General features: G+C 38.9%; 4 protein-coding genes and 1 pseudogene across 5 annotated transcripts in view; 3 read left to right on the top strand and 2 right to left on the bottom strand.

Moving 5' to 3' along the window:
• LOC106606327 (peripheral myelin protein 22) overlaps positions 1–8,999 on the top strand; it is a 13,583-nt gene extending 4,584 nt beyond the window's left edge. For both annotated transcript variants that reach the window (XM_014202479.3, XM_045719725.2), the window contains exons 4-5: positions 6,146–6,286; positions 8,063–8,999. In XM_014202479.3, coding sequence (XP_014057954.3) covers positions 6,146–6,286; positions 8,063–8,220 — 299 coding nt within the window. In that variant the 3' untranslated portion in view covers positions 8,221–8,999. The remainder of the gene's footprint in view (positions 1–6,145; positions 6,287–8,062) is intronic.
• Positions 9,000–42,977: 33,978 nt separating this feature from the next.
• LOC106606326 (uncharacterized) lies at positions 42,978–46,434 on the bottom strand. The gene is made up of 2 exons (XM_082976125.1): positions 46,119–46,434; positions 42,978–44,863 (listed from the first exon to the last, which is right to left on the bottom strand). Exons 1-2 carry the CDS (start codon positions 46,432–46,434, stop codon positions 44,118–44,120), a joined length of 1,062 nt encoding a protein of 353 aa, XP_082832251.1. The 3' UTR covers positions 42,978–44,117.
• A 7,583-nt stretch (positions 46,435–54,017) lies between these two features.
• Positions 54,018–56,450, top strand: LOC106606236 (uncharacterized; annotated as a pseudogene).
• A 20,726-nt stretch (positions 56,451–77,176) lies between these two features.
• Positions 77,177–80,991, top strand: LOC106606329 (uncharacterized). Its single transcript, XM_014202484.3, has one exon. It carries the CDS (start codon positions 77,570–77,572, stop codon positions 80,651–80,653), a length of 3,084 nt encoding a protein of 1,027 aa, XP_014057959.3. The 5' UTR covers positions 77,177–77,569; the 3' UTR covers positions 80,654–80,991.
• Positions 80,992–96,141: 15,150 nt separating this feature from the next.
• Positions 96,142–284,627, bottom strand: LOC106606331 (heparan sulfate glucosamine 3-O-sulfotransferase 3B1). The gene is made up of 2 exons (XM_045719724.2): positions 283,710–284,627; positions 96,142–99,493 (listed from the first exon to the last, which is right to left on the bottom strand). Exons 1-2 carry the CDS (start codon positions 284,294–284,296, stop codon positions 98,866–98,868), a joined length of 1,215 nt encoding a protein of 404 aa, XP_045575680.1. The 5' UTR covers positions 284,297–284,627; the 3' UTR covers positions 96,142–98,865.
• Positions 284,628–288,358: the final 3,731 nt, after the last annotated feature.

Genomic DNA, 288,358 nt, shown 5'->3' with positions numbered 1-288,358 from the left:
TCCACCTAGAGGACAAACTATCATTATCCACCTAGAGGTCAAACTATTATTATCCACCTAGAGGTCAAACTATCATTATCCACCTAGAGGCCAAACTATCATTATCCACCTACAGGACACACTATCATTATCCACCTAGAGGACAAACTATCATTATCCACCTAGAGGACAAACTATCATTATCCACCTAGAGGACAAACTATCACTATCCACCTAGAGGTCAAACTATCGTTATCCAGCTACAGGTCAAACTATCATTATCCACCTAGAGGACAAACTATCATTATCCACCTAGAGGACAAACTATCATTATCCCCCTAGAGGTCAAACTATCATTATCCACATGGAGGCCAAACTATCATTATCCACCTAGAGGTCTAACTATCATTATCCCCCTAGAGGTCAAACTATCATTATCCACATGGAGGCCAAACTATCATTATCCACCTAGAGGTCAAACTATCATTATCCCCCTAGAGGCCAAACTATCATTATCCACCTAGATGACAAACTATCATTATCCACCTAGATGTCAAACTATCATTATCCACCTAGAGGTCAAACTATCGTTATCCAGCTAGAGGTCAAACTATTGTTTTCCAGCTAGAGGTCAAACTATTGTTTTCCAGCTAGAGGTCAAACTATCATTATCCACCTAGAGGTCAAACTATCATTATCCAGTTTGAGGTCAAACTATCACTATCCATCTAGAGGTCAAACTATTACTATCCATCTAGAGGACAAACTATCATTATCCCCCTAGAGGTCAAACTATCATTATCCACCTAGAGGCCAAACTATCATTATCCACCTAGAGGTCAAACTATCATTATCCACCTAGAGGTCAAACTATCGTTATCCAGCTAGAGGTCAAACTATCGTTTTCCAGCTAGAGGTCAAACTATTGTTTTCCAGCTAGAGGTCAAACTATCATTATCCACCTAGAGGTCAAACTATCATTATCCAGTTTGAGGTCAAACTATCACTATCCATCTAGAGGTCAAACTATTACTATCCATCTAGAGGACAAACTATCATTATCCCCGTAGAGGTCAAACTATCATTATCCACCTAGAGGCCAAACTATCATTTTCCACCTAGAGGTCAAACTATCATTATCCACCTAGAGGTCAAACTATCGTTATCCAGCTAGAGATCAAACTATTGTTTTCCAGCTAGAGGTCAAAGTATTGTTTTCCAGCTAGAGGTCAAACTATCATTATCCACCTAGAGGACAAACTATCATTATCCACCTAGAGGTCAAACTATCATTATCCCCCTAGAGGTCAAACTCTATCATTATCCACATGGAGGACAAACTATCATTATCCACCGAGATGTCAAACTATCATTATCCACCTAGAGGTCAAACTATCATTATCCACCTAGAGGACAGTAGTGATTCTGCATTCTGTGTAGCCAACACTCTCATCCAACCTCTATCGAATAATGAGATTTTACATGATGTGTCACGATCGTCGTAGGAAGGAGACCAAAGCGCAGCATGGGTATCGTTCCACATCTTTTATTTAAATGTGAAACAATGCAAGACAAACAATAATCTATAAACAAAACACAAACCCGCGATGACAGAGGTGCTACATGCACCACCTCAAAATAATCTCCCACCAACACAGGTGGGAAAAACAACTACTTAAATATGATCCCCAATTAGAGACAACGATGACCAGCTGCCTCTAATTGGGGATCATCCAAAACCCCAACATAGAAAAACAGAAACTAGAACCAAACAACATAGAACTAAATAAACTAGATAAACCCCCCCAGTCACACCCTGACCTACTCTACCATAGAAAATAAGAGCTCTCTATGGTCAGGACGTGACAGTACCCCCCCAAAGGCGCGGACTCCGGCCTCCAAAACCTGAAACCAAAAGGGAGGGTTAGGGTGTGTCTAGTGTTGGTGGCGGTTCTGGTGCAGAACGAAGAACCTTCTCATCCCGCGGATCCTCCAGCATCGGAGGCGGACCTGGTGCGGGACGAAGAACCCTCTCATCCTGCGAACCCGCCAGCATCGGTGGAGGCTCCGGACCGCCGACCGTCGCTGGAGGCTCCGGACCGCGGATCGTCGCTGAAGACTCCGGACCGCGGACTGTCTCAGGAGGCTCCGGGCTGCGGGGCGTCTCAGGAGGTTCCGGACTGTAGGCCGTCTCAGGAGGTTCCGGACTGTGAAATGTCGCCGGAAGCTCTGACTGGGAACTGTCGCCAGAATCTCTGGACTGGGAACTGTCGCCGGAAGCTCTGGACTGGGAACTGTCGCCGGAAGCTCTGGACTGGGAACTGTCGCCGGAAGCTCTGGCCTGGGAACTGTCGCCGGAAGCTCTGGACTGTGAACTGTCGCCGGAAGCTCTGGACTGGGAACTGTCGCTGGAAGCTCTGGACTGGGAACTGCCGCTGGAAGCTCTGGACTGGGAAGGCGCACTGGAGGTCTGGAGCGTAGAGCTGGCACAACCCGTCCTGGCTGAATGCTCACTTTAGCCCGGCAAGTGCGGGGCGCTGGCACAGGACTCACTGGGCTGTGAAGGCGCACTGGCGACACAGTGCGTAGAGCTGGTGCAGGATATCCTGGACCGAGGAGACGCACCGGAGACCAGGAGCACTGAGCCGGCACAACCCGTCCTGGCTGAATGCTCACTTTAGCCCGGCAAATGCGGGGCGCAGGCACAGTGCGCACCGGGCTATGAATGCGCACTGTGGATAATGATATCCAAAACCCCAACATAGAAAAACAGAAACTAGAACCAAAGAACATAGAACTAAATAAACTAGATAAACGCCCCCAGTCACGCCCTGACCTACTCCGCCATAGAAAATAAGAGCTCTCTATGGTCAGGACGTGACATGATGACAGCTTCAGCTCTGTTATCAGTTAATCAGCCAATGAAATTCATTCATATAGCCCATTTTACAGCAACATTGTCACAAGGTGCTTTACAGTAAGCCAGCCTACCACCTATCAGGAGTTAGGCATTCATGTTTTGATATGTTGTGCTACTTTATGTTATATAAAGTTATGCTATACGTATGCAGGGTTGGGGAGTAAAGGCTTACATGCAATCCATTACAAGTAACTTATTACAAAAAACGAACTGTAATCTGTTACTTTACCAGCAAAAACATTGTAATCAAATTACAGATACTTTTGAAAAACTACATGATTACTTCTAGGATTACTTTTAAATTCAGAAAGGATGTTTGACACCGTTCTGTTTTCTCAATGATATTCAAATTAGCTTTGAAAAAAGGCGCAAGTTTAAATTTGTTCCGTCTGAGTGAGTCTGACCACAAGTCAAAGACCACTATGATGACACACCAAATGTGTTTGATGGATCGCGGGAAAAGAGCAGGAATAGGTTTTTGTAGGCTATAGTCCAAGCTATGTCTTCCAATGGTGAGACTGCTGTTAGCATCCAAAGGTTATCCAACTTGAATAAATTCTTGGAGGTAAGGATGACAACAGTGGTGTAGTCTATGGGTGATACTGATATCACTTATTAATGATATCTACATAGCGCATTGATATGAATCACACTGCTGCTCTCTCATTTAGCTATTTGCGCCGTACGGATTGTGGTTGTTGTGGATGGCTGTTCACCAATGTATTTTAACCCAATAACGGTTGAATTGAAGAAGTTTAAGATGCCTATCAATCATTGTTTTTGCAACCAACAATGAATAAAGTGCTCTTGCAACAGCTGCATAGAGCAGATCCCAGCCTATGGAATAACAGTCTGAGGCGGATCCCAGCCTGTGGAATAACAGTCTGAGGTGGATCCCAGCCTATGGAATAACAGTCTGAGGTGGATCCCAGCCTATGGAATAACAGTTTGAGGTGGATCCCAGCCTGTGGAATAACAGTTTGAGGTGGATCCCAGCCTATGGAATAACAGTTTGAGGTGGATCCCAGCCTGTGGAATAACAGTTTGAGGTGGATCCCAGCCTGTGGAATAACAGTTTGAGGTGGATCCCAGCCTGTGGAATAACAGTTTGAGGTGGATCCCAGCCTGTGGAATAACAGCCTGAGGGAGTTCCTCTCTTCTGTGGCATTGTGCTCCATACTGTCTAAAAGAACTGTGGCATTGTGCTCCATACTGTCAAAAAGAACTGTGGCACTGTGCTCCATACTGTCTAAAAGAACTGTGGCACTGTGCTCCATACTGTCTAAAAGAACTGTGGCATTGTGCTCCATACTGTCAAAAAGAACTGTGGCATTGTGCTCCATACTGTCAAAAAGAACTGTGGCACTGTGCTCCATACTGTCTAAAAGAACTGTGGCATTGTGCTCCATACTGTCAAAAAGAACTGTGGCATTGTGCTCCATACTGTCAAAAAGAACTGTGGCATTGTGTTCTGTACTGTCTAAAAGAACTGTGGCATTGTGCTCCATACTGTCTAAAAGAACTGTGGCATTGTGCTCCATACTGTCTAAAAGAACTGTGGCACTGTGCTCCATACTGTCAAAAAGAACTGTGGCATTGTGCTCCATACTGTCAAAAAGAACTGTGGCACTGTGCTCCATACTGTCTAAAAGAACTGTGGCATTGTGCTCCATACTGTCTAAAAGAACTGTGGCATTGTGCTCCATACTGTCAAAAAGAACTGTGGCATTGTGTTCTGTACTGTCTAAAAGAACTGTGGCATTGTGCTCCATACTGTCTAAAAGAACTGTGGCATTGTGTTCTGTACTGTCTAAAAGAACTGTGGCATTGTGCTCCATACTGTCTAAAAGAACTGTGGCATTGTGATCCATACTGTCTAAAAGAACTGTGGCATTGTGCTCTGTACTGTCTAAAAGAACTGTGGCATTGTGCTCCATACTGTCTAAAAGAACTGTAGCATTGTGCTCCATACTGTCAAAAAGAACTGTGGCATTGTGCTCCATACTGTCTAAAAGAACTGTGGCATTGTGCTCTGTACTGTCTAAAAGAACTGTGGCATTGTGCTCCATACTGTCTAAAAGAACTGTAGCATTGTGCTCCATACTGTCAAAAAGAACTGTGGCATTGTGCTCCATACTGTCTAAAAGAACTGTGGCATTGTGCTCCATACTGTCAAAAAGAACTGTGGCATTGTGCTCCATACTGTCTAAAAGAACTGTGGCACTGTGCTCCATACTGTCAAAAAGAACTGTGGCATTGTGCTCCATACTGTCAAAAAGAACTGTGGCATTGTGCTCCATACTGTCAAAAAGAACTGTGGCATTGTGATCCATACTGTCAAAAACAAGTGGGGCTTTTATTGCTCAATCTAATTTGCGCTGATTAAAAATAAATGTCCATAGGCCTAATGGAGACATTTTAAAAACACAGAGACCTTTGATAGACTTAAAGGGGCAATCTGTAGTTACTACATCGATTTCAGGACTTAAATGAATGATATACACTGAGTATACAAAACATTAAGACCACCTGCTCTTTCCATGACATAGAAAGACCAGGTGAATCCAGGTGAAAGCTATGATCCCTTATTGATGTCACTTGTTAAATCCACTTGTCAAATCCACGATCATTGTTGCGGAAAGGGAGGAGACAGGTTAAAGAAGAATGTTTAAGCATTGAGACAATAAGACATGGATTGTGTATGTGTGCCGTTCAGAGGGTGAATGGGCAAGACTAAATATGTAAGTGCCTTTGAAAGGGGTATGGTAGAAATGCGCTAGCCGTACCGGTTTGTGTCAAGAACTGCAACGATGCTGGGTTTTTCACGCTCAACAGTTTCCCGTGTGTATCAAGAATGGTCCACCACCCAAAGGACATCCAGCCAACTTGACACAACAGTGGAAAGCATTGGAGTCAACATGGGCCAGCATCCCTGTGGAAGGCTTTCCACAACTTGTAGAGTCCATGCCCTGACAATTTCAGGCTGTTGGTCTTGTTTAATCTCTCAATGTTCATAATGTTTTGTAAACTCAGTGTATGGCCAGCTATGTAAACTCTAACATGGCTCTTCAGCAATAGATTTTGTTTAATGGGTAATCAGATTAGGTTAGTGAGATAGATTAGGTTAGTGGGGTAATCCAAAAGTTACAATAGTGAATACAATTCTGTAACAGACTACATGTAGGAAGTAACCTACCCATCTCTGGTTATATGTCATATTCAACCTCCTCTGTCTCCTCTCTTCAGACTGGATCCAGGCAGTTCAGGCCCTCATGGTCCTCTCAGTGCTGTTCTGCATCTTCTCTCTCGTCTTCTTCATGTGTCAGCTCTTCACCCTGGTCAAAGGAGGACGCTTCTTCTTCACCGCCATCTTCCAGATCCTCGCCAGTGAGTACAACCATTTATAAGGCTTAATGAAGCCTTCATAACCCCTTTATAAAGGCCTACATAGACACTTCATAAAGTTGTTGGTCTTGTTGGCCAGTGAGTATCACATCACATCACCCTGATTATCTAATCTAGCCGGGTCCCCCGGTTTATACAATGTCTTATATTGGCATCAACGAACAATGTTGCTTAGAAGGTCTGGATGGTGAGAGGGTCTGGATGTTGTTCTGTGGGGCTTACCGTCCAGGCAGGAAAATGATCTGGGGGAAAAACTGAATCTGTAAAAGACAGACATGTTATAACTCAGGTCAAAGTGGGAGGCGGCCCCATGTGACCACTGTCCCTTAATACGAGGGTTGGTTAACTGTCTCAATGTTAGGTTCCTTACTACGAGGGTTGGTTAACTGTCTCAATGTTAGGTCCCTTACTACGAGGGTTGGTTAACTGTCTCAATGTTAGGTCCCTTACTACGAGGGTTGGTTAACTGTCTCAATGTTAGGTCCCTTACTACGAGGGTTGGTTAACTGTTTCAATATTAGGTCCCTTACTACGAGGGTTGGTTAACTGTCTCAATATTAGGTCCCTTACTACGAGGGTTGGTTAACTGTCTCAATGTTAGGTCCCTTACTACGAGGGTCGGTTAACTGTCTCAATGTTAGGTCCCTTACTACGAGGGTTGGTTAACTGTCTCAATGTTAGGTCCCTTACTACGAGGGTTGGTTAACTGTCTCAATGTTAGGTCCCTTAATACAGTGGTTGGTTAACTGTCTCAATGTTAGGTCCCTTACTACGAGGGTTGGTTAACTGTCTCAATGTTAGGTCCCTTATTACGAGGGTTGGTTAACTATCTCAGTGTTAGGTCCCTTACTACGAGGGTTGGTTAACTGTCTCAATGTTAGGTCCCTTATTACGAGGGTTGGTTAACTATCTCAGTGTTAGGTCCTATACTATGAGATTTGGTTAACTGTCTCAATTTTTGGTCCCTTAAAACGAGGGTTGGTTTACTGTTTCAATGTAAGGTCCCTTTAAACAAGGGTTGGTTTACTGTTTCAATGTTAGGTCCCTTACTGCGAGGGTTGGTTAACTGCCTCAAAGTTAGGTGCCTTCCTATGAGGGTTGGTTTACTGTCATAATCTCTTAGTTGGAACCAAACTACATCTTGTGCTGGATATATCTCAATTTGCTTTAGTGGGCAGAGGTGGCTGGATTCAAAAAAGCATTTTCTGCACATGGGCATGGAAACTAGCAGATTCAGTCAGCCCCTCCCCAATATAATAACCACGTCTGTTACAAAATATTAGGTGTGTCAACTTGGAACAAATTCATGATCTCCAACAGTCTAAAACTAGCCATGCCTTTTTTTCTGCTCTCCCGTCTCTCTCTGTCCCTCTCTGCTCTCCCATCTCTCTCTGTCCCTCCCTGCTCTCTCTCTCTCTCTCTCTCTCTCCTGTCCCTCCCTACTCCCACTCTCTCTGTCCCTCCCTGCTCTCTCTCTCTCTCTCTCTGTCCGTCCCTCCCTGCTCTCTCTCTCTCTCTCTCTGTCCCTCCCTACTCCCACTCTCTCTGTCCCTCCCTGCTCTCTCTCTCTCTCTCTCTCTCTCTCTCTCTCTCTCTCTCTCTCTCTCTCTCTCTCTCTCTCTCTCTCTCTCTCTCTCTCTCTCCTCTCTCTCTCTGTCCCTCCCTGCTCTCTCTGTCCCTCCCTTCTCTCTCTCTCCTCTCTCTCTCTCTCTCTCTCTCTCTCTCTCTCTCTCTCTCTCTCTCTCTCTCTCTCACCAGGTCTGTTTGTGATGTGTGGAGCTATAATCTACACTGTAATGAGTCCGGATGGGGAAGAGGATGCTGTGTTCGGCTTTGCCTACGTCCTGGCCTGGGTGTCCTTCCCTCTGTGTCTGGTCAGTGGTCTCATCTACATCGTACTGAGGAAGAGGGAATGAGAAGGGGAGGGAGGCTGAGGTGAAGACCTCACACCACCACCACCAGCAGAACACAGCATTGTGCCCCAGGGTTGGAGTCAATTCCATTAGAATTCCAGTCAATTCAGGAAGTACACTAACATTCCAGTTCTCTTCAATGCTTCTTAATGAGGTTTACTTTCTGAATTGATATTGGAATTGGAATTGACCCCAACCATGCTATGCCCACTGACCACCAGAGGAGGCTGGTGAGGGGAGGATAAATGGCTCACATAGTGTTTGTTTTCCATCAAATACTTTGAGCATTTGATTAGATTATGAGTGTTTGCACTTTTGGGATTATTCCATTGGTTTCATTCTGCCAAGCAAGCTCCATCAAGCCCAGCTAAGGCATTTGTTAGAAAACAAATCATATTTGAACCCAAGTCTACATTATACATACCAATCACAGGTGGTCATGACTGAAGCAGAATCAGTGGAATGGTTTCAAATACATCAAACACATGGAAACCATGGAAACAATGTGTTTGATTCCATTCAATTTGCGCAGTTCCATCTTTTATTATGAGCCGTCCTCCCCTCAGCAGCCTCCACTGAGAGCCATGTGTGAGTAAACTACAGAGGAGAACAGACAATCCATGTTACAGTGTAAAGATGTACATAGTGTCTATGTGTTTAGACATATTTATAACATTTTTTACATGACCTTTTGTACATAGTGTTGTTGAGCTCAGTTCATTGTCAGAGCTTGTTTTTTTCATACTTTCTCCTCTGTGCCAAAGAGATAAAGCTGTGATATCAGCTTTTAGTAACAAAGAGGAAATGTTTAAAACCTTTTAAATGTTTATGTTGCTTTACTATAATGTAGTGTCAATTCCTAGCTTGTCATTGTCATGCCAAACAAGCCAGTTCCATAAATAGTTGTCAAGAAGGCAAGAACAGACTGGCAATCAGGCTACTCAAATCCTTCAGACAAAGTGAATCCACAAACAACATCAGTTTTCTTGATGAAGGAAAATGTGTTTCAGTAGAAGCAACAATTACTACTTTGTCTTTGTACTGTCCTGTATTGTCTATTAAGATTCTGAACTGAAAATGGTGCTTTGTGTCTGCCATTCTACTGTACAGCCTACTTGCTGATGTTGTTATTAATTGATTTTAACAATGCTTGAATTGTATAGCCTACTTGTTTTGTGTTGCCATTAAATGATTTGAACAATGCTAGTGACTGGGGTCCTGCCCTTTCTGTCGAATCTGTAAAAATAAATGTGCCGTTTTTATGTCTATATTCTGATAAATAAAACCGTTGAAAGAAGCTCTACTTGCTTGGCATGCAGGCAGGTCACCCGTGATACAAGTCAGTATTCCACGTCCATCCATGTCTGACGACATCGGGGGATGACGTGGAAACCCACCACTACAGGGCAAGAGTGAGCCGTCTAACCTTCAAGTAGGCTTTGGTTTTGCTAGGGCGTTGGGGACGGGGACGGGGACGGACGTAAGTATCTGCCTCTGGATCCTCTGGTTGCATGTTTGAATCCAGTGATAGAAAGTTGTTTTTGACATTTTTGTTCTAAGCCTATCACAAAGCTTAACATTACCTTAACCATTCTGAGTTAATGTCTAAACTTTACAATTCCGAATCAATGCCTAACCATAACCGAACACTTCGAAATCTGACATTTGAAACAATTTCAAAATTTGATGTTTGAGAAACATGGATGAATGTCTAATTCTGACATGAGACAGTGAGAACTTGTTTTGGTATGATCATTCATCCTCTGAGAACTGGGCTGATTGACAGCTTCAGTACTGATCTGCACCACAGGGTGGCGCTGTAATGCAGAGGTTAACAGCTAAGGAACCCATTTTGCGAGAATAATTGAAAGTCCATCAACAATATGTTTGACACAGTATGCAGCTCTCTCAACAGCTCTCTCTGGATAAGAGCGTCTGCTAAATGACTACAGTGTGCGTGTTACACTCTGCATAGCTTCAAATGCTGACAGATGGGTCCATAAAGAGGTACAGAATACATATCTAGCTGAACCAACCACAGATGGATCTATAATGAGATACAGAATACATATCTAGCTGAACCAAACACAGATGGATCTATAATGAGATACAGAATACATATCCAGCTGAACCAACCACAGATGGATCTATAATGAGATACAGAATACATATCTAGCTGAACCAACCACAGATGGATCTATAATGAGATACAGAATACATATCTAGCTGAACCAACCACAGATGGATCTATAATGAGATACAGAATACATATCTAGCTGAACCAACCACAGATGGATCTATAATGAGATACAGAATACATATCTAGCTGAACCAACCACAGATGGATCTATAATGAGATACAGAATACATATCTAGCTGAACCAACCACAGATGGATCTATAATGAGATACAGAATACATATCTAGCTGAACCAACCACAGATGGATCTATAATGAGATACAGAATACATATCTAGCTGAACCAACCACAGATGGATCTATAATGAGATACAGAATACATATCTAGCTGAACCAACCACAGATGGATCTATAATGAGATACAGAATACATATCTAGCTGAACCAACCACAGATGGATCAATAATGAGATACAGAATACCTATCTAGCTGAACCAACCACAGATGGATCTATTAAGAGATACAGAATACATATCAAGCTGAACCAACCACAGATGGATCTATAAAGAGATACAGAATACATATCTAGCTGAACCAACCACAGATGGATCAATAATGAGATACAGAATACCTATCTAGCTGAACCAACCACAGATGGATCTATAAAGAGATACAGAATACATATCTAGCTGAACCAACCATAGAACCGCTGAAAGCTCCTGCGTGTCGGTATCTTCACTAGTCGAAACGTTGGTTATTAGGTTATTACATTTTTGCATCGGAGCTCTTAGAGTGTGCGGCTTTCCCTTATTTTCTAGTTTTCTACTCCGCTAGCCAGCACCTCGCCTTTATAGGTGTGCGTTTCTTTTTTCTAGATTGTTCCTGGCACCAAACCTGTAAACAATCATGTTCAATTGAACTTCAGATACCCACTTGACTTTGGCTTGTACAGACACATTTATCAAACTTTTGGAAATTTGGCAAGACCCAGGGGGCATCCCTCCTCCTCCTGAGTCTTGTTTGGTTCCATGGCCCCAGGGGGCATCCCTCCTCCTCTGAGTCTTGTTTGGTTCCATGGCCCCAGGGGGCATCCCTCCTCCTCTGAGTCTTGTTTGGTTCCATGGCCCCGGGGGGCATCCCTCCTCCTCTGAGTCTTGTTTGGTTCCATGGCCCCGGGGGGCATCCCTCCTCCTCTGAGTCGTGTTTGGTTCCATGGCCCCAGGGGGCATCCCTCCTCCTCTGAGTCTTGTTTGGTTCCATGGCCCCGGGGGGCATCCCTCCTCCTCTGAGTCGTGTTTGGTTCCATGGCCCCAGGGGGCATCCCTCCTCCTCTGAGTCTTGTTTGGTTCCATGGCCCCTGGGGGCATCCCTCCTCCTCTTGAGTCTTGAAACCCACTGAGCCATCATCGACTCAGTGGGTTTTGTCCAACATGTCTCTGGACCTACTCACTGCCACAGTCATACTCTGGACCTAGTTTTGTCCCATGGAATAAATGTTGTGGATCTTAATGTTTCTCCTCATAATCCTGGACTATCGAACCACAATTTTATTACGTTTGCAATCGCAACAAATAATCTGCTCAGACCCCAACCAAGAAGCATTAAAAGTTGTGCTATAAATTCTCAGACAACCCAAAGATTCCTTGATGCCCTTCCAGACTCCCTCTGCGTGCCCAAGGACGTCAGAGGACAAAAATCAGTTAACCACCTAACTGAGGAACTCAATTTAACCTTGCGCAATACCCTAGATGCAGTTGCACCCCTAAAAACTAAAAACATTTGTCATAAGAAACTAGCTCCCTGGTATACAGAAAATACACAAGCTCTGAAGCCATCTTCCAGAAAATTGGAACGGAAATGGCGCCACACCAAACTGGAAGTCTTCCGACTAGCTTGGAAAGACAGTACCGTGCAGTATCGAAGAGCCCTCAGTGCTGCTCGATCATCCTATTTTTCCAACTTAATTGAGGAAAATAAGAACAATCCAAAATGTATTTTTGATACTGTCGCAAAGCTAACTAAAAAGCAGCATTCCCCAAGAGAGGATGGCTCTCACTTCAGCAGTGATGAATTCATGAACTTCTTTGAGGAAAAGATCATGATCATTAGAAAGCAAATTACGGACTCCTCTTTAAATCTGCGTTTTCCTCCAAAGCTCAGTTGTCCTGAGTCTGCACAACCCTGCCAGGACCTAGGATCAAGGGAGACACTAAAGTGTGTTTTACTACTATATCTCTTGACACAATGATGAAAATAATCATGGCCTCTAAACCTTCAAGCTGCATACTGGACCCTATTCCAACTAAACTACTGAAAGAGCTGCTTTCTGTGCTTGGCCCTCCTATGTCGAACATAATAAACGGCTCTCTATCCACCGGATGTGTACCAAACTCACTAAAAGTGGCAGTAACAAAGCCTCTCTTGAAAAAGCCAAATCTTGACCCAGAAATTATAAAAAACTAATCGGCCTATATCGAATCTTCCATTCCTCTCAAAAAATTTAGAAACAGCTGTTGCGCAGCAACTCACTGCCTTCCTGAAGACAAACAATGTATACGAAATGCTTCAGTCTGGTTTTAGACCCCATCATAGCACTGAGACTGCACTTGTGAAGGTGGTAAATGACCTTTTAATGACATCAGACTGAGGCTCTGCATCTGTCCTCGTGCTCCTAGATCTTAGTGCTGCTTTTGATACCATCGATCAACACATTCTTTTGAAGAGATTGGAAACCCAAATTGGTCTACATGGACAAGTTCAGGCCTGGTTTAGATCTTATCAGTCAGAAAGATATCAGTTTGTCTCTGTGAATGGTTTGTCCTCTGACAAATCAACTGTACATTTCGGTGTTCCTCAAGGTTCCGTTTTAGGACCACTATTATTTTCACTATATATTTTACCTCTTGGGGATGTCATTCGAAAACATAATGTTAAATTTCACTGCTATGCGGATGACACACAGCTGTATATTTCAATGAAACATGGTGAAGCCCCAAAATTGCCCTCGCTAGAAGCCTGTGTCTCAGACATAAGGAAGTGGATGGCTGCAAACTTTCTACTTTTAAACTCGGACAAAACAGAGATGCTTGTTCTAGGTCCCAAGAAACAAAGAGATCTTCTGTTGAATCTGACAATTAATCTGGATGGTTGTACAGTTCTCTCAAATAAAACTGTGAAGGACCTCGGCGTTACTTTGGACCCTGATCTCTCTTTTGAAGAACATATCAAAACTGTTTCAAGGACAGCTTTTTTCCATCTACGTAACATTGCAAAAATCAGAAACTTTCTGTCCAAAAATGACGCAGAAAAATGAATCCATGCCTTTGTTACTTCTACGTTGGACTACTGCAATGCTCTACTTTCCGGCTACACAGATAAAGCACTAAATAAACTTCAGTTAGTGCTAAATACGGCTGCTAGAATCCTGACTAGAACCAAAAAATTTGATCATATTACTCCAATGCTAGCCTCCCTACACTGGCTTCCTGTTAAGGCAAGGGCTGATTTCAAGGTTTTACTGCTAACCTACAAAGCTTTACATGGGCTTGCTCCTACCTATCTTTCCGATTTGGTCCTGCCATACATACCTACACGTACGCTACGGTCACAAGACGCGGGCCTCCTAATTGTTCCTAGAAATTCTAAGCAAACAGCTGGAGGCAGGGCTTTCTCCTATAGAGCTCAATTTTTATGGAATAGTCTGCCTACCCATGTGAGAGACGCAGACTCAGCCTCAACCTTTAAGTCTTTACTGAAGACACATCTCTTCAGTAGGTCCTATGATTAACCTGTTAGGGCTAGGGGGCAGCATTGACACGGCTGGATAAAAAACATACCCGATTTAATCTGGTTACCACTCCTACTCAGTAACTAGAATATGCATATACTTATTACATATGGATAGAAAACACCCTAAATTTTCTAAAACTGTTTGAATGGTGTCTGTGAGTATAACAGAACTCAAATGGCAGGTCAAAACCTGAGAGATTCCTTTACAGGAAGTGGCCTGTCTGACCATTTGTTGAACTTCTTTTCCATCTCTATCATTTACTAAGGATCTCTGCTCTAACGTGACACTTCCCACGTCGTCCATAGGCGCTCAGAGCCCGGGAAAAAACAGAATGTCGTCATCCCAGCCCCAGGCTGAAACACATTATCGCCTTTCTCAAGTGGCCCATCAAGAGACACTAGCTTATGCGCGTGACCCCGACCGCCCCCGCCTTTGGGATTTTTTCCTCTGTTTGCCGAAAAGGAGATTCCCTGTCGGAATATTATCGCTTTTCTACGAGAAAAATGTCGTAAAAATTGATTTTAAACAGCGGTTGACATGCTTCGATGTACGGTAATGGAATACTTAGAATTTTATTGTCACGAATTGCGCCAAGCGCGTGACACTTCTTTACTATTTCGGATAGTGTCTGGAACGCACGAACAAAACGCCGCTATTCGGATATAACGATGGATTATTTTGGACCAAACCAACATTTGTTATTGAAGTAGCTGTCCTGGGTGTGTATTCTGACGAAGACAACAAAAGGTAATGAAATTTTTATAATAGTAAATATGATTATGGTGAGTGCTAAACTTGCCGGGTGTCTAAATAGCGAGCCCGTGATGCCTGGGCTATGTACTTAGAATATTGCAAAATGTGCTTTCACCAAAAAGCTATTTTAAAATCGGACATATCGAGTGCATAGAGGAGGTCTGTATCTATAATTCTTAAAATAATTGTTATGCTTTTTGTGAACGTTTATCGTGAGTAATTTAGTAAAATGTTAGCGAATTCCCCGGAAGTTTGCGGGGGGTATGCTAGTTCTGAACGTCACATGCTAATGTAAAAAGCTGGTTTTTGATATAAATATGAACTTGATTGAACAAAACATGCATGTATTGTATAACATAATGTCCTAGGGTTGTCATCTGATGAAGATCATCAAAGGTGAGTGCTGCATTTAGCTGTCTTCTGGGTTTTGGTGACATTATATGCTGGCTTGAAAAATGGGTGTCTGATTATTTCTGGCTTGGTACTCTGCTGACATAATCTAATGTTTTGCTTTCGTTGTAAAGCCTTTTTGAAATCGGACAGTGTGGTTAGATTAAAACGAGAGTCTTATCTTTAAATGGCTGTAAAATAGTCATATGTTTGAGAAATTGAAGTAATAGGATTTTTAAGGTTTTGAAAATCGCGCCACAGGATAGCCGTGGCTGTTACGTAGGTGGGACGAATTCGTCCCGCCTAGCCTAGAGAGGTGTGTAGTCTGGCCCAGGGGTGTGAAGGTGAACGGAAAGGCTGGAGCAACGAACCGCCCTTGCTGTCTCTGCCTGGCCGGTTTCCCCTCTTTCCACTGGGATTCTCTGCCTCTACCCCTATTACAGGGGCTGAGTCACTGGCTTACTGGTGTTCTTCCATGCCGTCCCTGGGAGGGGTGCGTCACTTGAGTGGGTTGAGTCACTGACGTGGTCTTCCTGTCTGGGTTGGCGCCCCCCCTTGGGTTGTGCTGTGGTGGAGATCTTTGTGGGCTATACTCGACCTTGTCCCGGGATGGTATGTTGGTGGTTGGAGATATCCCTCCAGTGGTGTGGGGCCTGTGCTTTGACAAAGTGGGTGGGGTTATATCCTACCTGTTTGGCCCTGTCCGGGGGTTTCATCGGATGGGGCCACAGTGTCTCCTGACCCCTCCTGTCTCAGCCTCCAGTATTTATGCTGCAGTAGTTTATGTGTCGGGGGGCTAGGGTCAGTCTGTCACATCTGGGGTATTTCTCTTGTCTTTTCCGGTGTCCTGTGTGAATTTAAATATGCTCTCTCTAATTCTCTCTTTCTTTCTTTCTTTCTTTCTTTCTTTCTTTCTTTCTTTCTTTCTTCTTCTTTCTTTCTTTCTTTCTTTCTTTCTTTCTCTCTCTCGGAGGACCTGAGCCCTAGGACCATGCCTCAGGACTACCTGGCTTGATGACTCCTTGCTGTCCCCAGTTCACCTGGCCGTGCTGCTGCTCCAGTTCCAACTGTTCTGCCTGCAGCTATGGAACCTTGACCTGTTCACCGGACGTGCTACCTGTCCCAGACCTGCTGTCCCAGACCTGCTGGAACCCTGACCTGTTCACCGGACGTGCTACCTGTCCCAGACCTGCTGTTTTCAACTCTCTAGAGACAGCAGGAGCGGTAGAGATACTCTCAAAGATCGGCTATGAAAAAGCCAACTGACACTTACTCTTGTGTTACTGACTTGTTGCACCCTCGACAACTACTCTGATTATTATTATTTGACCATGCTGGTCATTTATGAATATTTGAACATCTTGGCCATGTGCTGTTATAATCTCCACCCGGCACAGCCAGAAGAGGACTGGCCACCCCTCATAGCCTGGTTCCTCTCTAGGTTTCTTCCTAGGTTTTGGCCTTTCTAGGGAGTTTTTCCTAGCCACCGTGCTTCTACACCTGCATTGCTTGCTGTTTGGGGTTTTAGGCTGGGTTTCTGTACAGCACTTTGAGATATCAGCTGATGTAAGAAGGGCTATATAAATACATTTGATTTGATTTTGGTTCCATGGCCCCTGGGGGCATCCCTCCTCCTCTGAGTCTTGTTTGGTTCCATGGCCCCAGGGGGCATCCCTCCTCCTCTGAGTCTTGTTTGGTTTCATGGCCCCTGGGGGCATCCCTTCTCCTCTGAGTCTTGTTTGGTTCCATGGCCCCTGGGGACATCCCTCCCCTCTGAGTCTTGTTTGGTTCCATGGCCTCATTGGGCATCCCTCATCCTCCTGAGTCTTGTTTGGTTCCATGGCCCCGGAGGGGATCCCTCCTCTTCTGAGTCGTGTTTGGTTCCATGGCCCCAGGGGGCATCCCTCCTCCTGGGTCTTGTTTGGTTCCATGGCCCCAGGGGGCAACCCTCCTCCTGAGTCTTGTTTGGTTCCATGGCCCCTGGGGGCATCCCTCCTCCTCTGAGTCTTGTTTAGTTCCATGGCCTCATGGGGCATCCCTCATCCTCCTGAGTCTTGTTTGGTTCCATGGCCCCGGAGGGCATCCCTCTTCCTCTGAGTCTTGTTTGGTTCCATGGCCCCTGGGGGCATCCCTCCTCTGAGTCTTGTTTTATTCCATGGCCCCAGGGGGCATCCCTCCTCCTCCTGAGTCTTGTTTGGTTCCATGGCCGCAGGGGGCATCCCTCCTCCTCTGAGTCTTGTTTGGTTTCATGGCCCCTGGGGGCATCCCTTCTCCTCTGAGTCTTGTTTGGTTCCATGGCCCCTGGGGACATCCCTCCCCTCTGAGTCTTGTTTGGTTCCATGGCCTCATTGGGCATCCCTCATCCTCCTGAGTCTTGTTTGGTTCCATGGCCCCGGAGGGGATCCCTCCTCTTCTGAGTCGTGTTTGGTTCCATGGCCCCAGGGGGCATCCCTCCTCCTGGGTCTTGTTTGGTTCCATGGCCCCAGGGGGCAACCCTCCTCCTGAGTCTTGTTTGGTTCCATGGCCCCTGGGGGCATCCCTCCTCCTCTGAGTCTTGTTTAGTTCCATGGCCTCATGGGGCATCCCTCATCCTCCTGAGTCTTGTTTGGTTCCATGGCCCCGGAGGGCATCCCTCTTCCTCTGAGTCTTGTTTGGTTCCATGGCCCCTGGGGGCATCCCTCCTCTGAGTCTTGTTTTATTCCATGGCCCCAGGGGTCATCCCTCCTCCTCCTGAGTCTTGTTTGGTTCCATGGCCGCAGGGGGCATCCTTCCTCTCTGAGTCTTGTTTGGTTCCATGGCCCCAGGGGGCATCCTTCTTCCTCTGAGTCTTGTTTTATTCCATGGCCCCTGGGGGCATCCCTCCTCCTCCTGTGTCTTGTTTGGTTCCATGGCCCCAGGGGCATCCCTCCTCGTGAGTCTTGTTTGGTTCCATGGCCCCTGGGGGCATCCCTCCTCCTCTGAGTCTTGTTTAGTTCCATGGCCTCATGGGGCATCCCTCATCCTCCTGAGTCTTGTTTGGTTCCATGGCCCCGGAGGGCATCCCTCCTCCTCCTGAGTCTTGTTTGGTTCCATGGCCTCAGGGGGCATCCTTCCTCTCTGAGTCTTGTTTGGTTCCATGGCCCCAGGGGGCATCCTTCTTCCTCTGAGTCTTGTTTTATTCCATGGCCCCAGGGGGCATCCCTCCTCCTCCTGAGTCTTGTTTGGTTCCATGGCCGCAGGGGGCATCCTTCCTCTCTGAGTCTTGTTTGGTTCCATGGCCCCAGGGGGCATCCTTCTTCCTCTGAGTCTTGTTTTATTCCATGGCCCCGGAGGGGATCCCTCCTCCTCTGAGTCATGTTTGGTTCCATGGCCCCAGGGCGCATCCCTCCTCCTCTGAGTCGTGTTTGGTTCCATGGCCCCAGGGCGCATCCCTCCTCCTGTGTCTTGTTTGGTTCCATGGCCCCAGGGCGCATCCCTCCTCCTGAGTCTTGTTTGGTTCCATGGCCCCAGGGGGCATCCTTCCTCTCTGAGTCTTATTTGGTTCCATGGCCCCGGAGGGCATCCCTCCTCCTCTGAATCTTGTTTGGTTCCATGGCCCCTGGGGGCATCCCTCCTCCTCCTGAGTCTTGTTTGGTTCCATGGCCCCAGGGGGCATCCCTCCTCCTCCTGAGTCTTGTTTGGTTCCATGGCTCCTGGGGGCATCCCTCCTCCTCCTGAGTCTTGTTTGGTTCCATGGCCCCAGGGGGCATCCCTCCTTGAATTGGAGACTGACACTTCCAGGATCTGCTGTCAACTGGCTGTGTCGTTACTAAAAATGGAGGTTAATGTGACAGCTGCTTCACTGCAGAGGACTGATGTGCTAACTGTTGTGGAGGTATTGCAGCATATCGCTCCAGGACTTCAGCAGAAAGGTTTTGCTCCAGTAGACACAACATGAGTCTTGGGAGTTGGGCTGAACATATCTAGTATGATGCAATGTTTTCAGGACTATGGAAGATTTACAGTCTCAACATGATCATGTTTGAAAACGGATCAGTCAGAATATGTGATGCATTCCCACTGATATAGTTCTGTCCCTCAGTCTTCCTCATTTTCACAAAATGATATTAATCTTTATTTCATTTCAATCTGCGTCATCAACATCAACAGGCCGTTATTATCCTGCTAAATCATCCCATGTCCTTCCATGGGATAGTGTTTCTGTGTCTCTCTAACCACGTACAGCTCCTTTGTCCTGCTAAACTAACGTGGTAATTTATCCTCTCCCCCTCTCTTACACTTCAAACAGTCATACATGGACACACACACACACACACACACATGGACACAGACAGGCGCACAAGCACACTCACACACACAAACACTCACACAAACTTCTACATGGACAAAGACAGACAGCCAATGATAGAGCTCTGTGCCTCCAGGGCTTGATCAGGCCTACACAGCCCAGGGAATTATGCGTAATGAGATTAGAGTGAGAGAGATATCCACCACAAAACAGGCCCGAGAGAGAGAGCGAGAGAGAGAGAGAGAGAGAGAGAGAGAGAGAGAGAGAGAGAGAGAGAGAGAGAGAGAGAGAGAGAGAGGATCTCTTAGATCTTTCAGTAATTAAACCAGTTCAGTCCCCTACTCTACTCTATCGTACTGTACTGTACTCTATTCTACTATGTACTCTACTCTACTGTATTGTACTCTACTATATTCTACTGTACTGTACTCTACTATATTCTACTGTGCTGTACTGTACTCTACTATATTCTACTGTACTCTATTCTACTATAATCTACTGTTCTGTACTCTACTCTACTATATTCTACTGTGCTGTACTGTACTCTACTGTATTATACTGTACTGTACTCTACTATATGCTACTATGCTGTACTGTACTCTACTATAATCTACTGCTGTGTACTGTACACTACTATATTCTACTGTACTCTATTCTACTATAATGTACTGTGCTGTACTCTACCCTACTATATTCTACTGTGCTGTACTCTACTCTACTATATTCTACTGTACTGTTCTGTACTCTACCCTACTATATTCTACTGTGCTGTGCTGTACTGTACTCTACTATATTCTACTGTGCTGTACTGTACCCTACTATATTCTACTGTGCTGTACTCTACTCTACTATATTCTACTGTGCTGTACTCTACTATAATGTACTGTGCTGTACTCTACCCTACTATATTCTACTGTGCTGTACTCTACTCTACTATATTCTACTGTACTGTTCTGTACTCTACCCTACTATATTCTACTGTGCTGTGCTGTACTGTACTCTACTATATTCTACTGTGCTGTACTGTACCCTACTATATTCTACTGTGCTGTACTCTACTCTACTATTTTCTACTGTGCTGTGCTGTACTGTACTCTACTATATTCTACTGTGCTGTACTGTACCCTACTATATTCTACTGTGCTGTACTCTACTCTACTATATTCTACTATACTGTTCTGTACTGTACCCTACTATATTCTACTGTGCTGTACTCTACTCTACTATATTCTACTGTACTGTTCTGTACTCTACCCTACTATATTCTACTGTGCTGTACTGTACTCTACTATATTCTACTGTGCTGTACTGTACTCTACTCTACTATATTCTACAGTACTCTACTCTACTATATTCTACTGTGCTGTACTGTACTCTACTCTACTATATTCTACAGTACTCTACTCTACTATATTCGACTGTACTCTACACTACTATAGGAGTCTACAGTCATGTCTCAGGGTAGCAGTCAGACTTACCATTAGATACTATAGGAGTCTACAGTCATGTCTCAGGGTAACAGTCAGACTTACCATTAGATACTATAGGAGTCTACATAACAAAACATTTATCAACCCCACCCCCAAAAAATTATGTTAATTATATTCCAGAAAATAATTAGAATTTCCTGTTGCTGCAGGATTATTTTCCTGCTGTAGAAAATGAAGATACTACATCCGTATGAGTCTACAGCCATGTCTCAGACTAGCTAATCATTAATGAGATGGCATCATAATTGGCGACATGGATGTTACATCATAACGTGTCTGTGTTTACTCAGAACAGCTCTGGGACACCGTGGAGATCCATGAGAGCTGGGATTCCAAACCCATGGGTTGAAAGAGTATTTATATTCCTGCAAATCTTTGCTTGATTGGGCTTGTCTGGTGCAATGGAACTGAGAGAGCAAACCCTGTCCCTCCCTGACACTACTGGCAGGAGTAACCAAACACTAAAGTATTCTGAAGTAAACAGATACTATTTTAACCCAGGTCTGGTGTGAGGGGCTGCAGAAGGGTCATACATGGATCACTGTCATTAGGAGTGGACATTGGTGGAGTCATTGTCAATATTAGCTTTACTGACGCAAAGGAGAACCCATTAACCCTGTCTGCACACTCTCTATCTCAGATCAGATCTTATCAAACCAGGATTGGGGTCAATTCGAAGTGAAGGCAGTCAATTCAGTATTTGATTAGAATTAACATTTTAAAAGTGGAAAAACATTTGAAATAAATAGCATTTGCTTTTAAGTTTAGAAATCATTTCTTTTAAGAAATTAGAAATCATTGAAAATATATTTTTTATTTTCTTCCAATTATTGCATATGAATTTCAGTTTACTTCCTGAATGGACTGCCTTCAGATGTCGGATCTACAGATGTCGGATCTACAGATGTCGTATCTACAGATGTCGGATCTACAGATGTCGGATCTACAGATGTCGAATCTACAGATGTCGGATCTACAGATGTCGGATCTACAGATGTAGGATGTGGCGCAGCGGTCTCAAGCACTGCAGCTCAGTGCTAGAGGTGTCACTACAGACCATGGTTTGATTCCAAGCTGTATCACAACTGACTGTAATTGAGAGTCCCATAGAATGGTAGGCTGTCATTGTAAATAAAAATGTGGTCTTAACTGACTATTTAAATAAAACATTTTTTGAATTGGCCCGACCCTGTATAAGACGTGTAGTTGGTTATACTGCCATGGAGGAAGCAGCCAGTCAGTGAGAGAGAGAGAGAGAGAGAGAGAGAGAGAGAGAGAGAGAGAGAGAGAGAGAGAGAGAGAGAGAGAGAGAGAGAGAGAGAGAGAGAGAGAGAGATGGAACCAGACATGGGTTCAAATAGTATCTCATTTATTTAAAATCATTTGAGTTGTTTGATTGATCAAGTCTGGACTTCTGGGACTATTCCAATGCGCTTTTGGGACTATTCCCTTGGTTCCGTTGAGCCAGGCAAGCTCAATCAATCACAGATAAGTGTATAAATGTAAACCAGTACTAATTGAACCCATGTCTGCTACCGACCAACCAATCAGCCCCATCATGAAGGAGTCTGAGGCCACTACAGAAAGGGTCAACAAGGTTGAAATAACATGGACACTTTCTGTGTGTGTCCACTGTCTGACCCCTCGTTGGCCCACAACAATCATCCTTCATTTAATCAGCCAGTAGATGGATATCAGATCAGCCCAGTGTGTGTGTGTGTGTGTGTGTGTGTGTGTGTGTGTGTGTGTGGTAAACCCAATCAAATCTCCCCCCATTACCTGAAGACACCAGTCCTTCCTCACTGACCTCCTGACCCTGTGTACCCTCTCTAACCCCTCTCTAAGTGACAGTCTGACTGATGCATCCTGGGAACCATCCGTCCTGGCTCCTCTCAATGGGGACTGAGCGCTGAGCCAGAGATAACAGTACTGCTATATTGTCATGAGAATGTGCTGTAGAAACAATGTAGATGTCACAGGTAGGATCTGATCCGCGGCCTCCCACCGGTGGGATCTGATCCGCGGTCTCCCACAGGTGGGATCTGAACCGCGGTCGCCCACAGGAGAAAACAACGTCTTAACCATTAGGCAGAAATCAGAAATCTGTTTGTGTGTGTGAACACATTTTAAGGTCTTGAAGGGAGAGAAAAATGTAATGTTTCAAAATCTACAATATGTAGGTAGGAGAACCCTTGTGTATGCCATACTGAACGTGACCATGGTCCACACATCAAATCAAATCAAGATTTATTCATACAGCACATTTCATATACGGAAGGCAATGCAATATGTTTTACAGGAAAACAAGCCAATAACATAAAGCCAATAGAAATAAAAGCTGCAATATATTTACTATATGGGTTCCTGCAGCATTACATCTCTGACTGTCCCACTGCTGCTCTCTAATGTGGAGAAGATCTACTAATCCTGACAGCACTGGAGGAGAGGAGGACGAGGAGAGAGAGAGACTGGAGGAGAGGAGGAGGAGGAGAGGGGGAGACTGGAGGAGAGGGGGAGGAGGAGAGAGAGAGACTGGAGGAGAGGAGGAGGAGGAGAGGGAGAGACTGGAGGAGAGGAGGAGGAGGAGAGGGAGAGACTGGAGAGGAGGAGGAGGAGAGAGAGAGAGACTGGAGAGGAGGAGGAAGAGAGAGGGAGACTGGAGGAGAGGAGGAGGAGGAGAGGGGGACACTGGAGGAGAGGAGGAAGAGGAGAGGGGGAGACTGGAGGAGAGGAGGAAGAGGAGAGAGAGACTGGAGGAGAGGAGGAGGAGAGAGAGACTGGAGGAGAGGAGGAGGAGGAGAGAGAGACACTGGAGGAGAGGAGGAGGAGGAGAGGGGGACACTGGAGGAGAGGAGGAGGAGGAGAGGGAGACACTGGAGAGGAGGAGGAGGAGAGGGGGAGACTGGAGGAGAGGAGGAGGAGTAGAGGGGGAGACTGGAGGAGAGGAGGAGAGGGAGACACTGGAGAGGAGGAGGAGGAGAGAGAGAGAGACTGGAGAGGAGGAGGAAGAGAGAGGGAGACTGGAGGAGAGGAGGAGGAGGAGAGGGGGACACTGGAGGAGAGGAGGAAGAGGAGAGGGGGAGACTGGAGGAGAGGAGGAAGAGGAGAGAGAGACTGGAGGAGAGGAGGAGGAGAGAGAGAGACTGGAGGAGAGGAGGAGGAGAGAGAGACACTGGAGGAGAGGAGGAGGAGGAGAGGGGGACACTGGAGGAGAGGAGGAGGAGGAGAGGGGGAGACTGGAGGAGAGGAGGAGGAGTAGAGGGGGAGACTGGAGGAGAGGAGGAGAGGGAGACACTGGAGAGGAGGAGGAGGAGAGGGGGAGACTGGAGGAGAGGAGGAGGAGTAGAGGGGGAGACTGGAGGAGAGGAGGACGAGTAGAGGGGGAGACTGGAGGAGAGGAGGAAGAGGAGAGAGAGACTGGAGGAGAGGAGGAGGAGAGAGAGAGACTGGAGGAGAGGAGGAGGAGAGAGAGACACTGGAGGAGAGGAGGAGGAGGAGAGGGGGACACTGGAGGAGAGGAGGAGGAGGAGAGGGGGAGACTGGAGGAGAGGAGGAGGAGTAGAGGGGGAGACTGGAGGAGAGGAGGAGGAGGAGAGGGAAACACTGGAGGAGAGGAGGAGGAGGAGAGGGAGAGACTGGAGAGGAGGAGGAGGAGGAGAGGGGGAGACTGGAGGAGAGGAGGAGGAGGAGAGGGGGACACTGGAGGAGAGGAGGAGGAGAAGAGGGAAACACTGGAGAAGGAAAGGAAGAGAGGGACACAGAGGAGAATAAGCACATCTCATCAACCTGGACACACTAGTACAGAAACCCTTGTTAGCCCCCATGGTGACGATTAGAGAGAGGGCTCTGATGATCGGCTAGCGACAGAAGGACACAGAGGATTTTGACATTCCTTCACTGCTTTACTGAATGTTGGAGGATATCTTGTCCTTTAATATGTGAGAAACATGGGTGAACATTTTATTTCATTTTCTTTCCCGCTCATTCACTCCAGTTAAGCTCCGGATACAGAGGCATGGAACAACTGTTGCAGAAGCTCATCTGGAGCGACTGAGTGGGAAAGACAATGAAATAAAGAAAATATTCACCCTGGAGTCACTCCTGGTACTGAATAATTAATGAACACGTTGCTTCATCTTTTATACGATCAGGTTACTGTAACGACGATGCACCTCTGCTTCCTGATACACTGTTGTATCCGCATCCCAAATGGCAGCCCATTTCCTTTGTAGTGCACTACTTTACCAGGGCTCTGGTCAAAAGTAGTGTACTACATAGGGAATATGGTGTCATTTAGGACATAGCCTAGGACCACATGAGATGGACTGCATTATAAACACACATTGATCCAGCTTCATTGTTTTAAGATCAACATTTTTTAGGAGTTTGAACCTTGATGTGTTTTTTCTCACAGACTCAACCTTTACCACTGCTGTGAGTAAACGTCACTGATTGTGTTCTAGCCACAGTGAGCGAGACTATAGTTGTCTTTGATGTGTGGTGAGGATGGGGAGCTTTACTAGGCTTTGTGATTTATAAAATCCTGTTGACTGAGGATTGCTGAGGGTGTTAATATCACTTCATCACTCGTGGTGACAGACAGACTGAGTGTGAAAGGAAACATTATCTCCTCTCTGCCTTGCTCTATTCTACATGTCAACTAAACCCCAAAGAGGACTCAGAAACTATACGGCCCTGAGTGGTACTGGATATATAGAAAATATCTATATATATTTAGCTTTATTATTTTCCCCTAACCTGTCACGGCTGTGGAAAGGATCGGACCAAAGTGCAGCGTGGTTGTTGTTCCACATTTGATTAAATCCGTGAAACTTTGCAATACATAAATAACTGAATTTACAAAACAACAAACTGTGACGCAGAGAGAAACAAACACTACTCAAAAGATAATCACCCACAAAACCCAGGAAGAAAAACCCCTACTTAAATATGATCTCCAATTAGAGGCAACGAGGACCAGCTGCCTCCAATTGGAGATCAACCCCCCCCAAAAAAACCATAGAAATAGAATAACTAGAACTTAAACATAGAAAACATAGAAAAACACAAAACACCCCCTGTCACGCCCTGACCTACTCTACCATAGAAAATCACATCTTACTATGGTCAGGACGTGACATAACCATACCATCCCTCCCCTAATTGGAGAAAACTAATGGACAACAACACTTAGGATTCTACTTCCAGCTCATACATACTGTATACATTTTACAGAGACAGTATATGTTGCTATAGTTATCATTTGTTTGTTTTTAGTCCCATCCTTCAGCTCCACTCAACCCATCCCATCTATATCTGAACACCCTCCAGTTTTTATTTATATTTGCCAAATAATTTTCAACTGTGCTGTAATGTTTCACAAAAGTTCTGAACCTTTCCAATTCTCATAGATTATACATATTGTAAATTAACGACAAACATGTTTGATAAGAATATTATCATATTATTCAGCGATTGACTATGACTTTTTAAATCACCCAGCAGTGCTATCTGCAGAGTTATCTCAGGGTAAATGTTGCAATTCTTCAGCCATTTCTGAACCTGTGACTAAAAACAAGCTACATATGGACAGTACCAAAACAAATGATCTAATGATTCTGTCTCTTTGCAGCACAATCTGCAGAGCTGGGATGGTTGTATCCCCCATATATATAACATTCTATTGGATGCAAGAATTTTGTTTAATCATTGTAATTGAAAAACTGTACGTTTTGAATCCAGTGTTGTTTTGTGCATCAGTTCATAAACCATGTCCCATGGAATCGGTACATCAAAAATGCCTTTCTTTGTTGTTGCCTTTTTTATGCTCATGCATTCCTATCCTTGCCAACTACTGTTTGTGTGAGTGTGTGCGTGCGTGAGATAGAGAATGCATGCCTGCATATATGAAAACAGAAAATAAAGTCATAAAACTCCATTCTGTTTGTGTCTCCCTCTCTCTCTCCCTCTCTTCTTCTCTTCCTCTTAGTGACTATCAGATAACAACCCACTGACCTGGGAGAGGGGAGGAGAGGAGAGGAGGAGGAGAGGGGAGAGGAGAGGAGGGGAGACGAGAGGAGAGGAGGAGAGCATTCCTTTCTCTCCCTCTCCTATCGTCTGTCATCCTCTACAACACCTATATATCTCTATATCTTGTCTGTAACAGGAAGCTGAGAAGTGGTGACATCCTGTGAGTTTCGGTGGGTACCAGGGGTCTACATGCGGTAGGCAGGATGGTAGTGGCAGATTTAACTCCATTCCTGTGCGTTTTGGGGGTCGTCGTCTGTGTGTGTGTGTGTGTGTGTGTGTGTGTGTGTGTGTGTGTGTGTGTGTGTGTGTGTGTGTGTGTGTGTGTGTGTGTGTGTGTGTGTGTGTGTGTGTGTGTGGTGTGTGTGTACAGGATGCTAGTGTTGGTTTTAACTCCAGGGTTCAAAGGTGCCTCCGGGTTCCGTGGGGTTCCACATCTGCAGCTCCTCAGCGCTCCCGTCCTGACTCCCGCAGACCCATCAAAGTGGCCAGTCAGCTGCACCCTAATGGGTTTTACCAAGACAAAGGAGGAGTAGAGGGGCGGAGGAGGGGAGGAGTGGAGGAGAGGAGGAGGGGAGAGGAGGAGGGGTTAGGGCGTAAGACAGGCTTTGATATCTAGGAGATTTATGGGCGTGATGAAATCAGGTCTGAATACCCCCAGCTTCCCCTACCTCTCTATAGGTCAGGCACATCTAAAGGCCCGGGTTTGTTCCGGGAGGACAGACGCCTGGGATGAAAAAAAGAATAAAAAGCAACAAATCTAAGAAGAGAAGAGAGGAGGGCAGTTCTGTCCCCTGGAGTAGGGTCTCTGAAGTCTCCTAATGTTCCATTCAACTGTCAGTCATCTGGCTTGGGCTATTGACTGTTACTACTGCTGCAGCAGAGAGAGAGGGGGAGAGTTATTCACTTCAGATTTACACACACACACACACACACACACACACACTAAGACCCTTGACCTGTTAGTGACAAATAACCCCAGGAAGTTAATAGTGTCTGAAATTGAGCTGGGGGACTCTGGCCCTCTGGAACTCTCCTCTCCTGACATCACCAATATGTTATCAGCATGTCCCTCAGGGCTTGATCAGACCAGACAAGCTCAGGGCAGACCAGACCATGGCAAAGCTGACATTCACGGACTGCATGTATGTCTGTGTTGGAAACTAGGAAGTCCTAAAGTCAGGAAGAGGATGTCTTTTAAACTATGGACCTGGGTTTGGCATGTAAATGTGTTTGTTTGTTAGCTGTGTGTGCATGGCGACAACCCATTGATGGAATGCAGATATATCAGCCTATCAGCCAATGCCACCTCAATCCAAGACGGCATCACACGACCCATTGAGTAAGGTAGTGGATCCTAATTCCCAATCTATTCAATAAATAATGTAGTGTACTACTTTCGACCTGCCCTATATACTGAATAGGGTGCCATTTGTGACTTGTTTCAGGAAATTAGGCGTATGTCGATGTCGCATGCCACAACTTCACAGGAGTGGCATTTGAATGTCTTTTACATTTTTTTTAATCAAAATGCGTTTTTTGGGGGGCAGAAATGCCTTCTGGAACATGTGAACTTTCATGTGCCTTAATAACAAACTTGTATTCCATCCGTAAATACGAATAAAATTGTTAAATTACGAGCCTAGTTGGTATAGCCATGTAAAAAGTTAGGAACCTTCCCGCTAGCCATGATTGGCTGAGATAATGGATGGGCTGGACATGCCGGGAGATGAGTTTGGATTGGTCTGCCATGTAGCTTGCTCCTGTCTATAACGTGAGCTGTGATTATGGCCATCTTGTATTTCATGTGTACATGTCTAGACAATAGTGAACCATCCACATAGCAGGATGTGGCTGGAGGTTGGTTACAGCATTTCCTTCACATGACAAATCAATTTAGACAAGTGTGTTGGGTAAACGTCATCTAATAAACATGAAATATTTATTAAATATTTGTATCTAGACACTTTTTGTTTTTGATGTTGTTACTATGCAAGTAACCACTTCACTGTACCGTTTACACCTTTTGTATCCTGTGCATGTGACAAATAAACTTAGATTTGATTTAATATAGCATGTGTTTACAACATGGCCTCACATGTGAATTCTTAAAAACATGGCTGGGCCTAAAGCTTAAGATGGTGTGAACAATGCTGAATGGGTGTAGACAATGAAGAGCTCTCCAGTAGGTGTACCAAAACATTCAAGGATCATTTTCTCAAAAGTGCGGTTACAAGTTTATCAACTTTCAAAGCAGAATTACTTTCCCATTGTTCCTCAACTGCAGTGTGTGATATACCATTTTCTAGCTCTGAGTCTCTACATTTATCCATTGTACGAAAACACAATTTCAAATGTTGCTACATAAGACTGAACTAGAAAGTGTGGTGGGAGCATTCTAGAAGGCTACTGCAGGGCGTTATGTCACTTACACATTCCTACCGCTGACCTCTTTTTCCCATGGTTACACAGTGTCATAAATCTGATCCCAACAGCAGAAAAAACTCCACCCTCGGAGAGTAACAGAGAAACACAAACATTATGCAGACACAGAACCTCACACAACCCACACAACAATAGACCAACTGTTTGTATTTTACCACATGGTCTCTCTCTCTCTCTCTCTCTCTCTCTCTCTCTCTCTCTCTCTCTCTCTCTCTCTCTCTCTCTTGTGTGTCTGGCAAAAATGGATGTGGGATTGTCAGTGGTGGCACTTTTATTTGGAGGAGGAGCACAATGTAATGGCTGGAACATATTGGATGGAATGACATCAAACACATCAAACACATGGTTTACAGCCTCCTCTGGTGATTGGGCTGTTGCTGGGTTCTCCAGGACACCCAGCTGGAGTCAAGCCTCGGGATGCTCTGATCCACAGCAGGCAGACAGACCACTAGGCAGACCCACGAGGCGCCACACGACGCCCCGAGGACGTACCACTACAGACCCACGAGGCGCCACACGACGCCCCGAGGACGTACCACTACAGACGCCCACAGAGGAACGACCCTACGCAGCCCCGGGCGTACCACCGACCCACGAGGCCCACCGACGACCCGGAGGATGTACCACTACAGACCCACAGAGGAACGTACCACTACAGACGCCACAGAGGAACGTACCACTACAGACAGACCCACAGAGGAATGTACCACTACAGACAGACCCACAGAGGAATGTACCACAACAGACCCACAGAGGAACGTACCACTACAGACAGATCCACAGAGGAACGTACCACTACAGACAGACCTACAGAGGAACGTACCACTACAGACCCACAGAGGAATGTACCACTACAGACACACAGAGGAACGTACCACTACAGACCCACAGAGGAACGTACCACTACAGACAGACCCACAGAGGAACGTACCACTACAGACCCACAGAGGAATGTACCACTACAGACAAACCCACAGAGGAACGTACCACTACAGACCCACAGAGGAACATACCACTACAGACACACAGAGGAACGTACCACTACAGACCCACAGAGGAACATACCACTACAGACACACAGAGGAACGTACCACTACAGACACACAGAGGAACGTACCACTACAGACAGACCCACAAAGGAACGTACCACTACAGACCCACAGAGGAATGTACCACTACAGACCCACAGAGGAACATACCACTACAGACACACAGAGGAACATACCACTACAGACACACAGAGGAACGTACCACTACAGACCCACAGAGGAACATACCACTACAGACCCACAGAGGAACATACCACTACAGACACACAGAGGAACGTACCACTACAGACCCACAGAGGAACATACCACTACAGACCCACAGAGGAACATACCACTACAGACCCACAGAGGAACGTACCACTACAGACAGACCCACAGAGGAACATACCACTACAGACCCACAGAGGAACGTACCACTACAGACAGACCCACAGAGGAACGTACCACTACAGACCCACAGAGGAACGTACCACTACAGACAGACCCACAGAAGAACATAGCACTACAGACAGACCTACAGAGGAACATAGCACTACAGACAGACCCACAGAGGAACGTACCACTACAGACCCACAGAGGAACGTTCCACTACAGACAGAGCCACATAGGAACATACCACTCCTCTCATGAATTGGTTAGGTCGGGTTTGGCACTAATGAAATCTCTCTTTCTCGCTCGGTGCATTCTAGTGGAGAGAAACAAGACAATATAAAGTTAGTCAGGTTTGTGTATGTTTTGAGTGTATGACCTGGAGTGTTGTTCCTATTACAATGTGATAATTAGCATCAACTCAGTTGAAAGGTCGTACTTGTATAGCCAGCCTCTATGCCCATCTACCACACAGACTAATACAGACACTTTTAGAGTCGGATCTGTATTATAGATAGTTCAATTAGCGTGGCAGATACTTTTCCCAGCGCCACTGACTCCGATATGGGCTTTCACGGTGCCTGCCCTCCCCAGGGCAATGGGTCAGTGTGTGTGTGTGTGCCAACATGATGGGTCAGCCTAACTGACCCTGCCATGGCCTGTATAATGAGTGATGGTGGTCACCAAGTTAGCTTCATTAAATCTGGTTTCCATGCTGCCCTGTACCCTGACATGGTCTCAAACTGGCGAGAAGAGAAGACATCAGAAGGAATAAGGTTTTGAAGTGTCTGTCCCATATCTAGGAGATGTAAGAACGCTCAGGAAATATAAAACATTTTGTTAACGGTTTACCTTCAGATGAGTCCTGTGACACTTGTGAGGGTCGTAGAGCAAAAACGGACAACATCTAGTTCGTGAGAGTCTTCCCTTTCCGTAGTGGCAGCATATTAGTTTGTAGGCCAAACTGTTCGGACACTACAGACGCTTGTGTGAGAAGACAGATTTTCGGCCTGTCTCTTGGTCTGACAAACAGGGCTATAGCTCTGTCACTTTCCACCGCTGATGCGGAAGGCCGACGGGGGGTGTGGTGGATTGAGACGAAGCCCATACAAAAAAAGCTTAATAAAGGTGATACACATTAGATTTTGGGGATTTTTTTGTATTGTAATTTCAGAAAATCCATGATATACCTGCTGTAACAATTGAATGATAGTGTTGTGATTGGCTGTGATATTGGCCTATTGATTTCTCCCGCTGGAGTAGCATCTGTTGTCTAAATGGGAAATCTGTTTTTGACTTTGTGTTTGTGTTATCTCGTGGAAATCAGGTCAAGCTGCCAATTTAGAAATCTCTCATTTCCTACACTGTTTCACTCAAGTTCAATTTCTGTGAGAAAAAAAGCAGTGAATAGAGTAGGGAATCATTGTATCATCTAAATCGCTTTGAAATATATTTTCAATAACATAAAATATAGTTTTTCCAGCTGTTTGAAGCTGGTGGACCAAAACCGAAAGTAAAAGGCTCAGGCATGAGTGTGTGCCATGTTAAGGGGAAATGGGATGCGGGGGAGAGGGAGATTTATTTTAAATGCAGCCTAGTGCTGTTTCAATTCACCTAGCTTCCACATCGGGGAGAAATTCTGAGAAATGTGTGTAGCACCTTTAAACAGACAGATTTTGACAGGTGGCGTCAATCGACTCTTAAGGATTCTCAACGGGCTTAGATGGCTCCCTCTCAAAATGTGAAACTAGGGAAGTCAACACATCAACACCATCAACACCAAACAACTCACAGACAGGTAACATGGGCCTCGACGAATGGGAGGAAAAAGCTACAGAAGACAGGAGAAGGTATTTTCTACTGTATCTGTGATCACCGTGACCTAGATACAACAACTCTCCTGTGACAAAGAGATTAGACAGAAGCTTAAAGTATGATTCCTATCCATGACAGTCTTATCCCACTGAACTAAACTAAAGGATGATTCCTATCCATGACAGTCTTATCCCACTGAACTAAACTAAAGTATGATTCTTATCTATGACAGTCTTATCCCACTGAACTAAACTAAAGTATGATTCTTATCTATGACAGTCTTATCCCACTGAACTAAACTAAAGGATGATTCCTATCCATGACAGTCTTATCCCATTGAACTAAACTAAAGGATGATTCTTATCCATGACAGTCTTATCGCACTGAACTAAACTAAAGTATGATTCTTATCCATGACAGTCTTATCCCAATGAACTAAAGTATGATTCCTATCCATGACAGTCTTATCCCACTGAACTAAAGTATGATTCCTATCCATGACAGTCTTATCCCACTGAACTAAAGTATGATTCCTATCCATGACAGTCTTATCCCACTGAACTAAACTAAAGTATGATTCCTATCCATTACAGTCTTATCCCACTGAACTAATGTATGATTGCTGTTCTCTCGAGTGGCGCAGTAGACTAAAACACTGCATCTCAGTGTAAGCGGCGTCACTGCAGTACCTGGTTCAAATCCAGGCTGCATCACATCTAGAGATTGCAATGCTGTCATCAAGGCAAAGGGTGTCTTCTTGAAGAAACTCAAATATACACAGCTCAAAAAAATAAAGGGAACACTTAAACAACACAATGTAACTCCAAGTCAATCACACTTCTGTGAAATCAAACTATCCACTTAGGAAGCAACACTGATTGACAATACATTTCACATGCTGTTGTGCAAATGGAATAGACAACAGGTGGAAATTATAGGAAATTAGCAAGACACCCCCAATAAAGGAGTGGTTCTGCAGGTGGTGACCACAGACCACTTCTCAGTTCCTATGCTTCCTGGCTGATGTTTTGGTCACTTTTGAATGTTGGTGGTGCTTTCACTCTAGTGGTAGCATGAGACGGAGTCTACAACCCACACAAGTGGCTCAGGTAGTGCAGCTCATCCAGGATGGCACATCAATGCGAGCTGTGGCAAGAAGGTTTGCTGTGTCTGTCAGCCTAGTGTCCAGAGCATGGAGGCGCTACCAGGAGACAGGCCAGTACATCAGGAGACATGGAGGAGGCCGTAGGAGGGCAACAACCCAGCAGCAGGACCGCTACCTCCGCTTTTGTGCAAGGAGGAGCAGGAGGAGCACTGCCAGAGCCCTGCAAAATGACCTCCAGCAGGCCACAAATGTGCATGTGCCTGCTCAAATGGTCAGAAACAGACTCCATGAGGGTGGTATGAGGGTCCGACGTCCACAGGTGGGGGTTGTGCTTACAGCCCAACACCGTGCAGGACGTTTGGCATTTGCCAGAGAACACCAAGATTGGCAAATTTGCCACTGGCGCCCTGTGCTCTTCACAGATGAAAGCAGGTTCACACTGAGCACATGTGACAGATGTGACAGAGTCTGGACACGCCGTGGAGAACGTTCTGCTGCCTGCAACATCCTCCAGCATGACCGGTTTGGCAGTGGGTCAGTCATGGTGTGGGGTGGCATTTCTTTGGGGGGCCGCACAGCCCTCCACGTGTTCGCCAGAGGTAGCCTGACTGCCATTAGGTACCGAGATGAGATCCTCAGACCCCTTGTGAGACCATATGCTGGTGCGGTTGGCCCTGGGTTCCTCCTAATGCAAGACAATGCAAGACCTCATGTGGCTGGAGTGTGTCAGCAGTTCCTGCAAGAGGAAGGCATTGATGCTATGGACTGGCCCGCCCGTTCCCCAGACCTGAATCCAATTGAGCACATCTGGGACATCATGTCTCACTCCATCCACCAACGCCACGTTGCACCACAGATGCTTTAGTCCAGGTCTGGGAGGAGATCCCTCAGGAGACCATCCGCCACCTCATCAGGAGCATGCCCAGGCGTTGTAGGGAGGTCATACAGGCACGTGGAGGCCACACACACTACTGAGCCTCATTTTCACTTGTTTTAAGGACATTACAGCAAAGTTGGATCAGCCTGTAGTGTGGTTTTCCACTTTAAATTTGAGTGTGACTCCAAATCCAGACCTCCATGGGTTGATAAATTGGATTTCCATTGATTATTTTTGTGTGATTTTGTTGTCAGCACATTCAACTATGTAAAGAAAAAAGTATTTAATAAGATTATTTCATTCATTCAGATCTAGGATGTGTTATTTTAGTGTTCCCTTTATTTTTTGAGCAGTGTATTTGGATTTTTTTGGTTACTACATGTGTTATTTCATAGTTTTGATATCTTCACTATTATTTTACAATGTTGAAAATAGTAAAAATAAAGAATAACCCTTGAATGAGTAGGTGTTCTAAAACTTTTGATCGGTAGTGTAGATCTGTTAATGATAAAGATTTGTTAATGATATAGAGCTGTTAATGACAGGGTGAATGATAGGGTGATCTGTTAATGATATAGATATGTTAATGATATAGATCTGATAATGATATAGATCTGTTAATGACAGGGTGGATGATAGGGTGATCTGTTAATGATATAGATCTGTTAATGATATAGATATGTTAATTATATATATATATATATATATGTTAGTGATATAGATATGTTAATGATATAGAGCTGTTAATGATATAGTTATGTTAGTGATATAGATCTGTTATTGTCTATAATTGTCAGGCTGTGGGTAACTGGTGCATGGAATCAGGCGCAGGAGAGCAGAGATGAGTGTACAAGGTAATTTATTCCACGAACAGCACCAGTATAAAACAAATACTAAAGGTGAGTGAACTACCGGTCACTCGTAAATAACGGGCATAATAACGAACCCGGCAAACAATACCAGCCAACAAGTAACAACCTGAACATTATATACAAACACGCACACAAACATGGGGAAAACAGAGGGTTAAATAATGAACATGTAATTGGGGAATAGAAACCAGGTGTGTAGAAAACAAAGACAAAACAAATGGAAAATGAAAAGTGGATCGGCGATGGCTAGTGACGTCGACCGCCGAACGCCGCCCGAACAAGGAGAGGGACCGACTTCGGCGGAAGTTGTGACAATAATGGTCTATAATGGTTCAAAAGTTTTCATTTTCTTTGAAATACTTTTAGCTGTGCTTTATTGGGCTGGCCTGGCTTGATGGAACCAATGGAAGAGTCCCAAAAGAGCAATCCATGCCTATCGGGCACAACAGACAGGCTCAATCAAACGCTCAAAGTATTTGAAAGAAAAGTTATGCTTTTTGAGCCCACATCTGGATCCTACAAAACCTCCCCATCTAGCTTGGTTTGAGAGGGAGGAAGGGAGGGTAGGAGGGAAGGATCGAGAACTGAGAAAGAGGGGAGGAGGGGAATGGATAGAGAGAGGGAAGGAGGGGATCAGAAAGAGAGAGGGAAGGAGTGAAACAAAGAGAGAGACGGACGGAGGGGAACAGAGAGCGAGACAGAAGGAGGGGAACGGAGAGAGAGAGGGAAGGAGGGAGGCAAAGGCATGCTTGGTTGGGGAGAGAGAGAGAAAAAAATGAAAGAAAGAGAGTGAGTGAGCGAGAGAGTGAGCGAGAGAGAGGAAGAGAGAGAGAGATAGGGAAAGGAAAAGAGGTAGAGAAGAGAGAGATGTTGAAACCATGGTAACTCTTGGAATTCGGCAGCATGTGCTTCAGATGGAGTAAGACTGGGAGTAGAGGAGAGGGGAGGAGGAAGGAGGGAGGAGGGAAGAAGGATGATGGGAGGAGGCAGGAGGGAAGAGGGAGGATGGGTGGAAGGAGGATGGGGGGAAGGGGGAGGGAGGAGAGATTGGAGCCCATTGATTGGAGCCCATTGAGTTTAGAATTAAGGATCCGCCCCTTTTTTAATTTTTTTTGCCTAAAATGACATACCCAAATCTAACTGCCTGTAGCTCAGGCCCTGAAGCAAGGATATGCATATTCTTGGTATCATTTGAAAGGAAACACTTTGAAGTTTGTGGAAATGTGAAAGGAATGTTGGAGAATATAACACATTCGATCTGGGAAAAGATAATACAAAGAAAAAAAACCCTGTTTTTTTGTATTTTTTTTATACCATAATTTTGGAAATGCAAGAGAAAGACCATAATATATTATTCCAGTCCAGCTGAAATTTAGAATTTGGCCACTAGATGGCAGCAGAATATGTGCAAAGTTTTAGACTGTTCCAATGAACCATTGCATTTCAGTTCAAGATTTTGTGTCAAGACAGACCAAATGTGCCTAATTTGTTTATTAATAGCTTTTCATGTTCAAAACTGTGCACTCTCCTCAAACAGTGGCATGGTATTCTTTCACTGTAATAGCTACTGTAAATTGGACAGTGCAGTTAGATTAACAAGAATTTAAGCTTTCTGCCAATATCATATTTGTCTATGTCCTGGGAAATGTTCTTGTTACTTACAACCTCATGCAAATCGCATTAGCCTACGTTAGCTCAACTGCAGGGGACCCACCAATCCTGAAGAAGTTTTTTTAAAGAATGTATTCATTATGGTCACAATCTAAGAATGAGAAAACAACTTTTAAGGCTCATGAAGCCTTCGCTAAGCCTTTATATCAAATCAAAAATCATATTTGTCACATGCGCCGAATACAACAGGTAGACCTTACAGTGAAATGCTAACTTAAGGGCTGTATAGATGCTTCATGAATCATTCATTACCAATTATCATGCTATATAAAGGGTGGCAAAAGGGTTGCATTCATTTGTCTTATTTTGAACTTTGGTCAATCCAGAGTGTGATGGAACACAGTCCCAGAGGTGAGGAGGAGTTGTGATTGTGATCAGATCTCTGTACACATGGTTCTATTTGGAGACCCCTGTCAACATGTTTGGAACCTCATTGCCGTGGATACATATCACTTCGACAACAACAACAGAAAGAACAACAACCAACAACAGCTACATCTTGAGATACAAAATGCAACAGAACGTAAGCTTTGATATGCTGCTTTACAGTGTGCTGTTTTGGGCCAAGGTCCAACCCTGTCAGAAGAACACAGAGAAAGGACGTGGAATATTCCAGGGGAAGATAGGGGATTCCACTGTCTGGTGAATATGAATATGAGATGAACAGAGAGTAGAGAGGCATCTTGGGAAATCCGCCTGCTTGTCTCTGGCCTGGCTTTAATTTCCCTTTAATCCCAGAAGCAGACGTTTAACCAACCAATTAATTGCATCATCAGATTAAATCCTTTGGAGACATGAAATTATCTCGGTGTATGCATCCCAAATTGCCCTATTGGCCCTGGTCAAAAGTAGTGCACTATATAGGGAATAGGGTGCCATTGGTAACGCTCCCTGTGTTAAGTGTTTGGGTCGCCCCAGGCACATATGAATATTATCTGCTAGGACTTTAGTTGTTACTGTAAGACTTTGGTATGGTGTCCATATTAGGAAAGCCTAACTTCTGCTGAGACCGTCCCAGCAAGACAAAGGAGCTGATCGTGGGCTACAGGAAACATTCACATTGACAAGGTTGTAGTGGTGCGGGTCGAGAGCTTCAAGTTCTTCTGTGTCCACATCACTAAAGATCTATCATGGTCCAAACACACCAAAAAGCTGATAAGAGGGTACGATAATGCCTCATCCCCTCAGGAGTCTGAAAAAAATTGGCATGGGCCCTCAGATGCTCAAAAAGTTCTACAGCTGCATCATTGAGTGCATCTTGTCTGGCTGCATCACTGCATCTGACCGCACTGCACTGCATACGGCCCAGTGAGGGTAGTGCGTATGGCCCAGTGAGGGTAGTGCGTATGGCCCAGTGAGGGTAGTGCGTATGGCCCAGTGAGGGTAGTGCGTATGGCCCAGTACATCACTGTGGCCAAGCTTCCTGCCATCCAGAACCTCTATACCAGGTGGTGTCAGAGGAAGGCCCTAAAAATTGTCAAAGACTCTAGCCAAGACTGCTTCATAGTTAGTAAAATAGTTAAGCCATAAGACTGCTTCATATTTTATTAAATAGTTAACCTAGCCATAAGACTGCTTCATATTTTATTAAATAGTTAACCTTGCCATAAGACTGCTTCATAGTTCATTAAATACTTAACCTAGCCATAAGACTGCTTCAAAGTTAGTTAAATACTTAACCTAGCCATAAGACTGCTTCATAGTTCATTAAATAGTTAACCTAGCCATAAGACTGCTTCAAAGTTAGTTAAATAGTTAACCTAGCCATAAGACTGCTTCATAGTTCATTAAATAGTTAACCTAGCCATAAGACTGCTTCAAAGTTAGTTAAATAGTTAACCTAGCCATAGGACTGCTTCATAGTTCATTAAATAGTTAACCTAGCCATAGGACTGCTTCACAGTTAGTTAAATAGTTAACCTAGCCATAAGACTGCTTCATAGTTAGTTAAATAGTTAACCAATCCATAAGTCTGCTTCATATATTTAGTTAAAAAAACAATTAAACAATTAGCAACATACTTAGTTAAACAACCAGCAACTACATTTAGTAAAACAACTAGCAACACATTTAGTTAAACAACTAGCAACCATATTTAGGTAAACAATTAGCAACACATTTAGTTAAACAACTAGCAACTACATTTAGCTAAACAACTAGCAACACATTTAGTTAAACAACTAGCAACCATATTTAGGTAAACAATTAGCAACACATTTAGTTAAACAACTAGCAACTACATTTAGCTAAACAACTAGCAACACATTTTGCTAAACAACTTGCAACACATTTAGTTAAAAAACTATCTACACCTTTAGTTATAAAACAAAAAGCAACTAGATTTCATTAAACATCTAGCAACTACTTTAGTTAAACCACTACCAAGTACATTTATTTAAACAAAAAACAACACATTTAGTTATACAACTAGCAACTAGATTTAGTTAAACAACTAGCAACTACATTTATGTACAAAACACTTTGATCAATGTTGAAACAAAAATGATTGCTTTGTGGTCATTCATGTATTGTCATTAATAACTGCTTCATGGTCATTGGTCTTTAATGTATTGTCACTAATAACTGCTTCATGGTCATTAATGTATTGTCATTAATAACTGCTTCATGGTCATTGGTCTTTAATGTATTGTCATTAATAACTGCTTCATGGTCATTAATGTATCGTCATTAATAACTGCTTCATGGTCATTGGTCATTTATGTATTGTCTTTCACAGCAGCATACAGTAGTTTTATCAACAGAAAACAGAATTTCTCAAAATCACATTCTATTTCAATTCCTCTTAGCAACACACATACAAGCAAAGATATGTGTGTAACGGTCGTCTGTGGAAGAAGGAGTAGACCAAAGCGCAGCGTGGTACGTGTTCATGATGTTTAATATAACTTGAACACTGAAACAAAAAAACAAAGTGGAACAAAACGCAACAGTTCTGTCAGGTGAACACACCAAACAGAAAACAACTACCCACAAAAACCCTGTGGGAAAAGGCTACCTAAGTATGGCTCCCAATCAGAGACAACGATAGACAGCTGTCCCTGATTGAGAACCATACCCGGCCAAAACAAAGAAATAGACAAAACATAGAAAAGAGCACATAGAATGCCCACCCTAGTCACACCCTGGCCTAACCAAAATATTGGTAACCATACTTAGGCAGCCCTTTTTCCCTCCTTGAGTTGTGGGATCTTGTTTTTGTGTAGCTGCCTTGGAACAGCCCCAGAAAGTCACGTTTCTGTTTATCCTGTTTATTGTTTTGTTCGGTTTCACTTCAAAATAAAGGTTGTGGAATTACCGGCATGCTGCACCTTGGCTTATTTATGACAGGGAGTTTGAGGACAGTGACCGTGACATCCTGAGACACCAGCTGGGAAGAGTTACGTACCAGCAGCTGTTAGACATCCCACTGATGCAATGTGTCACACATCCTTGGGGTCAGGACATCCGGGCATTACACCGAACTTCTAGCTCGTAAATTCTGGTGGTCCTCACTGGCATCTGACGTAAGGGATTACGTACTGTCCAGTCTGTGCACAAGCCAAAAGCCCTCGTCATCTCCCTTCCAGTAAGCTTCAACCTTTGCCAATCCCTCACAGACCCTGGTCCCATATAGCTGTTGACTTCATCACAGACCTTCCTGAATCCTCTGGTAACACCACCATCCTTGTCATAGTAGACTGTTTTTCAAAAATGTGTCTTGTTCCTCTTCCTCATTTACAGTTGAAGTCGGAAGTTTACATACACTTAGATTGGAGTCATTAAAACTTGTTTTTCAACCACTCCGCTCCAAATTTATTGTTAACAAACTATAGTTTTCGTAAGTCGGTTAGGACATCTACTTTGTACATGATACAAGTAATTTTTCCAACAATTGTTTACACACAGATTATTTCACTTATAACTCACTGTATCACAATTCCAGTGGGTCAGAAGTTTACATACACTAAATTGACAGCTTGGAAAATTCCAGAAAATTATGTCATGGCTTTAGAAGCTTTTGATAGGCTAATTGACATTATTTGAGTCAATTGGAGGTGAACTGTGGATGTATTTCAAGGCCTACCTTCAAACTCAGTGCCTCTTTGCTTGACATCATGGGAAAATAAAAAGAAATCAGCCAAGACCTCAGAAAAAAATTGTAGACCTCCACAAGTCTGGCTCATCTTTGGGAGCAATTTCCAAATGCCTGAAGGTTCCATGTTCATCTGTACAAACAATATTACGCAAGTATGAACACCATGGGACCACGCAGCCATCATACCGCTCAGGAAGGAGACGCATTCTGTCTCCTAGAGATGAGCATACTTTGGTGCGAAAAGTGCAAATCAGTCCCAGAACAACAGCAAAGGACCTTGTGAAGATGCTGGAGCAAACAGGTACAAAAGTATCTATATCCACAGTAAAACGAGTGCTATATTGACATAACCTGAAAGGCCGCTCAGCAAGGAAGAAGCCACTGCTGCAAAAGCGCAATAAAAAAGCCAGACTACAGTTTGCAACTGCACATGGGGACAAAGATCATACACTTTGGAGAAATGTCCTCTGGTCTGATGAAACAAAAATATAACTATTTGGTCATAATGACCATCGTTATGTTTGGAGGATAAAGGGGGAGGCTTGCAAGCCGAAGAACACCATCCCAACCGTGAAACACCGAGGTGGCAGCATCATGATGTGCGGGTGCTTTGCTGCAGGAGGGACTGGTGCACTTCACAAAATAGATGGCGTTATGAGGAAGGAAAATTATGTGGATATATTGAAGCAACATCTCAAGACATCAGTCAGGAATTTAAAGCTTGGTCGCAAATGGGTCTTCCAAATGGACAATAATCCCAAGCATACTTCCAAAGTTGTGCAAAATGGCTTAAGAACAACAAAGTCAAGGTATTGGAGTGGCCATCACAAAGCCCTGACCTCAATCCTATAAAAAATGTGTGGGCAGAACTGAAAAAGCGTGTGCGAGCAAGGAGGCCTACAAACCTGACTCAGTTACACCAGCTCTGTCAGGAGGAATGGGCCAAAATTCACCCAACTTATTGTGGGAAGCTTGTGGAAGGCTACCCGGCACGTTTGACCCAACGTGTCCCATACCCCCTTGCATCCCATACCACCCTGCACCCAAAGCCACTCTTCATCCCAAACCACCCTGCATCCCAAACCACCCTGCATCCCATACCACCCTGCACCACAAAACACTTCATCCCAAACCACCCTGCATCCCAAACCACCCTGCATCCCATACCACCCTGTATCCCATACCACCATACCACCCTGCATCCCATACCACCCTGAATCCCATACCACCCTGCATCCCATCATGGCCACCTAATAAAGGTACAATAAATTGAAAAGCTTAGGCCTCAAGCAGCCAAATTCTTCAAGTCTCAGGCAAGGTTACCACCGGTGAAGACCTGACCATTAGCTGGAGGCATGATGCTTCTCTTTGGCTAGTACTGAGAAGGCTGTACTCCCCATCAGACAACATGATAATGGAGGATAACCAGACATATCAGGCTTACTCTGTGGTCTACTGTAGTCAGAGCATTGATAGCCTGGTCAAGCTGCTGAAAGCTGGCCTCAGTAGGGTACAGTTATCTATTCTGCATGTGTCAGACCTAAGAACATATGGAATAAAGAATATGGAGGCATTCTAGAATATAACAATAAAATGAGTCATTCTAATGCAGGGACATAGAGCTTTTTATTTAAAAACAGAAACACAAGCCAGTTTCCAACATTTCGGCTGTATGCCTTTATCAAAAGCAAAAACAATAATGAAATAACACAATAAAATTAGGTTCCCTCCAACTCACAAACATTACTTCATTATCCAGAAAGGGCTACACCTACACCCGCCCATGAGTTAAGACATGTATCAAATACATGTGTGGTGAACTATATACAGGCTACACTCAAGCAACACCTTTAGTTAAACAACTAGCAACACCTTTAGTTAAACAACTAGCAACACATTTAGTTAAACAACTAGCAACACATTTAGTTAAACAATTAGCAACTACATTTCTGTACAAAACTCTATGATAGATTTTGAAATAAAAATAACTGCTTCGTGGTTATTCATGTATTGTCATTATTAACTGCTTCATGGTCATTGGTCATTCATGTATTGTCATTATTAACTGCTTCATGGTCATTGGTCATTCATGTATTGTCATTATTAACTGCTTCATGGTCATTGGTCATTCATGTATTGTCATTATTAACTGCTTCATTGTCATTGGTCATTCATGTATTGTCATTATTAACTGCTTCATGGTCATTGGTCATTCATGTATTGTCATTATTAACTGCTTCATGGTCATTGGTCATCATGTATTTTCATTAATAACTGCATCATCATGTTTGGTCATGCATGTATTGTTATTCACAACAGCATACAGTAGTTGTTATCTGAATTAAAACAGAAACAGAGCTAAATCCCACCCTTTTTCAGTTCCTCTTAGCAACACATTTACAAGCAAAGATATGTGTTAGCGATTAGGTGTTGAAAAATACAAACAGAATCTGGTCAAACTTGGGGAAGTAAAAAAAATGCATTGAATTTTTTTCTAAGAAGTTGAAATAGGATTATTTCAGATAATTTCAGAAGAATCAGAAAACGTACACTCCAGGTAGAATATTTAAAAGGACTTCACCAGAATTGTCAAAACAAATCTCAAATAGTGGTTGACATTTGTACGGAGCACTTTAAACGACAAATGCCATACCTCAACATTACATCTGCATTAGCACAATGTCCTACATTAACCTCTGATGTCACATTTCAGTCCACAATGTCCTACAGTACATCAACCTCTGACCTCACGCTTCAGACAGAGGTTTCAGTTTAGCCCACAGTCTGTCCCAGAATACCTGGTGCTGATTGGGGTCCTGGGGCCAGTCCAGATAGGTCCTGGTCTTCACCAGGCGAGCCAGCCTGTGGTGGGCAGAAAGCCGGCGAGGGGGGATCTTCTCCAGGAAGACAAGGAGGAGGATGTCCCTTTGCTCCACCTGCAGCCTGTTGGTGGCCAGCTTCATCTCCAGGGAGCACCAGTTACTGCGCAGGTAGTGGCGGCTGACTAGGCAGAGGGTGTGGCGGCTCCGGTAAAGGCTGTCTGTGATGTTCTCCACAATGTCCTTCCCCAGCTGTAAGTCCCTGCTGTGCAGACAGAGGCGCAGGAAAGGAGGACCCCTCTGCTCCAGGTTAGGTAGCAGCTCCTTCACCACCCAGCGCTCGTCCTTCCCGCTATAGGAGACAAACGCATCATAGTGGTAGCGCCCCCTGGTGTTGGATCGCATGGCCTCCGACAGCCAGCCAAGTGTGATGTTATGGACCAACACCACCAGCATGAAGAACAGTACTCCCAGGACAGTCACAGCAAAGAGCACAAAGCCCAACTCCACCTTTGTGCAGTTGGCTTCTGTGTAATTGAAAAAATTAGGTGTGTCTAGTCCATTGTCCGACAAGCATATCAAGTCCTCCAAAGCATACATAACGGGATGTGAATACAGAGTAAGCATGAGCACTTCAACCTGCCTGTACCCTTTGGCCCATGTAACCCTTTGGCCTCATAGCTGAACTAATGTACAGATGAGTCAGCTGACTCAGAATGCCACCAAATATAAGTGTCAGATTCAGTTTGATCACAGGTTCTGTTAGTGGATTGTTCACTTGCCCGAGAAACACTTGTTTTAGAGACGTGAGGTGTGTGAAAGACATTGCCTCAATGTTGTGAATAAGTGGATTGTTCCTGAGGTCTAACCATGTCAAACTATGTAAACCAAAAAATGTGTTTGCATTTATCTGTGTTATCTTATTTTGTGTAATGTCTAAGGACTCCAGATTTGTCAATCCCATGAAAGCAAAGTCTTCAATGTTAGAAATTAAATTCTGTGTCAAATCCAGATACTGCAGCGTAACAAGACAGCTAAATTGTTTTGCAAAAAGTATTTGTATATTGATTAACAAAGTGAGTTTTGTTAACCATGTGATTGGTTGTTTTTGGAAGGAGCAAATCTCAGGGTTTTTATCTCTCAGGAAATCTATGTTTAGTCGATTAAGGTTTTTGAGACTGGTAATAAAATTCCATTTCAAATGGGGCGAAGGATGGATGGATCCAAGTCCACCTAAATACATATATTCTAGCCCAGTGCACAGCTCAACACTGGACATAGAGAGGCTACGCATATTGGCATTGGCTAAATGTATTTTCTTGATTGAAAGCAAAAACACTACATTACAGATCCTTTCAATATCTATTTCATTGCTACCAGAGCAACTGAAGTACTGGATTTGCTGAATCCCAGACAGGGGAAGACGCAGTAGGACTTCCTGGCTGAAAGCCCCAGATAATCCTGTAAGGTTCTGGAGCCAAGCCAGTGCACCTTCCTCTATATGTGGTATTTCACCAAATGAGAAGTCAGCGCTTGCTAGATTGTTAAAAACAGGTTTCATGCTTTCTTTTGTGTTTAAAATGGAGCAGTTTGATTGGTTTAATGTTTGTATCTCTGGTGCTTTGATTTTTAGCTCTATAAGTGACTTTATATTCATTATTCTGCATAGTATCTCTGATAAATCCTCTACACAGGGTTCACTAATGATGAATCTTTGTAACTGAGTCATGCCATGGAAAACATCTGGGGCCATTGCTGTTAACCTGTAACCCTGTATGGTCAAATCACATAAGTTAACTAGATTTCTGAATGTATGGGGCCCAATATGACAATTAGAGCACCCAGAGCCCATTCCCCATTTATCTATCAAGTACATATGTTGCAGATTTGGAAGGTGACTATTCCCAGTTGGAAGGATTTGAGTAAAACAGCCGTCAATGTACAGGTACTCCAGATCCTGAAACTGAGAGAAAAAGCCCAGAGACATGGATCTATTTTGTCCATTTGCCATAGATATGCAGAAGGTATTGATATTAGGGGGAAGTCCAAGTAGATCCTCCTCGATGGCTGTGACATCTTCACAGGCAGCAGTGTAATGTTCTGCATGACGAGGTAGGTAGTTGCAGGTCCATTTGAGAAAGTGTCCCAAGTCTTCACCACTGTCATAAATCTGGCATTTAGGATGCATCCATCCACTAGTACACTGAATCCACAGGAACAGGACGGCAGCTCTCATCTCTCCCATCACTCAAATCTACTGAGATAATTGTCAGAATAGTTTGGTTCCGGTGGATATCTGTAAAACGTTGGTTTGATACAATAACACACTTGGGAATACGACAAACAGTATGGAGTCTTTCTTGTTGTTGTTGTTTGTCAGATGGGTTCCTCCTTGGTAACTAACAGCAGTTCATACCTTTTGGTTGTTCCAATGTTCTGCCCTTTCACCCTGCAGTTGAATTGTGTCTCAAGGTTACAGGACTAAATATTTAATGGTTAGTTTGGTTCCAAAAGTAAAGAAACTATAAAATGTTCCACAGTCAATGAAGAAATGGATGCAGAGCTGCAATGTGTTGTCTCACCATTACAGTTGGTGTCTGAATGCATCGAAGGAGCAGCATCCTGTTTGTTCAGCACAATCACACTGTATGTTAAACAGCTTGTGAAAGTGTTTTTTTTACCTGTTTTTACATCTCTCTCTTTCATTTCCTGGAAATAAAAGCTGTCTATAAAAAAGGACAATTGACAGGAAGTACCTGTTTGGACGTGATAGATTTCAGAAGACTGATAGGACTCACTCAAACATCTGCAGATTGTAATGAAATATGAATTGGATTACAGTACTTCATTATTATTATTGAACTCTCTAGTACATATACATATCAAAAGAGGAAGTGGTAACTTCTTTAATGAAGTTGTCCTTCTTTTATTTTATTACTTCTTTTATTGTTATTATTATTATTATTATTATTATTATTATTATTATTATTATAACTCTAGGGGCTGTGGTCCTCTTCAGAGCCCTGTGACATGTCCCTACAATGACATTATTACTCTGGGGCTGTAGTCCTCTTCAGAGCCCTGTGACATGTCCCTATAATGACATTATTACTCTGGGGCTGTAGTCCTCTTCAGAGCCCTGTGACATGTCCCTATAATGACATTATTACTCTGGGGCTGCATGCTTTGTTCCACTCTGGTAAGATATCCTACTGTACTCCCTAAAAGGTAAATGTTCCACTCTTGCTAGATATCCAACTGTACTCACTAAATGGTTTCTCAGGTTAGATATTCTACTGTACTCACTAAAAGCTATCTATTCCACTTAGGTAAGATATTCTACTATGCTCACTATCCTACTGTACTCCTCCTACTGTATTAAATACATGTGTTATGAACCATATACAGGCAACACTCAAGCAACACATTTAGTTGAACAACAAGCAACACATGTTGTTCAAAATCTAGCAACACATTTAGTTAAACAACTAGCAACACGTTTAGTTAAACAAGTAGCATGTACATGTAATTATACAACTAGCAATTGCATTTAGTTATATAATTAACAACTAGATTTAGTTAAACAACTAGCAACTATATTTAGTTAAACAACTAGCAACTATGTTTAGTTCAACAACAAGCAACTATATTTAGTTAAACTACTCACACATTTAGTTAACTACATGTAGTTGCTAATTGTTTAATTAAATCTAGGTACTAGTGTTATAACTAAATGTGTTGCTATTTGTTTAACTAAATGTGTTAAAAAGTTGTTTAAAACCTGTTAGGGACAGACGAGCGGAACGCCTCACCAATATCCAATGGTATAGCGTGGCGCAAATTACAAATACCTCAAAAATGCAAAAACTTCAATTTCTCAAACATATGACTATTTTACACCATTTTAAAGACAAGACTCTCCTTTATCTAACCACATTGTCCGATTTCAAAAAGGCTTTACAACGAAAGCAAAACATTAGATTATTCAGGAGAGTACCCTGCCAAAAATAATCACACAGCCATTTTCAAAGCAAGCATATATGTCACAAAAACCAAAACCACAGCTAAATGCAGCACTAACCTTTGATGATCTTCATCAGATGACACTCCTAGGACATTATGTTATACAATACATGCATGTTTTGTTCAATCAAGTTCATATTTATATAAAAAAAACAGCTTTTTACATTAGCATGTGATGTTCAGAACTAGCATACCCACCGCAAACTTCCGGTGAATTTACTAAATTACTCACGATAAACGTTGACAAAAAACATAACAATTATTTTAAGAATTATAGATACAGAACTCCTTTATGCAATCGCGGTGTCAGATTTTAAAATAGCTTTTCGGTGAAAGCACATTTTGCAATATTCTGAGTACATAGCCCGGCCATCATGGCTAGCTAATTTGACACCCACCAAGTTTAGCCCTCACCAAACTCAGATTTACTATAAGAAAAATTGGATTACCTTTGCTGTTCTTCATCAGAATGCACTCCCAGGACTTCTACTTCAACAACAAATGTTGTTTTGGTTCGAAATAATCCATGGTTATATCCAAACAGCTCCGTTTTGTTTGTGCGTTTGTAACCGATGTGAAATGGCTAGTTAGTTAGCAGTGGTGCGCGCTAATAGCGTTTCAATCAGTGACGTCACTCGCTCTGAGACTTGAAGTAGGGTTTCCCCTTGCGTTGCAAGGGCCGCGGCTTTGGTGGCGCGATGGGTAACGATGCTTCGTGGGTGTCAGTTGTTGATGTGTGCAAGGGTCCCTGGTTCGAGCCCAGGTTGGGGCAAGGAGAGGGACGGAAGCTAGACTGTTACATTGATGCTGTTGACCCGGATCATTGGTTGCTGCGGAAAAGGAGGAGGTCAAAGAGGGGCTGAGTGTAACCGATGTGAAATGGCTAGTTAGTTAGCAGTGGTGCGCGCTAATAGCGTTTCAATCAGTGACGTCACTCGCTCTGAGAATTGAAGTAGGGTTTCCCCTTGCGTTGCAAGGGCCGCAGCTTTTGTGGCGTGATGGGTAACGATGCTTCGTGGGGTATCAGTTGTTGATGTGTGCAAGGGTCCCGGGTTGGGGCGAAGAGAGGGACGGAACCTACACTGTTACACGTTCAAGTCACTATTCGAAGGGTGACGCGCCGGCGCATTTCGTGACAAAAGAATTCAAAATATTCCATTACCGTACTTCAAAGCATGTCAAACGCTGTTTAAAATAAATTGTTATGCTATTTTTCTCGTAAAATAGTGATAATGTTCCAACCGGGTGACGTTGTATTCGTTCAAACACTGAAAGAAAAAAATGGAGTCGTCTCGTGCATGCGCGCTCCAGTGTCATTGTTCTCAGCAGGACCACTCACAAAAACTCCTGCTGTTTTTCGACCAGAGACTGGAGAGCTCTCATTCCACTTTCTGGAGCCTTCTGAGAGCCAATGAAAGCCTTAGAAAATGTCACGTTACAGCAGAGATGCTGTATTTTTGATAGAGATGCCCTAGAAGGAGAACAAATTGTCAGACAGGGCACTTCCTGTATAGAATCTTCTCAGGTTTTGGCCTGCCATATGAGTTCTGTTATACTCACAGACACCATTCAAACAGTTTTCGAAACTTTAGAGTGTTTTCTATCCAAATCTACTAATTATATGCATATTCTAGTTTCTGGGCAGGAGTAGTAACCAGATTAAATCAGGTATGTTTTTCATCCGGCCGTAAAAATACTGCCCCGATCGTTGTTAGTCACATTTGGTCTGTCTTGATACAACATTTTGAACAGAAATGCAATGGTTCATTGGATCAGTCTAAACCTTTGGACATACACTGACGCCATCTATTGGCTAAAATCTAAATTGCACCTGGGCTGGAATAATACGTTATGGCCTTTCTCTTGCATTTCAAAGATGCTGGTACAAAAAAAATACAAACACAACGGATGGTTTTTTTCTTTGTATTATATTTTACCAGACCTATTGTCTTATATTCTACTGCATTCCTTTCACATTTACATAAACTTCAAAGTGTTTCCTTTCAAATGGTACCAAGAATATGCATATCTTTGCTTCAGGTCCTGAGCTACAGGCAGTTAGATTTGGGTATGACATTTTAGGCAAAAAATGAAAAAAGGGGTGGATCCTTAAGAGGTTTTAATCTGCATCCCTGCGCATTCCTCTCCCATCGTCTTAACGCCACAGAGAGGAATTATGATGTTGGGAATCGAGAACTGCACGCTGGGAAAATGGCATTGGAGGAGTGAAGACACTGGTTAGAGGGGGCGGAACTCCATTCATAGTGTGGATAGACCACAAGAACCTGGAATATTTTCGCATCGTCAAGCGTCTCAACTCCAGGCAAGCTCAATGGCCGGTTCAACTTCACCATCTCCTTGACACACTTTCATGCCGCTATAGCCCCGCATCTACACCCTCGGAGCCAGAGACCATTCTTCCTACCTCCGGGGGGGGGGGGCTCCCCTCGAACCCTGGCCTTTGTGCGACAACGCTTTTGGTGGCCCACCATGGTCCCTGACATCACCGAGTTCGTCACTGCCTGCACTGCCTGTGCTCAGAACAAGACTGATCCCGAGCATGCCTGCCGTTCTGTACCTTACGGACTCTACCCTGGATTAATGACCTCTGCCTGCCCTTGACCTGTCGTTTGCCTGCCCCCCGTTTTTGTAATAAACGTTTGTTATTTTGAACTGTCTGCATCTGGGTCTTATCCTGAGGTCTGATAACTACAGCCCCAGAATAATAATGTCATTATGGAGGCATGTCACAGGGCTCTGAAGAGGACAACAGCCCCAGAGTAATAATGTCATTATGGAGGCATGTCACAAGGGTCTGAAGAGAACTACAGCCCCAGAGTAATAATGTCATTATAGAGGCATGTCACAGGGCTCTGAAGAGGGCAACAGCCCCAGAGTAATAATGTCATTATAGAGGCATGGGCTCTGAAGAGGACTACAGCCCCAGAGTAATAATGTCATTATAGAGGCATGTCACAGGGTTCTGAAGAGGACAACAGCCCCAGAGTAATAATGTCATTATAGAGGTATGTCACAGGGTTCTGAAGAGGACTACAGCCCCAGAGTAATAATGTCATTATAGAGGCATGTCACAGGGCTCTGAAGAGGACTACAGCCCCAGAGTAATAATGTCATTATAGAGGCATGTCACAGGGCTCTGAAGAGGACTACAGCCCCAGAGTAATAATGTCATTATAGAGGCATGTCACAGGGCTCTGAAGAGGACTACAGCCCCAGAGTAATAATGTCATTATAGTGGCATGGGCTCTGAAGAGGACTACAGCCCCAGAGTAATAATGTCATTATAGAGGCATGTCACAGGGCTCTGAAGAGGACAACAGCCCCAGAGTAATAATGTCATTATAGAGGCTTGTCACAGGGCTCTGAAGAGGACAACAGCCTCAGAATATTATTATTATTATTAATATTATTATTATTATTATTATTATTAATAATAATAATGTCAACAGCACAACTTCATTAAATAAGTTACCCACTTCCTATTTTGATATGTATATGTACTACAGAATTTTTTTTAAATGAAGTATTGTACTCCAATTCATATTTCATTACAATCTGCAGATATTTTAGTGAATATCATCTGTCTTCTGAAGTCTCGTACAAATAGGTCTTTCATGTAAATTGACTTTTTTTAAAACAGCATGTTTCTTTCTTTAGGGGAACTGAAAGAGAGAGATGTGAAAATAGACTTTCACAAGCTGTTTAATGGAGTGTCACTGTGCAATACAAACAGGATGCTGCTCCACGAATGTGAGCAGACATCAACTGTGATGGTCAGAGAACACGTTGCATCTCTGCATTAATTCCTTAATTGACTGTGGGACATTTTATAGTTTCTTTACTTTTGCAACCAAACTAACCATTAAATATTTAGTCCTGTAACCTTGAGATACAATTCAACTGCAGGGTGAAAGGGCAGAACATTGGAACAAACAACAGTTATGAGCTGAGGTCAGATACCAAGGAGGAACTCATCTGACAAACAACAACAAGAACAGAGACGCCTGAAGAGAGATGTACTGTTTGCAGCATTCACAAGTGTGTTACTGTATCAAGCCAACGTTCTAGAGATATCCACCGGAACCAAACTATTCTGACAGTTATCTCAGTAGATTTGGCGGACGTTGGGAGAGATAAGAGCTACAGTTGAAGTTGGAAGTTTACATACACCTTAGCCAAATACATTTAAACTCAGATTTTCACAATTTCTGACATTTAATCCTCATAAAAATTCCCTGTTTTAGGTCAGTTAGGATCACCACTTTATTTTAAGAATGTGGAATGTCAGAATAATAGTAGAGAGAATGATCTATTTCAGCTTTTACTTCTTTCATCACATTCCCAGTGGGTCAGAAGTTAACATACACTCAATTTAGTATTTGGTAGCATTGACTTTAAATTGTTTCACTTGGGTAAAACATTTCGGGTAGCCTTCCACAAGCTTCCCACAATACGTTGGGTGAATTTTGGCCCATTCCTCCTGACAGAGCTGGTGTAACTGAGTCAGGTTTGTAGGCCTCCTTGCTCGTACACGGTTTTTCAGTTCTGCCCACAAATTTTTTATAGAATTGACGTCAAAGCTTTGTGATGGCCACTCCAATACCTTGACTTTGTTGTCCTTAAGCCATATTGCCACAACTTTGGAAGTATGCTTGGGGTCATTGTTCATTTGGAAGACTCATTTGTGACCAAGCTTTAACATCCTGACTGATGTCTTGAGATGTTGCTTCAATATATCCACATCATTTTCCCGCCTCATGATGTCATCTATTTTGTGAAGTGCACCAGTCCCTCCTGCAGCAAAGCACCCCCACAACATGATGCTGCCACCCCCATGCTTCACGGTTGGGATGGTGTTCTTCGGCTGGCAAGCATCCCCCTTTTTCCTCCAAACATAACGATGGTAATTATGGCCAAACAGTTATATTTTTATTTCATCAGACCAGAGGACATTTCTCCAGAAAGTATGATCTTTGTCCCCATGTGCAGTTGCAAACTGTAGTCTGGCTTTTTTTATGGCGGTTTTGGAGCAGTGGCTTCTTCCTTGCTGAGCGGCCTTTCAAGTTATGTCGATTTAGGACTCATTTTACTGTGGATATTGGTACTTTTGAACCTGTTTCCTCCAGCATCTTCACAAGGTCCTTTGCTGTTGTTCTGGGATTGATTTGCACTTTTCGCACCAAAGTACGTTCATCTCTAAGAGACAGAACACATCTCCTTCCTGAGCGGTATGACAGCTGTGTGGTCCCATGGTGTTTATACTTGCGGACTATTGTATGTACAGATAAACGTGGTACCTTCAGGTGTTTGGAAATTGCTCCCAAGGATGAACCAGACTTGTGGAGGTCTACAATTCTTTTTCTGAGGTCTTGGCTGATTTCTTTTGATTTTCCCATGATGTCAAGCAAAGAGGCACTGAGTTTGAAGGTAGGCCTTGAAATACTTCCACAGGTACACCTCCAATTGACCCTATGATGTAAATTAGCCTATCAGAAGCTTCTAAAGCCATGACATAATTTTCTGGAATTTTCCAAGCTGTTTAAAGGCACAGTAAACTTAGTGTATATAAACTTCTGACCCACTGGAATTGTGATACAGTGAATTATAAGGGAAATAATCTGTGTGTAAACAATTGTTGGAAAAATTACTTGTGTCATGCACAAAGTAGATGTCCTAACCGACTTACCAAAACTATAGTTTGTTAACAAGAAATTTGTGGAGTTGTTGAAAACCGAGTTTTAATGACTCCAACTTAAGTGTATGTAAACTTCCGACTTCAACTGTATGTTTTCCCACCCTGCCGTCCTGTTCCTGTGGATTCAGAGTGCTTGTGGATGGATGCATCCTGAATGCAAGATTTATGACAGTGGTGAAGACTTTCTCAAATGAACCTGCAACAGCTTACCTCGTCATGCAGAACATTACACTGCTGCCTGTGAAGATGTCACAGCCATCGAGGAGGATCTACTTGGACTTCCCCCTAATATCAATAACATCTGCATATCTATGACAGATGGACAAAATAGATCCATGTCTCTGGGCTTTTTCTCTCAGTTTCAGGATCTGGAGTACCTGTACATTGACGGCTGTTTTACTCAAATCCTTCCAACTGGGAATATTCACCTTCCAAATCTGCAACATATGTACTTGATAGTTAAATGGGGAATGGGCTCTGGGTGCTGTAATTGTCATATTGGGCCCCATACATTCAGAAATCTAGTTAACTAATGTGATTTGACCATACAGGGTTACAGGTTAACAGCAATGGCCCCAGATGTTTTCCATGGCATGACTCAGTTACAAAGATTCATCATTAGTGAACCCTGTGTAGAGGATTGGTCAGAGATACTATGCAGAATAATGAATATAAAGTCACTTATAAAGCTAAATATAGAAGCACCAGAGATACAATCGTTAAACCAATCAAACTGCGCCATCTTAATCACCAATGAAAGCATGACACCTGTTTTTAACAACCTAGAAATCTCTGACTTCTCAAAGCTAAATATAGACGGACCATAGATAGATTCTTTAAACCAATCAAACTGCTCCAACACCAACCAAGGGTTGACATCTGTTTTTAACAATGTAACAAGCGTTATGTTATCATTTGGTGAAATAACACATGTAGAGGAAGGTGCACTGGCTTGGCTCCAGAATGTGACAAGGTTAACAGGGGCTTTCAGCCAGGAAGTACTACCGCACCTTCCCCTGTCTGTGATAAAACAAATCCAGTACCTCAGTTGCTCTGGTAGCAATGACATTGATATTGAAAGCATCTGTAATGTGGTGTTTTTGCTTTCAATCAAGGAAATATTTTTATATAATGCCAATATACGTAACCTCTCTATGTCCAGTGTTGAATTGTGCATTGGTCTAGAATATATGTATTTATTTGCAGCTGTGCATTTACATCCTACTACCCATTTACATTTACATTTACGTCATTTAGCAGACGCTCTAATCCAGAGCGATTTAGAAATTGGTGCATTCACCTTATCCAGTGGAACAACCACTTTACAATAGTACATCTATATCTTTTTTTATTTATTAGGGGGGAGGGTTAGAAGGATTACTTTATCCTATCCCAGTTATTCCTTAAAGATGTGGGGTTTCAGGTGTCTCCGGAAGGTGGTGATTGACTCCGCTGTCTTGGCGTCGTGAGAGAGCTTGTTCCACCATTGGGGTGCCAGAGCAGCGAACAGTTTTGACTGGGCTGAGCGGGAACTGTGCTTCCTCAGAGGTAGGGAGGCGAGCAGGCCAGAGGTGGATGAACACAGTGCCCTTGTTTGGGTGTAGGGACTGATCAGAGCCTGAAGGTATGGAGGTGCCGTTCCCCTCACAGCTCCGTAGGCACGTACCATGGTCTTGTAGCAGATGCGAGCTTCAACTGGAAGCCAGTGGAGTGTGCGGGGGAGTGGGGTGACGTGAGAGAACTTGGGAAGGTTGAACACCAGACGGGCTGCGGCGTTCTGGATGAGTTGTAGGGGTTTAATGGCACAGGCAGGGAGCCCAGCCAACAGTGAGTTGCAGTAATCCAGACTGGAGATGACAAGTGCCTGGATTAGGACCTGCGCCGCTTCCTGTGTAAGGCAGGGTCGTACTCTGCGAATGTTGGAGAGCATGAACCTACAGGATCCGGTCATCGCCTTGATGTTAGCGGAGAACGACAGTGTGTTGTCCAGGGTCACGCCAAGGCTCTTAGCACTCTGGGAGGAGGACACAATGGAGTTGTCAACCGTGATGGCGAGATCATGGAACGGGCAGTCCTTCCCCGGGAGGAAGAGCAGCTCCGTCTTGCCGAGGTTCAGCTTGAAGTGGTGATCCGTCATCCACACTGATATGACTGCCAGACATGCATAGATGGGATTCGCCACCTGGTTATCAGAAGCGGGAAAGGAGAAGATTAATTGTGTGTCGTCTGCGTAGCAATGGAATTTTATTTCCAGTCTCAAAAACCTTAATCAATTAACAATAGATGGCCTGACAGATAACATTGATATTTGCTCCTTCCAAAAACAACCAATCACATGGTTAACGAAACTCACTTTAAGGTTAAACTATCCACAAATACATTTTTCTAAACATTTTAGCTGTCTTGTTAAACTGCAGTATCTGGATTTAACATAGAATTTAATTTCAAACATTGATTTAATTTCAACACTTTGCTTTCCTGGGATTGTCAAATCTGGAGTCCTTAGACATTACACAAAATAAGATAACACAGATAAATGCAAACACATTTTTTGGTTTACATAGTTTGACATGGTTAGACCTCAGGAACAATCCACTTATTCACAACATTGAGGCAATGTCTTTCACACACCTCACGTCTCTAAAACAAGTGTTTCTCGGGCAAGTGAACAATCCACTAACAGAACCTGTGATCAAGCTGAATCTGACACTTATATTTGGTGGCATTCTGAGTCAGCTGACTCATCTGTACATTAGTTCAGCTATGAGGCCAATGCAGTTGATTATCGGCAGTAACATCACATCTAAACACAACCTGAGTCTCCAGCTCAAAGGCCAGACGGTGTCATTTCAGGACTGTGACAGACCTTTCTTTCAGTCTGTAACCCATCTTCATGCTGATGCTGAAGAATTCCTTTGTGGATCTGAATTCATGGGAAAGTACTTCACGTTTGTGGAGACATTTGACTACAGATCTAAGCTTTCAGCTAAAAGTGTTGATTTAACATCAATTAATCAGCTGATTCACCTGAGGAAACTGACTCTACAACAGGTGGATCTTTTAATACAGCGTTCTGCCGACATCATTTTTCACAACTTGACCAAACTGGAGGTTCTGGAACTTGACAACTGCAGGATTTATTCTTTGGAGGGGAGTTTAACTAAAGACTTTAAATCTTTGAAAACATTGTATTTGCGTATCGAGAACATTTATAATGTATTCTACAGCTTTACCAAACCTCTCTCTAGCCTTAAGTATTTGACATTTTATAATTTACAGATGTTTTGCAGTTGTGACAATGCTTTGTTCATTACATGAGCCAAGGGGTACAGGCAGGTTGAAGTGCTCATGCTTAGTCTGTAATGTTGATACATATGTTGAGGTGTTGAACTTGTCGTACAAAATGTCTTCCGCTATTTGAGATATGATTAGACAATTCTGATGAAGTCATTTTAAATGCTCTGTACTTTTTCTGATTAATCTGAAATTACTTCGAAATAATCCTATTTAAATTACTTAGAAAAGATCCAATGCATCTTTTTACTTCCCCAAGTTTGAACAGATTCTGTTTGTATTTTTCAACACCTATTCGCTAACACATATCTTTGCTTGTAAATGTGTTGGTAAGAGGAACTGAAAAAGGGTGGGATTTAGCTCTGTTTCTGTTTTAATTCAGATAACAACTACTGTATGCTGTTGTGAATAACAATACATGCATGACCAAACATGATGATGCAGTTATTAATGACAATACATTAATGACCAATGACCATGAAGCAGTTATTAACAACAATACATTAATGACCATGAAGCAGTTATTAACAACAATACATTAATGACCAATGACCATGAACCAGTTATTAATGACAATACATTAATGACCAGGAAGCAGTTATTTTTATTTCAACATCGATCAAAGAGTTCTGTACAGAAATGTAGTTGCTATTTCTTTAATTAAATGTGTTGCTAATTGTTTAACTAAATGTGTTGCTAGTTGTTTAACTAAATGTGTTGCTAGTTCTTTAACTAAATGTGTTGCTAGTTGTTTAACTAAATGTGTTGCTAGTTCTTTAACTAAATGTGTTGCTAGTTGTTTAACTAAATGTGTTGCTAGTTCTTTAACTAAAGGTGCTGCTTGAGTGTAGCCTGTATATAGTTCACCACACATGTATTTGATACATGTCTTAACTCATGGGCGTGGGGAGGTGTACCCCTTTCTGGATAATGAAGTAATGTTTGTGAGTTGGAGGGAACCTAATTTTATTGTGTTATTTCATTATTGTTTATGCTTTTGATAAAGGCATACAGCCGAATGTTGGAAACTGGCTTGTGTTTCTATTTTTAAATAAAAAGCTCTATGTCCCTGCATTAGAATTACTAATTTTATTGTTATATTCTAGAATGCCTCCATATTCTCTATTCCATATGTTCTTAGATCTGACATCATGCAGAACAGATAACTGTACCCTACCGAGGCCAGCTTTCAGCAGCTTGCCCAGGCTATCAATGCTCTGACTACAGTAGACCACAGAGTAAGCCTGGTCTGGTCTATGTCTGGTTAACCTCCATTATCATGTTGTCTGATGGAGACTCCAGCCTTCTCAGTTCTAGCCACAGATAAGCATCATTCCTCCAGCTAAATGTCAGGTCTTCACCAGTGGTAACCTTGCCTGAGACCTGAAGAATTATCCTACTAGAGTCCTAGGCTTGAGTTCTGTTTATATTTCATCTTTATTTTACCATGTAAATTGACAGAGAACACATATTTATTTACAGCAACGACCTGGGGAATAGTTACAGGGGAGTGGAGGGATGAGCCAAAGCTGGGGAGAGTTAGATGGTCATGACGGTGTGAGGTCCAGATTAGAAATGTAGCCAGGACACTGGGGCTAACACCTCTACTCTTATGATAAGTGCTATGCATTAAATGCATAGTCACTTCACCCCCACGTACATGTACAAATGACCTCAACTAACCTGTACCCCCGCACACTGAGTCAGTACCAGTAGCACCTGTACATCATTTCATTCTTCATTGTTATTCTAATTGTGTTACTTTTTATTATTACTTTTTATTTTAGTCTACTTGGTAAATATTTTCTTTATCTCTGCAATCATTTCTTCAATGACTGTGGGACATTTTATAGTTTCTTTACTTTTGGAACCAAACTAACCTTTAAATATTTAGTCCTGTAACCTTGAGACACAATTCAACTGCAGGGTGAAAGGGCAGAACATTGGAACAACCAAAAGGTATGAACTGCTGTTAGTTACCAAGGAGGAACCCATCTGACAAACAACAACAACAAGAAAGACTCCATACTGTTTGTCGTATTCCCAAGTGTGTTATTGTATCAAACCAACGTTTTACAGATATCCACCGGAACCAAACTATTCTGACAATTATCTCAGTACATTTGACTGACGTTGGGAGAGATGAGAGCTATGTTTTCCCACCCTGCCGTCCTGTTCCTGTGGATTCAGAGTTCTAGTGGATGGATGCATCCTAAATGTTATATGTCCCTGATACCTGTCTTACATGTCAGCTGTGTGCTCTCCCAAATGTCTAATAAATGAGTCTTTATAAACCAAGGTTGAATCAAAGCAGATACACTGGTTTGTATGTAAAATCACAGAGAAGAAAAAATACTTTCTAAATAATGGGCCATTTAGTTTAAGACCCAATTGAGCCGGTCGGTCGCATATGTTGAGGTGTTTCATTTGGTGTTGAACTTGCCGTACAAAATGTTTACCAGTATTTGACATTTGTTTAGACAATTCATTTTAAATACTTTGTACTTTTTCTGATTAATCTTCAACTACTTATATGTATAAGTATTCCTATTTAAATTACTTGGAAATAAGCCTACACATTTTTTTCTCCCCCAAATTCAGCACCTAATCGCTAACATATATCTTTGCTTGTGTATTTGTTGCTATGAGTGATTGAAATATAGTGTGAATTTGCCAATTTCTGTTTTATTTCAGATACCAACTATCTGAATGCTGCTGTGAAAGACAATACATGAATGACCAATGACCATGTTAACAAATCAAATCAAATTCTACTGGTCACATACACATGATTAGCAGATGTTATTGCGAGTGTAATGAAATGCTTATGCTTCTAGATCTGACAATGCAGCAGTATCTAACAGGTAATATCTAACAATTCCACAACAAAACCTAATATCTAACACATTCCACAACAAAACCGTATACACCCAATCTAGTAAAGGAATGGGATGAGAATATATAAGTATAAAATATATGGATGAGCAGTGACATAGCGGCTAAGATGCAATAGATAGATAGTGCAGCATACAGTATTTTTCATTTAAACTTTAAGCCAGTTAAGAACAAATTCCTATTTACAGTGACAGTCTACGGGGAACAGTGATACAGACGTGACTGTGCTGCTTTGTTCAGGGGCAGAATGACAGATTTTTACCTTGTCAGCTAAGGGAGTCAATCCAGCAACCTTTCGGTTACCGCCCCAATGCTCTAACCACTAGGCTACCTGCCGCACTATATGAGATGAGTAATGCGAGATATGTAAACATTCTTGAAGTGCCATTATTAAAGTGACTACTGTTCCATTTATTAAAGTGGTCAATGATATCAAGTCTGTAGGTAGTCAACCACCTATTTGTGCTATTGGTGGCTGTTTAACAATCTGATGGCGTTGAGATAGAAGCTGTTTTTCAATCTCTCTGTCCCAGCATTGATGCACCTGTACTGACCTCGCCTTCTGGAGGGCAGTGGGGTGAACAGGCAGTGGCTCAGGTGGTTATTGTCGTTGATCTTTTTGCCTTCCTGTGACATCAGGTGTTGTATGTGTCATGGAGGGCAGGTAGTTTGCCCCCGGTGATGCATTGTACAGACCGCACCACCCTCTGGAGAGCCCTGATGTTGTGGGAAGTGCAGTTGCCGTACCAGGCGGTGATACAGCATGAGAGGATGCTCTCAATTGTGCACCTGTAAAAGTTAGTGAGGGTTTTTGGTGACAAGCCACATTTCTTCAGCCTCCTGAGGTTGAAGAGGTGCTGTTGTGCCTTCTTCACCACACTGTCTGTGTGCGTGGGCCATTTCAGTTTGTCGGTGATATGTACACTGAGGAACTTAAAACTTTTCACCTTCTCCAATGCTGTCCTGTCGATGTGGATAGGGGGTTGCTCCCTTTGCTGTTTCCTGAATCCACGATCATCTCTTTTGTTTTGCTGACACTGAGTGAGAGGTTATTTTCCTGATACCACACTCTGAGGGCCCTCACCTCCTCCCTGTAGGCCGTCTCGTTGTTGTTAGTAATCAAGCCTACCACTATAGTGTCGGCTCCAAACTTGATGATTGAGTTGGAGGCATGCATGGCCACGCAGTCATGGGTGAACAGGGAGTAAAGGAGAGGGCTGAGAACGCACCCTTGTGGGCCCCAGTGTTGAGTATCAGCGGAGTGGAGATGTTGTTTCCTACCTTCACCACCTGGGGGCGGCCTGTCAGGAAGTCCAGGACCCAGTTGCACAGAGCGGGGTCGAGACCCAGGGTCTCAAGCTTAATTATGAGTTTGGAGGGTACTATGGTGTTGACTGCTGAGCTGTAGTCAACGAACAGGATTATTACATAGGTATTCCTCTTGTCCAGATGGGATAGGGCAATGCTCAGCGTGATTGCGATTGCATTGTCTTTGGACATACTGGGGCGGTAAGCAAATTGGAGTGGGTCTAGATAGAAGTAAATAGAAGTAAATACTTATATAAATATATTAACCTGTCTAGGATAGGGGGCAGTATTTTCACGGCCGGATAAAAAACGTACCCGATTTAATCTGGTTACTACTCCTGCCCAGAAACTAGAATATGCATATAATTAGTAGATTCGGATAGAACACACTCTAAAGTTTCTAAAACTGTTTGAATTGTGTCTGTGAGTATAACAGAACTCATATGGCAGGCTTTTTAAGGATTTTCGTATTTTGCGCCACGCGCTACCATTGGATATTGATGAGGCATTCCGCTACCGGAACGTCTAGATGCAAGAGGTTCAATATATAGAAGTAAATAGAAGTGAGTGCTATGGGGCGATAGTAATTTAGTTCAGTTACCTTGGTGGCCATCTTGAAGCATGTGGGGACAGCAGACTGGGATAGGGATTAATTGAATTTGTCCGTAAACACACCAGCCAGCTGGTCTGCACATGCTCTGAGGATGCGGCTAGGAATGCCATCTGGGCAGGCAGCCTTGCGAGGGTTAACCTGTTGGGGATAGGGGGCAGTATTTACACGGCCGGATAAAAAACGTACCCGATTTAATCTGGTTACTACTCCTGCCCAGTAACTAGAATATGCATATAATTATTGGCTTTGGATAGGAAACACCCTAAAGTTTCTAAAACTGTTTGAATGGTGTCTGTGAGTATAACAGAACTCATATGGCAGGCAAAAACCTGAGATGATTCTGAAGAGGAAGTGGCCTGTCTGACAAGTTCTTGTTCATCTTGGCTCTTTTTATTGAAGACTGAGGATCTTTGCTGTAACGTGACACTTCCTACGGCTCCCATAGGCTCTCAGAACCCGGGAAAAAGCTGAATGATATCCAGGGAGCCCCAGGCTGAAACACATTTGGCCAGTGGCCGATCAGAGGACAATGGGCTTAGGCGCATGCACGAGTCGACCCCATGCTTTATTTTCTTTCGTCTTTTTACCTAAACGCAGATTCCCGGTCGGAATATTATCGTTTTTTTACGAGAAAAATGGAATAAAAATTGATTTTAAACAGCGGTTGACATGCTTCGTAGTACGGTAATGGAATATTTAGAAAAAATTGTGTCACGAAATGCGTCGTGCTCGTCACTCCTCTTCACCATTCGGATAGTGTCTTGAACGCACGAACAAAACGCCGCTATTTGGATATAACTATGGATTATTTTGAACCAAACCAACATTTGTTATTGAAGTAGAAGTCCTGGGAGTGCATTCTGATGAAGAGCACCAAAGGTAATAACATTTTTCTTATAGTAAATCTGACTTTGGTGAGTGCTAAACTTGCTGGGTGTCTAAATAGGTAGCCCTGTGATGCCGGGCTATCTACTGAGAATATTGCAAAATGTGCTTTCACCGAAAAGCTATTTTAAAATCGGACATATCGAGTGCATAGAGGAGTTCTGTATCTATAATTCTTAAAATAATTGTTATGCTTTTTGTGAACGTTTATCGTGAGTAATTTAGTAAATGTTTAGTAAATTCACCGGAAGTTTGCGGGGGGTATACTAGTTCTGAACGTCACATGCTAATGTAAAAAGCAGTTTTTTGATATAAATATGAACTTGATTGAACAAAACATGCATGTATTGTATAACCTGTTAGGGCTAGGGGGCAGTATTGACACGGCTGGATAAAAACATACCCGATTTAATCTGGTTACCACTCCTACCCAGTAACTAGAATATGCATACACTTATTACATATGGATAGAAAACACCCTAAAGTTTCTAAAACTGTTTGAATGGTGTCTGTGAGTATAACAGAACTCAAATGGCAGGTCAAAACCTGAGAGATTCCTTTACAGGAAGTGGCCTGTCTGACCATTTATTGAACTTCTTTTCCATCTCTATCTTTTACTAAGGATCTCTGCTCTAACGTGACACTTCCTACGTCGTCCATAGGCGCTCAGAGCCCGGGAAAAACCTGAATGTCGTCATCCCAGCCCCAGGCTGAAACACATTATCGCCTTTCTCAAGTGGCCGATCAAGGGACTCTGGGCTTAGGCGCGTGACCTGACCGCCCCCGTCTTTGTGATTTTTTCCTCTGTTTGCCGAAAAGGAGATTCCCGGTCGGAACATTATCGCTTTTCTACGAGAAAAATGGCATAAAAATTGATTTTAAACAGCGGTTGACATGATTCGAAGTACGGTAATGGAATATTTAGAATTTTTTTGTCACGAATTGCGCCATGCGCACGACCCTTCTTTACCATTTCGGATAGTGTCTGGAACGCACGAACAAAACGCCGCTATTCGGATATAACGATGGATTATTTTGGACCAAACCAACATTTGTTATTGAAGTAGCAGTCCTGGGAGTGCATTCTGACGAAGACAACAAAAGGTAATCAAACTTTTATAATAGTAAATATGATTATGGTGAGTGCTAAACTTGCCGGGTGTCTAAATAGCTAGCCCGTGATGCCTGGGCTATGTACTTAGAATATTGCAAAATGTGCTTTCACCAAAAAGCTATTTTAAAATCGGACATATCGAGTGCATAGAGGAGGTCTGTATCTATAATTCTTAAATAATTGTTATGCTTTTTGTGAACGTTTATCGTGAGTAATTTAGTAAAATGTTAGCGAATTCCCCGGAAGTTTGCGGGGGGTATGCTAGTTCTGAACGTCACATGCTAATGTAAAAAGCTGGTTTTTGATATAAATATGAACTTGATTGAACAAAACATGCATGTATTGTATAACATAATGTCCTAGGGTTGTCATCTGATGAAGATCATCAAAGGTTAGTGCTGCATTTAGCTGTCTTCTGGGTTTTTGTGACATTATATGCTAGCTTGAAAAATGGGTGTCTGATTATTTCTGGCTTGGTACTCTGCTGACATAATCTAATGTTTTGCTTTCGTTGTAAAGCCTTTTTGAAATCGGACAGTGTGGTTAGATTAACGAGAGTCTTGTCTTTAAATAGCTGTAAAATAGTCATATGTTTGAGAAATTGAAGTAATAGGATTTTTAAGGTTTTGAAAATCGTGCCACAGGCTTCAAGTGGCTGTTACGTAGGTGGGACGAATTCGTCCCGCCTAGCCCAGAGAGGATAACATAATGTCCTAGGGTTGTCATCTGATGAAGATCATCAAAGGTTAGTGCTGCATTTAGCTGTCTTCTGGGTTTATGTGACATTATATGCTAGCTTGAAAAATGGGTGTCTGATTATTTCTGGCTGGGTACTCTGCTGACATAATCTAATGTTTTGCTTTCGTTGTAAAGCCTTTTTGAAATCGGACAGTGTGGTTAGATTAACGAGAGTCTTGTCTTTAAAATGGTGTAAAATAGTCATATGTTTGAGAAATTGAAGTAATAGCATTTCTAAGGTATTTGAATAACGCGCCACAGGATTCCACTGGCTGTTACGTAGGTGGGACGATTTCGTCCCGCCGACCCTAGAGAGGTTAACACATTTAAATGTTTTACTCACGTCGGCCACGGAGAAGGAGAGCCCACAGTCTTTGGTAGCGGGACGTGTCGGTGGCACTGTATTGTCCTCAAAGCACGCAAAGAAGTTGTTTAACCTGTTGGGGATAGGGGGCAGTATTTGCACGGCCGGATAAAAAAACGTAGCCGATTTAATCTGGTTATTACTACTGCCCAGAAACTACAATATGCATATAATTATTGGCTTTGGATAGAAAATACCCTAAAGTTTCTAAAACTGTTTGAATGGTGTCTGTGAGTATAACAGAACTCATATGGCAGGCAAAAACCTGAGAAGATTCCTTACAGGAAGTGCCGTATCTGTCCATTTCTTGGGCTTCTACACTCTCTTTATTGAAAACTGAGGATCTCTGCTGTAACGTGACACTTCCTATGGCTCCCATAGGCTCTCAGAAGGCGGCAAACCGGTGAATGATGTCTTTGGAGCCCCTGGCTGAAAAACATTAGCGCATTTGGATAGTGGTCGATCAGAGGACAATGAGACTGAGGCGCGTGCACGAGGCGACACCATGTTTTTATTTTCTCTGTCTTTGAACGTAAACAGGGTTTCCCGGTCGGAATATTATTGCTTTTTTACGAGAAAAATCGCATAAAAATTGATTTTAACCTCTTACATCTAGACGTTCCGCTAGCGGAACACCTGCTCCAATATCCAATGATGGGCATGGCGCGAAATACAAATTCCTCTAAAATCCGTAAACTTCCATTTTTCAGACATATGACTATTTTACAGCATTTTAAAGACAAGACTCTCGTTAATCTAACCACACTGTCCGATTTCAAAAAGGCTTTACAGCGAAAGCAAAACATTAGATTATGTCAGCAGAGTACCCAGCCAGAAATAATCAGACTACCCATTTTTCAAGCTAGCATATAATGTCACAAAAACCCAGAAGACAGCTAAATGCAGCACTAACCTTTGATGATCTTCATCAGATGACAACCCTAGGACATTATGTTATACAATGCATGCATGTTTTGTTCAATCAAGTTCATATTTATATCAAAAACCAGCTTTTTACATTAGCATGTGACGTTCAGAACTAGCATACCCCCCGCAAACTTCCGGGGAATTTACTAAATTACTCACGATAAACGTTCACAAAAAACATAACAATTATTTTAAGAATTATAGATACAGAACTCCTCTATGCACTCGATATGTCCGATTTTAAAATAGCTTTTCAGTGAAAGCACATTTTACAATATTCTCAGTAGATAGCCCGGCATCACAGGGCTAGCTATTTAGACACCCACCAAGTTTAGCACTCACCAATATCAGATTTACTATTAGAAAAGTTTGATTAACTTTCCTGTTCTTCGTCAGAATGCACTCCCAGGACTTCTACTTCAATAACAAATGTTGGTTTGGTCCAAAATAATCCATCGTTATATCCAAATAGCGGCGTTTTGTTCGTGCGTTCTAGACACTATCCGAATGGTAAATAAGGGTTGCGCTCATGGCGCATTTCGTGACAAAAGATTTCTAAATATTTCATTACCGTACTTCGAAGCATGTCAACCGCTGTTTAAAATCAATTTTTATGCCATTTTTCTCGTAAAAAGCGATAATATTCCGACCGGGAATCTGTGTTTCAAATAAAGGGAAAAACAGAAAGACGGGGGCGGCCAGAGCACGAGCGTAAGCCCTTTGTCCTCTGATAGACCACTTAGCAAAAGCGCTCCTGTGTTTCAGCCAGGGCTTTGAATTACGTCATTCAGCTTTTTGCCGCCTTCTGAGAGACCATGTGAGCCGTAAGAAGTGTCACGTTAGAGCAGAGATCCTTTGTAATGGATAGAGATGGCAAAGAAGTTCAAGAAATGGTCAGACAGGGTACTTCCTGTACAGAATCTTCTCACGTTTTGGCCTGCCAAATGAGTTCTGTTATACTCACAGACACCATTCAAACAGTTTTAGAAACTTTGGAGTGTTTTCTATCCAAAGCTAATAATTATATGCATATTCTAGTTTCTGGGCAGGACTAATAATCAGATTAAATCGGGTACGTTTTTTATCCAGCCGTGAAAATACTGCCCCCTAGCCATAACAGGTTAAACCGCGGTTGACATGCTTCGAAGTACGGTAATGGAATATTTAGATTTTTTTTGTCACAAAACGCGTCGGGCGCGTCACCCTTCGTCACCCTTCGGATAGTGTCTTGAACGCACGAACAAAACAGAGGATATTTGAACATAACTATGGATTATTTTGAACCAAACCAACATTTGTTATTGAAGTAGAAGTCCTGGGAGTGCATTCTGACGAAGAACAGCAAAGGTAATCCAATTTTTCTAATAGTAAATCGGAGTTTGGTGAGGGCCAAACTTGGTGGGGTTCAAAATAGCTAGCCATGATGGCTGGGCTATCTACTCAGAATATTGCAAAATGTGCTTTTGCCGAAAAGCTATTTTAAAATCGGACATAGCGATTGCATAAAGGAGTTCTGTATCTATAATTCTTAAAATAATTGTTATGTTTTTTGTGAACGTTTATCGTGAGTAATTGAGTAAATTCACCGGAAGTGTTCGGTGGGAATGCTAGTTCTGAACGTCACATGCTAATGTAAAAAGCTGGTTTTTGATATAAATATGAACTTGATTGAACAAAACATGCATGTATTGTATAACATAATGTCCTAGGGGTGTCATCTGATGAAGATCATCAAAGGTTAGTGCTGCATTTAGCTGTGGTTTGTGTTTATGTGACATTATATGTTAGCTTGAAAAATGAGTGTCTGATTATTTCTGGCTGGGTACTCTGCTGACATAATCTAATGTTTTGCTTTCGTTGTAAAGCCTTTTTGAAATCGGACAGTGTGGTTAGATTAACGAGAGTCTTGTCTTTAAAATGGTGTAAAATAGTCATATGTTTGAGAAATTGAAGTAATACCATTTCTAAGGTATTTGAATAACGCGTCACGGGATTCCACTGGCTGTTGAGTAGGTGGGACGATTTCGTCCCACCTACCCTAGAGAGGATAACTTGTCTGGGAGGAAGACGTCGATGTCCGCGACGGGGCTGGTTTTCTATTTGAAATACATGATTGTCTGTAGACCCTGCCACATACGTCTCATGTTTGAGCCGTTGAAATGCGACTCCACTTTGTCTCTATACTGACACTTTGCTTGTTTGATTGCCTTACAGAGGGAATACCTACACTGTTTGTATTCGGTCATGTTTCCATTCACCTTGCCATGATTAAATGCGGTGGAACGTGCTTTCAGTTTTGCCCATAGGAGGGGAGCAACAAGACGGAGTCATGGTCAGATTTGCCAAATGGAGGGCGGGGGAGGTTCTTGTCTGCATCGTGGAAGTTAGAGTAGCAGTGGTCGAGAGTGTTACTCGCTTGTGTACTGAAATCGATATTTTGCTAGAATTTAGGTAGCGTTGTTCTCAGATTAGCTTTGTTAAAATCCCCAGTTACAATAAATGCAGCCTCAGGATATATGGTTTCAAGTTTGCATAAGTTCCAGTGAAGTTCCTTGATGGCCGTCTTGGTATCCGCTTGCGGGGGATATACACGACTGTGACGACAACCGAGGAGAGTTTTCTTGGGAGATAATACGGGCGGCATTTGATTGTGAGGAGTTCTAGGTCAGGTGAACAAAAGGACTTGAGTTATTTTATGTTGTTACAATTACACCATGACTCGTTAATCATGAAACATACACCCCCGCCCTTCTTCTTACCAGAGAGATGTTTGTTCCTGTCGGCGCCATGCACTGAAAATCTCGTTGGCTGTACAGACTCCGACAACATGTCCCCAGCTAGCCATTTCTCCGTGAAACACTATGTAACGTGAGACGTACAAAGGGGACCAAGGCGCGGCGTGTAAAGCGCACATATTTTACTTTAAAACCTCTTGGGGCTAGGGGGCAGTATTGAGAATTTTGAAAAAAATATGTGCCCATTTTTAACTGCCTCCTACACCAACTCAGAAGCTAGAATATGCATATTATTGTTCAGGTTTGGATAGAAAACACTCTGAATTTTCTAAAACTGTTTGAATGGTGTCTGTAAGTATAACAGAACTCATATGGCAGTCAAAACCCTGAGACAAATTCTGACAGGAAGTGGATACCTGATGTGTTGAATTACCTTTAAGCCTATGCCATTGAAACACACAGGGGCTTATTAATTTTTGAGCACTTCCTATGGCTTCCACTAGATGTCACCAGTCTTTAGAAAGTGTTTTGAGTCTTATACTGTGAGAACTGAACGAACAAGAGCCTTGGAACGGTGATGGCCGATTAGACTCTTGCGCACGAGTTCATGTTGGGTACTCTCGTTACAAAACGTTTTAAAAGACAATGCAAACGTCCGCCTTGAATATTATTCATGTTCTGGTTAAAAAAGGCACTAATGATTTATGCTATACAACGTTTGACATGTTTGAACGAACGTAAATAATTTTTTCCCCCTCGTTCATGACGAGAAGTCCGGCTGGCATAGATCATGTGCTAACAACACGGAGCTTTTTGGACATAAATTATGAGCTTTTTCGAACAAAACTACATTTGTTATGGACCTGGGATTCCTGGAAGTGACATCTGATGAAGAGAATCAAAGGTAATGGATTATTTACATAGTATTTTCGATTTTCGATCTCTCCAACATGGCGGTTAGTCTGTATCGCAAAGCGTATTTTTCTGGGCGCAGTGCTCAGATTATTGCAAAGTGTGATTTCCCAGTAAGGTTATTTTTAAATCTGGCAATCCGGTTGCGTTCAAGAGATGTAAATCAATAATTCTTTGAATGACAATATAATATTTTACCAATGTTTTCGAATAGTAATTATTTAATTTGTTGTGCTGCTTGACTGGCGGTTATTGGAGGGAAACGATTTCCTCAACATCAACGCCATAGTAAAACGCTGTTTTTGGATATAAATATGAACTTGATAGAACAAAAAATGCATGCATTGTCTAACATAATGTCCTAGTAGTGTCATCTGATGGAGATTGTCAAAGGTTAGTGCATCATTTTAGCTGGTTTTCTGCTTCTGGTGACGCCTGTCTTTGAATTGACAAAACATTACACACAGCTATTGTCAACGTACTCTCCTAACATAATCTAACTTTATGCTTTTGCCGTAAAGCCTTTTTGAAATCGGACAACGTGGTTAGATTAAGGAGATGTTTATCTTTCAAAGGGTGTAAGATAGTTGTATGTTTGAGAAATTTGAATTATGACATTTAATTGTTTTCAAATTTGGCGGTCTTGATATTTCACCTGTTGTTGATTGGGTGTACCAGGGGTGGGACGCTTGGGTCCCACATAGCCCATAGAGGTTAATGAAAACACTAAATCAAAACAACAAATACGACCGTCAACAGTTCCTTCAGGTTACAAGGAACAAAACAGAAAACAACTACCCACCAAACCCAAAGGAAAAACAGGCTGCCTAAGTATGGTTCCTAATCAGAGACAACGATAGACAGCTGCCTCTGGTTAGGAACCATACTCTGCCAAACACAAAGAAATACAAAACATAGAATTCCCACCCCACATAGAGAAACAAACCCCCTCTCTCAGATCAGGGCGTGACATTACCCCCCCAAAGGTGCGGACTCCCGGCCGCAAAACTGAACCTATAGGGGAGGGTCCGGGTGGGCATCTATACTTGGCGGAAGCTCTGGTTTGGGGCGTAGCCCCCACACCGCCCGCTGATCCCCCGCTTCTGTGTCGCCGGAGGAAACCGACCGTGGATCAGCGCCGGAGGCTCTGAACTGCCGACCGCCGCTGAAGACTCTGGGCTGCAGGCCGCCGCTGAAGACTCTTGGTTGCAGACCGCCGCTGAAGATTCTTGGTTGCAGACCGCCGCTGAAGGCTCCGGGCTGCAGACCGCTGCTGAAGGCTCCGTGCTGCAGACCGTTGCTGGAGGCTCCGGACTGGGGAGCATCACTGGAGGACCTGGACTGGGGAGCGTCGCTGGAGGCTCCGGACTGGGGAGCGTTGCTGGAGGCTCCGGACTGGGGAACGTTGCTGGAGGCTCCGGGCTGAGGAGCGTCGCTGGAGGCTCCGGACTGGAGAGCGTCTCTGTAGGTTCCGGACCGGGGACCTTCGCTGCAGGCTCCGGGCCATGGATCCTCAGTACTGGTTCCGCGCCATGGATCATCACCGGAGGCTTTGTGCCATGGATCATCGCTGGAGGGTCCGGGCCATGGATTATCACTGGAGGCTTCGTGCCATGGATCATCCCTACAGGCTCCGGGCCATGGATCATCACTGGAGGCTTCGTGCCATGGATCATCCCTACAGGCTCCGGGCCATAGATCATCACTGGAGGCTTTGTGCCATGGATTATCACTACAGGCTCCGGGCCATGGATCATCACTGGAGGCTTCATGCCATGGATTATCACTGGAGGCTTCGGACTATTGATCATCACTGCAGGCTTCCTACGGGGAGCTGGAACCAGTCTCACCGGACTGGGGAGACGCACTGAGGACTGAGTGCTCAAAGCAGGCACCGGCCTTACTGGGCTATTGAGGCAAACTGGAGGGAGAGTGTGGGAAGCAGGCACAGGACTTCCTGGAGGCGCACTGGAGGGAGAGTGCGAGGAGCAGGCACTGGACGTACTGGATTATGGAGGTGTACCGGAGAGAGAGTGCGAGAGGCAGGCACATGCTCACCACAATAAGCACGGGGAGTTGGCTCAGGGCTCACCCCTGGCCCAGCCAAACTACCCGTGTGCCCCCCCCAAAAAATGGGGCTGGGGCTGCCTCTCGTTCTTCCCCGGTAGGCTCCGATATCTGTCAATGACTTGCCCCCAAGTCCAGTTTCTCCTCTCCATCCATTCCATGTGTGACCAGGTGTCCATCTCTGCCTGGGCACGCCGCTTGATCCAGTCATGGTGGGTAGTTCTGTAACGTGAGTCGTACAAAGGGGACCAAGGTGCAGCGTGTAAAGTGCTCATATTTTACTTTAGTGAAAACACTAAATCAAAACAACAAAACGACCGTCAACAGTTCCATCAGGTTACAAGGAACAAAACAGAAAACAACTACCCACCAAACCCAAAGGAAAAACAGGCTGCTTAAGTATGGTTCCTAATCAGAGACAACGATAGACAGCTGCCTCTAGTTAGGAACCATACTCGGCCAAACACAAAGAAATACAAAACATAGAATGCCCACCCCACACCCTGACCTAACCACATAGAGAAACAAACCCTCTCTCTCAGGTCAGGGCGTGACACACTATGTTACCATCCAGAATATCTCTTTGGAAAGCAACTCTTGTCCTAATTTCATCAACTTTGTTAACTAGGGAGTGGACATTAGTGAGTAATATACTCGAAAGTAGTGGGAGGTGTGTGTGCATCCAAAGCCTCACTAGAAGACCGCTCCGGCACCCTCTCCTCCGACGGCGTTGTTTTGAGTCGGAATCTGGAATCAGTTCAAATGCCTTAGGAGGTGCAGACAAAGGATCCGCTTTGGGAAAGTCGTATTCCTGGTCGTGGTGCTGGTTGTGCTGGTAAGTTGACGTCTCTCTGATATCCAATAGTTCTTCCTGGCTGTATGTAATTACGGTTTTCTGAGCTAACAATGTAAGAAATAATACGTAAAAAAAAACGAAATACTGCACAGTTTCCTGAGGACTTGAAGCGAAGCTGCCATCTCTATCGGCACCATCTTGCTACAGAAGAGACAATACATTAATGACCAATGACCATGATCCAGTTATTAATCACAATACATGAATGACCATGAAGCAATTATTTTTATTTTAACATTGATCAAAGTGTTTTGTACAGAAATGTAGTTGCTAGTTGTTTAACTAAATGTGTCTCTAGTTTCTCTTAAGGATCAGGCCCTTCTTTTCAATTTCCTGCCTAAAATGACATACCCAAATCTAACTGCCTGTATCTCAGGGCCTGAAGCAAGGATATGCATATTCTTGATACCATTTGAAAGGAAACACTTTGTAGTTTGTGGAAATGTGAAATTAATGCAGGAGAACATAACACAATAGATCTGGTAAAAGATAATACAATGAAAAAACATGTTTTCTATTTTTATTTTTGTTGAATTATCTTTGAGATGAAAAATAAAAAACCACACATTCAGCTAGGAAGCTGGAGGTAATTTAGATGGTGTCCACAAGAGGGCAACAGTGTATGTGCTAAGCTTCAGACTGATAACTTCAAGACTGAGCAAACTACATGACATTTAATATGGCACTGAAGAAGAAGGCTGACGTTCTACGTGTCCCCAACCGATTGTGTTTTTTTGTTTGTTAATTTGCGTTGTTTGTAACTTATTTTTTAACTTATTTTGTACATAATGTTGCCGCTACCGTCTCTTATGACTGAAAATAACTTCTGGACATCAGGACCGTGATTACTCACCACGGACTGGCAGAATCCTTTTTTCCTTTAACTTTTTTAGGATAGCATTCGGAATTTTGGATGAAAAGCGTGCCCAAAGTTAACTGCCTGCTATTCAGGCCCAGATGCTAGGATATGCATATAATTGGTAGATTTTGATAGAAAACACTCTAAAGTTTCCACAACTGTTAAAATAATGTCTGTGAGTATAACAGAACTGATATGGCAGGCGACAACCTGAGGAAAATCCATCCAGGAAGTGCCATTATTTTGAAATGGCAGTTTTTCCAATGAAAGCCTATCCACCATTTAAAGGGATAGGACCCAGATTCCCTTCCATATGGCTTCCACTAGTTGTGAACAGTCTTTAGACATTGTTTCAGGCTTTTATTCTGAAAAATGAGGGAGAATGAACACATTGAGTCAGTGGATAGCGAGATGTCCGCAGAGCTGGTTCCTGTGCGCGACCGAGAGCGCCCCTTTCTTTTTTTCTTTTATATTGACAACGCTATTGTCCGGTTGAAATATTATGGGGCCAGAGGGCGGGCTGCCTTTCGAGAATTCGTAGGCGATCGAATTAACCTCCACTTTCTTCTATTCTGCAAACGGGCAATCTTTGGAGAATAAAATCGATGACCTACATGGAAGAATAAACTACAAATAGGACATTCAAAACTGTAATAGTCGTGGCTGAACGACGACACTATCAACATACAGCTGGCTGCTTATACGCTGTACGGGCATGATAGAACAGCGGCATCTGGTAAGACGAGGGGCAGCGGGACTATGTATTTTTTTAAATAACAGCCAGTGTACGATATCTAAGGAAGTCTCGAGCTATTGCTCGACTGAGGTAGAGTATCTCATGATAAGCTGTAGACCACACTATCTACCTAGAGAGTTTTCATCTGTATTTTTCGTAGCTATTTGCATTCCACCACAGACTGAGGCTGGCACTAACACATCATTGAATGAGCTGTATTCCGCCAAAAGCAAAAAAGAAAACGCTCACCCAGAGGCGGCGCTCCTAGTATTAATTGATTGAAGACAGCCTTCAACACTGCTAGCACACACTATGAAAACCTGGTGATGCCATTCGGTCTGACCAATGCTCCTGCTGTGTTCCAGGCCTTGGTTAATGATGTTTTCTGTGACATGTTGAACCGGTTCGTGTTCGTCTTTTCCCACTCGGCTGAAGAACACGTTCTCCACGTCCGACAGGTCCTCCAGAATCTCATGAAGAACCAGCTTTTTGTCAAAGCCAAAACATGTGAATCTCATCGCTCCACCATCTCCTTCCTTGGATACGTTATCGCTGCTGGGACTGTGCAGATGGATCCCAGAAAGGTGAGAGCACCCACCTCTTCCAAGGTCCCGTTCACATGGTCCCCAGCTGCTGACTGGGCGTTCCTGGACATTAAGCACCTCTTCACCAAAGCTCCCATATTGATCCAACCGGATCCGTCCCGTCAGCTCGTGGTGGAGGTAGACGCCTCAGATGAGAGAGTGGTGGCCATCCTGTCCCAGTATTCTGCCCTGGACCTTAAGGTACATCCCTGCTCATTCCTCTCCCATCGTCTTAACGCCACAGAGGGGAATTATGATGTGGGAAATCGAGAACTACACACAGTGAAGATGGCACTGGAGGCATGGAGACACTGGTTAGAGGGGGCAGAACTTCCATTCATAGTGTGGACGGACCACAAGAACCTGGAATATTATCGCATTGCCAAGCGTCTCAACTCCAGGCAAGCTCAATGGGCCGGTTCAAATTCACCATCTCCTGGACACACTTTCATGCCGCTATAGCCCCGCATCTACACCCTCGGACCCAGAGACCATACTTCCAACCTCAGATGCTGCCCGCTCCCCTGTCCTGAAAGGGGCTCATTCCTCCAGACTTGCCTGTCACCCTGGTTCCCGTCGGACCCTGGCCTTTGTGCGACAATGCTTTTGGCGGCCCACCATGCTCCCTGACGTCTCTGCGTTCGTCGTCGCCTTCACCGCCAGTGCTCAGAACAAGACTGATCCCGAGCATGCCTGCCGTTCTGTACCTTACGGACTCTGCCATGGATTACTGACCTCTGCCTGCCCTTGACCTGTCGTTCGCCTGCCCTCTGTTTTTGTAATAAATGTTTGTTATTCTGAACTGTCTGCATCTGGGTCTTATCCTGAGGTCTGATAACTACAGCCCCAGAGTAATAATGTCATTATGGAGGCATGGGCTCTGAAGAGGACTACAGCCCCAGAGTAATAATGTCATTATAGAGGCATGGGCTCTGAAGAGGACTACAGCCCCAGAGTAATAATGTCATTATAGAGGCATGTCACAGGGCTCTGAAGAGGACTACAGCCCCAGAGTAATAATGTCATTATAAAGGCTTGTCACAGGGCTCTGAAGAGGACTACAGCCCCAGAGTAATAATGTCATTATAGAGGCATGTCACAGGTCTCTGAAGAGGACTACAGCCCCAGAGTAATAATGTCATTATAGAGGCATGTCACAGGGCTCTGAAGAGGACTACAGCCCCAGAGTAATAATGTCATTATAGAGGCATGTCACAGGGCTCTGAAGAGGACTACAGCCCCAGAGTAATAATGTCATTATAGTGGCATGGGCTCTGAAGAGGACTACAGTCCCAGAGTAATAATGTCATTATAGAGGCATGTCACAGGGCTTTGAAGAGGACTACAGCCCCAGAGTAATAATGTCATTATAGAGGCATGTCACAGGGCTCTGAAGAGGACTACAGCCCCAGAGTAATAATGTCATTATAGTGGCATGGGCTCTGAAGAGGACTACAGCCCCAGAGTAATAATGTCATTATAGAGGCATGTCACAGGGCTTTGAAGAGGACTACAGCCCCAGAGTAATAATGTCATTATAAAGGCATGGGCTCTGAAGAGGACTACAGCCCCAGAGTAATAATGTCATTATAGAGGCATGTCACAGGGCTCTGAAGAGGACTACAGCCCCAGAGTAATAATGTCATTATAGAGGCATGTCACAGGGCTCTGAAGAGGACTACAGTCCCAGAGTAATAATGTCATTATAGAGGCATGTCACAGGGCTCTGAAGAGGACTACAGCCCCAGAGTAATAATGTCATTATAGAGGCATGTCACAGGGCTCTGAAGAGGACAACAGCCCCAGAGTAATAATGTCATTATAGAGGCATGTCACAGGGCTCTGAAGAGGACTACAGCCCCAGAGTAATAATGTCATTATAGAGGCATGTCACAGGGCTCTGAAGAGGACAACAGCCCCAGAGTAATAATGTCATTATAGAGGCATGTCACAGGGCTCTGAAGAGGACAACAGCCCCAGAGTAATAATGTCATTATAGTGGCATGTCACAGGGCTCTGAAGAGGACTACAGTCCCAGAGTAATAATAATAATAGTAATAATAGTGTCAACAGCACAACTTCCTTAAAGAAGTTACCCACTTCCTGTTTTGATATTTATATGTACTACAGAATTCAATAAATTAAAACAAAAATGAAGTACTGTACTCCAACTGATATTTCATTACAATCTGCAAATATTTTAGTGAGACTCATGTGTCTTCTGAAATCTATTACGTCCAAACAGGTCTTTCATGTAAATTGGCTTTTTCATAGACAACATTTTTCTTTCAGGAACTGAAAGAGAGACATGTAAAAACAGACTTTACAAGCCGTTTAACATACAGTGTGACTGCTGTACAAACAGGATGCTGCTCCTCGGACGCATTCAGACATCAACTGTGATGATCAGAGAACACGTTGCAGCTCTGCATTCATTTCTTCATTGACTGTGGGACATTTTATAGTTTCTTTACTTTTGGAACCAAACTAACCTTTAAATATTTAGTCCTGTAACCTTGAGACACAATTCAACTGCAGGGTGAAAGGGCAGAACATTGGAACAACCAAAAGGTATGAACTGCTGTTAGTTACCAAGGAGGAACCCATCTGACAAACAACAACAACAAGAAAGACTCCATACTGTTTGTCGTATTCCCAAGTGTGTTATTGTATCAAACCAACGTTTTACAGATATCCACCGGAACCAAACTATTCTGACAATTATCTCAGTACATTTGACTGACGTTGGGAGAGATGAGAGCTATGTTTTCCCACCCTGCCGTCCTGTTCCTGTGGATTCAGTGTACTAGTGGATGGATGCATCCTAAATGCCAGATTTATGACAGAGGTGAAGACTTGGGAGACTTTCCCACCTGGTCCTGCAACTACCTACCTCGTCATGCAGAACATTACACTGCTGCCTGTAAATATGTCACAGCCATCGAGGAGGATCTACTTGGACTTCCCCCTAATATCAATACCTTCTGCATATCTATGGCAAATGGCGAAAATAGATCCATGTCTCTGGGCTTTTTCTCTCAGTTTCAGGATCTGGACTACCTGTACATTAAGGGCTGTTTTACTCAAATCCTTCCGTCTGGGAAAAGCCACCTTCCAAATCTGCAACATTTACATTTGGATGGAATGGGCTCTGGGTGCTGTGATTGTCATATTGGGCCTCATACATTCAGAGATCTAGTCAAGCTGAGTAATTTGACCGTATGGGGTTATAGACTATCAGCAATGGCCCCAGATGTTTTCCATGGCATGACTCATTTACAAAGTCTCATCATTCGTGAACCCTGTGTAGATGATTTGTCAGAGATACTATGCAGAATAATGAATATAAAGTCACTTATAAAGCTAAATATAGAAGCACCAGAGATACAATCGTTAAACCAATCAAACTGCTCCATCTTAAACACCAACGAAAGCATGAAACCTGTTTTTAACAATCTAGCAATCTCTGACTTATTATTTGGTGAAATAACACATATACAGGAAGGTTCACTGGCTTGGCTCCAGAACCTCACAGGATTATCTGGGGCTTTCAGCCAGGAAGTCCTACTGCGCCTTCCCCTGTCTGGGATTCAGCAAATCCAGTACTTCAGTTGCTCTGGTAGCAATGAAATAGATATTGAAAGTATCTGTAGTGTAGTGTTTTTGCTTTCAATCAAGAAAATATATTTTCACAATGCCAATTTAAGCAGCCTCTCTATGTCCAGTGTTGAATTGTGCATTGGGCTAGAATATATGCATTTACGTAAACCTGGCTATTTCCATTCTACTCCATATTTGGAATGGCATTTTATTTCCGGTCTCAAAAACCTTATTCAATTAACAATAAATGGCCTGAAAGACAACAGACTTGATATTTGCTCCTTCCAAAAACAACCAATAAAATGGTTAACAAAATTGACTTTAAGGTTGAACAAACTACAAATGCTTTTTGCTAAACAATTTAGCTGTCTTATTAACCTGCAGTATTTGGATTTAGCAGATAATTTAATTTCAAACATTGAAGACTTTGCTTTCCTGGGACTGACAAATCTGGAATCCTTAGACATTGGAATAAATAATATTACACAGATAAATACAAACACATTTTTTGGTTTACAACTGACAAAACTGACTTTAAGGTTGAACAAGCTACACATTCTTTTTGCTAAACAATTTAGCTGTCTTGTTAAGCTGCAGTATCTGGATTTAACACATAATTTAATTTCAAACATTGAAGACTTTGCTTTCCTGGGATTGACAAATCTGGAGTCCTTAGACATTACAAGAAATAAGATAACACAGATAAATGCAAACACATTTTTTGGTTTACATAGTTTGACATGGTTAGACCTCAGGAACAATCCACTTATTCACAACATTGAGGCAATGTCTTTCACACACCTCACGTCTCTAAGACAAGTGTTTCTCGGGCAATTGAACAATCCACTAACAGAACCTGTGATCAAGCTGAATCTGACACTTATATTTGGTGGCATTCTGAGTCAGCTGACTCATCTGTACATTAGTTCAGCTATGAGGCCAATGCAGTTGATTATCGGCAGTAACATCACATCTAAACACAACCTGAGTCTCCAGCTCAAAGGCCAGACGGTGTCATTTGAGGACTGTGACAGACCTTTCTTTCAGTCTGTAACCCATCTTCATGCTGATGCTGAAGAATTCCTTTGTGGATCTGAATTCATGGGAAAGTACTTCACGTCTGTGGAGACATTTGACTACAGATCTAAGCTTTCAGCTAAAAGTGTTGATTTAACATCAATTAATCAGCTGATTCACCTGAGGAAACTGACTCTACGTCAGGTGGATCTTTTAATACAGCGTTCTGCCGACAACATTTTTCACAACTTGACCAAACTGGAGGTTCTCGAACTTGACAACTGCAGGATTTATTCTTTGGAGGGGAGTTTAACTAAAGACTTTAAATCCTTGAAAACATTGTATTTGTGTATCGAGAACATTTATAATGTATTCTACAGCTTTATTGAACCTCTCTCTAGCCTTAAGTATTTGATACTTCCTCAGATCCAGATCTTTTGCAGTTGTGAAAATGCTTGGCTCATTACATGGGCCAAAGGGTACAGGCAGGTTGAAGTGATCATGTTTACTCCGTATACTAATCCCGTTATGTCTGCTTTGGAGGACTTGATATGCTTGTCGGACAATGGAATAGACACACCTAATTTTGTCAAGTACACAGAAGCCAACTGCACAACAGATGTGGGCTTTGTGCTCTTTGCTGCGACTAGCCTGGGAGTAATGTTCTTCATGCTGGTGGTGTTGGTCCATAACCTGACCGGCCCCTACCTCCTCCCCCTCTACCACATCACCCTTGGCTGGCTGTCGGAGGCCATGCGATCCAACACCAGGGGGCGCTACCACTATGATGCGTTTGTCTCCTATAGCGGGAAGGACGAGCGCTGGGTGGTAGAGGAGCTGCTTCCCAATCTGGAGCAGAGCGGTCCTCCTTTCCTGCGCCTCTGTCTGCACAGCAGGGACTTCCAGCTGGGGAAGGACATTGTGGAGAACATCACAGACAGCCTTTACCGGAGCCGCCACACCCTCTGCCTAGTCAGCCGCCACTACCTACGCAGTAACTGGTGCTCCCTGGAGATGAAGCTGGCCACCTCCAGGCTGCAGGTGGAGCAAAGGGACATCCTCCTCCTTGTCTTCCTGGAGAAGATCCCCCCTCGCCGGCTTTCTGCCCACCACAGGCTGGCTCGCCTGGTGAAGACCAGGACTTATCTGGACTGGCCCCAGGACCCCGATCAGCACCAGGCATTCTGGGACAGACTGTGGTCTAAACTGTCTGAAGCGTGAGATCAGAGGTTGATATGGGACCTTGTGGACTGGAGCTTGAGATCAGAGGTTGATGTAAGACCTTGTGGACTGGAGCTTGAGATCAGAGGTTGATGTAAGACCTTGTGGACTGAAATGTGAGATCAGAGGTTGATGTGGAACCTTGTGCTTATGAAGATGTAATGTTGACACATATGTTGAGGTATTGAATTTGTTGTTAAAAGTCCTCCGTACAAAATGTCTTCCAGAATTTGAGATGTGTTTGGACAATTCTGAGTCATTTTAAATGCTCTGTACCTACTCTGATTAATCTTCAACTACTTATATGTATATATATTCCTATTTAAATTACTTAAAAATAATCCTATATAAATTACTTAAACATAATCCTATTTAAATTACTTAAAAATAATCCTATTTAAATTACTTAAAAAGAACCCTTTTTATATTATTTAAAAATAATCATGTTTAAATTTCCTAGAAAAAATGTAATACATTTTTTTACTTCCACGAATTTTATGAGATCCTTTTTGTATTTTTTATCACCTATTTGCTAACACATATCTTTGCTTGTATATTTCTTGCTGAGAGTAACTGAAAAAGGGTGTGAACGACAATACATGAATGACCAATGACCATGAAGCAGTTATCAATGACAATACATGAATGACCATGAAGCTTAATGACAATACGTGAATGACCACAAAGCAGTTCTTTTTATTTAAATATTGATCAAAGAGCTTTGTATAGAAATATCGTTTTCAGTTGTTTAACTAAATGTAGTTGATAGTTGTTTAACTAAATAAAGTTGCTAGTTGTTTAACTAAAAGTAGTTGCTAGGTGTTTAACTCAATGTAGTTGCTAGTTGTTTAACTAAATCTAGTTGCTCGTTGTTTAACTAAATGTGATGTTAGTTGTTTAACTAAATCTAGTTGCTCGTTGTTTAACTAAATCTAGTTGCTCGTTGTTTAACTACATCTAGTTGCTAGTTGTTTAACTAAATCTAGTTGCTCGTTGTTTAACTAAATGTGTTGCTAGTTGTTTAACTAAATCTAGTTGCTCGTTGTTTAACTAAATGTTGTTGCTAGTTGTTTAACTAAATGTGATCTTAGTTGTTTAACTAAATGTGATGTTAGTTGTTTAACTAAATCTAGTTGCTCGTTGTTTAACTAAATGTGATGTTAGTTGTTTAACTAAATCTAGTTGCTAGTTGTTTAACTAAATGTGATGTTAGTTGTTTAACTAAATCTAGTTGCTAGTTGTTTAACTAAATCTAGTTGCTCGTTGTTTAACTAAATCTAGTTGCTAGTTGTTTAACTAAATGTGATGTTAGTTGTTTAACTAAATGTGATGTTAGTTGTTTAACTAAATCTAGTTGCTAGTTGTTTAACTAAATCTAGTTGCTCGTTGTTTAACTAAATCTAGTTGCTCGTTGTTTAACTTAAGGTGTTGCTAGTTGTTTAACTAAAGGTGCTGCTTGAGTGTTGCCTGTATATGGTTTGTGACACATGTATTTGATACATGTCTTAACTCATGGGCGGGGGGAGGTGTACCCCTTTCTGGATAATGAAGTAATTTCTGGAGGTAACATAGTTTTATTTTATTATTTCATTATTGTTTATGCTCTTGACAAATTCATAAAGCCGAAATGCTGGAAACTGGCTTCTGTTTCTGTTTTTAGATAAAATGCTATATGTCACTGGTCCCTGTCTTAGCATTACTCAGAACGAGTTATTTATATTTTCAGGTAATGTAATTGTATATTCTAGAGTGGCTCCATATCCTCTATTCTACATGTTCTTAGATCTGACACATGCTGAACAGATAACTGTCTCCTCCTGAGGCCAGCTTTCAGCAGCTTGCCCAGGCTAGAAATGATCTATCTTCAGTAGACCACAGAGTAGACCACAGAGTAGACCTGGTATGGCTGGTTAACCTCCATTATCATGGTGTCTGATGGAGACTACAGCCTTCTCAGTTCCATCCACAAACTAGCATCATCCCTCCAGCTAAATGTCAGGTCTTCCCCAGGTGGTAACCTTGCCCGACCCCTGAGGAATTCTGCTGCTTGAGGCCTACAGTAGGCTTGAGTTTTGTTTTTATTTAACACTTATTTTACCAGGTAAGTTGACAGAGAACACATTCTCGTTTAAAGCAACGACCTGGGGAATAGTTACCAGGGAGAGGATGGATGAGCTTGGTACGATTAGGTGGCCTTGATGGTACCCTGGGTCTCAACCCCGCCCTGTGCAACTGGGTCCTGGACTTCCTGACGGGCCGCCCCCAGGTGGTGAGGGTAGGTAACAACATCTCCACCCCGCTGATCCTCAACACTGGGGCCCCACAAGGGTGCGTTCTCAGCCCTCTCCTGTACTCCCTGTTCACCCATGACTGCGTGGCCATGCATGCCTCCAACTCAATCATCAAGTTTGCAGACGACACTACAGTGCTAGGCTTGATTACCAACAACGACGAGACGGCCTACAGGGAAGAGGTGAGGGCCCTCGGAGTGTGGTGTCAGGAAAATAACCTCACACTCAATGTCAACAAAACAAAGGAGATGATCGTGGACTTCAGGAAACAGCAGAGGGAGCAGCCCCCTATCCACATCGACGGGACAGTAGTGGAGAAGGTGGACATTTTTAAGTTCCTCGGCGTACACATCACGGACAAACTGAAATGGTCCACCCACACAGACAGCGTGGTGAAGAAGGCGCAGCAGCGCCTCTTCAACCTCAGGAGGCTGAAGAAATTTGGCTTGTCACCAAAAACACTCACAAACTTTTACAGATACACAATCGAGAGCATCCTGTCGGGCTTTATCACCGCCTGGTACGGCAACTGCACCGCCCACAACCATAAGGCTCTCCAGAGGGTAGTGAGGTCTGCACAACGCATCACCGGGGGCAAACTACCTGCCCTCCAGGACACCTACACCACCCGATGTCACAGGAAGGCCAAAAAGATCATCAAGGACAACAACCTCCCGATCCACAGCCTGTTCACCCCGCTATCATCCAGAAGGTGAGGTCAGTACAGGTGCATCAATGCTGGGACCGAGAGACTGAAAAACAGCTTCTATCTCAAGGCCATCAGACTGTTAAACAGCCATCACTAACACTGAGTGGCTGCTGCCAACATACAGACTCAAATCTCTAGCCACTTTAATAATGGAAAAATTGATGTAATAAATGTATCACTAGCCACTTTAAACAATGCCACTTTATATAATGTTTACATACACTACATCGCTCATCTCATATGTATATACTGTACTCTATACCATCTTGCCTATGTCGTTCGGGCATCACTCATTCATATATTTGTATGTACATATTCTTATTCATTCCTTAACACTTGTGTGTATAAGGTAGTTGTTGTGAAGTTGTTAGGCTAGATTACTTGTTAGATATTACTGCATGGTCGGAACTAGAAGCACAAGCATTTCGCTACACTCGCATTAACATCTGCTAACCATGTGTATATGACAAAAAAGTTTTGATTTGATTTGACATACTGTAATTCAACAGAGGTACCAGACAGGCGGGTCACGCCAGCAAACAGTCATGGTAGTTGTGGGAGTGAGAACACAGAAAAATATTAGCAAGGGAACTGCCTTGACTGGTGGACACACACTCTGTGTCCTCCGTTTTTACATTCGGTGTGTGTGTGTGTTTATTCTTTTAATTTTATTTATTTAACCTTTCTTCAACTAGGCAAGTGAGTCTCATTTACAACGGACTCCCAATCACGGACGGATGTGATACAGCCTGTGTGTGTGTGTGTGTGTGTGTGTGTGTGTGTGTGTGTGTGTGTGTGTGTGTGTGTGTGTGTGTGTGTGTGTGTGTGTGTGTGTGTGTGTGTGTGTGTGTGTGTGTGTGCAGCATTTTCAATGCTCAGATCATTTCAAAGAACTTCCTCTATTTACAGAGGCCTGATAAGCTTTCCTGTAACCTTCTATTTATGTTGAATTGAATAAAAATCTGTTGAAATAATGTGTGTTCCGTAGGTGGGAAGCTGAGTTTAATCAGCGATGGGGATGGCAACACACTGGAAAGAAGAAGAAAAAATCTGAATAACTTTCCAACTTAAGGACCATGTTGAGTACCATATTTAAAGTCCTCTAAGCTCATTTGGCAAAGCCCCCAGACCTCGGCCCCCAGACCTCAGCCCCCAACCCCGAGCCCACAGCCTCCAAGCCCCAGCCCCCAACCCCCAGACCTCAGCCCCCAACCCCCAGCCCCCAACCCCCAGACCTCAGCCCCCAGCCCCCAACCACCAGCCCCCAGACCTCAGCCCCCAGCCCTCAGCCCTCAGCCCTCAATCCTCAGCCCCCAGCCCTCAGCCCCCAGCCCTCAGCCCCCAACCCTCAGCCCTCAACCCTCAGCCCCCAGCCCTCAACCCTCAGCCCCCGACCCTCTGCCCTCAACCCTCAGCCCTCAGCCCTTAGCCCTCAGCCCCCAGCCCTCAATCCTCAGCCCTCCCTCAGCCCTTAGCCCAACCCTGGCATGGCTTCCATTAAAGACATGCAGTATGCATTTTGGACTGAACGGTTAAAAGACAAAGAACAAAAGAGGAGATTTGCCTCATGGAAAATGTGTTCCAGTAGGCGTGACACATGTATGGATCCTGTTGGATATCCTGAACTCATGATGATGATGATGATGTACATCCCAGATGAATGATATGTACTGTACATAGATACACTGTGCACTCTAATCTTCATCCACATATACAATAGGTATTTATTTCAGACGTTGACAGAAATTTATGAAAATAGTTATGTCCTGCTCATCAATGTGGTATGCCTGGGTTATGAATGTGGTATCATGTGGACCTAGGTACCCATCAAGTGTGGGCCTTGGTACCCATCAAGTGTGGACCTAGGTACCCATCAAGTGTGGGCCTAGGTACCCATCAAGTGTGGGCCTTGGTACCCATCAAGTGTGGGCCTTGGTACCCATCACAGTGTGGGCCTAGGTACCCATCACAGTGTGGGCCTAGGTACCCATCAAGTGTGGGCCTTGGTACCCATCAAGTGTGGACCTAGGTACCCATCACAGTGTGGGCCTAGGTACCCATCAAGTGTGGGCCTAGGTACCCATCAAGTAAGGGCCTTGGTACCCATCACATGTGGGCCTAGGTACCCATCAAGTGTGGGCCTAGGTACCCATCAAGTGTGGGCCTAGGTACCCATCAAGCGTGGGCCTAGGTACCCATCAAGTGTGGGCCTAGGTACCCATCAAGTGTGGGCCTTGGTACCCATCACAGTGTGGGCCTAGGTACCCATCAAGTGTGGGCCTAGGTACCCATCAAGTGTGGGCCTTGGTACCCATCAAGTGTGGGCCTAGGTACCCATCACAGTGTGGGCCTTGGTACCCATCAAGTGTGGGCCTAGGTACCCATCACAGTGTGGGCCTAGGTACCCATCAAGTGTGGGCCTAGGTACCCATCAAGCATGGGCCTTGGTACCCATCAAGTGTGGGCCTAGGTACCCATCAAGTATGGGCCTAGGTACCCATCAAGTAAGGGCCTTGGTACCCATCAAGTGTGGGCCTAGGTACCCATCAAGTGTGGGCCTAGGTACCCATCAAGTCGTGGGCCTAGGTACCCATCAAGTGTGGGCCTTGGTACCCATCAAGTGTGGGCCTAGGTACCCATCAAGTGTGGACCTAGGTACCCATCACAGTGTGGGCCTAGGTACCCATCACGTGTGGGCCTAGGTACCCATCAAGCATGGGCCTTGGTACCCATCAAGTATGGGCCTAGGTACCCATCAAGTGTGGGCCTAGGTACCCATCAAGCATGGGCCTTGGTACCCATCAAGTGTGGGCCTAGGTACCCATCAAGTAAGGGCCTTGGTACCCATCAAGTGTGGCCGGCCCTCAGGTGGGCCTAGCCCATCAAGTGAAGTATTACCTGCTGATTTCAAATATAATGGATGTTGGAATAACTCCATGACATCAACAGCTTTAATAGAACTGTTGAATATTCGCTTTATAAGGAGTGTAGGAGGAGTCACTCAAACACTAGCTTGTCTGTTGTAATCGTCGAAAATTCGATTGTAACAGTCATCTTAAAAAGTAATAGTATAATCCCAGTTATTAAATCTGTGTCTGCACTCCTCAAAAAGGAAGGAATCTCAAAGTACATTATTCACTTTGAGATTCCTTCCTGTTTAAGGAGTGCAGCCATACAGCTGTAATGACTGAGATTCCTTCCTGTTTAAGGAGTGCAGCCATACAGCTGTAATAACTGAGATTCCTTCCTGTTTAAGGAGTGCAGCCATACAGCTGTAATGACTGAGATTCCTTCCTGTTTAAGGAGTGCAGCCATATAGCTGTAATGACTGAGATTCCTTCCTGTTTAAGGAGTGCAGCCATATAGCTGTAATGACTGAGATTCCTTCCTGTTTAAGGATTGTAGCCATACAGCTGTAATAACTGAGATTCCTTCCTGTTTAAGGAGTGTAGCCATACAGCTGTAATAACTGGCGTTAGGAAGAGTTGAATAGGAGGGCTGTGAGCTAATACATGTTGTTAATTCAACGAGGACGACTTGTTGGGAACACTTTCTATTACATGACACTTTTTCCCTCACATTAGTGGCTGTCACATGACCTTTCTGGCAGGCTGAAGAACTGTCTGCACACCCAGGATCTACAAGGATAAAATACTCAAACTTGACCAATAGAAAGGTGAGTTGGAGGGACTTGGTTCAACCATCCACCATGACAAAAACAATGAAAATATGGTGGGTGTTGTGTTCTCCGTGTTAGGCTAATTCACCTGCCAATCACGTATCATTCCTCCAGTGTATAACCCAGGGATTGTACATTTAAATGTTAAAACCCCCTCGGGAAGTGAAAATTCCAATCCCAAACCCTGCTGGTCCTAGACAATGGGCCTGCTGGTCCTAGACAATGTCAGTGGTCTGGCTGGATTAACAGGGATTAGGGCATGGCTATTCTCATTGGTTCAGCCATCAATCATCAGTCATGTGATTCATTTAAAACCCAGAAGATTGTACATTTACATTTTAAAACCCATGTGCCTTGTCTTCTGAGGGAGTTACAGTACCATCCCAATCCCATTTCGTGCTAGTCCTAAACAATGTCTGCATCCCAAATGGCACCCTATTCCCTACATAGTGCACTATGGCACTACGGGCCTTGTTCAAAAGTAGTGCACTATATAGGGAATAGGTTGCTGTTTAATGCCAATGGGCCTGATGAATGAACAAGGATTAGGATTGGGATTAGCCTTGTCAGCACATATGTTACTGACACCCCCAGCGCACAACCCCCACTCAGATTAACACGGCATGGCCTTTCCTACCAGATTAGGATTAGACCATTTAAACAATGGCAAGGACAAAAGAGGTGGAAGACAAAGCCCACAGCACTAGGAGACTGTTGTATTACTGTAACACTTGAAACTGTGTGTTCCTTTACCAGAGGGGGATGCATTTCTCTGTGTGAGAGAGTGAGTGATCATATCAGCCTCTCCTTGAAGAAATATGTGCTTTTCGTTAAAGAAAATGGGGGTGGGGGGGGGTATAAACGTTAAAAGTTGGTCATTCACCTGAGTTATTCTTTTTTCTATTATCTTTCCATTTACTTAAGACTCGCCAGCTGATGAATAAGATGAGGGGGTCTGGAAAGAGAACAGTCCTTTGTACTGTCTGGCTGATGAATAAGATGAGGAGGTCTGGAAAGAGAACAGTCCTTTACTCTGTCTGGCTGATGAATAAGATGAGGGGGTCTGGAAAGAGAACAGTCCTTTACACTGACCGGCTGATGAATAAGATGAGGAGGTCTGGAAAGAGAACAGTCCTTTACTCTGTCTGGCTGATGAATAAGATGAGGAGGTCTGGAAAGAGAACAGTCCTTTACTCTGTCTGGCTGATGAATAAGATGAGGGGGTCTGGAAAGAGAACAGTCCTTTACACTGTCTTGCTGATGAATAAGATGAGGAGGTCTGGAAAGAGAACAGTCCTTTACTCTGTCTGGCTGATGAATAAGATGAGGGGGTCTGGAAAGAGAACAGTCCTTTACACTGTCTGGCTGATGAATAAGATGAGGGGGTGTGGAAAGAGAACAGTCCTTTATAGTACATTCTGAAAGTGATGGTTTGAGAGGGTTTTCAACACGTTCATGTCAGAAGAAAACCAATGTTCCCTGGGCCAAGGACTCAAGACCTCCAGACTGAACCATGTAATCCTGCTCTCAGCTATTTTGTTCACACTTAAGATTCTGTAGGAGAAGTGCACATTGAAGGTCATCAGCAAGCCTTACCCAACCTGTTGAATTGATATATTTAAATAGTAATAGAGTAGTTCTCAAAGGGACAAAGAGCGTTTATAAAACAGTTGTCAATACTTAACTCTGTTTAAATTCTGCAGAAAATGTTTACATCAAACACCTTCACCAACCCTTAACCTTACCTAACCTATTGAATCCATTGAATCAATATCTACAGATGTAGGATCTTAATTTGAGCCAGTTTGCTACAGCATGAAAATAATCCTGCAGCAACAAGAAATGTGAATTATTATGATGGATTGTAATGAATGTACATTTTGGTAGGGGGTGATACATTTTACGTTAGTGTCACGGCTGTCTTCGTCCTCTGACGATATAGCGAAATCGTCGTCTGAAAATGTAGACCAATACGCAGCGGATGTCGTGTTCATCTTTGAATTTAATTAATCGCTCACGTGAACACTATACAAAAAAAATAAACAATGACAGTGCAACAGTTTTGCAGGCTATCCTAATGCAGTGCAAAAACAATCTCCCACAAAAGACAAACACAAACACACCCTCATATATGGGACTCTCAATCAAAGGCAAATAGACAACACCTGCCTTTAATTGAGAGTCCCAACCCCAATGAACCCAAACATAGAAACAGACACACTAGACTCAACATAGAATTACATAAACATAGATCATAAACCAAAACCCGGAAATACTAAATCAAACGCCCTTTTACCAAAACACCACCCGAACCACATAAAACAAATACCCTCTGCCACGTCCTGACCAAACTAAAATGACAATTAACCCTTATACTGGCCAGGACGTGACAGTACCCCCCCCCCCCCTTAAAGGTGCTACCCCAGAAGCACCTTAAGAATACAAGAAAAACAACCCCAAACAACAACAAAACCAAAATTCCCCCCTACTAAAGGGAGGGAAGGGAGGGTGGCTGCCGTCAACGACGGCACTGTGCTACACCCCCCCTCCCCAACCCACCTATATCTGGAGGTGGCTCCGGTTCTGGCCGTTCCAGGCAGTCGGGCCACTCTGGCAGCTCGGGTCAGTCTGGCCAGTCTGGCAGCTCGGGGCAGTCTGGCAGCTCGGGGCAGTCTGGCAGCTCGGGGCAGTCTGGCAGTCTGGCAGCTCGGGGCAGCTCTGGCAGCTCGGGCAGCTCGGGGCAGTCTGGCAGCTCGGGGCAGCTCAGGGCAGTCTGGCAGCTCCGGGCAGTCTGGCCACTCTGGCAGTTCCGGGCAGTCTGGCCACTCTGGCAGTTCCGGGCAGTCTGGCCACTCTGGCAGTTCCGGGCAGTCTGGCCACTCTGGCAGTTTCGGGCAGTCTGGCCACTCTGGCAGTTCCGGGCAGTCTGGCCACTCTGGCAGTTCCGGGCAGTCTGGCCACTCTGGCAGTCTCCGGGCAGTCTGGCCACTCTGGCATCTCCGGGCAGTCTGGCCACTCTGGCATCTCCGGGCAGTCGGGCCACTCTGGCATCTCCGGGCAGTCGGGCCACTCTGGCATCTCCGGGCAGTCTGGCCACTCTGGCATCTCCGGGCAGTCTGGCCACTCTGGCAGCTCCTGACTAGTGGGTGGCTCTGGCGACTCTTCACTGGCGGGCGGCTCTGGCGATTCCTCACTGACGGGCGGCTCTGGCGACTCTTGACTGACGGGCAGTTCTGGCGACTCTTGACTGACGGGCAGTTCTGGCGACTCTTGACTGACGGGCAGTTCTGGCGACTCTTGACTGACGGGCAGCTCTGGCGACGTCGGACTGGAATGACGCACTTGAAGCATGGCGCGTGGTGCTGGTACTGGACGTACCAAATTGGGAACATGCACCTCCAGGCTAGTGCGGGGAGCGGGAACAGGACGATTCGGACTGGGCTGACGCACTTCCGGGTCCGCACGAGAGACAGGAGCTGGAAACCCAGGGCTATGGAGGCGCACAGGCGGTCTTGATCTTACCTCCTGCACAACCCGTCCTGGCTGGATGGAACTAGTAGCCCTGCACGAGCTGGGTGCTTGTACAGGGCGGACTGTGTTGTGCAGGGGCCTGATGGTAGCCGTGCGTAGAGCGGGAGTTGGGTAGCCTGGTCCTCGGAGGCGTACCGGCGACCAGATGCGCTGCGCAGGCATCCTCCTACCAGGCTGGATGCCCGCTCTAGCACGGCACCTGCGAGGGGCTGGAATAACGCGCACCGGCCTGTGCGTGCGTATGGGTGAGATAGTGCGCTCCTCAGCGAAACATGGCGCTCTCCACCTCATACGCTCCTCCATAAAACCACGGGTAGCTGGCTTCTGGCTCTTCCTAGGCCTAGCCAAACTACCCGTGTGCCCCCCCCAAAAAAATTATTGGGGGTGCCTCTCGTGCTTCAACGCCAGTCGTGTCCCTCGGAAACGTTCCCGGTCCATACCATCTTTACTCCATGGGCCTTCTCCGGCCATAACCTGCTCCCATGTCCATCTCTCCCCATAGTCCGTATCCTGAGCGTGCTGCTCCTCTCTCCGCTGCTTGGTCTTGGTTTGGTGGGAGATTCTGTCACGGCTGTCTTCGTCTTCTGACGATATAGCGAAATCATCGTCTGAAAATGTAGACCAATACGCAGCGGATGTCGTGTTCATCTTTGAATTTAATTAATCGCTCACGTGAACACTATACAAAAACAATAAACAATGACAGGGCAACAGTTTTGCAGGCTATCCTAACGCAGTGCAAAAACAATCTCCCACAAAAGACAAACACAAACACACCCTCATATATGGGACTCTCAATCAAAGGCAAATAGACAACACCTGCCTTCAATTGAGAGTCCCAACCGCAATGAACCCAAACATAGAAACAGACACACTAGACTCAACATAGAATTACACAAACATAGATCATAAACCAAAACCAGGAAATACTAAATCAAACGCCCTTTTACCAAAACACCACCCCGAACCACATAAAACAAATACCCTCTGCCACGTCCTGACCAAACTAAAATGACAATTAACCCTTATACTGGCCAGGACGTGACAGTTAGGGTAAATCAAGTCTGACACGTTAAAGTGAAAATTGCAAACTTTATTTAGAAGCCACTTTAAACCTTGAATACAAGTTTTCAGCAACAAAAAAGTTTGCAAATTATGATCCTACATCTGTGTAAAGCTAGACAGTGGCTCTTAAAGGGATGAAAACCGCAATAGAGCAGTCCTCAAAAGGTCAACAATGACAAGTACTTGAATGTGTCCATGAGCATCTACCAAAGCACTCAAGTGTTCCCATTGCTGAATACTGTACATTGACCCAGCGATGACTTTATTCTGAGGTATTTGGTGACATCATGGTGATGTTGTATAATAGTTGTATGAGGATGTTTTTTCTTGTTTTGTCACGTTGACAATGTCCAGGGATGTTCCACTCAAAATACAAACTCTGAACCATATCAGAGGTCCCCAGTATATTGGTCTGTCTCTGCCTGTTATTAGTCAGCCACACACTACAAACCTTGTCAAGTCCTGAAGCACTGACAGACTACATGACATACTCCTGAAGACCACTGATCTCTCTCATCTCATTTCCTCTGTCTTCTTTATTACTTACTCTAAATCTGCTTCTTACCTGGTCCTTACCATACCATGACACCAACACTACCTTACCTGGTCCTTACTGTGGCATGACACCAACACTACCTTACCTGGTCCTTACTGTGGCATGACACCAACACTACCTTACCTGGTCCTTACTGTGTCATAACACCAACACTACCTTACCTGGTCCTTACTGTGCCATGACACCAACACTACCTTACCTGGTCCTTACCATACCATGACACCAACACTACCTTACCTGGTCCTTACTGTGCCATGACACCAACACTACCTTACCTGGTCCTTACCGTGCCATGACACAAACACTACCTTACCTGGTCCTTACTGTGCCATGACACCAACACTACCTTACCTGGTCCTTACCGTGTCATAACACCAACACTACCTTACCTGGTACTTACCGTGCCATGACACCAACACTACCTTACCTGGTCCTTACTGTGTCATGACACCAACACTACCTTACCTGGTCCTTACCATACCATGACACCAACACTACCTTACCTGGTCCTTACTGTGTCATGACACCAACACTACCTTACCTGGTCCTTACAGTGCCATGACACCAACACTACCTTACCTGGTCCTTACCGTGTCATGACACCAACACTACCTTACCTGGTCCTTACCATGTCATGACACCAACACTACCTTACCTGGTCCTTACCGTGTCATGACACCAACACTACCTTACCTGGTCCTTACCGTGCCATGACACCAACACTACCTTACCTGGTCCTTACAGTGCCATGACACCAACACTACCTTACCTGGTCCTTACCGTGTCATAACACCAACACTACCTTACCTGGTCCTTACCGTGTCATGACACCAACACTACCTTACCTGGTCCTTACCGTGTCATGACACCAACACTACCTTACCTGGTCCTTACCGTGTCATGACACCAACACTACCTTACCTGGTCCTTACAGTGCCATGACACCAACACTACCTTACCTGGTCCTTACCGTGTCATGACACCAACACTACCTTACCTGGTCCTTACCGTGCCATGACACCAACACTACCTTACCTGGTCCTTACCGTGTCATGACACCAACACTACCTTACCTGGTCCTTACCATGTCATGACACCAACACTACCTTACCTGGTCCTTACCGTGTCATGACACCAACACTACCTTACCTGCTCCTTACCGTGTCATAACACCAACACTACCTTACCTGGTCCTTACCGTGTCATGACACCAACACTACCTTACCTGGTCCTTACCGTGTCATGACACCAACACTACCTTACCTGGTCCTTACCATGGTAGAACACCTGCTCTGCTCTACGACCTAACCAGGTGGCCTCTGCCCCATAGGCCTGTAATCTCTACATCTTAAACCACTTTAGCTAAGTAAACTCTAATAAGGCCAAGTGTATTAAGGGACCTTAAGTATTCGTTAAGTTACTAACTCCATTATACACTACCACTGGATTGGCCAACTTCCTTTGGCTCAGAGCCCATGTGACTTCAACAGAGAAGGGATGGAGAACCTACCCAAGTTGTCTGGAGATAAGGAGCGTCATCAACCAAGATTCAAACCCTGGTCTCCTGCAGGCCATACAACCTGGGATAGAAGGCTTTAAAATGGATTTCAACCACAGGTTTTCTGTGTACTGTAGGACTGTGTTTGTCCTCTGAGCTAAAGCCAAGGCAATAGCTCGGGAAGCTAACACCAGTCTTCAGATCTCAGCCATCCATTTTAACAACAGAGACTTGTTTTTTAAAGTTTTAAAGTATTACAGTATTACAGTATTAAAGTATTACAGTATTACAGTATCCCATAAAAGCAAGAGTGTGTTCTGTTCTACTGGATTCTTTTGTTTCTCTGCTCCTGCTCCGAAGCTACATCAGTACTCCCTGGAAGGAAGTCATGCCAAGTGGTTGTCTTCTGTACTGCCAATCTGCCAGGTGTCTGTTCTGTAGAGTGTGTGTCAATGTGTGTGCGTGTGGTTGTGTGTGTGTGTGGGTATGTGTGTGTGTGTGTTGCCAGATTCTGTGGTTTCGATCCAACCCTTCGAACAACAGCCTGAAGGGATGTATGTTAACAACAGTCTCTCAGCTGGGAGTACAGCAATTATACACACACATAACCCCTCCAATCAGTCTCTCTCACATACACACTCACTCACTCACACATATACACACATACACACACACACGCACGCACGCACGCACGCACCCACACACACACACACACACACACACACACACACACACACACACACACACACACACACACACACACACACACACACACACACACGGTTGTGTGAGAGGAACTGAACTGGTGTTTACCTCAACTAACATCCATACATATGCTATATATATACTGTACTCATCCATACAGGTACAATATATATATGCTGTCCACATCCATACAGGTATTATATATATATATACTGTACTCATCCATACAGATACTGTATATATATATATATATATATATATATATATATATATATATATATATATATATATATATACTGTATTGTACTCGTCCATACAGGTATTATATATATATATATATATATAATAAACTCATCCATACAGGTATTATATATATACTGTACTCATCCATCATGTACTAGTACACTTACATACAGGTACTAGTACATGTTCAATTCACTCCAACACAAACCCATTCACAGGTAATACGAAAAAATGACTGATCATACAACTGAACAATCATGTTGACCTGACGTTACTTCTTTACAGTGTCAGGTGTTATCAAATATCAGGCTCTCCTTCTTTACAGTATCAGGTGTTATCAAATATCAGGCTCTCCATCTTTACAGTGTCAGGTGTTATCAAATATCAGGCTCTCCTTCTTTACAGTATCAGGTGTTATCAAATATCAGGCCCTCCTTCTTTACAGTGTCAGGTGTTATCAAATATCAGGCTCTCCTTCTTTACAGTGTCAGGTGTTATCAAATATCAGGCTCTCCTTCTTTACAGTGTCAGGTGTTATCAAATATCAGGCTCTCCATCTTTACAGTGTCAGGTGTTATCAAATATCAGGCTCTCCTTCTTTACAGTGTCAGGTACTATCAAATATCAGGGTCTCCTTCTTTACAGTGTCAGGTACTATCAAATAGCAGGGTCTCCTTCTTTACAGTGTCAGGTACTATCAAATAGCAGGGTCTCCTTCTTTACAGTGTCAGGTACTATCAAATATCAGGCTCTCCTTCTTTACAGTGTCAGGTACTATCAAATATCAGGGTCTCAGAGAAATGGCAGTGTTTTGATCATCAATCTTTTCTCCTGCTTAGAGAGGGACCTGACAAATGGTACAGTGACCATGGTGACAAGCATGGTAGTGTTCCATTGAGTCGATAACACTAACACTAATGCTAACTGCGCTCATTAACCTGTCTGGCTAATGAGGTTCAGGAAGCGTCAGACAACCACTCTGGTGCCACTATGCTCAGTGCTAGGCCTCCAATGACGTAGAGTCACTGAAGACAATGAGGAGAAGTGACAGGGGCTTTATAAGCTGGTCATAAGCTGGTTATAAGACTGTATAATTTGTTTATAATGTAGTTATAACACATGTCAAAGGTGTAGTGTCGTTTTATGACAGTGTGACACTCAGAGGATCATTTGGTTTTGGTAAAATAGATATATTCCTTACTTCAAAGAAATAACAACAATAACGCTATTTTACTCACAACGGCCTCAATTACATCTTTGCAAAATGGAAACAATACAGCAAAATAGTTGGATTTGTTCATGTATGTACACAGATTTTTATCAATACATTATCATCATATTTGATGGGTAGAAACATTGTCATTGGCGTATCTCTCTGTATAGGGATGAATAAAACTCACCCATACACAGACTTAGGAGAAAGGAATTGTGAGCCCTGAATAGCAAGACGTTGGTCACGATTCAATTCAAGGCTCGTTACAGCGCTGCACACTATCACAGAGGTAATGTTCCCGCTTTCGCAGAGGTGACATTCAAAGGTAAACGCTGCACATGTCGCTCCGCTGGAAATTACTTTTAAATGTCAAGCGCACTGCAACGCGCGATCGGATTGAATCGCAGCCTTTGAATTTCCCTTTCAACAGAAATAACACAACAATGCACCAAACTGAGTTCCCAATAAATGCGGTCTGATCCAACAGCAGTCCTTTAACTTTACCTAGCAGGACCACAGAGGGCTGTGATGATAACATCTGATCCAACAGCAGTCCTTTAACTTTACCTAACAGGACTACAGAGGACTGTGATGATAACATCTGGTCCAACAGCAGTCCTGTTAACTTTACCTAACAGGACCACAGAGGACTGTGATGATAACATCTGATCCAACAGCAGTCCTGTTAACTTTACCTAACAGGACTACAGAGGGCTGTGATGATAACATCTGATCCAACAGCAGTCCTGTTAACTTTACCTAGCAGGACTACAGAGGACTGTGATGATAACATCTGGTCCAACAGCAGTCCTGTTAACTTTACCTAACAGGACTACAGAGGGCTGTGATGATAACATCTGGTCCAACAGCAGTCCTGTTAACTTTACCTAACAGGACTACAGAGGGCTGTGATGATAACATCTGGTCCAACAGCAGTCCTGTTAACTTTACCTAACAGGACCACAGAGGGCTGTGATGATAACATCTGATCCAACAGCAGTCCTGTTAACTTTACCTAGCAGGACTACAGAGGACTGTGATGATAACATCTGATCCAACAGCAGTCCTGTTAACTTTACCTAGCAGGACTACAGAGGACTGTGATGATAACATCTGATCCAACAGCAGTCCTGTTAACTTTACCTAGCAGGACTACAGAGGACTGTGATGATAACATTATACTGTATCATGGTCAGCTCATCATCCCAGAATAGAGTCATCATATCATTACACAAGCAAACCTCACTGCTAGCAAAGTATGGATTACAAACATGAAAAGGTGACGGCATCTCATCAAAAAGACTGCACATTTAAAGATTGTTTAGGTCGGTCAACTGGCTTCAGCAAGCAGAGGAACTAGGAGGGGTGCTAATGACTATGACAGTAATGTAAAGCTTCCTAAATAGCTTGCCCCTTCAGAAGAGCCTTGAATCTGGAACATAAAATCCAGATCATTACGTTAATGTGTAGTGGTCACAAGGTCCCAACATACGTTGACTCCAATGAACCTTTTGACGGATCCTTGTTTTATAGCAGGAGAGTCCAGACAGCACTGTGACATCACTCAGATGTAATATGACATCACTCACATGTAATTGATGTGATGATGAGTTATTACTGTATTGATATAGCTGTCATAGTGACACTGGGAGGGCATCCCAAATGGTTCCCTGTTCCCTAAATGCCCCATGGGTCGTGGTCATAAGTAGTGAACGATTAAGGGAGCAGGAAGTCATATGGGACGCAGCCTGACTGGATCAGCTGGGGTTGTATATATTGATCTGATGGATGAAGTGGGCCCACAGGCCTCTGGAGGTCAGGCTGATCTTAAGGAGGTAAATGATGGGTTGTTTTGGACTCCTTGAGTGGTTTTGAACATCTTTTAAAGAAGAGGCTAGAGAGATGTCTTCGTGTTCAATGACCCAACACTAATTCTCTGGTTGGTACAATATTTCTACATCCTCATTCTACCAACCTTTGTGATTGAACCATTTTTGCTGAAATGGTGTGGTATTCGCACAGCCATGTTAAAAACCAACGTGGTAAAGATAGGGAGATTGAGCTAAAGCAACATTATAAAGTCATTGCATGTATATAAAGGGAAACAATAGCTCTAGCCTAACCCTGCTGGTCAATTGCTGCTACCCGTAACACGATTGTGCTGTTATATTTTCATTTCCACAATTCCTGCACATGTATTTTTCTGAGGTAATTTCAAGATTACAAAATGCCCTTCAAATGAAGATTTTAAAAACAGGAATGTAAAGATGTGTGATGATCGTCAACAAACATGGATAGGCAGATCAGTGAGTTCCTAATATCCTAAAAATAAATAGACTTCTGTACTTTTTACATACGCTGCCTTATATACACAGTATAACAATATCTCCTAAATGTTACAACAACCTAAAACCCCTCAAAGAAAAACACAACATCTCTGTCTGAAAGGGCACCATAATACCTCAATAGTGCACTACATTTGTGCAGATTAGTGTACAACAACCTCAATAATGCACTACTATTGACCGGGGTAGTGCACTACATAGGGAAGAGGGTGCCATTTTGTCCTATAATATAGTGCACTACTATTGACCAGGGTAGTGCGCTACATAGGGAAGAGGGTGCCATTTTGTCCAATATTATAGTGCACTACTATTGACCAGGGCAGTGCACTACATAGGGAATAGGGTTCCATTTCGGATTCACTCAATGTCTCAGTCGCTCAGCTCCATGAACCCCATCCAAAGTCATGTCCCGTCATCTGATAAAACCTCCTGTTGAAAGGTTGATAAAACTCCCTCAGCCTCTGTACCACCTCAGGGTCAATATTAGGATGAGTCCTTCCTTTGGTCTTCCCCAGACAGTGAGGTTTACTATTCCCCTCCGGCCTCTTCAGACAGGGGAAGCCCTTGGCTGGGTTGAAGTGAAAGTGTTTGTGACCGACCACCCTCCTGAGCCCCAGGAAGTCCTGTACGCGTGTCATCTCCCCGGCTGGGTCGGAGATCAACCTCTCCCCGCTGATGAAGAGGAGCTGGTCCTTGGGGAAGTACTGCAGCCAGCGTTGTAGGTGCTTGGCATACATCCCGATCTGGACAGCGCTCCAGGACGTATCGATGAGACCCGTAGTCCTGTTCTTGAAGGCGAGGCTCTCAAAGGATGGGATGTCAGGTTTCTTGGAGCGGGTCTGAGTGTAGTCTGAGATGGCCCTGGTAACGGGGTCTCGGACCACCACAATCAGCTTGGTGTCTGGGGACATGGTGTGGATACGGGCAGGGACGTCTTTAGTGACGTAGTAGCTGGGGGTCTTCTCCATGGTGATCTGACCCTCCTGGGTCTCAGGCATACGGTCTCTAAGGAGAGGAGAGATGGAGAAGTTTGTTATTATACACACAGGATAAAGACAGGACTGTGAAGCACTCCATGAGATGAGGGATGGAGAGGAGAGATGGAGAGGTGGAGAGGTGGAGATGTGGAGAGATGGAGAGGTGGAGAGGTGGAGAGATGGAGAGGTGGAGAGGTGGAGACATGGAGAGATGGAGATGTGGAGACATGGAGATGTGGTGACATGGAGAGATAGAGAGGTGGAGAGGTGGAGAGATGGAGAGGTGGAGATGTGGAGAGGTGGAGATATGGAGAGGTGGAGAGGTGGAGAGGTGGAGATATGGAGAGGTGGAGGGTGGTGATGTGAAGAAGTGGAGACATGGAGACGTGGTGGCGTGGAGAGGTGGAGAGGTGGAGGGATAGAGAGGTGGAGAGATGGAGGGATAGAGAAGTGGAGAGGTGGAGAGGTGGTGACGTGGAGAGGTGGAGAGGTAGAGAGGTGGAGAGGTGGAGGGATAGAGAGGTGGGGTGGTGGAGAAGTGGAGACGTGGTGACGTGGAGAGATGGAGAGGTAGAGAGGTGGAGAGATGGAGAGGTGGAGAGGTGGAGGGATAGAGAGGTGGAGTGGTGGAGAAGTGGAGACGTGGTGACGTGGAGAGGTGGAGGGATGGAGAGGTGGAGAGGTGGACAGGTGGACAGGTAGAGAGGTAGAGAGGTAGAGAGGTGGAGGGGAGCGTGGAGAGATGGAGAGATGGAGAGATGGGGAGATGGAGAGGTTAGTATTGGGCTAAGGCACATATAGCACATATAGTGTGGCACATATAGCACATATAGCACATATAGTGTGGTTCAGGAGTTACATTCTGGGACCATGCAGCAGCCAGGCTATAGTTCAGGAGTTACATTCTGGGACCATGCAGCAGCCAGGCTATAGTTCAGGAGTTACAGCCTGGGACCATGCAGCAGCCAGGCTATTATTTCAGGAGTTACAGCCTGGAACCATGCAGCAGCCAGGCTATTATTTCAGGAGTTACAGCCTGGGACCATGCGGCAGCCAGACTATTATTTCAGGAGTAGTCAGACTGTGCATTCAGGTCAGATTACTCATGGAGACATAAAGGATCAAGCGTTGTGGAATAGGAATGCTGATCTAGGATCAGATCCACCTGTCCATGTAATCTTATTCATTATGCTATAAAGGTCAAAACTGTTAGACGTCTGTCTGTCTGTCTGTCTGTCTGTCTGTCTGTCTGTCTGTCTGTCTGTCTGTCTGTCTGTCTGTCTGTCTGTCTGTCTGTCTGTCTGTCTGTCTGTCTGTCTGTCTGTCTGTCTGTCTGTCTGTCTGTCTGTCTGTCTGTCTGTCTGTCTGTCTGTCTGTCTGTCTGTCTGGCCAGTCCCATGATGCCCCCTCTTATTGAGCTGACCTGACTCTTTTAGATAATAAATTAGCCAGTTAACTGCAGCCCCAGACCAGGGTAATGACCAGGGCTCTGGGTAATGGCTAAAGTGGGACACCAGAGATTTCGACTAATCCTAAACACATAGGCATTAGGGGTAGTAGTCCTTGTAGTGCATTAGAAGGATAGGAAAGGAGGGAGGGAGATAGCGGTAGTAGACCAGTGCTTAGTGAGTTAGAGGGGTAGTAGACTAGTGCTTAGTGACTTAGAGGGGTAAGGGAGAAGGGAGGGTTGGAGGGAGGGGAGGAGGGAGTGTAGGAGGGAGGGGAGGAGGGAAGGGAGGGGAGGAGGGAGGGTAGTGGAGAAAAGAGGAAGACAGTTAGATAACACTACTTTAGTACAGTCACTAATATTAGGAGTTGGTTGGTAGTATATATCTAACACTACTTTAGTACAGTCACTAACATTAGTAGTTGGTTGATAGTACATATCTATCACTACTATAGTACAGTCACTAACATTAACAGTTGGTTGGTAGTATATATCTAACACTACTTTAGTACAGTCACTAACATTAGGAGTTGGTTGGTTGGTAGTACATATCTATCACTACTTTAGTACAGTCACTAATATTAGGAGTTGGTTGGTAGTTCAGATCTAACACTACTTTAGTACAGTCACTAATATTAGGAGTTGGTTGGTTGGTAGTTCAGATCTAACACTACTTTAGTACAGTCACTAACATTAGGAGTTGGTTGGTTGGTAGTATATATCTATCACTACTTTAGTACAGGCACCAATATTAGGAGATGGTTGGTAGTACAGATCTATCACTACTTTAGTACAGTCACTAATATTAGGAGTTGGTTGGTAGTATATATCTAACACTACTTTACTACAGTCACTAACATTAGGAGTTGGTTGGTAGTACATATCTAACACTACTTTAGTACAGTCACTAACATTAGGAGTTGGTTGGTAGTACATATCTAACACTACTTTAGTACAGTCACTAACATTAGGAGTTGGTTGGTTAGTAGTTCAGATCTAACACTACTTTAGTACAGTAACTAACATTAGGAGTTGGTTGGTTGGTAGTACAGATCTAACACTACTTTAGTACAGTCACTAACATTAGGAGTTGGTTGGTTGGTAGTATATATCTATCACTAATTTAGTACAGTCACTAACATTAGGAGTTGGTTGGTAGTACAGATCTAACACTACTTTAGTACAGTCACTAACATTAGGAGTTGGTTGGTTGGTAGTATATATCTAACACTACTTTAGTACAGTCACTAACATTAGGAGTTGGTTGGTTGGTAGTATATATCTATCACTACTTTAGTACAGTCACTAACATTAGGAGTTGGTTGGTGGTACAGATCTAACACTACTTTAGTACAGTCACTAACATTAGGAGTTGGTTGGTTGGTAGTACATATCTAACACTACTTTAGTATAGTCACTAACATTAGGAGTTGGTTGGTAGTACAGATCTAACACTACTTTAGTACAGTCACTAACATTAGGAATTGGTTGGTAGTACATATCTAACACTACTTTAGTACAGTCACTAACATTAGGAGTTGGTTGGTAGTATATATCTAACACTACTTTAGTACAGTCACTAACATTAGGAGTTGGTTGGTTGGTAGTATATATCTATCACTACTTTAGTACAGTCACTAATATTAGGAGTTAGTTGGTAGTACAGATCTATCACTACTTTAGTACAGTCACTAATATTAGGAGTTGGTTGGTTGGTAGTTCAGATCTAACACTACTTTAGTACAGTCACTAACATTAGGAGTTGGTTGGTTGGTAGTATATATCTATCACTACTTTAGTACAGTCACCAATATTAGGAGATGGTTGGTAGTACAGATCTATCACTACTTTAGTACAGTCACTAATATTAGGAGTTGGTTGGTAGTATATATCTAACACTACTTTACTACAGTCACTAACATTAGGAGTTGGTTGGTAGTACATATCTAACACTACTTTAGTACAGTCACTAACATTAGGAGTTGGTTGGTAGTACATATCTAACACTACTTTAGTACAGTCACTAACATTAGGAGTTGGTTGGTTAGTAGTTCAGATCTAACACTACTTTAGTACAGTAACTAACATTAGGAGTTGGTTGGTTGGTAGTACAGATCTAACACTACTTTAGTACAGTCACTAACATTAGGAGTTGGTTGGTTGGTAGTATATATCTATCACTAATTTAGTACAGTCACTAACATTAGGAGTTGGTTGGTAGTACAGATCTAACACTACTTTAGTACAGTCACTAACATTAGGAGTTGGTTGGTTGGTAGTATATATCTAACACTACTTTAGTACAGTCACTAACATTAGGAGTTGGTTGGTTGGTAGTATATATCTATCACTACTTTAGTACAGTCACTAACATTAGGAGTTGGTTGGTGGTACAGATCTAACACTACTTTAGTACAGTCACTAACATTAGGAGTTGGTTGGTTGGTAGTACATATCTAACACTACTTTAGTATAGTCACTAACATTAGGAGTTGGTTGGTAGTACAGATCTAACACTACTTTAGTACAGTCACTAACATTAGGAATTGGTTGGTAGTACATATCTAACACTACTTTAGTACAGTCACTAACATTAGGAGTTGGTTGGTAGTATATATCTAACACTACTTTAGTACAGTCACTAACATTAGGAGTTGGTTGGTTGGTAGTATATATCTATCACTACTTTAGTACAGTCACTAATATTAGGAGTTAGTTGGTAGTACAGATCTATCACTACTTTAGTACAGTCACTAATATTAGGAGTTGGTTGGTAGTATATATCTAACACTACTTTAGTACAGTCACTAACATTAGGAGTTGGTTGGTAGTACATATCTAACACTACTTTAGTACAGTCACTAACATTAGGAGTTGGTTGGTAGTACATATCTAACACTACTTTAGTACAGTCACTAACATTAGGAGTTGGTTGGTTGGTAGTATATATCTAACACTACTTTAGTACAGTCACTAACATTAGGAGTTGGTTGGTAGTACATATCTAACACTACTTTAGTACAGTCACTAACATTAGGAGTTGGTTGGTAGTATATATCTATCACTACTTTAGTACAGTCACTAACATTAAGAGTTGGTTGGTTGGTAGTACAGATCTAACACTACTTTAGTACAGTCACTAACATTAGGAGTTGGTTGGTTGGTAGTATATATCTATCACTACTTTAGTACAGTCACTAACATTAGCAGTTGGTTGGTAGTACATATCTAACACTACTTTAGTACAGTCACTAACATTAGGAGTTGGTTGGTAGTACAGATCTAACACTACTTTAGTACAGTCACTAACATTAGGAGTTGGTTGGTAGTTCAGATCTAGCACTACTTTAGTACAGTCACTAACATTAGGAGTTGGTTGGTTGGTAGTATATATCTAACACTACTTTAGTACAGTCACTAACATTAGGAGTTGGTTGGTTGGTAGTATATATCTAACACTACTTTAGTACAGTCACTAACATTAGGAGTTGGATGGTTGGTAGTACAGATCTAACACTACTTTAGTACAGTCACTAACATTAGGAGTTGGTTGGTTGGTAGTACATATCTAACACTACTTTAGTATAGTCACTAACATTAGGAGTTGGTTGGTAGTACAGATCTAACACTACTTTAGTACAGTCACTAACATTAGGAGTTGGTTGGTTGGTAGTATATATCTAACACTACTTTAGTACAGTCACTAACATTAGGAGTTGGTTGGTTGGTAGTATATATCTATCACTACTTTAGTACAGTCACTAATATTAGGAGTTAGTTGGTAGTACAGATCTATCACTACTTTAGTACAGTCACTAATATTAGGAGTTGGTTGGTAGTATATATCTAACACTACTTTAGTACAGTCACTAACATTAGGAGTTGGTTGGTAGTACATATCTAACACTACTTTAGTACAGTCACTAACATTAGGAGTTGGTTGGTTGGTAGTATATATCTAACACTACTTTAGTACAGTCACTAACATTAGGAGTTGGTTGGTAGTACATATCTAACACTACTTTAGTACAGTCACTAACATTAGGAGTTGGTTGGTAGTATATATCTATCACTACTTTAGTACAGTCACTAACATTAGGAGTTGGTTGGTTGGTAGTACAGATCTAACACTACTTTAGTACAGTCACTAACATTAGGAGTTGGTTGGTTGGTAGTATATATCTATCACTACTTTAGTACAGTCACTAACATTAGCAGTTGGTTGGTAGTACATATCTAACACTACTTTAGTACAGTCACTAACATTAGGAGTTGGTTGGTAGTACAGATCTAACACTACTTTAGTACAGTCACTAACATTAGGAGTTGGTTGGTAGTTCAGATCTAACACTACTTTAGTACAGTCACTAACATTAGGAGTTGGTTGGTTGGTAGTATATATCTAACACTACTTTAGTACAGTCACTAACATTAGGAGTTGGTTGGTTGGTAGTATATATCTAACACTACTTTAGTACAGTCACTAACATTAGGAGTTGGATGGTTGGTAGTACAGATCTAACACTACTTTAGTACAGTCACTAACATTAGGAGTTGGTTGGTTGGTAGTACATATCTAACACTACTTTAGTATAGTCACTAACATTAGGAGTTGGTTGGTAGTACAGATCTAACACTACTTTAGTACAGTCACTAACATTAGGAGTTGGTTGGTTGGTAGTATATATCTAACACTACTTTAGTACAGTCACTAACATTAGGAGTTGGTTGGTTGGTAGTATATATCTATCACTACTTTAGTACAGTCACTAACATTAGGAGTTGGTTGGTAGTACAGATCTAACACTACTTTAGTACAGTCACTAACATTAGGAGTTGGTTGGTAGTATATATCTAACACTACTTTAGGACAGTCACTAACATCAGGAGTTGGTTGGTTGGTAGTATATATCTAACACTACTTTAGTACAGTCACTAACATTAGGAGTTGGTTGGTAGTACATATCTAACACTACTTTAGTACAGTCACTAACATTAGGAGTTGGTTGGTAGTACAGATCTAACACTACTTTAGTACAGTCACTAACATTAGGAGTTGGTTGGTAGTACATATCTAACACTACTTTAGTACAGTCACTAACATTAGGAGTTGGTTGGTTGGTAGTACAGATCTAACACTACTTTAGTACAGTCACTAACATTAGGAGTTGGTTGGTAGTACATATCTAATACTACTTTAGTACAGTCACTAACATTAGGAATTGGTTGGTAGTACATATCTAACACTACTTTAGTACAGTCACTAACATTAGGAGTTGGTTGGTAGTATATATCTAACACTACTTTAGTACAGTCACTAACATTAGGAGTTGGTTGGTTGGTAGTATATATCTATCACTACTTTAGTACAGTCACTAATATTAGGAGTTAGTTGGTAGTACAGATCTATCACTACTTTAGTACAGTCACTAATATTAGGAGTTGGTTGGTAGTATATATCTAACACTACTTTAGTACAGTCACTAACATTAGGAGTTGGTTGGTAGTACATATCTAACACTACTTTAGTACAGTCACTAACATTAGGAGTTGGTTGGTAGTATATATCTATCACTACTTTAGTACAGTCACTAACATTAGGAGTTGGTTGGTTGGTAGTACAGATCTAACACTACTTTAGTACAGTCACTAACATTAGGAGTTGGTTGGTTGGTAGTATATATCTATCACTACTTTAGTACAGTCACTAACATTAGCAGTTGGTTGGTAGTACATATCTAACACTACTTTAGTACAGTCACTAACATTAGGAGTTGGTTGGTAGTACAGATCTAACACTACTTTAGTACAGTCACTAACATTAGGAGTTGGTTGGTAGTTCAGATCTAACACTACTTTAGTACAGTCACTAACATTAGGAGTTGGTTGGTTGGTAGTATATATCTAACACTACTTTAGTACAGTCACTAACATTAGGAGTTGGTTGGTTGGTAGTATATATCTAACACTACTTTAGTACAGTCACTAACATTAGGAGTTGGATGGTTGGTAGTACAGATCTAACACTACTTTAGTACAGTCACTAACATTAGGAGTTGGTTGGTTGGTAGTACATATCTAACACTACTTTAGTATAGTCACTAACATTAGGAGTTGGTTGGTAGTACAGATCTAACACTACTTTAGTACAGTCACTAACATTAGGAGTTGGTTGGTTGGTAGTATATATCTAACACTACTTTAGTACAGTCACTAACATTAGGAGTTGGTTGGTTGGTAGTACATATCTATCACTACTTTAGTACAGTCACTAATATTAGGAGTTAGTTGGTAGTACAGATCTATCACTACTTTAGTACAGTCACTAATATTAGGAGTTGGTTGGTAGTATATATCTAACACTACTTTAGTACAGTCACTAACATTAGGAGTTGGTTGGTAGTACATATCTAACACTACTTTAGTACAGTCACTAACATTAGGAGTTGGTTGGTAGTACATATCTAACACTACTTTAGTACAGTCACTAACATTAGGAGTTGGTTGGTTGGTAGTATATATCTAACACTACTTTAGTACAGTCACTAACATTAGGAGTTGGTTGGTAGTACATATCTAACACTACTTTAGTACAGTCACTAACATTAGGAGTTGGTTGGTAGTATATATCTATCACTACTTTAGTACAGTCACTAACATTAGGAGTTGGTTGGTTGGTAGTACAGATCTAACACTACTTTAGTACAGTCACTAACATTAGGAGTTGGTTGGTTGGTAGTATATATCTATCACTACTTTAGTACAGTCACTAACATTAGCAGTTGGTTGGTAGTACATATCTAACACTACTTTAGTACAGTCACTAACATTAGGAGTTGGTTGGTAGTTCAGATCTAACACTACTTTAGTACAGTCACTAACATTAGGAGTTGGTTGGTTGGTAGTATATATCTAACACTACTTTAGTACAGTCACTAACATTAGGAGTTGGTTGGTTGGTAGTATATATCTAACACTACTTTAGTACAGTCACTAACATTAGGAGTTGGATGGTTGGTAGTACAGATCTAACACTACTTTAGTACAGTCACTAACATTAGGAGTTGGTTGGTTGGTAGTACATATCTAACACTACTTTAGTATAGTCACTAACATTAGGAGTTGGTTGGTAGTACAGATCTAACACTACTTTAGTACAGTCACTAACATTAGGAGTTGGTTGGTTGGTAGTATATATCTAACACTACTTTAGTACAGTCACTAACATTAGGAGTTGGTTGGTTGGTAGTACATATCTATCACTACTTTAGTACAGTCACTAATATTAGGAGTTAGTTGGTAGTACAGATCTATCACTACTTTAGTACAGTCACTAATATTAGGAGTTGGTTGGTAGTATATATCTAACACTACTTTAGTACAGTCACTAACATTAGGAGTTGGTTGGTAGTACATATCTAACACTACTTTAGTACAGTCACTAACATTAGGAGTTGGTTGGTAGTACATATCTAACACTACTTTAGTACAGTCACTAACATTAGGAGTTGGTTGGTTGGTAGTATATATCTAACACTACTTTAGTACAGTCACTAACATTAGGAGTTGGTTGGTAGTACATATCTAACACTACTTTAGTACAGTCACTAACATTAGGAGTTGGTTGGTAGTATATATCTATCACTACTTTAGTACAGTCACTATCATTAGGAGTTGGTTGGTTGGTAGTACAGATCTAACACTACTTTAGTACAGTCACTAACATTAGGAGTTGGTTGGTTGGTAGTATATATCTATCACTACTTTAGTACAGTCACTAACATTAGCAGTTGGTTGGTAGTACATATCTAACACTACTTTAGTACAGTCACTAACATTAGGAGTTGGTTGGTAGTTCAGATCTAACACTACTTTAGTACAGTCACTAACATTAGGAGTTGGTTGGTTGGTAGTATATATCTAACACTACTTTAGTACAGTCACTAACATTAGGAGTTGGTTGGTTGGTAGTATATATCTAACACTACTTTAGTACAGTCACTAACATTAGGAGTTGGATGGTTGGTAGTACAGATCTAACACTACTTTAGTACAGTCACTAACATTAGGAGTTGGTTGGTTGGTAGTACATATCTAACACTACTTTAGTATAGTCACTAACATTAGGAGTTGGTTGGTAGTACAGATCTAACACTACTTTAGTACAGTCACTAACATTAGGAGTTGGTTGGTTGGTAGTATATATCTAACACTACTTTAGTACAGTCACTAACATTAGGAGTTGGTTGGTTGGTAGTATATATCTATCACTACTTTAGTACAGTCACTAACATTAGGAGTTGGTTGGTAGTACAGATCTAACACTACTTTAGTACAGTCACTAACATTAGGAGTTGGTTGGTAGTATATATCTAACACTACTTTAGGACAGTCACTAACATCAGGAGTTGGTTGGTTGGTAGTATATATCTAACACTACTTTAGTACAGTCACTAACATTAGGAGTTGGTTGGTAGTACATATCTAACACTACTTTAGTACAGTCACTAACATTAGGAGTTGGTTGGTAGTACAGATCTAACACTACTTTAGTACAGTCACTAACATTAGGAGTTGGTTGGTAGTACATATCTAACACTACTTTAGTACAGTCACTAACATTAGGAGTTGGTTGGTTGGTAGTACAGATCTAACACTACTTTAGTACAGTCACTAACATTAGGAGTTGGTTGGTAGTACATATCTAATACTACTTTAGTACAGTCACTAACATTAGGAGTTGGTTGGTAGTATATATCTAACACTACTTTAGTACAGTCACTAACATTAGGAGTTGGTTGGTTGGTAGTATATATCTAACACTACTTTAGTACAGTCACTAACATTAGGAGTTGGTTGGTTGGTAGTATATATCTAACACTACTTTAGTACAGTCACTAACATTAGGAGTTGGTTGGTTGGTAGTACATATCTAACACTACTTTAGTACAGTCACTAACATTAGGAGTTGGTTGGTAGTATATATCTAACACTACTTTAGTACAGTCACTAACATTAGGAGTTGGTTGGTAGTACATATCTATCACTACTTTAGTACAGTCACTAACATTAGGAGTTGGTTGGTTGGTAGTACATATCTATCACTACTTTAGTACAGTCACTAACATTAGGAGTTGGTTGGTAGTACAGATCTAACACTACTTTAGTACAGTCACTAACATTAGGAGTTGGTTGGTAGTACATATCTAACACTACTTTAGTACAGTCACTAACATTAGGAGTTGGTTGGTTGGTAGTATATATCTAACACTACTTTAGTACAGTCACTAACATTAGGAGTTGGTTGGTAGTACAGATCTAACACTACTTTAGTACAGTCACTAACATTAGGAGTTGGTTGGTTGGTAGTATATATCTAACACTACTTTAGTACAGTCACTAACATTAGGAGTTGGTTGGTAGTACATATCTAACACTACTTTAGTACAGTCACTAACATTAGGAGTTGGTTGGTAGTACAGATCTAACACTACTTTAGTACAGTCACTAACATTAGGAGTTGGTTGGTAGTACATATCTAACACTACTTTAGTACAGTCACTAACATTAGGAGTTGGTTGGTTGGTAGTACAGATCTAACACTACTTTAGTACAGTCACTAACATTAGGAGTTGGTTGGTAGTACATATCTAACACTACTTTAGTACAGTCACTAACATTAGGAGTTGGTTGGTAGTATATATCTAACACTACTTTAGTACAGTCACTAACATTAGGAGTTGGTTGGTTGGTAGTATATATCTAACACTACTTTAGTACAGTCACTAACATTAGGAGTTGGTTGGTTGGTAGTATATATCTAACACTACTTTAGTACAGTCACTAACATTAGGAGTTGGTTGGTAGTATATATCTAACACTACTTTAGTACAGTCACTAACATTAGGAGTTGGTTGGTTGGTAGTATATATCTAACACTACTTTAGTACAGTCACTAACATTAGGAGTTGGTTGGTAGTACAGATCTATCACTACTTTAGTACAGTCACTAACATTAGGAGTTGGTTGGTAGTATATATCTAACACTACTTTAGTACAGTCACTAACATCAGGAGTTGGTTGGTTGGTAGTATATATCTAACACTACTTTAGTACAGTCACTAACATTAGGAGTTGGTTGGTAGTACATATCTAACACTACTTTAGTACAGTCACTAACATTAGGAGTTGGTTGGTAGCACATATCTAACACTACTTTAGTACTGTCACTAACATTAGGAGTTGGTTGGTTGGTAGTACAGATCTAACACTACTTTAGTACAGTCACTAACATTAGGAGTTGGTTGGTAGTACATATCTAACACTACTTTAGTACAGTCACTAACATTAGGAGTTGGTTGGTAGTATATATCTAACACTACTTTAGTACAGTCACTAACATTAGGAGTTGGTTGGTTGGTAGTATATATCTAACACTACTTTAGTACAGTCACTAACATTAGGAGTTGGTTGGTTGGTAGTATATATCTAACACTACTTTAGTACAGTCAATAACATTAGGAGTTGGTTGGTTGGTAGTATATATCTAACACTACTTTAGTACAGTCACTAACATTAGGAGTTGGGTGGTAGTATATATCTAACACTACTTTAGTACAGTCACTAATATTAGGAGTAGGTTGGTAGTACATATCTATCACTACTTTAGTACAGTCACTAACATTAGGAGTTGGTTGGTTGGTAGTACATATCTATCACTACTTTAGTACAGTCACTAACATTAGGAGTTGGTTGGTAGTACAGATCTAACACTACTTTAGTACAGTCACTAACATTAGGAGTTGGTTGGTAGTATATATCTAACACTACTTTAGGACAGTCACTAACATCAGGAGTTGGTTGGTTGATAGTATATATCTAACACTACTTTAGTATAGTCACTAACATTAGGAGTTGGTTGGTAGTACAGATCTAACACTACTTTAGTACAGTCACTAACATTAGGAGTTGGTTGGTTGGTAGTATATATCTAACACTACTTTAGTACAGTCACTAACATTAGGAGTTGGTTGGTAGTACATATCTAACACTACTTTAGTACAGTCACTAACATTAGGAGTTGGTTGGTAGTACAGATCTAACACTACTTTAGTACAGTCACTAACATTAGGAGTTGGTTGGTAGTACATATCTAACACTACTTTAGTACAGTCACTAACATTAGGAGTTGGTTGGTTGGTAGTACAGATCTAACACTACTTTAGTACAGTCACTAACATTAGGAGTTGGTTGGTAGTACATATCTAATACTACTTTAGTACAGTCACTAACATTAGGAGTTGGTTGGTAGTATATATCTAACACTACTTTAGTACAGTCACTAACATTAGGAGTTGGTTGGTTGGTAGTATATATCTAAAACTACTTTAGTACAGTCACTAACATTAGAAGTTGGTTGGTTGGTAGTATATATCTAACACTACTTTAGTACAGTCAATAACATTAGGAGTTGGTTGGTAGTATATATCTAACACTACTTTAGTACAGTCACTAACATTAGGAGTTGGTTGGTTGGTAGTATATATCTAACACTACTTTAGTACAGTCACTAACATTAGGAGTTGGTTGGTAGTACAGATCTATCACTACTTTAGTACAGTCACTAACATTAGGAGTTGGTTGGTAGTTTAAATCTAACACTACTTTAGTACAGTCACTAACATTAGGAGTTGGTTGGTAGTATATATCTAACATCACTTTAGTACAGTCAATAACATTAGGAGTTGGTTGGTTGGTAGTATATATCTAACACTACTTTAGTACAGTCACTAACATTAGGAGTTGGGTGGAAGTATATATCTAACACTACTTTAGTACAGTCACTAATATTAGGAGTAGGTTGGTAGTACAGATCTAACACTACTTTAGTACAGTCACTAACATTAGGAGTTGGTTGGTAGTACATATCTAACACTACTTTAGTACAGTCACTAACATTAGGAGTTGGTTGGTTGGTAGTACAGATCTAACACTACTTTAGTACAGTCACTAACATTAGGAGTTGGTTGGTAGTACATATCTAATACTACTTTAGTACAGTCACTAACATTAGGAGTTGGTTGGTAGTATATATCTAACACTACTTTAGTACAGTCACTAACATTAGGAGTTGGTTGGTTGGTAGTATATATCTAAAACTACTTTAGTACAGTCACTAACATTAGAAGTTGGTTGGTTGGTAGTATATATCTAACACTACTTTAGTACAGTCACTAACATTAGGAGTTGGTTGGTTGGTAGTATATATCTAACACTACTTTAGTACAGTCACTAACATTAGGAGTTGGGTGGTAGTATATCTCTAACACTACTTTAGTACAGTCACTAATATTAGGAGTAGGTTGGTAGTACATATCTATCACTACTTTAGTACAGTCACTAACATTAGGAGTTGGTTGGTTGGTAGTACATATCTATCACTACTTTAGTACAGTCACTAACATTAGGAGTTGGTTGGTAGTACAGATCTAACACTACTTTAGTACAGTCACTAACATTAGGAGTTGGTTGGTAGTATATATCTAACACTACTTTAGTACAGTCACTAACATTAGGAGTTGGTTGGTTGGTAGTATATATCTAACACTACTTTAGTATAGTCACTAACATTAGGAGTTGGTTGGTAGTACAGATCTAACACTACTTTAGTACAGTCACTAACATTAGGAGTTGGTTGGTTGGTAGTATATATCTAACACTACTTTAGTACAGTCACTAACATTAGGAGTTGGTTGGTAGTACATATCTAACACTACTTTAGTACAGTCACTAACATTAGGAGTTGGTTGGAAGTACAGATCTAACACTACTTTAGTACAGTCACTAACATTAGGAGTTGGTTGGTAGTACATATCTAACACTACTTTAGTACAGTCACTAACATTAGGAGTTGGTTGGTAGTACAGATCTAACACTACTTTAGTACAGTCACTAACATTAGGAGTTGGTTGGTTGGTAGTACAGATCTAACACTACTTTAGTACAGTCACTAACATTAGGAGTTGGTTGGTAGTACATATCTAATACTACTTTAGTACAGTCACTAACATTAGGAGTTGGTTGGTAGTATATATCTAACACTACTTTAGTACAGTCACTAACATTAGGAGTTGGTTGGTTGGTAGTATATATCTAAAACTACTTTAGTACAGTCACTAACATTAGAAGTTGGTTGGTTGGTAGTATATATCTAACACTACTTTAGTACAGTCAATAACATTAGGAGTTGGTTGGTAGTATATATCTAACACTACTTTAGTACAGTCACTAACATTAGGAGTTGGTTGGTTGGTAGTATATATCTAACACTACTTTAGTACAGTCACTAACATTAGGAGTTGGTTGGTAGTACAGATCTATCACTACTTTAGTACAGTCACTAACATTAGGAGTTGGTTGGTAGTATAAATCTAACACTACTTTAGTACAGTCACTAACATTAGGAGTTGGTTGGTAGTATATATCTAACATCACTTTAGTACAGTCAATAACATTAGGAGTTGGTTGGTTGGTAGTATATATCTAACACTACTTTAGTACAGTCACTAACATTAGGAGTTGGGTGGAAGTATATATCTAACACTACTTTAGTACAGTCACTAATATTAGGAGTAGGTTGGTAGTACAGATCTAACACTACTTTAGTACAGTCACTAACATTAGGAGTTGGTTGGTAGTACATATCTAACACTACTTTAGTACAGTCACTAACATTAGGAGTTGGTTGGTTGGTAGTACAGATCTAACACTACTTTAGTACAGTCACTAACATTAGGAGTTGGTTGGTAGTACATATCTAATACTACTTTAGTACAGTCACTAACATTAGGAGTTGGTTGGTAGTATATATCTAACACTACTTTAGTACAGTCACTAACATTAGGAGTTGGTTGGTAGTATATATCTAAAACTACTTTAGTACAGTTACTAACATTAGAAGTTGGTTGGTTGGTAGTATATATCTAACACTACTTTAGTACAGTCAATAACATTAGGAGTTGGTTGGTAGTATATATCTAACACTACTTTAGTAAAGTCACTAACATTAGGAGTTGGTTGGTTGGTAGTATATATCTAACACTACTTTAGTACAGTCACTAACATTAGGAGTTGGTTGGTAGTACAGATCTATCAATACTTTAGTACAGTCACTAACATTAGGAGTTGGTTGGTAGTATATATCTAACACTACTTTAGTACAGTCACTAACATTAGGAGTTGGTTGGTAGTATATATCTAACACCACTTTAGTACAGTCAATAACATTAGGAGTTGGTTGGTTGGTAGTATATATCTAACACTACTTTAGTACAGTCACTAACATTAGGAGTTGGGTGGTAGTATATATCTAACACTACTTTAGTACAGTCACTAATATTAGGAGTAGGTTGGTAGTACATATCTATCACTACTTTAGTACAGTCACTAACATTAGGAGTTGGTTGGTTGGTAGTACATATCTAACACTACTTTAGTACAGTTACTAACATTAGGAGTTGGTTGGTTGGTAGTACAGATCTAAGACTACTTTAGTACAGTCACTAATATTAGGAGATGGTTGGTAGTACATATCTAACACTACTTTAGTACAGTCACTAATATTAGGAGTTGGTTTGTAGTACATATCTAACAATACTTTAGTACAGTCACTAACATTAGGAGATGGTTGGTAGTACAGATCTAACACTACTTTAGTACAGTCACTAACATTAGGAGTTGGTTGGTTGGTAGTATATATCTATCACTACTTTAGTAGAGTCACAAACATTAGGAGTTGGTTGGTAGTATATATCTAACACTACTTTAGTACAGTCACTAATATTAGGAGTTGGTTGGTAGTACAGATCTAACACTACTTTAGTACAGTCACTAACGTTAGGAGTTGGTTGGTAGTACATATCTAACACTACTTTAGTACAGTCACAAACTTTAGGAGTTGGTTGGTAGTATATATCCAACACTACTTTAGTACAGTCACTAACATTAGGAGTTGGTTTGTTGGTAGTACATATCTATCACTACTTTAGTACAGTCACTAACATTAGGAGTTGGTTGGTAGTACAGATCTAACAATACTTTAGTACAGTCACTAATATTAGGAGTTGGTTGGTAGCACAGATCTAACACTACTTTAGTACAGTCACTAACATTAGGAGTTGGTTGGTAGTATATATCTAACACTACTTTAGTACAGTCACTAACATTAGGAGTTGGTTGGTTGGTAGTACATATCTATCACTACTTTAGTACAGTCACTAACATTAGGAGTTGGTTGGTAGTATATATCTAACACTACTTTAGTACAGTCACTAACATTAGGAGTTGGTTGGTAGTATATATCTAACACTATTTTAGTACAGTCACTAACATTAGGAGTTGGTTGGTAGTATATATCCAACACTACTTTAGTACAGTCACTAACATTAGGAGTTGGTTGGTTGGTAGTATATATCTAACACTACTTTAATACAGTCACTAACATTAGGAGTTGGTTGGTTGGTAGTATATATCTAACACTACTTTAGTACAGTCACTAATATTAGGAGTTGGTTGGTAGTATATATCTAACACTACTTTAGTACAGTCACTAACATTAGGAGTTGGTCGGTTGGTTCAGGTCTAAGACTACTTTAGTACAGTCACTAACATTAGGAGTTGGTTGGTAGTACAGATCTATCACTACTTTAGTACAGTCACTAACATTAGGAGTTGGTTGGTAGTATATATCTAACAATACTTTAGTACAGTCACTAATATTAGGAGTTGGTTGGTAGAACATATCTAACACTACTTTAGTACAGTCACAAACATTAGGAGTGTGTTGGTTGGTAGTACATATCTAACACTACTTTAGTACAGTCACTAACATTAGGAGTTGGGGTGGTAGTACAGATCTAAGACTACTTTAGTACAGTCACTAATATTAGGAGTTGGTTGGTAGTACATATCTAACACTACTTTAGTACAGTCACTAATATTAGGAGTTGGTTGGTAGTACATATCTAACAATACTTTAGTACAGTCACTAACATTAGGAGTTGGTTGGTAGTACAGATCTAACACTACTTTAGTACAGTCACTAACATTAGGAGTTGGTTGGTTGGTAGTATATATCTATCACTACTTTAGTACAGTCACTAACATTAGGAGTTGGTTGGTAGTACAGATCTATCACTACTTTAGTACAGTCACTAACATTAGGAGTTGGTTGGTTGGTAGTACAGATCTATGACTACTTTAGTAGAGTCACTAAAATTAGGAGTTGGTGGTGGTAGTATATATCTAACACTACTTTACTACAGTCACTAATATTAGCAGTTGGTTGGTAGTACATATCTAACACTACTTTAGTACAGTCACTAATATTAGGAGTTGGTTGGTAGTACAGATCTAACACTACTTTAGTACAGTCACTAACGTTAGGAGTTGGTTGGTAGTACATATCTAACACTACTTTAGTACAGTCACAAACTTTAGGAGTTGGTTGGTAGTATATATCCAACACTACTTTAGTACAGTCACTAACATTAGGAGTTGGTTTGTTGGTAGTACATATCTATCACTACTTTAGTACAGTCACTAACATTAGGAGTTGGTTGGTAGTACAGATCTAACAATACTTTAGTACAGTCACTAATATTAGGAGTTGGTTGGTAGCACAGATCTAACACTACTTTAGTACAGTCACTAACATTAGGAGTTGGTTGGTAGTATATATCTAACACTACTTTAGTACAGTCACTAACATTAGGAGTTGGTTGGTTGGTAGTACATATCTATCACTACTTTAGTACAGTCACTAACATTAGGAGTTGGTTGGTAGTATATATCTAACACTACTTTAGTACAGTCACTAACATTAGGAGTTGGTTGGTAGTATATATCTAACACTATTTTAGTACAGTCACTAACATTAGGAGTTGGTTGGTAGTACAGATCTAACACTACTTTAGTACAGTCACTAACATTAGGAGTTGGTTGGTGGAGTATATATCTAACACTACTTTAGTACAGTCACTAACATTAGGAGTTGGTTGGTTGGTAGTATATATCTAACACTACTTTAGTACAGTCACTAACATTAGGAGTTGGTTGGTAGTACAGATCTAACACTACTTTAGTACAGTCACTAACATTAGGAGTTGGTTGGTAGTATATATCTAACACTACTTTAGGACAGTCACTAACATCAGGAGTTTGTTGGTAGTATATATCTAACACCACTTTAGTACAGTCAATAACATTAGGAGTTGGTTGGTTGGTAGTACAGATCTAACACTACTTTAGTACAGTCACTAACATTAGGAGTTGGTTGGTAGTATATATCTAACACTACTTTAGTACAGTCACTAATATTAGGAGTTGGTTGGTAGTACATATCTAACACTACTTTAGTACAGTCACTAACATTAGGAGTGGTTGGTTGGTAGTACATATCTAACACTACTTTAGTACAGTCACTAACATTAGGAGTTGGTTGGTTGGTAGTACAGATCTAAGACTACTTTAGTACAGTCACTAATATTAGGAGTTGGTTGGTAGTACATATCTAACACTACTTTAGTACAGTCACTAATATTAGGAGTTGGTTGGTAGTACATATCTAACAATACTTTAGTACAGTCACTAACATTAGGAGTTGGTTGGTAGTACAGATCTAACACTACTTTAGTACAGTCACTAACATTAGGAGTTGGTTGGTTGGTAGTATATATCTATCACTACTTTAGTAGAGTCACAAACATTAGGAGTTGGTTGGTAGTACATATCTAACACTACTTTAGTACAGTCACTAACATTAGGAGTTGGTTGGTAGTACAGATCTAACACTACTTTAGTACAGTCACTAACGTTAGGAGTTGGTTGGTAGTACATATCTAACACTACTTTAGTACAGTCACAAACTTTAGGAGTTGGTTGGTAGTATATATCCAACACTACTTTAGTACAGTCACTAACATTAGGAGTTGGTTTGTTGGTAGTACATATCTATCACTACTTTAGTACAGTCACTAACATTAGGAGTTGGTTGGTAGTACAGATCTAACAATACTTTAGTACAGTCACTAATATTAGGAGTTGGTTGGTAGCACAGATCTAACACTACTTTAGTACAGTCACTAACATTAGGAGTTGGTTGGTAGTATATATCTAACACTACTTTAGTACAGTCACTAACATTAGGAGTTGGTTGGTTGGTAGTATATATCTAACACTACTTTAATACAGTCACTAACATTAGGAGTTGGTTGGTTGGTAGTATATATCTAACACTACTTTAGTACAGTCACTAATATTAGGAGTTGGTTGGTAGTATATATCTAACACTACTTTAGTACAGTCACTAATATTAGGAGTTGGTCGGTTGTTCAGGTCTAAGACTACTTTAGTACAGTCACTAACATTAGGAGTTGGTTGGTAGTACAGATCTATCACTACTTTAGTACAGTCACTAACATTAGGAGTTGGTTGGTAGTATATATCTAACAATACTTTAGTACAGTCACTAATATTAGGAGTTGGTTGGTAGAACATATCTAACACTACTTTAGTACAGTCACAAACATTAGGAGTGTGTTGGTTGGTAGTACATATCTAACACTACTTTAGTACAGTCACTAACATTAGGAGTTGGTTGGTTGGTAGTACAGATCTAAGACTACTTTAGTACAGTCACTAATATTGGGAGTTGGTTGGTAGTACATATCTAACACTACTTTAGTACAGTCACTAATATTAGGAGTTGGTTGGTAGTACATATCTAACAATACTTTAGTATAGTCACTAACATTAGGAGTTGGTTGGTAGTACATATCTAACACTACTTTAGTACAGTCACTAAAATTAGGAGTTGGTTGGTAGTATATATCTAACACTACTTTAGTACAGTCACTAACATTAGGAGTTGGTTGGTTGGTAGTATATATCTATCACTACTTTAGTACAGTCACTAACATTAGGAGTTGGTTGGTAGTACAGATCTAACACTACTTTAGTACAGTCACTAACATTAGGAGTTGGTTGGTAGTATATATCTAACACTACTTTAGGACAGTCACTAACATCAGGAGTTTGTTGGTTGGTAGTATATATCTAACACTACTTTAGTACAGTCACTAACATTAGGAGTTGGTTGGTAGTACATATCTAACACTACTTTAGTACAGTCACTAACATTAGGAGTTGGTTGGTAGTATATATCTAACATTACTTTAGTACAGTCACTAACATTAGGAGTTGGTTGGTAGTACAGATCTATCACTACTTTAGTACAGTCACTAACATTAGGAGTTAGTTGGTAGTATATATCTAACACTATTTTAGTACAGTCACTAACATTAGGAGTTGGTTGGTAGTATATATCCAACACTACTTTAGTACAGTCACTAACATTAGGAGTTGGTTGGTTGGTAGTATATATCTAACACTACTTTAGTACAGTCACTAACATTAGGAATTGGTTGGTAGTACATATCTATCACTACTTTAGTACAGTCACTAATATTAGGAGTTGGTTGGTTGTACAGATCTAAGACTACTTTAGTACAGTCACTAACATTAGGAGTTGGTTGGTTTGTAGAATATATCTAACACTACTTTAGTAGAGTCACTAACATTAGGAGTTGGTTGGTAGTATATATCTAACACTACTTTAATACAGTCACTAACATTAGGAGTTGGTTGGTTGGTAGTATATATCTAACACTACTTTAGTACAGTCACTAATATTAGGAGTTGGTTGGTAGTATATATCTAACACTACTTTAGTACAGTCACTAATATTAGGAGTTGGTTGGTTGTTCAGGTCTAAGACTACTTTAGTACAGTCACTAACATTAGGAGTTGGTTGGTTGGTAGTATATATCTAACACTACTTTAGTACAGTCACTAACATTAGGAGTTGGTTGGTAGTATATATCTAACATTACTTTAGTACAGTCACTAACATTAGGAGTTGGTTGGTAGTACAGATCTATCACTACTTTAGTACAGTCACTAACATTAGGAGTTGGTTGGTAGTATATATCTAACACTAATTTAGTACAGTCACTAATATTAGGAGTTGGTTGGTAGAACATATCTAACACTACTTTAGTACAGTCACTAACATTAGGAGTGTGTTGGTTGGTAGTACATATCTAACACTACTTTAGTACAGTCACTAACATTAGGAGTTGGTTGGTTGGTAGTACAGATCTAAGACTAATTTAGTACAGTCACTAATATTAGGAGTTGGTTGGTAGTACATATCTAACACTACTTTAGTACAGTCACTAATATTAGGAGTTGGTTTGTAGTACATATCTAACACTACTTTAGTACAGTCACTAATATTAGGAGTTGGTTGGTAGTACATATCTAACAATACTTTAGTACAGTCACTAACATTAGGAGTTGGTTGGTAGTACAGATCTAACACTACTTTAGTACAGTCACTAACATTAGGAGTTGGTTGGTTGGTAGTATATATCTATCACTACTTTAGTACAGTCACTAACATTAGGAGTTGGTTGGTAGTACAGATCTATCACTACTTTAGTACAGTCACTAACATTAGGAGTTGGTTGGTAGTACAGATCTAAGACTACTTTAGTAGAGTCACTAAAATTAGGAGTTGGTTGGTAGTATATATCTAACACTACTTTAGTACAGTCACTAATATTAGGAGTTGGTTGGTAGTACAGATCTAAGACTACTTTAGTACAGTCACTAACATTAGGAGTTGGTTGGTAGTACAGATCTAACACTACTTTAGTACAGTCACTAATATTAGGAGTTGGTTGGTTGGTAGTACATATCTAACACTACTTTAGTACAGTCACTAACATTATGAGTTGGTTGGTAGTATATATCTAACACTACTTTAGGACAGTCACTAACATCAGGAGTTGGTTGGTTGGTAGTATATATCTAACACTACTTTAGTACAGTCACTAACATTAGGAGTTGGTTGGTTGGTAGTATATATCTAACACTACTTTAGTACAGTCACTAACATTAGGAGTTGGTTGGTAGTATATATCTAACATTACTTTAGTACAGTCACTAACATTAGGAGTTGGTTGGTAGTACAGATCTATCACTACTTTAGTACAGTCACTAACATTAGGAGTTGGTTGGTAGTATATATCTAACACTACTTTAGTACAGTCACTAATATTAGGAGTTGGTTGGTAGAACATATCTAACACTACTTTAGTACAGTCACTAACATTAGGAGTGTGTTGGTTGGTAGTACATATCTAACACTACTTTAGTACAGTCACTAACATTAGGAGTTGGTTGGTTGGTAGTACAGATCTAAGACTAATTTAGTACAGTCACTAATATTAGGAGTTGGTTGGTAGTACATATCTAACACTACTTTAGTACAGTCACTAATATTAGGAGTTGGTTTGTAGTACATATCTAACACTACTTTAGTACAGTCACTAATATTAGGAGTTGGTTGGTAGTACATATCTAACAATACTTTAGTACAGTCACTAACATTAGGAGTTGGTTGGTAGTACAGATCTAACACTACTTTAGTACAGTCACTAACATTAGGAGTTGGTTGGTTGGTAGTATATATCTATCACTACTTTAGTACAGTCACTAACATTAGGAGTTGGTTGGTAGTACAGATCTATCACTACTTTAGTACAGTCACTAACATTAGGAGTTGGTTGGTAGTACAGATCTAAGACTACTTTAGTAGAGTCACTAAAATTAGGAGTTGGTTGGTAGTATATATCTAACACTACTTTAGTACAGTCACTAATATTAGGAGTTGGTTGGTAGTACAGATCTAAGACTACTTTAGTACAGTCACTAACATTAGGAGTTGGTTGGTAGTACAGATCTAACACTACTTTAGTACAGTCACTAATATTAGGAGTTGGTTGGTTGGTAGTACATATCTAACACTACTTTAGTACAGTCACTAACATTATGAGTTGGTTGGTAGTATATATCTAACACTACTTTAGGACAGTCACTAACATCAGGAGTTGGTTGGTTGGTAGTATATATCTAACACTACTTTAGTACAGTCACTAACATTAGGAGTTGGTTGGTAGTATATATCTAACACTACTTTAGTACAGTCACTAACATTAGGAGTTGGTTGGTAGTATATATCTAACACTACTTTAGTACAGTCACTAATATTAGGAGTTGGTTGGTAGTACAGATCTAAGACTACTTTAGTACAGTCACTAACATTAGGAGTTGGTTGGTAGTACAGATCTAACACTACTTTAGTACAGTCACTAATATTAGGAGTTTGTTGGTTGGTAGTACATATCTAACACTACTTTAGTACAGTCACTAAAATTAGGAGTTGTTTGGTAGTATATATCTAACACTACTTTAGTACAGTCACTAACATTAGGAGTTGGTTGGTTGGTAGTATATATCTATCACTACTTTAGTACAGTCACTAACATTAGGAGTTGGTTGGTATTACAGATCTAACACTACTTTAGTATAGTCACTAACATTAGGAGTTGGTTGGTAGTATATATCTAACATTACTTTAGTACAGTCACTAACATTAGGAGTTGGTTGGTAGTACATATCTAACACTACTTTAGTACAGTCACTAACATTAGGAGTTGGTTGGTAGTATATATCTAACATTACTTTAGTACAGTCACTAACATTAGGAGTTGGTTGGTAGTACAGATCTATCACTACTTTAGTACAGTCACTAACATTAGGAGTTGGTTGGTAGTACAGATCTAAGACTACTTTAGTAGAGTCACTAAAATTAGGAGTTGGTTGGTAGTATATATCTAACACTACTTTAGTACAGTCACTAATATTAGGAGTTGGTTGGTAGTACAGATCTAAGACTACTTTAGTACAGTCACTAACATTAGGAGTTGGTTGGTAGTACAGATCTAACACTACTTTAGTACAGTCACTAATATTAGGAGTTGGTTGGTTGGTAGTACATATCTAACACTACTTTAGTACAGTCACTAACATTATGAGTTGGTTGGTAGTATATATCTAACACTACTTTAGGACAGTCACTAACATCAGGAGTTGGTTGGTTGGTAGTATATATCTAACACTACTTTAGTACAGTCACTAACATTAGGAGTTGGTTGGTAGTATATATCTAACACTACTTTAGTACAGTCACTAACATTAGGAGTTGGTTGGTAGTATATATCTAACACTACTTTAGTACAGTCACTAATATTAGGAGTTGGTTGGTAGTACAGATTTAAGACTACTTTAGTACAGTCACTAACATTAGGAGTTGGTTGGTAGTACAGATCTAACACTACTTTAGTACAGTCACTAATATTAGGAGTTTGTTGGTTGGTAGTACATATCTAACACTACTTTAGTACAGTCACTAAAATTAGGAGTTGTTTGGTAGTATATATCTAACACTACTTTAGTACAGTCACTAACATTAGGAGTTGGTTGGTTGGTAGTATATATCTATCACTACTTTAGTACAGTCACTAACATTAGGAGTTGGTTGGTATTACAGATCTAACACTACTTTAGTACAGTCACTAACATTAGGAGTTGGTTGGTAGTATATATCTAACACTAGTTTAGGACAGTCACTAACATCAGGAGTTTGTTGGTTGGTAGTATATATCTAACACTACTTTAGTACAGTCACTAACATTAGGAGTTGGTTGGTAGTACATATCTAACACTACTTTAGTACAGTCACTAACATTAGGAGTTGGTTGGTAGTATATATCTAACACTACTTTAGTACAGTCACTAATATTAGGAGTTGGTTGGTAGTATATATCTAACACTACTTTAGAACAGTCACTAACATTAGGAGTTGGTTGGTTGGTAGTATATATCTATCACTACTTTAGTACAGTCACTAACATTAGGAGTTGGTTGGTAGTACAGATCTAACACTACTTTAGTACAGTCACTAACATTAGGAGTTGGTTGGTAGTATATATCTAACACTACTTTAGGACAGTCACTAACATCAGGAGTTTGTTGGTTGGTAGTATATATCTAACACTACTTTAGTACAGTCACTAACATTAGGAGTTGGTTGGTAGTACATATCTAACACTACTTTAGTACAGTCACTAACATTAGGAGTTGGTTGGTAGTATATATCTAACATTACTTTAGTACAGTCACTAACATTAGGAGTTGGTTGGTAGTACAGATCTATCACTACTTTAGTACAGTCACTAACATTAGGAGTTGGTTGGTAGTATATATCTAACACTATTTTAGTACAGTCACTAACATTAGGAGTTGGTTGGTAGTATATATCCAACACTACTTTAGTACAGTCACTAACATTAGGAGTTGGTTGGTTGGTAGTATATATCTAACACTACTTTAGTACAGTCACTAACATTAGGAGTTGGTTGGTAGTATATATCTAACACTACTTTAGTACAGTCACTAATATTAGGAGTTGGTTGGTAGTACAGATCTAAGACTACTTTAGTACAGTCACTAACATTAGGAGTTGGTTGGTAGTACAGATCTAACACTACTTTAGTACAGTCACTAATATTAGGAGTTTGTTGGTTGGTAGTACATATCTAACACTACTTTAGTACAGTCACTAAAATTAGGAGTTGTTTGGTAGTATATATCTAACACTACTTTAGTACAGTCACTAACATTAGGAGTTGGTTGGTTGGTAGTATATATCTATCACTACTTTAGTACAGTCACTAACATTAGGAGTTGGTTGGTATTACAGATCTAACACTACTTTAGTATAGTCACTAACATTAGGAGTTGGTTGGTAGTATATATCTAACACTACTTTAGGACAGTCACTAACATCAGGAGTTTGTTGGTTGGTAGTATATATCTAACACTACTTTAGTACAGTCACTAACATTAGGAGTTGGTTGGTAGTACATATCTAACACTACTTTAGTACAGTCACTAACATTAGGAGTTGGTTGGTAGTATATATCTAACATTACTTTAGTACAGTCACTAACATTAGGAGTTGGTTGGTAGTACAGATCTATCACTACTTTAGTACAGTCACTAACATTAGGAGTTGGTTGGTAGTACAGATCTAAGACTACTTTAGTAGAGTCACTAAAATTAGGAGTTGGTTGGTAGTATATATCTAACACTACTTTAGTACAGTCACTAACATTAGGAGTTGGTTGGTAGTATATATCTAACATTACTTTAGTACAGTCACTAACATTAGGAGTTGGTTGGTAGTACAGATCTATCACTACTTTAGTACAGTCACTAACATTAGGAGTTGGTTGGTAGTATATATCTAACACTATTTTAGTACAGTCACTAACATTAGGAGTTGGTTGGTAGTATATATCCAACACTACTTTAGTACAGTCACTAACATTAGGAGTTGGTTGGTTGGTAGTATATATCTAACACTACTTTAGTACAGTCACTAACATTAGGAGTTGGTTGGTAGTATATATCTAACACTACTTTAGTACAGTCACTAATATTAGGAGTTGGTTGGTAGTACAGATCTAAGACTACTTTAGTACAGTCACTAACATTAGGAGTTGGTTGGTAGTACAGATCTAACACTACTTTAGTACAGTCACTAATATTAGGAGTTTGTTGGTTGGTAGTACATATCTAACACTACTTTAGTACAGTCACTAAAATTAGGAGTTGTTTGGTAGTATATATCTAACACTACTTTAGTACAGTCACTAACATTAGGAGTTGGTTGGTTGGTAGTATATATCTATCACTACTTTAGTACAGTCACTAACATTAGGAGTTGGTTGGTATTACAGATCTAACACTACTTTAGTATAGTCACTAACATTAGGAGTTGGTTGGTAGTATATATCTAACACTACTTTAGGACAGTCACTAACATCAGGAGTTTGTTGGTTGGTAGTATATATCTAACACTACTTTAGTACAGTCACTAACATTAGGAGTTGGTTGGTAGTACATATCTAACACTACTTTAGTACAGTCACTAACATTAGGAGTTGGTTGGTAGTATATATCTAACATTACTTTAGTACAGTCACTAACATTAGGAGTTGGTTGGTAGTACAGATCTATCACTACTTTAGTACAGTCACTAACATTAGGAGTTGGTTGGTAGTACAGATCTAAGACTACTTTAGTAGAGTCACTAAAATTAGGAGTTGGTTGGTAGTATATATCTAACACTACTTTAGTACAGTCACTAATATTAGGAGTTGGTTGGTAGTACAGATCTAAGACTACTTTAGTACAGTCACTAACATTAGGAGTTGGTTGGTAGTACAGATCTAACACTACTTTAGTACAGTCACTAATATTAGGAGTTGGTTGGTTGGTAGTACATATCTAACACTACTTTAGTACAGTCACTAACATTATGAGTTGGTTGGTAGTATATATCTAACACTACTTTAGGACAGTCACTAACATCAGGAGTTGGTTGGTTGGTAGTATATATCTAACACTACTTTAGTACAGTCACTAACATTAGGAGTTGGTTGGTAGTATATATCTAACACTACTTTAGTACAGTCACTAACATTAGGAGTTGGTTGGTAGTATATATCTAACACTACTTTAGTACAGTCACTAATATTAGGAGTTGGTTGGTAGTACAGATTTAAGACTACTTTAGTACAGTCACTAACATTAGGAGTTGGTTGGTAGTACAGATCTAACACTACTTTAGTACAGTCACTAATATTAGGAGTTTGTTGGTTGGTAGTACATATCTAACACTACTTTAGTACAGTCACTAAAATTAGGAGTTGTTTGGTAGTATATATCTAACACTACTTTAGTACAGTCACTAACATTAGGAGTTGGTTGGTTGGTAGTATATATCTATCACTACTTTAGTACAGTCACTAACATTAGGAGTTGGTTGGTATTACAGATCTAACACTACTTTAGTACAGTCACTAACAATAGGAGTTGGTTGGTAGTATATATCTAACACTAGTTTAGGACAGTCACTAACATCAGGAGTTTGTTGGTTGGTAGTATATATCTAACACTACTTTAGTACAGTCACTAACATTAGGAGTTGGTTGGTAGTACATATCTAACACTACTTTAGTACAGTCACTAACATTAGGAGTTGGTTGGTAGTATATATCTAACACTACTTTAGTACAGTCACTAATATTAGGAGTTGGTTGGTAGTATATATCTAACACTACTTTAGAACAGTCACTAACATTAGGAGTTGGTTGGTTGGTAGTATATATCTATCACTACTTTAGTACAGTCACTAACATTAGGAGTTGGTTGGTAGTACAGATCTAACACTACTTTAGTACAGTCACTAACATTAGGAGTTGGTTGGTAGTATATATCTAACACTACTTTAGGACAGTCACTAACATCAGGAGTTTGTTGGTTGGTAGTATATATCTAACACTACTTTAGTACAGTCACTAACATTAGGAGTTGGTTGGTAGTACATATCTAACACTACTTTAGTACAGTCACTAACATTAGGAGTTGGTTGGTAGTATATATCTAACATTACTTTAGTACAGTCACTAACATTAGGAGTTGGTTGGTAGTACAGATCTATCACTACTTTAGTACAGTCACTAACATTAGGAGTTGGTTGGTAGTATATATCTAACACTATTTTAGTACAGTCACTAACATTAGGAGTTGGTTGGTAGTATATATCCAACACTACTTTAGTACAGTCACTAACATTAGGAGTTGGTTGGTTGGTAGTATATATCTAACACTACTTTAGTACAGTCACTAACATTAGGAGTTGGTTGGTAGTATATATCTAACACTACTTTAGTACAGTCACTAATATTAGGAGTTGGTTGGTAGTACAGATCTAAGACTACTTTAGTACAGTCACTAACATTAGGAGTTGGTTGGTAGTACAGATCTAACACTACTTTAGTACAGTCACTAATATTAGGAGTTTGTTGGTTGGTAGTACATATCTAACACTACTTTAGTACAGTCACTAAAATTAGGAGTTGTTTGGTAGTATATATCTAACACTACTTTAGTACAGTCACTAACATTAGGAGTTGGTTGGTTGGTAGTATATATCTATCACTACTTTAGTACAGTCACTAACATTAGGAGTTGGTTGGTATTACAGATCTAACACTACTTTAGTATAGTCACTAACATTAGGAGTTGGTTGGTAGTATATATCTAACACTACTTTAGGACAGTCACTAACATCAGGAGTTTGTTGGTTGGTAGTATATATCTAACACTACTTTAGTACAGTCACTAACATTAGGAGTTGGTTGGTAGTACATATCTAACACTACTTTAGTACAGTCACTAACATTAGGAGTTGGTTGGTAGTATATATCTAACATTACTTTAGTACAGTCACTAACATTAGGAGTTGGTTGGTAGTACAGATCTATCACTACTTTAGTACAGTCACTAACATTAGGAGTTGGTTGGTAGTACAGATCTAAGACTACTTTAGTAGAGTCACTAAAATTAGGAGTTGGTTGGTAGTATATATCTAACACTACTTTAGTACAGTCACTAACATTAGGAGTTGGTTGGTAGTATATATCTAACATTACTTTAGTACAGTCACTAACATTAGGAGTTGGTTGGTAGTACAGATCTATCACTACTTTAGTACAGTCACTAACATTAGGAGTTGGTTGGTAGTATATATCTAACACTATTTTAGTACAGTCACTAACATTAGGAGTTGGTTGGTAGTATATATCCAACACTACTTTAGTACAGTCACTAACATTAGGAGTTGGTTGGTTGGTAGTATATATCTAACACTACTTTAGTACAGTCACTAACATTAGGAGTTGGTTGGTAGTATATATCTAACACTACTTTAGTACAGTCACTAATATTAGGAGTTGGTTGGTAGTACAGATCTAAGACTACTTTAGTACAGTCACTAACATTAGGAGTTGGTTGGTAGTACAGATCTAACACTACTTTAGTACAGTCACTAATATTAGGAGTTTGTTGGTTGGTAGTACATATCTAACACTACTTTAGTACAGTCACTAAAATTAGGAGTTGTTTGGTAGTATATATCTAACACTACTTTAGTACAGTCACTAACATTAGGAGTTGGTTGGTTGGTAGTATATATCTATCACTACTTTAGTACAGTCACTAACATTAGGAGTTGGTTGGTATTACAGATCTAACACTACTTTAGTATAGTCACTAACATTAGGAGTTGGTTGGTAGTATATATCTAACACTACTTTAGGACAGTCACTAACATCAGGAGTTTGTTGGTTGGTAGTATATATCTAACACTACTTTAGTACAGTCACTAACATTAGGAGTTGGTTGGTAGTACATATCTAACACTACTTTAGTACAGTCACTAACATTAGGAGTTGGTTGGTAGTATATATCTAACATTACTTTAGTACAGTCACTAACATTAGGAGTTGGTTGGTAGTACAGATCTATCACTACTTTAGTACAGTCACTAACATTAGGAGTTGGTTGGTAGTACAGATCTAAGACTACTTTAGTAGAGTCACTAAAATTAGGAGTTGGTTGGTAGTATATATCTAACACTACTTTAGTACAGTCACTAATATTAGGAGTTGGTTGGTAGTACAGATCTAAGACTACTTTAGTACAGTCACTAACATTAGGAGTTGGTTGGTAGTACAGATCTAACACTACTTTAGTACAGTCACTAATATTAGGAGTTGGTTGGTTGGTAGTACATATCTAACACTACTTTAGTACAGTCACTAACATTATGAGTTGGTTGGTAGTATATATCTAACACTACTTTAGGACAGTCACTAACATCAGGAGTTGGTTGGTTGGTAGTATATATCTAACACTACTTTAGTACAGTCACTAACATTAGGAGTTGGTTGGTAGTATATATCTAACACTACTTTAGTACAGTCACTAACATTAGGAGTTGGTTGGTAGTATATATCTAACACTACTTTAGTACAGTCACTAATATTAGGAGTTGGTTGGTAGTACAGATCTAAGACTACTTTAGTACAGTCACTAACATTAGGAGTTGGTTGGTAGTACAGATCTAACACTACTTTAGTACAGTCACTAATATTAGGAGTTTGTTGGTTGGTAGTACATATCTAACACTACTTTAGTACAGTCACTAAAATTAGGAGTTGTTTGGTAGTATATATCTAACACTACTTTAGTACAGTCACTAACATTAGGAGTTGGTTGGTTGGTAGTATATATCTATCACTACTTTAGTACAGTCACTAACATTAGGAGTTGGTTGGTATTACAGATCTAACACTACTTTAGTACAGTCACTAACAATAGGAGTTGGTTGGTAGTATATATCTAACACTAGTTTAGGACAGTCACTAACATCAGGAGTTTGTTGGTTGGTAGTATATATCTAACACTACTTTAGTACAGTCACTAACATTAGGAGTTGGTTGGTAGTACATATCTAACACTACTTTAGTACAGTCACTAACATTAGGAGTTGGTTGGTAGTATATATCTAACACTACTTTAGTACAGTCACTAATATTAGGAGTTGGTTGGTAGTATATATCTAACACTACTTTAGAACAGTCACTAACATTAGGAGTTGGTTGGTTGGTAGTATATATCTATCACTACTTTAGTACAGTCACTAACATTAGGAGTTGGTTGGTAGTACAGATCTAACACTACTTTAGTACAGTCACTAACATTAGGAGTTGGTTGGTAGTATATATCTAACACTACTTTAGTACAGTCACTAACATTAGGAGTTTGTTGGTTGGTAGTATATATCTAACACTACTTTAGTACAGTCACTAACATTAGGAGTTGGTTGGTAGTACATATCTAACACTACTTTAGTACAGTCACTAACATTAGGAGTTGGTTGGTAGTATATATCTAACATTACTTTAGTACAGTCACTAACATTAGGAGTTGGTTGGTAGTACAGATCTATCACTACTTTAGTACAGTCACTAACATTAGGAGTTGGTTGGTAGTATATATCTAACACTATTTTAGTACAGTCACTAACATTAGGAGTTGGTTGGTAGTATATATCCAACACTACTTTAGTACAGTCACTAACATTAGGAGTTGGTTGGTTGGTAGTATATATCTAACACTACTTTAGTACAGTCACTAACATTAGGAGTTGGTTGGTAGTATATATCTAACACTACTTTAGTACAGTCACTAACATTAGGAGTTGGTTGGTAGTACAGATCTAACACTACTTTAGTACAGTCACTAATATTAGGAGTTGGTTGGTTGGTAGTACATATCTAACACTACTTTAGTACAGTCACTAACATTATGAGTTGGTTGGTAGTATATATCTAACACTACTTTAGGACAGTCACTAACATCAGGAGTTGGTTGGTTGGTACTATATATCTAACACTACTTTAGTACAGTCACTAACATTAGGAGTTGGTTGGTAGTATATATCTAACACTACTTTAGTACAGTCACTAACATTAGGAGTTGGTTGGTAGTATATATCTAACACTACTTTAGTACAGTCACTAATATTAGGAGTTGGTTGGTAGTACAGATCTAAGACTACTTTAGTACAGTCACTAACATTAGGAGTTGGTTGGTAGTACAGATCTAACACTACTTTAGTACAGTCACTAATATTAGGAGTTGGTTGGTTGGTAGTACATATCTAACACTACTTTAGTACAGTCACTAAAATTAGGAGTTGGTTGGTAGTATATATCTAACACTACTTTAGTACAGTCACTAACATTAGGAGTTGGTTGGTTGGTAGTATATATCTATCACTACTTTAGTACAGTCACTAACATTAGGAGTTGGTTGGTAGTACAGATCTAACACTACTTTAGTACAGTCACTAACATTAGGAGTTGGTTGGTAGTATATATCTAACACTACTTTAGTACAGTCACTAACATTAGGAGTTGGTTGGTAGTACATATCTAACACTACTTTAGTACAGTCACTAACATTAGGAGTTGGTTGGTAGTACAGATCTAACACTACTTTAGTACAGTCACTAACATTAGGAGTTGGTTGGTAGTACATATCTAACACTACTTTAGTACAGTCACTAACATTAGGAGTTGGTTGGTTGGTAGTACAGATCTAACACTACTTTAGTACAGTCACTAACATTAGGAGTTGGTTGGTAGTACATATCTAATACTACTTTAGTACAGTCACTAACATTAGGAGTTGGTTGGTAGTATATATCTAACACTACTTTAGTACAGTCACTAACATTAGGAGTTGGTTGGTTGGTAGTATATATCTAAAACTACTTTAGTACAGTCACTAACATTAGAAGTTGGTTGGTTGGTAGTATATATCTAACACTACTTTAGTACAGTCAATAACATTAGGAGTTGGTTGGTAGTATATATCTAACACTACTTTAGTACAGTCACTAACATTAGGAGTTGGTTGGTTGGTAGTATATATCTAACACTACTTTAGTACAGTCACTAACATTAGGAGTTGGTTGGTAGTACAGATCTATCACTACTTTAGTACAGTCACTAACATTAGGAGTTGGTTGGTAGTATATATCTAACACTACTTTAGTACAGTCACTAACATTAGGAGTTGGTTGGTAGTATATATCTAACACCACTTTAGTACAGTCAATAACATTAGGAGTTGGTTGGTTGGTAGTATATATCTAACACTACTTTAGTACAGTCACTAACATTAGGAGTTGGGTGGTAGTATATATCTAACACTACTTTAGTACAGTCACTAATATTAGGAGTAGGTTGGTAGTACAGATCTAACACTACTTTAGTACAGTCACTAACATTAGGAGTTGGTTGGTAGTACATATCTAACACTACTTTAGTACAGTCACTAACATTAGGAGTTGGTTGGTTGGTAGTACAGATCTAACACTACTTTAGTACAGTCACTAACATTAGGAGTTGGTTGGTAGTACATATCTAATACTACTTTAGTACAGTCACTAACATTAGGAGTTGGTTGGTAGTATATATCTAACACTACTTTAGTACAGTCACTAACATTAGGAGTTGGTTGGTTGGTAGTATATATCTAAAACTACTTTAGTACAGTCACTAACATTAGAAGTTGGTTGGTTGGTAGTATACATCTAACACTACTTTAGTACAGTCAATAACATTAGGAGTTGGTTGGAAGTATATATCTAACACTACTTTAGTACAGTCACTAACATTAGGAGTTGGTTGGTTGGTAGTATATATCTATCACTACTTTAGTACAGTCACTAACATTAGGAGTTGGTTGGTTGGTAGTACAGATCTAACACTACTTTAGTACAGTCACTAACATTAGGAGTTGGTTGGTAGTACATATCTAATACTACTTTAGTACAGTCACTAACATTAGGAGTTGGTTGGTAGTATATATCTAACACTACTTTAGTACAGTCACTAACATTAGGAGTTGGTTGGTTGGTAGTATATATCTAAAACTACTTTAGTACAGTCACTAACATTAGAAGTTGGTTGGTTGGTAGTATATATCTAACACTACTTTAGTACAGTCACTAACATTAGGAGTTGGTTGGTTGGTAGTATATATCTAACACTACTTTAGTACAGTCACTAACATTAGGAGTTGGTTGGTAGTACAGATCTATCACTACTTTAGTACAGTCACTAACATTAGGAGTTGGTTGGTAGTATATATCTAACACTACTTTAGTACAGTCACTAACATTAGGAGTTGGTTGGTAGTATATATCTAACACCACTTTAGTACAGTCAATAACATTAGGAGTTGGTTGGTTGGAAGTATATATCTAACACTAATTTAGTACAGTCACTAACATTAGGAGTTGGGTGGTAGTATATATCTAACACTACTTTAGTACAGTCACTAATATTAGGAGTAGGTTGGTAGTACAGATCTAACACTACTTTAGTACAGTCACTAACATTAGGAGTTGGTTGGTAGTACATATCTAACACTACTTTAGTACAGTCACTAACATTAGGAGTTGGTTGGTTGGTAGTACAGATCTAACACTACTTTAGTACAGTCACTAACATTAGGAGTTGGTTGGTTGTACATATCTAATACTACTTTAGTACAGTCACTAACATTAGGAGATGGTTGGTAGTATATATCTAACACTACTTTAGTACAGTCACTAACATTAGGAGTTGGTTGGTTGGTAGTATATATCTAAAACTACTTTAGTACAGTCACTAACATTAGAAGTTGGTTGGTTGGTAGTATACATCTAACACTACTTTAGTACAGTCAATAACATTAGGAGTTGGTTGGTAGTATATATCTAACACTACTTTAGTACAGTCACTGACATTAGGAGTTGGTTGGTTGGTAGTATATATCTATCACTACTTTAGTACAGTCACTAACATTAGGAGTTGGTTGGTAGTACAGATCTATCACTACTTTAGTACAGTCACTAACATTAGGAGTTGGTTGGTTGGTAGTACAGATCTAAGACTACTTTAGTACAGTCACTAAAATTAGGAGTTGGTTGGTAGTATATATCTAACACTACTTTAGTACAGTCACTAACATTAGGAGTTGGTTGGTAGTATATATCTAACACTACTTTAGTACAGTCACTAATATTAGAAGTTGGTTGGTAGTACAGATCTAAGACTACTTTAGTACAGTCACTAATATTAGGAGTTGGTTGGTAGTACAGATCTAACACTACTTTAGTACAGTCACTAATATTAGGAGTTGGTTGGTAGTACATATCTAACAATACTTTAGTATAGTCACTAACATTAGGAGTTGGTTGGTAGTACAGATCTAACACTACTTTAGTACAGTCACTAACATTAGGAGTTGGTTGGTTGGTAGTATATATCTATCACTACTTTAGTACAGTCACTAACATTAGGAGTTGGTTGGTAGTACAGATCTATCACTACTTTAGTACAGTCACTAACATTAGGAGTTGGTTGGTTGGTAGTACAGATCTAAGACTACTTTAGTAGAGTCACTAAAATTAGGAGTTGGTTGGTAGTACAGATCTAAGACTACTTTAGTACAGTCACTAACATTAGGAGTTGGTTGGTAGTACAGATCTAACACTACTTTAGTACAGTCACTAATATTAGGAGTTGGTTGGTTGGTAGTACATATCCAACACTACTTTAGTACAGTCACTAACATTAGGAGTTGGTTGGTAGTATATATCTAACACTACTTTAGGACAGTCACTAACATCAGGAGTTGGTTGGTTGGTAGTATATATCTAACACTACTTTAGTACAGTCACTAACATTAGGAGTTGGTTGGTAGTACATATCTAACACTACTTTAGTACAGTCACTAACATTAGGAGTTGGTTGGTAGCACAGATCTAACACTACTTTAGTACAGTCACTAATATTAGGAGTTGGTTGGTAGTACATATCTAACAATACTTTAGTACAGTCACTAACATTAGGAGTTGGTTGGTAGTACAGATCTAACACTACTTTAGTACAGTCACTAACATTAGGAGTTGGTTGGTTGGTAGTATATATCTATCACTACTTTAGTACAGTCACTAACATTAGGAGTTGGTTGGTAGTACAGATCTATCACTACTTTAGTACAGTCACTAACATTAGGAGTTGGTTGGTAGTACAGATCTAAGACTACTTTAGTAGAGTCACTAAAATTAGGAGTTGGTTGGTAGTATATATCTAACACTACTTTAGTACAGTCTCTAACATAATGAGTTGGTTGGTAGTATATATCTAACACTACTTTAGTACAGTCACTAATATTAGGAGTTGGTTGGTAGTACATATCTAAGACTACTTTAGTACAGTCACTAACATTAGGAGTTGGTTGGTAGTACAGATCTAACACTACTTTAGTACAGTCACTAATATTAGGAGTTGGTTGGTTGGTAGTACAGATCTAACACTACTTTAGTACAGTCACTAAAATTAGGAGTTGGTTGGTAGTATATATCTAACACTACTTTAGTACAGTCACTAACATTAGGAGTTGGTTGGTTGGTAGTATATATCTATCACTACTTTAGTACAGTCACTAACATTAGGAGTTGGTTGGTAGTACAGATCTAACACTACTTTAGTACAGTCACTAACATTAGGAGTTGGTTGGTAGTATATATCTAACACTACTTTAGGACAGTCACTAACATCAGGAGTTTGTTGGTTGGTAGTATATATCTAACACTACTTTAGTACAGTCACTAACATTAGGAGTTGGTTGGTAGTACATATCTAACACTACTTTAGTACAGTCACTAACATTAGGAGTTGGTTGGTAGTACAGATCTAACACTACTTTAGTACAGTCACTAACATTAGGAGTTGGTTGGTAGTACATATCTAACACTACTTTAGTACAGTCACTAACATTAGGAGTTGGTTGGTAGTACATATCTAACACTACTTTAGTACAGTCACTAACATTAGGAGTTGGTTGGTAGTACAGATCTAACACTACTTTAGTACAGTCACTAACATTAGGAGTTGGTTGGTAGTACATATCTAACACTACTTTAGTACAGTCACTAACATTAGGAGTTGGTTGGTTGGTAGTACAGATCTAACACTACTTTAGTACAGTCACTAACATTAGGAGTTGGTTGGTAGTACATATCTAATACTAATTTAGTACAGTCACTAACATTAGGAGTTGGTTGGTAGTATATATCTAACACTACTTTAGTACAGTCACTAACATTAGGAGTTGGTTGGTTGGTAGTATATATCTAACACTACTTTAGTACAGTCACTAACATTAGGAGTTGGTTGGTAGTACATATCTAATACTACTTTAGTACAGTCACTAACATTAGGAGTTGGTTGGTAGTATATATCTAACACTACTTTAGTACAGTCACTAACATTAGGAGTTGGTTGGTTGGTAGTATATATCTAACACTACTTTAGTACAGTCACTAACATTAGGAGTTGGTTGGTAGTACAGATCTATCACTACTTTAGTACAGTCACTAACATTAGGAGTTGGTTGGTAGTATATATGTAACACTACTTTAGTACAGTCACTAACATTAGGAGTTGGTTGGTAGTATATATCTAACACCACTTTAGTACAGTCAATAACATTAGGAGTTGGTTTGTTGGTAGTATATATCTAACACTACTTTAGTACAATAACTAACATTAGTAGTTGGGTGGTAGTATATATCTAACACTACTTTAGTACAGTCACTAATATTAGGAGTAGGTTGGTAGTACAGATCTAACACTACTTTAGTACAGTCACTAACATTAGGAGTTGGTTGGTAGTACATATCTAACACTACTTTAGTACAGTCACTAACATTAGGAGTTGGTTGGTTGGTAGTATATATCTAACACTACTTTAGTACAGTCACTAACATTAGGAGTTGGTTGGTAGTACATATCTAATACTACTTTAGTACAGTCACTAACATTAGGAGTTGGTTGGTAGTATATATCTAACACTACTTTAGTACAGTCACTAAAATTAGGAGTTGGTTGGTAGTATATATCTAACACTACTTTAGTACAGTCACTAACATTAGGAGTTGGTTGGTTGGTAGTATGTATCTATCACTACTTTAGTACAGTCACTAACATTAGGAGTTGGGTGGTAGTATATATCTAACACTACTTTAGTACAGTCACTAATATTAGGAGTAGGTTGGTAGTACAGATCTAACACTACTTTAGTACAGTCACTAACATTAGGAGTTGGTTGGTAGTACATATCTAACACGACTTTAGTACAGTCACTAACATTAGGAGTTGGTTGGTTGGTAGTATATATCTAACACTACTTTAGTACAGTCACTAACATTAGGAGTTGGTTGGTAGTACATATCTAATACTACTTTAGTACAGTCACTAACATTAGGAGTTGGTTGGTAGTATATATCTAACACTACTTTAGTACAGTCACTAACATTAGGAGTTGGTTGGTTGGTAGTATATATCTAACACTACTTTAGTACAGTCACTAACATTAGGAGTTGGTTGGTAGTACAGATCTATCACTACTTTAGTACAGTCACTAACATTAGGAGTTGGTTGGTAGTATATATGTAACACTACTTTAGTACAGTCACTAACATTAGGAGTTGGTTGGTAGTATATATCTAACACCACTTTAGTACAGTCAATAACATTAGGAGTTGGTTTGTTGGTAGTATATATCTAACACTACTTTAGTACAATAACTAACATTAGTAGTTGGGTGGTAGTATATATCTAACACTACTTTAGTACAGTCACTAATATTAGGAGTAGGTTGGTAGTACAGATCTAACACTACTTTAGTACAGTCACTAACATTAGGAGTTGGTTGGTAGTACATATCTAACACGACTTTAGTACAGTCACTAACATTAGGAGTTGGTTGGTTGGTAGTATATATCTAACACTACTTTAGTACAGTCACTAACATTAGGAGTTGGTTGGTAGTACATATCTAATACTACTTTAGTACAGTCACTAACATTAGGAGTTGGTTGGTAGTATATATCTAACACTACTTTAGTACAGTCACTAAAATTAGGAGTTGGTTGGTAGTATATATCTAACACTACTTTAGTACAGTCACTAACATTAGGAGTTGGTTGGTTGGTAGTATGTATCTATCACTACTTTAGTACAGTCACTAACATTAGGAGTTGGGTGGTAGTATATATCTAACACTACTTTAGTACAGTCACTAATATTAGGAGTAGGTTGGTAGTACAGATCTAACACTCCTTTAGTACAGTCACTAACATTAGGAGTTGGTTGGTAGTACATATCTAACACTACTTTAGTACAGTCACTAACATTAGGAGTTGGTTGGTTGGTAGTATATATCTAACACTACTTTAGTACAGTCACTAACATTAGGAGTTGGTTGGTTGGTAGTATGTATCTATCACTACTTTAGTACAGTCACTAACATTAGGAGTTGGATGGTAGTATATATCTAACACTACTTTAGTACAGTCACTAATATTAGGAGTAGGTTGGTAGTACAGATCTAACACTACTTTAGTACAGTCACTAACATTAGGAGTTGGTTGGTAGTACAGATCTAACACTACTTTAGTACAGTCACTAACATTAGGAGTTGGTTGGTAGTACATATCTAACACTACTTTAGTACAGTCACTAACATTAGGAGTTGGTTGGTTGGTAGTACAGATCTAACACTACTTTAGTACAGTCACTAACATTAGGAGTTGGTTGGTAGTATATATCTAACACTACTTTAGGACAGTCACTAACATCAGGAGTTTGTTGGTTGGTAGTATATATCTAACACTACTTTAGTACAGTCACTAACATTAGGAGTTGGTTGGTAGTACATATCTAACACTACTTTAGTACAGTCACTAACATTAGGAGTTGGTTGGTTGGTAGTACAGATCTAACACTACTTTAGTACAGTCACTAACATTAGGAGTTGGTTGGTAGTATATATCTAACACTACTTTAGGACAGTCACTAACATCAGGAGTTTGTTGGTTGGTAGTATATATCTAACACTACTTTAGTACAGTCACTAACATTAGGAGTTGGTTGGTAGTACATATCTAACACTACTTTAGTACATTCACTAACATTAGGAGTTGGTTGGTAGTACAGATCTAACACTACTTTAGTACAGTCACTAACATTAGGAGTTGGTTGGTAGTACATATCTAACACTACTTTAGTACAGTCACTAACATTAGGAGTTGGTTGGTTGGTAGTACAGATCTAACACTACTTTAGTACAGTCACTAACATTAGGAGTTGGGTGGTAGTATATATCTAACACTACTTTAGTACAGTCACTAATATTAGGAGTAGGTTGGTAGTACAGATCTAACACTACTTTAGTACAGTCACTAACATTAGGAGTTGGTTGGTAGTACATATCTAACACTACTTTAGTACAGTCACTAACATTAGGAGTTGGTTGGTTGGTAGTATATATCTAACACTACTTTAGTACAGTCACTAACATTAGGAGTTGGTTGGTAGTACATATCTAACACTACTTTAGTACAGTCACTAACATTAGGAGTTGGTTGGTTGGTAGTATATATCTAACACCACTTTAGTACAGTCAATAACATTAGGAGTTGGTTTGTTGGTAGTATATATCTAACACTACTTTAGTACAGTCACTAACATTAGGAGTTGGTTGGTAGTATATATCTAACACTACTTTAGGACAGTCACTAACATCAGGAGTTTGTTGGTTGGTAGTATATATCTAACACTACTTTAGTACAGTCACTAATATTAGGAGTAGGTTGGTAGTACAGATCTAACACTACTTTAGTACAGTCACTAACATTAGGAGTTGGTTGGTAGTATATATCTAACACTACTTTAGTACAGTCACTAAAATTAGGAGTTGGTTGGTAGTATATATCTAACACTACTTTAGTACAGTCACTAACATTAGGAGTTGGTTGGTTGGTAGTATGTATCTATCACTACTTTAGTACAGTCACTAACATTAGGAGTTGGGTGGTAGTATATATCTAACACTACTTTAGTACAGTCACTAATATTAGGAGTAGGTTGGTAGTACAGATCTAACACTACTTTAGTACAGTCACTAACATTAGGAGTTGGTTGGTAGTACATATCTAACACTACTTTAGTACAGTCACTAACATTAGGAGTTGGTTGGTTGGTAGTATATATCTAACACTACTTTAGTACAGTCACTAACATTAGGAGTTGGTTGGTTGGTAGTATGTATCTATCACTACTTTAGTACAGTCACTAACATTAGGAGTTGGGTGGTAGTATATATCTAACACTACTTTAGTACAGTCACTAATATTAGGAGTAGGTTGGTAGTACAGATCTAACACTACTTTAGTACAGTCACTAACATTAGGAGTTGGTTGGTTGGTAGTATATATCTATCACTACTTTAGTACAGTCACTAACATTAGGAGTTGGTTGGTAGTACAGATCTATCACTACTTTAGTACAGTCACTAACATTAGGAGTTGGTTGGTAGTACAGATCTAAGACTACTTTAGTAGAGTCACTAAAATTAGGAGTTGGTTGGTAGTATATATCTAACACTACTTTAGTACAGTCTCTAACATAATGAGTTGGTTGGTAGTATATATCTAACACTACTTTAGTACAGTCACTAATATTAGGAGTTGGTTGGTAGTACATATCTAAGACTACTTTAGTACAGTCACTAACATTAGGAGTTGGTTGGTAGTACAGATCTAACACTACTTTAGTACAGTCACTAATATTAGGAGTTGGTTGGTTGGTAGTACAGATCTAACACTACTTTAGTACAGTCACTAAAATTAGGAGTTGGTTGGTAGTATATATCTAACACTACTTTAGTACAGTCACTAACATTAGGAGTTGGTTGGTTGGTAGTATATATCTATCACTACTTTAGTACAGTCACTAACATTAGGAGTTGGTTGGTAGTACAGATCTAACACTACTTTAGTACAGTCACTAACATTAGGAGTTGGTTGGTAGTATATATCTAACACTACTTTAGGACAGTCACTAACATCAGGAGTTTGTTGGTTGGTAGTATATATCTAACACTACTTTAGTACAGTCACTAACATTAGGAGTTGGTTGGTAGTACATATCTAACACTACTTTAGTACAGTCACTAACATTAGGAGTTGGTTGGTAGTACAGATCTAACACTACTTTAGTACAGTCACTAACATTAGGAGTTGGTTGGTAGTACATATCTAACACTACTTTAGTACAGTCACTAACATTAGGAGTTGGTTGGTAGTACATATCTAACACTACTTTAGTACAGTCACTAACATTAGGAGTTGGTTGGTAGTACAGATCTAACACTACTTTAGTACAGTCACTAACATTAGGAGTTGGTTGGTAGTACATATCTAACACTACTTTAGTACAGTCACTAACATTAGGAGTTGGTTGGTAGTACATATCTAATACTAATTTAGTACAGTCACTAACATTAGGAGTTGGTTGGTAGTATATATCTAACACTACTTTAGTACAGTCACTAACATTAGGAGTTGGTTGGTTGGTAGTATATATCTAACACTACTTTAGTACAGTCACTAACATTAGGAGTTGGTTGGTAGTACATATCTAATACTACTTTAGTACAGTCACTAACATTAGGAGTTGGTTGGTAGTATATATCTAACACTACTTTAGTACAGTCACTAACATTAGGAGTTGGTTGGTTGGTAGTATATATCTAACACTACTTTAGTACAGTCACTAACATTAGGAGTTGGTTGGTAGTACAGATCTATCACTACTTTAGTACAGTCACTAACATTAGGAGTTGGTTGGTAGTATATATGTAACACTACTTTAGTACAGTCACTAACATTAGGAGTTGGTTGGTAGTATATATCTAACACCACTTTAGTACAGTCAATAACATTAGGAGTTGGTTTTTTGGTAGTATATATCTAACACTACTTTAGTACAATAACTAACATTAGTAGTTGGGTGGTAGTATATATCTAACACTACTTTAGTACAGTCACTAATATTAGGAGTAGGTTGGTAGTACAGATCTAACACTACTTTAGTACAGTCACTAACATTAGGAGTTGGTTGGTAGTACATATCTAACACGACTTTAGTACAGTCACTAACATTAGGAGTTGGTTGGTTGGTAGTATATATCTAACACTACTTTAGTACAGTCACTAACATTAGGAGTTGGTTGGTAGTACATATCTAATACTACTTTAGTACAGTCACTAACATTAGGAGTTGGTTGGTAGTATATATCTAACACTACTTTAGTACAGTCACTAAAATTAGGAGTTGGTTGGTAGTATATATCTAACACTACTTTAGTACAGTCACTAACATTAGGAGTTGGTTGGTTGGTAGTATGTATCTATCACTACTTTAGTACAGTCACTAACATTAGGAGTTGGGTGGTAGTATATATCTAACACTACTTTAGTACAGTCACTAATATTAGGAGTAGGTTGGTAGTACAGATCTAACACTACTTTAGTACAGTCACTAACATTAGGAGTTGGTTGGTAGTACATATCTAACACTACTTTAGTACAGTCACTAACATTAGGAGTTGGTTGGTTGGTAGTATATATCTAACACTACTTTAGTACAGTCACTAACATTAGGAGTTGGTTGGTTGGTAGTATGTATCTATCACTACTTTAGTACAGTCACTAACATTAGGAGTTGGGTGGTAGTATATATCTAACACTACTTTAGTACAGTCACTAATATTAGGAGTAGGTTGGTAGTACAGATCTAACACTACTTTAGTACAGTCACTAACATTAGGAGTTGGTTGGTAGTACAGATCTAACACTACTTTAGTACAGTCACTAACATTAGGAGTTGGTTGGTAGTACATATCTAACACTACTTTAGTACAGTCACTAACATTAGGAGTTGGTTGGTTGGTAGTACAGATCTAACACTACTTTAGTACAGTCACTAACATTAGGAGTTGGTTGGTAGTATATATCTAACACTACTTTAGGACAGTCACTAACATCAGGAGTTTGTTGGTTGGTAGTATATATCTAACACTACTTTAGTACAGTCACTAACATTAGGAGTTGGTTGGTAGTACATATCTAACACTACTTTAGTACAGTCACTAACATTAGGAGTTGGTTGGTTGGTAGTACAGATCTAACACTACTTTAGTACAGTCACTAACATTAGGAGTTGGTTGGTAGTATATATCTAACACTACTTTAGGACAGTCACTAACATCAGGAGTTTGTTGGTTGGTAGTATATATCTAACACTACTTTAGTACAGTCACTAACATTAGGAGTTGGTTGGTAGTACATATCTAACACTACTTTAGTACATTCACTAACATTAGGAGTTGGTTGGTAGTACAGATCTAACACTACTTTAGTACAGTCACTAACATTAGGAGTTGGTTGGTAGTACATATCTAACACTACTTTAGTACAGTCACTAACATTAGGAGTTGGTTGGTTGGTAGTACAGATCTAACACTACTTTAGTACAGTCACTAACATTAGGAGTTGGGTGGTAGTATATATCTAACACTACTTTAGTACAGTCACTAATATTAGGAGTAGGTTGGTAGTACAGATCTAACACTACTTTAGTACAGTCACTAACATTAGGAGTTGGTTGGTAGTACATATCTAACACTACTTTAGTACAGTCACTAACATTAGGAGTTGGTTGGTTGGTAGTATATATCTAACACTACTTTAGTACAGTCACTAACATTAGGAGTTGGTTGGTAGTACATATCTAACACTACTTTAGTACAGTCACTAACATTAGGAGTTGGTTGGTTGGTAGTATATATCTAACACCACTTTAGTACAGTCAATAACATTAGGAGTTGGTTTGTTGGTAGTATATATCTAACACTACTTTAGTACAGTCACTAACATTAGGAGTTGGTTGGTAGTATATATCTAACACTACTTTAGGACAGTCACTAACATCAGGAATTTGTTGGTTGGTAGTATATATCTAACACTACTTTAGTACAGTCACTAATATTAGGAGTAGGTTGGTAGTACAGATCTAACACTACTTTAGTACAGTCACTAACATTAGGAGTTGGTTGGTAGTATATATCTAACACTACTTTAGTACAGTCACTAAAATTAGGAGTTGGTTGGTAGTATATATCTAACACTACTTTAGTACAGTCACTAACATTAGGAGTTGGTTGGTTGGTAGTATGTATCTATCACTACTTTAGTACAGTCACTAACATTAGGAGTTGGGTGGTAGTATATATCTAACACTACTTTAGTACAGTCACTAATATTAGGAGTAGGTTGGTAGTACAGATCTAACACTACTTTAGTACAGTCACTAACATTAGGAGTTGGTTGGTAGTACATATCTAACACTACTTTAGTACAGTCACTAACATTAGGAGTTGGTTGGTTGGTAGTATATATCTAACACTACTTTAGTACAGTCACTAACATTAGGAGTTGGTTGGTTGGTAGTATGTATCTATCACTACTTTAGTACAGTCACTAACATTAGGAGTTGGGTGGTAGTATATATCTAACACTACTTTAGTACAGTCACTAATATTAGGAGTAGGTTGGTAGTACAGATCTAACACTACTTTAGTACAGTCACTAACATTAGGAGTTGGTTGGTAGTACAGATCTAACACTACTTTAGTACAGTCACTAACATTAGGAGTTGGTTGGTAGTACATATCTAACACTACTTTAGTACAGTCACTAACATTAGGAGTTGGTTGGTTGGTAGTACAGATCTAACACTACTTTAGTACAGTCACTAACATTAGGAGTTGGTTGGTAGTATATATCTAACACTACTTTAGGACAGTCACTAACATCAGGAGTTTGTTGGTTGGTAGTATATATCTAACACTACTTTAGTACAGTCACTACCATTAGGAGTTGGTTGGTAGTACATATCTAACACTACTTTAGTACATTCACTAACATTAGGAGTTGGTTGGTAGTACAGATCTAACACTACTTTAGTACAGTCACTAACATTAGGAGTTGGTTGGTAGTACATATCTAACACTACTTTAGTACAGTCACTAACATTAGGAGTTGGTTGGTTGGTAGTACAGATCTAACACTACTTTAGTACAGTCACTAACATTAGGAGTTGGTTGGTAGTACATATCTAATACTACTTTAGTACAGTCACTAACATTAGGAGTTGGTTGGTAGTATATATCTAACACTACTTTAGTACAGTCACTAACATTAGGAGTTGGTTGGTTGGTAGTATATATCTAAAACTACTTTAGTACAGTCACTAACATTAGAAGTTGGTTGGTTGGTAGTATATATCTAACACTACTTTAGTACAGTCAATAACATTAGGAGTTGGTTGGTAGTATATATCTAACACTACTTTAGTACAGTCACTAACATTAGGAGTTGGTTGGTTGGTAGTATATATCTAACACTACTTTAGTACAGTCACTAACATTAGGAGTTGGTTGGTAGTACAGATCTATCACTACTTTAGTACAGTCACTAACATTAGGAGTTGGTTGGTAGTATATATCTAACACTACTTTAGTACAGTCACTAACATTAGGAGTTGGTTGGTAGTATATATCTAACACCACTTTAGTACAGTCAATAACATTAGGAGTTGGTTTGTTGGTAGTATATATCTAACACTACTTTAGTACAGTCACTAACATTAGTAGTTGGGTGGTAGTATATATCTAACACTACTTTAGTACAGTCACTAATATTAGGAGTAGGTTGGTAGTACAGATCTAACACTACTTTAGTACAGTCACTAACATTAGGAGTTGGTTGGTAGTACATATCTAACACTACTTTAGTACAGTCACTAACATTAGGAGTTGGTTGGTTGGTAGTATATATCTAACACTACTTTAGTACAGTCACTAACATTAGGAGTTGGTTGGTAGTACATATCTAATACTACTTTAGTACAGTCACTAACATTAGGAGTTGGTTGGTAGTATATATCTAACACTACTTTAGTACAGTCACTAACATTAGGAGTTGGTTGGTTGGTAGTATATATCTAAAACGACTTTAGTACAGTCACTAACATTAGAAGTTGGTTGGTTGGTAGTATACATCTAACACTACTTTAGTACAGTCAATAACATTAGGAGTTGGTTGTTAGTATATATCTAACACTACTTTAGTACAGTCACTAACATTAGGAGTTGGTTGGTTGGTAGTATATATCTATCACTACTTTAGTACAGTCACTAACATTAGGAGTTGGTTGGTAGTACAGATCTATCACTACTTTAGTACAGTCACTAACATTAGGAGTTGGTTGGTTGGTAGTACAGATCTAAGACTACTTTAGTAGAGTCACTAAAATTAGGAGTTGGTTGGTAGTATATATCTAACACTACTTTAGTACAGTCACTAAAATTAGGAGTTGGTTGGTAGTATATATCTAACACTACTTTAGTACAGTCACTAACATTAGGAGTTGGTTGGTTGGTAGTATGTATCTATCACTACTTTAGTACAGTCACTAACATTAGGAGTTGGGTGGTAGTATATATCTAACACTACTTTAGTACAGTCACTAATATTAGGAGTAGGTTGGTAGTACAGATCTAACACTACTTTAGTACAGTCACTAACATTAGGAGTTGGTTGGTTGGTTGGTAGTATATATCTAACACTACTTTAGTACAGTCACTAACATTAGGAGTTGGTTGGTAGTACATATCTAACACTACTTTAGTACAGTCACTAACATTAGGAGTTGGTTGGTTGGTAGTATATATCTAACACTACTTTAGTACAGTCACTAACATTAGGAGTTGGTTGGTTGGTAGTATGTATCTATCACTACTTTAGTACAGTCACTAACATTAGGAGTTGGGTGGTAGTATATATCTAACACTACTTTAGTACAGTCACTAATATTAGGAGTAGGTTGGTAGTACAGATCTAACACTACTTTAGTACAGTCACTAACATTAGGAGTTGGTTGGTAGTACAGATCTAACACTACTTTAGTACAGTCACTAACATTAGGAGTTGGTTGGTAGTACATATCTAACACTACTTTAGTACAGTCACTAACATTAGGAGTTGGTTGGTTGGTAGTACAGATCTAACACTACTTTAGTACAGTCACTAACATTAGGAGTTGGTTGGTAGTACATATCTAATACTACTTTAGTACAGTCACTAACATTAGGAGTTGGTTGGTAGTATATATCTAACACTACTTTAGTACAGTCACTAACATTAGGAGTTGGTTGGTTGGTAGTATATATCTAAAACTACTTTAGTACAGTCACTAACATTAGAAGTTGGTTGGTTGGTAGTATATATCTAACACTACTTTAGTACAGTCAATAACATTAGGAGTTGGTTGGTAGTATATATCTAACACTACTTTAGTACAGTCACTAACATTAGGAGTTGGTTGGTTGGTAGTATATATCTAACACTACTTTAGTACAGTCACTAACATTAGGAGTTGGTTGGTAGTACAGATCTATCACTACTTTAGTACAGTCACTAACATTAGGAGTTGGTTGGTAGTATATATCTAACACTACTTTAGTACAGTCACTAACATTAGGAGTTGGTTGGTAGTATATATCTAACACCACTTTAGTACAGTCAATAACATTAGGAGTTGGTTTTTTGGTAGTATATATCTAACACTACTTTAGTACAGTCACTAACATTAGTAGTTGGGTGGTAGTATATATCTAACACTACTTTAGTACAGTCACTAATATTAGGAGTAGGTTGGTAGTACAGATCTAACACTACTTTAGTACAGTCACTAACATTAGGAGTTGGTTGGTAGTATATATCTAACACTACTTTAGTACAGTCACTAACATTAGGAGTTGGTTGGTTGGTAGTATATATCTAACACTACTTTAGTACAGTCACTAACATTAGGAGTTGGTTGGTAGTACATATCTAATACTACTTTAGTACAGTCACTAACATTAGGAGTTGGGTGGTAGTATATATCTAACACTACTTTAGTACAGTCACTAATATTAGGAGTAGGTTGGTAGTACAGATCTAACACTACTTTAGTACAGTCACTAACATTAGGAGTTGGTTGGTAGTACATATCTAACACTACTTTAGTACAGTCACTAACATTAGGAGTTGGTTGGTTGGTAGTATATATCTAACACTACTTTAGTACAGTCACTAACATTAGGAGTAGGTTGGTAGTACATATCTAACACTACTTTAGTACAGTCACTAACATTAGGAGTTGGTTGGTTGGTAGTATATATCTAACACTACTTTAGTACAGTCACTAACATTAGGAGTTGGTTGGTTGGTAGTATGTATCTATCACTACTTTAGTACAGTCACTAACATTAGGAGTTGGGTGGTAGTATATATCTAACACTACTTTAGTACAGTCACTAATATTAGGAGTAGGTTGGTAGTACAGATCTAACACTACTTTAGTACAGTCACTAACATTAGGAGTTGGTTGGTAGTACATATCTAACACTACTTTAGTACAGTCACTAACATTAGGAGTTGGTTGGTTGGTATTATATATCTAACACTACTTTAGTACAGTCACTAACATTAGGAGTTGGTTGGTAGTACATATCTAATACTACTTTAGTACAGTCACTAACATTAGGAGTTGGTTGGTAGTATATATCTAACACTACTTTAGTACAGTCACTAACATTAGGAGTTGGTTGGTAGTATATATCCAACACTACTTTAGTACAGTCACTAACATTAGGAGTTGGTTGGTTGGTAGTACATATCTATCACTACTTTAGTACAGTCACTAACATTAGGAGTTGGTTGGTTGTACAGATCTAACACTACTTTAGTACAGTCACTAACATTAGGAGTTGGTTGGTAGTATATATCTAACACTACTTTAGTACAGTCACGAACATTAGGAGTTGGTTGGTAGTATATATCCAACACTACTTTAGTACAGTCACTAACATTAGGAGTTGGTTGGTTGGTAGTACATATCTATCACTACTTTAGTACAGTCACTAACATTAGGAGTTGGTTGGTAGTACATATCTATCACAACTTTAGTACAGTCACTAACATTAGGATTTGGTTGGTAGTACATATCTAACACTACTTTAGTACAGTCACTAACATTAGGAATTGTTTGTAGTATATATCTAACACTAATTTAGTACAGTCACTAACATTAGGAGTTGGTTGGTATTACATATCTATCACTACTTTAGTACAGTCACTAACATTAGGAGTTGGTTGGTAGTACATATATATCACAACTTTAGTACAGTCACTAACATTAGGATTTGGTTGGTAGTACATATCTATCACTACTTTAGTACAGTCACTAACATTAGGAGTTGGTTTGTAGTACATATCTATCACTCCTTTAGTACAGTCACTAACATTAGGAGTTGGTTGGTAGTACATATCTATCATTACTTTAGTACAGTCACTAACATTAGGAGTTGGTTGGTAGTACAGATCTAACACTACTTTAGTACAGTCACTAATATTAGGAGTTGGTTGGTAGTACATATCTAACACTACTTTAGTACAATCACTAACATTAGTAGGTGGTTGGTAGTACATATCTATCACTACTTTAGTACAGTCACTAACATTAGGAGTTGGTTGGTAGTACATATCTATCACTACTTTAGTACAGTCACTAACATTAGGAGTTGGTTGGTAGTACATATCTAATACTACTTTAGTACAGTCACTAACATTAGGAGTTGGTTGGTAGTATATATCTAACACTACTTTAGTACAGTCACTAACATTAGGAGTTGGTTGGTTGGTAGTATATATCTAAAACTACTTTAGTACAGTCACTAACATTAGAAGTTGGTTGGTTGGTAGTATATATCTAACACTACTTTAGTACAGTCAATAACATTAGGAGTTGGTTGGTAGTATATATCTAACACTACTTTAGTACAGTCACTAACATTAGGAGTTGGTTGGTTGGTAGTATATATCTAACACTACTTTAGTACAGTCACTAACATTAGGAGTTGGTTGGTAGTACAGATCTATCACTACTTTAGTACAGTCACTAACATTAGGAGTTGGTTGGTAGTATATATCTAACACTACTTTAGTACAGTCACTAACATTAGGAGTTGGTTGGTAGTATATATCTAACACCACTTTAGTACAGTCAATAACATTAGGAGTTGGTTTTTTGGTAGTATATATCTAACACTACTTTAGTACAGTCACTAACATTAGTAGTTGGGTGGTAGTATATATCTAACACTACTTTAGTACAGTCACTAATATTAGGAGTAGGTTGGTAGTACAGATCTAACACTACTTTAGTACAGTCACTAACATTAGGAGTTGGTTGGTAGTATATATCTAACACTACTTTAGTACAGTCACTAACATTAGGAGTTGGTTGGTTGGTAGTATATATCTAACACTACTTTAGTACAGTCACTAACATTAGGAGTTGGTTGGTAGTACATATCTAATACTACTTTAGTACAGTCACTAACATTAGGAGTTGGGTGGTAGTATATATCTAACACTACTTTAGTACAGTCACTAATATTAGGAGTAGGTTGGTAGTACAGATCTAACACTACTTTAGTACAGTCACTAACATTAGGAGTTGGTTGGTAGTACATATCTAACACTACTTTAGTACAGTCACTAACATTAGGAGTTGGTTGGTTGGTAGTATATATCTAACACTACTTTAGTACAGTCACTAACATTAGGAGTAGGTTGGTAGTACATATCTAACACTACTTTAGTACAGTCACTAACATTAGGAGTTGGTTGGTTGGTAGTATATATCTAACACTACTTTAGTACAGTCACTAACATTAGGAGTTGGTTGGTTGGTAGTATGTATCTATCACTACTTTAGTACAGTCACTAACATTAGGAGTTGGGTGGTAGTATATATCTAACACTACTTTAGTACAGTCACTAATATTAGGAGTAGGTTGGTAGTACAGATCTAACACTACTTTAGTACAGTCACTAACATTAGGAGTTGGTTGGTAGTACATATCTAACACTACTTTAGTACAGTCACTAACATTAGGAGTTGGTTGGTTGGTATTATATATCTAACACTACTTTAGTACAGTCACTAACATTAGGAGTTGGTTGGTAGTACATATCTAATACTACTTTAGTACAGTCACTAACATTAGGAGTTGGTTGGTAGTATATATCTAACACTACTTTAGTACAGTCACTAACATTAGGAGTTGGTTGGTAGTATATATCCAACACTACTTTAGTACAGTCACTAACATTAGGAGTTGGTTGGTTGGTAGTACATATCTATCACTACTTTAGTACAGTCACTAACATTAGGAGTTGGTTGGTTGTACAGATCTAACACTACTTTAGTACAGTCACTAACATTAGGAGTTGGTTGGTAGTATATATCTAACACTACTTTAGTACAGTCACGAACATTAGGAGTTGGTTGGTAGTATATATCCAACACTACTTTAGTACAGTCACTAACATTAGGAGTTGGTTGGTTGGTAGTACATATCTATCACTACTTTAGTACAGTCACTAACATTAGGAGTTGGTTGGTAGTACATATCTATCACAACTTTAGTACAGTCACTAACATTAGGATTTGGTTGGTAGTACATATCTAACACTACTTTAGTACAGTCACTAACATTAGGAGTTGTTTGTAGTATATATCTAACACTAATTTAGTACAGTCACTAACATTAGGAGTTGGTTGGTATTACATATCTATCACTACTTTAGTACAGTCACTAACATTAGGAGTTGGTTGGTAGTACATATATATCACAACTTTAGTACAGTCACTAACATTAGGATTTGGTTGGTAGTACATATCTATCACTACTTTAGTACAGTCACTAACATTAGGAGTTGGTTTGTAGTACATATCTATCACTCCTTTAGTACAGTCACTAACATTAGGAGTTGGTTGGTAGTACATATCTATCATTACTTTAGTACAGTCACTAACATTAGGAGTTGGTTGGTAGTACAGATCTAACACTACTTTAGTACAGTCACTAATATTAGGAGTTGGTTGGTAGTACATATCTAACACTACTTTAGTACAATCACTAACATTAGTAGGTGGTTGGTAGTACATATCTATCACTACTTTAGTACAGTCACTAACATTAGGAGTTGGTTGGTAGTACATATCTATCACTACTTTAGGACAGTCACTAACATTAGGAGTTGGTTGGTTGGTAGTATATATCTAACACTACTTTAGTACAGTCACTAACATTAGGAGTTGGTTAGTAGTATATATCTAACACTACTTTAGTACAGTCACTAACATTAGGAGCTGGTTGGTTGTACAGATCTAACACTACTTTAGTACAGTCACTAACATTAGGAGTTGGTTGGTTGGTAGTATATATCTAACACTACTTTAGTACAGTCACTAACATTAGGAGTTGGTTGGTAGTACAGATCTAACACTACTTTAGTACAGTCACTAACATTAGGAGTTGGTTGGTAGTACAGATGTATCACTACTTTAGTACAGTCACTAACATTAGGAGTTGGTTGGTAGTATATATCTAACACTACTTTAGTACAGTCACTAATATTAGGAAATTGTTGGTAGTACAGATCTAAGACTACTTTAGTACAGTCACTAACATTAGGAGTTGGTTGGTTGGTAGTATATATCTAACACTACTTTAGTACAGTCACTAACATTAGGAGTTGGTTAGTAGTATATATCTAACACTACTTTAGTACAGTCACTAACATTAGGAGCTGGTTGGTTGTACAGATCTATCACTACTTTAGTACAGTCACTAACATTAGGAGTTGGTTTGTAGTACATATCTATCACTCCTTTAGTACAGTCACTAACATTAGGAGTTGGTTGGTAGTACATATCTATCATTACTTTAGTACAGTCACTAACATTAGGAGTTGGTTGGTAGTACAGATCTAACACTACTTTAGTACAGTCACTAATATTAGGAGTTGGTTGGTAGTACATATCTAACACTACTTTAGTACAATCACTAACATTAGTAGGTGGTTGGTAGTACATATCTATCACTACTTTAGTACAGTCACTAACATTAGGAGTTGGTTGGTAGTACATATCTATCACTACTTTAGGACAGTCACTAATATTACGAGCTGGTTGGTTGGTAGTATATATCTAACACTACTTTAGTACAGTCACTAACATTAGGAGTTGGTTGGTAGTACAGATCTAACACTACTTTAGTACAGTCACTAACATTAGGAGTTGGTTGGTAGTACAGATGTATCACTACTTTAGTACAGTCACTAACATTAGGAGTTGGTTGGTAGTATATATCTAACACTACTTTAGTACAGTCACTAATATTAGGAGATTGTTGGTAGTACAGATCTAAGACTACTTTAGTACAGTCACTAACATTAGGAGTTGGTTGGTTGGTAGTATATATCTAACACTACTTTAGTACAGTCACTAACATTAGGAGTTGGTTAGTAGTATATATCTAACACTACTTTAGTACAGTCACTAACATTAGGAGCTGGTTGGTTGTACAGATCTAACACTACTTTAGTACAGTCACTAACATTAGGAGTTGGTTGGTAGTATATATCTAACATTACTTTAGTACAGTCACTAACATTAGGAGTTGGTTGGTTGGTAGTACATATCTATCACTACTTTAGTACAGTCACTAATATTGGGAGTTGGTTGGTAGGACAGATCTATCACTACTTTAGTACAGTCACTAACATTAGGAGTTGGTTGGTTGGTAGTACAGATCTAACACTACTTTAGTACAGTCACTAAGATTAGGAGTTGGTTGGTTGGTAGTACAGAACTAACACTACTTTAGTACAGTCACTAACATTAGGAGTTGGTTGGTAGTATATATCTAACACTACTTTAGTATGGTCACTAACATTAGGAGTTGGTTGGTTGGTAGTATATATCTAACACTACTTTAGTACAGTCACTAACATTAGGAGTTGGGTGGTAGTATATATCTAACACTACTTTAGTACAGTCACTAATATTAGGAGTAGGTTGGTAGTACAGATCTAACACTACTTTAGTACAGTCACTAACATTAGGAGTTGGTTGGTAGTACATATCTAACACTACTTTAGTACAGTCACTAACATTAGGAGTTGGTTGGTTGGTAGTATATATCTAACACTACTTTAGTACAGTCACTAACATTAGGAGTAGGTTGGTAGTACATATCTAACACTACTTTAGTACAGTCACTAACATTAGGAGTTGGTTGGTTGGTAGTATATATCTAACACTACTTTAGTACAGTCACTAACATTAGGAGTTGGTTGGTTGGTAGTATGTATCTATCACTACTTTAGTACAGTCACTAACATTAGGAGTTGGGTGGTAGTATATATCTAACACTACTTTAGTACAGTCACTAATATTAGGAGTAGGTTGGTAGTACAGATCTAACACTACTTTAGTACAGTCACTAACATTAGGAGTTGGTTGGTAGTACATATCTAACACTACTTTAGTACAGTCACTAACATTAGGAGTTGGTTGGTTGGTATTATATATCTAACACTACTTTAGTACAGTCACTAACATTAGGAGTTGGTTGGTAGTACATATCTAATACTACTTTAGTACAGTCACTAACATTAGGAGTTGGTTGGTAGTATATATCTAACACTACTTTAGTACAGTCACTAACATTAGGAGTTGGTTGGTAGTATATATCCAACACTACTTTAGTACAGTCACTAACATTAGGAGTTGGTTGGTAGTACATATCTAACACTACTTTAGTACAATCACTAACATTAGTAGGTGGTTGGTAGTACATATCTATCACTACTTTAGTACAGTCACTAACATTAGGAGTTGGTTGGTAGTACATATCTATCACTACTTTAGGACAGTCACTAATATTACGAGCTGGTTGGTTGGTAGTATATATCTAACACTACTTTAGTACAGTCACTAACATTAGGAGTTGGTTGGTAGTACAGATCTAACACTACTTTAGTACAGTCACTAACATTAGGAGTTGGTTGGTAGTACAGATGTATCACTACTTTAGTACAGTCACTAACATTAGGAGTTGGTTGGTAGTATATATCTAACACTACTTTAGTACAGTCACTAATATTAGGAGATTGTTGGTAGTACAGATCTAAGACTACTTTAGTACAGTCACTAACATTAGGAGTTGGTTGGTTGGTAGTATATATCTAACACTACTTTAGTACAGTCACTAACATTAGGAGTTGGTTAGTAGTATATATCTAACACTACTTTAGTACAGTCACTAACATTAGGAGCTGGTTGGTTGTACAGATCTAACACTACTTTAGTACAGTCACTAACATTAGGAGTTGGTTGGTAGTATATATCTAACATTACTTTAGTACAGTCACTAACATTAGGAGTTGGTTGGTTGGTAGTACATATCTATCACTACTTTAGTACAGTCACTAATATTGGGAGTTGGTTGGTAGGACAGATCTATCACTACTTTAGTACAGTCACTAACATTAGGAGTTGGTTGGTTGGTAGTACAGATCTAACACTACTTTAGTACAGTCACTAAGATTAGGAGTTGGTTGGTTGGTAGTACAGAACTAACACTACTTTAGTACAGTCACTAACATTAGGAGTTGGTTGGTAGTATATATCTAACACTACTTTAGTATGGTCACTAACATTAGGAGTTGGTTGGTTGGTAGTATATATCTAACACTACTTTAGTACAGTCACTAACATTAGGAGTTGGGTGGTAGTATATATCTAACACTACTTTAGTACAGTCACTAATATTAGGAGTAGGTTGGTAGTACAGATCTAACACTACTTTAGTACAGTCACTAACATTAGGAGTTGGTTGGTAGTACATATCTAACACTACTTTAGTACAGTCACTAACATTAGGAGTTGGTTGGTTGGTAGTATATATCTAACACTACTTTAGTACAGTCACTAACATTAGGAGTAGGTTGGTAGTACATATCTAACACTACTTTAGTACAGTCACTAACATTAGGAGTTGGTTGGTTGGTAGTATATATCTAACACTACTTTAGTACAGTCACTAACATTAGGAGTTGGTTGGTTGGTAGTATGTATCTATCACTACTTTAGTACAGTCACTAACATTAGGAGTTGGGTGGTAGTATATATCTAACACTACTTTAGTACAGTCACTAATATTAGGAGTAGGTTGGTAGTACAGATCTAACACTACTTTAGTACAGTCACTAACATTAGGAGTTGGTTGGTAGTACATATCTAACACTACTTTAGTACAGTCACTAACATTAGGAGTTGGTTGGTTGGTATTATATATCTAACACTACTTTAGTACAGTCACTAACATTAGGAGTTGGTTGGTAGTACATATCTAATACTACTTTAGTACAGTCACTAACATTAGGAGTTGGTTGGTAGTATATATCTAACACTACTTTAGTACAGTCACTAACATTAGGAGTTGGTTGGTAGTATATATCCAACACTACTTTAGTACAGTCACTAACATTAGGAGTTGGTTGGTTGGTAGTACATATCTATCACTACTTTAGTACAGTCACTAACATTAGGAGTTGGTTGGTAGTACAGATGTATCACTACTTTAGTACAGTCACTAACATTAGGAGTTGGTTGGTAGTATATATCTAACACTACTTTAGTACAGTCACTAATATTAGGAGATTGTTGGTAGTACAGATCTAAGACTACTTTAGTACAGTCACTAACATTAGGAGTTGGTTGGTTGGTAGTATATATCTAACACTACTTTAGTACAGTCACTAACATTAGGAGTTGGTTAGTAGTATATATCTAACACTACTTTAGTACAGTCACTAACATTAGGAGCTGGTTGGTTGTACAGATCTAACACTACTTTAGTACAGTCACTAACATTAGGAGTTGGTTGGTAGTATATATCTAACATTACTTTAGTACAGTCACTAACATTAGGAGTTGGTTGGTTGGTAGTACATATCTATCACTACTTTAGTACAGTCACTAATATTGGGAGTTGGTTGGTAGGACAGATCTATCACTACTTTAGTACAGTCACTAACATTAGGAGTTGGTTGGTTGGTAGTACAGATCTAACACTACTTTAGTACAGTCACTAAGATTAGGAGTTGGTTGGTTGGTAGTACAGAACTAACACTACTTTAGTACAGTCACTAACATTAGGAGTTGGTTGGTAGTATATATCTAACACTACTTTAGTATGGTCACTAACATTAGGAGTTGGTTGGTTGGTAGTATATATCTAACACTACTTTAGTACAGTCACTAATATTAGGAGTTGGTTGGTAGTACAGATCTAACACTACTTTAGTACAGTCACTAACATTAGGAGTTGGTTGGTAGTACATATCTAACACTACTTTAGTACAGTCACTAATATTAGGATTTGGTTGGTAGTACAGATCTAACACTACTTTAGTACAGTCACTAACATTAGGAGTTGGTTGGTAGTATATATCTAACACTACTTTAGGACAGTCACTAACATCAGGAGTTGGTTGGTTGGTAGTATATATCTAACACTACTTTAGTACAGTCACTAACATTAGGAGTTGGTTGGTAGTACATATCTAACACTACTTTAGTACAGTCACTAACATTAGGAGTTGGTTGGTTGGTAGTATATATCTAACACTACTTTAGTACAGTCACTAACATCAGGAGTTGTTTAGTAGTATATATCTAACACTACTTTAGTACAGTCACTAACATTAGGAGCTGGTTGGTTGTACAGATCTAACACTACTTTAGTACAGTCACTAACATTAGGAGTTGGTTGGTAGTATATATCTAACACTACTTTAGTACAGTCACTAACATTAGGAGTTGGTTGGTAGTACATATCTAACACTACTTTAGTACAGTCACTAATATTAGGATTTGGTTGGTAGTACAGATCTAACACTACTTTAGTACAGTCACTAACATTAGGAGTTGGTCTGTAGTACAGATCTATCACTACTTTAGTACAGTCACTAACATTAGGAGTTGGTTGGTTGTACAGATCTAACACTACTTTAGTACAGTCACTAACATTAGGAGTTGGTTGGTAGTATATATCTAACACTACTTTAGTACAGTCACTCACATTAGGAGTTGGTTGGTTGGTAGTACAGATCTAACACTACTTTAGAACAGTCACTAACATTAGGAGTTGGTTGGTAGTATATATCTAACACTACTTTAGTACAGTCAGTAACATTAGGAGTTGGTTGGTTGGTAGTACATATCTATCACTTCTTTAGTACAGTCACTAATATTGGGAGTTGGTTGGTAGTACAGATATATCACTACTTTAGTACAGTCACTAACATTAGGAGTTGGTTGGTCGGTAGTACAGATCTAACACTACTTTAGTACAGTCACTAAGATTAGGAGTTGGTTGGTTGGTAGTACAGAACTAACACTACTTTAGTACAGTCACTAACATTAGGAGTTGGTTGGCAGTATATATCTAACACTACTTTAGTATGGTCACTAACATTAGGAGTTGGTTGGTTGGTAGTATATATCTAACACTACTTTAGTACAGTCACTAATATTTGGAGTTGGTTGGTAGTACAGATCTAACACTACTTTAGTACAGTCACTAACATTAGGAGTTGGTTGGTAGTACATATCTAACACTACTTTAGTACAGTCACTAATATTAGGATTTGGTTGGTAGTACAGATCTAACACTACTTTAGTACAGTCACTAACATTAGGAGTCTGTCTGTAGTACAGATCTATCACTACTTTAGTACAGTCACTAACATTAGGAGTTGGTTGGTTGTACAGATCTAACACTACTTTAGTACAGTCACTAACATTAGGAGTTGGTTGGTAGTATATATCTAACACTACTTTAGTACAGTCACTAACATTAGGAGTTGGTTGGTAGTATATATCCAACACTACTTTAGTACAGTCACTAACATTTGGAGTTGGTTGGTTGGTTGTACATATCTATCACTACTTTAGTACAGTCACTAACATTAGGAGTTGGTTGGTAGTACATATCTATCACAACTTTAGTACAGTCACTAACATTAGGATTTGGTTGGTAGTACATATCTAACACTACTTTAGTACAGTCACTAACATTAGGAGTTGGTTTGTAGTATATATCTAACACTAATTTAGTACAGTCACTAACATTAGGAGTTGGTTGGTATTACATATCTATCACTACTTTAGTACAGTCACTAACATTAGGAGTTGGTTGGTAGTACATATCTATCACAACTTTAGTACAGTCACTAACATTAGGATTTGGTTGGTAGTACATATCTATCACTACTTTAGTACAGTCACTAACATTAGGAGTTGGTTGGTAGTACATATCTATCACTCCTTTAGTACAGTCACTAACATTAGGAGTTGGTTGGTAGTACATATCTATCATTACTTTAGTACAGTCACTAACATTAGGAGTTGGTTGGTAGTACAGATCTAACACTACTTTAGTACAGTCACTAACATTAGGAGTTGGTTGGTAGTACATATCTATCATTACTTTAGTACAGTCACTAACATTAGGAGTTGGTTGGTAGTATATATCTAACACTACTTTAGTACAGTCACTAATATTAGGAGTTCGTTGGTAGTACAGATCTAAGACTACTTTAGTACAGTCACTAACATTAGGAGTTGGTTAGTAGTATATATCTAACACTACTTTAGTACAGTCACTAACATTAGGAGTTGGTTGGTTGTACAGATCTAACACTACTTTAGTACAGTCACTAACATTAGGAGTTGGTTGGTAGTATATATCTAACACTACTTTAGTACAGTCACTAACATTAGGAGTTGGTTGGTTGGTAGTACAGATCTAACACTACTTTAGTACAGTCACTAATATTATTAGTTTGTTGGTAGTACAGATCTAAGACTACTTTAGTACAGTCACTAACATTAGGAGTTGGTTGGTTGGTAGTATATATCTAACACTACTTTAGTACAGTCACTAACATTAGGAGTTGGTTAGTAGTGTATATCTAACACTACTTTAGTACAGTCACTAACATTAGGAGCTGGTTGGTTGTACAGATCTAACACAACTTTAGTACAGTCACTAACATTAGGAGTTGGTTGGTAGTATATATCTAACACTACTTTAGTACAGTCACTAACATTAGGAGTTGGTTGGTTGGTAGTACAGATCTAACACTACTTTAGTACAGTCACTAACATTAGGAGTTGGTTGGTTGGTAGTACAGATCTAACACTACTTTAGTACAGTCACTAACATTAGGAGTTGGTTGGTAGTATATATCTAACACTACTTTAGTACAGTCACTAACATTAGGAGTTGGTTGGTTGGTAGTACATATCTATCACTACTTTAGTACAGTCACTAATATTGGGAGTTGGTTGGTAGTACAGATCTATCACTACTTTAGTACAGTCACTAACATTAGGAGTTGGTTGGTTGGTAGTACAGATCTAACACTACTTTAGTACAGTCACTAAGATTAGGAGTTGGTTGGTTGGTAGTACAGAACTAACACTACTTTAGTACAGTCACTAACATTAGGAGTTGGTTGGTAGTATATATCTAACACTACTTTAGTATGGTCACTAACATTAGGAGTTGGTTGGTAGTACATATCTATCACTCCTTTAGTACAGTCACTAACATTAGGAGTTGGTTGGTAGTACATATCTATCACTACTTTAGTACAGTCATTAACATTAGGAGTTGGTTGGTAGTATATATCTAACACTACTTTAGTACAGTCACTAATATTAGGAGTTCGTTGGTAGTACAGATCTAAGACTACTTTAGTACAGTCACTAACATTAGGAGTTGGTTAGTAGTATATATCTAACACTACTTTAGTACAGTCACTAACATTAGGAGTTGGTTGGTTGTACAGATCTAACACTACTTTAGTACAGTCACTAACATTAGGAGTTGGTTGGTAGTATATATCTAACACTACTTTAGTACAGTCACTAACATTAGGAGTTGGTTGGTTGGTAGTACAGATCTAACACTACTTTAGTACAGTCACTAATATTATTAGTTTGTTGGTAGTACAGATCTAAGACTACTTTAGTACAGTCACTAACATTAGGAGTTGGTTGGTTGGTAGTATATATCTAACACTACTTTAGTACAGTCACTAACATTAGGAGTTGGTTAGTAGTGTATATCTAACACTACTTTAGTACAGTCACTAACATTAGGAGCTGGTTGGTTGTACAGATCTAACACAACTTTAGTACAGTCACTAACATTAGGAGTTGGTTGGTAGTATATATCTAACACTACTTTAGTACAGTCACTAACATTAGGAGTTGGTTGGTTGGTAGTACAGATCTAACACTACTTTAGTACAGTCACTAACATTAGGAGTTGGTTGGTTGGTAGTACAGATCTAACACTACTTTAGTACAGTCACTAACATTAGGAGTTGGTTGGTAGTATATATCTAACACTACTTTAGTACAGTCACTAACATTAGGAGTTGGTTGGTTGGTAGTACATATCTATCACTACTTTAGTACAGTCACTAATATTGGGAGTTGGTTGGTAGTACAGATCTATCACTACTTTAGTACAGTCACTAACATTAGGAGTTGGTTGGTTGGTAGTACAGATCTAACACTACTTTAGTACAGTCACTAAGATTAGGAGTTGGTTGGTTGGTAGTACAGAACTAACACTACTTTAGTACAGTCACTAACATTAGGAGTTGGTTGGTAGTATATATCTAACACTACTTTAGTATGGTCACTAACATTAGGAGTTGGTTGGTTGGTAGTATATATCTAACACTACTTTAGTACAGTCACTAATATTAGGAGTTGGTTGGTAGTACAGATCTAACACTACTTTAGTACAGTCACTAACATTAGGAGTTGGTTGGTAGTACATATCTAACACTACTTTAGTACAGTCACTAATATTAGGATTTGGTTGGTAGTACAGATCTAACACTACTTTAGTACAGTCACTAACATTAGGAGTTGGTTGGTAGTATATATCTAACACTACTTTAGGACAGTCACTAACATCAGGAGTTGGTTGGTTGGTAGTATATATCTAACACTACTTTAGTACAGTCACTAACATTAGGAGTTGGTTGGTAGTACATATCTAACACTACTTTAGTACAGTCACTAACATTAGGAGTTGGTTGGTTGGTAGTATATATCTAACACTACTTTAGTACAGTCACTAACATTAGGAGTTGGTTAGTAGTATATATCTAACACTACTTTAGTACAGTCACTAACATTAGGAGCTGGTTGGTTGTACAGATCTAACACTACTTTAGTACAGTCACTAACATTAGGAGTTGGTTGGTAGTATATATCTAACACTACTTTAGTACAGTCACTAACATTAGGAGTTGGTTGGTAGTACATATCTAACACTACTTTAGTACAGTCACTAATATTAGGATTTGGTTGGTAGTACAGATCTAACACTACTTTAGTACAGTCACTAACATTAGGAGTTGGTCTGTAGTACAGATCTATCACTACTTTAGTACAGTCACTAACATTAGGAGTTGGTTGGTTGTACAGATCTAACACTACTTTAGTACAGTCACTAACATTAGGAGTTGGTTGGTAGTATATATCTAACACTACTTTAGTACAGTCACTCACATTAGGAGTTGGTTGGTTGGTAGTACAGATCTAACACTACTTTAGAACAGTCACTAACATTAGGAGTTGGTTGGTAGTATATATCTAACACTACTTTAGTACAGTCACTAACATTAGGAGTTGGTTGGTTGGTAGTACATATCTATCACTACTTTAGTACAGTCACTAATATTGGGAGTTGGTTGGTAGTACAGATATATCACTACTTTAGTACAGTCACTAACATTAGGAGTTGGTTGGTCGGTAGTACAGATCTAACACTACTTTAGTACAGTCACTAAGATTAGGAGTTGGTTGGTTGGTAGTACAGAACTAACACTACTTTAGTACAGTCACTAACATTAGGAGTTGGTTGGTAGTATATATCTAACACTACTTTAGTATGGTCACTAACATTAGGAGTTGGTTGGTTGGTAGTATATATCTAACACTACTTTAGTACAGTCACTAATATTAGGAGTTGGTTGGTAGTACAGATCTAACACTACTTTAGTACAGTCACTAACATTAGGAGTTGGTTGGTAGTACATATCTAACACTACTTTAGTACAGTCACTAATATTAGGATTTGGTTGGTAGTACAGATCTAACACTACTTTAGTACAGTCACTAACATTAGGAGTCTGTCTGTAGTACAGATCTATCACTACTTTAGTACAGTCACTAACATTAGGAGTTGGTTGGTTGTACAGATCTAACACTACTTTAGTACAGTCACTAACATTAGGAGTTGGTTGGTAGTATATATCTAACACTACTTTAGTACAGTCACTAACATTAGGAGTTGGTTGGTAGTATATATCCAACACTACTTTAGTACAGTCACTAACATTTGGAGTTGGTTGGTTGGTTGTACATATCTATCACTACTTTAGTACAGTCACTAACATTAGGAGTTGGTTGGTAGTACATATCTATCACAACTTTAGTACAGTCACTAACATTAGGATTTGGTTGGTAGTACATATCTAACACTACTTTAGTACAGTCACTAACATTAGGAGTTGGTTTGTAGTATATATCTAACACTAATTTAGTACAGTCACTAACATTAGGAGTTGGTTGGTATTACATATCTATCACTACTTTAGTACAGTCACTAACATTAGGAGTTGGTTGGTAGTACATATCTATCACAACTTTAGTACAGTCACTAACATTAGGATTTGGTTGGTAGTACATATCTATCACTACTTTAGTACAGTCACTAACATTAGGAGTTGGTTGGTAGTATATATCTAACACTACTTTAGTACAGTCACTAATATTAGGAGTTCGTTGGTAGTACAGATCTAAGACTACTTTAGTACAGTCACTAACATTAGGAGTTGGTTGGTTGGTAGTATATATCTAACACTACTTTAGTACAGTCACTAACATTAGGAGTTGGTTAGTAGTATATATCTAACACTACTTTAGTACAGTCACTAACATTAGGAGTTGGTTGGTTGTACAGATCTAACACTACTTTAGTACAGTCACTAACATTAGGAGTTGGTTGGTAGTATATATCTAACACTACTTTAGTACAGTCACTAACATTAGGAGTTGGTTGGTTGGTAGTACAGATCTAACACTACTTTAGTACAGTCACTAATATTATTAGTTTGTTGGTAGTACAGATCTAAGACTACTTTAGTACAGTCACTAACATTAGGAGTTGGTTGGTAGTATATATCTAACACTACTTTAGTACAGTCACTAACATTAGGAGTTGGTTGGTTGGTAGTACATATCTATCACTACTTTAGTACAGTCACTAATATTGGGAGTTGGTTGGTAGTACAGATCTATCACTACTTTAGTACAGTCACTAACATTAGGAGTTGGTTGGTTGGTAGTACAGATCTAACACTACTTTAGTACAGTCACTAAGATTAGGAGTTGGTTGGTTGGTAGTACAGAACGAACACTACTTTAGTACAGTCACTAACATTAGGAGTTGGTTGGTAGTATATATCTAACACTACTTTAGTATGGTCACTAACATTAGGAGTTGGTTGGTTGGTAGTATATATCTAACACTACTTTAGTACAGTCACTAATATTAGGAGTTGGTTGGTAGTACAGATCTAACACTACTTTAGTACAGTCACTAACATTAGGAGTTGGTTGGTAGTACATATCTAACACTACTTTAGTACAGTCACTAATATTAGGATTTGGTTGGTAGTACAGATCTAACACTACTTTAGTACAGTCACTAACATTAGGAGTTGGTTGGTAGTATATATCTAACACTACTTTAGGACAGTCACTAACATCAGGAGTTGGTTGGTTGGTAGTATATATCTAACACTACTTTAGTACAGTCACTAACATTAGGAGTTGGTTGGTAGTACATATCTAACACTACTTTAGTACAGTCACTAACATTAGGAGTTGGTTGGTTGGTAGTATATATCTAACACTACTTTAGTACAGTCACTAACATTAGGAGTTGGTTAGTAGTATATATCTAACACTACTTTAGTACAGTCACTAACATTAGGAGCTGGTTGGTTGTACAGATCTAACACTACTTTAGTACAGTCACTAACATTAGGAGTTGGTTGGTAGTATATATCTAACACTACTTTAGTACAGTCACTCACATTAGGAGTTGGTTGGTTGGTAGTACAGATCTAACACTACTTTAGAACAGTCACTAACATTAGGAGTTGGTTGGTAGTATATATCTAACACTACTTTAGTACAGTCACTAATATTGGGAGTTGGTTGGTAGTACAGATATATCACTACTTTAGTACAGTCACTAACATTAGGAGTTGGTTGGTCGGTAGTACAGATCTAACACTACTTTAGTACAGTCACTAAGATTAGGAGTTGGTTGGTTGGTAGTACAGAACTAACACTACTTTAGTACAGTCACTAACATTAGGAGTTGGTTGGTAGTATATATCTAACACTACTTTAGTATGGTCACTAACATTAGGAGTTGGTTGGTTGGTAGTATATATCTAACACTACTTTAGTACAGTCACTAATATTAGGAGTTGGTTGGTAGTACAGATCTAACACTACTTTAGTACAGTCACTAACATTAGGAGTTGGTTGGTAGTACATATCTAACACTACTTTAGTACAGTCACTAATATTAGGATTTGGTTGGTAGTACAGATCTAACACTACTTTAGTACAGTCACTAACATTAGGAGTCTGTCTGTAGTACAGATCTATCACTACTTTAGTACAGTCACTAACATTAGGAGTTGGTTGGTTGTACAGATCTAACACTACTTTAGTACAGTCACTAACATTAGGAGTTGGTTGGTAGTATATATCTAACACTACTTTAGTACAGTCACTAACATTAGGAGTTGGTTGGTAGTATATATCCAACACTACTTTAGTACAGTCACTAACATTTGGAGTTGGTTGGTTGGTTGTACATATCTATCACTACTTTAGTACAGTCACTAACATTAGGAGTTGGTTGGTAGTACATATCTATCACAACTTTAGTACAGTCACTAACATTAGGATTTGGTTGGTAGTACATATCTAACACTACTTTAGTACAGTCACTAACATTAGGAGTTGGTTTGTAGTATATATCTAACACTAATTTAGTACAGTCACTAACATTAGGAGTTGGTTGGTATTACATATCTATCACTACTTTAGTACAGTCACTAACATTAGGAGTTGGTTGGTAGTACATATCTATCACAACTTTAGTACAGTCACTAACATTAGGATTTGGTTGGTAGTACATATCTATCACTACTTTAGTACAGTCACTAACATTAGGAGTTGGTTGGTAGTACATATCTATCACTCCTTTAGTACAGTCACTAACATTAGGAGTTGGTTGGTAGTACATATCTATCATTACTTTAGTACAGTCACTAACATTAGGAGTTGGTTGGTAGTACAGATCTAACACTACTTTAGTACAGTCACTAACATTAGGAGTTGGTTGGTAGTACATATCTATCATTACTTTAGTACAGTCACTAACATTAGGAGTTGGTTGGTAGTACATATCTATCACTACTTTAGTACAGTCATTAACATTAGGAGTTGGTTGGTAGTATATATCTAACACTACTTTAGTACAGTCACTAATATTAGGAGTTCGTTGGTAGTACAGATCTAAGACTACTTTAGTACAGTCACTAACATTAGGAGTTGGTTGGTTGGTAGTATATATCTAACACTACTTTAGTACAGTCACTAACATTAGGAGTTGGTTAGTAGTATATATCTAACACTACTTTAGTACAGTCACTAACATTAGGAGTTGGTTGGTTGTACAGATCTAACACTACTTTAGTACAGTCACTAACATTAGGAGTTGGTTGGTAGTATATATCTAACACTACTTTAGTACAGTCACTAACATTAGGAGTTGGTTGGTTGGTAGTACAGATCTAACACTACTTTAGTACAGTCACTAACATTAGGAGTTGGTTGGTTGGTAGTACAGATCTAACACTACTTTAGTACAGTCACTAACATTAGGAGTTGGTTGGTTGGTAGTATATATCTAACACTACTTTAGTACAGTCACTAACATTAGGAGTTGGTTAGTAGTATATATCTAACACTACTTTAGTACAGTCACTAACATTAGGAGCTGGTTGGTTGTACAGATCTAACACTACTTTAGTACAGTCACTAACATTAGGAGTTGGTTGGTAGTATATATCTAACACTACTTTAGTACAGTCACTAACATTAGGAGTTGGTTGGTAGTACATATCTAACACTACTTTAGTACAGTCACTAATATTAGGATTTGGTTCGTAGTACAGATCTAACACTACTTTAGTACAGTCACTAACATTAGGAGTTGGTCTGTAGTACAGATCTATCACTACTTTAGTACAGTCACTAACATTAGGAGTTGGTTGGTTGTACAGATCTAACACTACTTTAGTACAGTCACTAACATTAGGAGTTGGTTGGTAGTATATATCTAACACTACTTTAGTACAGTCACTCACATTAGGAGTTGGTTGGTTGGTAGTACAGATCTAACACTACTTTAGAACAGTCACTAACATTAGGAGTTGGTTGGTAGTATATATCTAACACTACTTTAGTACAGTCACTAACATTAGGAGTTGGTTGGTTGGTAGTACATATCTATCACTACTTTAGTACAGTCACTAATATTGGGAGTTGGTTGGTAGTACAGATATATCACTACTTTAGTACAGTCACTAACATTAGGAGTTGGTTGGTCGGTAGTACAGATCTAACACTACTTTAGTACAGTCACTAAGATTAGGAGTTGGTTGGTTGGTAGTACAGAACTAACACTACTTTAGTACAGTCACTAACATTAGGAGTTGGTTGGTAGTATATATCTAACACTACTTTAGTATGGTCACTAACATTAGGAGTTGGTTGGTTGGTAGTATATATCTAACACTACTTTAGTACAGTCACTAATATTAGGAGTTGGTTGGTAGTACAGATCTAACACTACTTTAGTACAGTCACTAACATTAGGAGTTGGTTGGTAGTACATATCTAACACTACTTTAGTACAGTCACTAATATTAGGATTTGGTTGGTAGTACAGATCTAACACTACTTTAGTACAGTCACTAACATTAGGAGTCTGTCTGTAGTACAGATCTATCACTACTTTAGTACAGTCACTAACATTAGGAGTTGGTTGGTTGTACAGATCTAACACTACTTTAGTACAGTCACTAACATTAGGAGTTGGTTGGTTGGTTGTACATATCTATCACTACTTTAGTACAGTCACTAACATTAGGAGTTGGTTGGTAGTACATATCTATCACAACTTTAGTACAGTCACTAACATTAGGATTTGGTTGGTAGTACATATCTAACACTACTTTAGTACAGTCACTAACATTAGGAGTTGGTTTGTAGTATATATCTAACACTAATTTAGTACAGTCACTAACATTAGGAGTTGGTTGGTAGTACATATCTAACACTACTTTAGTACAGTCACTAATATTAGGATTTGGTTCGTAGTACAGATCTAACACTACTTTAGTACAGTCACTAACATTAGGAGTTGGTCTGTAGTACAGATCTATCACTACTTTAGTACAGTCACTAACATTAGGAGTTGGTTGGTTGTACAGATCTAACACTACTTTAGTACAGTCACTAACATTAGGAGTTGGTTGGTAGTATATATCTAACACTACTTTAGTACAGTCACTCACATTAGGAGTTGGTTGGTTGGTAGTACAGATCTAACACTACTTTAGAACAGTCACTAACATTAGGAGTTGGTTGGTAGTATATATCTAACACTACTTTAGTACAGTCACTAACATTAGGAGTTGGTTGGTTGGTAGTACATATCTATCACTACTTTAGTACAGTCACTAATATTGGGAGTTGGTTGGTAGTACAGATATATCACTACTTTAGTACAGTCACTAACATTAGGAGTTGGTTGGTCGGTAGTACAGATCTAACACTACTTTAGTACAGTCACTAAGATTAGGAGTTGGTTGGTTGGTAGTACAGAACTAACACTACTTTAGTACAGTCACTAACATTAGGAGTTGGTTGGTAGTATATATCTAACACTACTTTAGTATGGTCACTAACATTAGGAGTTGGTTGGTTGGTAGTATATATCTAACACTACTTTAGTACAGTCACTAATATTAGGAGTTGGTTGGTAGTACAGATCTAACACTACTTTAGTACAGTCACTAACATTTGGAGTTGGTTGGTAGTACATATCTAACACTACTTTAGTACAGTCACTAATATTAGGATTTGGTTGGTAGTACAGATCTAACACTACTTTAGTACAGTCACTAACATTAGGAGTCTGTCTGTAGTACAGTTCTATCACTACTTTAGTACAGTCACTAACATTAGGAGTTGGTTGGTTGTACAGATCTAACACTACTTTAGTACAGTCACTAACATTAGGAGTTGGTTGGTAGTATATATCTAACACTACTTTAGTACAGTCACTAACATTAGGAGTTGGTTGGTAGTATATATCCAACACTACCTTAGTACAGTCACTAACATTTGGAGTTGGTTGGTTGGTTGTACATATCTATCACTACTTTAGTACAGTCACTAACATTAGGAGTTGGTTGGTAGTACATATCTATCACAACTTTAGTACAGTCACTAACATTAGGAGTTGGTTGGTAGTACATATCTATCATTACTTTAGTACAGTCACTAACATTAGGATTTGTTTGGTAGTACAGATATATCACTACTTTAGTACAGTCACTAACATTAGGAGTTGGTTGGTCGGTAGTACAGATCTAACACTACTTTAGTACAGTCACTAAGATTAGGAGTTGGTTGGTTGGTAGTACAGAACTAACACTACTTTAGTACAGTCACTAACATTAGGAGTTGGTTGGTAGTATATATCTAACACTACTTTAGTACGGTCACTAACATTAGGAGTTGGTTGGTTGGTAGTATATATCTAACACTACTTTAGTACAGTCACTAATATTAGGAGTTGGTTGGTAGTACAGATCTAACACTACTTTAGTACAGTCACTAATATTAGGATTTGGTTGGTAATACAGATCTAACACTACTTTAGTACAGTCACTAACATTAGGAGTTGGTTGGTAGTACAGATCTATCACTACTTTAGTACAGTCATTAACATTAGGAGTTGGTTGGTAGTATATATCTAACACTACTTTAGTACAGTCACTAATATTAGGAGTTCGTTGGTAGTACAGATCTAAGACTACTTTAGTACAGTCACTAACATTAGGAGTTGGTTGGTCGGTAGTACAGATCTAACACTACTTTAGTACAGTCACTAAGATTAGGAGTTGGTTGGTTGGTAGTACAGAACTAACACTACTTTAGTACAGTCACTAACATTAGGAGTTGGTTGGTAGTATATATCTAACACTACTTTAGTATGGTCACTAACATTAGGAGTTGGTTGGTTGGTAGTATATATCTAACACTACTTTAGTACAGTCACTAATATTAGGAGTTGGTTGGTAGTACAGATCTAACACTACTTTAGTACAGTCACTAACATTTGGAGTTGGTTGGTAGTACATATCTAACACTACTTTAGTACAGTCACTAATATTAGGATTTGGTTGGTAGTACAGATCTAACACTACTTTAGTACAGTCACTAACATTAGGAGTCTGTCTGTAGTACAGTTCTATCACTACTTTAGTACAGTCACTAACATTAGGAGTTGGTTGGTAGTACATATCTATCACAACTTTAGTACAGTCACTAACATTACGATTTGGTTGGTAGTACATATCTAACACTACTTTAGTACAGTCACTAACATTAGGAGTTGGTTTGTAGTATATATCTAACACTAATTTAGTACAGTCACTAACATTAGGAGTTGGTTGGTAGTACATATCTAACACTACTTTAGTACAGTCACTAATATTAGGAGTTGGTTGGTTGGTAGTACAGAACTAACACTACTTTAGTACAGTCACTAACATTAGGAGTTGGTTGGTAGTATATATCTAACACTACTTTAGTATGGTCACTAATATTAGGATTTGGTTCGTAGTACAGATCTAACACTACTTTAGTACAGTCACTAACATTAGGAGTTGGTCTGTAGTACAGATCTATCACTACTTTAGTACAGTCACTAACATTAGGAGTTGGTTGGTTGTACAGATCTAACACTACTTTAGTACAGTCACTAACATTAGGAGTTGGTTGGTAGTATATATCTAACACTACTTTAGTACAGTCACTCACATTAGGAGTTGGTTGGTTGGTAGTACAGATCTAACACTACTTTAGAACAGTCACTAACATTAGGAGTTGGTTGGTAGTATATATCTAACACTACTTTAGTACAGTCACTAACATTAGGAGTTGGTTGGTTGGTAGTACATATCTATCACTACTTTAGTACAGTCACTAATATTGGGAGTTGGTTGGTAGTACAGATATATCACTACTTTAGTACAGTCACTAACATTAGGAGTTGGTTGGTCGGTAGTACAGATCTAACACTACTTTAGTACAGTCACTAAGATTAGGAGTTGGTTGGTTGGTAGTACAGAACTAACACTACTTTAGTACAGTCACTAACATTAGGAGTTGGTTGGTAGTATATATCTAACACTACTTTAGTATGGTCACTAACATTAGGAGTTGGTTGGTTGGTAGTATATATCTAACACTACTTTAGTACAGTCACTAATATTAGGAGTTGGTTGGTAGTACAGATCTAACACTACTTTAGTACAGTCACTAACATTTGGAGTTGGTTGGTAGTACATATCTAACACTACTTTAGTACAGTCACTAATATTAGGATTTGGTTGGTAGTACAGATCTAACACTACTTTAGTACAGTCACTAACATTAGGAGTCTGTCTGTAGTACAGTTCTATCACTACTTTAGTACAGTCACTAACATTAGGAGTTGGTTGGTTGTACAGATCTAACACTACTTTAGTACAGTCACTAACATTAGGAGTTGGTTGGTAGTATATATCTAACACTACTTTAGTACAGTCACTAACATTAGGAGTTGGTTGGTAGTATATATCCAACACTACCTTAGTACAGTCACTAACATTTGGAGTTGGTTGGTTGGTTGTACATATCTATCACTACTTTAGTACAGTCACTAACATTAGGAGTTGGTTGGTAGTACATATCTATCACAACTTTAGTACAGTCACTAACATTAGGAGTTGGTTGGTAGTACATATCTATCATTACTTTAGTACAGTCACTAACATTAGGAGTTGGTTGGTAGTACAGATATATCACTACTTTAGTACAGTCACTAACATTAGGAGTTGGTTGGTCGGTAGTACAGATCTAACACTACTTTAGTACAGTCACTAAGATTAGGAGTTGGTTGGTTGGTAGTACAGAACTAACACTACTTTAGTACAGTCACTAACATTAGGAGTTGGTTGGTAGTATATATCTAACACTACTTTAGTATGGTCACTAACATTAGGAGTTGGTTGGTTGGTAGTATATATCTAACACTACTTTAGTACAGTCACTAATATTAGGAGTTGGTTGGTAGTACAGATCTAACACTACTTTAGTACAGTCACTAACATTTGGAGTTGGTTGGTAGTACATATCTAACACTACTTTAGTACAGTCACTAATATTAGGATTTGGTTGGTAATACAGATCTAACACTACTTTAGTACAGTCACTAACATTAGGAGTTGGTTGGTAGTACAGATCTATCACTACTTTAGTACAGTCATTAACATTAGGAGTTGGTTGGTAGTATATATCTAACACTACTTTAGTACAGTCACTAATATTAGGAGTTCGTTGGTAGTACAGATCTAAGACTACTTTAGTACAGTCACTAACATTAGGAGTTGGTTGGTCGGTAGTACAGATCTAACACTACTTTAGTACAGTCACTAAGATTAGGAGTTGGTTGGTTGGTAGTACAGAACTAACACTACTTTAGTACAGTCACTAACATTAGGAGTTGGTTGGTAGTATATATCTAACACTACTTTAGTATGGTCACTAACATTAGGAGTTGGTTGGTTGGTAGTATATATCTAACACTACTTTAGTACAGTCACTAATATTAGGAGTTGGTTGGTAGTACAGATCTAACACTACTTTAGTACAGTCACTAACATTTGGAGTTGGTTGGTAGTACATATCTAACACTACTTTAGTACAGTCACTAATATTAGGATTTGGTTGGTAGTACAGATCTAACACTACTTTAGTACAGTCACTAACATTAGGAGTCTGTCTGTAGTACAGTTCTATCACTACTTTAGTACAGTCACTAACATTAGGAGTTGGTTGGTTGTACAGATCTAACACTACTTTAGTACAGTCACTAACATTAGGAGTTGGTTGGTAGTATATATCTAACACTACTTTAGTACAGTCACTAACATTAGGAGTTGGTTGGTAGTATATATCCAACACTACCTTAGTACAGTCACTAACATTTGGAGTTGGTTGGTTGGTTGTACATATCTATCACTACTTTAGTACAGTCACTAACATTAGGAGTTGGTTGGTAGTACATATCTATCACAACTTTAGTACAGTCACTAACATTAGGATTTGGTTGGTAGTACATATCTAACACTACTTTAGTACAGTCACTAACATTAGGAGTTGGTTTGTAGTATATATCTAACACTAATTTAGTACAGTCACTAACATTAGGAGTTGGTTGGTAGTACATATCTAACACTACTTTAGTACAGTCACTAATATTAGGATTTGGTTCGTAGTACAGATCTAACACTACTTTAGTACAGTCACTAACATTAGGAGTTGGTCTGTAGTACAGATCTATCACTACTTTAGTACAGTCACTAACATTAGGAGTTGGTTGGTTGTACAGATCTAACACTACTTTAGTACAGTCACTAACATTAGGAGTTGGTTGGTAGTATATATCTAACACTACTTTAGTACAGTCACTCACATTAGGAGTTGGTTGGTTGGTAGTACAGATCTAACACTACTTTAGAACAGTCACTAACATTAGGAGTTGGTTGGTAGTATATATCTAACACTACTTTAGTACAGTCACTAACATTAGGAGTTGGTTGGTTGGTAGTACATATCTATCACTACTTTAGTACAGTCACTAATATTGGGAGTTGGTTGGTAGTACAGATATATCACTACTTTAGTACAGTCACTAACATTAGGAGTTGGTTGGTCGGTAGTACAGATCTAACACTACTTTAGTACAGTCACTAACATTAGGAGTTGGTTGGTAGTACAGATCTAACACTACTTTAGTACAGTCACTAACATTAGGAGTTGGTTGGTTGGTAGTATATATCTAACACTACTTTAGTACAGTCACTAACATTAGGAGTTGGTTAGTAGTATATATCTAACACTACTTTAGTACAGTCACTAACATTAGGAGCTGGTTGGTTGTACAGATCTAACACTACTTTAGTACAGTCACTAACATTAGGAGTTGGTTGGTAGTATATATCTAACACTACTTTAGTACAGTCACTAACATTAGGAGTTGGTTGGTAGTACATATCTAACACTACTTTAGTACAGTCACTAATATTAGGATTTGGTTCGTAGTACAGATCTAACACTACTTTAGTACAGTCACTAACATTAGGAGTTGGTCTGTAGTACAGATCTATCACTACTTTAGTACAGTCACTAACATTAGGAGTTGGTTGGTTGTACAGATCTAACACTACTTTAGTACAGTCACTAACATTAGGAGTTGGTTGGTAGTATATATCTAACACTACTTTAGTACAGTCACTCACATTAGGAGTTGGTTGGTTGGTAGTACAGATCTAACACTACTTTAGAACAGTCACTAACATTAGGAGTTGGTTGGTAGTATATATCTAACACTACTTTAGTACAGTCACTAACATTAGGAGTTGGTTGGTTGGTAGTACATATCTATCACTACTTTAGTACAGTCACTAATATTGGGAGTTGGTTGGTAGTACAGATATATCACTACTTTAGTACAGTCACTAACATTAGGAGTTGGTTGGTCGGTAGTACAGATCTAACACTACTTTAGTACAGTCACTAACATTAGGAGTTGGTTGGTAGTATATATCTAACACTACTTTAGTATGGTCACTAACATTAGGAGTTGGTTGGTTGGTAGTATATATCTAACACTACTTTAGTACAGTCACTAATATTAGGAGTTGGTTGGTAGTACAGATCTAACACTACTTTAGTACAGTCACTAACATTTGGAGTTGGTTGGTAGTACATATCTAACACTACTTTAGTACAGTCACTAATATTAGGATTTGGTTGGTAGTACAGATCTAACACTACTTTAGTACAGTCACTAACATTAGGAGTCTGTCTGTAGTACAGTTCTATCACTACTTTAGTACAGTCACTAACATTAGGAGTTGGTTGGTTGTACAGATCTAACACTACTTTAGTACAGTCACTAACATTAGGAGTTGGTTGGTAGTATATATCTAACACTACTTTAGTACAGTCACTAACATTAGGAGTTGGTTGGTAGTATATATCCAACACTACCTTAGTACAGTCACTAACATTTGGAGTTGGTTGGTTGGTTGTACATATCTATCACTACTTTAGTACAGTCACTAACATTAGGAGTTGGTTGGTAGTACATATCTATCACAACTTTAGTACAGTCACTAACATTAGGAGTTGGTTGGTAGTACATATCTATCACTACTTTAGTACAGTCACTAACATTAGGAGTTGGTTGGTAGTACAGATATATCACTAATTTAGTACAGTCACTAACATTAGGAGTTGGTTGGTCGGTAGTACAGATCTAACACTACTTTAGTACAGTCACTAAGATTAGGAGTTGGTTGGTTGGTAGTACAGAACTAACACTACTTTAGTACAGTCACTAACATTAGGAGTTGGTTGGTAGTATATATCTAACACTACTTTAGTATGGTCACTAACATTAGGAGTTGGTTGGTTGGTAGTATATATCTAACACTACTTTAGTACAGTCACTAATATTAGGAGTTGGTTGGTAGTACAGATCTAACACTACTTTAGTACAGTCACTAACATTTGGAGTTGGTTGGTAGTACATATCTAACACTACTTTAGTACAGTCACTAATATTAGGATTTGGTTGGTAGTACAGATCTAACACTACTTTAGTACAGTCACTAACATTAGGAGTTGGTTGGTAGTACAGATCTATCACTACTTTAGTACAGTCATTAACATTAGGAGTTGGTTGGTAGTATATATCTAACACTACTTTAGTACAGTCACTAATATTAGGAGTTCGTTGGTAGTACAGATCTAAGACTACTTTAGTACAGTCACTAACATTAGGAGTTGGTTGGTTGGTAGTATATATCTAACACTACTTTAGTACAGTCACTAACATTAGGAGTTGGTTAGTAGTATATATCTAACACTACTTTAGTACAGTCACTAGCATTAGGAGTTGGTTGGTTGTATAGATCTAACACTACTTTAGTACAGTCACTAACATTAGGAGTTGGTTGGTAGTATATATCTAACACTACTTTAGTACAGTCACTAACATTAGGAGTTGGTTGGTTGGTAGTACATATCTATCACTACTTTAGTACAGTCACTAACATTAGGAGTTGGTTGGTAGTACATATCTATCACTACTTTAGGACAGTCACTAATATTAGGAGCTGGTTGGTTGGTAGTATATATCTAACACTACTTTAGTACAGTCACTAACATTAGGAGTTGGTTGGTAGTACAGATCTAACACTACTTTAGTACAGTCACTAACATTAGGAGTTGGTTGGTTGGTAGTATATATCTAACACTACTTTAGTACAGTCACTAACATTAGGAGTTGGTTAGTAGTATATATCTAACACTACTTTAGTACAGTCACTAACATTAGGAGCTGGTTGGTTGTACAGATCTAACACTACTTTAGTACAGTCACTAACATTAGGAGTTGGTTGGTAGTATATATCTAACACTACTTTAGTACAGTCACTAACATTAGGAGTTGGTTGGTAGTACATATCTAACACTACTTTAGTACAGTCACTAATATTAGGATTTGGTTCGTAGTACAGATCTAACACTACTTTAGTACAGTCACTAACATTAGGAGTTGGTCTGTAGTACAGATCTATCACTACTTTAGTACAGTCACTAACATTAGGAGTTGGTTGGTTGTACAGATCTAACACTACTTTAGTACAGTCACTAACATTAGGAGTTGGTTGGTAGTATATATCTAACACTACTTTAGTACAGTCACTCACATTAGGAGTTGGTTGGTTGGTAGTACAGATCTAACACTACTTTAGAACAGTCACTAACATTAGGAGTTGGTTGGTAGTATATATCTAACACTACTTTAGTACAGTCACTAACATTAGGAGTTGGTTGGTTGGTAGTACATATCTATCACTACTTTAGTACAGTCACTAATATTGGGAGTTGGTTGGTAGTACAGATATATCACTACTTTAGTACAGTCACTAACATTAGGAGTTGGTTGGTCGGTAGTACAGATCTAACACTACTTTAGTACAGTCACTAAGATTAGGAGTTGGTTGGTTGGTAGTACAGAACTAACACTACTTTAGTACAGTCACTAACATTAGGAGTTGGTTGGTAGTATATATCTAACACTACTTTAGTATGGTCACTAACATTAGGAGTTGGTTGGTTGGTAGTATATATCTAACACTACTTTAGTACAGTCACTAATATTAGGAGTTGGTTGGTAGTACAGATCTAACACTACTTTAGTACAGTCACTAACATTTGGAGTTGGTTGGTAGTACATATCTAACACTACTTTAGTACAGTCACTAATATTAGGATTTGGTTGGTAGTACAGATCTAACACTACTTTAGTACAGTCACTAACATTAGGAGTCTGTCTGTAGTACAGTTCTATCACTACTTTAGTACAGTCACTAACATTAGGAGTTGGTTGGTTGTACAGATCTAACACTACTTTAGTACAGTCACTAACATTAGGAGTTGGTTGGTAGTATATATCTAACACTACTTTAGTACAGTCACTAACATTAGGAGTTGGTTGGTAGTATATATCCAACACTACCTTAGTACAGTCACTAACATTTGGAGTTGGTTGGTTGGTTGTACATATCTATCACTACTTTAGTACAGTCACTAACATTAGGAGTTGGTTGGTAGTACATATCTATCACAACTTTAGTACAGTCACTAACATTAGGATTTGGTTGGTAGTACATATCTAACACTACTTTAGTACAGTCACTAACATTAGGAGTTGGTTTGTAGTATATATCTAACACTAATTTAGTACAGTCACTAACATTAGGAGTTGGTTGGTAGTACATATCTAACACTACTTTAGTACAGTCACTAATATTAGGATTTGGTTCGTAGTACAGATCTAACACTACTTTAGTACAGTCACTAACATTAGGAGTTGGTCTGTAGTACAGATCTATCACTACTTTAGTACAGTCACTAACATTAGGAGTTGGTTGGTTGTACAGATCTAACACTACTTTAGTACAGTCACTAACATTAGGAGTTGGTTGGTAGTATATATCTAACACTACTTTAGTACAGTCACTCACATTAGGAGTTGGTTGGTTGGTAGTACAGATCTAACACTACTTTAGAACAGTCACTAACATTAGGAGTTGGTTGGTAGTATATATCTAACACTACTTTAGTACAGTCACTAACATTAGGAGTTGGTTGGTTGGTAGTACATATCTATCACTACTTTAGTACAGTCACTAATATTGGGAGTTGGTTGGTAGTACAGATATATCACTACTTTAGTACAGTCACTAACATTAGGAGTTGGTTGGTCGGTAGTACAGATCTAACACTACTTTAGTACAGTCACTAAGATTAGGAGTTGGTTGGTTGGTAGTACAGATCTAACACTACTTTAGTACAGTCACTAACATTAGGAGTTGGTTGGTAGTATATATCTAACACTACTTTAGTACGGTCACTAACATTAGGAGTTGGTTGGTTGGTAGTATATATCTAACACTACTTTAGTACAGTCACTAATATTAGGAGTTGGTTGGTAGTACAGATCTAACACTACTTTAGTACAGTCACTAACATTTGGAGTTGGTTGGTAGTACATATCTAACACTACTTTAGTACAGTCACTAATATTAGGATTTGGTTGGTAGTACAGATCTAACACTACTTTAGTACAGTCACTAACATTAGGAGTCTGTCTGTAGTACAGTTCTATCACTACTTTAGTACAGTCACTAACATTAGGAGTTGGTTGGTTGTACAGATCTAACACTACTTTAGTACAGTCACTAACATTAGGAGTTGGTTGGTAGTATATATCTAACACTACTTTAGTACAGTCACTAACATTAGGAGTTGGTTGGTAGTATATATCCAACACTACCTTAGTACAGTCACTAACATTTGGAGTTGGTTGGTTGGTTGTACATATCTATCACTACTTTAGTACAGTCACTAACATTAGGAGTTGGTTGGTAGTACATATCTATCACTACTTTAGTACAGTCACTAACATTAGGAGTTGGTTGGTAGTACATATCTAACACTACTTTAGTACAGTCACTAACATTAGGATTTGGTTGGTAGTACATATCTATCACTACTTTAGTACAGTCACTAACATTAGGAGTTGGTTGGTAGTACATATCTATCACTACTTTAGTACAGTCACTAACATTAGGAGTTGGTTGGTAGTACATATCTATCATTACTTTAGTACAGTCACTAACATTAGGAGTTGGTTGGTAGTACAGATCTAACACTACTTTAGTACAGTCACTAACATTAGGAGTTGGTTGGTAGTACAGATCTATCACTACTTTAGTACAGTCATTAACATTAGGAGTTGGTTGGTAGTATATATCTAACACTACTTTAGTACAGTCACTAATATTAGGAGTTCGTTGGTAGTACAGATCTAAGACTACTTTAGTACAGTCACTAACATTAGGAGTTGGTTGGTTGGTAGTATATATCTAACACTACTTTAGTACAGTCACTAACATTAGGAGTTGGTTAGTAGTATATATCTAACACTACTTTAGTACAGTCACTAACATTAGGAGTTGGTTGGTTGTACAGATCTAACACTACTTTAGTACAGTCACTAACATTAGGAGTTGGTTGGTAGTATATATCTAACACTACTTTAGTACAGTCACTAACATTAGGAGTTGGTTGGTTGGTAGTACATATCTATCACTACTTTAGTACAGTCACTAACATTAGGAGTTGGTTGGTAGTACATATCTATCACTACTTTAGGACAGTCACTAATATTAGGAGCTGGTTGGTTGGTAGTATATATCTAACACTACTTTAGTACAGTCACTAACATTAGGAGTTGGTTGGTAGTACAGATCTAACACTACTTTAGTACAGTCACTAACATTAGGAGTTGGTTGGTTGGTAGTATATATCTAACACTACTTTAGTACAGTCACTAACATTAGGAGTTGGTTAGTAGTATATATCTAACACTACTTTAGTACAGTCACTAACATTAGGAGCTGGTTGGTTGTACAGATCTAACACTACTTTAGTACAGTCACTAACATTAGGAGTTGGTTGGTAGTATATATCTAACACTACTTTAGTACAGTCACTAACATTAGGAGTTGGTTGGTAGTACATATCTAACACTACTTTAGTACAGTCACTAATATTAGGATTTGGTTCGTAGTACAGATCTAACACTACTTTAGTACAGTCACTAACATTAGGAGTTGGTCTGTAGTACAGATCTATCACTACTTTAGTACAGTCACTAACATTAGGAGTTGGTTGGTTGTACAGATCTAACACTACTTTAGTACAGTCACTAACATTAGGAGTTGGTTGGTAGTATATATCTAACACTACTTTAGTACAGTCACTCACATTAGGAGTTGGTTGGTTGGTAGTACAGATCTAACACTACTTTAGAACAGTCACTAACATTAGGAGTTGGTTGGTAGTATATATCTAACACTACTTTAGTACAGTCACTAACATTAGGAGTTGGTTGGTTGGTAGTACATATCTATCACTACTTTAGTACAGTCACTAATATTGGGAGTTGGTTGGTAGTACAGATATATCACTACTTTAGTACAGTCACTAACATTAGGAGTTGGTTGGTCGGTAGTACAGATCTAACACTACTTTAGTACAGTCACTAAGATTAGGAGTTGGTTGGTTGGTAGTACAGAACTAACACTACTTTAGTACAGTCACTAACATTAGGAGTTGGTTGGTAGTATATATCTAACACTACTTTAGTATGGTCACTAACATTAGGAGTTGGTTGGTTGGTAGTATATATCTAACACTACTTTAGTACAGTCACTAATATTAGGAGTTGGTTGGTAGTACAGATCTAACACTACTTTAGTACAGTCACTAACATTTGGAGTTGGTTGGTAGTACATATCTAACAGTACTTTAGTACAGTCACTAATATTAGGATTTGGTTGGTAGTACAGATCTAACACTACTTTAGTACAGTCACTAACATTAGGAGTCTGTCTGTAGTACAGTTCTATCACTACTTTAGTACAGTCACTAACATTAGGAGTTGGTTGGTTGTACAGATCTAACACTACTTTAGTACAGTCACTAACATTAGGAGTTGGTTGGTAGTATATATCTAACACTACTTTAGTACAGTCACTAACATTAGGAGTTGGTTGGTAGTATATATCCAACACTACCTTAGTACAGTCACTAACATTTGGAGTTGGTTGGTTGGTTGTACATATCTATCACTACTTTAGTACAGTCACTAACATTAGGAGTTGGTTGGTAGTACATATCTATCACAACTTTAGTAGTCACTAACATTAGGATTTGGTTGGTAGTACATATCTAACACTACTTTAGTACAGTCACTAACATTAGGAGTTGGTTTGTAGTATATATCTAACACTAATTTAGTACAGTCACTAACATTAGGAGTTGGTTGGTATTACATATCTATCACTACTTTAGTACAGTCACTAACATTAGGAGTTGGTTGGTAGTATATATCTAACACTACTTTAGTATGGTCACTAACATTAGGAGTTGGTTGGTTGGTAGTATATATCTAACACTACTTTAGTACAGTCACTAATATTAGGAGTTGGTTGGTAGTACAGATCTAACACTACTTTAGTACAGTCACTAACATTAGGAGTTGGTTGGTAGTACATATCTAACACTACTTTAGTACAGTCACTAATATTAGGATTTGGTTGGTAGTACAGATCTAACACTACTTTAGTACAGTCACTAACATTAGGAGTCTGGTCTGTAGTACAGATCTATCACTACTTTAGTACAGTCACTAACATTAGGAGTTGGTTGGTTGTACAGATCTAACACTACTTTAGTACAGTCACTAACATTAGGAGTTGGTTGGTAGTATATATCTAACACTACTTTAGTACAGTCACTAACATTAGGAGTTGGTTGGTTGGTAGTACATATCTATCACTACTTTAGTACAGTCACTAACATTAGGAGTTGGTTGGTAGTACATATCTATCACTACTTTAGGACAGTCACTAATATTAGGAGCTGGTTGGTTGGTAGTATATATCTAACACTACTTTAGTACAGTCACTAACATTAGGAGTTGGTTGGTAGTACAGATCTAACACTACTTTAGTACAGTCACTAACATTAGGAGTTGGTTGGTTGGTAGTATATATCTAACACTACTTTAGTACAGTCACTAACATTAGGAGTTGGTTAGTAGTATATATCTAACACTACTTTAGTACAGTCACTAACATTAGGAGCTGGTTGGTTGTACAGATCTAACACTACTTTAGTACAGTCACTAACATTAGGAGTTGGTTGGTAGTATATATCTAACACTACTTTAGTACAGTCACTAACATTAGGAGTTGGTTGGTAGTACATATCTAACACTACTTTAGTACAGTCACTAATATTAGGATTTGGTTCGTAGTACAGATCTAACACTACTTTAGTACAGTCACTAACATTAGGAGTTGGTCTGTAGTACAGATCTATCACTACTTTAGTACAGTCACTAACATTAGGAGTTGGTTGGTTGTACAGATCTAACACTACTTTAGTACAGTCACTAACATTAGGAGTTGGTTGGTAGTATATATCTAACACTACTTTAGTACAGTCACTCACATTAGGAGTTGGTTGGTTGGTAGTACAGATCTAACACTACTTTAGAACAGTCACTAACATTAGGAGTTGGTTGGTAGTATATATCTAACACTACTTTAGTACAGTCACTAACATTAGGAGTTGGTTGGTTGGTAGTACATATCTATCACTACTTTAGTACAGTCACTAATATTGGGAGTTGGTTGGTAGTACAGATATATCACTACTTTAGTACAGTCACTAACATTAGGAGTTGGTTGGTCGGTAGTACAGATCTAACACTACTTTAGTACAGTCACTAAGATTAGGAGTTGGTTGGTTGGTAGTACAGAACTAACACTACTTTAGTACAGTCACTAACATTAGGAGTTGGTTGGTAGTATATATCTAACACTACTTTAGTATGGTCACTAACATTAGGAGTTGGTTGGTTGGTAGTATATATCTAACACTACTTTAGTACAGTCACTAATATTAGGAGTTGGTTGGTAGTACAGATCTAACACTACTTTAGTACAGTCACTAACATTTGGAGTTGGTTGGTAGTACATATCTAACAGTACTTTAGTACAGTCACTAATATTAGGATTTGGTTGGTAGTACAGATCTAACACTACTTTAGTACAGTCACTAACATTAGGAGTCTGTCTGTAGTACAGTTCTATCACTACTTTAGTACAGTCACTAACATTAGGAGTTGGTTGGTTGTACAGATCTAACACTACTTTAGTACAGTCACTAACATTAGGAGTTGGTTGGTAGTATATATCTAACACTACTTTAGTACAGTCACTAACATTAGGAGTTGGTTGGTAGTATATATCCAACACTACCTTAGTACAGTCACTAACATTTGGAGTTGGTTGGTTGGTTGTACATATCTATCACTACTTTAGTACAGTCACTAACATTAGGAGTTGGTTGGTAGTACATATCTATCACAACTTTAGTACAGTCACTAACATTAGGATTTGGTTGGTAGTACATATCTAACACTACTTTAGTACAGTCACTAACATTAGCAGTTGGTTTGTAGTATATATCTAACACTAATTTAGTACAGTCACTAACATTAGGAGTTGGTTGGTATTACATATCTATCACTACTTTAGTACAGTCACTAACATTAGGAGTTGGTTGGTAGTATATATCTAACACTACTTTAGTATGGTCACTAACATTAGGAGTTGGTTGGTTGGTAGTATATATCTAACACTACTTTAGTACAGTCACTAATATTAGGAGTTGGTTGGTAGTACAGATCTAACACTACTTTAGTACAGTCACTAACATTAGGAGTTGGTTGGTAGTACATATCTAACACTACTTTAGTACAGTCACTAATATTAGGATTTGGTTGGTAGTACAGATCTAACACTACTTTAGTACAGTCACTAACATTAGGAGTCTGTCTGTAGTACAGATCTATCACTACTTTAGTACAGTCACTAACATTAGGAGTTGGTTGGTTGTACAGATCTAACACTACTTTAGTACAGTCACTAACATTAGGAGTTGGTTGGTAGTATATATCTAACACTACTTTAGTACAGTCACTAACATTAGGAGTTGGTTGGTAGTATATATCCAACACTACTTTAGTACAGTCACTAACATTTGGAGTTGGTTGGTTGGTTGTACATATCTATCACTACTTTAGTACAGTCACTAACATTAGGAGTTGGTTGGTAGTACATATCTATCACAACTTTAGTACAGTCACTAACATTAGGATTTGGTTGGTAGTACATATCTAACACTACTTTAGTACAGTCACTAACATTAGGAGTTGGTTTGTAGTATATATCTAACACTAATTTAGTACAGTCACTAACATTAGGAGTTGGTTGGTATTACATATCTATCACTACTTTAGTACAGTCACTAACATTAGGAGTTGGTTGGTAGTACAGATCTAACACTACTTTAGTACAGTCACTAACATTAGGAGTTGGTTGGTAGTACAGATCTATCACTACTTTAGTACAGTCATTAACATTAGGAGTTGGTTGGTAGTATATATCTAACACTACTTTAGTACAGTCACTAATATTAGGAGTTCGTTGGTAGTACAGATCTAAGACTACTTTAGTAAAGTCACTAACATTAGGAGTTGGTTGGTTGGTAGTATATATCTAACACTACTTTAGTACAGTCACTAACATTAGGAGTTGGTTAGTAGTATATATCTAACACTACTTTAGTACAGTCACTAACATTAGGAGTTGGTTGGTTGTACAGATCTAACACTACTTTAGTACAGTCACTAACATTAGGAGTTGGTTGGTAGTATATATCTAACACTACTTTAGTACAGTCACTAACATTAGGAGTTGGTTGGTTGGTAGTACAGATCTAACACTACTTTAGTACAGTCACTAACATTAGGAGTTGGTTGGTAGTATATATCTAACACTACTTTAGTATGGTCACTAACATTAGGAGTTGGTTGGTTGGTAGTATATATCTAACACTACTTTAGTACAGTCACTAATATTAGGAGTTGGTTGGTAGTACAGATCTAACACTACTTTAGTACAGTCACTAACATTAGGAGTTGGTTGGTAGTACATATCTAACACTACTTTAGTACAGTCACTAATATTAGGATTTGGTTGGTAGTACAGATCTAACACTACTTTAGTACAGTCACTAACATTAGGAGTCTGTCTGTAGTACAGATCTATCACTACTTTAGTACAGTCACTAACATTAGGAGTTGGTTGGTTGTACAGATCTAACACTACTTTAGTACAGTCACTAACATTAGGAGTTGGTTGGTAGTATATATCTAACACTACTTTAGTACAGTCACTAACATTAGGAGTTGGTTGGTAGTATATATCCAACACTACTTTAGTACAGTCACTAACATTTGGAGTTGGTTGGTTGGTTGTACATATCTATCACTACTTTAGTACAGTCACTAACATTAGGAGTTGGTTGGTAGTACATATCTATCACAACTTTAGTACAGTCACTAACATTAGGATTTGGTTGGTAGTACATATCTAACACTACTTTAGTACAGTCACTAACATTAGGAGTTGGTTTGTAGTATATATCTAACACTAATTTAGTACAGTCACTAACATTAGGAGTTGGTTGGTATTACATATCTATCACTACTTTAGTACAGTCACTAACATTAGGAGTTGGTTGGTAGTACAGATCTAACACTACTTTAGTACAGTCACTAACATTAGGAGTTGGTTGGTAGTACAGATCTATCACTACTTTAGTACAGTCATTAACATTAGGAGTTGGTTGGTAGTATATATCTAACACTACTTTAGTACAGTCACTAATATTAGGAGTTCGTTGGTAGTACAGATCTAAGACTACTTTAGTAAAGTCACTAACATTAGGAGTTGGTTGGTTGGTAGTATATATCTAACACTACTTTAGTACAGTCACTAACATTAGGAGTTGGTTAGTAGTATATATCTAACACTACTTTAGTACAGTCACTAACATTAGGAGTTGGTTGGTTGTACAGATCTAACACTACTTTAGTACAGTCACTAACATTAGGAGTTGGTTGGTAGTATATATCTAACACTACTTTAGTACAGTCACTAACATTAGGAGTTGGTTGGTTGGTAGTACAGATCTAACACTACTTTAGTACAGTCACTAACATTAGGAGTTGGTTGGTTGGTAGTACAGATCTAACACTACTTTAGTACAGTCACTAACATTAGGAGTTGGTTGGTAGTATATATCTAACACTACTTTAGTACAGTCACTAACATTAGGAGTTGGTTGGTTGGTAGTACATATCTTTCACTACTTTAGTACAGTCACTAATATTGGGAGTTGGTTGGTAGTACAGATCTATCACTACTTTAGTACAGTCACTAACATTAGGAGTTGGTTGGTTGGTAGTACAGATCTAACACTACTTTAGTTCAGTCACTAAGATTAGGAGTTGGTTGGTTGGTAGTACAGAACTAACACTACTTTAGTACAGTCACTAACATTAGGAGTTGGTTGGTAGTATATATCTAACACTACTTTAGTATGGTCACTAACATTAGGAGTTGGTTGGTTGGTAGTATATATCTAACACTACTTTAGTACAGTCACTAATATTAGGAGTTGGTTGGTAGTACAGATCTAACACTACTTTAGTACAGTCACTAACATTAGGAGTTGGTTGGTAGTACATATCTAACACTACTTTAGTACAGTCACTAATATTAGGATTTGGTTGGTAGTACAGATCTAACACTACTTTAGTACAGTCACTAACATTAGGAGTCTGTCTGTAGTACAGATCTATCACTACTTTAGTACAGTCACTAACATTAGGAGTTGGTTGGTTGTACAGATCTAACACTACTTTAGTACAGTCACTAACATTAGGAGTTGGTTGGTAGTATATATCTAACACTACTTTAGTACAGTCACTAACATTAGGAGTTGGTTGGTAGTATATATCCAACACTACTTTAGTACAGTCACTAACATTTGGAGTTGGTTGGTTGGTTGTACATATCTATCACTACTTTAGTACAGTCACTAACATTAGGAGTTGGTTGGTAGTACATATCTATCACAACTTTAGTACAGTCACTAACATTAGGATTTGGTTGGTAGTACATATCTAACACTACTTTAGTACAGTCACTAACATTAGGAGTTGGTTTGTAGTATATATCTAACACTAATTTAGTACAGTCACTAACATTAGGAGTTGGTTGGTATTACATATCTATCACTACTTTAGTACAGTCACTAACATTAGGAGTTGGTTGGTAGTACAGATCTAACACTACTTTAGTACAGTCACTAACATTAGGAGTTGGTTGGTAGTACAGATCTATCACTACTTTAGTACAGTCATTAACATTAGGAGTTGGTTGGTAGTATATATCTAACACTACTTTAGTACAGTCACTAATATTAGGAGTTCGTTGGTAGTACAGATCTAAGACTACTTTAGTAAAGTCACTAACATTAGGAGTTGGTTGGTTGGTAGTATATATCTAACACTACTTTAGTACAGTCACTAACATTAGGAGTTGGTTAGTAGTATATATCTAACACTACTTTAGTACAGTCACTAACATTAGGAGTTGGTTGGTTGTACAGATCTAACACTACTTTAGTACAGTCACTAACATTAGGAGTTGGTTGGTAGTATATATCTAACACTACTTTAGTACAGTCACTAACATTAGGAGTTGGTTGGTTGGTAGTACAGATCTAACACTACTTTAGTACAGTCACTAACATTAGGAGTTGGTTGGTTGGTAGTACAGATCTAACACTACTTTAGTACAGTCACTAACATTAGGAGTTGGTTGGTAGTATATATCTAACACTACTTTAGTACAGTCACTAACATTAGGAGTTGGTTGGTTGGTAGTACATATCTATCACTACTTTAGTACAGTCACTAATATTGGGAGTTGGTTGGTAGTACAGATCTATCACTACTTTAGTACAGTCACTAACATTAGGAGTTGGTTGGTTGGTAGTACAGATCTAACACTACTTTAGTTCAGTCACTAAGATTAGGAGTTGGTTGGTTGGTAGTACAGAACTAACACTACTTTAGTACAGTCACTAACATTAGGAGTTGGTTGGTAGTATATATCTAACACTACTTTAGTATGGTCACTAACATTAGGAGTTGGTTGGTTGGTAGTATATATCTAACACTACTTTAGTACAGTCACTAATATTAGGAGTTGGTTGGTAGTACAGATCTAACACTACTTTAGTACAGTCACTAACATTAGGAGTTGGTTGGTAGTACATATCTAACACTACTTTAGTACAGTCACTAATATTAGGATTTGGTTGGTAGTACAGATCTAACACTACTTTAGTACAGTCACTAACATTAGGAGTTGGTCTGTAGTACAGATCTATCACTACTTTAGTACAGTCACTAACATTAGGAGTTGGTTGGTTGTACAGATCTAACACTACTTTAGTACAGTCACTAACATTAGGAGTTGGTTGGTAGTATATATCTAACACTACTTTAGTACAGTCACTAACATTAGGAGTTGGTTGGTAGTATATATCCAACACTACTTTAGTACAGTCACTAACATTAGGAGTTGGTTGGTTGGTAGTACATATCTATCACTACTTTAGTACAGTCACTAACATTAGGAGTTGGTTGGTAGTACATATCTATCACAACTTTAGTACAGTCACTAACATTAGGATTTGGTTGGTAGTACATATCTAACACTACTTTAGTACAGTCACTAACATTAGGAGTTGTTTGTAGTATATATCTAACACTAATTTAGTACAGTCACTAACATTAGGAGTTGGTTGGTATTACATATCTATCACTACTTTAGTACAGTCACTAACATTAGGAGTTGGTTGGTAGTACATATATATCACAACTTTAGTACAGTCACTAACATTAGGATTTTGTTGGTAGTACATATCTATCACTACTTTAGTACAGTCACTAACATTAGGAGTTGGTTTGTAGTACATATCTATCACTCCTTTAGTACAGTCACTAACATTAGGAGTTGGTTGGTAGTATATATCTATCATTACTTTAGTACAGTCACTAACATTAGGAGTTGGTTGGTAGTACAGATCTAACACTACTTTAGTACAGTCACTAATATTAGGAGTTGGTTGGTAGTACATATCTAACACTACTTTAGTACAATCACTAACATTAGTAGGTGGTTGGTAGTACATATCTATCACTACTTTAGTACAGTCACTAACATTAGGAGTTGGTTGGTAGTACATATCTATCACTACTTTAGGACAGTCACTAATATTAGGAGCTGGTTGGTTGGTAGTATATATCTAACACTACTTTAGTACAGTCACTAACATTAGGAGTTGGTTGGTAGTACAGATCTAACACTACTTTAGTACAGTCACTAACATTAGGAGTTGGTTGGTAGTACAGATGTATCACTACTTTAGTACAGTCACTAACATTAGGAGTTGGTTGGTAGTATATATCTAACACTACTTTAGTACAGTCACTAATATTAGGAGTTTGTTGGTAGTACAGATCTAAGACTACTTTAGTACAGTCACTAACATTAGGAGTTGGTTGGTTGGTAGTATATATCTAACACTACTTTAGTACAGTCACTAACATTAGGAGTTGGTTAATAGTATATATCTAACACTACTTTAGTACAGTCACTAACATTAGGAGCTGGTTGGTTGTACAGATCTAACACTACTTTAGTACAGTCACTAACATTAGGAGTTGGTTGGTGGTATATATCTAACACTACTTTAGTACAGTCACTAACATTAGGAGTTGGTTGGTTGGTAGTACAGATCTAACACTACTTTAGTACAGTCACTAACATTAGGAGTTGGTTGGTTGGTAGTACAGATCTAACACTACTTTAGTACAGTCACTAACATTAGGAGTTGGTTGGTAGTATATATCTAACACTACTTTAGTACAGTCACTAACATTAGGAGTTGGTTGGTAGGTAGTACATATCTATCACTACTTTAGTACAGTCACTAATATTGGGAGTTGGTTGGTAGTACAGATCTATCACTACTTTAGTACAGTCACTAACATTAGGAGTTGGTTGGTTGGTAGTACAGATCTAACACTACTTTAGTACAGTCACTAAGATTAGGAGTTGGTTGGTTGGTAGTACAGAACTAACACTACTTTAGTACAGTCACTAACATTAGGAGTTGGTTGGTAGTATATATCTAACACTACTTTAGTATGGTCACTAACATTAGGAGTTGGTTGGTTGGTAGTATATATCTAACACTACTTTAGTACAGTCACTAATATTAGGAGTTGGTTGGTAGTACAGATCTAACACTACTTTAGTACAGTCACTAACATTAGGAGTTGGTTGGTAGTACATATATAACACTACTTTAGTACAGTCACTAATATTAGGATTTGGTTGGTAGTACAGATCTAACACTACTTTAGTACAGTCACTAACATTAGGAGTTGGTTGGTAGTATATATCTAACACTACTTTAGGACAGTCACTAACATCAGGAGTTGGTTGGTTGGTAGTATATATCTAACACTACTTTAGTACAGTCACTAACATTAGGAGTTGGTTGGTAGTACAGATCTAACACTACTTTAGTACAGTCACTAACATTAGGAGGTTGGTTGGTAGTATATATCTAACACTACTTTAGTACAGTCACTAACATTAGGAGTGTGGTTGGTAGTATATATCTAACACTACTTTAGTACAGTCACTAACATTAGGAGCTGGTTGGTTGTACAGATCTAACACTACTTTAGTACAGTCACTAACATTAGGAGTTGGTTGGTAGTATATATCTAACACTACTTTAGTACAGTCACTAACATTAGGAGTTGGTTGGTAGTACATATCTAACACTACTTTAGTACAGTCACTAATATTAGGATTTGGTTGGTAGTACAGATCTAACACTACTTTAGTACAGTCACTAACATTAGGAGTTGGTCTGTAGTACAGATCTATCACTACTTTAGTACAGTCACTAACATTAGGAGTTGGTTGGTTGTACAGATCTAACACTACTTTAGTACAGTCACTAACATTAGGAGTTGGTTGGTTGGTAGTATATATCTAACACTACTTTAGTACAGTCACTAATATTAGGAGTTGGTTGGTAGTATATATCTAACACTACTTTAGTATGGTCACTAACATTAGGAGTTGTTGGTTGGTAGTATAGATCTAACACTACTTTAGTACAGTCACTAATATTAGGAGTTGGTTGGTAGTACAGATCTAACACTACTTTAGTACAGTCACTAACATTAGGAGTTGGTTGGTAGTACATATCTAACACTACTTTAGTACAGTCACTAATATTAGGAGTTGGTTGGTTGGTAGTACAGATCTAACACTACTTTAGTACAGTCACTAACATTAGGAGTTGGTTGGTAGTACATATCTATCACTACTTTAGTACAGTCACTAACATTAGGAGTTGGTTGGTAGTCCATATCTATCACAACTTTAGTACAGTCACTAACATTAGGATTTGGTTGGTAGTAGATATCTATCACTACTTTAGTACAGTCACTAACATTAGGAGTTGGTTGGTAGTACAGATCTATCACTACTTTAGTACAGTCACTAATATTAGGAGTTGGTTGGTAGTATATATCTAACACTACTTTAGTACAGTCACTAACATTAGGAGTTGGTTTGTAGTACATATCTAAACTACTTTAGTACAGTCACTAACATTAGGAGTTGGTTGGTAGTACATATCTAACACTACTTTAGTACAGTCACTAACATTAGGAGTTGGTTGGTTAGTAGTTCAGATCTAACACTACTTCAGTACAGTCACTAACATTAGGAGTTGGTTGGTTGGTAGTACAGATCTAACACTACTTTAGTACAGTCACTAACATTAGGAGTTGGTTGGTTGGTAGTATATATCTATCACTACTTTAGTACAGTCACTCACATTAGGAGTTGGTTGGTTGGTAGTACAGATCTAACACTACTTTAGAACAGTCACTAACATTAGGAGTTGGTTGGTTGGTAGTACAGATCTAACACTACTTTAGTACAGTCACTAACATTAGGAGTTGGTTGGTAGTATATATCTAACACTACTTTAGTACAGTCACTAACATTAGGAGTTGGTTGGTTGGTAGTACATATCTATCACTACTTTAGTACAGTCACTAAGATTAGGAGTTGGTTGGTTGGTAGTACAGAACTAACACTACTTTAGTACAGTCACTAATATTAGGAGTTGGTTGGTTGGTAGTATATATCTAACACTACTTTAGTACAGTCACTAATATTAGGAGTTGGTTGGTAGTATATATCTAACACTACTTTAGTATGGTCACTAACATTAGGAGTTGTTGGTTGGTAGTATATATCTAACACTACTTTAGTACAGTCACTAATATTAGGAGTTGGTTGGTAGTACAGATCTAACACTACTTTAGTACAGTCACTAACATTAGGAGTTGGTTGGTAGTACATATCTAACACTACTTTAGTACAGTCACTAATATTAGGAGTTGGTTGGTTGGTAGTACAGATCTAACACTACTTTAGTACAGTCACTAACATTAGGAGTTGGTTGGTAGTACATATCTATCACTACTTTAGTACAGTCACTAACATTAGGAGTTGGTTGGTATTTGGTTGGTAGTAGATATCTATCACTACTTTAGTACAGTCACTAACATTAGGAGTTGGTTGGTAGTAACAGATCTATCACTACTTTAGTACAGTCACTAATATTAGGAGTTGGTTGGTAGTATATATCTAACACTACTTTAGTACAGTCACTAACATTAGGAGTTGGTTGGTAGTACATATCTAAACTACTTTAGTACAGTCACTAACATTAGGAGTTGGTTGGTAGTACATATCTAACACTACTTTAGTACAGTCACTAACATTAGGAGTTGGTTGGTTAGTAGTTCAGATCTAACACTACTTCAGTACAGTCACTAACATTAGGAGTTGGTTGGTTGGTAGTACAGATCTAACACTACTTTAGTACAGTCACTAACATTAGGAGTTGGTTGGTTGGTAGTATATATCTATCACTACTTTAGTACAGTCACTAACATTAGGAGTTGGTTGGTAGTACATATCTAACACTACTTTAGTACAGTCACTAATATTAGGATTTGGTTGGTAGTACAGATCTAACACTACTTTAGTACAGTCACTAACATTAGGAGTTGGTCTGTAGTACATATCTATCACTACTTTAGTACAGTCACTAACATTCGGAGTTGGTTGGTTGTACAGATCTAACACTACTTTAGTACAGTCACTAACATTAGGAGTTGGTTGGTAGTATATATCTAACACTACTTTAGTACAGTCACTAACATTAGGAGTTGGTTGGTTGGTAGTACAGATCTAACACTACTTTAGTACAGTCACTAACATTAGGAGTTGGTTGGTTGGTAGTACAGATCTAACACTACTTTAGTACAGTCACTAACATTAGGAGTTGGTTGGTAGTATATATCTAACACTACTTTAGTACAGTCACTAACATTAGGAGTTGGTTGGTTGGTAGTACATATCTATCACTACTTTAGTACAGTCACTAACATTAGGAGTTGGTTGGTAGTACATATCTATCACAACTTTAGTACAGTCACTAACATTAGGATTTGGTTGGTAGTACATATCTAACACTACTTTAGTACAGTCACTAACATTAGGAGTTGGTTTGTAGTATATATCTAACACTACTTTAGTACAGTCACTAACATTAGGAGTTGGTTGGTAGTACATATCTATCACTACTTTAGTACAGTCACTAACATTAGGAGTTGGTTGGTAGTACATAACTATCACAACTTTAGTACAGTCACTAACATTAGGATTTGGTTGGTAGTACATATCTATCACTACTTTAGTACAGTCACTAACATTAGGAGTTGGTTGGTAGTACAAATCTATCACTACTTTAGTACAGTCACTAATATTAGGAGTTGGTTGGTAGTATATATCTAACACTACTTTAGTACAGTCACTAACATTAGGAGTTGGTTGGTAGTACATATCTAACACTACTTTAGTACAGTCACTAACATTAGGAGTTGGTTGGTAGTACATATCTAACACTACTTTAGTACAGTCACTAACATTAGGAGTTTGTTGGTTAGTAGTTCAGATCTAACACTACTTCAGTACAGTCACTAACATTAGGAGTTGGTTGGTTGGTAGTACAGATCTAACACTACTTTAGTACAGTCACTAACATTAGGAGTTGGTTGGTTGGTAGTATATATCTATCACTACTTTAGTACAGTCACTAACATTAGGAGTTGGTTGGTAGTACAGATCTATCACAACTTTAGTACAGTCACTAACATTAGGAGTTGGTTGGTTGGTAGTACATATCTAACACTACTTTAGTACAGTCACTAACATTAGGAGTTGGTTGGTTGGTAGTACAGATCTAAGACTACTTTAGTAGAGTCACTAACATTAGGAGTTGGTTGGTAGTATATATCTAACACTACTTTAGTACAGTCACTAACATTAGGAGTTGGTTGGTAGTATATATCTAACACTACTTTAGTACAGTCACTAACATTAGGAGTTGGTTGGTAGTACAGATCTAACACTACTTTAGTACAGTCACTAACATTAAGAGTTGGTTTGTTGGTAGTACATATCTATCACTACTTTAGTACAGTCACTAATATTGGGAGTTGGTTGGTAGTACAGATCTATCACTACTTTAGTACAGTCACTAACATTAGGAGTTGGTTGGTTGGTAGTACAGATCTAACACTACTTTAGTACAGTCACTAAGATTAGGAGTTGGTTGGTTGGTAGTACAGAACTAACACTACTTTAGTACAGTCACTAATATTAGGAGTTGGTTGGTTGGTAGTATATATCTAACACTACTTTAGTACAGTCACTAATATTAGGAGTTGGTTGGTAGTATATATCTAACACTACTTTAGTATGGTCACTAACATTAGGAGTTGTTGGTTGGTAGTATATATCTAACACTACTTTAGTACAGTCACTAATATTAGGAGTTGGTTGGTAGTACAGATCTAACACTACTTTAGTACAGTCACTAACATTAGGAGTTGGTTGGTAGTACATATCTAACACTACTTTAGTACAGTCACTAATATTAGGAGTTGGTTGGTTGGTAGTACAGATCTAACACTACTTTAGTACAGTCACTAACATTAGGAGTTGGTTGGTAGTACATATCTATCACTACTTTAGTACAGTCACTAACATTAGGAGTTGGTTGGTAGTCCATATCTATCACAACTTTAGTACAGTCACTAACATTAGGATTTGGTTGGTAGTAGATATCTATCACTACTTTAGTACAGTCACTAACATTAGGAGTTGGTTGGTAGTACAGATCTATCACTACTTTAGTACAGTCACTAATATTAGGAGTTGGTTGGTAGTATATATCTAACACTACTTTAGTACAGTCACTAACATTAGGAGTTGGTTGGTAGTACATATCTAAACTACTTTAGTACAGTCAATAACATTAGGAGTTGGTTGGTAGTACATATCTAACACTACTTTAGTACAGTCACTAACATTAGGAGTTGGTTGGTTAGTAGTTCAGATCTAACACTACTTCAGTACAGTCACTAACATTAGGAGTTGTTTGGTTGGTAGTACAGATCTAACACTACTTTAGTACAGTCACTAACATTAGGAGTTGGTTGGTTGGTAGTATATATCTATCACTACTTTAGTACAGTCACTAACATTAGGAGTTGGTTGGTAGTACATATCTAACACTACTTTAGTACAGTCACTAATATTAGGATTTGGTTGGTAGTACAGATCTAACACTACTTTAGTACAGTCACTAACATTAGGAGTTGGTCTGTAGTACATATCTATCACTACTTTAGTACAGTCACTAACATTCGGAGTTGGTTGGTTGTACAGATCTAACACTACTTTAGTACAGTCACTAACATTAGGAGTTGGTTGGTAGTATATATCTAACACTACTTTAGTACAGTCACTAACATTAGGAGTTGGTTGGTTGGTAGTACAGATCTAACACTACTTTAGTACAGTCACTAACATTAGGAGTTGGTTGGTTGGTAGTACAGATCTAACACTACTTTAGTACAGTCACTAACATTAGGAGTTGGTTGGTAGTATATATCTAACACTACTTTAGTACAGTCACTAACATTAGGAGTTGGTTGGTTGGTAGTACATATCTATCACTACTTTAGTACAGTCACTAACATTAGGAGTTGGTTGGTAGTACATATCTATCACAACTTTAGTACAGTCACTAACATTAGGATTTGGTTGGTAGTACATATCTAACACTACTTTAGTACAGTCACTAACATTAGGAGTTGGTTTGTAGTATATATCTAACACTACTTTAGTACAGTCACTAACATTAGGAGTTGGTTGGTAGTACATATCTATCACTACTTTAGTACAGTCACTAACATTAGGAGTTGGTTGGTAGTACATAACTATCACAACTTTAGTACAGTCACTAACATTAGGATTTGGTTGGTAGTACATATCTATCACTACTTTAGTACAGTCACTAACATTAGGAGTTGGTTGGTAGTACAAATCTATCACTACTTTAGTACAGTCACTAATATTAGGAGTTGGTTGGTAGTATATATCTAACACTACTTTAGTACAGTCACTAACATTAGGAGTTGGTTGGTAGTACATATCTAACACTACTTTAGTACAGTCACTAACATTAGGAGTTGGTTGGTAGTACATATCTAACACTACTTTAGTACAGTCACTAACATTAGGAGTTTGTTGGTTAGTAGTTCAGATCTAACACTACTTAAGTACAGTCACTAACATTAGGAGTTGGTTGGTTGGTAGTACAGATCTAACACTACTTTAGTACAGTCACTAACATTAGGAGTTGGTTGGTTGGTAGTATATATCTATCACTACTTTAGTACAGTCACTAACATTAGGAGTTGGTTGGTAGTATATATCTAACACTACTTTAGGACAGTCACTAACATTAGGAGTTGGTTGGTAGTACATATCTATCACTACTTTAGTACAGTCACTAACATTAGGAGTTGGTTGGTAGTACATATCTATCACAACTTTAGTACAGTCACTAACATTAGGATTTGGTTGGTAGTAGATATCTATCACTACTTTAGTACAGTCACTAACATTAGGAGTTGGTTGGTAGTACAGATCTATCACTACTTTAGTACAGTCACTAATATTAGGAGTTGGTTGGTAGTATATATCTAACACTACTTTAGTACAGTCACTAACATTAGGAGTTGGTTGGTTAGTAGTTCAGATCTAACACTACTTCAGTACAGTCACTAACATTAGGAGTTGGTTGGTAGTACATATCTATCACAACTTTAGTACAGTCACTAACATTAGGATTTGGTTGGTAGTACATATCTAACACTACTTTAGTACAGTCACTAACATTAGGAGTTGGTTTGTAGTATATATCTAACACTACTTTAGTACAGTCACTAACATTAGGAGTTGGTTGGTAGTACATATCTATCACTACTTTAGTACAGTCACTAACATTAGGAGTTGGTTGGTAGTACATAACTATCACAACTTTAGTACAGTCACTAACATTAGGATTTGGTTGGTAGTACATATCTATCACTACTTTAGTACAGTCACTAACATTAGGAGTTGGTTGGTAGTACAGATCTATCACTACTTTAGTACAGTCACTAATATTAGGAGTTGGTTGGTAGTATATATCTAACACTACTTTAGTACAGTCACTAACATTAGGAGTTGGTTGGTAGTACATATCTAACACTACTTTAGTACAGTCACTAACATTAGGAGTTGGTTGGTAGTACATATCTAACACTACTTTAGTACAGTCACTAACATTAGGAGTTGGTTGGTTAGTTGTTCAGATCTAACACTACTTCAGTACAGTCACTAACATTAGGAGTTGGTTGGTTGGTAGTACAGATCTAACACTACTTTAGTACAGTCACTAACATTAGGAGTTGGTTGGTTGGTAGTATATATCTATCACTACTTTAGTACAGTCACTAACATTAGGAGTTGGTTGGTAGTACAGATCTATCACTACTTTAGTACAGTCACTAACATTAGGAGTTGGTTGGTTGGTAGTACATATCTAACACTACTTTAGTACAGTCACTAACATTAGGAGTTGGTTGGTTGGTAGTACAGATCTAAGACTACTTTAGTAGAGTCACTAACATTAGGAGTTGGTTGGTAGTATATATCTAACACTACTTTAGTACAGTCACTAACATTAGGAGTTGGTTGGTAGTATATATCTAACACTACTTTAGTACAGTCACTAACATTAGGAGTTGGTTGGTAGTACAGATCTAACACTACTTTAGTACAGTCACTAACATTAAGAGTTGGTTGGTTGGTAGTACATATCTATCACTACTTTAGTACAGTCACTAATATTGGGAGTTGGTTGGTAGTACAGATCTATCACTACTTTAGTACAGTCACTAACATTAGGAGTTGGTTGGTTGGTAGTACAGATCTAACACTACTTTAGTACAGTCACTAAGATTAGGAGTTGGTTGGTTGGTAGTACAGAACTAACACTACTTTAGTACAGTCACTAACATTAGGAGTTGGTTGGTAGTATATATCTAACACTACTTTAGTATGGTCACTAACATTAGGAGTTGTTGGTTGGTAGTATATATCTAACACTACTTTAGTACAGTCACTAATATTAGGAGTTGGTTGGTAGTACAGATCTAACACTACTTTAGTACAGTCACTAACATTAGGAGTTGGTTGGTAGTACATATCTAACACTACTTTAGTACAGTCACTAATATTAGGAGTTGGTTGGTTGGTAGTACAGATCTAACACTACTTTAGTACAGTCACTAACATTAGGAGTTGGTTGGTAGTACATATCTATCACTACTTTAGTACAGTCACTAACATTAGGAGTTGGTTGGTAGTACATATCTATCACAACTTTAGTACAGTCACTAACATTAGGATTTGGTTGGTAGTAGATATCTATCACTACTTTAGTACAGTCACTAACATTAGGAGTTGGTTGGTAGTACAGATCTATCACTACTTTAGTACAGTCACTAATATTAGGAGTTGGTTGGTAGTATATATCTAACACTACTTTAGTACAGTCACTAACATTAGGAGTTGGTTGGTAGTACATATCTAAACTACTTTAGTACAGTCACTAACATTAGGAGTTGGTTGGTAGTACATATCTAACACTACTTTAGTACAGTCACTAACATTAGGAGTTGGTTGGTTAGTAGTTCAGATCTAACACTACTTCAGTACAGTCACTAACATTAGGAGTTGGTTGGTTGGTAGTACAGATCTAACACTACTTTAGTACAGTCACTAACATTAGGAGTTGGTTGGTTGGTAGTATATATCTATCACTACTTTAGTACAGTCACTAACATTAGGAGTTGGTTGGTAGTATATATCTAACACTACTTTAGTACAGTCACTAACATTAGGAGTTGGTTGGTTGGTAGTACATATCTATCACTACTTTAGTACAGTCACTAAGATTAGGAGTTGGTTGGTTGGTAGTACAGAACTAACACTACTTTAGTACAGTCACTAATATTAGGAGTTGGTTGGTTGGTAGTATATATCTAACACTACTTTAGTACAGTCACTAATATTAGGAGTTGGTTGGTAGTATATATCTAACACTACTTTAGTATGGTCACTAACATTAGGAGTTGTTGGTTGGTAGTATATATCTAACACTACTTTAGTACAGTCACTAATATTAGGAGTTGGTTGGTAGTACAGATCTAACACTACTTTAGTACAGTCACTAACATTAGGAGTTGGTTGGTAGTACATATCTAACACTACTTTAGTACAGTCACTAATATTAGGAGTTGGTTGGTTGGTAGTACAGATCTAACACTACTTTAGTACAGTCACTAACATTAGGAGTTGGTTGGTAGTACATATCTATCACTACTTTAGTACAGTCACTAACATTAGGAGTTGGTTGGTAGTCCATATCTATCACAACTTTAGTACAGTCACTAACATTAGGATTTGGTTGGTAGTAGATATCTATCACTACTTTAGTACAGTCACTAACATTAGGAGTTGGTTGGTAGTGCAGATCTATCACTACTTTAGTACAGTCACTAATATTAGGAGTTGGTTGGTAGTATATATCTAACACTACTTTAGTACAGTCACTAACATTAGGAGTTGGTTGGTAGTACATATCTAAACTACTTTAGTACAGTCACTAACATTAGGAGTTGGTTGGTAGTACATATCTAAACTACTTTAGTACAGTCACTAACATTAGGAGTTGGTTGGTAGTACAGATCTAACACTACTTTAGTACAGTCACTAACATTTGGAGTTGGTTGGTAGTACATATCTAACACTACTTTAGTACAGTCACTAATATTAGGATTTGGTTGGTAGTACAGATCTAACACTACTTTAGTACAGTCACTAACATTAGGAGTCTGTCTGTAGTACAGTTCTATCACTACTTTAGTACAGTCACTAACATTAGGAGTTGGTTGGTTGTACAGATCTAACACTACTTTAGTACAGTCACTAACATTAGGAGTTGGTTGGTAGTATATATCTAACACTACTTTAGTACAGTCACTAACATTAGGAGTTGGTTGGTAGTATATATCCAACACTACCTTAGTACAGTCACTAACATTTGGAGTTGGTTGGTTGGTTGTACATATCTATCACTACTTTAGTACAGTCACTAACATTAGGAGTTGGTTGGTAGTACATATCTATCACTACTTTAGTACAGTCACTAACATTAGGAGTTGGTTGGTAGTACATATCTATCACAACTTTAGTACAGTCACTAACATTAGGATTTGGTTGGTAGTACATATCTATCACTACTTTAGTACAGTCACTAACATTAGGAGTTGGTTGGTAGTACATATCTATCACTCCTTTAGTACAGTCACTAACATTAGGAGTTGGTTGGTAGTACATATCTATCATTACTTTAGTACAGTCACTAATATTAGGAGTTGGTTGGTAGTACAGATCTAACACTACTTTAGTACAGTCACTAACATTAGGAGTTGGTTGGTAGTACATATCTAACACTACTTTAGTACAGTCACTAATATTAGGATTTGGTTGGTAGTACAGATCTAACACTACTTTAGTACAGTCACTAACATTAGGAGTCTGTCTGTAGTACAGATCTATCACTACTTTAGTACAGTCACTAACATTAGGAGTTGGTTGGTTGTACAGATCTAACACTACTTTAGTACAGTCACTAACATTAGGAGTTGGTTGGTAGTATATATCTAACACTACTTTAGTACAGTCACTAACATTAGGAGTTGGTTGGTAGTATATATCCAACACTACTTTAGTACAGTCACTAACATTTGGAGTTGGTTGGTTGGTTGTACATATCTATCACTACTTTAGTACAGTCACTAACATTAGGAGTTGGTTGGTAGTACATATCTATCACAACTTTAGTACAGTCACTAACATTAGGATTTGGTTGGTAGTACATATCTAACACTACTTTAGTACAGTCACTAACATTAGGAGTTGGTTTGTAGTATATATCTAACACTAATTTAGTACAGTCACTAACATTAGGAGTTGGTTGGTATTACATATCTATCACTACTTTAGTACAGTCACTAACATTAGGAGTTGGTTGGTAGTACAGATCTAACACTACTTTAGTACAGTCACTAACATTAGGAGTTGGTTGGTAGTACAGATCTATCACTACTTTAGTACAGTCATTAACATTAGGAGTTGGTTGGTAGTATATATCTAACACTACTTTAGTACAGTCACTAATATTAGGAGTTCGTTGGTAGTACAGATCTAAGACTACTTTAGTAAAGTCACTAACATTAGGAGTTGGTTGGTTGGTAGTATATATCTAACACTACTTTAGTACAGTCACTAACATTAGGAGTTGGTTAGTAGTATATATCTAACACTACTTTAGTACAGTCACTAACATTAGGAGTTGGTTGGTTGTACAGATCTAACACTACTTTAGTACAGTCACTAACATTAGGAGTTGGTTGGTAGTATATATCTAACACTACTTTAGTACAGTCACTAACATTAGGAGTTGGTTGGTTGGTAGTACAGATCTAACACTACTTTAGTACAGTCACTAACATTAGGAGTTGGTTGGTTGGTAGTACAGATCTAACACTACTTTAGTACAGTCACTAACATTAGGAGTTGGTTGGTAGTATATATCTAACACTACTTTAGTACAGTCACTAACATTAGGAGTTGGTTGGTTGGTAGTACATATCTTTCACTACTTTAGTACAGTCACTAATATTGGGAGTTGGTTGGTAGTACAGATCTATCACTACTTTAGTACAGTCACTAACATTAGGAGTTGGTTGGTTGGTAGTACAGATCTAACACTACTTTAGTTCAGTCACTAAGATTAGGAGTTGGTTGGTTGGTAGTACAGAACTAACACTACTTTAGTACAGTCACTAACATTAGGAGTTGGTTGGTAGTATATATCTAACACTACTTTAGTATGGTCACTAACATTAGGAGTTGGTTGGTTGGTAGTATATATCTAACACTACTTTAGTACAGTCACTAATATTAGGAGTTGGTTGGTAGTACAGATCTAACACTACTTTAGTACAGTCACTAACATTAGGAGTTGGTTGGTAGTACATATCTAACACTACTTTAGTACAGTCACTAATATTAGGATTTGGTTGGTAGTACAGATCTAACACTACTTTAGTACAGTCACTAACATTAGGAGTCTGTCTGTAGTACAGATCTATCACTACTTTAGTACAGTCACTAACATTAGGAGTTGGTTGGTTGTACAGATCTAACACTACTTTAGTACAGTCACTAACATTAGGAGTTGGTTGGTAGTATATATCTAACACTACTTTAGTACAGTCACTAACATTAGGAGTTGGTTGGTAGTATATATCCAACACTACTTTAGTACAGTCACTAACATTTGGAGTTGGTTGGTTGGTTGTACATATCTATCACTACTTTAGTACAGTCACTAACATTAGGAGTTGGTTGGTAGTACATATCTATCACAACTTTAGTACAGTCACTAACATTAGGATTTGGTTGGTAGTACATATCTAACACTACTTTAGTACAGTCACTAACATTAGGAGTTGGTTTGTAGTATATATCTAACACTAATTTAGTACAGTCACTAACATTAGGAGTTGGTTGGTATTACATATCTATCACTACTTTAGTACAGTCACTAACATTAGGAGTTGGTTGGTAGTACAGATCTAACACTACTTTAGTACAGTCACTAACATTAGGAGTTGGTTGGTAGTACAGATCTATCACTACTTTAGTACAGTCATTAACATTAGGAGTTGGTTGGTAGTATATATCTAACACTACTTTAGTACAGTCACTAATATTAGGAGTTCGTTGGTAGTACAGATCTAAGACTACTTTAGTAAAGTCACTAACATTAGGAGTTGGTTGGTTGGTAGTATATATCTAACACTACTTTAGTACAGTCACTAACATTAGGAGTTGGTTAGTAGTATATATCTAACACTACTTTAGTACAGTCACTAACATTAGGAGTTGGTTGGTTGTACAGATCTAACACTACTTTAGTACAGTCACTAACATTAGGAGTTGGTTGGTAGTATATATCTAACACTACTTTAGTACAGTCACTAACATTAGGAGTTGGTTGGTTGGTAGTACAGATCTAACACTACTTTAGTACAGTCACTAACATTAGGAGTTGGTTGGTTGGTAGTACAGATCTAACACTACTTTAGTACAGTCACTAACATTAGGAGTTGGTTGGTAGTATATATCTAACACTACTTTAGTACAGTCACTAACATTAGGAGTTGGTTGGTTGGTAGTACATATCTTTCACTACTTTAGTACAGTCACTAATATTGGGAGTTGGTTGGTAGTACAGATCTATCACTACTTTAGTACAGTCACTAACATTAGGAGTTGGTTGGTTGGTAGTACAGATCTAACACTACTTTAGTTCAGTCACTAAGATTAGGAGTTGGTTGGTTGGTAGTACAGAACTAACACTACTTTAGTACAGTCACTAACATTAGGAGTTGGTTGGTAGTATATATCTAACACTACTTTAGTATGGTCACTAACATTAGGAGTTGGTTGGTTGGTAGTATATATCTAACACTACTTTAGTACAGTCACTAATATTAGGAGTTGGTTGGTAGTACAGATCTAACACTACTTTAGTACAGTCACTAACATTAGGAGTTGGTTGGTAGTACATATCTAACACTACTTTAGTACAGTCACTAATATTAGGATTTGGTTGGTAGTACAGATCTAACACTACTTTAGTACAGTCACTAACATTAGGAGTCTGTCTGTAGTACAGATCTATCACTACTTTAGTACAGTCACTAACATTAGGAGTTGGTTGGTTGTACAGATCTAACACTACTTTAGTACAGTCACTAACATTAGGAGTTGGTTGGTAGTATATATCTAACACTACTTTAGTACAGTCACTAACATTAGGAGTTGGTTGGTAGTATATATCCAACACTACTTTAGTACAGTCACTAACATTTGGAGTTGGTTGGTTGGTTGTACATATCTATCACTACTTTAGTACAGTCACTAACATTAGGAGTTGGTTGGTAGTACATATCTATCACAACTTTAGTACAGTCAATAACATTAGGATTTGGTTGGTAGTACATATCTAACACTACTTTAGTACAGTCACTAACATTAGGAGTTGGTTTGTAGTATATATCTAACACTAATTTAGTACAGTCACTAACATTAGGAGTTGGTTGGTATTACATATCTATCACTACTTTAGTACAGTCACTAACATTAGGAGTTGGTTGGTAGTACAGATCTAACACTACTTTAGTACAGTCACTAACATTAGGAGTTGGTTGGTAGTACAGATCTATCACTACTTTAGTACAGTCATTAACATTAGGAGTTGGTTGGTAGTATATATCTAACACTACTTTAGTACAGTCACTAATATTAGGAGTTCGTTGGTAGTACAGATCTAAGACTACTTTAGTAAAGTCACTAACATTAGGAGTTGGTTGGTTGGTAGTATATATCTAACACTACTTTAGTACAGTCACTAACATTAGGAGTTGGTTAGTAGTATATATCTAACACTACTTTAGTACAGTCACTAACATTAGGAGTTGGTTGGTTGTACAGATCTAACACTACTTTAGTACAGTCACTAACATTAGGAGTTGGTTGGTAGTATATATCTAACACTACTTTAGTACAGTCACTAACATTAGGAGTTGGTTGGTTGGTAGTACAGATCTAACACTACTTTAGTACAGTCACTAACATTAGGAGTTGGTTGGTTGGTAGTACAGATCTAACACTACTTTAGTACAGTCACTAACATTAGGAGTTGGTTGGTAGTATATATCTAACACTACTTTAGTACAGTCACTAACATTAGGAGTTGGTTGGTTGGTAGTACATATCTATCACTACTTTAGTACAGTCACTAATATTGGGAGTTGGTTGGTAGTACAGATCTATCACTACTTTAGTACAGTCACTAACATTAGGAGTTGGTTGGTTGGTAGTACAGATCTAACACTACTTTAGTTCAGTCACTAAGATTAGGAGTTGGTTGGTTGGTAGTACAGAACTAACACTACTTTAGTACAGTCACTAACATTAGGAGTTGGTTGGTAGTATATATCTAACACTACTTTAGTATGGTCACTAACATTAGGAGTTGGTTGGTTGGTAGTATATATCTAACACTACTTTAGTACAGTCACTAATATTAGGAGTTGGTTGGTAGTACAGATCTAACACTACTTTAGTACAGTCACTAACATTAGGAGTTGGTTGGTAGTACATATCTAACACTACTTTAGTACAGTCACTAATATTAGGATTTGGTTGGTAGTACAGATCTAACACTACTTTAGTACAGTCACTAACATTAGGAGTTGGTTGGTTGTACAGATCTAACACTACTTTAGTACAGTCACTAACATTAGGAGTTGGTTGGTAGTATATATCTAACACTACTTTAGTACAGTCACTAACATTAGGAGTTGGTTGGTAGTATATATCCAACACTACTTTAGTACAGTCACTAACATTAGGAGTTGGTTGGTTGGTAGTACATATCTATCACTACTTCAGTACAGTCACTAACATTAGGAGTTGGTTGGTAGTACATATCTATCACAACTTTAGTACAGTCACTAACATTAGGATTTGGTTGGTAGTACATATCTAACACTACTTTAGTACAGTCACTAACATTAGGAGTTGTTTGTAGTATATATCTAACACTAATTTAGTACAGTCACTAACATTAGGAGTTGGTTGGTATTACATATCTATCACTACTTTAGTACAGTCACTAACATTAGGAGTTGGTTGGTAGTACATATATATCACAACTTTAGTACAGTCACTAACATTAGGATTTTGTTGGTAGTACATATCTATCACTACTTTAGTACAGTCACTAACATTAGGAGTTGGTTTGTAGTACATATCTATCACTCCTTTAGTACAGTCACTAACATTAGGAGTTGGTTGGTAGTATATATCTATCATTACTTTAGTACAGTCACTAACATTAGGAGTTGGTTGGTAGTACAGATCTAACACTACTTTAGTACAGTCACTAATATTAGGAGTTGGTTGGTAGTACATATCTAACACTACTTTAGTACAATCACTAACATTAGTAGGTGGTTGGTAGTACATATCTATCACTACTTTAGTACAGTCACTAACATTAGGAGTTGGTTGGTAGTACATATCTATCACTACTTTAGGACAGTCACTAATATTAGGAGCTGGTTGGTTGGTAGTATATATCTAACACTACTTTAGTACAGTCACTAACATTAGGAGTTGGTTGGTAGTACAGATCTAACACTACTTTAGTACAGTCACTAACATTAGGAGTTGGTTGGTAGTACAGATGTATCACTACTTTAGTACAGTCACTAACATTAGGAGTTGGTTGGTAGTATATATCTAACACTACTTTAGTACAGTCACTAATATTAGGAGTTTGTTGGTAGTACAGATCTAAGACTACTTTAGTACAGTCACTAACATTAGGAGTTGGTTGGTTGGTAGTATATATCTAACACTACTTTAGTACAGTCACTAACATTAGGAGTTGGTTAATAGTATATATCTAACACTACTTTAGTACAGTCACTAACATTAGGAGCTGGTTGGTTGTACAGATCTAACACTACTTTAGTACAGTCACTAACATTAGGAGTTGGTTGGTGGTATATATCTAACACTACTTTAGTACAGTCACTAACATTAGGAGTTGGTTGGTTGGTAGTACAGATCTAACACTACTTTAGTACAGTCACTAACATTAGGAGTTGGTTGGTTGGTAGTACAGATCTAACACTACTTTAGTACAGTCACTAACATTAGGAGTTGGTTGGTAGTATATATCTAACACTACTTTAGTACAGTCACTAACATTAGGAGTTGGTTGGTAGGTAGTACATATCTATCACTACTTTAGTACAGTCACTAATATTGGGAGTTGGTTGGTAGTACAGATCTATCACTACTTTAGTACAGTCACTAACATTAGGAGTTGGTTGGTTGGTAGTACAGATCTAACACTACTTTAGTACAGTCACTAAGATTAGGAGTTGGTTGGTTGGTAGTACAGAACTAACACTACTTTAGTACAGTCACTAACATTAGGAGTTGGTTGGTAGTATATATCTAACACTACTTTAGTATGGTCATTAACATTAGGAGTTGGTTGGTTGGTAGTATATATCTAACACTACTTTAGTACAGTCACTAATATTAGGAGTTGGTTGGTAGTACAGATCTAACACTACTTTAGTACAGTCACTAACATTAGGAGTTGGTTGGTAGTACATATATAACACTACTTTAGTACAGTCACTAATATTAGGATTTGGTTGGTAGTACAGATCTAACACTACTTTAGTACAGTCACTAACATTAGGAGTTGGTTGGTAGTATATATCTAACACTACTTTAGGACAGTCACTAACATCAGGAGTTGGTTGGTTGGTAGTATATATCTAACACTACTTTAGTACAGTCACTAACATTAGGAGTTGGTTGGTAGTACAGATCTAACACTACTTTAGTACAGTCACTAATATTAGGAGTTGGTTGGTAGTACAGATCTAACACTACTTTAGTACAGTCACTAACATTAGGAGTTGGTTGGTTGGTAGTATATATCTAACACTACTTTAGTACAGTCACTAACATTAGGAGTTGGTTAGTAGTATATATCTAACACTACTTTAGTACAGTCACTAACATTAGGAGTTGGTTGGTAGTATATATCTAACACTACTTTAGTACAGTCACTAACATTAGGAGTTGGTTGGTAGTACATATCTAACACTACTTTAGTACAGTCACTAATATTAGGATTTGGTTGGTAGTACAGATCTAACACTACTTTAGTACAGTCACTAACATTAGGAGTTGGTCTGTAGTACAGATCTATCACTACTTTAGTACAGTCACTAACATTAGGAGTTGGTTGGTTGTACAGATCTAACACTACTTTAGTACAGTCACTAACATTAGGAGTTGGTTGGTTGGTAGTATATATCTAACACTACTTTAGTACAGTCACTAATATTAGGAGTTGTTTGGTAGTATATATCTAACACTACTTTAGTATGGTCACTAACATTAGGAGTTGTTGGTTGGTAGTATAGATCTAACACTACTTTAGTACAGTCACTAATATTAGGAGTTGGTTGGTAGTACAGATCTAACACTACTTTAGTACAGTCACTAACATTAGGAGTTGGTTGGTAGTACATATCTAACACTACTTTAGTACAGTCACTAATATTAGGAGTTGGTTGGTTGGTAGTACAGATCTAACACTACTTTAGTACAGTCACTAACATTAGGAGTTGGTTGGTAGTACATATCTATCACTACTTTAGTACAGTCACTAACATTAGGAGTTGGTTGGTAGTCCATATCTATCACAACTTTAGTACAGTCACTAACATTAGGATTTGGTTGGTAGTAGATATCTATCACTACTTTAGTACAGTCACTAACATTAGGAGTTGGTTGGTAGTACAGATCTATCACTACTTTAGTACAGTCACTAATATTAGGAGTTGGTTGGTAGTATATATCTAACACTACTTTAGTACAGTCACTAACATTAGGAGTTGGTTTGTAGTACATATCTAAACTACTTTAGTACAGTCACTAACATTAGGAGTTGGTTGGTAGTACATATCTAACACTACTTTAGTACAGTCACTAACATTAGGAGTTGGTTGGTTAGTAGTTCAGATCTAACACTACTTCAGTACAGTCACTAACATTAGGAGTTGGTTGGTTGGTAGTACAGATCTAACACTACTTTAGTACAGTCACTAACATTAGGAGTTGGTTGGTTGGTAGTATATATCTATCACTACTTTAGTACAGTCACTCACATTAGGAGTTGGTTGGTTGGTAGTACAGATCTAACACTACTTTAGAACAGTCACTAACATTAGGAGTTGGTTGGTTGGTAGTACAGATCTAACACTACTTTAGTACAGTCACTAACATTAGGAGTTGGTTGGTAGTATATATCTAACACTACTTTAGTACAGTCACTAACATTAGGAGTTGGTTGGTTGGTAGTACATATCTATCACTACTTTAGTACAGTCACTAAGATTAGGAGTTGGTTGGTTGGTAGTACAGAACTAACACTACTTTAGTACAGTCACTAATATTAGGAGTTGGTTGGTTGGTAGTATATATCTAACACTACTTTAGTACAGTCACTAATATTAGGAGTTGGTTGGTAGTATATATCTAACACTACTTTAGTATGGTCACTAACATTAGGAGTTGTTGGTTGGTAGTATATATCTAACACTACTTTAGTACAGTCACTAATATTAGGAGTTGGTTGGTAGTACAGATCTAACACTACTTTAGTACAGTCACTAACATTAGGAGTTGGTTGGTAGTACATATCTAACACTACTTTAGTACAGTCACTAATATTAGGAGTTGGTTGGTTGGTAGTACAGATCTAACACTACTTTAGTACAGTCACTAACATTAGGAGTTGGTTGGTAGTACATATCTATCACTACTTTAGTACAGTCACTAACATTAGGAGTTGGTTGGTAGTCCATATCTATCACAACTTTAGTACAGTCACTAACATTAGGATTTGGTTGGTAGTAGATATCTATCACTACTTTAGTACAGTCACTAACATTAGGAGTTGGTTGGTAGTACAGATCTATCACTACTTTAGTACAGTCACTAATATTAGGAGTTGGTTGGTAGTATATATCTAACACTACTTTAGTACAGTCACTAACATTAGGAGTTGGTTGGTAGTACATATCTAAACTACTTTAGTACAGTCACTAACATTAGGAGTTGGTTGGTAGTACATATCTAACACTACTTTAGTACAGTCACTAACATTAGGAGTTGGTTGGTTAGTAGTTCAGATCTAACACTACTTCAGTACAGTCACTAACATTAGGAGTTGGTTGGTTGGTAGTACAGATCTAACACTACTTTAGTACAGTCACTAACATTAGGAGTTGGTTGGTTGGTAGTATATATCTATCACTACTTTAGTACAGTCACTAACATTAGGAGTTGGTTGGTAGTACATATCTAACACTACTTTAGTACAGTCACTAATATTAGGATTTGGTTGGTAGTACAGATCTAACACTACTTTAGTACAGTCACTAACATTAGGAGTTGGTCTGTAGTACATATCTATCACTACTTTAGTACAGTCACTAACATTCGGAGTTGGTTGGTTGTACAGATCTAACACTACTTTAGTACAGTCACTAACATTAGGAGTTGGTTGGTAGTATATATCTAACACTACTTTAGTACAGTCACTAACATTAGGAGTTGGTTGGTTGGTAGTACAGATCTAACACTACTTTAGTACAGTCACTAACATTAGGAGTTGGTTGGTTGGTAGTACAGATCTAACACTACTTTAGTACAGTCACTAACATTAGGAGTTGGTTGGTAGTATATATCTAACACTACTTTAGTACAGTCACTAACATTAGGAGTTGGTTGGTTGGTAGTACATATCTATCACTACTTTAGTACAGTCACTAACATTAGGAGTTGGTTGGTAGTACATATCTATCACAACTTTAGTACAGTCACTAACATTAGGATTTGGTTGGTAGTACATATCTAACACTACTTTAGTACAGTCACTAACATTAGGAGTTGGTTTGTAGTATATATCTAACACTACTTTAGTACAGTCACTAACATTAGGAGTTGGTTGGTAGTACATATCTATCACTACTTTAGTACAGTCACTAACATTAGGAGTTGGTTGGTAGTACATAACTATCACAACTTTAGTACAGTCACTAACATTAGGATTTGGTTGGTAGTACATATCTATCACTACTTTAGTACAGTCACTAACATTAGGAGTTGGTTGGTAGTACAGATCTATCACTACTTTAGTACAGTCACTAATATTAGGAGTTGGTTGGTAGTATATATCTAACACTACTTTAGTACAGTCACTAACATTAGGAGTTGGTTGGTAGTACATATCTAACACTACTTTAGTACAGTCACTAACATTAGGAGTTGGTTGGTAGTACATATCTAACACTACTTTAGTACAGTCACTAACATTAGGAGTTTGTTGGTTAGTAGTTCAGATCTAACACTACTTCAGTACAGTCACTAACATTAGGAGTTGGTTGGTTGGTAGTACAGATCTAACACTACTTTAGTACAGTCACTAACATTAGGAGTTGGTTGGTTGGTAGTATATATCTATCACTACTTTAGTACAGTCACTAACATTAGGAGTTGGTTGGTAGTACAGATCTATCACAACTTTAGTACAGTCACTAACATTAGGAGTTGGTTGGTTGGTAGTACATATCTAACACTACTTTAGTACAGTCACTAACATTAGGAGTTGGTTGGTTGGTAGTACAGATCTAAGACTACTTTAGTAGAGTCACTAACATTAGGAGTTGGTTGGTAGTATATATCTAACACTACTTTAGTACAGTCACTAACATTAGGAGTTGGTTGGTAGTATATATCTAACACTACTTTAGTACAGTCACTAACATTAGGAGTTGGTTGGTAGTACAGATCTAACACTACTTTAGTACAGTCATTAACATTAAGAGTTGGTTTGTTGGTAGTACATATCTATCACTACTTTAGTACAGTCACTAATATTGGGAGTTGGTTGGTAGTACAGATCTATCACTACTTTAGTACAGTCACTAACATTAGGAGTTGGTTGGTTGGTAGTACAGATCTAACACTACTTTAGTACAGTCACTAAGATTAGGAGTTGGTTGGTTGGTAGTACAGAACTAACACTACTTTAGTACAGTCACTAACATTAGGAGTTGGTTGGTAGTATATATCTAACACTACTTTAGTATGGTCACTAACATTAGGAGTTGTTGGTTGGTAGTATATATCTAACACTACTTTAGTACAGTCACTAATATTAGGAGTTGGTTGGTAGTACAGATCTAACACTACTTTAGTACAGTCACTAACATTAGGAGTTGGTTGGTAGTACATATCTAACACTACTTTAGTACAGTCACTAATATTAGGAGTTGGTTGGTTGGTAGTACAGATCTAACATTACTTTAGTACAGTCACTAACATTAGGAGTTGGTTGGTAGTACATATCTATCACTACTTTAGTACAGTCACTAACATTAGGAGTTGGTTGGTAGTACATATCTATCACAACTTTAGTACAGTCACTAACATTAGGATTTGGTTGGTAGTAGATATCTATCACTACTTTAGTACAGTCACTAACATTAGGAGTTGGTTGGTAGTACAGATCTATCACTACTTTAGTACAGTCACTAATATTAGGAGTTGGTTGGTAGTATATATCTAACACTACTTTAGTACAGTCACTAACATTAGGAGTTGGTTGGTTAGTAGTTCAGATCTAACACTACTTCAGTACAGTCACTAACATTAGGAGTTGGTTGGTAGTACATATCTATCACAACTTTAGTACAGTCACTAACATTAGGATTTGGTTGGTAGTACATATCTAACACTACTTTAGTACAGTCACTAACATTAGGAGTTGGTTTGTAGTATATATCTAACACTACTTTAGTACAGTCACTAACATTAGGAGTTGGTTGGTAGTACATATCTATCACTACTTTAGTACAGTCACTAACATTAGGAGTTGGTTGGTAGTACATATCTAACACTACTTTAGTACAGTCACTAACATTAGGAGTTGGTTGGTTAGTAGTTCAGATCTAACACTACTTCAGTACAGTCACTAACATTAGGAGTTGGTTGGTTGGTAGTACAGATCTAACACTACTTTAGTACAGTCACTAACATTAGGAGTTGGTTGGTTGGTAGTATATATCTATCACTACTTTAGTACAGTCACTAACATTAGGAGTTGGTTGGTAGTACAGATCTATCACTACTTTAGTACAGTCACTAACATTAGGAGTTGGTTGGTTGGTAGTACATATCTAACACTACTTTAGTACAGTCACTAACATTAGGAGTTGGTTGGTTGGTAGTACAGATCTAAGACTACTTTAGTAGAGTCACTAACATTAGGAGTTGGTTGGTAGTATATATCTAACACTACTTTAGTACAGTCACTAACATTAGGAGTTGGTTGGTAGTATATATCTAACACTACTTTAGTACAGTCACTAACATTAGGAGTTGGTTGGTAGTACAGATCTAACACTACTTTAGTACAGTCACTAACATTAAGAGTTGGTTGGTTGGTAGTACATATCTATCACTACTTTAGTACAGTCACTAATATTGGGAGTTGGTTGGTAGTACAGATCTATCACTACTTTAGTACAGTCACTAACATTAGGAGTTGGTTGGTTGGTAGTACAGATCTAACACTACTTTAGTACAGTCACTAAGATTAGGAGTTGGTTGGTTGGTAGTACAGAACTAACACTACTTTAGTACAGTCACTAACATTAGGAGTTGGTTGGTAGTATATATCTAACACTACTTTAGTATGGTCACTAACATTAGGAGTTGTTGGTTGGTAGTATATATCTAACACTACTTTAGTACAGTCACTAATATTAGGAGTTGGTTGGTAGTACAGATCTAACACTACTTTAGTACAGTCACTAACATTAGGAGTTGGTTGGTAGTACATATCTAACACTACTTTAGTACAGTCACTAATATTAGGAGTTGGTTGGTTGGTAGTACAGATCTAACACTACTTTAGTACAGTCACTAACATTAGGAGTTGGTTGGTAGTACATATCTATCACTACTTTAGTACAGTCACTAACATTAGGAGTTGGTTGGTAGTACATATCTATCACAACTTTAGTACAGTCACTAACATTAGGATTTGGTTGGTAGTAGATATCTATCACTACTTTAGTACAGTCACTAACATTAGGAGTTGGTTGGTAGTACAGATCTATCACTACTTTAGTACAGTCACTAATATTAGGAGTTGGTTGGTAGTATATATCTAACACTACTTTAGTACAGTCACTAACATTAGGAGTTGGTTGGTAGTACATATCTAAACTACTTTAGTACAGTCACTAACATTAGGAGTTGGTTGGTAGTACATATCTAACACTACTTTAGTACAGTCACTAACATTAGGAGTTGGTTGGTTAGTAGTTCAGATCTAACACTACTTCAGTACAGTCACTAACATTAGGAGTTGGTTGGTTGGTAGTACAGATCTAACACTACTTTAGTACAGTCACTAACATTAGGAGTTGGTTGGTTGGTAGTATATATCTATCACTACTTTAGTACAGTCACTAACATTAGGAGTTGGTTGGTAGTATATATCTAACACTACTTTAGTACAGTCACTAACATTAGGAGTTGGTTGGTTGGTAGTACATATCTATCACTACTTTAGTACAGTCACTAAGATTAGGAGTTGGTTGGTTGGTAGTACAGAACTAACACTACTTTAGTACAGTCACTAATATTAGGAGTTGGTTGGTTGGTAGTATATATCTAACACTACTTTAGTACAGTCACTAATATTAGGAGTTGGTTGGTAGTATATATCTAACACTACTTTAGTATGGTCACTAACATTAGGAGTTGTTGGTTGGTAGTATATATCTAACACTACTTTAGTACAGTCACTAATATTAGGAGTTGGTTGGTAGTACAGATCTAACACTACTTTAGTACAGTCACTAACATTAGGAGTTGGTTGGTAGTACATATCTAACACTACTTTAGTACAGTCACTAATATTAGGAGTTGGTTGGTTGGTAGTACAGATCTAACACTACTTTAGTACAGTCACTAACATTAGGAGTTGGTTGGTAGTACATATCTATCACTACTTTAGTACAGTCACTAACATTAGGAGTTGGTTGGTAGTCCATATCTATCACAACTTTAGTACAGTCACTAACATTAGGATTTGGTTGGTAGTAGATATCTATCACTACTTTAGTACAGTCACTAACATTAGGAGTTGGTTGGTAGTGCAGATCTATCACTACTTTAGTACAGTCACTAATATTAGGAGTTGGTTGGTAGTATATATCTAACACTACTTTAGTACAGTCACTAACATTAGGAGTTGGTTGGTAGTACATATCTAAACTACTTTAGTACAGTCACTAACATTAGGAGTTGGTTGGTAGTACATATCTAACACTACTTTAGTACAGTCACTAACATTAGGAGTTGGTTGGTTAGTAGTTCAGATCTAACACTACTTCAGTACAGTCACTAACATTAGGAGTTGGTTGGTTGGTAGTACAGATCTAACACTACTTTAGTACAGTCACTAACATTAGGAGTTGGTTGGTTGGTAGTATATATCTATCACTACTTTAGTACAGTCACTAACATTAGGAGTTGGTTGGTAGTACATATCTAACACTACTTTAGTACAGTCACTAATATTAGGATTTGGTTGGTAGTACAGATCTAACACTACTTTAGTACAGTCACTAACATTAGGAGTTGGTCTGTAGTACATATCTATCACTACTTTAGTACAGTCACTAACATTCGGAGTTGGTTGGTTGTACAGATCTAACACTACTTTAGTACAGTCACTAACATTAGGAGTTGGTTGGTAGTATATATCTAACACTACTTTAGTACAGTCACTAACATTAGGAGTTGGTTGGTTGGTAGTACAGATCTAACACTACTTTAGTACAGTCACTAACATTAGGAGTTGGTTGGTTGGTAGTACAGATCTAACACTACTTTAGTACAGTCACTAACATTAGGAGTTGGTTGGTAGTATATATCTAACACTACTTTAGTACAGTCACTAACATTAGGAGTTGGTTGGTTGGTAGTACATATCTATCACTACTTTAGTACAGTCACTAACATTAGGAGTTGGTTGGTAGTACATATCTATCACAACTTTAGTACAGTCACTAACATTAGGATTTGGTTGGTAGTACATATCTAACACTACTTTAGTACAGTCACTAACATTAGGAGTTGGTTTGTAGTATATATCTAACACTACTTTAGTACAGTCACTAACATTAGGAGTTGGTTGGTAGTACATATCTATCACTACTTTAGTACAGTCACTAACATTAGGAGTTGGTTGGTAGTACATAACTATCACAACTTTAGTACAGTCACTAACATTAGGATTTGGTTGGTAGTACATATCTATCACTACTTTAGTACAGTCACTAACATTAGGAGTTGGTTGGTAGTACAGATCTATCACTACTTTAGTACAGTCACTAATATTAGGAGTTGGTTGGTAGTATATATCTAACACTACTTTAGTACAGTCACTAACATTAGGAGTTGGTTGGTAGTACATATCTAACACTACTTTAGTACAGTCACTAACATTAGGAGTTGGTTGGTAGTACATATCTAACACTACTTTAGTACAGTCACTAACATTAGGAGTTTGTTGGTTAGTAGTTCAGATCTAACACTACTTCAGTACAGTCACTAACATTAGGAGTTGGTTGGTTGGTAGTACAGATCTAACACTACTTTAGTACAGTCACTAACATTAGGAGTTGGTTGGTTGGTAGTATATATCTATCACTACTTTAGTACAGTCACTAACATTAGGAGTTGGTTGGTAGTACAGATCTATCACTACTTTAGTACAGTCACTAACATTAGGAGTTGGTTGGTTGGTAGTACATATCTAACACTACTTTAGTACAGTCACTAACATTAGGAGTTGGTTGGTTGGTAGTACAGATCTAAGACTACTTTAGTAGAGTCACTAACATTAGGAGTTGGTTGGTAGTATATATCTAACACTACTTTAGTACAGTCACTAACATTAGGAGTTGGTTGGTAGTATATATCTAACACTACTTTAGTACAGTCACTAACATTAGGAGTTGGTTGGTAGTACAGATCTAACACTACTTTAGTACAGTCACTAACATTAAGAGTTGGTTTGTTGGTAGTACATATCTATCACTACTTTAGTACAGTCACTAATATTGGGAGTTGGTTGGTAGTACAGATCTATCACTACTTTAGTACAGTCACTAACATTAGGAGTTGGTTGGTTGGTAGTACAGATCTAACACTACTTTAGTACAGTCACTAAGATTAGGAGTTGGTTGGTTGGTAGTACAGAACTAACACTACTTTAGTACAGTCACTAACATTAGGAGTTGGTTGGTAGTATATATCTAACACTACTTTAGTATGGTCACTAACATTAGGAGTTGTTGGTTGGTAGTATATATCTAACACTACTTTAGTACAGTCACTAATATTAGGAGTTGGTTGGTAGTACAGATCTAACACTACTTTAGTACAGTCACTAACATTAGGAGTTGGTTGGTAGTACATATCTAACACTACTTTAGTACAGTCACTAATATTAGGAGTTGGTTGGTTGGTAGTACAGATCTAACATTACTTTAGTACAGTCACTAACATTAGGAGTTGGTTGGTAGTACATATCTATCACTACTTTAGTACAGTCACTAACATTAGGAGTTGGTTGGTAGTACATATCTATCACAACTTTAGTACAGTCACTAACATTAGGATTTGGTTGGTAGTAGATATCTATCACTACTTTAGTACAGTCACTAACATTAGGAGTTGGTTGGTAGTACAGATCTATCACTACTTTAGTACAGTCACTAATATTAGGAGTTGGTTGGTAGTATATATCTAACACTACTTTAGTACAGTCACTAACATTAGGAGTTGGTTGGTAGTACATATCTAAACTACTTTAGTACAGTCACTAACATTAGGAGTTGGTTGGTAGTACATATCTAACACTACTTTAGTACAGTCACTAACATTAGGAGTTGGTTGGTTAGTAGTTCAGATCTAACACTACTTCAGTACAGTCACTAACATTAGGAGTTGGTTGGTTGGTAGTACAGATCTAACACTACTTTAGTACAGTCACTAACATTAGGAGTTGGTTGGTTGGTAGTATATATCTATCACTACTTTAGTACAGTCACTAACATTAGGAGTTGGTTGGTAGTATATATCTAACACTACTTTAGTACAGTCACTAACATTAGGAGTTGGTTGGTTGGTAGTACATATCTATCACTACTTTAGTACAGTCACTAAGATTAGGAGTTGGTTGGTTGGTAGTACAGAACTAACACTACTTTAGTACAGTCACTAATATTAGGAGTTGGTTGGTTGGTAGTATATATCTAACACTACTTTAGTACAGTCACTAATATTAGGAGTTGGTTGGTAGTATATATCTAACACTACTTTAGTATGGTCACTAACATTAGGAGTTGTTGGTTGGTAGTATATATCTAACACTACTTTAGTACAGTCACTAATATTAGGAGTTGGTTGGTAGTACAGATCTAACACTACTTTAGTACAGTCACTAACATTAGGAGTTGGTTGGTAGTACATATCTAACACTACTTTAGTACAGTCACTAATATTAGGAGTTGGTTGGTTGGTAGTACAGATCTAACACTACTTTAGTACAGTCACTAACATTAGGAGTTGGTTGGTAGTACATATCTATCACTACTTTAGTACAGTCACTAACATTAGGAGTTGGTTGGTAGTCCATATCTATCACAACTTTAGTACAGTCACTAACATTAGGATTTGGTTGGTAGTAGATATCTATCACTACTTTAGTACAGTCACTAACATTAGGAGTTGGTTGGTAGTGCAGATCTATCACTACTTTAGTACAGTCACTAATATTAGGAGTTGGTTGGTAGTATATATCTAACACTACTTTAGTACAGTCACTAACATTAGGAGTTGGTTGGTAGTACATATCTAAACTACTTTAGTACAGTCACTAACATTAGGAGTTGGTTGGTAGTACATATCTAACACTACTTTAGTACAGTCACTAACATTAGGAGTTGGTTGGTTAGTAGTTCAGATCTAACACTACTTCAGTACAGTCACTAACATTAGGAGTTGGTTGGTTGGTAGTACAGATCTAACACTACTTTAGTACAGTCACTAACATTAGGAGTTGGTTGGTTGGTAGTATATATCTATCACTACTTTAGTACAGTCACTAACATTAGGAGTTGGTTGGTAGTACATATCTAACACTACTTTAGTACAGTCACTAATATTAGGATTTGGTTGGTAGTACAGATCTAACACTACTTTAGTACAGTCACTAACATTAGGAGTTGGTCTGTAGTACATATCTATCACTACTTTAGTACAGTCACTAACATTCGGAGTTGGTTGGTTGTACAGATCTAACACTACTTTAGTACAGTCACTAACATTAGGAGTTGGTTGGTAGTATATATCTAACACTACTTTAGTACAGTCACTAACATTAGGAGTTGGTTGGTTGGTAGTACATATCTATCACTACTTTAGTACAGTCACTAACATTAGGAGTTGGTTGGTAGTACATATCTATCACAACTTTAGTACAGTCACTAACATTAGGATTTGGTTGGTAGTACATATCTAACACTACTTTAGTACAGTCACTAACATTAGGAGTTGGTTTGTAGTATATATCTAACACTACTTTAGTACAGTCACTAACATTAGGAGTTGGTTGGTAGTACATATCTATCACTACTTTAGTACAGTCACTAACATTAGGAGTTGGTTGGTAGTACATAACTATCACAACTTTAGTACAGTCACTAACATTAGGATTTGGTTGGTAGTACATATCTATCACTACTTTAGTACAGTCACTAACATTAGGAGTTGGTTGGTAGTACAGATCTATCACTACTTTAGTACAGTCACTAATATTAGGAGTTGGTTGGTAGTATATATCTAACACTACTTTAGTACAGTCACTAACATTAGGAGTTGGTTGGTAGTACATATCTAACACTACTTTAGTACAGTCACTAACATTAGGAGTTGGTTGGTAGTACATATCTAACACTACTTTAGTACAGTCACTAACATTAGGAGTTGGTTGGTTAGTAGTTCAGATCTAACACTACTTCAGTACAGTCACTAACATTAGGAGTTGGTTGGTTGGTAGTACAGATCTAACACTACTTTAGTACAGTCACTAACATTAGGAGTTGGTTGGTTGGTAGTATATATCTATCACTACTTTAGTACAGTCACTAACATTAGGAGTTGGTTGGTAGTACAGATCTATCACTACTTTAGTACAGTCACTAACATTAGGAGTTGGTTGGTTGGTAGTACATATCTAACACTACTTTAGTACAGTCACTAACATTAGGAGTTGGTTGGTTGGTAGTACAGATCTAAGACTACTTTAGTAGAGTCACTAACATTAGGAGTTGGTTGGTAGTATATATCTAACACTACTTTAGTACAGTCACTAACATTAGGAGTTGGTTGGTAGTATATATCTAACACTACTTTAGTACAGTCACTAACATTAGGAGTTGGTTGGTAGTACAGATCTAACACTACTTTAGTACAGTCACTAACATTAAGAGTTGGTTTGTTGGTAGTACATATCTATCACTACTTTAGTACAGTCACTAATATTGGGAGTTGGTTGGTAGTACAGATCTATCACTACTTTAGTACAGTCACTAACATTAGGAGTTGGTTGGTTGGTAGTACAGATCTAACACTACTTTAGTACAGTCACTAAGATTAGGAGTTGGTTGGTTGGTAGTACAGAACTAACACTACTTTAGTACAGTCACTAACATTAGGAGTTGGTTGGTAGTATATATCTAACACTACTTTAGTATGGTCACTAACATTAGGAGTTGTTGGTTGGTAGTATATATCTAACACTACTTTAGTACAGTCACTAATATTAGGAGTTGGTTGGTAGTACAGATCTAACACTACTTTAGTACAGTCACTAACATTAGGAGTTGGTTGGTAGTACATATCTAACACTACTTTAGTACAGTCACTAATATTAGGAGTTGGTTGGTTGGTAGTACAGATCTAACATTACTTTAGTACAGTCACTAACATTAGGAGTTGGTTGGTAGTACATATCTATCACTACTTTAGTACAGTCACTAACATTAGGAGTTGGTTGGTAGTACATATCTATCACAACTTTAGTACAGTCACTAACATTAGGATTTGGTTGGTAGTAGATATCTATCACTACTTTAGTACAGTCACTAACATTAGGAGTTGGTTGGTAGTACAGATCTATCACTACTTTAGTACAGTCACTAATATTAGGAGTTGGTTGGTAGTATATATCTAACACTACTTTAGTACAGTCACTAACATTAGGAGTTGGTTGGTAGTACATATCTAAACTACTTTAGTACAGTCACTAACATTAGGAGTTGGTTGGTAGTACATATCTAACACTACTTTAGTACAGTCACTAACATTAGGAGTTGGTTGGTTAGTAGTTCAGATCTAACACTACTTCAGTACAGTCACTAACATTAGGAGTTGGTTGGTAGTACATATCTATCACAACTTTAGTACAGTCACTAACATTAGGATTTGGTTGGTAGTACATATCTAACACTACTTTAGTACAGTCACTAACATTAGGAGTTGGTTTGTAGTATATATCTAACACTACTTTAGTACAGTCACTAACATTAGGAGTTGGTTGGTAGTACAGATCTATCACAACTTTAGTACAGTCACTAACATTAGGAGTTGGTTGGTTGGTAGTACATATCTAACACTACTTTAGTACAGTCACTAACATTAGGAGTTGGTTGGTTGGTAGTACAGATCTAAGACTACTTTAGTAGAGTCACTAACATTAGGAGTTGGTTGGTAGTATATATCTAACACTACTTTAGTACAGTCACTAACATTAGGAGTTGGTTGGTAGTATATATCTAACACTACTTTAGTACAGTCACTAACATTAGGAGTTGGTTGGTAGTACAGATCTAACACTACTTTAGTACAGTCACTAACATTAAGAGTTGGTTTGTTGGTAGTACATATCTATCACTACTTTAGTACAGTCACTAATATTGGGAGTTGGTTGGTAGTACAGATCTATCACTACTTTAGTACAGTCACTAACATTAGGAGTTGGTTGGTTGGTAGTACAGATCTAACACTACTTTAGTACAGTCACTAAGATTAGGAGTTGGTTGGTTGGTAGTACAGAACTAACACTACTTTAGTACAGTCACTAACATTAGGAGTTGGTTGGTAGTATATATCTAACACTACTTTAGTATGGTCACTAACATTAGGAGTTGTTGGTTGGTAGTATATATCTAACACTACTTTAGTACAGTCACTAATATTAGGAGTTGGTTGGTAGTACAGATCTAACACTACTTTAGTACAGTCACTAACATTAGGAGTTGGTTGGTAGTACATATCTAACACTACTTTAGTACAGTCACTAATATTAGGAGTTGGTTGGTTGGTAGTACAGATCTAACATTACTTTAGTACAGTCACTAACATTAGGAGTTGGTTGGTAGTACATATCTATCACTACTTTAGTACAGTCACTAACATTAGGAGTTGGTTGGTAGTACATATCTATCACAACTTTAGTACAGTCACTAACATTAGGATTTGGTTGGTAGTAGATATCTATCACTACTTTAGTACAGTCACTAACATTAGGAGTTGGTTGGTAGTACAGATCTATCACTACTTTAGTACAGTCACTAATATTAGGAGTTGGTTGGTAGTATATATCTAACACTACTTTAGTACAGTCACTAACATTAGGAGTTGGTTGGTTAGTAGTTCAGATCTAACACTACTTCAGTACAGTCACTAACATTAGGAGTTGGTTGGTAGTACATATCTATCACAACTTTAGTACAGTCACTAACATTAGGATTTGGTTGGTAGTACATATCTAACACTACTTTAGTACAGTCACTAACATTAGGAGTTGGTTTGTAGTATATATCTAACACTACTTTAGTACAGTCACTAACATTAGGAGTTGGTTGGTAGTACATATCTATCACTACTTTAGTACAGTCACTAACATTAGGAGTTGGTTGGTAGTACATAACTATCACAACTTTAGTACAGTCACTAACATTAGGATTTGGTTGGTAGTACATATCTATCACTACTTTAGTACAGTCACTAACATTAGGAGTTGGTTGGTAGTACAGATCTATCACTACTTTAGTACAGTCACTAATATTAGGAGTTGGTTGGTAGTATATATCTAACACTACTTTAGTACAGTCACTAACATTAGGAGTTGGTTGGTAGTACATATCTAACACTACTTTAGTACAGTCACTAACATTAGGAGTTGGTTGGTAGTACATATCTAACACTACTTTAGTACAGTCACTAACATTAGGAGTTGGTTGGTTAGTTGTTCAGATCTAACACTACTTCAGTACAGTCACTAACATTAGGAGTTGGTTGGTTGGTAGTACAGATCTAACACTACTTTAGTACAGTCACTAACATTAGGAGTTGGTTGGTTGGTAGTATATATCTATAACTACTTTAGTACAGTCACTAACATTAGGAGTTGGTTGGTAGTACAGATCTATCACTACTTTAGTACAGTCACTAACATTAGGAGTTGGTTGGTTGGTAGTACATATCTAACACTACTTTAGTACAGTCACTAACATTAGGAGTTGGTTGGTTGGTAGTACAGATCTAAGACTACTTTAGTAGAGTCACTAACATTAGGAGTTGGTTGGTAGTATATATCTAACACTACTTTAGTACAGTCACTAACATTAGGAGTTGGTTGGTAGTATATATCTAACACTACTTTAGTACAGTCAATAACATTAGGAGTTGGTTGGTAGTACAGATCTAACACTACTTTAGTACAGTCACTAACATTAAGAGTTGGTTGGTTGGTAGTACATATCTATCACTACTTTAGTACAGTCACTAATATTGGGAGTTGGTTGGTAGTACAGATCTATCACTACTTTAGTACAGTCACTAACATTAGGAGTTGGTTGGTTGGTAGTACAGATCTAACACTACTTTAGTACAGTCACTAAGATTAGGAGTTGGTTGGTTGGTAGTACAGAACTAACACTACTTTAGTACAGTCACTAACATTAGGAGTTGGTTGGTAGTATATATCTAACACTACTTTAGTATGGTCACTAACATTAGGAGTTGTTGGTTGGTAGTATATATCTAACACTACTTTAGTACAGTCACTAATATTAGGAGTTGGTTGGTAGTACAGATCTAACACTACTTTAGTACAGTCACTAACATTAGGAGTTGGTTGGTAGTACATATCTAACACTACTTTAGTACAGTCACTAATATTAGGAGTTGGTTGGTTGGTAGTACAGATCTAACACTACTTTAGTACAGTCACTAACATTAGGAGTTGGTTGGTAGTACATATCTATCACTACTTTAGTACAGTCACTAACATTAGGAGTTGGTTGGTAGTACATATCTATCACAACTTTAGTACAGTCACTAACATTAGGATTTGGTTGGTAGTAGATATCTATCACTACTTTAGTACAGTCACTAACATTAGGAGTTGGTTGGTAGTACAGATCTATCACTACTTTAGTACAGTCACTAACATTAGGAGTTGGTGGTTGGTAGTACATATCTAACACTACTTTAGTACAGTCACTAACATTAGGAGTTGGTTGGTTGGTAGTACAGATCTAAGACTACTTTAGTAGAGTCACTAACATTAGGAGTTGGTTGGTAGTATATATCTAACACTACTTTAGTACAGTCACTAACATTAGGAGTTGGTTGGTAGTATATATCTAACACTACTTTAGTACAGTCACTAACATTAGGAGTTGGTTGGTAGTACAGATCTAACACTACTTTAGTACAGTCACTAACATTAAGAGTTGGTTTGTTGGTAGTACATATCTATCACTACTTTAGTACAGTCACTAATATTGGGAGTTGGTTGGTAGTACAGATCTATCACTACTTTAGTACAGTCACTAACATTAGGAGTTGGTTGGTTGGTAGTACAGATCTAACACTACTTTAGTACAGTCACTAAGATTAGGAGTTGGTTGGTTGGTAGTACAGAACTAACACTACTTTAGTACAGTCACTAACATTAGGAGTTGGTTGGTAGTATATATCTAACACTACTTTAGTATGGTCACTAACATTAGGAGTTGTTGGTTGGTAGTATATATCTAACACTACTTTAGTACAGTCACTAATATTATGAGTTGGTTGGTAGTACAGATCTAACACTACTTTAGTACAGTCACTAACATTAGGAGTTGGTTGGTAGTACATATCTAACACTACTTTAGTACAGTCACTAATATTAGGAGTTGGTTGGTTGGTAGTACAGATCTAACATTACTTTAGTACAGTCACTAACATTAGGAGTTGGTTGGTAGTACATATCTATCACTACTTTAGTACAGTCACTAACATTAGGAGTTGGTTGGTAGTACATATCTATCACAACTTTAGTACAGTCACTAACATTAGGATTTGGTTGGTAGTAGATATCTATCACTACTTTAGTACAGTCACTAACATTAGGAGTTGGTTGGTAGTACAGATCTATCACTACTTTAGTACAGTCACTAATATTAGGAGTTGGTTGGTAGTATATATCTAACACTACTTTAGTACAGTCACTAACATTAGGAGTTGGTTGGTTAGTAGTTCAGATCTAACACTACTTCAGTACAGTCACTAACATTAGGAGTTGGTTGGTAGTACATATCTATCACAACTTTAGTACAGTCACTAACATTAGGATTTGGTTGGTAGTACATATCTAACACTACTTTAGTACAGTCACTAACATTAGGAGTTGGTTTGTAGTATATATCTAACACTACTTTAGTACAGTCACTAACATTAGGAGTTGGTTGGTAGTACATATCTATCACTACTTTAGTACAGTCACTAACATTAGGAGTTGGTTGGTAGTACATAACTATCACAACTTTAGTACAGTCACTAACATTAGGATTTGGTTGGTAGTACATATCTATCACTACTTTAGTACAGTCACTAACATTAGGAGTTGGTTGGTAGTACAGATCTATCACTACTTTAGTACAGTCACTAATATTAGGAGTTGGTTGGTAGTATATATCTAACACTACTTTAGTACAGTCACTAACATTAGGAGTTGGTTGGTAGTACATATCTAACACTACTTTAGTACAGTCACTAACATTAGGAGTTGGTTGGTAGTACATATCTAACACTACTTTAGTACAGTCACTAACATTAGGAGTTGGTTGGTTAGTTGTTCAGATCTAACACTACTTCAGTACAGTCACTAACATTAGGAGTTGGTTGGTTGGTAGTACAGATCTAACACTACTTTAGTACAGTCACTAACATTAGGAGTTGGTTGGTTGGTAGTATATATCTATCACTACTTTAGTACAGTCACTAACATTAGGAGTTGGTTGGTAGTACAGATCTATCACTACTTTAGTACAGTCACTAACATTAGGAGTTGGTTGGTTGGTAGTACATATCTAACACTACTTTAGTACAGTCACTAACATTAGGAGTTGGTTGGTTGGTAGTACAGATCTAAGACTACTTTAGTAGAGTCACTAACATTAGGAGTTGGTTGGTAGTATATATCTAACACTACTTTAGTACAGTCACTAACATTAGGAGTTGGTTGGTAGTATATATCTAACACTACTTTAGTACAGTCAATAACATTAGGAGTTGGTTGGTAGTACAGATCTAACACTACTTTAGTACAGTCACTAACATTAAGAGTTGGTTGGTTGGTAGTACATATCTATCACTACTTTAGTACAGTCACTAATATTGGGAGTTGGTTGGTAGTACAGATCTATCACTACTTTAGTACAGTCACTAACATTAGGAGTTGGTTGGTTGGTAGTACAGATCTAACACTACTTTAGTACAGTCACTAAGATTAGGAGTTGGTTGGTTGGTAGTACAGAACTAACACTACTTTAGTACAGTCACTAACATTAGGAGTTGGTTGGTAGTATATATCTAACACTACTTTAGTATGGTCACTAACATTAGGAGTTGTTGGTTGGTAGTATATATCTAACACTACTTTAGTACAGTCACTAATATTAGGAGTTGGTTGGTAGTACAGATCTAACACTACTTTAGTACAGTCACTAACATTAGGAGTTGGTTGGTAGTACATATCTAACACTACTTTAGTACAGTCACTAATATTAGGAGTTGGTTGGTTGGTAGTACAGATCTAACACTACTTTAGTACAGTCACTAACATTAGGAGTTGGTTGGTAGTACATATCTATCACTACTTTAGTACAGTCACTAACATTAGGAGTTGGTTGGTAGTACATATCTATCACAACTTTAGTACAGTCACTAACATTAGGATTTGGTTGGTAGTAGATATCTATCACTACTTTAGTACAGTCACTAACATTAGGAGTTGGTTGGTAGTACAGATCTATCACTACTTTAGTACAGTCACTAATATTAGGAGTTGGTTGGTAGTATATATCTAACACTACTTTAGTACAGTCACTAACATTAGGAGTTGGTTGGTAGTACATATCTAAACTACTTTAGTACAGTCACTAACATTAGGAGTTGGTTGGTAGTACATATCTAACACTACTTTAGTACAGTCACTAACATTAGGAGTTGGTTGGTTAGTAGTTCAGATCTAACACTACTTCAGTACAGTCACTAACATTAGGAGTTGGTTGGTTGGTAGTACAGATCTAACACTACTTTAGTACAGTCACTAACATTAGGAGTTGGTTGGTTGGTAGTATATATCTATCACTACTTTAGTACAGTCACTAACATTAGGAGTTGGTTGGTAGTACATATCTAACACTACTTTAGTACAGTCACTAACATTAGGAGTTGGTTGGTTGGTAGTACAGATCTATCACTACTTTAGTACAGTCACTAAGATTAGGAGTTGGTTGGTTGGTAGTACAGAACTAACACTACTTTAGTACAGTCACTAATATTAGGAGTTGGTTGGTTGGTAGTATATATCTAACACTACTTTAGTACAGTCACTAATATTAGGAGTTGGTTGGAAGTATATATCTAACACTACTTTAGTATGGTCACTAACATTAGGAGTTGTTGGTTGGTAGTATATATCTAACACTACTTTAGTACAGTCACTAATATTAGGAGTTGGTTGGTAGTACAGATCTAACACTACTTTAGTACAGTCACTAACATTAGGAGTTGGTTGGTAGTACATATCTAACACTACTTTAGTACAGTCACTAATATTAGGAGTTGGTTGGTTGGTAGTACAGATCTAACACTACTTTAGTACAGTCACTAACATTAGGAGTTGGTTGGTAGTACATATCTATCACTACTTTAGTACAGTCACTAACATTAGGAGTTGGTTGGTAGTCCATATCTATCACAACTTTAGTACAGTCACTAACATTAGGATTTGGTTGGTAGTAGATATCTATCACTACTTTAGTACAGTCACTAACATTAGGAGTTGGTTGGTAGTACAGATCTATCACTACTTTAGTACAGTCACTAATATTAGGAGTTGGTTGGTAGTATATATCTAACACTACTTTAGTACAGTCACTAACATTAGGAGTTGGTTGGTAGTACATATCTAAACTACTTTAGTACAGTCACTAACATTAGGAGTTGGTTGGTAGTACATATCTAACACTACTTTAGTACAGTCACTAACATTAGGAGTTGGTTGGTTAGTAGTTCAGATCTAACACTACTTCAGTACAGTCACTAACATTAGGAGTTGGTTGGTTGGTAGTACAGATCTAACACTACTTTAGTACAGTCACTAACATTAGGAGTTGGTTGGTTGGTAGTATATATCTATCACTACTTTAGTACAGTCACTAACATTAGGAGTTGGTTGGTAGTACATATCTAACACTACTTTAGTACAGTCACTAATATTAGGATTTGGTTGGTAGTACAGATCTAACACTACTTTAGTACAGTCACTAACATTAGGAGTTGGTCTGTAGTACATATCTATCACTACTTTAGTACAGTCACTAACATTAGGAGTTGGTTGGTAGTACATATCTAACACTACTTTAGTACAGTCACTAACATTAGGAGTTGGTTGGTAGTATATATCTAACACTACTTTAGTACAGTCACTAACATTAGGAGTTGGTTGGTTGGTAGTACAGATCTAACACTACTTTAGTACAGTCACTAACATTAGGAGTTGGTTGGTTGGTAGTACAGATCTAACACTACTTTAGTACAGTCACTAACATTAGGAGTTGGTTGGTAGTATATATCTAACACTACTTTAGTACAGTCACTAACATTAGGAGTTGGTTGGTTGGTAGTACATATCTATCACTACTTTAGTACAGTCACTAACATTAGGAGTTGGTTGGTAGTACATATCTATCACAACTTTAGTACAGTCACTAACATTAGGATTTGGTTGGTAGTACATATCTAACACTACTTTAGTACAGTCACTAACATTAGGAGTTGGTTTGTAGTATATATCTAACACTACTTTAGTACAGTCACTAACATTAGGAGTTGGTTGGTAGTACATATCTATCACTACTTTAGTACAGTCACTAACATTAGGAGTTGGTTGGTAGTACATAACTATCACAACTTTAGTACAGTCACTAACATTAGGATTTGGTTGGTAGTACATATCTATCACTACTTTAGTACAGTCACTAACATTAGGAGTTGGTTGGTAGTACAGATCTATCACTACTTTAGTACAGTCACTAATATTAGGAGTTGGTTGGTAGTATATATCTAACACTACTTTAGTACAGTCACTAACATTAGGAGTTGGTTGGTAGTACATATCTAACACTACTTTAGTACAGTCACTAACATTAGGAGTTGGTTGGTAGTACATATCTAACACTACTTTAGTACAGTCACTAACATTAGGAGTTGGTTGGTTAGTAGTTCAGATCTAACACTACTTCAGTACAGTCACTAACATTAGGAGTTGGTTGGTTGGTAGTACAGATCTAACACTACTTTAGTACAGTCACTAACATTAGGAGTTGGTTGGTTGGTAGTATATATCTATCACTACTTTAGTACAGTCACTAACATTAGGAGTTGGTTGGTAGTACAGATCTATCACTACTTTAGTACAGTCACTAACATTAGGAGTTGGTTGGTTGGTAGTACATATCTAACACTACTTTAGTACAGTCACTAACATTAGGAGTTGGTTGGTTGGTAGTACAGATCTAAGACTACTTTAGTAGAGTCACTAACATTAGGAGTTGGTTGGTAGTATATATCTAACACTACTTTAGTACAGTCACTAACATTAGGAGTTGGTTGGTAGTATATATCTAACACTACTTTAGTACAGTCACTAACATTAGGAGTTGGTTGGTAGTACAGATCTAACACTACTTTAGTACAGTCACTAACATTAAGAGTTGGTTTGTTGGTAGTACATATCTATCACTACTTTAGTACAGTCACTAATATTGGGAGTTGGTTGGTAGTACAGATCTATCACTACTTTAGTACAGTCACTAACATTAGGAGTTGGTTGGTTGGTAGTACAGATCTAACACTACTTTAGTACAGTCACTAAGATTAGGAGTTGGTTGGTTGGTAGTACAGAACTAACACTACTTTAGTACAGTCACTAACATTAGGAGTTGGTTGGTAGTATATATCTAACACTACTTTAGTATGGTCACTAACATTAGGAGTTGTTGGTTGGTAGTATATATCTAACACTACTTTAGTACAGTCACTAATATTAGGAGTTGGTTGGTAGTACAGATCTAACACTACTTTAGTACAGTCACTAACATTAGGAGTTGGTTGGTAGTACATATCTAACACTACTTTAGTACAGTCACTAATATTAGGAGTTGGTTGGTTGGTAGTACAGATCTAACACTACTTTAGTACAGTCACTAACATTAGGAGTTGGTTGGTAGTACATATCTATCACTACTTTAGTACAGTCACTAACATTAGGAGTTGGTTGGTAGTACATATCTATCACAACTTTATTACAGTCACTAACATTAGGATTTGGTTGGTAGTAGATATCTATCACTACTTTAGTACAGTCACTAACATTAGGAGTTGGTTGGTAGTACAGATCTATCACTACTTTAGTACAGTCACTAATATTAGGAGTTGGTTGGTAGTATATATCTAACACTACTTTAGTACAGTCACTAACATTAGGAGTTGGTTGGTAGTACATATCTAAACTACTTTAGTACAGTCACTAACATTAGGAGTTGGTTGGTAGTACATATCTAACACTACTTTAGTACAGTCACTAACATTAGGAGTTGGTTGGTTAGTAGTTCAGATCTAACACTACTTCAGTACAGTCACTAACATTAGGAGTTGGTTGGTAGTACATATCTATCACAACTTTAGTACAGTCACTAACATTAGGATTTGGTTGGTAGTACATATCTAACACTACTTTAGTACAGTCACTAACATTAGGAGTTGGTTTGTAGTATATATCTAACACTACTTTAGTACAGTCACTAACATTAGGAGTTGGTTGGTAGTACATATCTATCACTACTTTAGTACAGTCACTAACATTAGGAGTTGGTTGGTAGTACATAACTATCACAACTTTAGTACAGTCACTAACATTAGGATTTGGTTGGTAGTACATATCTATCACTACTTTAGTACAGTCACTAACATTAGGAGTTGGTTGGTAGTACAGATCTATCACTACTTTAGTACAGTCACTAATATTAGGAGTTGGTTGGTAGTATATATCTAACACTACTTTAGTACAGTCACTAACATTAGGAGTTGGTTGGTAGTACATATCTAACACTACTTTAGTACAGTCACTAACATTAGGAGTTGGTTGGTAGTACATATCTAACACTACTTTAGTACAGTCACTAACATTAGGAGTTGGTTGGTTAGTAGTTCAGATCTAACACTACTTCATTACAGTCACTAACATTAGGAGTTGGTTGGTTGGTAGTACAGATCTAACACTACTTTAGTACAGTCACTAACATTAGGAGTTGGTTGGTTGGTAGTATATATCTATCACTACTTTAGTACAGTCACTAACATTAGGAGTTGGTTGGTAGTACAGATCTATCACTACTTTAGTACAGTCACTAACATTAGGAGTTGGTTGGTTGGTAGTACATATCTAACACTACTTTAGTACAGTCACTAACATTAGGAGTTGGTTGGTTGGTAGTACAGATCTAAGACTACTTTAGTAGAGTCACTAACATTAGGAGTTGGTTGGTAGTATATATCTAACACTACTTTAGTACAGTCACTAACATTAGGAGTTGGTTGGTAGTATATATCTAACACTACTTTAGTACAGTCACTAACATTAGGAGTTGGTTGGTAGTACAGATCTAACACTACTTTAGTACAGTCACTAACATTAAGAGTTGGTTGGTTGGTAGTACATATCTATCACTACTTTAGTACAGTCACTAATATTGGGAGTTGGTTGGTAGTACAGATCTATCACTACTTTAGTACAGTCACTAACATTAGGAGTTGGTTGGTTGGTAGTACAGATCTAACACTACTTTAGTACAGTCACTAAGATTAGGAGTTGGTTGGTTGGTAGTACAGAACTAACACTACTTTAGTACAGTCACTAACATTAGGAGTTGGTTGGTAGTATATATCTAACACTACTTTAGTATGGTCACTAACATTAGGAGTTGTTGGTTGGTAGTATATATCTAACACTACTTTAGTACAGTCACTAATATTAGGAGTTGGTTGGTAGTATATATCTAACACTACTTTAGTACAGTCACTAACATTAGGAGTTGGTTGGTAGTATATATCTAACACTACTTTAGTACAGTCACTAACATTAGGAGTTGGTTGGTAGTACAGATCTAACACTACTTTAGTACAGTCACTAACATTAAGAGTTGGTTGGTTGGTAGTACATATCTATCACTACTTTAGTACAGTCACTAATATTGGGAGTTGGTTGGTAGTACAGATCTATCACTACTTTAGTACAGTCACTAACATTAGGAGTTGGTTGGTTGGTAGTACAGATCTAACACTACTTTAGTACAGTCACTAAGATTAGGAGTTGGTTGGTTGGTAGTACAGAACTAACACTACTTTAGTACAGTCACTAACATTAGGAGTTGGTTGGTAGTATATATCTAACACTACTTTAGTATGGTCACTAACATTAGGAGTTGTTGGTTGGTAGTATATATCTAACACTACTTTAGTACAGTCACTAATATTAGGAGTTGGTTGGTAGTACAGATCTAACACTACTTTAGTACAGTCACTAACATTAGGAGTTGGTTGGTAGTACAGATCTAACACTACTTTAGTACAGTCACTAATATTAGGAGTTGGTTGGTTGGTAGTACAGATCTAACACTACTTTAGTACAGTCACTAACATTAGGAGTTGGTTGGTAGTACATATCTATCACTACTTTAGTACAGTCACTAACATTAGGAGTTGGTTGGTAGTACATATCTATCACAACTTTAGTACAGTCACTAACATTAGGATTTGGTTGGTAGTAGATATCTATCACTACTTTAGTACAGTCACTAACATTAGGAGTTGGTTGGTAGTACATATCTAACACTGCTTTAGTACAGTCACTAACATTAGGAGTTGTTTTGTAGTATATATCTAACACTACTTTAGTACAGTCACTAACATTAGGAGTTGGTTGGTAGTACATATCTATCACTACTTTAGTACAGTCACTAACATTAGGAGTTGGTTGGTAGTACATAACTATCACAACTTTAGTACAGTCACTAACATTAGGATTTGGTTGGTAGTACATATCTATCACTACTTTAGTACAGTCACTAACATTAGGAGTTGGTTGGTAGTACAGATCTATCACTACTTTAGTACAGTCACTAATATTAGGAGTTGGTTGGTAGTATATATCTAACACTACTTTAGTACAGTCACTAACATTAGGAGTTGGTTGGTAGTACATATCTAACACTACTTTAGTACAGTCACTAACATTAGGAGTTGGTTGGTAGTACATATCTAACACTACTTTAGTACAGTCACTAACATTAGGAGTTGGTTGGTTAGTAGTTCAGATCTAACACTACTTCAGTACAGTCACTAACATTAGGAGTTGGTTGGTTGGTAGTACAGATCTAACACTACTTTAGTACAGTCACTAACATTAGGAGTTGGTTGGTTGGTAGTATATATCTATCACTACTTTAGTACAGTCACTAACATTAGGAGTTGGTTGGTAGTACAGATCTATCACTACTTTAGTACAGTCACTAACATTAGGAGTTGGTTGGTTGGTAGTACATATCTAACACTACTTTAGTACAGTCACTAACATTAGGAGTTGGTTGGTTGGTAGTACAGATCTAAGACTACTTTAGTAGAGTCACTAACATTAGGAGTTGGTTGGTAGTATATATCTAACACTACTTTAGTACAGTCACTAACATTAGGAGTTGGTTGGTAGTATATATCTAACACTACTTTAGTACAGTCACTAACATTAGGAGTTGGTTGGTAGTACAGATCTAACACTACTTTAGTACAGTCACTAACATTAAGAGTTGGTTGGTTGGTAGTACATATCTATCACTACTTTAGTACAGTCACTAATATTGGGAGTTGGTTGGTAGTACAGATCTATCACTACTTTAGTACAGTCACTAACATTAGGAGTTGGTTGGTTGGTAGTACAGATCTAACACTACTTTAGTACAGTCACTAAGATTAGGAGTTGGTTGGTTGGTAGTACAGAACTAACACTACTTTAGTACAGTCACTAACATTAGGAGTTGGTTGGTAGTATATATCTAACACTACTTTAGTATGGTCACTAACATTAGGAGTTGTTGGTTGGTAGTATATATCTAACACTACTTTAGTACAGTCACTAATATTAGGAGTTGGTTGGTAGTATATATCTAACACTACTTTAGTACAGTCACTAACATTAGGAGTTGGTTGGTAGTATATATCTAACACTACTTTAGTACAGTCACTAACATTAGGAGTTGGTTGGTAGTACAGATCTAACACTACTTTAGTACAGTCACTAACATTAAGAGTTGGTTGGTTGGTAGTACATATCTATCACTACTTTAGTACAGTCACTAATATTGGGAGTTGGTTGGTAGTACAGATCTATCACTACTTTAGTACAGTCACTAACATTAGGAGTTGGTTGGTTGGTAGTACAGATCTAACACTACTTTAGTACAGTCACTAAGATTAGGAGTTGGTTGGTTGGTAGTACAGAACTAACACTACTTTAGTACAGTCACTAACATTAGGAGTTGGTTGGTAGTATATATCTAACACTACTTTAGTATGGTCACTAACATTAGGAGTTGTTGGTTGGTAGTATATATCTAACACTACTTTAGTACAGTCACTAATATTAGGAGTTGGTTGGTAGTACAGATCTAACACTACTTTAGTACAGTCACTAACATTAGGAGTTGGTTGGTAGTACAGATCTAACACTACTTTAGTACAGTCACTAATATTAGGAGTTGGTTGGTTGGTAGTACAGATCTAACACTACTTTAGTACAGTCACTAACATTAGGAGTTGGTTGGTAGTACATATCTATCACTACTTTAGTACAGTCACTAACATTAGGAGTTGGTTGGTAGTACATATCTATCACAACTTTAGTACAGTCACTAACATTAGGATTTGGTTGGTAGTAGATATCTATCACTACTTTAGTACAGTCACTAACATTAGGAGTTGGTTGGTAGTACAGATCTATCACTACTTTAGTACAGTCACTAATATTAGGAGTTGGTTGGTAGTATATATCTAACACTACTTTAGTACAGTCACTAACATTAGGAGTTGGTTGGTAGTACATATCTAAACTACTTTAGTACAGTCACTAACATTAGGAGTTGGTTGGTAGTACATATCTAACACAACTTTAGTACAGTCACTAATATTAGGATTTGGTTGGTAGTACAGATCTAACACTACTTTAGTACAGTCACTAACATTAGGAGTTGGTCTGTAGTACATATCTATCACTACTTTAGTACAGTCACTAACATTAGGAGTTGGTTGGTAGTACATATCTAAACTACTTTAGTACAGTCACTAACATTAGGAGTTGGTTGGTAGTATATATCTAACACTACTTTAGTACAGTCACTAACATTAGGAGTTGGTTGGTTGGTAGTACAGATCTAACACTACTTTAGTACAGTCACTAACATTAGGAGTTGGTTGGTTGGTAGTACAGATCTAACACTACTTTAGTACAGTCACTAACATTAGGAGTTGGTTGGTAGTATATATCTAACACTACTTTAGTACAGTCACTAACATTAGGAGTTGGTTGGTTGGTAGTACATATCTATCACTACTTTAGTACAGTCACTAACATTAGGAGTTGGTTGGTAGTACATATCTATCACAACTTTAGTACAGTCACTAACATTAGGATTTGGTTGGTAGTACATATCTAACACTACTTTAGTACAGTCACTAACATTAGGAGTTGGTTTGTAGTATATATCTAACACTACTTTAGTACAGTCACTAACATTAGGAGTTGGTTGGTAGTACATATCTATCACTACTTTAGTACAGTCACTAACATTAGGAGTTGGTTGGTAGTACATAACTATCACAACTTTAGTACAGTCACTAACATTAGGATTTGGTTGGTAGTACATATCTATCACTACTTTAGTACAGTCACTAACATTAGGAGTTGGTTGGTAGTACAGATCTATCACTACTTTAGTACAGTCACTAACATTAGGAGTTGGTTGGTAGTACAGATCTATCACTACTTTAGTACAGTCACTAATATTAGGAGTTGGTTGGTAGTATATATCTAACACTACTTTAGTACAGTCACTAACATTAGGAGTTGGTTGGTAGTACATATCTAAACTACTTTAGTACAGTCACTAACATTAGGAGTTGGTTGGTAGTACATATCTAACACTACTTTAGTACAGTCACTAACATTAGGAGTTGGTTGGTTAGTAGTTCAGATCTAACACTACTTCAGTACAGTCACTAACATTAGGAGTTGGTTGGTTGGTAGTACAGATCTAACACTACTTTAGTACAGTCACTAACATTAGGAGTTGGTTGGTTGGTAGTATATATCTATCACTACTTTAGTACAGTCACTAACATTAGGAGTTGGTTGGTAGTACATATCTAACACAACTTTAGTACAGTCACTAATATTAGGATTTGGTTGGTAGTACAGATCTAACACCACTTTAGTACAGTCACTAACATTAGGAGTTGGTTGGTTAGTAGTTCAGATCTAACACTACTTCAGTACAGTCACTAACATTAGGAGTTGGTTGGTAGTACATATCTATCACAACTTTAGTACAGTCACTAACATTAGGATTTGGTTGGTAGTACATATCTAACACTACTTTAGTACAGTAACTAACATTAGGAGTTGGTTTGTAGTATATATCTAACACTACTTTAGTACAGTCACTAACATTAGGAGTTGGTTGGTAGTACATATCTATCACTACTTTAGTACAGTCACTAACATTAGGAGTTGGTTGGTAGTACATAACTATCACAACTTTAGTACAGTCACTAACATTAGGATTTGGTTGGTAGTACATATCTATCACTACTTTAGTACAGTCACTAACATTAGGAGTTGGTTGGTAGTACATATCTAACACTACTTTAGTACAGTCACTAACATTAGGAGTTGGTTGGTAGTACATATCTAACACTACTTTAGTACAGTCACTAACATTAGGAGTTGGTTGGTTAGTAGTTCAGATCTAACACTACTTCAGTACAGTCACTAACATTAGGAGTTGGTTGGTTGGTAGTACAGATCTAACACTACTTTAGTACAGTCACTAACATTAGGAGTTGGTTGGTTGGTAGTATATATCTATCACTACTTTAGTACAGTCACTAACATTAGGAGTTGGTTGGTAGTACAGATCTATCACTACTTTAGTACAGTCACTAACATTAGGAGTTGGTTGGTTGGTAGTACATATCTAACACTACTTTAGTACAGTCACTAACATTAGGAGTTGGTTGGTTGGTAGTACAGATCTAAGACTACTTTAGTAGAGTCACTAACATTAGGAGTTGGTTGGTAGTATATATCTAACACTACTTTAGTACAGTCACTAACATTAGGAGTTGGTTGGTAGTATATATCTAACACTACTTTAGTACAGTCACTAACATTAGGAGTTGGTTGGTAGTACAGATCTAACACTACTTTAGTACAGTCACTAACATTAAGAGTTGGTTGGTTGGTAGTACATATCTATCACTACTTTAGTACAGTCACTAATATTGGGAGTTGGTTGGTAGTACAGATCTATCACTACTTTAGTACAGTCACTAACATTAGGAGTTGGTTGGTTGGTAGTACAGATCTAACACTACTTTAGTACAGTCACTAAGATTAGGAGTTGGTTGGTTGGTAGTACAGAACTAACACTACTTTAGTACAGTCACTAACATTAGGAGTTGGTTGGTAGTATATATCTAACACTACTTTAGTATGGTCACTAACATTAGGAGTTGTTGGTTGGTAGTATATATCTAACACTACTTTAGTACAGTCACTAATATTAGGAGTTGGTTGGTAGTACAGATCTAACACTACTTTAGTACAGTCACTAACATTAGGAGTTGGTTGGTAGTACATATCTAACACTACTTTAGTACAGTCACTAATATTAGGAGTTGGTTGGTTGGTAGTACAGATCTAACACTACTTTAGTACAGTCACTAACATTAGGAGTTGGTTGGTAGTACATATCTATCACTACTTTAGTACAGTCACTAACATTAGGAGTTGGTTGGTAGTACATATCTATCACAACTTTAGTACAGTCACTAACATTAGGATTTGGTTGGTAGTAGATATCTATCACTACTTTAGTACAGTCACTAACATTAGGAGTTGGTTGGTAGTACAGATCTATCACTACTTTAGTACAGTCACTAATATTAGGAGTTGGTTGGTAGTATATATCTAACACTACTTTAGTACAGTCACTAACATTAGGAGTTGGTTGGTAGTACATATCTAAACTACTTTAGTACAGTCACTAACATTAGGAGTTGGTTGGTAGTACATATCTAACACTACTTTAGTACAGTCACTAACATTAGGAGTTGGTTGGTTAGTAGTTCAGATCTAACACTACTTCAGTACAGTCACTAACATTAGGAGTTGGTTGGTTGGTAGTACAGATCTAACACTACTTTAGTACAGTCACTAACATTAGGAGTTGGTTGGTTGGTAGTATATATCTATCACTACTTTAGTACAGTCACTAACATTAGGAGTTGGTTGGTAGTACATATCTAACACTACTTTAGTACAGTCACTAATATTAGGATTTGGTTGGTAGTACAGATCTAACACTACTTTAGTACAGTCACTAACATTAGGAGTTGGTCTGTAGTACATATCTATCACTACTTTAGTACAGTCACTAACATTAGGAGTTGGTTGGTAGTACATATCTAAACTACTTTAGTACAGTCAATAACATTAGGAGTTGGTTGGTAGTATATATCTAACACTACTTTAGTACAGTCACTAACATTAGGAGTTGGTTGGTTGGTAGTACAGATCTAACACTACTTTAGTACAGTCACTAACATTAGGAGTTGGTTGGTTGGTAGTACATATCTATCACTACTTTAGTACAGTCACTAACATTAGGAGTTGGTTGGTAGTACAGATCTATCACTACTTTAGTACAGTCACTAATATTAGGAGTTGGTTGGTAGTATATATCTAACACTACTTTAGTACAGTCACTAACATTAGGAGTTGGTTGGTAGTACATATCTAACACTACTTTAGTACAGTCACTAACATTAGGAGTTGGTTGGTAGTACATATCTAACACTACTTTAGTACAGTCACTAACATTAGGAGTTGGTTGGTTAGTAGTTCAGATCTAACACTACTTCAGGACAGTCACTAACATTAGGAGTTGGTTGGTTGGTAGTACAGATCTAACACTACTTTAGTACAGTCACTAACATTAGGAGTTGGTTGGTTGGTAGTATATATCTATCACTACTTTAGTACAGTCACTAACATTAGGAGTTGGTTGGTAGTACAGATCTATCACTACTTTAGTACAGTCACTAACATTAGGAGTTGGTTGGTTGGTAGTACATATCTAACACTACTTTAGTACAGTCACTAACATTAGGAGTTGGTTGGTTGGTAGTACAGATCTAAGACTACTTTAGTAGAGTCACTAACATTAGGAGTTGGTTGGTAGTATATATCTAACACTACTTTAGTACAGTCACTAACATTAGGAGTTGGTTGGTAGTATATATCTAACACTACTTTAGTACAGTCACTAACATTAGGAGTTGGTTGGTAGTACAGATCTAACACTACTTTAGTACAGTCACTAACATTAAGAGTTGGTTGGTTGGTAGTACATATCTATCACTACTTTAGTACAGTCACTAATATTGGGAGTTGGTTGGTAGTACAGATCTATCACTACTTTAGTACAGTCACTAACATTAGGAGTTGGTTGGTTGGTAGTACAGATCTAACACTACTTTAGTACAGTCACTAAGATTAGGAGTTGGTTGGTTGGTAGTACAGAACTAACACTACTTTAGTACAGTCACTAACATTAGGAGTTGGTTGGTAGTATATATCTAACACTACTTTAGTATGGTCACTAACATTAGGAGTTGGTTGGTTGGTAGTATATATCTAACACTACTTTAGTACAGTCACTAATATTAGGAGTTGGTTGGTAGTACAGATCTAACACTACTTTAGTACAGTCACTAACATTAGGAGTTGGTTGGTAGTACATATCTAACACTACTTTAGTACAGTCACTAATATTAGGATTTGGTTGGTAGTAAAGATCTAACACTACTTTAGTACAGTCACTAACATTAGGAGTTGGTCTGTAGTACAGATCTATCACTACTTTAGTACAGTCACTAACATTAGGAGTTGGTTGGTTGTACAGATCTAACACTACTTTAGTACAGTCACTAACATTAGGAGTTGGTTGGTTGGTAGTACAGATCTAACACTACTTTAGTACAGTAACTAACATTAGGAGTTGGTTGGTTGGTAGTACAGATCTAACACTACTTTAGTACAGTCACTAACATTAGGAGTTGGTTGGTAGTATATATCTAACACTACTTTAGTACAGTCACTAACATTAGGAGTTGGTTGGTTGGTAGTACATATCTATCACTACTTTAGTACAGTCACTAATATTGGGAGTTGGTTGGTAGTATATATCTAACACTACTTTAGTACAGTCACTAACATTAGGAGTTGGTTGGTAGTACATATCTAACACTACTTTAGTACAGTCACTAACATTAGGAGTTGGTTGGTAGTACATATCTAACACTACTTTAGTACAGTCACTAACATTAGGAGTTGGTTGGTTAGTAGTTCAGATCTAACACTACTTCAGTACAGTCACTAACATTAGGAGTTGGTTGGTTGGTAGTACAGATCTAACACTACTTTAGTACAGTCACTAACATTAGGAGTTGGTTGGTTGGTAGTATATATCTATCACTACTTTAGTACAGTCACTAACATTAGGAGTTGGTTGGTAGTACAGATCTATCACTACTTTAGTACAGTCACTAACATTAGGAGTTGGTTGGTTGGTAGTACAGATCTAAGACTACTTTAGTAGAGTCACTAACATTAGGAGTTGGTTGGTAGTATATATCTAACACTACTTTAGTACAGTCACTAACATTAGGAGTTGGTTGGTAGTATATATCTAACACTACTTTAGTACAGTCACTAACATTAGGAGTTGGTTGGTAGTACAGATATAACACTACTTTAGTACAGTCACTAACATTAAGAGTTGGTTGGTTGGTAGTACATATCTATCACTACTTTAGTACAGTCACTAATATTGGGAGTTGGTTGGTAGTACAGATCTATCACTACTTTAGTACAGTCACTAACATTAGGAGTTGGTTGGTTGGTAATACAGATCTAACACTACTTTAGTACAGTCACTAAGATTAGGAGTTGGTTGGTTGGTAGTACAGAACTAACACTACTTTAGTACAGTCACTAACATTAGGAGTTGGTTGGTAGTATATATCTAACACTACTTTAGTATGGTCACTAACATTAGGAGTTGGTTGGTTGGTAGTATATATCTAACACTACTTTAGTACAGTCACTAATATTAGGAGTTGGTTGGTAGTACAGATCTAACACTACTTTAGTACAGTCACTAACATTAGGAGTTGGTTGGTAGTACATATCTAACACTACTTTAGTACAGTCACTAATATTAGGATTTGGTTGGTAGTAAAGATCTAACACTACTTTAGTACAGTCACTAACATTAGGAGTTGGTCTGTAGTACAGATCTATCACTACTTTAGTACAGTCACTAACATTAGGAGTTGGTTGGTTGTACAGATCTAACACTACTTTAGTACAGTCACTAACATTAGGAGTTGGTTGGTTGGTAGTACAGATCTAACACTACTTTAGTACAGTCACTAACATTAGGAGTTGGTTGGTTGGTAGTACAGATCTAACACTACTTTAGTACAGTCACTAACATTAGGAGTTGGTTGGTAGTATATATCTAACACTACTTTAGTACAGTCACTAACATTAGGAGTTGGTTGGTTGGTAGTACATATCTATCACTACTTTAGTACAGTCACTAATATTGGGAGTTGGTTGGTAGTATATATCTAACACTACTTTAGTACAGTCACTAACATTAGGAGTTGGTTGGTAGTACATATCTAACACTACTTTAGTACAGTCACTAACATTAGGAGTTGGTTGGTAGTACATATCTAACACTACTTTAGTACAGTCACTAACATTAGGAGTTGGTTGGTTAGTAGTTCAGATCTAACACTACTTCAGTACAGTCACTAACATTAGGAGTTGGTTGGTTGGTAGTACAGATCTAACACTACTTTAGTACAGTCACTAACATTAGGAGTTGGTTGGTTGGTAGTATATATCTATCACTACTTTAGTACAGTCACTAACATTAGGAGTTGGTTGGTAGTACAGATCTATCACTACTTTAGTACAGTCACCAACATTAGGAGTTGGTTGGTTGGTAGTACATATCTAACACTACTTTAGTACAGTCACTAACATTAGGAGTTGGTTGGTTGGTAGTACAGATCTAAGACTACTTTAGTAGAGTCACTAACATTAGGAGTTGGTTGGTAGTATATATCTAACACTACTTTAGTACAGTCACTAACATTAGGAGTTGGTTGGTAGTATATATCTAACACTACTTTAGTACAGTCACTAACATTAGGAGTTGGTTGGTAGTACAGATATAACACTACTTTAGTACAGTCACTAACATTAAGAGTTGGTTGGTTGGTAGTACATATCTATCACTACTTTAGTACAGTCACTAATATTGGGAGTTGGTTGGTAGTACAGATCTATCACTACTTTAGTACAGTCACTAACATTAGGAGTTGGTTGGTTGGTAGTACAGATCTAACACTACTTTAGTACAGTCACTAAGATTAGGAGTTGGTTGGTTGGTAGTACAGAACTAACACTACTTTTGTACAGTCACTAACATTAGGAGTTGGTTGGTAGTATATATCTAACACTACTTTAGTATGGTCACTAACATTAGGAGTTGGTTGGTTGGTAGTATATATCTAACACTACTTTAGTACAGTCACTAATATTAGGAGTTGGTTGGTAGTACAGATCTAACACTACTTTAGTACAGTCACTAACATTAGGAGTTGGTTGGTAGTACATATCTAACACTACTTTAGTACAGTCACTAATATTAGGATTTGGTTGGTAGTAAAGATCTAACACTACTTTAGTACAGTCACTAACATTAGGAGTTGGTCTGTAGTACAGATCTATCACTACTTTAGTACAGTCACTAACATTAGGAGTTGGTTGGTTGTACAGATCTAACACTACTTTAGTACAGTCACTAACATTAGGAGTTGGTTGGTTGGTAGTACAGATCTAACACTACTTTAGTACAGTCACTAACATTAGGAGTTGGTTGGTAGTATATATCTAACACTACTTTAGTACAGTCACTAACATTAGGAGTTGGTTGGTAGTACAGATATAACACTACTTTAGTACAGTCACTAACATTAAGAGTTGGTTGGTTGGTAGTACATATCTATCACTACTTTAGTACAGTCACTAATATTGGGAGTTGGTTGGTAGTACAGATCTATCACTACTTTAGTACAGTCACTAACATTAGGAGTTGGTTGGTTGGTAGTACAGATCTAACACTACTTTAGTACAGTCACTAAGATTAGGAGTTGGTTGGTTGGTAGTACAGAACTAACACTACTTTAGTACAGTCACTAACATTAGGAGTTGGTTGGTAGTATATATCTAACACTACTTTAGTATGGTCACTAACATTAGGAGTTGGTTGGTTGGTAGTATATATCTAACACTACTTTAGTACAGTCACTAATATTAGGAGTTGGTTGGTAGTACAGATCTAACACTACTTTAGTACAGTCACTAACATTAGGAGTTGGTTGGTAGTACATATCTAACACTACTTTAGTACAGTCACTAATATTAGGATTTGGTTGGTAGTAAAGATCTAACACTACTTTAGTACAGTCACTAACATTAGGAGTTGGTTGGTAGTACATATCTAACACTACTTTAGTACAGTCACTAATATTAGGATTTGGTTGGTAGTAAAGATCTAACACTACTTTAGTACAGTCACTAACATTAGGAGTTGGTCTGTAGTACAGATCTATCACTACTTTAGTACAGTCACTAACATTAGGAGTTGGTTGGTTGTACAGATCTAACACTACTTTAGTACAGTCACTAACATTAGGAGTTGGTTGGTTGGTAGTACAGATCTAACACTACTTTAGTACAGTCACTAACATTAGGAGTTGGTTGGTAGTATATATCTAACACTACTTTAGTACAGTCACTAACATTAGGAGTTGGTTGGTAGTACAGATATAACACTACTTTAGTACAGTCACTAACATTAAGAGTTGGTTGGTTGGTAGTACATATCTATCACTACTTTAGTACAGTCACTAATATTGGGAGTTGGTTGGTAGTACAGATCTATCACTACTTTAGTACAGTCACTAACATTAGGAGTTGGTTGGTTGGTAGTACAGATCTAACACTACTTTAGTACAGTCACTAAGATTAGGAGTTGGTTGGTTGGTAGTACAGAACTAACACTACTTTAGTACAGTCACTAACATTAGGAGTTGGTTGGTAGTATATATCTAACACTACTTTAGTATGGTCACTAACATTAGGAGTTGGTTGGTTGGTAGTATATATCTAACACTACTTTAGTACAGTCACTAATATTAGGAGTTGGTTGGTAGTACAGATCTAACACTACTTTAGTACAGTCACTAACATTAGGAGTTGGTTGGTAGTACATATCTAACACTACTTTAGTACAGTCACTAATATTAGGATTTGGTTGGTAGTAAAGATCTAACACTACTTTAGTACAGTCACTAACATTAGGAGTTGGTCTGTAGTACAGATCTATCACTACTTTAGTACAGTCACTAACATTAGGAGTTGGTTGGTTGTACAGATCTAACACTACTTTAGTACAGTCACTAACATTAGGAGTTGGTTGGTTGGTAGTACAGATCTAACACTACTTTAGTACAGTCACTAACATTAGGAGTTGGTTGGTTGGTAGTACAGATCTAACACTACTTTAGTACAGTCACTAACATTAGGAGTTGGTTGGTAGTATATATCTAACACTACTTTAGTACAGTCACTAACATTAGGAGTTGGTTGGTTGGTAGTACATATCTATCACTACTTTAGTACAGTCACTAATATTGGGAGTTGGTTGGTAGTATATATCTAACACTACTTTAGTACAGTCACTAACATTAGGAGTTGGTTGGTAGTACATATCTAACACTACTTTAGTACAGTCACTAACATTAGGAGTTGGTTGGTAGTACATATCTAACACTACTTTAGTACAGTCACTAACATTAGGAGTTGGTTGGTTAGTAGTTCAGATCTAACACTACTTCAGTACAGTCACTAACATTAGGAGTTGGTTGGTTGGTAGTACAGATCTAACACTACTTTAGTACAGTCACTAACATTAGGAGTTGGTTGGTTGGTAGTATATATCTATCACTACTTTAGTACAGTCACTAACATTAGGAGTTGGTTGGTAGTACAGATCTATCACTACTTTAGTACAGTCACTAACATTAGGAGTTGGTTGGTTGGTAGTACATATCTAACACTACTTTAGTACAGTCACTAACATTAGGAGTTGGTTGGTTGGTAGTACAGATCTAAGACTACTTTAGTAGAGTCACTAACATTAGGAGTTGGTTGGTAGTATATATCTAACACTACTTTAGTACAGTCACTAACATTAGGAGTTGGTTGGTAGTATATATCTAACACTACTTTAGTACAGTCACTAACATTAGGAGTTGGTTGGTAGTACAGATATAACACTACTTTAGTACAGTCACTAACATTAAGAGTTGGTTGGTTGGTAGTACATATCTATCACTACTTTAGTACAGTCACTAATATTGGGAGTTGGTTGGTAGTACAGATCTATCACTACTTTAGTACAGTCACTAACATTAGGAGTTGGTTGGTTGGTAGTACAGATCTAACACTACTTTAGTACAGTCACTAAGATTAGGAGTTGGTTGGTTGGTAGTACAGAACTAACACTACTTTAGTACAGTCACTAACATTAGGAGTTGGTTGGTAGTATATATCTAACACTACTTTAGTATGGTCACTAACATTAGGAGTTGGTTGGTTGGTAGTATATATCTAACACTACTTTAGTACAGTCACTAATATTAGGAGTTGGTTGGTAGTACAGATCTAACACTACTTTAGTACAGTCACTAACATTAGGAGTTGGTTGGTAGTACAGATCTATCACTACTTTAGTACAGTCACTAACATTAGGAGTTGGTTGGTTGGTAGTACATATCTAACACTACTTTAGTACAGTCACTAACATTAGGAGTTGGTTGGTTGGTAGTACAGATCTAAGACTACTTTAGTAGAGTCACTAACATTAGGAGTTGGTTGGTAGTATATATCTAACACTACTTTAGTACAGTCACTAACATTAGGAGTTGGTTGGTAGTACAGATATAACACTACTTTAGTACAGTCACTAACATTAAGAGTTGGTTGGTTGGTAGTACATATCTATCACTACTTTAGTACAGTCACTAATATTGGGAGTTGGTTGGTAGTACAGATCTATCACTACTTTAGTACAGTCACTAACATTAGGAGTTGGTTGGTTGGTAGTACAGATCTAACACTACTTTAGTACAGTCACTAAGATTAGGAGTTGGTTGGTTGGTAGTACAGAACTAACACTACTTTAGTACAGTCACTAACATTAGGAGTTGGTTGGTAGTATATATCTAACACTACTTTAGTATGGTCACTAACATTAGGAGTTGGTTGGTTGGTAGTATATATCTAACACTACTTTAGTACAGTCACTAATATTAGGAGTTGGTTGGTAGTACAGATCTAACACTACTTTAGTACAGTCACTAACATTAGGAGTTGGTTGGTAGTACATATCTAACACTACTTTAGTACAGTCACTAATATTAGGATTTGGTTGGTAGTAAAGATCTAACACTACTTTAGTACAGTCACTAACATTAGGAGTTGGTCTGTAGTACAGATCTATCACTACTTTAGTACAGTCACTAACATTAGGAGTTGGTTGGTTGTACAGATCTAACACTACTTTAGTACAGTCACTAACATTAGGAGTTGGTTGGTTGGTAGTACAGATCTAACACTACTTTAGTACAGTCACTAACATTAGGAGTTGGTTGGTTGGTAGTACAGATCTAACACTACTTTAGTACAGTCACTAACATTAGGAGTTGGTTGGTAGTATATATCTAACACTACTTTAGTACAGTCACTAACATTAGGAGTTGGTTGGTTGGTAGTACATATCTATCACTACTTTAGTACAGTCACTAATATTGGGAGTTGGTTGGTAGTATATATCTAACACTACTTTAGTACAGTCACTAACATTAGGAGTTGGTTGGTAGTAAAGATCTAACACTACTTTAGTACAGTCACTAACATTAGGAGTTGGTTGGTTAGTAGTTCAGATCTAACACTACTTCAGTACAGTCACTAACATTAGGAGTTGGTTGGTTGGTAGTACAGATCTAACACTACTTTAGTACAGTCACTAACATTAGGAGTTGGTTGGTTGGTAGTATATATCTATCACTACTTTAGTACAGTCACTAACATTAGGAGTTGGTTGGTAGTACAGATCTATCACTACTTTAGTACAGTCACTAACATTAGGAGTTGGTTGGTTGGTAGTACATATCTAACACTACTTTAGTACAGTCACTAACATTAGGAGTTGGTTGGTTGGTAGTACAGATCTAAGACTACTTTAGTAGAGTCACTAACATTAGGAGTTGGTTGGTAGTATATATCTAACACTACTTTAGTACAGTCACTAACATTAGGAGTTGGTTGGTAGTATATATCTAACACTACTTTAGTACAGTCACTAACATTAGGAGTTGGTTGGTAGTACAGATATAACACTACTTTAGTACAGTCACTAACATTAAGAGTTGGTTGGTTGGTAGTACATATCTATCACTACTTTTGTACAGTCACTAATATTGGGAGTTGGTTGGTAGTATATATCTAACACTACTTTAGTACAGTCACTAACATTAGGAGTTGGTTGGTAGTATATATCTAACACTACTTTAGTACAGTCACTAACATTAGGAGTTGGTTGGTTGGTAGTACATATCTATCACTACTTTAGTACAGTCACTAATATTGGGAGTTGGTTGGTAGTATATATCTAACACTACTTTAGTACAGTCACTAACATTAGGAGTTGGTTGGTAGTACATATCTAACACTACTTTAGTACAGTCACTAACATTAGGAGTTGGTTGGTAGTACATATCTAACACTACTTTAGTACAGTCACTAACATTAGGAGTTGGTTGGTTAGTAGTTCAGATCTAACACTACTTCAGTACAGTCACTAACATTAGGAGTTGGTTGGTTGGTAGTACAGATCTAACACTACTTTAGTACAGTCACTAACATTAGGAGTTGGTTGGTAGTACATATCTAACACTACTTTAGTACAGTCACTAATATTAGGATTTGGTTGGTAGTAAAGATCTAACACTACTTTAGTACAGTCACTAACATTAGGAGTTGGTCTGTAAACAGATCTATCACTACTTTAGTACAGTCACTAACATTAGGAGTTGGTTGGTTGTACAGATCTAACACTACTTTAGTACAGTCACTAACATTAGGAGTTGGTTGGTTGGTAGTACAGATCTAACACTACTTTAGTACAGTCACTAACATTAGGAGTTGGTTGGTAGTATATATCTAACACTACTTTAGTACAGTCACTAACATTAGGAGTTGGTTGGTAGTACAGATATAACACTACTTTAGTACAGTCACTAACATTAAGAGTTGGTTGGTTGGTAGTACATATCTATCACTACTTTAGTACAGTCACTAATATTGGGAGTTGGTTGGTAGTACAGATCTATCACTACTTTAGTACAGTCACTAACATTAGGAGTTGGTTGGTTGGTAGTACAGATCTAACACTACTTTAGTACAGTCACTAAGATTAGGAGTTGGTTGGTTGGTAGTACAGAACTAACACTACTTTAGTACAGTCACTAACATTAGGAGTTGGTTGGTAGTATATATCTAACACTACTTTAGTATGGTCACTAACATTAGGAGTTGGTTGGTTGGTAGTATATATCTAACACTACTTTAGTACAGTCACTAATATTAGGAGTTGGTTGGTAGTACAGATCTAACACTACTTTAGTACAGTCACTAACATTAGGAGTTGGTTGGTAGTACATATCTAACACTACTTTAGTACAGTCACTAATATTAGGATTTGGTTGGTAGTAAAGATCTAACACTACTTTAGTACAGTCACTAACATTAGGAGTTGGTCTGTAGTACAGATCTATCACTACTTTAGTACAGTCACTAACATTAGGAGTTGGTTGGTTGTACAGATCTAACACTACTTTAGTACAGTCACTAACATTAGGAGTTGGTTGGTTGGTAGTACAGATCTAACACTACTTTAGTACAGTCACTAACATTAGGAGTTGGTTGGTTGGTAGTACAGATCTAACACTACTTTAGTACAGTCACTAACATTAGGAGTTGGTTGGTAGTATATATCTAACACTACTTTAGTACAGTCACTAACATTAGGAGTTGGTTGGTTGGTAGTACATATCTATCACTACTTTAGTACAGTCACTAATATTGGGAGTTGGTTGGTAGTATATATCTAACACTACTTTAGTACAGTCACTAACATTAGGAGTTGGTTGGTAGTACATATCTAACACTACTTTAGTACAGTCACTAACATTAGGAGTTGGTTGGTAGTACATATCTAACACTACTTTAGTACAGTCACTAACATTAGGAGTTGGTTGGTTAGTAGTTCAGATCTAACACTACTTCAGTACAGTCACTAACATTAGGAGTTGGTTGGTTGGTAGTACAGATCTAACACTACTTTAGTACAGTCACTAACATTAGGAGTTGGTTGGTTGGTAGTATATATCTATCACTACTTTAGTACAGTCACTAACATTAGGAGTTGGTTGGTAGTACAGATCTATCACTACTTTAGTACAGTCACTAACATTAGGAGTTGGTTGGTTGGTAGTACATATCTAACACTACTTTAGTACAGTCACTAACATTAGGAGTTGGTTGGTTGGTAGTACAGATCTAAGACTACTTTAGTAGAGTCACTAACATTAGGAGTTGGTTGGTAGTATATATCTAACACTACTTTAGTACAGTCACTAACATTAGGAGTTGGTTGGTAGTATATATCTAACACTACTTTAGTACAGTCACTAACATTAGGAGTTGGTTGGTAGTACAGATATAACACTACTTTAGTACAGTCACTAACATTAAGAGTTGGTTGGTTGGTAGTACATATCTATCACTACTTTAGTACAGTCACTAATATTGGGAGTTGGTTGGTAGTACAGATCTATCACTACTTTAGTACAGTCACTAACATTAGGAGTTGGTTGGTTGGTAGTACAGAACTAACACTACTTTAGTACAGTCACTAACATTAGGAGTTGGTTGGTAGTATATATCTAACACTACTTTAGTATGGTCACTAACATTAGGAGTTGGTTGGTTGGTAGTATATATCTAACACTACTTTAGTACAGTCACTAATATTAGGAGTTGGTTGGTAGTACAGATCTAACACTACTTTAGTACAGTCACTAACATTAGGAGTTGGTTGGTAGTACATATCTAACACTACTTTAGTACAGTCACTAATATTAGGATTTGGTTGGTAGTAAAGATCTAACACTACTTTAGTACAGTCACTAACATTAGGAGTTGGTCTGTAGTACAGATCTATCACTACTTTAGTACAGTCACTAACATTAGGAGTTGGTTGGTTGTACAGATCTAACACTACTTTAGTACAGTCACTAACATTAGGAGTTGGTTGGTTGGTAGTACAGATCTAACACTACTTTAGTACAGTCACTAACATTAGGAGTTGGTTGGTTGGTAGTACAGATCTAACACTACTTTAGTACAGTCACTAACATTAGGAGTTGGTTGGTAGTATATATCTAACACTACTTTAGTACAGTCACTAACATTAGGAGTTGGTTGGTTGGTAGTACATATCTATCACTACTTTAGTACAGTCACTAATATTGGGAGTTGGTTGGTAGTATATATCTAACACTACTTTAGTACAGTCACTAACATTAGGAGTTGGTTGGTAGTACATATCTAACACTACTTTAGTACAGTCACTAACATTAGGAGTTGGTTGGTTGGTAGTACATATCTATCACTACTTTAGTACAGTCACTAATATTGGGAGTTGGTTGGTAGTATATATCTAACACTACTTTAGTACAGACACTAACATTAGGAGTTGGTTGGTAGTACATATCTAACACTACTTTAGTACAGTCACTAACATTAGGAGTTGGTTGGTAGTACATATCTAACACTACTTTAGTACAGTCACTAACATTAGGAGTTGGTTGGTTAGTAGTTCAGATCTAACACTACTTCAGTACAGTCACTAACATTAGGAGTTGGTTGGTTGGTAGTACAGATCTAACACTACTTTAGTACAGTCACTAACATTAGGAGTTGGTTGGTTGGTAGTATATATCTATCACTACTTTAGTACAGTCACTAACATTAGGAGTTGGTTGGTAGTACAGATCTATCACTACTTTAGTACAGTCACTAACATTAGGAGTTGGTTGGTTGGTAGTACATATCTAACACTACTTTAGTACAGTCACTAACATTAGGAGTTGGTTGGTTGGTAGTACAGATCTAAGACTACTTTAGTAGAGTCACTAACATTAGGAGTTGGTTGGTAGTATATATCTAACACTACTTTAGTACAGTCACTAACATTAGGAGTTGGTTGGTAGTATATATCTAACACTACTTTAGTACAGTCACTAACATTAGGAGTTGGTTGGTAGTACAGATATAACACTACTTTAGTACAGTCACTAACATTAAGAGTTGGTTGGTTGGTAGTACATATCTATCACTACTTTAGTACAGTCACTAATATTGGGAGTTGGTTGGTAGTACAGATCTATCACTACTTTAGTACAGTCACTAACATTAGGAGTTGGTTGGTTGGTAGTACAGATCTAACACTACTTTAGTACAGTCACTAAGATTAGGAGTTGGTTGGTTGGTAGTACAGAACTAACACTACTTTAGTACAGTCACTAACATTAGGAGTTGGTTGGTAGTATATATCTAACACTACTTTAGTATGGTCACTAACATTAGGAGTTGGTTGGTTGGTAGTATATATCTAACACTACTTTAGTACAGTCACTAATATTAGGAGTTGGTTGGTAGTACAGATCTAACACTACTTTAGTACAGTCACTAACATTAGGAGTTGGTTGGTAGTACATATCTAACACTACTTTAGTACAGTCACTAATATTAGGTTTGGTTGGTAGTAAAGATCTAACACTACTTTAGTACAGTCACTAACATTAGGAGTTGGTCTGTAGTACAGATCTATCACTACTTTAGTACAGTCACTAACATTAGGAGTTGGTTGGTTGTACAGATCTAACACTACTTTAGTACAGTCACTAACATTAGGAGTTGGTTGGTTGGTAGTACAGATCTAACACTACTTTAGTACAGTCACTAACATTAGGAGTTGGTTGGTTGGTAGTACAGATCTAACACTACTTTAGTACAGTCACTAACATTAGGAGTTGGTTGGTAGTATATATCTAACACTACTTTAGTACAGTCACTAACATTAGGAGTTGGTTGGTTGGTAGTACATATCTATCACTACTTTAGTACAGTCACTAATATTGGGAGTTGGTTGGTAGTATATATCTAACACTACTTTAGTACAGTCACTAACATTAGGAGTTGGTTGGTAGTACATATCTAACACTACTTTAGTACAGTCACTAACATTAGGAGTTGGTTGGTAGTACATATCTAACACTACTTTAGTACAGTCACTAACATTAGGAGTTGGTTGGTTAGTAGTTCAGATCTAACACTACTTCAGTACAGTCACTAACATTAGGAGTTGGTTGGTTGGTAGTACATATCTAACACTACTTTAGTACAGTCACTAACATTAGGAGTTGGTTGGTTGGTAGTACAGATCTAACACTACTTTAGTACAGTCACTAAGATTAGGAGTTGGTTGGTTGGTAGTACAGAACTAACACTACTTTAGTACAGTCACTAACATTAGGAGTTGGTTGGTAGTACATATCTAACACTACTTTAGTACAGTCACTAATATTATGATTTGGTTGGTAGTACAGATCTAACACTACTTTAGTACAGTCACTAACATTAGGAGTTGGTCTGTAGTACAGTTCTATCACTACTTTAGTACAGTCACTAACATTAGGAGTTGGTTGGTTGTACAGATCTAACACGACTTTAGTACAGTCACTAACATTAGGAGTTGGTTGGTAGTATATATCTAACACTACTTTAGTACAGTCACTAACATTAGGAGTTGGTTGGTTGGTAGTACATATCTATCACTACTTTAGTACAGTCACTAAGATTAGGAGTTGGTTGGTTGGTAGTACAGAACTAACACTACTTTAGTACAGTCACTAACATTAGGAGTTGGTTGGTAGTATTTATCTAACACTACTTTAGTATTGTCACTAATATTAGGAGTTGGTTGGTTGGTAGTATATATCTAACACTACTTTAGTACAGTCACTAATATTAGGAGTTGGTTGGTAGTACAGATCTAACACTACTTTAGTACAGTCACTAACATTAGGAGTTGGTTGGTAGTACATATCTAACACTACTTTAGTACAGTCACTAATATTAGGATTTGGTTGGTAGTACAGATCTAACACTACTTTAGTACAGTCACTAACATTAGGAGTTGGTCTGTAGTACAGATTTATCACTACTTTAGTACAGTCACTAACATTTGGAGTTGGTTGGTAGTACATATCTAACACTACTTTAGTACAGTCACTAACATTAGGAGTTGGTTGGTTAGTAGTTCAGATCTAACACTACTTCAGTACAGTCACTAACATTAGGAGTTGGTTGGTTGGTAGTACAGATCTAACACTACTTTAGTACAGTCACTAACATTAGGAGTTGGTTGGTTGGTAGTATATATCTATCACTACTTTAGTACAGTCACTAACATTAGGAGTTGGTTGGTAGTACAGATCTATCACTACTTTAGTACAGTCACTAACATTAGGAGTTGGTTGGTTGGTAGTACATATCTAACACTACTTTAGTACAGTCACTAACATTAGGAGTTGGTTGGTTGGTAGTACAGATCTAAGACTACTTTAGTAGAGTCACTAACATTAGGAGTTGGTTGGTAGTATATATCTAACACTACTTTAGTACAGTCACTAACATTAGGAGTTGGTTGGTAGTATATATCTAACACTACTTTAGTACAGTCACTAACATTAGGAGTTGGTTGGTAGTACAGATATAACACTACTTTAGTACAGTCACTAACATTAAGAGTTGGTTGGTTGGTAGTACATATCTATCACTACTTTAGTACAGTCACTAATATTGGGAGTTGGTTGGTAGTACAGATCTATCACTACTTTAGTACAGTCACTAACATTAGGAGTTGGTTGGTTGGTAGTACAGATCTAACACTACTTTAGTACAGTCACTAAGATTAGGAGTTGGTTGGTTGGTAGTACAGAACTAACACTACTTTAGTACAGTCACTAACATTAGGAGTTGGTTGGTAGTACATATCTAACACTACTTTAGTACAGTCACTAATATTAGGATTTGGTTGGTAGTACAGATCTAACACTACTTTAGTACAGTCACTAACATTAGGAGTTGGTCTGTAGTACAGTTCTATCACTACTTTAGTACAGTCACTAACATTAGGAGTTGGTTGGTTGTACAGATCTAACACGACTTTAGTACAGTCACTAACATTAGGAGTTGGTTGGTAGTATATATCTAACACTACTTTAGTACAGTCACTAACATTAGGAGTTGGTTGGTTGGTAGTACATATCTATCACTACTTTAGTACAGTCACTAAGATTAGGAGTTGGTTGGTTGGTAGTACAGAACTAACACTACTTTAGTACAGTCACTAACATTAGGAGTTGGTTGGTAGTATTTATCTAACACTACTTTAGTATTGTCACTAATATTAGGAGTTGGTTGGTTGGTAGTATATATCTAACACTACTTTAGTACAGTCACTAATATTAGGAGTTGGTTGGTAGTACAGATCTAACACTACTTTAGTACAGTCACTAACATTAGGAGTTGGTTGGTAGTACATATCTAACACTACTTTAGTACAGTCACTAATATTAGGATTTGGTTGGTAGTACAGATCTAACACTACTTTAGTACAGTCACTAACATTAGGAGTTGGTCTGTAGTACAGATTTATCACTACTTTAGTACAGTCACTAACATTAGGAGTTGGTTGGTTGTACAGATCTAACACTACTTTAGTACAGTCACTAACATTAGGAGTTGGTTGGTAGTATATATCTAACACTACTTTAGTACAGTCACTAACATTAGGAGTTCGTTGGTTGGTAGTACAGATCTAACACTACTTTAGTACAGTCACTAACATTAGGAGTTGGTTGGTTGGTAGTACATATCTAACACTACTTTAGTACAGTCACTAATATTAGGATTTGGTTGGTAGTAAAGATCTAACACTACTTTAGTACAGTCACTAACATTAGGAGTTGGTCTGTAGTACAGATCTATCACTACTTTAGTACAGTCACTAACATTAGGAGTTGGTTGGTTGTACAGATCTAACACTACTTTAGTACAGTCACTAACATTAGGAGTTGGTTGGTTGGTAGTACAGATCTAACACTACTTTAGTACAGTCACTAACATTAGGAGTTGGTTGGTTGGTAGTACAGATCTAACACTACTTTAGTACAGTCACTAACATTAGGAGTTGGTTGGTAGTATATATCTAACACTACTTTAGTACAGTCACTAACATTAGGAGTTGGTTGGTTGGTAGTACATATCTATCACTACTTTAGTACAGTCACTAATATTGGGAGTTGGTTGGTAGTATATATCTAACACTACTTTAGTACAGTCACTAACATTAGGAGTTGGTTGGTAGTACATATCTAACACTACTTTAGTACAGTCACTAACATTAGGAGTTGGTTGGTTGGTAGTACAGATCTAACACTACTTTAGAAAAGTCACTAACATTAGGAGTTGGTTGGTTGGTAGTATATATCTATCACTACTTTAGTACAGTCACTAACATTAGGAGTTGGTTGGTAGTACAGATCTATCACTACTTTAGTACAGTCACTAACATTAGGAGTTGGTTGGTTGGTAGTACATATCTAACACTACTTTAGTACAGTCACTAACATTAGGAGTTGGTTGGTTGGTAGTACAGATCTAAAACTACTTTAGTAGAGTCACTAACATTAGGAGTTGGTTGGTAGTATATATCTAACACTACTTTAGTACAGTCACTAACATTAGGAGTTGGTTGGTAGTATATATCTAACACTACTTTAGTACAGTCACTAACATTAGGAGTTGGTTGGTAGTACAGATATAACACTACTTTAGTACAGTCACTAACATTAAGAGTTGGTTGGTTGGTAGTACATATCTATCACTTCTTTAGTACAGTCACTAATATTGGGAGTTGGTTGGTAGTACAGATCTATCACTACTTTAGTACAGTCACTAACATTAGGAGTTGGTTGGTTGGTAGTACAGATCTAACACTACTTTAGTACAGTCACTAAGATTAGGAGTTGGTTGGTTGGTAGTACAGAACTAACACTACTTTAGTACAGTCACTAACATTAGGAGTTGGTTGGTAGTATATATCTAACACTACTTTAGTATGGTCACTAACATTAGGAGTTGGTTGGTTGGTAGTATATATCTAACACTACTTTAGTACAGTCACTAATATTAGGAGTTGGTTGGTAGTACAGATCTAACATTACTTTAGTACAGTCACTAACATTAGGAGTTGGTTGGTAGTACATATCTAACACTACTTTAGTACAGTCACTAATATTAGGATTTGGTTGGTAGTAAAGATCTAACACTACTTTAGTACAGTCACTAACATTAGGAGTTGGTCTGTAGTACAGATCTATCACTACTTTAGTACAGTCACTAACATTAGGAGTTGGTTGGTTGTACAGATCTAACACTACTTTAGTACAGTCACTAACATTAGGAGTTGGTTGGTTGGTAGTACAGATCTAACACTACTTTAGTACAGTCACTAACATTAGGAGTTGGATGGTTGGTAGTACAGATCTAACACTACTTTAGTACAGTCACTAACATTAGGAGTTGGTTGGTAGTATATATCTAACACTACTTTAGTACAGTCACTAACATTAGGAGTTGGTTGGTTGGTAGTACATATCTATCACTACTTTAGTACAGTCACTAATATTGGGAGTTGGTTGGTAGTATATATCTAACACTACTTTAGTACAGTCACTAACATTAGGAGTTGGTTGGTAGTACATATCTAACACTACTTTAGTACAGTCACTAACATTAGGAGTTGGTTGGTAGTACATATCTAACACTACTTTAGTACAGTCACTAACATTAGGAGTTGGTTGGTTAGTAGTTCAGATCTAACACTACTTCAGTACAGTCACTAACATTAGGAGTTGGTTGGTTGGTAGTACAGATCTAACACTACTTTAGTACAGTCACTAACATTAGGAGTTGGTTGGTTGGTAGTATATATCTATCACTACTTTAGTACAGTCACTAACATTAGGAGTTGGTTGGTAGTACAGATCTATCACTACTTTAGTACAGTCACTAACATTAGGAGTTGGTTGGTTGGTAGTACATATCTAACACTACTTTAGTACAGTCACTAACATTAGGAGTTGGTTGGTTGGTAGTACAGATCTAAGACTACTTTAGTAGAGTCACTAACATTAGGAGTTGGTTGGTAGTATATATCTAACACTACTTTAGTACAGTCACTAACATTAGGAGTTGGTTGGTAGTATATATCTAACACTACTTTAGTACAGTCACTAACATTAGGAGTTGGTTGGTAGTACAGATATAACACTACTTTAGTACAGTCACTAACATTAAGAGTTGGTTGGTTGGTAGTACATATCTATCACTACTTTAGTACAGTCACTAATATTGGGAGTTGGTTGGTAGTACAGATCTATCACTACTTTAGTACAGTCACTAACATTAGGAGTTGGTTGGTTGGTAGTACAGATCTAACACTACTTTAGTACAGTCACTAAGATTAGGAGTTGGTTGGTTGGTAGTACAGAACTAACACTACTTTAGTACAGTCACTAACATTAGGAGTTGGTTGGTAGTACATATCTAACACTACTTTAGTACAGTCACTAATATTAGGATTTGGTTGGTAGTACAGATCTAACACTACTTTAGTACAGTCACTAACATTAGGAGTTGGTCTGTAGTACAGTTCTATCACTACTTTAGTACAGTCACTAACATTAGGAGTTGGTTGGTTGTACAGATCTAACACGACTTTAGTACAGTCACTAACATTAGGAGTTGGTTGGTAGTATATATCTAACACTACTTTAGTACAGTCACTAACATTAGGAGTTGGTTGGTTGGTAGTACATATCTATCACTACTTTAGTACAGTCACTAAGATTAGGAGTTGGTTGGTTGGTAGTACAGAACTAACACTACTTTAGTACAGTCACTAACATTAGGAGTTGGTTGGTAGTATTTATCTAACACTACTTTAGTATTGTCACTAATATTAGGAGTTGGTTGGTTGGTAGTATATATCTAACACTACTTTAGTACAGTCACTAATATTAGGAGTTGGTTGGTAGTACAGATCTAACACTACTTTAGTACAGTCACTAACATTAGGAGTTGGTTGGTAGTACATATCTAACACTACTTTAGTACAGTCACTAATATTAGGATTTGGTTGGTAGTACAGATCTAACACTACTTTAGTACAGTCACTAACATTAGGAGTTGGTCTGTAGTACAGATTTATCACTACTTTAGTACAGTCACTAACATTAGGAGTTGGTTGGTTGTACAGATCTAACACTACTTTAGTACAGTCACTAACATTAGGAGTTGGTTGGTAGTATATATCTAACACTACTTTAGTACAGTCACTAACATTAGGAGTTGGTTGGTTGGTAGTACAGATCTAACACTACTTTAGTACAGTCACTAACATTAGGAGTTGGTTGGTTGGTAGTACAGATCTAACACTACTTTAGTACAGTCACTAACATTAGGAGTTGGTTGGTAGTATATATCTAACACTACTTTAGTACAGTCACTAACATTAGGAGTTGGTTGGTTGGTAGTACATATCTATCACTACTTTAGTACAGTCACTAAGATTAGGAGTTGGTTGGTTGGTAGTACAGAACTAACACTACTTTAGTACAGTCACTAGCATTAGGAGTTGGTTGGTAGTATTTATGTAACACTACTTTAGTATGGTCACTAATATTAGGAGTTGGTTGGTTGGTAGTATATATCTAACACTACTTTAGTACAGTCACTAATATTAGGAGTTGGTTGGTAGTACAGATCTAACACTACTTTAGTACAGTCACTAACATTAGGAGTTGGTTGGTAGTACAAATCTAACACTACTTTAGTACAGTCACTAATATTAGGATTTGGTTGGTAGTACAGATCTAACACTACTTTAGTACAGTCACTAACATTAGGAGTTGGTTGGTAGTACATATCTAACACTACTTTAGTACAGTCACTAATATTAGGATTTGGTTGGTAGTACAGATCTAACACTACTTTAGTACAGTCACTAACATTAGGAGTTGGTCTGTAGTACAGATCTATCACTACTTTAGTACAGTCACTAACATTAGGAGTTGGTTGGTTGTACAGATCTAACACGACTTTAGTACAGTCACTAACATTAGGAGTTGGTTGGTAGTATATATCTAACACTACTTTAGTACAGTCACTAACATTAGGAGTTGGTTGGTTGGTAGTACATACCTATCACTACTTTAGTACAGTCACTAAGATTAGGAGTTGGTTGGTTGGTAGTACAGAACTAACACTACTTTAGTACAGTCACTAACATTAGGAGTTGGTTGGTAGTATTTATCTAACACTACTTTAGTATGGTCACTAATATTAGGAGTTGGTTGGTTGGTAGTATATATCTAACACTACTTTAGTACAGTCACTAATATTAGGAGTTGGTTGGTAGTACAGATCTAACACTACTTTAGTACAGTCACTAACATTAGGAGTTGGTTGGTAGTACAAATCTATCACTACTTTAGTACAGTCACTAATATTAGGATTTGGTTGGTAGTACAAATCTAACACTACTTTAGTACAGTCACTAACATTAGGAGTTGGTCTGTAGTACATATCTATCACTACTTTAGTACAGTCACTACTTTAGTACAGTCACTAACATTAGGAGTTGGTTGGTTGTACAGATCTAACACTACTTTAGTACAGTCACTAACATTAGGAGTTGGTTGGTTGGTAGTACATATCTATCACTACTTTAGTACAGTCACTAACATTAGGAGTTGGTTGGTAGTATATATCTAACACTACTTTAGTACAGTCACTAACATTAGGAGTTGGTTGGTAGGTAGTACAGATCTAACACTACTTTAGTACAGTCACTAACATTAGGAGTTGGTTGGTTGGTAGTACAGATCTAACACTACTTTAGTACAGTCACTAACATTAGGAGTTGGTTGGTAGTATATATCCAACACTACTTTAGTACAGTCACTAACATTAGGAGTTGGTTGGTTGGTAGTACATATCTATCACTACTTTAGTACAGTCACTAACAGTAGGAGTTGGTTGGTAGTACATATCTATCACAACTTAAGTACAGTCACTAACATTAGGATTTGGTTGGTAGTACATATCTAACACTACTTTAGTACAGTCACTAACATTAGGACTTGGTTTGTAGTATATATCTAACACTAATTTAGTACAGTCACTAACATTAGGAGTTGGTTGGTAGTACATATCTATCACTACTTTAGTACAGTCACTAACATTAGGAGTTGGTTGGTAGTACATATCTATCACAACTTTAGTACAGTCACTAACATTAGGATTTGGTTGGTAGTACATATCTATCACTACTTTAGTACAGTCACTAACATTAGGAGTTGGTTGGTAGTACATATCTAACACTACTTTAGTACAGTCACTAACATTAGGAGTTGGTTGGTAGTACAAATCTATCACTACTTTAGTACAGTCACTAATATTAGGATTTGGTTGGTAGTACAAATCTAACACTACTTTAGTACAGTCACTAACATTAGGAGTTGGTCTGTAGTACATATCTATCACTACTTTAGTACAGTCACTACTTTAGTACAGTCACTAACATTAGGAGTTGGTTGGTTGTACAGATCTAACACTACTTTAGTACAGTCACTAACATTAGGAGTTGGTTGGTTGGTAGTACATATCTATCACTACTTTAGTACAGTCACTAACATTAGGAGTTGGTTGGTAGTACATATGTATCACTCCTTTAGTACAGTCACTAACATTAGGAGTTGGTTGGTAGTACATATCTATCATTACTTTAGTACAGTCAATAACATTAGGAGTTGGTTGGTAGTACAGATCTAACACTACTTTAGTACAGTCACTAATATTAGGAGTTGGTTGGTAGTACATATCTAACACTACTTTAGTACAATCACTAACATTAGTAGGTGGTTGGTAGTACATATCTATCAGTACTTTAGTACAGTCACTAACATTAGGATTTGGTTGGTAGTACATATCTATCACTACTTTAGTACAGTCACTACCATTAGGAGTTGGTTGGTAGTACATATCTATCACTACTTTAGGACAGTCACTAATATTAGGAGTTGGTTGGTTGGTAGTATATATCTAACACTACTTTAGTATAGTCACTAACATTAGGAGTTGGTTGGTAGTATATATCTAACACTACTTTAGTACAGCCACTAACATTAGGAGTTGGTTGGTAGTACAGATCTAACACTACTTTAGTACAGTCACTAACATTAGGAGTTGGTTGGTAGTACAGATCTATCACTACTTTAGTACAGTCACTAACATTAGGATTTGGTTGGTTGTATATATCTAACACTACTTTAGTACAGTCACTAATATTAGGAGTTCGTTGGTAGTACAGATCTAAGACTACTTTAGTACAGTCACTAACATTAGGAGTTGGTTGGTTGGTAGTATATATCTAACACTACTTTAGTACAGTCACTAACATTAGGAGTTGGTTAGTAGTATATATCTAACACTACTTTAGTACAGTCACTAACATTAGGAGTTGGTTGGTAGTACAGATCTAACACTACTTTAGTACAGTCACTAATATTAGGAGTTGGTGGTTGGTAGTACATATCTAACACTACTTTAGTACAGTCACTAACATTAGTAGGTGGTTGGTAGTACATATCTATCACTACTTTAGTACAGTCACTAACATTAGGAGTTGGTTGGTAGTACATATCTATCACTACTTTAGTACAGTCACTAATATTAGGAGTTGGTTGGTTGTACAGATCTAAGACTACTTTAGTACAGTCACTAACATTAGTAGTTGGTTGGTAGTACATATCTATCACTACTTTAGTACAGTCACTAACATTAGGAGTTGGTTGGTAGTATATATCTAACACTACTTTAGTACAGTCACTAATATTAGGAGTTGGTTGGTTGGTAGTATATATCTAACACTACTTTAGTATAGTCACTAACATTAGGAGTTGGTTGGTAGTATATATCTAACACTACTTTAGTACAGCCACTAACATTAGGAGTTGGTTGGTAGTACAGATCTAACACTACTTTAGTACAGTCACTAACATTAGGAGTTGGTTGGTAGTACAGATCTATCACTACTTTAGTACAGTCACTAACATTAGGAGTTGGTTGGTAGTATATATCTAACACTACTTTAGTACAGTCACTAATATTAGGAGTTCGTTGGTAGTACAGATCTAAGACTACTTTAGTACAGTCACTAACATTAGGACTTGGTTGGTTGGTAGTATATATCTAACACTACTTTAGTACAGTCACTAACATTAGGAGTTGGTTAGTAGTATATATCTAACACTACTTTAGTACAGTCACTAACATTAGGAGTTGGTTGGTAGTACAGATCTAACACTACTTTAGTACAGTCACTAATATTAGGAGTTGGTGGTTGGTAGTACATATCTAACACTACTTTAGTACAGTCACTAACATTAGTAGGTGGTTGGTAGTACATATCTATCACTACTTTAGTACAGTCACTAACATTAGGAGTTGGTTGGTAGTACATATCTATCACTACTTTAGTACAGTCACTAATATTAGGAGTTGGTTGGTTGTACAGATCTAAGACTACTTTAGTACAGTCACTAACATTAGTAGTTGGTTGGTAGTACATATCTATCACTACTTTAGTACAGTCACTAACATTAGGAGTTGGTTGGTAGTATATATCTAACACTACTTTAGTACAGTCACTAATATTAGGAGTTGGTTGGTTGGTAGTATATATCTAACACTACTTTAGTATAGTCACTAACATTAGGAGTTGGTTGGTAGTATATATCTAACACTACTTTAGTACAGTCACTAACATTAGGAATTGGTTGGTAGTATATATCTAACACTACTTTAGTACAGTCACTAACATTAGGAGTTGGTTGATAGTACATATCTATCACTACTTTAGTACTGTCACTAACATTAGGAGTTGGTTGGTAGTATATATCTAACACTACTTTAGTACAGTCACTAACATTAGGAGTTGGTTGATAGTATATGTCTCGTAAGTAGAGTTATTACTATATTTTTTTAACAATGAATAACACAGTTCTAAATACTACTAAACTACTACTTTGTCACAAATAAGGTATTTGCTAATCTCCTTCTGAATATATGTAACCAACTACTGCAGAAGCAGGCATGGTAAAGCCTTAGCTGAGCACTGCGGACTGGAGCCTTGGGGTGGGTCCTTGGCCTATGGGGAACGCTCCTTTGGAAAGACCTCATTACTCCAATACAAACACACAGGGGGTTGCTCTTTCCTTCTGTCGCAATCACATAAACCAACAAAACCTCTTCCCCATTAGTCTCTCGATACATCTCTCTCCACTACACTCATGCATTCCATCTCCCTCTCTCCCTATTACTGTGTGAGGTGTGAACAAAACACCAACCACTACAGCTAGCAGCATCACTGCAACACTACTGCAATTATCTGCCGTATCTCTTGGATACACAAGCGGAGTGCATTTTCTCAAGGCCCTGAGGGAGTCACAGAGAAACGTACTACCAATCAAAACGTACACTTAGTCCCAGAGCAAAACAAACCTGGATGGAAGATGGATGAATAATGCATTAGATAGATATGAGAGAGAGAGAGAGAGAGAGAGAGAGAGAGAGAGAGAGAGAGAGACAGAGAGACAGACAGAGACAGAGCAAGAGAGAGAGAGACAGAGAGAGACAGAGAGAGAGAGGAGAAAGAGAGAGGGAGCGAGACCGAGAGAGAGAGAGAGAGAGAGAGAGACGGAGACAGAGCAAGAGAGAGAGAGAGAGAGAGATATATGAGGGTTTTCTATACAAATTGATTGAAAGCGGTGTTGGGGGAAAATCATACGACATTATAAAATCCATGTACACACACAACAAGTGTTGTTAAAATTGGCAAAAAACTCAACAGCTCAACCTACTAATCTGAAATGAAATGTCTACTGTTTGCTGATGATCTGGTGCGTCTTTCCTCAACAAAGGAGAACCTACAGCAGCACCTAGATATTCTGCACAGATTCTGTCAGACCTGGGCCCTGACAGTAAATCTCAGTAAGACAAAAATAATGGTGTTCCAAAAAAGGTCCAGTTGCCAGGATGACAAATACAAATTCCATCTAGACACCGTTGCCCGAGAGCACAAAAAAATATACATAAAAAGGAACATCAAATTTGACACACTAAATAGCATATGTCTAAAAACACTTGAATCAGTTATAGAACCCATTGCCCTTTACGTTTGTGAGGTCTGGGGTCCGCTCACTGACCAATAATTTACAAAATGTGACAAACACCAAATTGAGACTCTGCACGTAGAATTCTGCCCAAAAATATCCGCAGCGTACAATGTAAAACACCAAATAACGCATGCAGAGCAGAATTAGGCCAATACCTGCTAATTATCAAAATCCAGAAAAGAGCAATTCAATTCTACAACCACCTAAAAGGAAGTGACTCCCAAACCTTCCATAACAAAGCCCTCACCTACAGAGAGATGAACCTGGAGAAGAGTCCTTTAAGCAAGCTGGTCCTGAGGCTCTGTTCACAAACACAAACACACCCCACAGAGCCCCAGGACAGCAACACAATTAGACCTAACCAAATCCTGAGAAAACAAAATTATAATTACTTGACACACTGGAAAGAATTAACAAAAAAACAGAGCAAACTAGAATTATATTTGGCCCTAAACAGAGAGTACACAGTGGCAGAATACCGACCACTGAGACTGACCCAAAATGAAGGTAAGCTTTGATTATGTACAGACTCAGTGAGATTAGCCTTGCTATTGAGAGAGGCTCCCGTAGGCAGACCTGGCTCTCAAGAGAAGACAGGCTATGTGCACACTGCCCACAAGGTGGAAACTGAGCTGCACTTCCTGACCTCCTGACAAATGTATGACCATATTAGACACATATTTCCCTCAGATTACACAGACACCCAAATAAATCAAAAAAGCCCTTTGAATTTAATTTATTTGAGAGGGAGAGAAGAGAGAGTAAGAGAGAGAGGAGAGAAAGAGAGAATGAGAACAAGAGAGAGAAATAATAGAGATGAGAGAGGAGAGAGAAAGAAAGAGAGAGAGAGAGGGAAAGAGAGACAAAGAGAAAGCGAGAGAGAAGAACAGAGAGACAGAGAGGGAACAACTTCGCAAGCTAGATGAGTGAAGAAGAGTGCCCTTGGGGGCAGATGTAACAAGCTTTCACAATTGTTTCTGTGTTTATAAACTAGATTGCCTGGAGGAACCAATAGGTTGCAAAGCATCTTCCTATATCAGCCAATAGAGATTTAACATACCCTTCCTGTCCTCCTCCTCCTCCTGCTCTTCCTCCTCCTCCTCCTCCTCTTCCTCCTCCTGAACCACTAGATATCTCTTAGCTCCAGCCCCTAATCACTGTGTGTCTGTGTGAGCTGTGAAACTGCTGTGTTGTGTTTGCTGGTCTGTCAAGTGACTTCATTAACCAATCTCCTCCTAGACAGAGGCTGTTTGAAGCTGCTGGTCTGTCAGGTGACTTCATTAACCAATCTCCTCCTAGACAGAGGCTGTTTGAAGCTGCTGGTCTGTCAGGTGACTTCATTAACCAATCTCCTCCTAGACAGAGGCTGTTTGAAGCTGCTGGTCTGTCAGGTGACTTCATTAACCAATCTCCTCCTAGACAGAGGCTGTTTGAAGCTGCTGGTCTGTCAGGTGACTTCATTAACCAATCTCCTCCTAGACAGAGGCTGTTTGAGCTGCTGGTCTGTCAGGTGACTTCATTAACCAATCTCCTCCTAGACAGAGTCTGTTTGAAGCTGCTGGTCTGTCAGGTGACTTCATTAACCAATCTCCTCCTAGACAGAGGCTGTTTGAAGCTGCTGGTCTGTGTTATCTGTTGCTATCAGGGAACAGGTTCAAAGGTAGGAATTTACAACCCTGACTGACTGGCTGTATGGAGCTTGTTGTGCTTGGCTGTTGCTGTCAGATGACTTGGGGGAGGAGTGTGGTGTATAGTCATGTACTTTTAACTCTACATTTACATCCAAATAAAACGTTACTTACATACCTGGTCCATTGTAATCTGAAGGAGGTGAGCACAGGCTTTCAACAACTAATTAACAACAATCATGATTAGAATTTGAACAGACAGAATTCATCAGGACTATAGGGTCCACTACGATCTACCAGCTCAGAGGGGAGGATTCACCAGGACTATAGGGTCCACTACTGTCTACCAGCTCAAAGGGGAGGATTCACCAGGACTATAGGGTCTACTACTGTCTACCAGCTCAGAGAGGAGGATTCACCAGGACTATAGGGTCTACTACTATCTACCAGCTCAGAGGGGAGGATTCACCAGGACTATAGGGTCTACTACTATCTACCAGCTCAGAGAGGAGGATTCACCAGGACTATATGGTCTACTACTATCTACCAGCTCAGAGGGGAGGATTCACCAGGACTATAGGGTCTACTACTGTCTACCAGCTCAGAGAGGAGGATTCACCAGGACTATAGGGTCTACTACTGTCTACCAGCTCAGAGGGGAGGATTCACCAGGACTATAGGGTCTACTACTATCTACCAGCTCAGAGGGGAGGATTCACCAGGACTATAGGGCTACTACTATCTACCAGCTCAGAGGGGGATTCACCAGGCTATAGGCACTACTATCTACCACCTCAGAGGGGAGGATTCACCAGGACTATAGGGTCTACTACTATCTACCAGCTCAGAGGGGAGGATTCACCAGGACTATAGGGTCTACTACTATCTACCAGCTCAGAGGGGAGGATTCACCAGGACTATAGGGTCTACTACTATCTACCAGCTCAGAGGGGAGGATTCACCAGGACTATAGGGTCCACTACTATCTACCAGCTCAGAGGGGAGGATTCACCAGGACTATAGGGTCTACTACTGTCTACCAGCTCAGAGAGGAGGATTCACCAGGACTATAGGGTCTACTACTATCTACCAGCTCAGAGGGGAGGATTCACCAGGACTATATGGTCTACTACTATCTACCAGCTCAGAGGGGAGGATTCACCAGGACTATAGGGCCTACTACTATCTACCAGCTCAGAGGGGAGGATTCACCAGGTCTATATGGTCTACTACTATCTACCAGCTCAGAGGGGAGGATTCACCAGGACTATAGGGTCCACTACTATCTACCAGCTCAGAGGGGAGGATTCACCAGGACTATATGGTCTACTACTGTCTACCAGCTCAGAGGGGAGGATTCACCAGGACTATAGGGTCTACTACTGTCTACCAGCTCAGAGGGGCAGGATTCACCAGGACTATAGGGTCTACTACTATCTACCAGCTCAGAGGGGAGGATTCACCAGGTCTATGCTCAGGGGGGGTCACCGCTGGTCTACTACTATCTACCACCTCAGAGGGGAGGATTCACCAGGACTATAGGGTCTACTACTATCTACCAGCTCAGAGGGGAGGATTCACCAGGACTATATGGTCTACTACTATCTACCAGCTCAGAGGGGCGGATTCACCAGGACTATAGGGTCTACTACTATCTACCAGCTCAGAGGGGAGGATTCACCAGGACTATAGGGTCCACTACTGTCTAGCAGCTCAGAGGGGCGGATTCACCAGGACTATAGGGTCTACTACTATCTACCAGCTCAGAGAGGAGGATTCACCAGGACTATAGGGCCTACTACTATCTACCAGCTCAGAGGGGAGGATTCACCAGGACTATAGGGTCCACTACTATCTACCAGCTCAGAGGGGAGGATTCACCAGGACTATAGGGTCTAGCTACTATCTACCAGCTCAGAGGGGAGGATTCACCAGGACTATAGGGTCTACTACTATCTACCAGCTCAGAGGGGAGGATTCACCAGGACTATATGGTCTACTACTATCTACCAGCTCAGAGGGGAGGATTCACCAGGACTATAGGGTCCACTACTATCTACCAGCTCAGAGGGGAGGATTCACCAGGACTATAGGGTCCACTACTGTCTACCAGCTCAGAGGGGAGGATTCACCAGGACTATAGGGTCTACTACTGTCTACCAGCTCAGAGAGGAGGATTCACCAGGACTATAGGGCCTACTACTATCTACCAGCTCAGAGGGGAGGATTCACCAGGTCTATATGGTCTACTACTATCTACCACCTCAGAGGGGAGGATTCACCAGGACTATAGGGTCTACTACTATCTACCAGCTCAGAGAGGAGGATTCACCAGGACTATAGGGCCTACTACTATCTACCAGCTCAGAGGGGAGGATTCACCAGGTCTATATGGTCTACTACTATCTACCACCTCAGAGGGGAGGATTCACCAGGACTATATGGTCTACTACTATCTACCAGCTCAGAGGGGCGGATTCACCAGGACTATAGGGTCCACTACTGTCTAGCAGCTCAGAGGGGCGGATTCACCAGGACTATAGGGTCTACTACTATCTACCAGCTCAGAGGGGAGGATTCACCAGGACTATAGGGTCCACTACTGTCTAGCAGCTCAGAGGGGCGGATTCACCAGGACTATAGGGTCCACTACTGTCTAGCAGCTCAGAGGGGAGGATTCACCAGGACTATAGGGTCTACTACTATCTACCAGCTCAGAGAGGAGGATTCACCAGGACTATAGGGCCTACTACTATCTACCAGCTCAGAGGGGAGGATTCACCAGGACTATAGGGTCCACTACTATCTACCAGCTCAGAGGGGAGGATTCACCAGGACTATAGGGTCCACTACTGTCTACCAGCTCAGAGGGGAGGATTCACCAGGACTATAGGGTCTACTACTGTCTACCAGCTCAGAGAGGAGGATTCACCAGGACTATAGGGCCTACTACTATCTACCAGCTCAGAGGGGAGGATTCACCAGGTCTATATGGTCTACTACTATCTACCACCTCAGAGGGGAGGATTCACCAGGACTATAGGGTCTAGTACTATCTACCAGCTCCGAGAGGAGGATTCACCAGGACTATAGGGCCTACTACTATCTACCAGCTCAGAGGGGAGGATTCACCAGTTCTATATGGTCTACTACTATCTACCACCTCAGAGGGGAGGATTCACCAGGACTATATGGTCTACTACTATCTACCAGCTCAGAGGGGCGGATTCACCAGGACTATAGGGTCCACTACTGTCTAGCAGCTCAGAGGGGCGGATTCACCAGGACTATAGGGTCTACTACTATCTACCAGCTCAGAGGGGAGGATTCACCAGGACTATAGGGTCCACTACTGTCTAGCAGCTCAGAGGGGCGGATTCACCAGGACTATAGGGTCCACTACTGTCTAGCAGCTCAGAGGGGCGGATTCACCAGGACTATAGGGTCTACTACTATCTACCAGCTCAGAGAGGAGGATTCACCAGGACTATAGGGCCTACTACTATCTACCAGCTCAGAGGGGAGGATTCACCAGGACTATAGGGTCCACTACTATCTACCAGCTCAGAGGGGAGGATTCACCAGGACTATAGGGTCCACTACTGTCTACTAGCTCAGAGGGGAGGATTCACCAGGACTATAGGGTCTACTACTCTCTACCAGCTCAGAGGGGAGGATTCACCAGGACTATAGGGTCTACTACTATCTACCAGCTCAGAGGGGAGGATTCACCAGGACTATAGGGTCCACTACTATCTACCAGCTCAGAGGTGAGGATTCACCAGGACTATAGGGTCCACTACTATCTACCAGCTCAGAGAGGAGGATTCACCAGGACTATAGGGCCTACTACTATCTACCAGCTCAGAGGGGCGGATTCACCAGGACTATAGGGTCTACTACTATCTACCAGCTCAGAGAGGAGGATTCACCAGGACTATAGGGCCCACTACTGTCTACTAGCTCAGAGGGGAGGATTCACCAGGACTATAGGGTCTACTACTCTCTACCAGCTCAGAGGGGAGGATTCACCAGGACTATAGGGTCTACTACTATCTACCAGCTCAGAGGGGAGGATTCACCAGGACTATAGGGTCCACTACTATCTACCAGCTCAGAGGGGAGGATTCACCAGGACTATAGGGTCCACTACTATCTACCAGCTCAGAGAGGAGGATTCACCAGGACTATAGGGCCTACTACTATCTACCAGCTCAGAGGGGAGGATTCACCAGGACTATATGGTCTACTACTATCTACCAGCTCAGAGGGGAGGATTCACCAGGACTATAGGGCCTACTACTATCTACCAGCTCAGAGGGGCGGATTCACCAGGACTATATGGTCTACTACTATCTACCAGCTCAGAGGGGAGGATTCACCAGGACTATAGGGTCCTACTACTATCTACCAGCTCAGAGGGGAGGATTCACCAGGACTATAGGGTCTACTACTATCTACCAGCTCAGAGGGGAGGATTTACCAGGACTATAGGGTCTACTACTGGGAACCACTCCTCTCCTCAGACCACCAAACACTGGATAAGAGGCGATGGTATGCAGACACTCAGAATAATCTGGCAACATTTCTGTGAGACAAGTTCCAGACATGAATCAAAGAGAACAGCTTCTTAGAAGGAACGATGAGGCCGTTCTTTGGCCATAGATACCGGTGGAACTTTCTCTTATCAACCGTGTAAAAGACGTTCTCATCACTCTCTCTCTCTCTGTGCACTCAGTGCCTTCTTCACTGTGCTCGTATGTCCAATATCTCTACAGCATTCCTTTCAACACAGATAATGCAGAGAAAGGCTTTCCCATGCTCTCCTCCTCTCCTTTTCTATCCACTCCTCGACTCTTCTCATACCAGCAATATGCAGCAGCAGGAATCAAGGCCACCTGATTAACAGTTGGAAGAAGGCCCAGGTCTAGAGAGAAGATGAGAGGAGAAGGGCGGAGAATAGGCGTAATGTGTATGCACTCTTCTGGTTTTACATTTGAGTCATTTAACAGACGCTCTCATCCAGAGAGACTTACAGGAGCAATTAGGGTTAAGTTGCTCAAGGGCACATCAACAGATGTTTTTCCTAGATGGCTGGGGATTTGAACCAGCAACCTTTCGGTTAGCTACTTGCCACCCATAGATCTCTCACTTTCAGCCTTGCGCTACCACGTAGCAGTTTTATCACTCTCTGCCTTCCTGCTGTTAACAGAACAACAGAACCAACACCTCTGTCAGGGTGGCAAGGATGGATAAATTACAGTTATACATTTTGATCATTTAGCAGACTATCTTATCCAGAGCGATATACAGTCAGCAAAATAAATGTTCAGTAAAATGTGACAAAATATTCTGGAAAAGAAACTTCTTCCTGCCCAAAACTATATGTTTCCTGCTAGGTGATTTGTTTGATAAATTACTTTGGTAATCCAACTCATGGCTCTATCCTAGCTGCTGCAGGGATGTACAGGTCTACAGTCTGAGAGGATCTGATCAGTAATAACATCAGAGATGTACAGGTCTACAGTCTGAGAGGATCTGATCAGTAATGACATCAGAGATGTACAGGTCTTCAGTCTGACAGGATCTGACCAGTAATAACATCAGAGACGTACAGGTCTTCAGTCTGACAGGATCTGATCAGTAATAACATCAGAGATGTACAGGTCTACAGTCTGACAGGATCTGATCAGTAATAACATTAGAGATGTACAGGTCTACAGTCTGACAGGATCTGATCAGTAATCACATCAGAGATGTACAGGTCTTCAGTCTGACAGGATCTGATCAGTAATAACATCAGAGATGTACAGGTCAAAATATTCTGGAAAAGAAACTTCTTCGTGCCCAAAACTATATGTTTCCTGCTAGGTGATTTGTTTGATAAATTACTTTGGTAATCCAACTCATGGCTCTATCCTAGCTGCTGCAGGGATGTACAGGTCTACAGTCTGAGAGGATCTGATCAGTAATAACATCAGAGATGTACAGGTCTACAGTCTGAGAGGAGCTGATCAGTAATGACATCAGAGATGTACAGGTCTTCAGTCTGACAGGATCTGATCAGTAATAACATCAGAGATGTACAGGTCTTCAGTCTGAGAGGATCTGATCAGTAATAACATCAGAGATGTACAGGTCTTCAGTCTGACAGGATCTGATCAGTAATAACATCAGAGACGTACAGGTCTTCAGTCTGACAGGATCTGATCAGTAATAACATCAGAGATGTACAGGTCTACAGTCTGACAGGATCTGATCAGTAATAACATTAGAGATGTACAGGTCTACAGTCTGACAGGATCTGATCAGTAATCACATCAGAGATGTACAGGTCTTCAGTCTGACAGGATCTGATCAGTAATAACATCAGAGATGTACAGGTCTACAGTCTGACAGGATCTGATCAGTAATAACATTAGAGATGTACAGGTCTAGAGTCTGAGAGGATCTGATCAGTAATAACATCAGAGATGTACAGGTCTTCAGTCTGACAGGATCTGATCAGTAATAACATCAGAGATGTACAGGTCTACAGTCTGACAGGATCTGATCAGTAATAACATCAGAGATGTACAGGTCTTCAGTCTGACAGGATCTGATCAGTAATCACATCAGAGATGTACAGGTCTTCAGTCTGACAGGATCTGATCAGTAATAACATCAGAGATGTACAGGTCTACAGTCTGACAGGATCTGATCAGAAATAACATCAGAGATGTACAGAACTACAGTCTGACAGGATCTGATCAGTAATAACATTAGAGATGTACAGGTCTACAGTACGAGAGGATCTGATCAGTAATAAGAGGATAGAGAAGGAGAGAACTAAACAACAACTCCAGGAGGATAGAGAAGGAGAGAGCTAAACAACAACTCCAGGACGATGGAGAAGGAGAGAACTAAACAATAACTCCAGGGGATAGAGAAGGAGAGAACTAAACAACAACTCCAGGAGGATGGAGAACGAGAGAACTAAACAATAACTCCAGGGGATAGAGAAGGAGAGAACTAAACAACAACTCCAGGAGGATGGAGAACGAGAGAACTAAACAATAACTCCAGGGGATAGAGAAGGAGAGAACTAAACAACAACTCCAGGAGGATGGAGAAGGAGAGAACTAAACAACAACTCCAGGAGGGTGGAGAAGGAGAGAACTAAACAACAACTCCAGGAGGATAGAGAAGGAGAGAACTGAACAACTCCAGGAGGATGGAGAAGGAGAGAACTAAACAACTCCAGGAGGACAGAGAAGGAGAGAACTAAACAACATATCCAGGAGGACAGAGAAGGAGAGAACTAAACAACAACTCCAGGAGGATGGAGAAAGAGCAAACTAAGCAACAACTCCAGGAGGATAGAGAACTAAACAACAACTCCAGGAGGATAGAGAAGGAGAGAACTAAACAACTCCAGGAGGACAGAGAAGGAGGTAACTGAACAACTCCAGGAGGTTAGAGAAGGAGAGAACTAAACATCAACTCCAGGAGGATAGAGAAGGAGAGAACTAAACAATTCCAGGAGGATAGAGAAGGAGATAACTAAACAACTCCAGGAGGACAGAGAAGGAGGGAACTAAACAACTCCAGGAGGTTAGAGAAGGAGAGAACTAAACAACAACTCCAGGAGGACAGAGAAGGAGAGAACTAAACAACTCCAGGAGGACAGAGAAAGAGAGAACTAAACAACTCCAGGAGGACAGAGAAGGAGAGAACTAAACAACTCAAGGAGGACAGAGAAGGAGAGAACTAAACAACTCCAGGAGGACAGAGAAAGAGAGAACTAAACAACTCCAGGAGGACAGAGAAGGAGAGAACTAAACAACTCCAGGAGGACAGAGAAAGAGAGAACTAAACAACTCCAGGAGGACAGAGAAGGAGAGAACTAAACAACTCCAGGAGGACAGAGAAGGAGAGACCTAAACAACTCCAGGAGGACAGAGAAGGAGAGAACTAAACAACTCCAGGAGGACAGAGAAGGAGAGAACTAAACAACTCCATGAGGACAGAGAAGGAGAGAACTAAACAACTCCAGGAGGACAGAGAAGGAGAGAACTAAACAACTCCAGGAGGACAGAGAAGGAGAGACCTAAACAACTCCAGGAGGACAGAGAAGGAGAGAACTAAACAACTGAACTGATCCACAATGTTTCCATGTTCTTCTAAGTGTCTGACAAAGTGCTGTGGTCTGATGACCTCCAATAAAACCCCGGGTTTTACCACCTGAAATGACAGTTTCCATCCCTGATTGATAATAGTTTGATGAGAGATTAACTTTAGTTTTCCAGCTATTGAACTCGGAGAAGTAAAAGTAGGTCTTAACCAATACTGTTCACATAGCTGAGTCAGCTAAAAGTCAACTATTTCGGGAATGTTCAGAAACAAATGTCAGCATATTTCAATACCTAGTGTAGTCCTATACCGCCCCTTTGGGCCCTTTCCTCATTCTCAACAGATGTTCTCTTCTTTTCCTGCCTATCAATATGCTGATGCATTGAATTTAGCTGGGAAGAATCTACATGGATGGCTTTCCTGCTTCTTAAACCATTTTATTCCCCTGTGTCCATAAAAACTACTAAGGGTTTGTAGTCAGCAAAAAGAAAACCAAATGGACTTGTATGAACTACCTGAAGGGAAATGCAACTTCTCCCTCTGAAAGACCTCAGGAGGAGAGTCAACTTTCAGAACAGAATAGAGAAAACTGAGGCGTAGTGTTAACAATCTGTCCATCCTGCTAGCCTCAGAGTTCCAGAACCCAGAGTTCCATTTGCAGGCAACGTTCCGAAGGTTTCAAGCTGTGTTTGTTGAAAAAGCACTTTCCCGCTCCTGAGGGACATTTGCATACAACGTAAAGTGAAGAGAAACCACGTTTCACTCTAATGGCCCTGTTCTATTATCACTAGGGTTAATATAAACCCCAGGGGTTCCTCTGCTCCTCTTTCAGCTGTACACCCCCACCGCCGCTGCAGATTCTAAAGACTCACTTTCAATTTACTGCCCTCTCTCTGGCTGCATCCCCAATGGCGCTCTATTTCCTAGAAAAGGCATTACTTTTGACCAGGGCCTATAAAGCTCTGGTCAAACGTAGTGCATTATATAGGGGATGGGGTGCTATTTGGGACTCAACCCCATCTTTCACTATATATACCTATCCCAAACCCAGTTCCAACCCAGCTCCCACCCAGCTCCCACCAAGCTCCCACCAAGCTCCCACCCAGCTCCCACCCAGCTCCCACCCAGCTCCCACCAAGCTCCCACCCAGCTCCGACCCAGCTCCCACCAAGCTCCGACCAAGCTCCCACCAAGCTCCCACCCAGCTCCGACCCAGCTCCCACCAAACTCCCACCCAGCTCCCACCCAGCTCCGATCCAGCTCCCACCAAGCTCCGACCCAGCTCCCACCAACGACCCAGCTCCCACCAACGACCCAGCTCCCACCAAGCTCCCACCCAGCTCCTACCAAGCTCCCACCCAGCTCCCATGCAGCTCTGTTTGGGGTTAGAATAACTGTTTCCCATCCTCTGACAATGTCAGTGAGATAGCAAGCAGAGGATTAGAATATAACCAATCATTGTTTCACAAAAAAGGACCTCTGGAAACTGACGAGAATAGAAAAACCCCACACTATCATATTTCAACAAAATGGGTTCATTTTCCAGGATCACTTCATGTCATATTTCAACAAAATGGGTTCATTTTCCAGGATCACTTCATGTCATATTTCAACAAAATGGGTTCATTTTCCAGGAATTCTTCATGTCACATTTCAACAGAATGGGTCCATTTTCCAGGATCACTTCATGTCACATTTCAACAGAATGGGTTCATTTTCCAGGATCACTTCATGTCACATTTCAACAGAATGGGTCCATTTTCCAGGATCACTTCATGCCTTTTGATTCCAGCAGCATGTGGTGCCCAGATGTCCTCCTCTCTAAATTCATAGTATCAAGAAGAGAATAAGTCAAGAAGTCTAACTGAGAAATAAAACAGTGACTTATAGAGAAAGGAGGAGGAAGGATGGAATGGAATGGAAAAAAACATTCCCACGGCCTTTGGGAGTTCCCTACTTCCGCGCTCCCTCCCTCCTGTATGAGTGAGCATGCAGCCTACAATTTGTCTGGCAGATCCTGTCTTTCTGCATCTTGGTGTAAGTATGTCTATATTCTGTGAAAGCGTGGCCAACTAGCTATATCTGTGGCCGGAGTCCCCGCTGCGCCAGGCCTTGGCCATAGAAATAGAAGGACTAGATGAGAATCCCCTTTCAAGGCGACCATATTGTGTGCTGTAGTTATTCTATGTGTATGGCCTCTCCTCTCTGTGTGGCTCTAGACTGCAGGGTGGGGGGCTTCTACAGCACTGTTGGACCAACAGTGTGGAGATGTGGGCAGCAGAGATCAATGCCTCCACGGGGGACGGGCCTGGACCAGGCCACCCAGCAGAGCTGCTCCTCAGCCCCCTCTCTCCCCTCCCCTGCACCTCCTCTCCCCAGGCAACTGACTGATAATTAGACAGTGGTGGAGGCTTTACGAGAGTTAGTCAAGCCACACCATACCCTCTCCCTGTCCATCCCCTCCTAAGGATAAAGTTAGGACCAACACTGAAATAACTAACCTCATGGTAAGAGGACTATCCTCCATGGTGAAAGAGTTGGGCCAGCTCAAGTAAGCACCGAATAACTGGCACCCTTTCTGATCATCTAGAATGTTTTAACAGTAAGTTTACTGGTTGGTATGTGGATAACCATGTGACCTCGGATAACCATGTGACCTCCCTCCACTGTGACTTCACTAAAAGACAGAGTAGAGGGAAATGACTCTGTTGATCCAAGGTGATGACGGTCACTAGTGATGGTCATTAGTACAGAGACCTGTGGGGTTTCCCCTCCCTCCCTCCCTCCCTCCCTCCCTAGTCCCTGAACAGAAGCATCATTAAGGGGTGGCCGTAGTGTTCCTTGGCTGTCTGAGGTCATGGTGCTCTGGTCTGACTGGGGTCTGAATGGTCTGACTGGGGTCTGAATGGTCTGAATGGTCTGGCTGGGGTCTGAATGGTCTGGCTGGGGTCTGAATGGTCTGACTGGTCTGGCTGGGGTCTGAATGGTCTGGCTGGGGTCTGAATGGTCTGGCTGGGGTCTGAATGGGCTGGCTGGGGTCTGAATGGTCTGGCTGGGGTCTGAATGGTCTGGCTGGGGTCTGAATGGTCTGAACGGTCTGGCTGGGGTCTGAATGGTCTGGCTGGGGTCTGAATGGTCTGACTGGGGTCTGAATGGTCTGACTGGGGTCTGAATGGTCTGAATGGTCTGGCTGGGGTCTGAATGGTCTGGCTGGGGTCTGACTGGGTTCTGAATGGTCTGAATTGTCTGGCTGGGGTCTGAATGGTCTGGCTGGGGTCTGACTGGGTTCTGAATGGTCTGAATGGTCTGGCTGGGGTCTGAATGGTCTGGCTGGGGTCTGAATGGTCTGGCTGGGGTCTGAATGGTCTGGCTGGGGTCTGAATGGTCTGACTGGGGTCTGAATGGTCTGAATGGTCTGGCTGGGGTCTGAATGGTCTGGCTGGGGTCTGAATGGTCTGGCTGGGGTCTGAATGGTCTGGCTGGGCTTACTCAAGCTGAGGGGTTTTAATTAACCTAACAACCACTCCAGGGAATCAGCTACAGGGTTCTTTCATGACATCCTACAGAGACAACTGCACTGTGTTTCCCCACTGTGGATACTTACTGTAGGCCAACACAGTCATGAACCTGCAGCTCTAATGTGTTTAGAAATACCAGTTCTGAGCCAGAGGATGAGCTGTTGCAGGTTCACCTTTAACTAACATAAATACGTCAGATGTCATTCAGACGTTACTGTCTTCCAGCTCATGTTTTTCTGTCTTCAATCAAAACCACAGAATTCCTGAAACTGTCTAGCTAACACTGAGAACTCACTGAGATGCACTGATATATTGATCATTACAACCACACATTGTTGAACACTGGGCTAACTGTTCACTGTTCCTATAGCTTTGGATCCCTGGAATTTGAAATTAACTCATTCTGTGTCCCAAGTGGCACCCTATGCCCTACATAGTGTGATATGAGCTCTATGAGCTCCGGTCAGAAGTAGTGCACTATATCGGGACTAGGGTGCCATTCGGGAACCAGGCATGGTTAAAGCTGTGTTGTCGTAAAGGGAATTACAGCCTAAGAATCAATACCTGGAACCGGGAGCACTCAATTGAATTACGATGCTTCTGGCTGCTAGGGGATGATGTCATGATTTAGTCTGTTGACTCCTGGCAGTAAACCATGTGCTGTTTGGGTCTAAACTCCAGAAGAAAAACTGAATAGAAGCTCTATAATGTTTGTCTGAGCTCCAGAAGGAACAGTCAAACTGAATGGAAGCTGTAGAATGTTTGTCTGAGCTCCAGAAGGAACAGTCAAACTGAATGGAAGCTGTAGAATGTTTGTCTGAGCTCCAGAAGGAACAGTCAAACTGAATGGAAGCTGTAGAATGTTTGTCTGAGCTCTAGAAGGAACAGTCAAACTGAATGGAAGCTGTAGAATGTTTGTCTGAGCTCTAGAAGGAACAGTCAAACTGAATGGAAGCTGTAGAATGTTTGTCTGAGCTCTAGAAGGAACAGTCAAACTGAATGGAAGCTGTAGAATGTTTGTCTGAGCTCTAGAAGGAACAGTCAAACTGAATGGAAGCTGTAGAATGTTTGTCTGAGCTCTAGAAGGAACAGTCAAACTGAATGGAAGCTGTAGAATGTTTGTCTGAGCTCTAGAAGGAACAGTCAAACTGAATGGAAGCTGTAGAATGTTTGTCTGAGCTCTAGAAGGAATTGTCAAACAAGTCAGTTTCTATGTGTCATTTAAGGTGCATAATTGAATTTGGGCCCTTTTATTAGGCCAATATAGGCTGCATCCCAAATGGCACCCTATTCCCACTTCTTTTGACCAGAGCCTATGGGTACCATTTAGGGCTCTCCCTATGACTCAGGACTATACTTTATATGGACTCTTTTATTACACCAAGGTGGTATTTAGATTTGTTTGAGTTAGTTGGTAGTCAGCTGTTAGAGTGATACATTCCTCAGTTCACACTTATCACACTGTGAGGAGAGACTTCTAGCTTCATTATAACTTTATTATAGCTTTATTATAGCTTTACTGGCCAATGAAAATGTGTTTTATTTTCACCTTGAACAGGATATACATTCATAAACACATTCCATTGGATACCCATAGTGTCTGCACATTCATGTTACAGTTTTTCAGAACTACTGTAGGCCTATATTCACCAACCACACGAGCCACAATGAATGGTCACGACTTTAATTAACTTAACTTAGCTACAGGCACTGATTACTTTAACTAATTGTTACCATTGTGTGGAGTAGGCCTATTTCTATTCTATGTGTGTGGTGTGTGCATATGTGTGTGCATATGTGTGTGCGTGAGTGTGTGTGTGAGTGTGTGTGTGTGTGTGTGTGTGTGTGTGTGTGTGTGTGTGTGTGTGTGTGTGTGTGTGTGTGTGTGTGTGTGTGTGTGTGTGTGTGTGTGTGTGTGTGTGTGTGTGTGTGTGTTTAAATCCATGCTAATCAATCTGGTTATTTTTTCCACTCAGCACAATGGCCATATGTCCATCTAATCTTAGTGTTGCATGTTATCTTAGAGGCGTGTTTAAAGACACTGTATGAATTCGTCCTCCAACAGCTATGTGAAGAGATATAGAGGCCAGCAAACATACTATTCTAAAGATAGATATTCTTCCTTGACAGCCTTGAGGTTTTGTTTGATGTTCTTTGTGACTTTAAAAATAACGGTGTTTCTCAGAAACCCATTCATCGACAAGCCAACCTGTGACATATGTATGTGTTATAGACTGAATAGTAGTCTAGAAATGAAGATGGATACAAAATAAATTAAATTAAATAGATTGGCTCAATTAAATGGCAAATTATGAATTATTTTAGTAGTATATACATAATTAGTTTGTATTCTAATCAGTTAACGTTATTAAGTGTATGAAATGTACCTGTACCACTCCAGTCCCTTGTCATAGTTCCGATCAAAGAAGTGCGGCTCGGCCCCAACAGCTCTGATGTCTGGATGCACCCGGAGGAACTCCAGCAGCGCCCGTGTGCCTCCCTTCTTCACCCCGATGATAATCGCCTGGGGCAACTTCTTACTCTCCACCGGCCCTGACTCGTTGAAGAGACTTGACACGACATTATTATCCAACGTCCTCTGCTCGCTTCGAATCTCATCCCAGTCCTCCCCTCCTCTGCTGTCCAAATCATTCTCATTATTTAACAAGTCCCTGGGTGAAGCGCCGAATAACGGATCTAAAGAATCTAACGGGTCTTCTTGGTGTTCGGATTCCAAGTCCCCTTCGTTGTGGAGTCGGGGTTGAGTTCTGTTAGGGTCAACTTTTTTGAGATGTTGTGAATGTTTACTGTTGGCTGTACTGACCATCAGACTTGGCATGGTTGAACAGTATCCGACGCAGCAATATATCATATACACCCACAGGGACAACATGATGCAGAAAACAAAGAGTTTATTCTTCACGGGGGATGATGAGACAACATGCAGGTTCTGATATATTGGGCTATATTCCATAGGACAGTCGGGCGAGACGAGTCATAATCCAAAAACGCATATTGGCAAAAGTTATTTGCTCCTCTTCCACTGCAAAAATCCTGGTGAAATTGACATATTTCCACAACTTGCCTACACGCTGTTTATAACGGACTTCTTATTATTTAGTGATGAGCGCATCTCCTTTCCAGCTCCATTCATACGGAATTCCAAACGAAACGAAAAGATACTCGGGGCAGGTGTGTCCGCGCCCTGTGCGTAAAAATACACTCTCGGCGGTTGTTTCCCATCACTTGGCCAACAGGCGTGTGAGCGAGAGGGAGCGCACTACGGCGAACAGATGAGCAGCCTACATCCCATTCATCCCGTTTAGACTTGGGGCGTATGATTGACAGTAGAGTCAACCAATCCTAGAAGACTATGGTGAGAGATAATTATCTGTTGCTTTATTTCCAATGAGGAGTTATAGGCCAATAAACCCTTCACACATCATGGCTACGTGCGTAATAGTCACCTTATAATGTAGGCTGATTTTAACTTTAGGTTTTCACCACAAGTGTTTCGTGTTTAATATTTAAAACTTGAAAATATGATAGACTTTTTTTTTTACATAAATAATTTGTAAAACAATTGTTATTTCTTTACTTTAATAGACTGGAATTGTTGAAGGAAATCCACTTTTGTCACTGAAGTGTGCCTGTCGGCGAAGTAGCCGAATCCTCTATCCAACCCGCTGAAATGCAAAAGCAAATATTATTATAGCGTTTTAAACATCCTTTTATACACCCCAAACATATGGCAGCTTCAACACAACATCTGTTTACTGCCATTGGAATTAGCATCAGAATATCTACCGCTAGAACAAGTGCTTTTCTGCATGACCAGACAAGACAAAAGTCTAATGCGGAGAGATCAGCACGAGCACACGACGTTCTGAAAGGACGTGGCACGACGCGGGCAGATGTCCTGAATCTCCTGCGGTTCCAGGGTGAATGGTTAGTTTGTAAAGTTGCATTCTTTCACTGCGCAACAGCGGGTAGTCAAGATGCGCTTGTAATGTACAGTATAACAAGTATAGGCTACAAGTGGTGTGTGTGTACCCCTTCTTGTGTGTGTGGGCCAGGGAAGGTCAGGGGGCAGCCATTGTGTTCAGATGGATTATGAGGATTACTGAAGAGCTTTCCATGTCAGTCAGTCTCACCAGAACCACCACACTGACACTGTAATCCCCTTATCTCATCACACACACTCACACACACGGCTAGATATGGGGAGGGCTTGTGTGTCTTTGTGTGCGTGTGTGCTCTGTGTTTATCTGAATCCATACACCCAGGCATGTTCCAACAGAAAACCCATTTTCTTCAGAAAGTTGGAAACAGTTTTCTCAGCAGGCCTACTGGAGATGACTTTGACTGTTATAAAGCAGGAGTCAGACAGTTATATGATATAAGTTTGATAATGCCCCAAAAAAACTGTGTTAACGAGTTGTAGTCCTTTACATCTTCAATCAGATTACAGTAAATGGACACATTAAATGAGTTCTGGTTCTTCACATCTCCCATCAGATTACAGTAACTGGACACATTAAAGGAGTCCTGGTCCTTTACATCTTCAGATTACAGTAAATGGACAGATTAAAGGTGTCCTGGTCCTTCACATCTTCAGATTACAGTAAGTGGACACATTAAAGGAGTCCTGGTCCTTTACATCTTCAATCAGATTACAGTAACTGGACACATTAAAGGAGTCCTGGTCCTTCACATCTTCAGATTACACTAAGTGGACACATTAAAGGTGTCCTGGTCCTTCACATCTTCAGATTACACTAAGTGGACACATTAAAGGTGTCCTGGTCCTTCACATCTTCAGATTACAGTAAGTGGACACATTAAAGGTGTCCTGGTCCTTCACATCTTCAGATTACAGTAAGTGGACACATGAAAGGTGTCCTGGTCCTTCACATCTTCAGATTACAGTAAGTGGAGCATGTTAACACGTAATTGTACTTCCTCTCTTCTCTCACCTGCTCATATCAGTCACCATCACACACACAAGAAAAACTCATCAACTCATAAACTACAAGTACATGAACGATCATCTCAAGACCTCCTCAGTATGAACAGAAAAGTGGAACATTTGTTTTTGAGGGAATTGTATGAGGTTACATTATTGCATTGTTACAGTTTTTCCCAAATGTTTACACACTAAATCTGGCCCATGAGGCACAATGACACAAACCTGTAACTTATTTAGCAGAACCATACAGCAAACCTGCATACTACTGGCATGTTTTGCTTTACACTCAGATTGCAAGTCTATAACAAACATTTGGCAAAACCTTCACAACTAAAATCGTGTGTGCAAATGAAAAGCAACACTGTCCAACAAGCTAAGATCAATTATCAATTGATCACTTTCACTCTTCACATGTGCAAACACTAAATGTTGCGTAAATGTTCACTTTGCAATCAGACCTTTGGAATGGATAAAGGTGAGCACTCCTGTGTTTTCAGAACAATGGAAGCAAACTTGTCAGAGAGAGGGAGAGGTGGAGGTGGGGGTGGGGTACCAGTGGAGGTAGAGGTGGAGGTGGGGGTACCGGTGGAGGTGGAGGTAGAGGTGGAGGTAGACCAAGAACAAGGAGAGTAATCTCTGATGAAATTCTTGCGACTGTGGTGGAGCATGTGGTCAACCATGGTTTGACTTTGAGTGAGGCTGGGCAGAGAGTGCAGCCCAATCTGAGCCTCTTCACCGTAGCATCTATTCCAAAATGAGAAGAGGTTTGTACTACAGACATTGGACCTCTCTACTACCTTTACTACTTGACAGTAGTACAACATAAAGCACAGTAAAGACTGTAGATTCCAATACATACTGAAAGGGGAAACAAAGTACATGTTTCATGTATTACTGTATGGAGGAAACTGGGAGCTATACTACTTTGTAACATGTTTATCTTATATACTGTATTACTGTAGTGTTTACTGTACTGGATGCTATTTTGTGTTTGTAGAACTGAAAGACGACAACCACGTGGTGGTAGAACACGTCTGTTTCCAGACCAACAGGAGGCTGCCATTGTGCTTATGGTAGATGAAAATAATGCCATAAGACTGTGGGAAATTTAAAAATTCAATTTATCGAAGACGAGGAAGAGGGGAAGGAACATCATTGGTCAACGGGCCATCACTGAGGTACCTGGCCAGCGCAGGTACCACCCTTGGACCATACAACACTACCCATCTCCTTAATTTCCTGAACACCTTACATGACAATCTTTTTCAGCCAGAGCAGAGAAGGCCAGGTGATCCTGAGCAGGAAATGTATGTTCTAATTTGGGACAACATGAGTTTCTATCAGGCTGCTCAGGTCCGTAACTTGTTCCATGACCATCCCAGGTTTACGATTCTCTATCTCCCACCATATTCCCCATTTCTCAACCCCACTGAGGAGTTTTCAGCATGGCCGTGGAAGGTGTATGATCACAAACCCCGTAAACGTGTGTTGACATTCCAGCAGAGTCCTTTCAGGGGTGAATGTGTCATGGCAGGAGATATTTCCCTGCTGTCTGGCCAAGGAGAATATCACCTGTGATGTTGATGGAAATCTGTGGCTGGACCAAAACAACACACATGACTGATTTTGTTTTCTCAATGGAGTATTTGTTTCTTGACTTATGATTTAGATTTGACAGTTTTTTTTAATCTCTTCCATTCAATTGATGGAACATACAGTACAGTAGTATAAATAGGACTATTTTTCTTCCTTTGCATATGCAAAATATATTTACTGTATAATTGCCTTTTTACTGGATGTGTGCTTACAGCCTTCCCTGTAGCTCAGTTGGTAGAGCATGGTGTGTGCAACGCCAGGGTTGTGGGTTCGATTCCCACGGGGGGCCAGCACAAAAAAGAAATGTATGCATTCACTACTGTAAGTCGCTCTGGATAAGAGCGTCTGCTAAATGACTAAAATGTAAGTATACTGTTTGATATGTAATGAGTCATGTTGAAATATAAAACAGATATTTTTACATTTGTGTTTCTTTCTTGTTTAGGTACACACAAACAATATACAGTATAA

This window comes from Salmo salar, chromosome 06 (assembly GCF_965601325.2).
Source record: "Salmo salar chromosome 06, fSalSal1, whole genome shotgun sequence".
Classification (NCBI taxonomy): Eukaryota; Metazoa; Chordata; class Actinopteri; order Salmoniformes; family Salmonidae; genus Salmo; species Salmo salar.
Note: the sequence above shows the minus strand (reverse complement) of the source record. Positions and strands in the feature narration are given on the sequence as shown.

What these genes read in the sequence shown, in the direction of transcription:
- LOC106606326 (XM_082976125.1), bottom strand. Translation starts at nt 46,434, where the DNA reads ATGGGAGAGATGAGAGCTGCCGTCCTGTTCCTGTGGATTCAGTGTACT. An exon ending in GTACCTGTACATTGACGGCT is followed by an intron (nt 44,864 to 46,118) that starts GTTTTACTCAAA and finishes TTCAGCTATGAG; the next exon opens with GCCAAAGGGTTACATGGGCC.
- LOC106606329 (XM_014202484.3), top strand. Translation starts at nt 77,570, where the DNA reads ATGAGAGCTATGTTTTCCCACCCTGCCGTCCTGTTCCTGTGGATTCAG.
- LOC106606331 (XM_045719724.2), bottom strand. Translation starts at nt 284,296, where the DNA reads ATGGAATATAGCCCAATATATCAGAACCTGCATGTTGTCTCATCATCC. An exon ending in AAGGGACTGGAGTGGTACAG is followed by an intron (nt 99,494 to 283,709) that starts GTACATTTCATA and finishes TCCTCTCCTTAG; the next exon opens with AGACCGTATGCCTGAGACCC.